We start from the raw sequence: 288,358 nt of genomic DNA on the forward strand, positions 1-288,358 counted from the left end.
TTCGCAAGATGCTATGCAGGACGCATTGGGGAAGAACATTGAACCTAGGAAGTTTTGGTATTCCAGTGGAAACTCACTAGAGGTAAGCATGACGTTGGCCGGTCGCAATATTCAATACATTCGAGTATTTGGCCTACCGCCGGAATTACTGGATAATGATCTGAAGGTGCATCTTGAGCAGTACGGATAAGTTGAACGCATGGCTCGTGAAAAGTTGCCACCAGGCTTGGGTCTAGACCATATGATCACCGGCGGGAGGGGAATATACATCGATGTGGAGAAGGAAATCCCTCCGTCGATTGAAATTTTAGATTGGAAAGGAAGATTTTTTTATCAAGACCTGCGAAACAAGTGCTTCATGTGTAGGATGGAAGGCCATAAAAAAGAATCGTGTCCAGAGTGGAAAAAGAATAGCCAGAAGGAACAGCAAGCTAGGCAAAAGCAAGATGGACACAGGAAAACCTACTCAGGGGTCGGTGTTGATAAAGCAGCATCCGGACAATCGTCAGCGATTACTAAAGGCTCAAACGGATGTTATTTATACTGACCTCTCTGCAGCTTTCGATAAGATTAATCACTCATTAGCCATTGCAAAACTGGACCGATTCGGAGTCAGCGGCAGTCTTTTGAACTGGTTTCATTCATATCTTTCTGACCGCTATCTGACCGTACCTCTAAAAGTTTTCATGCACCATCCGGTATACCACAAGGGAGTCATCTAGGACCACTGATCTTCCTGATCTTTTTCAACGATGTACACATCGTTATCAAATGTTCTCGGTTGTATTACGCAGATGACCTTAAAATCTTTTTGGAAATACATAGTATCGCCGATTGTCAGCTCTTACAACGTCAACTAGATCGCTTCGTGGATTGGTGCTAACCGAATGGTGGTAAACCCGGCCAAGTGTTCTGTCATAACGTTTTCACGAAAAAACAGCCCATCATTTGCAACTACAGCCTTCTTGGTACAGAAATAGAGCGAGTGAGCCATATGAAGGACCTCGGCATGATCCTAGACTCGCAACTAGTATTCAAGCAACACATCTCATTCATCGTCGACAAAGCATCCAGAACTATGAGATTCATCTTCAGAGTTGCGAAGAATTTCACCGACATATACTATTGCTCCCTGGTGTGCTCGACTCTAGAGTACTGTTCTGTTGTCTGGAGTCCGTCTTACAACAACGGTGCGAAGAGAATCGAATCTGTTCAACGCCATTTCCTTCGATTCGCGCTTCGTAGACTAGCTTGGCTGGATCCGTTTCGCCTACCGAGTTACGAAAGCCGATGTCAGTTGATCAACCTGGAGCTACTTCGCTCAAGGAAAGATGTCGCCAAAGCCATTATGATCGCCGATACCCTGCAGAGACGAATCGACTGTGGAGCTATGTTAGAACAAATAGACCTGAACGTCCAGCCACGCATGCTCCGTAACAGCCATATGTTGAGGCTGTTCTTTCGTCGTACAAATTATGGCATGCATGGAGCTATATGTGGCCTACAGTTTGTCTTCAACAGAGTCGCATCACTCTTAGATTTCCACGCCACACGGAGCATGTTACGCCGAAGATTTTCATCGTTCTTCGCAGACATAAACAGACGAAGACAATGACTATGCTTGTTTAAATGTTTTATACCTATTTTGTATTACCCCTTGACACCATCTTTTAATGTTCACTTTTTTTCAAATACTCTACATCATTGGGGCAAAGGGGATCGAATTATCTGCTCTAGCGGGAGGACGCATTTTTTTTCGCTCCCGTCATTTTCAAATTTTTAATTATTTTGTTTTCTGAATTTAAAATGATGTTTTTTCTTGAACAAAGAACCACTACGATTCTGCAAAGCAAAACACGACCAGAAAACTCTTCAATGTCTATGCCTAAACAGCGCCGAAATTGTCGGAATCAACAAAAAAAGCAACTAAGAACCAACAACACCTAAGGAATCCTTACCGGCGTTGCGCCTAGGCAGCACGAGAAGAACTTGATAAAAAGCGTAAAGGACCGGATGTGCGAGTCGCCCTCGCCAATGTAGCCAGCCAGCCTAGGAAGCAATGTTTAGTGTTAAGGGTTACACGTGTCTGTGCAGGAGAGAGCTGGAACAGGCATGCACTAGTCGGAACCTGGAACGAGCACTAGAAGAGAAGATTGGGAGATTATCCACCGACAAAAGCATCAACTGGATTTCGGTGAGTGCTTTCCAACTTATCTCTATTTCTATTCTCACAATGTTATCAGCCATATACTGTGAAAGTGATCTGAACCAACTACCTTCATGGGAAAAGAAGTGATCTTCATTCATTGAAGCTGTTGGTTTCAGGCACTGTTAGAATTATTGTCATATAAATAAAGTTGCATAGATGTTAAATTTGATAAGGTTTACCCGCCATCTCATCACTTAGTAATTTCGCTATAACTCGGTAGGCACTTAAACACATGCAGCTCAGTATTCATTTGGAGCTTCAATAGATATGAACTGAGAAGGGTTCGGCTTGGTTCAGAGATTTTATTTTTTGTTGAAACAACTTGAACCTGGCCACCGTAACAATGTTTTCCTGGATTTCCGAAATTAAATCACGTCATTCTTCTATACCTGTAATCACTGTAATGTAGTTTTTTGCTTACATTGAAAAACATTTTGAATCATGATTCTAAGATTTCATTTAAACCTGGCGTGTCCTTCATTTTAGTTTTATTTTTAACATTTTCGTGAATTTAACCGAATGGTTCCAGTAGAACCAAAGAAGTTTGTAGGGAGTCCTTAGCATCGTATGCGGTACAAAGATCCTGCAGGTCGCCGTTATCATCGTAACCTAGTTGCAGAATCGGACGAGGAATTGATTAAAGTTTCTTCTGCGTAGTTTTTCGTCAGTTTTCTTCGACTAGTGTACCGCCGAAGTATCATTGCAATTTTCTGGTCGATGGAGAATGTTTCGTAGTTTGTGGTGAAAAACACCTTTGAATCATTCCTCTTTCTCTTCAATAAACCTGACAGATAAAGGAAAATCGGCTTTCTTGATGATTTTTTCTTCCGTTTCTTCATTTCCACTCCTCATTCACTTTTCGCGAAAATTTGTGGTAAGCAATTTCAATATGATATAATGTGTTTTGACGGGAAAAATTAAAAAATAAACGCTTCCAAGCACGGAAAATATGGAGATGTTGTAAGTAAAAATTTGGAATAATTTTATCGTCTTATAAGTTTTCGCTTGGTTTTCATCACTTTTGTTTCTTTTTCTTTGTCTCGTTCCAGAGAGCGAGTAATGGCGCTTAAACCTAGGCCTATATGTACTGTACACTGATGTACATAAGTATTCGTAATGCTTTCATAGTAATCTATCTGAATTTATGCGAATACTTTTGCCCATCAGTGTATAAGCCAGGGCACTACACGCACAGCTGAAAGTATGCTCTTTTGGGCAGAAATACACTCTTTTCCGGGAGAATGGGACTACCCACAAAAGGAGTAAAATTTGACGCATAAAAAGAATAAGTTTTACACACTTTCCTGTTTTTATGCATAAATGTTATTCATATGTGAATATAAGATAGTCATAATTATGCATAATATTTATTCCTTTTTGTGTGTAGTCCCATTCTCCCACGAAAGAGCGTACTTTGAAGTCATAATTAAATACTTTATAGTCAAAAGAGCATACTTCAAAGTCTTTTGTGTGTAATTTTTTTTAGCAGTGTAGGCTAAAACTGTGTCCCATCCCAAGACGTCGAGGACCCATGGAGTGTACATTAATCTTCTTAGCAAAGTCACTCCCAACGATTCGTCAATCATCTTTCCCCCTGAATGTGAAACGGTTGGTACGGCTGTCCCCGTTTCTTCCTTTCGTAGATTCAAAACTCTTCGTTGATCATGTTATTTATTACTAAATAATCTGATTGCCGGGGAGTTATGGATTTTCTCCCAAATTCAAGCCTGCACGGTGGGCCTGGCCGTTTTAATACTTGTGTCATATTTATGATATGCTGCAAATATTAATGCAGACAAGAAAATGCTCGGGAATACAACCGACATTTCCAGGATGCTTTTCAATACTGGCTGTGCATGTGCTAAGACAAGACAAGATACTCTACATCATTGGGGCCAAATGTAGCCTGTTGATGCAACAACAATAAAGATAAAGATAAAGGGAAACGGAGTCATCGAAGTTCCTGAGGATGATGTGGTTGAGGTAGACACCGAGATAGGTGCAAGTGAACCAACGGAAACATTTTCCATTCCCGATTCTATGGTAGAACGGGAAAGACAATGAGCTTTAAAAATAAGACTGATCGCATCTGGTTCGTGAAGAAAGCAGTACTGAGCTACACAGACCACGTTAAAAAATTGAAAGCGAAACATGAAAAAAGACAACTGCAATCAACGATTCATAGACGGGAGCATTCATTTACGGTCGAATCGGGACCCATAGACCGGTCACCACCGAAGAAGACTTCACGAAGAAATCATTCAGAAACATCTTCTGAATAAAGTTTATTGTAAATATTATTTCTTTGATTCTCGGCTCTGTAGGGTTTTGGAAATGGCGCGCTGAAATGGCGGAATGGCGCTACAGGCAGTGAAAGTCAAGGCAGCGGAGGAGATGACTACGTCAGTTCAGCGGACGATGGAAGCCAACCAGCCCCCACCTTGAGAGAAGTTAAGGATGCCATCCAACAGCTAAAGACCAATAAATCAGCTGGTAAGGATGGTATCGGAGCTGAGCTCATCAAGATGGGCCCGGAAAAGCTAGCCACTTGCCTGCACAAATTGATAGTCAGAATCTGGAAAACTGAACAGCTACCGGAGGAGTGTAAGGAAGGGGTTATATGCCCCATCTACAAGAAAGGCGACAAGCTGGAGTGTGAGAACTTTAGATCGATCACCATCCTTAATGCCGCCTACAAAGTGATATCCAAGATCATCTTCCGTCGTCTGTCACCAATAGTGAACGAGTTCGCGGGAAGTTATCAAGCCGGCTTCGTTGACGTCCGCTCGACAACGGACCAGCAAATCCTTCAAAAATGCCGTGAATACCAGATCCCAACGCATCATCTGTTCGTTGATTTCAAGGCGGCATACGACAGTATAGACCGCGTAGAGCTATGGAAAATTATGGACGAGAACAGCTTCCCTGGGAAGCTTACCAGACTGATCAAAGCAACGGTGGATGGTGTGCAAAACTGTGTGAAGATTTCGGGCGAACACTCCAGTTCGTTCGAATCGCGCCGGGGACTAAAACAAGGTGATGGACTTTCGTACCTATTGTTCAACATTGCGCTAGAAGGTGTCATGCGGAGAGCCGGGTGTAACAGCCGGGGTACGATTTTCAACAGATCAGTCAATTTATTTGTTTCGCGGATGACATGGACATTGTCGGCCGAACATTTGCAAAGGTGGCAGAACTGTACAGTGTACACCCGCCTGAAACGTGAAGCAACAAAAGTTGGGCTGGTGGTGAATGCGTCAAAGACAAAGTACATGCTTGTGGGCGGAACCGAGCGCGACAGGGCCCGCCTGGGAAGCAGTGTTACGATAGATGGGGATACCTTCGAGGTGGTCGAGGAATTCGTCTACCTCGGATCCTTGCTAACGGCTGACAACAACGTTAGTCGTGAAATACGAAGGCGCATCATCTGTGGAAGTCGGGCCTACTACGGGCTCCAGAAGAAACTGCGGTCGAACAAGATTCGCCACCGCACCAAATGTGTCATGTACAAGACGTTAATAAGACCGGTTGTCCTCTACGGACATGAAACATAGACAATGCTCGAGGAGGACTTGCAAGCACTCGGAGTATTCGAAAGACGGGTGTTTAGGACCATCTTTGGTGGTGTGCAAGAAGACGGTGTGTGGCGGCGAAGAATGAACCACGAGCTCGCCCAACTCTACGGCGAACCCAGTATCCAGAAGGTAGCTAAAGCCGGAAGGGTACGATGGGCAGGACATGTTGCAAGAATGCCGGACTGCAACCCTGCAGAGATGGTGCTCGCTTCCGATCCGGCAGGTACGAGACGGCGTGGAGCGCAGCGAGCGAGATGGGCAGACCAGGTGCAAAACGACTTGGCGAGCATGGAGCGTATCCGAGGATGGAGAGATGCGGCCTCGAACCGTGTATTGTGGCGTCAAATTGTTGACTCAGTGTTATCTGTTTAGATGTAGACTAAATAAATGAAAAACGAAATGAAAGGGTTTTCTTATTAAACAACTGAGCCTTAAAATAAACACAATGGTAAAAAAATATTACTCAGGGTCCATATATCACGTGGACAGGTTTTGGTCAATTTTTGATACCCTCCTCCCCCCAGTGTGGACATTCGCTCATATAAATTTCCAAAAATGTATATTGGCCGTGGACATTCGCCATTCCCCCTCCCCCTCAACTATCCACGTGGTATATGAACAGTCTATTAATTAACTTAAATTAGAGAATAATAAAGTATGCAAGATACCATCGTGCCATAACTCCATCTTGACCAATAAAGAAGACCAAAGTTTCCAGTACCAAATGAAAATTTGTGGCAGCGAAATTGTCCAGACCCGACAAATTTCTTTTCGCCTAAAACCGATTTATTCTCTGATTAGTTCTCGAGTTATGCAGAAATTTCTGTTTCATTTGTATGGGAGTCTCGCTTTCCAGTATAGAGAAGGGTTTCTAACCACCAAAGAAACATATGAACCGGTGCTAACGAAAGTGGTACATGTTACATTGAGTAAATTTTTCAGGAGACGCATTTTCCCAAAAACATCGAATAATAAATTCATATTTTCAACTTTTGCAACTAAAATGTACCAACATGTTATGACTAATGTGCCTGAAGATAGTAGTAAAAAATAAGCGAATTTCATGACAAATTTCAAGTTTATTAGAACAAATTGCACATGTACCACTATTAATGGGAACAAAAGGAAACAGAAACCGAAAAACGTTGACAGTAAAAGTGGTACATGTACATTTTTAAAATCATTCTAAACGGCAGTAAACTATTTTAAAATTCAAAAGAGGATTAATATCTGTTGTGAAAACAGTCATGTTGCTAAATTTTCTTTTAAATAAGCTGATTTTAGTGAGTGGAACTGTACATGTACCACTTTTTCTGGCAACGAAATGGCCATTGTGATATATACCAGAAAATAAAATATGCATACCTCGAGATTTAGTTGCCAAAAATCACTTTTTCGTTATTCCCTTACTAGATCTTTGCAAATAGAATCCGTTGGTGTAAAAAACCCAAAATTGACAAAAATGGTTTATGTACCACTTTCGCTGGCACCGGTTCATATCTCGCGCTATGTTTCACAGGGGCGTAACTGTATTGATCGATTTCTCTTCGTAGATGTTTTCTTTTTATTATTGTACCGAATTGCGCTGGTTTGTCGATGATTTAATGGTTTGGTGTGTTAAAGGATGATTGTATCTTGCACCAGAATCAATAATCACGGTTGTAGCTTTTGAAACAATTAAACAAAATATAAAATCGATTAAGAGAAATCGATCAATACAGTTACGTCCCTATGAAACTAAGCGTGAGATATCTTTTCTTTCAAAACCTCCACATGCCAGATTTGGTTCCATTTACTTGGTGAATTCTTGAGTTATGAAGAAATTGGTATTTCATTTGCGAGCCCCCCTTTCCAGAAGAAGGGGGGTGTCGAACTACCACAGAAACATATCTTCCCTTCGAAAACCGCCACATGCCAGATTTGGTTTCATTTGCTTGATTAATTCTTGAGTTATGAAGAAAATGATGTATCATTTGTATGGGAACCCCCTTTTCAAAGCTGGGAGGGGTCTCGAACCATCATATGAATCTTCTCCAGCTCCAAAAACCTCTGCATACTAATTTTCACACCGATCGATTCAGTAGTTTCCGAGTCTATAAGGATCAGACAGACAAATTCATATTTATGTACATATAAGAAGAAGCAAAAGAAGATATCTCATAGGAATAAAAAAGTCCTTCTGGTATGGTCCGTTAAATAAAATAAATATATTTCATAATAACTACTAACATTACAATCGGGCGTTTACACATTCATTCCCATCGATTTCTGCAATGGTGTTGGAAACTTACTTCGAAAATAAAACGCCGAAGGCAGCTACAGATCACATCATTTTGGAAATGACTACTCTAGGAAGCTTCATGGTGTCACTATCTTAATATTTCATAACCACATTCTCTCCTTGTGCATTAATACCACCCGGAGGAGACCGTTCATTCGAGATTTGTTTTTTTTTTCTAATATTTTGACTTATTTGTAACTATATTACTTGATGATCCTTTGTAGGGAACCGAAAGTAAAACAAAAAACTGTTCTGCTACAATACCAATGGCGCTGCCTTCGATTTTACTGTATAAAAATTGGTATTTCTGCTATTGTAATATGCTAACACTACTTCAATGGTTAATATTGTTGCTTGTTTGCGAATATATTGTAATGCGTGGTACTATGTGTAAGTCATAATTTGCTACGTGGATCGTGGTATTAATTTCTCGCATTGCCGCTCAATCGAATATCTCTGCGATATTGCAACGCATTTGATGACCTATCAGAATACTACAGTTTTGTATTCAAATTTTTGTTCTATATTTTTGTGTTCTAGTGCTAATTTGGTATACTTGATTAATTGTACAGTATGGTTTGTATCATTTGGTATATGGTTTCACTATGATACGGTAACGGTTTGCTTTCACTAGCAAGAGATTCTATTCTGGTTTTGGTTCTAGAAGATGGGGAATACTGTTTTTATCGGTAACCATACGATGAACCGGAGACATCATGTTTTGGTGATGATCTTGTTGTTGCTGCTGCTGTTGCTGTTGTTGCTGCTGTTGTATAGCTGCCGCGTGATCTTGTGCCATTCGTTCGGCATTTTGTATGAACCTTTCTGCCAAATTTCTAGTTTCATGATCAGTAGAGCGTTCATGCTGAAGAATTCGATCCATTTCTAAACGATCACGATCGTGTAATTCGTGGATAAGGCGAGCACCACCCCCTTGACTAATAATTCCGTCAGTCATGTGGACGCTTCCGGTACCAGAGTTGATTATCATCCGGTTGGGAGCTATTCCGTGATCCTGGCTAGAGCTGGTCATACTTGGTGATAAATTATGGCTATTGCTGATATCCGGGGAAGAAATGTGAGATACGGATGATATCGTTTCGGTCATATGAAGCTCTGGTACATATCTGAAAACATGGGATAAACATAATAAGAATTGAAAAGACATCCGATGCAAAGATCCGGCATTGTTACACTGTGGGATCCTAGATGAAAACATACATCATCACTAGATTTAAGCTATCAAGATTATTTTTTTAGCGCTGTAAAAATACTAGGGTAACCGTACCCTTAGTTGAGGTAGCACCAATAGTGGAGGTAGTGGGGTTTTAATGAGATTTATCATATTTATACACATTGGCGTAACTACCTCCGATGCCTAGGGGGGGCTATAGCCCCTTTATATTTCTTCTCGAAGTTGACCCTCTTTTTGAAAATTCTCGAACATTTTAACATCTCATCAAGTTATCAGCGGTAATGTGACAAATGCAGTCCAACCACTTAAGGCAATTGCGGATCCATCACACTCATTCACAATTCACAGTCTATGTTTAATTGCGCTCGACTAGCGTCAGGCAGTGGACATATTTGCATACTTCATAAATATTCTATCTATCTCAAATGAAAAAAAGTAGTGCAACTTTCCATGGATTCCGCCGAGAATCTTCCAAGAATTCTGATGAGAATCCTTTAGTGATGCTGACTGGAATGTTCCAGGGACTCCGACAAGAATCTCTAGATATTTATTTCGATATGAATCCTTCAAGAATACCGATGGGAGCCTCCAGGGATCATGAAGGGAATCCACCAGAGATTTCGGAGGGAATGTTTCAGGAATTCCAACGGAAAAATTTCAAGGATTCCGACGAGAATGTACCAGGGATCCTTCACCCTCCAGGAATTTCGACGGGAATATTTCCGGAATTTGAAGGGGAATATTCCAGGGATTTCGTCGAAAACCCTCCAGGAATTCCAATATGATGGCTCCAGGTATTTCATGAGCAATGTTCCAGGGATGAAGACGCATACCGTCGAAGGATTCCGAAGTAATCCGTCGAAGGACTTCGAAGCAAATCGTTGAGCGACTCCGAATTAATCCTTCAGTTATTTCGAAAAGAATCCTCCAGCGATCCCGAAGGGAATCCTCCAAGGATGTTGAAGCATATCGTTGAGGGATTCCGATGCAAATCATCAAAAGATTTTGAAGCAAATCGTCGAATGGTTCCAAAACAAATTCGTTAAGGGATTCTAAATAAAATCTATGAGAAATTCTGAAGCAAACCGTCGAAAACGAAACGTCGAATGATTCTGAAGCAATTCTTCGCGGGATTCCGAAGCTAATCGTCAGCCGGATTCCTTATCGTCTAGAGATCCCAACGCAGATCAATTGCAAAACGTCGAGAGACTCCGAATTAAATCTTCAAAGGATTACGAAGCAAATCGCCGAAGGATTCTGATTTGTCAAGCAATTCCTAAACCAATCTTACAACGAATCTGGAGATATTCCGGAGCAAATCAACGAGAGATTCTAAAGCAAATCCTCCATGGATTTTAAAGGGTATTTTTCACAGATTCCCAAGGGTATTGCTTAACAATACTGGAAAGAATCCAGTAGTTCTTCTGGATTACGATTGGAATACTTCGATGAATCCGAAAAGAATTCTTTAGAGATTGAAGTGAGAATTCTTCTCGGATTCTGATGAGAATCCATCTCGGATGCTGATGGGAATCTTTCTCAGAATTCAGAAACAAGCTAATTTTTCTTCCACTCATTTCATTAAGTATGATAGAGTGAATATGAGAGATAACTCTTCAGTCTTCAAACTTTTTCGGTATTTCATTATGAAACTGATATCACTGCTAACTAACTTATCAAATCCTAGGGGGGCTAATTTTTTTCTTGGGAGGGCTAAGCCCCCCCTAGCCCCCCCCCCCTTATTTACGCCAATGTTTATACACTTTACGATAGTTTCAGTTGATGCGTGATGCTTTAAATATCCTGTTAAATGCAACTTATCTTAAGATTTCGCTTGAAAAACTATTGAAAACAATGATTTTCCTTAACCAAATTGACTCCCTTGCACCTATAGTGGTGCAACTGTACCAATAGTGGCGAATCTCATAAGAAACCAATGGATAGTACTCCTTTGGGAACCAAAATTAATTTTTACCGCCACTATATGAACTGTGTATAAATAGTGGTGCAAGCAATATTTGGAAATTGTTTATGTTAAATGACATCTATCTCATTTTTGTTAGCAAATTTATTAGTTTATCTATTGACTAAGATATTAAAGCTGTAAATATTCCATAATTATCAATTTTTAAAAAATATTTTCTTTTGTGGATCTACTAATACCTCCACTATTGGTACCGCTACCCTACAACACTGAAAAATCGATGTTTTACTATAACTTTAATCGAGGCCGCATCGTGCTTTCATTCTGTGCCTTTTGTAGGGTCATGGGTTCGAGTCCCATCGAAGGGAAAGTGGTTACCTCCAATAACATTTTCCAAATCATTATCTTATCACATAACGTACATATTTCACATATGAGTTTTCATAACATTGTAAATTAACGTCCAAGTCGGGTGGTTTAATCCCCGGAAATAGGCAATTACCTTTGATTGAACTCTAACGTTGACATTATTTCTTCTCCTATCGAACTGAGCAATCAGTTCGAAATAATTAATGACGAACTTGAGAAAATCGAATCTACCTCTAGCCCAGGTGATTCGATTCATGCGAAGAAACAACGGATTCCGCCAATTGTGGTATCTGTTGCCGAGTTTTCTGGCTTTTGTAATGAAATCTTGAGTAACCTTCAGGGGATCAAGGTTTCATTTCAGATTGCTAGGAAGCGTGACTGCCGCGTTTTGCCGGGATCCTTTGACGATTGCGTCTTCCTCAGTATTTGTATTTGTTTTTTATTCATTGGACTGTGTTGTCTCCATGAAATTCTTAAATCTAATGGTGGTCAAACAATGAAAACATTAAAGACGGCCCAGCAAGCGGCAGCGAAATCTGGATGTAGAGATGTTGAAATCAAATTCATCGGACACTTCGTTGAAGCGATGGATCATGGCGACAATGGAACTGTTTGCAGCATAGTTAGTAGCTTGTGGCTCCTAGTGTAGCAGCGCTCGCGCTCGAAGCGTCCGGACATGTGCGTACTGCGTATAAACTGATCCTCGACAGCAACTCAGAACCATCGTATTCAGATGATAAAAGCTTGGCAATGAAAACACACTGAGCCACATTCCTCCACTTGGCTAGAGTATCCAACCCGAGTAGACGACAGCGATCAGCGTAAGCAGGTAAGTTCAACGGGTCATTCCATGGAAGGTGGCGCAAAGCATATCTGACGAATCTTCTTTGGACAGCTTTGAACCGGTCACTCCACACAGCCTGGTAGGGATTCCAAACAACAGATGCAAACTCTAGTATTGAGCGTACCAGAGAGCAGTACAGTGCTTTGAAACACATCGGATCTTGGAATTCATTGGAGATTTTAAACATGAACCCAAGCTGGCGATTGGCTCTATCGATGGTATTTGAGAAGTGGCGACTATAGGTAAGCTTTTCATCCAAAACAACTCCCAGGTCTTTAACATGATCAACCCGTTGAAGTTGAGAACCAGCAATACTGTAGTCAAACTGGATGAAATTAGTCGTTCGTTGGAAACTTATGACACAGCACTTCGGAATGCTCAAAACCATCATATTCCGAGTACACCAGTCATGGAAAATTTTGAGAAGGTTCTGTACCTCATAGCCGTCAGTGAGGTCTCGGACAACTACATACATTTTAAGGTCATCGGCAAACAACAGCAGCATACCTCCACGTTACAGTATAAGGGTTACATCGTTTATGAAAAGCGAGAATTGCAATGGTCTAAGGGTGCTACCTTGTGGAACTCCAGAAAGGTTCGAGAAACAGTCGGATGAATTGTTTCCAAAACTGACCGACATTTGACGTAAAACCAGATATGATCTGAGCCATGTTAGGTGCATAAAGCAAATGAACAGCCCATTTTATCTAGTTTTGCAAGCAGCAAGTCATGACAAACTTTGTCGAAGGCAGATTTGAGATCGGTGTAAACGGCATCTATTTGGAATTTTTTACACGTGTTCTCCATGCAAAACGAAGTAAATCTGGTAAAATTCGTTTCCACAGAGCGGCCGGGAAATAAACCATGCTGATAGGGGCTAATCTAATTTTTGCAGGAAGCGAACATTCTATCGTTCATCAGCGACTCGAACACTTTCTACTCCATTCCGAGTGATGTAATGCCACGGTAGTTTCTCACATCACTTTTGTCGCCTTTCTTGAAAACTGGGAACATAGTAGAGCATTTCCACTGCACAGGAAATTTACTCTGCTGAAGTGATAGGTTGAATAGTAGTGGAACAGCTAGAATATCAGAACATTTCTTCAGCACGGGCAATGGAAGAACGCTAGGTTCAGGAGAAAAGGATGATTTGGTCTGACGTATCGCTGATCAAACCATTTGAACGTCTATATCAAAGACATCCACATCCACTACATTACTAGGTACTCCACTCACAGCTCTATCAGTGTCATCCTGAGAAGGCGAATAGCTCGATAATACACTTGAGAAGTGTTTATCGAAAAGGCTGCCTTTCTCCTTAGTATTCAGAGCAATGTCGTTATCGAGAAAAACACTTGATGGCAGTCCAGTTTCCTTCCTTTTAGAATTCACGAAAGACCAGAACTTCTTAGGGTGTCGTCGGAGTTTTTATTGCGTGAGATGAACATAATGTTTGTAACGACGTTTATTATACCGCCGATAATCATTGCTGGCAATGTTGAAGTTCCGTTTAGTGAAGGCGCACCGTCGATAGGTATAAGCGCGAAGAGCTCTAGCGCGCACTGTTTTCAGGTTGCGTTATAGAGCATTAGTCCACGGTGGTTTCCTAGGAGGCTTTCGCTTCGGTACAGTGGCTGAAACGCAGTTACGTAGCAGATAGTTGAAGCGGTATACAGCTGATTCGATGTCCAGGCGGTCTAAAACATTCCAGTCAATACGGGACAAGCATTGTCGGAGCTGTTGAAAATCGGTTTTGCGAAAATTTAGTCGGTCGTCACTCACAGGTCCATCGAAACGTAGGTTAAATCCCTTGTCAATTGATATATCCAACGCAGGATGATAGTTGTCAAGTGGCACAACGTAAGAAGCGGCATAAACTCTTCACGACGACAAAACTGAGCGATTGTTCAAAAACGTCTTGAAAGGTCTCCCCAGTGATGATAAATCACTGGATGAGATTAAAATTGAAATTTCTCAATTACTTGGATTTTCGCCAGTCCAAGAGACGATTCCAATAAATTTAAGTGCGCAAATTGTGGAGGGCAATCATAAATCCAATTTCTGGGAATGCCCTTCACGCAAAAAAGTTGAATTCCCGTGCAAAATTGATGACGGGAAATTCAAATCGGTTCCCAGATTCGACGGGTAGAAATTTTACAAACGCTCAAAATTCGAAACCAGTTACCGGTCGAGCAATTCTCGCTTAACTTTTCAAAAGGACCTAAGTAACATTTTTTTCATGAATTAATTTGAATACAGCAATCAATAGCTTTCATGATGTTCTGTTGATTGCGCTATTCAAAATAATTCATGAAAAAAAATGTTACTCAGGTCCTTTTGAAAAGTTAAGCGAGAATTCATACCCACCACAATTCACGAACAAATAGGGTAAGGGTAAGGAAGATGAATTTTTCAACTTCCTAACAGTTCATAATGTGCATATTGCCATTATAACTGAAACATATTTAAAACCAGGTCTCTGGATTAAAAGATATCCAAATTATTTTATCTACAGAAATGATCGTCTTGGCAGCGCCTATGGTGGGGTCGCCATTGTCATTAATAGACATATCAAACATAAATTATTTACATATATATCTTTAGATTGTTGATTTTTTTCGGTGAAAAACGACACACACAATTCCCGTTTTTAATAACGTTTTGGCTTACTCCATTCAGCCATCATCAGATATTGAAAATTATTTTCTTCGTTCGAAACCAAAGTTTTTGAAACCTTGGGAGTTTCTGTTGAAACAAATTTTGGACAACTTTCCTTCATTGCAGCCTATGTGCCTTTTCAATGCAATGGGCAGCATGGAAGAATGCTCAAAGCAATTCCAACGGCAAAATTTTATTTGAAGATTTTTTTGCGGGATATTATACTATTCAATATCCCAATGGCCCAACTTGTTTTTCATACACTCGAAATCCTAGGGAGTCAGATTTTGACGACTATCTGGAGAGAGCGGAAAACTTCTTTGAGTTAAGCGAGATCGAGGATGATACGTTCAAACGAAAGCTGATCGTGAGAAGTTGAAATCATATTTCAGTCCCAAGAAAAACTAGCTCAATCGGTTGAGTTTTTCAAACGAAACCAGAAGGAGCGGATTTTGCGGTAGAGCTACAAGCACTTTCCAAACATTGTGTATTCGGAGAATTTCTCGACAAGGCGCTCAAAGACAAGTTTATAGCTGTTGTAGGCCAGCTATATATATATCCTGTGCCAAAATACAGGGGGAGCTATTAAACAGTGAGGATGACACTATGTTCGACAAAGCAGTTTCCAAGGCCAAAAATCTGGAGCAGAGTGAAGAAGATCTAGTGAAAATGAAAACGAAGCAGGAGTACACTAACCAGATCAACGCAGGTCAGTACATGAGGAAGAGCCGCTCGAAGACACCTGGTCAAAAAGTGCAATCAGCCAGAAAGCCCAGCGAGGCGGTCCAACTCTAGGAAGAAGACGAATAATCAAGGAAGGAAGGATATCAAATGTTATGGCTGCGGTAGGAGAGGACACTTCGTAAGGAGTTGTTGGGGAAAGCGAAACATGAATGGATTGGCTGCCATAGAGAACGATGCCGATCTTGGTGAGACAGAAAGCGATGACGAACTGAACCACGTGGCGAACCATCCACTGTTCAAAAAGTTGTGACTAAACAAACGGTAAGTGGTTTTAATTTTGAGATCGACACAGGTGCAACTTATACGGTTATGAGCAAATATGACTATATTGAGAACTTTTCCGATTTGCGACTTCGAAGAAGTGAGGTTAAATTGAAAGTGATTTCTGGTAAACTGCTTGCTATCGCTGGATCGATTTAAGTTGAGGTTAGAAAAATGGAGGATCGATCAATTGTTTTGTCGTTAATTATCGATGATGGTGAGAGATTCGGTCCTCTAATGGGGCGAGATTGGTTAAATGTGTTGTATCCCAGGTGGCGTAGTTTTTTCGTCCACGAGTATGTAGATAGTGCTTATAAGAACGAATCGGTGAGTGACCATAACTGCGAACGTGAGAGAAATAAATTACTCGCTGTGTTGAATACAAAATTTCGGGATCTTTTTACGGATAGCTTACAGTGGAAGGCTTTGAAGCGAGTATTCGGTTGGTCAACTGCAGAAACACAAGGTGAAGGTCAACTTGAGAAAGAGTGAATTTATATTGGAAGAAATAGGGTATTTGGGACATACGGTATTCAGGGTGGCCACTGAAATACGATTTTCGAATTCCCGGTTTTTTTCCCGCTTTTCCCGATGAATTTTGTCAATTTTTCCCGGTTTTTATTCAACTTAAAAAAAATGGGGTAAGAATTTTTGATCTTTAACAACCTTTAACTAGGTGTTTTATTTTCGAAGCAACTAATAATTTGTACCTTTGAAATAGTTGCTTGAATTACCAACAACGTGTTATGCAAAATGCTTTAATCAACAGTCACACTGAAATTGTGCCCTTCGTGGCCATGTAGGTAGTGTCAACCGGCATTTAATCAACATGGTCATGGTAATACCAAAATTACAATGATTTGATTCTTTTCTTAGTGGCAGAACTTTGGTAAATATTTTTTCTTGGATGCAAAACCTTCGACAAAACCAAAATAGGGACAATGTATAGCCAACATATTTTCATGATCAGCTCTTGGTTTTATCTTATTCAGACTATTAACAGAAAGAATAATTTCTTAAGTAACTGATGAAGCTTTTCAAATTATGTATCGCAAAATTTTGTGAGAAAAGACTGAATTCTCTCTAATAAAATAAATATAATTAAATAGATGTTTTTAACTTAGAGAACTTAGTAATGAAGTAAGGATAGCAGTGTTTAACCGCATCATAGTTTATTGGTTTACTTAAAATCCACAAAATTATAAAACAATAATATGATATTTGTTTCCGATCAAGATCATTATTTGGTTTGGCCAAATCGCACCAAAGGCCAATGAAAAATTACCCATATTCCTGCACACATTTTCGTGTAGCAGAATTGATCACAAATCGTATCGGATATCCATCTAACTGAGTATATCCAACAATAAATGTACGAATGAATTGTCCTGAACTATTTTTGGTTTTTATTCTACGAACAAAATATCAGTCTTAAGTCAGTCAAAAATGCACTTTGTGCGGTTTCGCTGAATCCCAACCATTTTGTTTTCTAAAATAGATTTAAGCATATTTTGGGCAATCAAAACATTCGATTCGTAATTTAATCAATAAATTTTAAGAATTTTGTTTTCTTCTTCCAGTTTTCTACCCATCTGAATAAAGAATTTCGAATTTAACTTGACGAAAATTTGTTTTTCCCGGTACAGGTCCCAAATTCCCGGTTTTTCCCGCTTTTTTTCCCGGTGACTTCAATTTCCCGTCTTTTTCCCGCTTTTCCCGTTTTCCCGGTTCGGTGGCCACCCTGGGTATTGGAAAAAGGACTCAGTCCCTCGGACGCAAAAGTAAAGGCAATTGTCGATGCTCCTCAACCGAAAGATGTCACTCAGTTAAAATCGTGTTTGGGAATGATTAATTATTATTCAAAGTTCGTTCCAAACCTATCTGTAAAGTTGAGTTCACTCTATGCGCTATTGAAGAAAAACGTTCGCTTTGAATGGAGCGGACAGTGTGAAGAGGTTTTCAAGAATTGTAAACAGCTATTACCAAGCCACAATCTGCTGGAGTTGTATAATCCCGTGTTACCCATTGTAATTATTTGTGATGCAAGTTCAAATGGAGTTGGCGCAGTGTTGAGCCACAAAGTAGGTGCGGTGGAGAAACCTGTTTTCTACGTTTCACGTACACTTTCGGCATCGGAAAAGAATTATCCGAACCTTCACCGAGAAGCGCTTGCGGTAGTATTCGGATTAACAAAGTTTTTCAAATACATTTATGGAAAAAGATTCACCGTTGTTACAGATAACAAGCCATTCGCAAGAATCTTTAATTTCAAGAAGGATATTCCGTCGTTGGGCCCTCCTTAGCCGTGCGGTAAGACGCGCGGCTACAAAGCAAGACCATGCTGAGGGTGGCTGGGTTCGATTCCCGGTGCCGGTCTAGACAATTTTCGGATTGGAAATTGTCACGACTTCCCTGGGCATAAAAGTATCGTCATGTTAGCCTCATGATATACGAATGCACAAATGGTAACCTGGCTTAGAAACCTCGCAGTTAATAACTGTGGAAGTGCTTAATGAACACTAAGCTGCGAAGCGGCTCTGTCCCAATGTAATGCCAATAAGAAGAAGATTCCGTCGTTGACGGTTGCTATGTTGCAAAAGTATGTCCACATGGTGTCAATTTTTGAGTTTGAAATTGAGTATCGTCCGGGTTCGGAAGTCTCTAACGCTGATGCATTAAGCAGGTTGCCGATTCAGGGGAGACGGGGGTAGACGATGTCGCTGACATTCGTTGGATGTGTGACGAAACAGAAACTATTGATCTGGGATTGATTGGTCAAACTACTCAGGATGATCCGAGAATGAGAGAACTTTATATATGTGTGATAGACGGATGGAACGAGAGTAATGTCCCGGTGGATTTGAAAATTTACTTTTCGAATCAAAACTGTTGTCGTTGTATAGGAACTGTGTAATGTATTCCGAGAGAGTAATAGTTCCCCGTGGTTGTCGAAAACGTACCTTAGAGTTGTTGCATGGATGCCATATTGGTATTATTCGCATGAAACAAGCAGCTCGGAGGTTTGTATTTTGGCAGGGCTTCGATAGAGACATCGAAGATTTCGTTAGGCAGTGTGAGGTATGCAGCAGTATGGAGCGTTCCGTGAAGAAAAACTTCTCTGAATGGAAAAAGGCTCTTCGTCCATTTGGAAGGATTCATTTGGACTTTTTTCACTTAGCCGGGAAGACATTTCTAATATTAATTAATGCCTATTCCATTAATAGTACTACCACTTTCTACATTGATATTAATGGAGCGGTTAGATTGGCTAGTAGGCATCAGTTAAAACATAGACTAATACCAGCGGACGAATACATATATCCAAAAGTTGATAGAGATACGAGAGCTACAATGAAAGCTCCCAGTAAATAAGGATTAGTGAGAAGTGGTAGTGTAGATTCTCCGAGAAGAACTCCGGAGAAAGCCAAAGTAGTTCGCAGGAGCAAAAGAGTAGGGGGTGATTCAAATATGACATCCACTACTTTTTGGGATTTCTAGACCCCCTCCCCCCCCCTCTGTCCCGCTTTTTTGTATACCTAGTACATGTACTGTCACAAAATCTTAGACCCCCTCCCCCCCTAAAACATGTGACATCATTTTTGAACGACCCCTAGGGAAAAAAAACCAAAGAGATTGTACCGTGATGTGCCCTAATTTCGCGCGCGCCCTAACTTCGCGCATTATAAAATCATTTATTTTTTTGAATTTTTAGGTACCAGTCAAAATTGAAAAATCTGGAGGATTACAAAATATCATTGTTGTTGAATGTTTTTCACGAAAGAATTTGAAAAACAAACTTGGTTTAGTACACCAAATAAAATTATTTCAATTTGGTCCTCCTATCGACCGCCATATTTGCTTGTGCTTAGCACAGAGACGAAGAACATGACCCAAGTAAACAAATGATTTTACTGTACAAAACTGGCTACTTTTTGGAAATATTTGTATCCATTATGCTCTGTTGGATATGTTTATTCGTTATTACTATTGAAAAGTGTAAAATTTATTAATATTGTGTTTATTTAGACTTTCGCTTTGTGAGCGAAATTAGGTATATGAGAGTAATTATGGTGCCTAATTTCGTTTACTGTTGTTGCGTAGTTTCATTTGCAACATTCTAATGAAACAAAAGCAATATAATACACAGGACAGTTTTACACTGAATAGAACCCAGTTGAAGTTCATTCCCATACGCTGTTTATCTAATTTTCAGGCGGATAACCACCGACATCGACTAATGTTGATTTGGAAAATCTTATAGATCAGTGCCTGCAATAGCTACCAAATCCGATGTGTAAAATGATGCTAAAATGTGCGATGTGTAAAATGATGCTAAACTTAAGCTAAAACTACAGCAGCTTTTTCGATAATGTATATAATATTGAAGATGTCTTGAATAAAACACATATTTGAAGATGTCCTATGTAAGAGATAGCGGAATTTAAGACTTTCTTTCATGACGTCTCGAAAATTTAAACTTTTTTTATACACCAGCTAAACATTGCTCATACAATGCCTTTTTTCTTAAAATATGGTTTATATTTCAAAAGCAAACGATATTTTAGGAATTATGACTTGTGTCAACTAAAATGCATAAAGTAAACTCTAAGCAAAGCTCCAGGGTCGAAATATAGGCACATACCATTTCGACTAAAGAATGGGTCACTGACGGCTGTCTGATACCGTTATCTGCATATTTTGAACAATGGATGCATGCTTCTATTGGTTAATTGATTATATTTCATCAAACCAATAACAATATTCAATTTCAAACATGAGCGAAGTTAGGAACACTTTTGCGCGAAATTAAGAACTATCCTATTTTCTTGCGCGAAATAAGGAGCATACAACGGTTTCGGATTCATACTCCATTTTTTTTAAATAGCAGCAAAATTTGCAAGTAACATTTTTTTGAGAACCTAGAATCCTTCTACTACGTGATGCAGTAGCAAATGTTTCCAAATGGCCACTACATGTTTTTAATGAACGTTTTAACTTGGTCAGATCTTAAGTGCGCGAAATTAGGGTACTTCACGGTAAGTTGTATAAGTTGATCATTGTAAATCTCCAACACTGAAGTAAAGCAGGGAAGTGTTAAATAGAGATAGTCAATACCCCTCTATAATGAATTTATAGCTCTCTTGAAAAAGCATTGGTTTAAAGCTGTATTGAAAATAAACTGTATTTCCCGTTAGAGAGTATAAAATAAATTGTAATGATCTGGAGGTGAGCCAGCAAAGGGCTGAAAGCCTCCTTAATAAAGATACAAAAAAAATTTAATGAGAGATTCATTCTCTTTTCCTAATTGACCGTCGTGAATAAGTGTAAAGTAACAATTTGAATGCATTGCAGCAGTTTTTGAAAAAAACATTGTTTTTTGATTTTGAATATTTTCATTCCAAGGGGGTACCCTAGGGAAAAAGAGGTAAAGAAACATTTTTTTTCTTAATAGCTCCGGAACGCAATGGCCGATTGGAACAATTTTCAATAGCGAAAAAATAGGAAGGATTCCGCTTCGAATGCAATCTATTGCAAGAAAATCGGATAAGGCTAAGTACAAAAAAGTGTGTCTCACATTTTGTTGTACACACACATACATACATACATACACACATACAGACATCACCTCAATTCGTCGAGCTGAGCCGATTAGTATATAACACTATGAGTCTCCGAGTCTTCTATCAAAAGCTCGGATTTGGAGTGAACCTATAGCCTTTGCGTATACTTAGTATAAGCGAAAGGCAAAAATCATTAAGCATCTTGCACTCACCTGAAGTTGCATGGTTGTACTGTTGCATTGTTGAATTCTCGCGATTGGGAAGCAATTTGGCCTGCATTGTGATCTCCCGTATCCTGTCCCGCATTACTGGCTCCCATATCCGAAGCTCCAATCTGAGGCGAAGGAATTTCTCCAATCGCAACGCTGTTGATAGTGGCACTGACACTGCTGGCGTTGATTCTGTTCTCCCGGTGTACGCGATTGTTATGCCTTATGAGATAACTGTCCCGGATGAAGGTTCGGCCACAGAGCCTACACTCGAAGTTCTGTCCGGCTGAATGGGTGCGTATGTGGATTGCAAACTGAGATTTGCTGGTGAAGGTCATAGAACAGCGATCACAATTTAGCGGCTTTTCCGAAACGTGAGACCAGCTGTGTACAATTTACAGGGTTATAGAAACGAACAAATATGGACATTTTATATGTACTAACCGATGTGCTGTGACATAACTTTTAACCGCAAATGTTTTATTGCATATATCACATGCATACGGTCGTTCACCTATGAAAATAAGTAGGATATTTTAAAAGTAGCTAAATATAAAAAGTTATGCTATATATAATGAGTAAACGAATTTATTTTTAATTTTAAGGAATGACAGAATAATATCAAGGGGTCTCTATGACCTTCAATTAGATGCGCCTGCTATAAAGACCAGATCATAATGTGTCGGGGGATATTTAAATACCAACGTAATATATTCCGAGCTACGATTCTACAATGGATTCAATCCGCAGAAGTTGTAGTATACTCTTCTTACTCACGCAATTACACTACTGAATGGTACCCTCCCAAAATTTTGTCGACTAACACCAATTGAGGAAAAGAAGGAGATTATCGAAGTTTTGATGTAATTAATCTTGAGCAATGTACTTATATGGACAAATGGAGTTGCTCAGGATCAATTGTATTTTACACCGATGGTTCAAAGTAGAGGATTGGAGAAGAGAAACGCGGATAGAAATTATAACTCTGCCAACACTGCATTCAATGGTTTATGTAGATAAAATCTCACAATCCGCTATTTAATGTTTCCACATGACATAACAATAGAATCCAATAAACAATGCAATTTCATTTTATAATCTATAAATGACTTGCAAACTAATGTAAAATTCATTCAAATTGGATAATTAAAAACCGGCATAAAACCGAATTTAGCCGTTTTCAGTATTTGAGCCAACCTTTTGGCTGCTTGACAGGTCTCCTGCTCGATTGGCTGCTGTTTTTGACGGTTCGATTGGCGGCACATACCTATTCGCGTTTCTCTTATCCAGGCCTCTAGTTCAAAGCTGAACAAGTTGAATCAAGTTGGTTGGAGCAGGCGTGGGTAGCCCTGGGATAAAAATTCCGATTTCTCTGGCAAGTGGTCAACTGTTTTTCGAGCTGAAGTTCAGGCTATTCTTGAATGTTCTAATTTATGCTTACGCCGCAATTACACACATTCAATTATTTGCATAAAGTGAACCCACAGACAAACAGACATAACACTCGACAAATTTTCATCGTTCACTGATTTACTGGTCAATTCAAATAATCATTAGTTGGCCAATCGATCACTCGTGGCGCGCGCATCGTTTTTGCTCGAGTTTGACGTTTGCTCACTACCGCCATCTGGTTCGTGATTTGCCCAACTAACTGAAATCACCAGATGTCGTTAGTGTTTGAACGACGATGAATTTGATGAGTAAATGTTCAATGTGTTATGTTTGTTTGTCTGTGGTGAACCTGTATTGGGTTCCTGGTCATTGTGGCATTGAAGACAACGAACAGGCTGATATGCTAGCAAGACGTTACTCTCGACAATCTATAGGTCCCGAGACATTTAGTGATATATCGTCGTTCTTGTAGTAGCCAGATAGGGAAGCCCAGAGAGTCTAATGAAGATTTGAAGATCTGAGCTACTGTGTTTCTTTAGAAGCATAAATTGTAAATAAAGCAGAAGCAGTTATCTGCATGTGGACCGAACTAGACGTGTTTTGTCTACATAATGTCTTGCACTAACTCTCAACAGCCTCAACACACCTCCATTAGCGTGCATCACCTAAATTCTCCAGATGTTATAGTTTTCTCTCAGAAATAAACTCAAATTTTGGGAAGATTAAGAAAGATAGGACTTTTGGAAAAACAACTTAATTGGCAGGCAGTCTAAACGTTTCATTACACCGAAACTCGCAAATTTCTAGAACGTTTAAAAAAATCTTTGCACATATACAGGTCTTATAACAGGCCATTGCCCGAGCGGATATCACTTGAAGATTTAAGATGATGCATGTTACTTCTGGGGCATTCGGGTAGCATTAGTGGATTCGACGAAACAAACGAAAGTGCGATTCAAGATACACACGAAATTCAAATCTCGGATAAGTGACTATTCCACATGTATTGAATTTCTAGATGTTCCAAAGTTAATCGGAGATTTTCCAATTTTAAAGGTGGATCCTGAAACGATTGCTGTTCCAGCTAACATTAAACTAGCTTCGGCATTCCAGATAAAATTGACATGCTGCTAGGAGCGGAGGTGTTCTTTGATATGCTGATGTCCGAACGGGTTCAAGTGCCAAACTGTGGTGCTGTATTTCAAGAAACTCAGTTTGATTTAGTCCTCAGCAGATCGATTCCTGAGAAACAACCTACAGCTCTTCCATTGTTTTATGCATGAGCAGAGGAAGATATCGAAGGACTTGTGAAGCGATTTTGGGAAATCGAAATATATTGTGATCCTGTTCAACGGAATCAAACGAATGAGGAGGAATTCCTGAACCACTTCCAAGCACATACGAGCGAACCTCAGAAGGGCGGTACGTTGTTCAATTACCGTTTAATAAGTTGAAACATCAGTTAGGAAACTCGTGGAAAATGGCAGAAAAATGTTTTCTAGAACTGGAAAGGACACTGGATCGGGCCCCGCGGAACAGTATATGGCGTTTCTACGTGAATACGAACTGCTAGGTCACATGGAACCAAGTGTTGACGATGAGAGTCAACTGAAGGGGTACTATCTCCCTCGTCACTATGTGTTGAAACCTAGCAGTACAACGACTACACTCCGAGTAATATTCGACGGTTTAGCTGAATCATATACTGGGGTTTCAATCAACCACATCAGTTAACTGGACCAACCGTACAAAATTATTTGATTAGCATCGTGTCAAACTTTAGAGTCTACAAATACGGAATCACGGCGGATATACCGAAAATGTATCGCCAATTGGAGGTACATTGCAACGACAGACGATACCAGAAAATATTAAATAGATTAAGCAATGACCAGCTGCTTAAGAAGTACGTTTTGCGGACGGTGACGTATGGATTGGCATCGTCCCTATTCCTAGCCAAAATGACATTACGACACTTAGCTATAGATGAAGGACAACAATTTCCGTTGGCAGCTATTGCTGTGGAGAAATCGTTAACACGCATTAGAGAAGGCCCTAGAACTGAAAGAACAAATTATTAGATTATTGCAGAAGGGTGGCTTCAGTATGCAAAAAAAAATGGTTCCAATTCAGAGAATCTACTTCAGGATGTTCCAAAGGAAATGCAAGAAAGTAGCCTGGTGTCCAAGGGAAGATTGTTTCACTTTTGTCGTTCCCATTGAAGAAACCGTTCAAACTGATAGGCTGACTAAAAGGATGATTCTCAGCCAGATCGCGAAGATAGTTGATCCTTTTGGTTTCGTATGCCCAGTGGTTACAGCATCAATACTAATAATTCGGGAACTATGGTCGCTTAACCTAGATTGGAATCAGCCTGTACACGCAAAAAAAAGCGTTCATGAATTCGTGAACTAACGAGTTCACGGTGTATTTTTTCGTGAACAACAGTCACGGATTCGGGAATACAGTCACGTTTTCTGGAACGTTCTGGAAAACGTGACTGGTGTTCCCGAATCCATGAAATAAATCACGGGGTATTTTAGCTGGTTCACGAATTCGGGAACGCTTTTTTTTTGCGTGTATTAAGTGAGATGGCGAATATTTGGATCAATTTCCGAAATCAACTTCATTGGCTCAATGAATTAACGATATCAAGATGGATTCTTGCGAACGAAATTCGAACAATAGAATTGCATGGATTTATGGACGCATCCGATTTGGCGCATGGGCCTTGTTTGTATAGCAGGCTCGTAAGAGGCGACGGCACAATAGAACTCAAACTAATATGCAACAAATCTAGGATACTACCGAAGAAAAAGGGAAGCCAAAAGGAGATAACGACACCCCGAGCGGAATTGTTAGCAGTTCAGTTGCTGTCGAGGTTAACGGTTAAACAACTGAAGGCTCTTGATGTCAAGGCTGCTCTTGATGTGCTGCTAGAGATGTCGTAAAATCTCGATTAATCGATTAGTAACTAATCGATTACTCTCGATTCTTGTCGATTATTGAATCGATTAATCGTTGGGAAGTAATCGATTCAAAATTAATCGATTATCGCAACGATTAATCGAATTATCGAAGTAATCGATTAATTTTCGACATCTCTATGTGCTGCCGATTTTTTACAACCCTGGCCCAGATGCATGAATCACGAGTTGTTTCAAGTGAACGATTTATTTATTTACTAGCAGACCCGACGAACTTTGTTTCGCCTAAAATTGATTTATTCTCTAATTAGTTCTCGAGTTAAGCAGAAATGTGTGTTCCATTTGTATGGGAGCCCCCCCTTTCCAAAAGGGGGAGGGGTCTCAAACCATCTTAAGAACCTTCCCCGACCCCAAAAACCTCTGCATGTAAATTTTCACGCCAATCGGTTCAGTAGTTTCCGAGTCTATAAGGGTCATACAGACAGAAATTCATTTTTATGTATATAGAATATATAGATTACCAGACTAAGGCCGGAGTTGCCTGTGCAATACATAAAAGCCTTCTCCATTCAGCTTGGATCTTGGTTGCACTTCGCCAACCACTATGATGTACTTCGTCTTCGACGTGTTGATGACTAGCCTAATTCGTTTAGCTTCGCTTTTCAGTCTGATGTAGGCTTCCTCTATCTCAAAGTTACGTGCCATGATATCAATGTCGTCGGCGAAACCAAATAACTGGACGGACTTCGTGAAAATCGTACCACTCGTGTCAATCCCTGCCCTTCGTATTACTCCCTCTAAAGCGATGTTGAATAGCAGACACGAAAGACCATCACCTTGTCGTAACCCTCTGCGTGTTTCGAAGGGACTCAAGAATGCCCCTTGAAACTCGAACTACGCACATCACCCGATCCATCGTCGCCTTGATCAACCGTATCAGTTTATCCGAAAATTCGATTTCAGTCCCGATCGATTGTATCATATGCGGCTTTGAAGTCGATAAATAGATGATGTGTGGGCACGTTGTATTCGCGGCATTTCTGCATTGCCTGACGTACGGCGAACACCTGGTCTGTGGTAGAGCGTTCACTCATAAATCCCGCCTGGTACTGCCCCACGAACTCTCTTGCAATTGGTGTTAGTCGGAGGCATAAAATTTGGGAGAGTACCTTGTAGGCGACGTTCAGCAATGTAATTGCGCGGTAGTTGCTACAATTCAGCTTCCAGACACCATCCATCCACTCCTGCGGCAGAACCTCATCCTCCCATACCTTGGTAATCACCCAGTGCAGCGCTCTAGCCAGTGCCTCACCACCGTGTTTAAACAGCTCTCCTGGTAATTGGCCAACTCCAGGGGCTTTGTTATTATTCAGCCCGTCGATTTCCTCCTGGATTTCCTGGAGATTCTGAGCCGGAAGTCGCATGTCCTGCATGTGCGCTCCTAGGTTCATTACCATACCGCCACCATTGTCTGCCGTATCGGCATTCAGGTGCTCTTCGTAGTGCTGCCGCCACCTTTGGATCACCTCACGCTCGTTTGTAAGAAGGTTCCCGTTTATGTCCTTATACATATCGGGCTGTGGCACGTGGCCCTTACGGTTCAACTTCTCATAGAACTTTCGTGCGTTATTAGCGCGGTATAGTTCCTCCGTCTCTTCACGGTCTTGATCTTCCTGCTGGCGCTTTTTTTCTTCTCTCTTCTTTCTCGTTCGCCTTCGTGCGGTGTTGCAGCAATCTCGCCCATGCTGCATTCTTCTCCTTAACTAACTGCTCACATTCGCTGTCATACCAGTCGTTTCTCTGATCCGGAGCCACCGTGCCTAGTGCAGCGGTTGCGGTGCTTACAATGGCGGCTCGAATATTTCTCCAGCCGTCTTCAAGAGATGCTGCGCCTAGCTGCTTTTCCGTTGGAAGTGCCACTTCCAGCTGCTGCGCGTAGTCTTGGGCTAGTCTACCGTCTTGTAGTCGCGCAATGTTTAGCCGCGGCGGACGACTCCGACGCGTGTTGTACACCGTCGAGAGTTTTGAGCGCAGACATACTGCAACGAGGTAGTGATCGGATTCAATATTCGCACTGCGGTAAGTGCGTACGTTCGTGATGTCGGAGAAGAATTTACCGTCAATTAGAACGTGGTCGATTTGGTTTCCGTTACTTGATTAGGTGATTTACATGTGGCCTTGTGGATATTCTTGCGGGGTAAGAAAGTGCTTCGGACTACAATTCCGCGAAAGGCTGCAAAGTTTATGCATCGTTGGCCGTTGTCGTTCAATACGGTATGCAGACTATCCGGTCCGATGACCGGTCTATACATTTCCTCCCTTCCTACCTGATGTCACCGATGACGATTTTGACGTCCCGCAGTGGGCATCCATCGTATGTCTGCTCCAACTGTGCATAGAACGCTCCTTCCTCGTCGTCTGGTCTCCCTTCGTGTGGGCAGTGCACATTGATGGTGCTATAGTTGAAGAATTGGCCTTTATCCTCAGCTTGCATATCCTTGCGTTGATTGGCTGCCACTCAATCACGCGTTGGCGCATCTTTGCCTGCACTATGAAGCTTCCACTCTGATCCTTCCGATGGCTTTATACGGCCATGGAACATGGACGTTAAAGGAGGCTGATCGGAGAGCTTTCGGAGTGATTGAGCGTAAGGTGCTGCGGACAATATTCGGCGGTTAACAGAAGAACGGTATCTGGCGGCGTCGCATGAACCACGAATTGTACCAGGTGTATAAAGGGCTGAATATTATTAAGCTTATATAACACGGCAGACTACGGTGGGCTGGTCACGTTGTTCGTATGCCGGAAGAACGTCAAGCGAAGATAATATTTAGTAGAGAACCCGGAAGAGGCCGCAGGCTTCGTGGAAGGACGCGTACACGATGGCTTTTTGCAGTTGAAGTGGACCTGAAGGCGCTCAATGTTCAGGACGACTGGAAGCGATTAGCCCAGGATCGAGTCCAGTGGAGAAGGATACTCCATTCGGTGTAGGTTCATCGAAGAGCTGTAGCCCATCAAGTATCAAGTAAGTATTGGGCCTGCGCAAACCTCTTGTCTCGTCGGAGGGCCGTCGTGTCAGGGCTGTTTAGCGTCCCACCTAACACCAGGACCTGGGCTTGTGCGCTTTGAGCGGCACACGGTCGCTTTAGCGGAGCCTACTTCCGGATACATGCAGCTTTTTATAGAGGTTTAACAAGGCCCACTGTCAAACCCTACCACATCCTAGGCAGGCGGCACAACTCGCAGATGGCCTGTGGAGGGATCGTCAAGCCCTTGGACATAGTCCCTGCTGCCCCCAAGTGAACTAAAGAGGCTGACAAGGGGCCCTCCTTAGCCTAGCGGTAAGACGTGCGGCTACAAATCAAGATTATGTTGAGGGTTCGATTTCTGGTGCCAGTCTAGGCAATTTTAGGTTTGGAAATTGTCTCGACTACTCTGGGCACAAAGTATCATCGTGTCAGCCTCATGCTATACGAATGCAAAAATGATAATTGTCTTAGGGTATGTCTCATTTGGAGAATTAAACTTAAAAGTGACAGTTCGAAAATTAAAAAATCACCCCGTTATAAGAATGGCTGGTGCTACCCAGCAATTCCTATAGGACATCGATGGAAAATGATTCGATGTCTGCTAAAAGTAATCTAGCTCTGCGAGCAGGGTTATTGGATAATTATTGAAATGTCACTTTTAAGTTTAATTTCAGTTTAATTATCCAATTGAGACAGACCCTTAGAAACCTCGCAGTTAATAACTGTGGAAGGGCTGAATGAACACTAAACTGCGAGGCGGCAATGTTCAGGCAAGGGGGGTGTAATGCCAACAAAGAAAGAAGAAGGCAGGCTTATAAAATATAGCAGATTACAGTGGGCTGAGATCGTAGTGCGGATGTCGGAAGAGAGACCAGCAAAAGTCACGTTTAGCAGAGAACCTAGAAGAGGACGTCGGCTCCGGGTAGATCGGGGAAAAAAATGTATGGATTAAATATTTTTTTCATTGCGCTCTTCATCACAATTATTCCACAAATTATGTTCAAGCTAAGGCATTTTCTTCGTTGACTTGAATTTACTTAATAATTTTGCCTTTCTCTCTTTCAGGCCGTAGAAGAAATGATGTCTTTAGTGGCCAAACAATTTGTGTTAGATTCAATTTTTTTTTCGATTTTAATAGTTTAAAACTTTATAGGGTTATGCAAGTTTTCTTCAGGAGTAAATGTTACATGTGGGTCTTATACTCTACAAAGCTTGACAGCTTACATAAATCTTGCTCAAAACCCACATAACTTAACTTGCCATACCCCCGCCCCCAGAACTATCCACGTGGAGTATGGATAGCTCCTGAAAATATTTCAATCAAATAAACCTTCTTATAAGATGTTTCTATGCGTATTAAATGGGAAATCGTATCTTTGGAAAGGTTGTATAAGACATTTGTACCTTTATACGTGATGAATATTAACATTCAAATTTACTCACCCGTATGTATACGTTTATGAATGTTCAATGTTGATCTTTGGGAAAACCGTTTTAAGCATGTTGCACATTCGAATGGTCTCTCTCCTGAAAATATATTTTTTTTACTAATATCACGACAAAATTCCAGTTGGGCGCCAATATTTCAATCAGAACATGTCTTTGTAAAATATGGGTCCCGAATTAAACTCTTTATGTTATATGCTTACCTGTATGTGACCGTATATGAATATCAAGATAAGGTTTCCGACAAAACGTAGCTGGGCAATGTTCACAAGTAAAAGGCCGATGATTTGCTGTGTGAATTTATAAAAAACATAGTATTAGGTATAGATGTCCTGTCAGACTATATATAGATACAAACACTTCAGTCTGATTTGTAAATTAACACCTACGTGCAAAATGAGTGGCTCTTATCTTAAACAAATACTTAAGCTTCTTACGCGATATCCATTTAAAACTATATGAAATGTTGAAAAATCGCGGATAATACAGAATTTAAATCAAACTAATTTGATAAACGCTAAAAATGGCGACAAGCAACTTTGCACGTGGCATTCAGCATTGAGACAAGCGTGGACTGAAATCCAATATTAAATAATTAGTAAAATATACTAACGGTCATGAACACGTTTGTGAATGTTTAGAGTCGATTTCTGTGAAAACCTATAAGCAATAAATAAGATTTCATTTATACTGTTGTTCGAACTTCATAACAGGCGTAGCACCTTTTATCGCAACCTTCCCTGTCGCAAGCAAAAGGACGTTCACCGGAGTGGGTTCGAAGGTGGATTTCTAAATACGGTTTGCGGCCAAAAGATGCACTACACTGATTACACTGGAACGGTTTATGAATGCTCCAATATCCTGGAACAATAGTCGAAACAAAAAGAATACGAGAGAAACGAGATTAGTTGCTTGTCACCATTATTTAGACGAATTTGAAAATAAAATTAATATAATTTACTTCTCACTAAAAAAATGTTTCAGTCTTTAAATTGAAAAGCTTTTCCAGTATTTTCAAGTTCAGGATTACAACTGAGGAAGGTAGTAAACAACATGTCATGAAAAGGGCCTTAATTGGTTAACTAACAAACATTGTAGCCAAAAGTATAGCTTACAAGGCACAAATAATCAGAGTTTTGCGAAGCACACAGATCCTTGCAGCGAGCAAGGTGGATCGAGCAGGTGGAGGACGATTTGTGATTGGCGACGTGCAGCCATGAACCGAGCCGAATGCTGAAGTTTCTCATGTACTGCGCAGCCCACTCCGGCCTTACTCTGAACAAATAAATAAATAAACAGATCCGCCAAGAAAAAATGACAATTTGATTGTTTAAGGTGTGTCTGGTATCAGGGTTTTTGCATATTCTAAATCGTCGGAAAAAGCTGAAACAAACTCCTGCTTTTTGAGCAATTTTAAAGCCCAGGAACTATTTGTAATTTGCATTTAAAAGTTTTATAGGACTAGCAAATCCCTCTCTGGGCTGCATGGACTAGTTATGAATAAAGTACTAGTTATTAATGATAAATTCTATAATTCTATCGATAAAAAATATTAAATTTCATTTATTTAAAAATCAAATAAAAGATTTACCAACAACATAAAAACATGAACACTGATTTTAGTAGTAAAATCTGTATGGGAACATGTCGAATATGTCATGTACATTGGCGTAGCAGATAAAAAAACGTGCTCTATCGGATGAATTGTAGAAAAAAATAAAATTCTATGCTAAATAGTACAATCAAGCACAACCCGATCAGCAATGCATAACAAAATTATAACAGGGAATTTATTTATTTCAGAAAAATATTGTAACAAAATCTGTTATACATTTGGCTGGTTAGTTGTTAAAATAACAAAAAATACAACAAAAATCCCTCTAGCCGTAACACAATTGAATCAGAGGCTGATACCTTCGTATCAACATTGTAACAAACGTTGATATAATTATCCTGTAAAAAAATCTACTTCCCAGGTAATTGTCTACATCACGTATAAAAATCTTTCTATCCATAATGTAGGAAATTAACTTTGTACTAGCTATTAACATCGAACATATAGATTCAAGTTATACCGCTTTTTTTTCCAATATCTTCAAAAAATGCACGCAATTATATTGTGTAAATATACATGACGAATGTTGGTATAATTTTGATATGAAATTAAACTGGCCGAAAAAACATTTTTATCAAATTATCTAATTATAACACACGTTGTTTTAAATAACAACCATTGATAGAATTGAGTTATAATTTTGTTATGCATTGCTGATAATTCAAATTATATTAAGAATCGATGAAAAATATGCTAAATTTGCATGAAAAGCAGAACGATATTTAATTGTTTTACAAATTTTTTTGTATACTTGGGAACTGTTTTAATTTGTCAAAGATGTATGAAAAAAGCAAATCGCCACTGGATTGTGAATTCATGAATGTCATTTTATCTATACAAAATATGTTTGAAAATGTAAGGTGCCTGCCAGAGTAAACGCGACGAGCGATGCGACGCGACGCGACTCACGTAAAAGAATAACAATCATTATCAACAGGCTGTCAAATTGCACTGTCGCGTCGCGTCGCATCGCACGTCGCGTTTACTCTGGCTTGCCCCTAAGTGACTATGATATATACACTGTATTATTGTATACACTATATCAATAAAATGTCCGTACAGTGCTGGCTCCGGGGCAGCAGGGACTTTGTCCCAGGGCTTGACGACCCCTCCCCATGGCCACTGCGAGTTAGACCGGGACCATCGTCCCTAACCCCTAATCCCAAGGCGTCAAGCGACCCGTGCCGAGGGGATGCATGGCCAGGGGGGTGAAATAATAAGCTAGGCCTTTAACGGAGCCTGTGGGGTACCTGGGCACCCCCCACAGTAATTGTCCCTTACCGCGTCATGCTGGGCTCTGGCGTGGTGGACCTCTTTTCCCGAGCAACTCGTGGGATCAAAATGGAAAACCAAGACAATTCTTCAACTAGTGGTAGTAGTGTAGGCGACAACCCCTTCGCAAGAGGTGGGTTGTTCAGGTCTCTGCCTAGGAGGCCAGAGGCAATAGTCGGCAGCTCAGTGCGCAGCGCCAACGTGGGTCACTTAACCTTCCTCTCGGCTAAAAAAACGCCGGTAGAGGTTATTGACGGCCCATGGCTTGCGGAGGCGATGAACCGCAAACGCGACGGGCTTTCGGCCTTCGAGGTGGCGACGGAACAGCTGGACGCCATCATCGACTTTGCGTCATCGAGCATAATATTAGTAAGGACCTCAAGAGGAGCTTGCTGAAACTTCGAAAGTCGATGATGGACGCCAAGCTGGAAACGGCGGTCGGGACGGCCAAGTGCGAACCCGTGAAATCCATGGAGTCGAGGTCTACCCAGACTGAGGCCCAAGAACTTGCGGATTTGGGCAAGGTCGAATCGACCGAGGGCGTGCCAGCGAAGACGGTGGTGCCAAAGTCTACCCAGACTGAGGCTCAAGTATTCGCAGGCACGACGGGGGTGGCTGCTCTAACGGAGCAGACACAAAAACGGGGAGACAGTCTCCAGGGATGAGCTCCTGGGGGCCGCCCCAAAACGCGGAGGTTACTACCCCGAACAAGGGTAGTGGGGCTGGGAAGCTGAACCCCGGCCAGGTACCTCCAAAACCGGGGGAGGAAGGACCTGGAAAGGTCCGTCCACCCAGGAAAGACGGTGGTAAGGGGTTACGGCAGGCTGAGAGCTCTCAGCCGCCCAGACCAGGGAAATAGAGGGGGATGACGCCTCCTGGACCCTGGTCAAGAACAAGAGGAAACCGAAGACGTCAAGGGCCGAAAAGAAGGCCCAGGCGAATGAGGGTAGCAAGAAGTCTAGGGTAGGCGCCAATCGCTCCAGGGGCGATGCCCTAGTCATCAAAACGGACGAGGCTAAGTACTCGGACGTCTTGAAGGCGATGAGGAGTGACGTCAAGCTCGGTGAACTCGGCGCCGACGTACGTCGAATAAGACGTACCCGGATGGGCGAGATGATCCTCGAGCTAAAGCGGGGCGTCTCGCAAAGGGCGCCGCCTACAAGAAGTTGGCGGAGGAAGTCCTAGGCGAGACGGTCAAGGTGAGGGCACTCACGACGGAGGTGAATCTAAGGGTTAAAGACCTGGACGAGATCACCGAAGTCGAAGAGCTCGTCACGGCACTGCGGCGACAGTGCGAAGTGGAGGCGTCCACCGCAGCCGTTCGGCTACGGAAAGGTCCGGCAGGGACACAGGTAGCATTGGTTCGGCTACCTGCAGCGGACGCCTCCAAGGTAGTCAAGTTAGGGAGCGTCAAGGTGGGGTGGTCGGTATGCCCTGTGGGCATATATGAGCAACCCGAAGTTTGCTTCAAGTGCCTGGAACCGGGGCACAAGCAATGGGACTGCAAAGGCCCTGACTAGGGTGGTCTAACCGGTAGTACCGAAACCGGTAATACCGGTATTACCGGCCAAATTTGGGTACCGAAAATACCGGTATTAGAGACGGAAAATACCGGTATTTTCGGTATTTCAAATGTTGCTGTCAGTATAAAAAATCTCGAATAGATTTCACCAACATATATCAGCTGAACTGCCTATAATCGCATATCTGTCCCATATAAATAGGAAATCCAGCATATATGGGACAAATATTCGGTTACAAGCAGTAAAGACTCATCGTGCAAAAAATACAACAATTGAATGCGCGTATGAGTAACTTTGCACAAAAATCGATCATCATCGTTATTAATCATACGTGTTGCTTCATTCTCTTAGCCATCTGAATTTTCCCGCAATATATGACATTGGAATATATGAATATTTGCAATACATGAAATTTGCTGCAAAAATATGTTTGCTCTGAATTAGTGGCTGATACGACGGCACGCTGGAATAGCATGTTATCTATGCTCAAACGAATCTATGAGTAGAAGCTTTAATCCAAATGCAACTTCAGTGATGATTGTTTGACGGTTGGAAAAATAATTCAAGCCCTCTAAGTGCCTCTAACCTATTCAAGCTGTTGTGGAACTACTCTGCCGTGAGTTTTGCAATATATATGAAGCCGACGTGGCGCTCCAAACAATTGTCAAATCAATCAACAGAAACTTCCGCCAACTTATTCGATGATTTTGGGAAAAAAAAAACCAACCCAAGCGAGACGGTCAGAATGCGACGATCTTTTTGCTTTTTTGAATAATTCTGCCGTAAAGTAATTGATCAGTAACAATTTTCGCATTTTTTTCAAGACATCCAGTTATACTTTTATTAAGCAAGCGGACGTGATTCCTTATGCGATCGTTGAAACTGAGACAACGACCTTACCTGACGATCGTTGCGAAGAAGATGCCTCTACGGATTATTTTTCTGGTTTATCGGTTAAAGAACAACTTGTGAAGAGACTGTAGCAGAGCAAAACACTTGGAATTCTCATACTATGAATCTGAAGGGATTAAGAGCAAATACTTGACACTGATTTTCGACGGTCTTGAAATCATTCGTCCAACTAGGTTGAACCAGAGAAGGCATACTCAGTAGTTTCCAGCATTCCCAATTCGCGTTGCCCAGCTCAACATGCAACGATTTTAAAATTTGAATTTGCCAACAAATATTGTTTTTCATCCAAAAGTCCAGTTTCTTTTAATACCTAAAATTTTCACAAAAACCGGTATTCTACCGGTATTACCGGTATTGATTCCACCAAATACCGAATACCGGTATTATTAAAAAATGGCCAATACCGACCACCCTAGCCCTGATAGAAGCAAGCTCTGTCGACGCTGCGGATTAAAGGGACATAAGGCACAATGCTGCACGAACCCTCCCAACTGTTTGATCTGTTCCAGCAAAGCTGCGAACAGCAAGCACCATGGGGGTTCGAAGTGCCAACGTTTAAGCGTGCTGCAAAATCACAGTGCAGGCAACGCAGCTAAACCTGAACCACTGTGATGCAGCCCAGCAACTGCTGTGTCAGACAGTTGCTGAATGGGGGACGGATATCGCCATCATAGCAGATCCTTACCGGGTACCCGCTAGGAACGGTAATTGGGTCACCGATGGGTCTAAAATGGCGGCGATATGGAAAACGGGGAAATACCCAGTCCAAGAGTTGGTGTCTTCGACACACGAGGGCTTCGTCATTGCCAAAATCAACGGGGTCTTCTTCTGCAGCTGCTATGCGCCTCCTCGATGGTCGATCGAGCAGTTCGGTCGAATGCTAGATTGTTTGACGGCTAACTTGATGGGGCGTAGGCCGGTGGTGATAGCGGGGGACTTCAACGCTTGGGCCGTGGAATGGGGAAGCCGATCCACGAATCAACGGGGGCAGATCCTGCTGGAATCACTGGCCATGTTGGATGTGGACTTGGCTAATGTCGGTACCAAAAGTACCTACAGCTGGAACGGTGCCGAGTTGATTATCGACGTTACGTTCTGGAGCCCTGGCCAAACGAGTAGTTCGAACTGGAGGGTAGATGATGGCTACACTCACAGCGACCACCTGGCGGTTCGCTACAGTATCGACTATACGACCAGCATTCAGCGGACGGAAGAAGGGGCGAGGCCTAGTCCTCGTATGTGGAAGACATCATACTTCGACGACGAGGTGTTTAAGGAAGCGCTCCGCCGCGAGCACAATACTCTCGGTCTGAGCGGCGAGCAGCTGGTAACAGTACTCTCGCGTGCATGCGATGCCACCATGCCTAGGAAAGTCCACCCTAGGAATGGGAGACCACCGGCTTACTGGTGGACTCAAGCAATTGCGAACCTGCGCCGCGCCTGCCTACGGGCAAGGAGGTGGATGCAGCGAGCACGCACAGAAGAGGAGCGTGTTGAACGACGGGTGGCGTTCGTGGCTCCTAGAGCCGCTCTGAAGACTGAGATTAGATCAAGCAAAAAGCCTGCTTCGAGGGCCTGTGTCAAAGTGCCAACGCGAATCCATGGGGTGACGCCTATAGGGTCGTAATGGCCAAGACACGTGGGGCGATGGCCCCTACAGAGCGGTCTCCAGAGATGCTGGAGAGGATCATCGCGGGGCTCTTCCCACGTCACGACCCAAGCCCCTGGCCTCCTTCGTGGAGCTGCCAGGAGCCAGGGTGGCCGACGAGGGAAGAGTAACTGTGGCGGAACTTGCGGGGATTGCACAGTCCCTTAGTGTAGGTAAGGCGCCAGGACCGGATGGTATTCCGAACCTGGCCATTAAAGCGGCCATTGCCGAGGCTCCCGAGATGTTCAGATCTGTCATGCAGAGATGCCTGGACGAGGGAGTCTTCCCTGAAGCATGGAAAAGGCAGAGCTTGGTCCTATTGCCAAAGGCGGGAAAACCACCGGGGGATCCGTCGGCATATAGACCAATATGCCTGCTTGATATGGCGGGGAAGGTGCTCGAGAAGATCATCCTCAACAGGTTGTTGATACGCACGGAGGATGCGGATGGTCTATCGAGTAACCAGTTTGGCTTCCGAAAGGGTAAGTCGACCGTAGACGCTATCTTGTCGGTTACCAAATCCGCGGAGATAGCTATCCAGCGTAAGAGGAGGGGAGTTCGCTATTGTGCAGTAGTGACTCTCGACGTGAGGAATGCTTTCAATAGTGCCAGTTGGGCAGCTATTGCAGATGCGCTCCTGCGTCTTGGAATTCCCGAGTACCTGTACAAGATTCTCGGAAGCTACTTCCAGAATCGAGTACTGGTATACGACACGGAGGCGGGTCGGAAGTGTGTTGACATAACCTCAGGGGTTCCGCAAGGTTCCATACTGGGTCCGGTGTTATGGAACGTCATGTACGACGGTGTCTTGAGGTTGAAGTTCCCGGTGGGCGTGGTAATCGTTGGCTTCGCTGACGATATTACGCTGGAGGTCTACGGCGAATCGATCGAAGAGGTGGAGTTGACTGCAGCCCACTCGATCGCAATTGTGGAGGAGTGGATGAGTTCCAGGAAGTTAGAACTGGCTCACCACAAGACTGAGGTGGTTGTTGTTAACAACCGAAAGTCGGAGCAGCAAGCGGTGATAAGGGCAGGCAACTGCACGATCACCTCTGAACGCTCAATCAAACTCTTGGGGTAATAATCGACGATAAGCTCACCTTTGGTAGCCACGTCAATTACGCCTGCAAGCGTGCCTCCACAGCTATAGTGGCATTGTCCCGGATGATGTCCAATAGCTCTGCGGTTTATGCCAGCAAGCGCAAGCTTCTGGCTAGCGTTGCTCTGTCCATACTGAGGTATGGGGGCCAGCTTGGGGCACGGCCCTGCGTATTAACTGCTACAGAACGAAGTTAGAAAGTACGTATAGGCTCATGTGCCTAAGAGTTGCGAGCGCGTACCGTACCGTGTCGCACGATGCACTCTGCGTCATCACCGGTATGATGCCTATTGACATCGTTATCGGTGAAGACATAGAGTGCTTTGAAATGCGCGGCACGAGAGGCATCCGCAGGACTGTCAGGTTGGCCTCAATGGTCAAATGGCAGCGTGCGTGGGACAGTTCCACTAAGGGTAGATGGACACATAGGTTGATACCGGAGATAGGTACGTGGGTCAAGAGGCGCCATGGGGAAATCACTTTCCACCTGACCCAGGTCCTTACAGGCCATGGTTGCTTCCAGACAGTACCTACACCGGTTCGGACACTCGGCCTCGCCCGAGTGTCCGGTGTGCGTTGGTTTAGAGGAAACGGCGGAACACGTGTTGTTCGTGTGCCCGCGTTTTCGCACAATGCGTGACCACATGCTTGCCACATGTGGTCTGGACACTACTCCGGACAACCTAGTTCGGAGGATGTGTAAAGATGAAGTTGGCTGGAACGCCGTTTTATCGGCTATCGTCCAAATCGTCTCGGAGCTACACAGAAGGTGGCGCGTGGACTCGAGGGATGGCTAGTTCAGGCGCAAATAAGAGGTGGTGGGTTCGGAGTCGGCTTCATGGGTCATACCGGTGCCCTGTGGTCGAACTCGATCCTTTTATCGAACAAGTGGCCGCGCGAAGAACAACATGGTATCGTCGCTTTCGCGGCGTCGGTCAACCGGGCGGGTTCCGAGCCCGAGGACGGAAAGGGGTCCTCGTCAAGGCTGGGGCAGGCGTAGGCACCGCGTCTGCAAGTCCCTCTGTGTGCTGGCGAATAGGCCCTATCGCAGAAAGGTCAATTTGGGGTGCACGCGGCATCATCATTCTTGATACCAGTCGTGCAGAGGGAAGCAGGCGCGAAGTCGACCCTGCCCACCTTCCGAGGACATTGGGCGTGGTAAGGCCACCTGGAAAGCCGGCAATGCGCTGGCACGATACCATGGTGTTCTTCTAAAAAAGCGAGTCACGATGTTCGATGCTGCAAGGACACGCAGCTAACCTCGAGGGTGCGTTATGCACTGGCCCCCATTACTTTCTGGTTGTACCGAAGGGACGATGGGCTTGGCGGCAATGGAAACGGTTTAGCTGGTCGGGGATGCAGTTCTGCCTCCCTCATTGGAGGTGGCCCCTAACCCAGCACTTCCTGGTCAACCCAGGATGTCTGTTGAGCAGATTCCCCCTCCATTGTTTAGGAAGAAAAAAAAAAAAAAAAAAAACAGTGCTGGCTCGGATATGAAAACCATTTATAAAACATATTTAATTAACTAAACAAACGTGTGATTTGATGTACTTGTCCACTTTATAGAACAAGTCTATGTTAAAAACAATAATAAAACAAGTTTACTTGAAAAAACTGGTTGAAGATACGATTATTTGAAATTTCATCATAACTTGCTTCCGTTAAGAGATAGAGAGTTGGTATATTCTACTAAGATGTTTATATTTTGATGCTTTCACTTTTGTAGAGGCTCAATCATTTTTAACGAAAATGAAGAAAAAAATATTGGATCACCCTAACGAGCGAACTTTTCGGTCACCCTAATGTTTCAAAAGATACTTTATTTTTTCTAAATTTCTAAAACCACCACATATGTAAAATCAACCGTTTCCACGCGAATAAAAAAACACGCGTTTTTAGCATGCTACGAACACTGTGCAGTTCCTAAACATTATCGTATTTTATCTTATCTTTTCCTGAATTTCCTGGTGATCGCCAAACTCTTTGTAGTGCTGCTGCCACCATTATATTACCTCACACTCGTTCGTAAAAAGAGTTCCATTCATGCCCCTATATGTACATGTCTGGTTTGGAACGTGGTCCTTACCGTTACGTGAACGGTTTAACTCAGTTTAACTAAAATTCGTATTCCAGAGACACCATGCCTAATTATTGCGATGCTACCAGTGGCGGATCGAATATCTTCCACCTTCGAGAAAAGTTGAGCCGCTTCCGTTGTATGTAAGTGCGTCTTCCCGTCCAGCTGCTAAACGTAGCGTTCGGCTATGTGGTCTACAGTTGTGTGCACGCTTAAAATCAATAACACAGAGATGTGTTTGCTTCACACAAAACGGACCTAATGCAGAACATCCCCTAGATGAGCGACAGTTACTCAGGCACAAAAATGCCTCATACGATCGTGATAACGGTCTTTTTCAACATATAAACGTTTGTACAGATTCCTTGTTTCATGAGGAACCAAATACTGTTGAAAATATTGAAATCCAAGCTTCAATAAAACCACACGAGCTATTTTTGTGGCTGTGTAACTGTCGTTCATCTAGGTGTTGTTCTGCATTAGGTCCGTTTTGTGTGAAGCAAACATATCTCTGTGTTATTGATTTTAAGCGTGTAGCCGTCAGGGATTGAATCCTAAAGAGAATGAAAAAGTCTCTCACTTATCATCTCTGTACACATATACGGTATGTAGCATACCGAGAGAGACTTTTTTTCGCAAGCTGGCATGATAGAGAACTGATTCGGGAGGCTATACCCCATGATAAGTTTCTTTTAAAAAGCTCCAAACGCGGGGAGCACTGGCTCTGATGATGCATTTCAACTTGTTCTACACAGCTGTGCAGTAACCAACACAAAATGAGCGAAAACAAAGCGAGAATCAACATTTTTCTATGGGGGCTGCCTATCCGATTCTGTTTTTTTGAACTTGTATACAAGCTTGATAAATTTGTTATCATGGCTTGTTATGATTCGGAACAGTTTTGCCTCTCTTTTATCGTTGTTCGTTATTTATCTATTGAGAGCGATGCAAACCCTGGTAGCCGTTCAATATTAGCATGCCTTTCGACTTCAAACTCAAAGCTTTTTGTACACCGTCGGAAGCCGGGATTCTGTATTCGTACTGCAACAAATGTGGACGTTCATGATATCGGAGAAAAATTTCCGCGAGCGATTTGAGATTTCGTTGCTTCATGTACCGTTGAGGTTTTTTTTAAATTAACATAATGTTCACCACTTGAATATTCTTGCGGATGATTCGGGTTACCATTTCACGGAAGGCTGCAAAGTCCACACATCGTTGGCCATTGACAATTGATACGATGTGTAAACTATCCATTCCATGGTACATAGAATTCGCTCTCAATTGATAGTGATAGACGATGAAAGATAGGTACTAACTAAAAAAGCTCACGAATCTTTTAATCACTTCTCGCAATAAGTTTCATTGGACGGGGAATCCATTGTTTCTTTATGGAAATTGGACGGATCGAACAATGGGCTTAAAATTATCGTCAAAACAAAGTTATGGCTATTTTTGAAACGTTTAGGATAAAACACTTCCGATTCGCTCGCAACAAGTTGCATTCGGCGAGGATAATTGTAATTAGGCCGCATGTGATGTCGTACAAGATGCTAAAGTGGAGACGATATACGTACTTCTCCATACAAAAATGTAGCATCAAATACGAATCTGAGTTGACTGGGCATGGCTCTCATGTGTGGATTTATATGCAGTTAAGTTACATATATTTAGAATATATGAGAATTTTCCTGACTGCTGTTAGCTACCTTCCTCTAGTGAAAATCACAACAAATGTAAGTTTGTGATTGAAAATTATAACTTGAATCGTTTGAAAAATCTCATAAGTAAAAAATATATAAAAAATAAAAATGAACATGCTTCTACTTACTCATATGAATTTTCTTGTGTGTATTTAATGAAGATTTTTGGCTAAAGCGTTTCAGACAAACATCGCAAGAGAATGGTCGTTCACCTGAAATATAAAAAAAAATTAGCGAAATTTCTGTACATATTAATCTAATATCGTTACCTGTGTGAGTTCGCATATGAACTTCAAGATAAGGTTTCCTACAAAATGCAGCTTCGCATACCTAAAAAATATGTAAAAAACCAAATTTATTATTGAGTATTGATGAAATCTATTGTTTTATTGGAATAAAAATTGTCCTATATTTTGCAGGAAATTTCTGAATGCCATAGTAGTGCATGACTATTAGTGAGAGAGTAAGGCTGTTTCCTTCTGGGTAACACTGGTCTGTTCAGTTCAAAACAAACAGTCGAGTCGAAGCAGCCATTAACGACGCCACTGTGAGCAACGTTATACGTTAACGTTGCGTGATATACAGTGGACGAAACGATTGGTTCATCGATACTCACTTTGGAGAACGACGGTCACGATACAGTAAGGGGCCTGGCAGAACTTGGAAAGGAGAACGGAAACAGCAGAACTAAGGGGCACAAACGCCGCTAAAAGAAGCGGAGATGAAGTAGCTTCGGATTGGAAGAGATGTAGAGAAGCGTGCTTAGTTGCGAGACGCTTACTTTAAGTCCGGGGACACGCCTGATTGATCATGCCCAAAGTTAACGAGCGCAGATCAGACCTCACTAAACAAGGTCTGATCTGCGCTCGTTAACTTTGGGCATGATCAATCAGCTCCACCTCAACAGGACATTCTGGTTCACGCTATATTGCTTCCAGTCGTGCCTCCGGATTTACATACATCTGGACACTCGTATTCCTATGCCTATCGATAACGGTACACGGAATAGTCTTCAACCCTCCAAATAGAAGCCGTGCTTGCCACGGCACGCATCTCTGCGAATTTACAGTGGATATCCCCGCCCGGCGGCGTGCAAAATTAGGCCTTTACTCTACTTATGAAAACTCGAAGTATTGCCGTCAAATTGACAAGCGTCGCTCGCTCAACGTACCACATCGTCGCACTATGGGGCGGCTCCATATAAGTAGGTAGTATTTTCATTTCATTTCTGCAATATTTCACACTTATATCGTAGATTATTGTCTAAAAGATGTGAAATACTTGTTTTGCAGGTCGTTATTACTTCTAAGGTCTCCAAACTCCCTGGAATACAGACCTTTGATCTCTATGGAATATATCCCTTTTATCTACGAATGTCTCATGTACACAGCAGTCTATAGATGTGTATTTTATTGCAGCGCAGACCTGTAGAGTTCAAACTAGAAAATTGTATACTGTTTTTATGTGAATTGAGTTGTACAGATGTTCTAAGTTGCACAAGGACTCCGTCAATTACAGGCCATTGCATCTACATACGTAACAGGTTGTCTTTGTAGGATTTTTCAGATTGGTTCAGGCTCTTAACCCGTAAAACAAGTAAAGGGAATACAATATAAAGCTCTATTAAAGCTAAACGAACTCCATGCAATAAAAGCTTCAAGATATATAAGTATACTGCAACAACATTTATTTATTCATTATGTACATGAACATCCTCAACAAAATCATTATTTATTTCTTCAAGATCGATTAAAATATCTGCTATGGTATATTTTTCTGTACTCGAATCTGTTGTATTGCAAGAAGTTTCAGTCACTAAAAAACTTTGAACATCTTCTGGATATTCCAGATTAGATTTGTTTTGAAGTCGCTTACCTAAGTTGAGGGAGCTTACCAAAGGATCCGACGAGTTCATAGCACGAATGAAAACGTCATGTAAATTTTCTTCTCTTGAGGCTTTCCTGGCATGATGAGTCCGACTTTTTTCCGAGTTTTTCGATGGAATCCAGCGGAGGAGAATATATCGCTTTCATTTTTTGTATCACTTTGTAAGTAGGAAATCTTGCAGGATTTTTTTTATGTGTTTGTTCGTACACATATTTACTCATATCACAATCGAGAAAATATTCAAAAGTTTCTTCATCGGACATCATTCCATGAGAATCACTTAGAGTAGTGTACATTCTGGAAGCGTGATCTTGGTTTTTTTAAATATGGCCTATCACTTTCACCATACTCGTATCACTTCTGCTGTAGGCAGTTCTTCTTGCTCCCAGTAGCGCCTTTTCTATGGTATCCTCTCTTGGATCCATTAGCTCGTCATTAATTCTTCTGCGCTTCGTACGCTCACTTAAATCCTCAAAATTTTTTGATGGCCTTCCACGAGATGTTGAAGCCACTGGCTCTGGCTCAGCATGATAAAATTCTTCTAATTCAAATTCTGTGTCAAGCCATTCCTCATTATATGAGTCAAAGTAAGTTTTGGACCGGGATGCGGCCTGCCATTTTTTCTTTCAAATGCAGATTTTTCAATTTTGTATGGAGTTGACTCTTTTTTTGTTTATCCACAGCGAAGCTTTGGCAGATATATTCCAAAGCTTTTTCAACGCGATCTACCTGACGTCCCTCGTGAGCTCTAAATACTTCAATGAGTTGCCTATAATTCATGATTCACCAAATAATAAGTACAAACACTTCACACGATTTACCTTCGCAATCATAGCTCACTATGCACTCAGATAGACATTCATAAATGTTCTGTTTATTTATTTCACCTAGGTACATACCAATAATTATCGAAAGATGTCCTTAGGTACAGACATTTTTGCTCCTTGTATTCACATAATGGATTTTAATTAATATCAAAATTTTACTTTTTATGAAATAATTTCAAATGAAGCCTAGAGTATTTTCGTAACCCTCAAGAGTATATTGTTTTTTTCATATTTATTTGCTTGATACTTGATAGATAATGAGTTGCCTCCTCTTGGTGAGCCTACGCCAAATGGAGTATCATATAGCTGCATAAGCTATCGTGTACACGGCCTACCACGAAGCCTACGACACTTTTCGTGTTATCTACTATCTCTATTTTAACTGTTCTTGATGCTCTTTTGTCATACGCATGGGATTTGTATCCAGCCCATCACAGTCTGCCGTGTATTATGAGAATAATTACATTTAATGTTTCAAAATTAATGACTTTTTTTCAAAAAAGTGATCGGAATCGCAGATTTGCAGCCATAAGCAGCTGGAATTTGTTTTAATGCCTTCTGGGAGGTCCAAAGAAAGTCGTAGTGGTAGTCGCTAAGCGAAACTTTGAAAAACTTTTTTTGTATGGAACTTTTTGTATGAAAAATTTTTTTTTTCTTCGTGTCATTTTCGGATGTTTCACTACCTATTTTCCCATAACTAACCCGTTCTTCGCAAGTCCATGAAACAAGCTTTCAGAAACTTTTTAAAGAGTTGGAAAAGAGCTACTGTAGCCGAAGATATTGACAGTTGAATAATGCATTGATTTTTCAAGAACTAAAAAGTGTCTGGCTCTAATGCCTATATCTTGATAACCATATGGCTTAGAGTGCTGATATGCTGAGGTTTAATGCTCCAAAGCATTAGCATTTAGTAGGTCAACTTGAATTACGAATCAGAGAAAGTCGATTTTTTTATTTTCGGCCACCTGATTCCCCATAGTGCGTCGGACACGTGGTCCCGCGTATGTCTCCATGATCTCTCATTTAGCAACGTGATCTATCCACCAGCAACAAAAGGCCCCAACGAGAAACAAGCATTGTAAGAACCAACTCCCATCCCTCTTTGTCTTCGAATGTAGTTTTGATGACTCGAGTATGCATTTTGTTTTATATAACTAGTAAATGACGCATCTCCAGCACATTTATAGTCTTTTCCCTGGTTTGCTAAAGTTTGTAAGTATAGGGTTGCTTAGTTTTCCCCGGTCCAAGGCCTACCCTTTTTACCCTGAGGTAACATAAAAGGTAAGCTGGCTTGGGCGTGTAGGGCACTGCACGGACTGCTCTGTCTCTTTCTCATTGCAAAGAAATTAGAAAACAACAAGGCCATTAAATGTCAAATTTCATGAAGAACGAAAGAGAAAGAGATTCTTTCGTGCAGTGCCCCATGGACGTCGATAGCTCAGGACGTGTGGATGTCCATTGGTAGTTACAAAGTTCAGCGGACGATGGAAACCAAACAGCCTCCACTTTGAGGCAAGAGTGTGATAGTGCGTCACCACTATTGTCACCTCGAAGCAATGAACTAGACTTTACTAAGGTGGCGCAGATCAGCGCAGCGTGCCACTAGTTGTCCCTTTCACTCTCCCGCTAATCTTATATAACGCAAATAGTGACGTCACTAGGGGGAGAGTGAAAGGGACAACTAGTGGCATGCTGCGCTGATCCAATGAGCTAGACTTTACTAAGCTTTGGTTAGATTTTACTTCATGAATTTTAGTTGACACAAGTCATAATTCCTAAAACTTCGTTTTCTTCTGAAATATAAACCATAGAGTAGAGTGGGGCAAGAGTACGCACTTAGTTTTCAATCGATCATGTGGCCCTTATGAAGCAAGCTTGTGCATATCAAATCAGTTTCAATGATTCATATACTCTTCCTTTATGTAACCCAGTGGAAAAAATATTGAAATTATTGAGATTCGTTTTAGTAGAACCCTTATTGCAAGACAAGTGAAAAACGCACTCTTACCCCACCGGTGGGGTAAAAGTGCGCATCGGGTGGGGTAAGAGTACGCATTTATCCAATCATGTGCTTTAAGTATATATTAACACAAATAAGAGTTAATAACATTTAATTGATGTTTAATGAACATATATTAGGAAATGTTTAAAGATTACGTAACTCTTAAAAGGAGAGGGGGTACTGAAAATGCGCACTTTCATACGAAAAACCATTGCTTTTTATATATACAAAAAACTACAGAGGTAAAAATATATATCAGGTTTCGCGTGGCGTATACAAAGGCATTTTCCTTAAAGAAAGTCCACCAATCACGTAACGTAAAATTTGGCTATTTAATCACCCCTCCCCCCCTCATCTTACACTATTTGTATGAATCCTCTAAAAATTATATGGATCGTCACACATCTCGCAACCCCTCCCAGCTAAACGTTGCATAATTTATAAATGTTTCTTTTGTTAAATGAAATTATCATTTAGATGAAATTGTGTTTTCGTACTATGTTTAGGTGTACAACAAGTCCTAATACAATTTCATTATTTCGCTTCAGTGCTTTGTTCGCTAAGTTTTTTCTAACACCGAATTACTTCAACTTATCTAAAAACTTGTGATAATTTCAAATTCTGTCCCTTTTCTCTTAGTTGTGGATCTTTACGCTTTGGAAGAAGTCTTATTTCGCCCGGAGATACGGGTTTGACATCATAACTTGAAGATTCATATGCGTACTCTCGCCCCACCGGTTCCTGCGTACTTTTACCCCACAGTCCCAAAAATTATTCAAGTAATGGTTTTGACTTCTTGGAAAACCAACCGGATTGGTGTTCTGTACCATAAAGTACTCTGTACAATAGGTTATCGAAATGGTATAATGTTCACATGATTGAACGTATATATGGGAATGAAATACTAGTTGCGGAAATTCAATTATTTTTAGCAAAATGACCAAAAAGTTATCTAACTCCATATCTCCCTTGTTGTTCATTCAAATCGTTTACAATTACACATGATAATAGTTGACCAGAATACCTGTCAAACTGATGCAGTGCTGCTAGTTTATCTTTTTTTATTACTTCAAAAAATCTAAAACGTACTCTTACCCCACGCGCACTCTTGCCCCACTCTACTCTATTCTAAGAAAAAGGCATTGTATGAGCAATGTTTAGCTGGTGTATAAAAAAAGTTTAAATTTTCGAGACGTCATGAAAGAAAGTCTTAAATTCCGCTATCTCTTACATAGGACATCTTCAAATATGTGTTTTATACAAGACAACTTCAATATTATATACATTATCGAAAAAGCTGCTGTAGTTTTATCTTAAGTTTAGCGACATTTTACACATCGGCTTTGATAGCTATTGCAGGCACTGATCTATAAGATTTTTCAAGTCAACATTAGTCGATGTCGGTGGTTATCCGCCTGAAAATTAGATAAAAAGCGCATGTGAATGAACTCTTCGGGTTCTATTCAGTGTAAAACTGTCCTGTGTATTATATTGTTTTTGTTTCATTAGAATGTTGCAAATGAAACTACGCAACAACAATAAACGAAATTAGGCGCCCCAATTAATCTCACTGCCCAATTTCGCGCACAAAGCGAAAGTCTAAATAAACACAAAATTTTACACTTTTCAATAGTAATGACGAATAAATATATCCAACAGAGCATAATGGATACAAATATTTCCAAAAAGTAGCCAGTTTTGTACAGTAAAATCATTTGTTTACTTGGGTCATGTTCTTCGTCGCTGTGCTAAGCACAAGCAAATATGGCGGTCGATGGGAGGTTCAAATTGAAATAATTTTATTTGGTGTACTAAACCAAGTTTGTTTTTCAATTTTTTTCGTGGAAAACATTCAACAACAATGATATTTTGTAATCCTCCAGATTTTTCAATTTTGACTGGCACCTAAAAATTGAAAAAAATAAATGATTTTATAATGCGCGAAGTTAGGGCGCGCGCGAAATTAGGGCACATCACGGTAAGTGTGTATACATTGCTATGAAGCTATTAAATGGCCCGTAACCTTTTTTTGCGCAAAAGTGTATCAAAATCTGGAATGTAACTGTTATGCGAAATAGCAAGATTGGACAACACAAGTGGGTTTTGATTTTCAAATTTCTAGAACAAAGCCTATTGTTTTATCAGTTTTTCTCAAAGATGAAGATGAAAAGGTTATTTGAGGCTTATTTCTGGCAGAAAATCAAAATCTTCGAAAATCAATATAGGACCTTATATGTGAATCGTGGCAGATTTAGTCTTGGTATATAAATGAAGATATTAGCCTGCCATCGTGATATGTGGTAACAATTTTGTAGTTAGATCATATAATTGCTTACTTACAATTACTTAGATTACATAGTTACTTACCGTACAAGCGAATGGTTTAGTTCCCGAATGAAGTTTCATGTGTACATAATAGCTGCTCGGGGAAGATAGTGTTTTGCCACAGACTTTGCATGTCTGCCTTTTACTCCGGCTTGGTGCGGTGGAATGACTCTGTAAAAAAATAGGAACATTCCTAAATTCATGACGTTGTTCCAGTGTGCTAATCTTTTTAATCTTTAAGTGTCAATCAGACTATCCCAAAAGCGAATCGCTACAAAACCGTAGTAGAATCTCAAGTGATTAAAATCGTTGCCTTACGAAGAAACAGACAAACTATTGCCATTTCCATTCAATGTCGACGAAAATGATGGCCTGAGATCTGGAGCTCCGCGAAAGGTTCATTACTTTAAATGACGCTCATTTTTATTGTTCTTAGGTGGAATGCGACAGAAGTGATGATATACTACTTACTTAACCAGAGACACTAGATCAGAGTTAGGGGTTTCCTGTAGCTAACATTGTAACCAAGGTAGATTCTTGCACCATGTTTAGGTGCCTAAACACGCAATGTTCTAGGTTTTTCGATCATTTCTTGGGAGATATTGTTGTCCATGTAATCATGAAAAACATCATGTTCTGAACTCTAGATGTTCAGAGTATCGTTGATGTTCTGAGGACATTCATATCTATATTGGGATTATGATGTTGGATGAAGCTATACCAGCTTGTACATACGGTCGGCTAAAATAAAAACTCCCCTTGAAAATAAGAAATATTCCATAAAAAATAGGAAATTGCCAATAAAGAAATAAGGATTTCTTCTTCTTCTTCTTCTTCTTCTCTCTAAATAAGGATATAAGCAATAAATAAATACAAATTTCCAATGCATAATGTCCATGAACAATTAAAACTTTTCCACAAAACAAAAATAGGTTAGCACTTTTAAAAGCAAAAATTGCAATTATAAAAGAAGAATTTTCCACAAAGAAATAAAAATGTTCAAAAAAAGTGCAAAATTGCCTTAAATAAATCAATATTAGCAATGGGCAATTACAAAATTTTCCACAAAATAAATATTTTTTCCACACAAAAATGGAAAACATTCCACAAAAAAGAATCAATAAAGAGCAATTTGTTATAATAATAAAGAGCAATAAAACCTATGAAATTTTTCATAAAAACATATAGAAAAGCAATAATACTGAGCATTTTTTCTATATCTTTAAAGGCGTTTATTGTTCATGCAAATTTACTAAATTTTGTTGCTTTTAGTATTTTTTATGGAAATTCTTTTATCTTTTGTATTGATTGTTTTGTGGAAAGTTTTTAATTTTTTTATGGGATCAAAAAAAAATGATTACAATTTTGCAATTGTTTATTGCATTGATTTATTAATGGAAATTGTGGTTATCAAATTTGAAAACTTTAGCGGTGAGCACTCCCGTGAAGTCACTTGAAGACTAGAACAAAAATGCAAGTTGCCAATATAATAACATGAGCATCATGCTGAATCAGTGTAAGCAGATTCTATTTACTATCAGAAACTTTGGGAGTCACATACTAAAAGAACAAAATACAACTTCTGAGATTTTGAGAGGAAAATGAAAATTCAAGTAAAATACTAAACTTCTTATATGGTCTTAATATTGAGACAATATTAAATTTTGGAAAAGTTATTCAAGATTCACAGGGACACATAGTGTTTAGTAGGGTGTCCCAAAATTGGGCCAAGTCTGGGATTTTGGGGGCTCAACCTTCAAATGAAAGCTTAGGGTAAAACAAAAGAAAAATTGTTCTACGACAACTCTGGGAAATGACGTTTAGGGGTGGCCCCGACGCGTTTTATGAATAGGTAACATCGAAAATACCGGTATATCGGAAAGAAATTCGATTAAAATCATCCATTTTATATTTTTTACATTTAACTTAGGATCTATACTTTATAGTAAAACTTTGATACCGCATGTTTTAGGTCTATATATTTTTCACTGATGCCCAAAAATGATGATTTTTTCTTAATATTTTTTTATTAATGCATCCAAAACGGGTATCCATCATAATGCTTTCGAAACTAGATATACATAGAATTTTATAACGAATATTTTGCTAAAAATAGCAACCTCCTATCTCTATCCGTTTAAAAGTTATTCACGATTTACTGCAGCTTGGAAAAAGACTTTTCGAAATTTCGGATCATAATACCTGGATCATGTTTAAGTAAAGAAACGCCTACTTTTCCATACCAACCAAATGAGTGCTTTAATAACCAATATAGCATTCATATGAGTTGCATAAAATTGATTTTAATACTTATTTGAGTGTTATAATGGAAACCCAACGATGGACCAGCAGTAACATGACTGACTACAAATTGTTCAGTTAGTCTGGGTGAGTACTCAAATAGATTGATGAATATGGTTTCAAAACTACCCATAGGTAGGTTCAGCTATCGTTTCATGGTTTGGTGAGCTGTGCAATGTTTCACGATAACATGGAAATTAATTGTTTTCTGACCAACTTGATTTTTTAACCAGCACGATCATGTGAAGTTAATCCGGCTGGATCATTTTCGTCCCGATTTATCGATGCAATCAATTTATCATTGTATTCAGTATTGGTAGGCAAAATAGTTCGTAATTAGTGTAGATTGTTCTTATTTCCAGAGATTTCGTAGATGGTAGATGCCAAATATTTCAATATGCATTATAAAATAATAATGATAATAGTAATTTGTGTAACTAGTTGCAAAAAGATGATTTAATCAGCATGGTTGTACGTTTATCCAACGAGGCTTGCCGAATGAGATAAATACTACGAGTGCTGATAAAATCGAGTTTTGCAATTAGTTGCACACACTATTTTTTGCAATGGCGTAAAATGAGCTTCAATATGGCGTTAAATATGACAAATCGATATCAAAATGATCTAGTTGGATTTGCTTCACATGATCGTTCTTGCAAAAAATCAAGATGGTCACAAAACAACTAATTTCCATGTTATCGAGAAACATTGCACAGCTCGACAAACCATGACACGAAAACTGAACCTACCTATGGGTAGTTTTGAAACCATATTCATCAATCTATTTGAGCACTCACCCAGACTAACTGAACAATTTGTAGTCAGTCATGTTACTGCTGGTCCATCGTTGGGTTTCCATTATAACACTCAAATAAGTATTAAAATCAATTTTATGCAACTCATATGAATGCTATATTGGTTATTAAAGCACTCCTTTGGTTGGTATGGAAAAGTAGGCGTTTCTTGACTTAAACATGATCCAGGTATTATGATCCGAAATTTCAAAAAGTCTTTTTCCAAGCTGCAGTAAATCGTGAATAACTTTTAAACGGATAGAGATAGGAGGTTGCTATTTTTAGCAAAATATTCGTTATAAAATTCCCCACCTTTCTATGTATATCTAGTTTCGAAAGCATTATGATGGATACCCGTTTTGGATGCATTAATAAAAAAATATTAAGAAAAATTCATCATTTTGGGCATTTAAAGCATCAGTGAAAATATATAGACCTAAAACATGCGGTATCAAAGTTTTACCATAAAGTATAGACCCTAAGTTAAATGTAAAAAATATAAAATGGATGGGTTTCATCGAATTTCTTTCCGATATACCGGTATTTTCGATGTTACCTATAAAAAATGCACTTTTTTCATAAAACGCGTCGGGGCCACCCCTAAACGTCATTTCCCAGAGTTGTCGTAGAACAATTTTTCTTTTGTTATACCATAAGCTTTCATTTGAAGGTTGAGCCCCCAAAATCCCAGACTTGGTCCAATTTTGGGACACCCTAGTGTTTAGGTTACCGAAAAATGTCTACAAAATCCTGTGTTGAATGGATTTTCTCAGAAAGTGATTTTTAAGTTTTTCCATATGAGTGTCGTTAGTAATTTTTACTAAACTGTGCGTACAATTTCTAGCATGCTAAAAAATGAATAGTATTTTTAAAAGGTTTATCAAAGGAATACTTTTTTACATTATTTTCCGAAAATTTTGAATTGCCAGTAAACACGCAGGGCTTCTTGATATTCGAGGAAATTTCAAGAAGAGATAACAAACCATCAAATTGCAGAGAACTCGGAGTTCTTTCGGAAGGATTTCTAAACCACAACAGTATTTTTTTGCTTTGCTATTTTTGGGAATTCGTATTCTAGATCTTAGAAATTTCGTATTCTAGATGTTTTATGTCATAAGAGCTGAGCGTCGATGAACATCATATGTAATACAGGGTGCGGCAGAAAATAATGCGAAAATGTTTAAACCTGAATATTGGGTTATTTCGAGTAGCTAGTGACTAATTTCTCTATAGTATATTTGCTTATGTTTACTTTCAAATGCCGCACCGAGCAAGGGCCCCATACGCCTGTCACTGGCGAACAAAGCTTGTGTACTCTGCATCGAAGCTTAGAACCAGTGTTAGGGCGCAATCGTTAATACGAGCATTTTTATATTCGGTTAGTTACTGCAAATAAATTCTTTCTCGAGTCCCTATAATCAAGTAGGTATCTCAAGCATACCACATCGTTATAGGGTAAATGATGTATCTTGGACAAGCACAGGACATTCATTAGAAAATATGTCGAGATTGAATAGTATAAAGCAATTGAAAACCACTAGGTTCATCCAAATACATAACCTATGATTAGTCTTGTATCTCCATTGCCCAATTTTTGAGTAAATTACGTTTACTAGGTGTAAACTGTGATATACTGCGAACTGAAATATTTTCTTTTTGGACATCAAATATATATTTTCGACATGGAAAATGCATATATTTTGGACAGAGTCATTTTCTCGTAATTTAAAAATGGCCACCTACAGATCTCAATGGTATGACTTACCTACACGTATCCACATTCATTTAAATGCATTTGTTTGCTTAACTGACATAGATTAAACCAGAAATTAACTTTGTTTCGCAATCTTATCGATATCATTGAAAACAGCCTGAAAGTTGGCAATTAATGGTTCATCCATGTACTGTACATAGGGTGACCAATAAATGTCTGATGCATAAAAACATAACTTCATTTTGGTCACTCCTTTTTCATCCGTCTCAAGTTCATGTTAAGCGATTGGAATATGTTAGTATCTGAATTACAATTAAACTTTGGCCGCAGGACCTCAAGATTGCCGTTTGGACCAATTTAAACGTGTTTCAGGTGCATGTTACGAAGAGTCCTATAATGCATGTTCTCCTGCATACTGGCGTCCAGCAGGCACTTTGGTAGAAGGCTTTACATTTTAGATAATTTTAAAGATAAATAATAGTTGATTTGTGAATTCTCATCAGGAGCCGCTAGAGTTGAGGTAAAAGTATGCAATGATCATACTTTCGATAAAAATTTTCCTACACATTATTTAAAATTGATCGAAGAAGCTCAGGCTTGTCCAAAATATGTACATGTCCAAAATATATCATTTACCCTATTGCTGCATGATTGAGTGTTAAATTTGGATAAAATATCGAAAACAAAAGTGTGCATAAAAACTGCCTCGCCATAACAAGATTCAGTGCTCCGCCTTTTCCCCCTGGCACCGAGAGATTGTAATTGTTGTATTGCAAATTTGTAAAAATGTACCCAGAAGAAGTGAGTTCTAGTTTGTTGCTCGCTCAGAAGACACCGAATGAGATTAATGATGGTAGGATGGCTTTTGGCCACAGTTTATTGCATTAAAATGTCTGCATGATGGGTCTAAGCAACGGAAGCCGGGATGTGGACGTCCGAGCTTTGCACGTATGCCAAACGTGATCAAATTGGCTAGTGGAAAGATGGCTCGCAACCTGGTGCGTTCCACCAGAAAACTTGCCAAGGAAGTCATAATTTCTGAGAAATCCATGCGAAAACCATCAAAGGAGACTTGCATGTATCTTCCAAAGCTTGAGTGAAACGCCACTTGATTACAGACCGGGTATAGGAACTACGAGTGACTCGTTTAAAAAGATTGCTTTCTTTGTTGAAGAAGGAAAAAATTATAATCCTGTTTTCGACGCGAAAGCTTTTCAGCATCCATGCTGACCGCAACGGCCGCACGACGGACCGGTTCATCTCACCGAAGAAAGTTGCCGATGTTCTGGAGAAAGTGAAGTTTAAATTCCAAAACAATCTGGCTGGTGTCATGATGTTTGGCTTGGGGTTTGAAACTGCCGCCTGTTTTCATTGATATAGGGGTTAATATCAATATCGAATTGTTTATCGGTATTTGAAACGACCAAGTGCTTCCCTGGGGAAAAGCCGAATTCTCCGAGGATCAAAACGTTGTCCTACAGCATGATGGAGCTCCATGTCAAAAGTTCAATCGACCCAACAATGGCTGAAGAACAACATGATATTTTGGTCGAAAGATTTGTTGCCCTCTAGCAGTCCGGATCTTAATCCGTTGGGTTATACGATTGGGGCGTATGTTGAAGCACGAGTCTGCAAACCATCGCCACCCTTGTGTGAAGACCCTCACGTTAGCCATAACATGTACATGGCAGTCGATGCCGTAGGACTAGGTTTGAAAGGCGTTTTCTAGATAACTGAACTTGAAAATGATGAAAATATTGCTTGAAGCAGTTCAAATAAGATTTAGAAATAGAATCAATTTTCGCATTATTTTCTGCCGCACCCTGTATTCAAGTCGTCTATAGATGTGTTAGGTTGGAGCTGGTCGGCCAACAAAGCGAAAATAGTAACTTTTCTGTGTTTTGCTAGTAAAATAGAAAAACTTCAAACTTCGGCGTGCTCTACTAGAACCTCTTTTGGCGAACTGCTAATTCTCCGGCATCTCCGGAACTTGGAGAATTACTAATCAAGGTCCAACGACGGCTTCGGATGATGCTGTTTTGAGGGTGACGACTCTCATAAGGTCATCCTTACCGCGATGAGCCTATGAACCTTCATTGTCTTCCTGAGCGGATAAAATGTCAAGAAGTCTCATTTTATGTGCAGAACTTCAGAATCTGCTCGGGACTGGCGTGATCGCATCTGATATACCTTAGTAAAGTTCATTCGCTGCACTTTTGCACGCAGTGTTGTTGTGTATCTCTTCGGTGGTCCACAGCGTGCGACCAGACGATCTAGCATGCGTCGAGAAGTCGGAGGCAAGTTCGATATGGACGGCTCGTGTTGAGAAACACACAAAAATGGCAATGTATGTGTACGATACTGGATTGTTATCGACTCGATAACAAAACACTGAAGAAGTTTTCAAGTAGAAAACCAAATACGTATATGTTGATACAAAGTGATTATAGTGGAAGTAAATGGAAGACAAGTTTTGCAAGCTTACCCTGACACCAAAAAACAGAAACTGAAAAGTGATGGAGGTGGAACTTTTCTAGCATGATTCACTGATAAACGAACAGGTACACTGAGGATACGGGTCGTAAGATTTTCATATGACCAAAATTATGAGAATGTTTCATAAGAATTGAATCAAGGAAATCTTGAAATCTTTTTTCGGTACAATCTATCCTTTTATTGGATATCCAACAAGACGAATCCTTGAAGCGTCGGTGGGCGTGTGTTGTAATCGTTCGCCTCCTAATCACGACTTCGATGATTCGAAACCAGGTTAAACTTTTTTTTTTACAAACTTAAAATCAGATAAATATATAAAGCTCTTTTAGTGGAATGTATTCAACCGTCTAAGACGAATTAAGTACTCTCCATTTAACTCCACCAATTAATTTACGATATCTTTGCAGATACGTATTTCGACCACAACTGTGTGGTCGTCTTCAGTGTCTCGTACTTGAGTCGAGTCAAGTACGAGACACTGAAGACAACCACACAGTTGTGGTCGAAATACGTATCTGCAAAGATATCGAAAATTAATTGGTGGAATTAAATGGAGAGTACTTAATTCGTCTTAGACGGTTGAAACTTAAAATATTTCATAAGATTGTCGTATGAACTACATTCCAGGGGAGGGCATGTTGCAAGACTGCCAGACAACAACCCTGCAAAGATGGTGTTATTGGTGTTTGCTTCCGATCCGGCAGGTACTTAGTGTTGGGAAATGTACGTTAAAACACTCTGATTATGTGAATATTCATATTTTATCCAGTCAAGCCAAAACAGTTTGTAAAAAAATGTACGCGACATCGTGACATTTTTTTTGTCGATGAAGCAAACTGTTTGTTTGCTGCTACGTTAGAGTCGTGCCGGCGTGCGATCAGCATTTGCATGAGATTTTCTGTTTTGGCTCGTGCGCAGCGCAAACAGCACATAATCGAGTTTAATTACCTGTGGCGCAAAGCCTAGAAGGGGTGCTATCCGTAGGTACTGATTTATTTGTTCTTCTCTAAGTACTGATAAATTCGTTCTCTAAAATGAGCAAGGAGTAATGAAATTAATTTTTCCCACCAAAAACGGTAATACGTTGTGAAATTATTGTACGAAAACATTCGTGGGTAGAGAAAATAGAAAAAAGCATGTGCTGACTGTCATCTGCTTGGCGTGGCTCAGGTATCTGGCAACCCCAATCCTACCCACTACGTTTGACAATAGCCAACATCTTTGAGTTTCCCATTGTTCTATTGAAATTGGGTTTCCCACTGACAATTCTATTTTGTAAACAAACCACTATTCCGAAGTGATTTTTTTCCAAATAGACGTAATTATTTTTCATCATTTTTCAAGAACTTGTGCGAAAGTATGAATGCGAGGTGCTATTTCAACAAGAATAGTGATGTCTTTAATAAATTTTCATATTTCAATCGGCACCAAGCGCTCTACTTCGCCAAAATATCATGATATTCAAAATACATTTTCAACGGCAGGTTTCAACGATTATGATTACGCCTTTGTATTAAATTAATCGATGATTTTGATGCTGGCATCAGAAACATGGCCGCTTCGCAGACCCCTGGCGTGGCTGCTGCTGCGGCTGCCATGGATTTTGTTTTTATTTTTGTGCATGGAAGAATGAATGGTAAAAAGAAATGTAAACCCCGTCACTGGCGTATACGATATGACGTGGAGCGCAGCGAGCTTGGTCCCAAGCAACCAGGTCGGATAAGAAGGGATGTTTTGGCTTAATCAGCTCATTTTAAGTAATTTTTTAAATGGTGGGAGCGCAAAAGTGAACTTTGAAGTTCGATTAAGGTACTTGGAACTGAATGTGAACCAATTGGTTCGATTAGGAACAAATTTAAGCAAAATCTGAACTTCTGGTTGCTGATCAAATACAGAACGACTTGGCCAGCGTGAGGCGCATTCGAGGATGGAGAGATGCGGTCTCGAACCGTGTATTGTGGCGTTAAATTGACCTTTCCCATCAAAAATTTTATTCGCTCTGTCGATTCTTTGGCTTATTTCAGGTCAACTTTCTAAAAGAACCCATATTTTTTGAAGCCTCTAATTATTTTTAAAATCGAAAACAAAAACCGAAAAAGTGCTGCATGTGTGAACCGGCGTGAAAAATTCAACCGATGTTCGTGCAAAAACGGATCAATCTTAAAAAAAACAGCACTTTGACGGGAATGGTCAATTGTTGATTCAGTGTTACCAAAAGATATTTTAGTTACTAGATAAATATTGTCGCTGTCGTCGCTGTCCGGAACATCTTTTGCTGGTGAGGATAGGGGAGCTAAATGTCAAAGAGGGAAAATCCATACGATTTGACAGGTGTGTACCACACATGTTTCGGACAGCAGAACAAAGGGAACCGAAGCGACAATCTTTATCTAGTAACTAAAATATCTTTTGTGTTACCTGTTTAGATGTAAGCTTAATAAATGAAAATGAATTGAAGAGAGCTAACTGATTGGGCGATATGTAACACCACAAGTGCTGTCAAGACGATAATTTTTGTAGATGAAATAATTTGGATCTCTTTTGATGGATAGTCCAGGTTTTTAATACGGTTCAGTTATAATGGAAATGTGCACATTATGAACTGTTAGGAAGTTGAATAATTCATCTTCATCACCCTTGAAAGAGCGGTCATTCCAATTGATAATTTCAAAAAATTATTTTATCCATTAAAACAAAAGATATGTTAGTTACAAGTCCATTAACAATTTTTTTTGTGAACTTTATACCACAGACAAACAGACGTAACATTGATAAAATTTCCATCGTGCATGCTCTAAACGGTCGTTGCCACTGATGATGCTCAAAATGCAACATTGCAATAAAGGCAATCTATTCAAATTATATCAGCATTGTGTTATCTATGGCTGGAGGACTACATCTATTTTAATTGCCTACTGTTGGGCAATTCGGTGTTAAGCATTTTTTTAATCATATTATGATAAAATCCTGTTACAACATTTGAAAGATAATGCTGCTAAGAACAAAATTGTATCAAAATAAGTTATAAATATTACAATATGTTAAAATTGTGTTCAGTTTCTGTTATGCTCTTCTAGTCGGGTAACTATCGCCTTATAAATCTTCGACAGATTATTCCACCAACAGTGCTTCTTATACGCAGTTACCTTCCCGAGGATTCAAGCGTCGATGGGAGTGTGATATACATACCGGCCTCCCGACCCCGACGTCCATGGTTCGAACCCAGTCTGCCGCACTTAACTTTTTTTTTTCAATGAAAATCATCGTTCATAAGGCAACATATTGAAATTCATACCAATTCCTTGTGGCAAATTTTCATAAAGCATTTGATTGAAAATCATACGTCCATTTCCTCAGTGTAGGATCCTTAGTTCTGCCAACGCGTGGTATCGCTATTATCTACGCGCGTTAAATGGTATTAACGGAAAAAGTTGTGTTTAATAACGTTGTGTCTATGTTGTATTTTATATTCAGTTAATCAGTGTGCTTTGTATTGTGTTTAAGAAAGGGTTAAAATTGGCAGGGCTATGATGACTGAGTGCGAATTTGCGATAATAAGATAGATTTCTCAATTGAACCTTTTATATATACAATGCTCAATTGAGCAATCTAATGTATATTGACGCAAATTGGCACTTGGGATTAGTACCTTTTCCTATACATCAACAGGTGTATACCTGCCCACGCCCTTACAATCATGGAAGGAAGGGAAGGAATGTTAGTTCAACATCTGCTAGTGAAGATGCAGGGAACCCATATTACCTTCATACAAGCCTCGGGAAGGGAAGTTTATTTTAGTGAGTAAGGTGAATAATAGAGAGCTCTATTCAACAATGATTCTATGACACTGCCCCGAATGTCACTAAACCGAATGTCACTAGCCCGAACGCCAGTACCCCAAGCCTGCCCCGAATAACCCGTTACCCCGAATGGCCATTACCCCGAATGGTCATTAACCCGAATTATCATTACCCCGAATGACCATTACCCCGAATATGTCAAAAATTAAAATAAAAAAACATGTACTCATTTTCTTGCTCACTTTATTACTTTATTAGATTGCGTTTCAATAATTACTCTTCCACCTTATTCCGGGCAGATGCGTGCTTTTAAAGAAGGAGAAATACATTCTTTCGCATTATTTCAGGCAAGCGCGTGCTTTCAAAGAAGGTGTCATTCATTCTCCCTCCTTTATTCGGGCAGATGCGTGCTTTAAATGAAGGAGGCATTCAATCCCCTCGCATTATTCTGGGCAAGCACGTTTTACGAGAAGGTGACATTTACTCTCTAATCCTATTCCGGGCAAGTGCATAATTTGAAAGAAAAAAATAATTTACTCTCTCGCCTTATCCCGGGTAAGTGCGTGTATTGTATTTAGCGCATTAACATTATTTCTTGCTGAAGATATTTATATCCGTTTCATAGACAGGACTTGTATTAAATTAAAAGAAATAATTGCTTATACTGAAAGTCACATCACGTTTTCACAAATTTTTCGTGAAGCTAGACTTGCTTTCATTCTCTCCGCTGGTCTCAATATAAGCACTGTCTCTGGCAAGGTCTCTGGAATTCGCATTATCTCGAGCACTCCGGGCTCAAATATTAGGATAATTGTTAGCATATGCAAAAGTAAAAATTAAAATAATTAAATGATTTTCGGGGTAATGGCTTTTCTGGGTAGTGGGGTATTCGGGGTAGTAGTGATCATTCGGGGTAGTGACCTTTCGGGGTACTGGCGTTCGGGGTAGTGACGTTCGGGCAGTGACATTCGGGTTAGTTTCATAGAACCTCGACAATATAGCTATAGCTATAACCACCCACGTTTTGTACAATCACAAATGATATGCTATGCTAAATCTAAAGTCTGAATATTTTATTTTATTGATGTATATATAGACATGGGGATTTTAAGTTTTGCGGGATATACTGCTAGTATATCACTGTCTAAGGACAAGGAGTATGAACAGGTTGAGGATAGCTTTATAACGAATAATTAAAATAATTTAAAAATGTTTGTTAAGACTTTATGCAAAAATTTCAAACATACTCACATTAACAGGTTGGGTCGAAACTACCGGTTCATTGCTGTTGACGACTGGTTTGTTCTCATTTACGGCTATCACGGTTTGTTGGTTTTGGTCGGTGCGGGCGGCTGTTGTGATCGGTGTTTGGGCAGCCTGGGGCGGTGGATAAGCGGTGTAGAATCCCATTGGTTCGGTTTTAATTTGTTCGAACATACTAATTGTAGCTAAAATCTCACTAGTAGGGGGTACAGGCAATCGCCCGACCCCCCAATGACTAGGAAAGCTAATCTTGAATTGATAATCCCTTATTCCATACTGTAGTTGATGTTGAGATTATCCAAGCTGAAAACATATAAAAATGCAATAGATTAATGGAAAGATTATCATATGGTGTTTGTAAGTCATCTAGGTGTATCATTTTTTGTAAATAGTAGGGGAAGAGTTATGGCCACCCCTAAGTATCTTTTCTAATCTAATCTAATCTCATACTTGCGTAGCCAATACTTAAGAGCATCCTGGAAAATTACGGTTTCTGAATACCGTCATTTTTCTTTTCATGTGGCCAGGCTAACTACGCAGTATGTACCGCAGAGATGACTCCTAGATATTGAGCGACTTCAGGAATACCTTAAGTCACTTAATAGCTTGGAATCGAGGGGGAAGGAAGAAAGCGTGGACCTCCCGTACCAAACGCTTCCAATAATATATGTATCTAATCAGTGGCGTAGCCAGAAAATTGGTCTGGGGGGGTTTTCTGAACATTTTTTTTTCGCAAGAAAAAATTTCTTCTAAAAATTTTGTCTGGGGAGGGGGGGTTTATGTCCAAAACCACCCCCGTGGCTACGCCACTGTATCTAATATATAATAAAAATCGTGTACGTGTTTATGTATAATGTACACACTTAACTCATTTCACCGTATTCGGTAAATTTTACCGAAATCTCAACAGCAGAACTGTTCGGTAATTTATTTTACAGATTTTTTGTATTTTTTCCATTGATCAACTGTCAAAATCACCGATAATCAGTAAAATTATTTACCGAACAGTTCTGCTGTTGAGATTTCGGTAAAATTTTACCGAATTCGGCGATTTATTTTAAGTGTGATATCTGTATGTGTGTATGTGTGTTTATATGTGTACACTGATAGACAAAAGTATTCGTCATGTTTTAATAGAGTTTACTATGAAAATATGACGTCCATCAGTGTATGTATGTATTTGTGTATATATGTGAATGTGTGTGTGTTTGTGTGGGTGCATGCAGGGATGGAATGCTCCTCAGAGCGAATCAGGAGAAGAAAAAAAATGCTCACTGCTCTCGACACACGAATCTTTGCTCTTCTCTTTTGTACTTTTGCGTTTCACTCTTTTTCGGGTAGCTCCGAAATTTATTCATTTCTCAATGATAACTAAATAGTTTTACTCAATGAGGTGAGGAAAAAGTTGCTCATTGAGTATCTTTGAGTCTCTTTTATAAGGACGGAATTGGTGGTGGCGAAAAAAAAGATAATTAGTTGGCTAATCTAACGGTAGCCAGTAGGTTATTGTATTTATCGCTTTGCTTAGAAAACAATTCAATCACTGCCATAATGATGGTGTTTAAGACTATTGCATTTAATTTTTACACGTTGAAGACATTTCCCTGACTGAGCTTAATAATTTTCATTTAAAATTGAAGCAGTCGCAAAAATCCTGTATTAATCGGTCAAAACAGTATACACTGGAGTCGCTTTTCATGCGGTTTAATATGAGGCTTAATTGTTATGCGGATTTTAGGTCTCATGCGTTTAAACGCGTTTACACAATATTTTAAAGTAGGTCTTGGTGCCTTTATGCCACTACGATCAAGGGATCGCTCCCTGGCCCTTCCCTTTTCATCTTCTTCAATCATCATCATCATCATCTGTCTATCTTCATATATAAAAATGATTTTGTTTTTCCTTTGAGGCATTATAACTTGTGAATGGGTTGGCCGATTTGCAAGATTTACTCACCAAGCGAATCATTTTGGGCTCTTCTGTGTTTGTTTATGTATATGAAAAAATAGAACAATTTGCTAGGGAAAGTTGAGAAGTTGTCTAAATGAAACGGTTTCATGAGTTCTGAAGAAAGCCATCAAGCTCGAACTGAAATCGATCTAGAGTGCGACGCATCAATCAATTAAATGATTGACCGATCAAAAATAAAACCCGAGTGAGATCAGTCAGGTTCACCTCTTTGTAATTCAAATTGTAATTGCTAACCAGATAAATATAGAATTGCCTACATCAAGCTGCCTGTTGCTTAGAAGCAGTAAATAATTAATGTAAAGATAGAATGGTGTTCATTTCTACCCGTTCATGGATGCTATACACGGTCCCTATTCTCATGCTGGTCTCATAAAGGTGCGAATGTGTGAGGCTGTTGTACGGGTAGCGATGGTATGACAGAAGTGTGCTTACATTTCTCTGTACGTTCGGTTGGAAAGAACAACAAAAATGATGCTCCTCAAAGAGGCACATTGAGACAAACGGTTTCTCTCAATGAGCGTCGCTCCTCATTTTTCCCACAACGAAGAGCATCTTTTTTATGTTTTGATCATATCCGTGATGTTTTGTTGCTCATTTTTGATGAACTTTTTTTGCTCATTGAGCTCATTGTGCGAGTAAATGCCAAGCCTGGGTGCATGCGTGTTTAAATAAATTTACAGGTTTTCAAAACCTTACCTCTCCTCAATAGTTCTGAAGCTGAACATGTTTGAGCATTTATATAGGCTTGATCGCAATATTAGAAAGGGCATTGCCCTTGATAACAATCGATCAGCCCTAGCAAGCACGAACATGCGCACGTCTTCAGGATCTGCAGCACTTTTTATACACTATACATTTGTTTCGACCGCAGTCACTGCACTGCTATTGTTCTACCTTAAAGGCGAATCTCCGCACAAAAGCAGAGCGCAAAAGCCAACCGCATTGGAAGACGGTCGAAACGAGACTCCTCCAATGGCCACCCTAAGTATCTTTTGGTAAAAAACTGATGCTGTGATTCTGACAACTATCAACTGTTTGCTTTTATAGTAACACAATGTTTTGTGCTCAGTACCAAACCAGATAGGTCACCAGATAGGTTCACGGGCAGCAGGGACTATGTCCAAGGGCTTGACGATCCCTCCCCAGGCCATCTGCGAGTTGTGGGGCTTGCCTAGGATGTGGTGGGGTTTGACAGTGGGCCCTGTTAAACCTCTATAAAAAGCTGCATGTATCCGCCCCACCAAAGCGACCGTGTGCCGCTCAAAGCGCACAAGCCCAAGTCCTGGTGTTAGGTGGGACGCTAAACAGCCCTGACACGACGGCCCTCCGACGAGACAGGAGGTTTGCGCAGGCCCAATAAGCCGCCTAGAAAACCAATCATTACGAACAATATAAGAGATAATGCGACTCGATATAATCGGCAAAGACCTAGGCGACGAATACAGGATCACGATTGGAAGCTTGGAACATGGAATTGCAAGTCGCTAGGTTTCGCAGGTTGCGACAGGATGATCTACGATGAATTACATCCCCGCAACTTCGACGTCGTGGCGCTGCAGGAGATTTGCTGGACAGGACAGAAAGTGTGGAAAAGCGGGCATCGAGCGGCTACCTTCTACCAAAGCTGTGGCACCACCAACGAGCTGGGAACCGGCTTCATAGTGCTGGGTAAGATGCGCCAACGCGTGATTGGGTGGCAGCCAATCAACGCAAGGATGTGCAAGCTGAGGATTAAAGGCCGTTTCTTCAACTATAGCATCATCAACGTGCACTGCCCACACGAAGGAGAGACCCGACGACGAGAAAGAAGCGTTCTACGCACAGCTGGAGCAGACATACGATGGATGCCCACTGCGAGACGTTAAAATCGTCATCGGTGACATGAACGCACAGGTAGGAAGGAGGAAATGTATAGACCGGTCATCGGACCGGATAGTCTGCACACCGTATCGAATGACAACGGCCAACGATGCATAAACTTCGCAGCCTCCCGCGGAATGGTAGTCCGAAGCACCTTCTTTCCCCGCAAAAATATCCACAAGGCCACATGGAGATCACCTAACCAAGAAACGGAAAACCAAATCGACCACGTTCTAATCGACGGTAAATTCTTCTCCGACATCACGAACGTCCGCACTTACCGCAGTGCGAATATTGAATCCGACCACTACCTCGTTGCAGTATGTCTGCGCTCAAAACTCTCGACGGTGTACAACACGCGTCGAAGTCGGACGCCGCGGCTTAACATTGGGCGGCTACAGGATGGTAGACTAGCCCAAGAATACGCGCAGCAGCTGGAAGTGGCACTTCCAACGGAAGAGCAGCTAGGCGCAGCGTCTCTTGAAGATGGCTGGAGAGATATTCGATCCGCCATTGGTAGCACCGCAACCGCTGCACTTGGCACGGTGCCCCGGATCAGAGAAACGACTGGTATGACGGCGAATGTGAGCAGTTAGTGGAAGAGAAGAATGCAGCATGGGCGAGATTGCTGCAACACCGCACGAGGGCGAACGAGGCACGATATAAACAGGCGCGGAACAGACAAAACTCGATTTTCCGGAGGAAAAAGCGCCAGCAGGAAGATCGAGACCGTGAAGAAACGGAGCAACTGTACCGCGCTAATAACACACGAAAGTTCTATGAGAAGTTAAACCGTTCACGTAAGGGCCACGTGCCACAGCCTGATATGTGTAAGGACATAAACGGGAACCTTCTTACGAACGAGCGTGAGGTGATCCAAAGGTGGCGGCAGCACTACGAAGAACACCTGAATGGCGATGTGGCAGACGAAGATGGCGGTATGGTGATGGACCTGGGAGAACGCGCGCAGGACATAATTCTACCGGCTCCGGATCTCCAGGAAATCCAGGAGGAGATTGGCCGGCTGAAGAACAACAAAGCCCCTGGGGTTGACCAACTACCAGGAGAGCTATTTAAACACGGTGGTGAGGCACTGGCTAGAGCGCTGCACTGGGTCATTACCAAGATTTGGGAGGAGGAAGTTTTGCCGCAGGAGTGGATGGAAGGTGTCGTGTGTCCCATCTACAAAAGGGCGATAAGCTGGATTGTAGCAACTACCGCGCAATCACATTGCTGAACGCCGCCTACAAGGTACTCTCCCAAATTTTATGCCGTCGACTAGCACCAACTGCAAGGGAGTTCGTGGGGCAGTACCAGGCGGGTTTTATGGGCGAACGCTCCACCACGGACCAGGTGTTCGCCATTCGCCAAGTACTGCAGAAATGCCGCGAATACAACGTGCCCACACATCATCTATTCATCGACTTCAAAGCCGCATATGATACAATCGATCGGGACCAGCTATGGCAGCTAATGCACGAACACGGTTTTCCGGATAAACTGACACGGTTGATCAAAGCGACGATGGATCGGGTGATGTGCGTAGTTCGAGTTTCAGGGGCATTCTCGAGTCCCTTCGAAACCCGCAGAGGGTTACGGCAAGGTGATGGTCTTTCGTGTTTGCTATTCAACATCGCTTTGGAAGGGTAATACGAAGAGCAGGGATTAACACGAGTGGTACAATTTTCAATAAGTCCGTCCAGCTATTTGGTTTCGCCGACGACATAGATATTATGGCACGTAACTTTGAGAAGATGGAGGAAGCCTACATCAGACTGAAGAGGGAAGCTAAGCGGATCGGACTAGTCATCAACACGTCGAAGACGAAGTACATGATAGGAAGAAGTTCAAGAGAAGACAATGTGAGCCACCCACCGCGAGTTTGCATCGGTGGTGACGAAATCGAGGTGGTAGAAGAATTTGTGTACTGGGGCTCACTGGTGACTGCCGAAAATGACACCAGCAGAGAAATTCGGAGACGCATAGTGGCTGGAAATCGTACGTACTTTGGACTCCGCAAGACGCTCCGATCGAATAGAGTTCGCCGCCGTACCAAACTGACAATCTACAAAACGCTAATTAGACCGGTAGTCCTCTACGTCCAGGTGATGCTCGTGGAGGACCAACGCGCACTTGGAGTTTTCGAAAGGAAAGTGCTGCGTACCATCTATGGTGGGGTGCAGATGGCGGACGGTACGTGGAGGAGGCGAATGAACCACGAGTTGCATCAGCTGTTGGGAGAACCATCCATCGTTCACACCGCGAAAATCGGACGACTGCGATGGGCCGGGCACGTAGCCAGAATGTCGGACAGTAACCCGGTGAAAATGGTTCTCGACAACGATCCGACGGGCACAAGAAGGCGAGGTGCGCAGCGGGCAAGGTGGATCGATCAGGTGGAAGATGACTTGCGGACCCTCCGTAGACTGCGTGGTTGGCGACGTGTAGCCATGGACCGAGCCGAATGGAGAAGACTCTTATATACCGCACAGGCCACTTCGGCCTTAGTCTGATTAAATAAATAATAACCAAACCAGATAGACATCTCTACTTTGTACTATGAAAAAATCAATAATTATACATGGAAATCAATACGAATTTTTTTTTACCTCTTTCAAAGTTACATAAAGTGAACTGATTAAATTGAAATAGTGAGTTCCAATACGTATTCATATAGTGAATATAATCTATTTTGATGCTCAATGACGATTGCCATCAAAATTTCTGCACGAATGTTTCTTTCATCATATTCTGAAAACGCTGCTAAATTCGATTGTGGGCACCTTTATGGATTCGGTTATGGGTACTCCTATTCTTTCTGACATTATTAGCACAGACAAACAGACATAACACTCGTCAAATTTCCATAGTTCACTGATTTACTGGTCAATTCAAATAATCATTAGTTGGCCAATCGATCACACGTGGCGCGCGTATCGGATTTGCTCGAGTTTGACGTTTGCTCACTATCGCCATCTGGTTCGTGATTTGCCCAACTAACTGAAATCAACAGATGTCGTTGCATACAAATTTTTTATAAAGATCGGAAGAACATACAGAAACTCATTTTAGTACCTCATGGCTATAAAAAAAACATTCTGTCTTTAAAACTAGGCAGTTTTTAGGCATTCTTCTCTATCAATAACCGGATTTTCAAGGGATCCCAAACCACAAAATTTAAATGTCCAATAATGTCAAATTTGCAAAATGGCCAATACAATTTTTCAAATCGACGGAATCATCCTAATTGTTTGGTCAGTAGTAAGGTTGTTCGTCTAGCTTTCTATTGGTATACAAATGTCGGCATAATATCAACTAGGACCAAAGTAATGGACCAGAAATAAAAGGGTGCCCTAGCCGAACCTCTTCCCCTTCTGAAAACATGTGGTAAGTTTAAAGTGAATCCCGTTCGAATCCAATTTCTAAAGTACATTACGATCTTAGGACCACAGGCAGTTTTGACGTAAACTACGTCTAAGGTGAAGACTCCAGGAAGGTGAAACGCCTGTCATACGCGGTACAATGGCACTATACCCAACATCGTTTTTGGTACCCAGTTTGTGGGTAATATACCCGAATTCAGCGCTTATTATGGGTGACTGGTTCATACGCAGTTAGTGCTATTTATCGGCAATTAACTTCTCCTGGCGAAAACTTGCAATTAGTTGAGGTACATCGAGCCATTTGTGTTTGTATGGCTTCCTCATGTCGAAAAATAGCTCGTCGATACTTCCGAAGTTTTGTTATCATGAATTAAACGAAATTAAAACAAAAACATTGTACGGCATATTGAATGAATGGTGTGTAGGCGTATTAGCCTTCTCTTCAGTCCCTTGGAAGACTCGGATACAGGGAGTAAAATGAAAATTTCAAAATTGGGGGACCGCCACGAAATCATGTAAGATTTGTAACATTAATAGGTCCTTTATTTTTCAATGGATTTTAAAAATTTATATATCATTAGATTCGCAAACTCCACCAATTTGCCAGTAATATTGACCTTTGATTATCAATGCTATTGTCAAAACTATTGGAAATTTTAGGTCTTTTCATGCAACATGCATCCTCTATACAGCGTGTTCCAATCCTTGGAAATTGCCTACTTTTAGGGTATTATCAATTATTGAACTGGGGTGTATGAATGGGGTGGCCCAGCTGCTAGAGGGTGGATTCCCTACTTCCTCACAGAATGGAATGGGCTGCTTAAACTGGGTAGTAGTGTCGGTGGGATGGTTCCTTCTCTTCTATATAGAGCGGAATGATTTGTTCATTTTAGTTTTACGTAGTTTACGTCAAGCGGTCGTGTCTTGTATACAACCCCAGAATTTTTTCATTTTTGCTCAGCTCCAGGATGCATAAAAAATTTGCTCAGCTCCAGCCTGCAGCCTTTGAGATTTGCTTATCATCTATAAATTAACATTTTTGCCGTTAAAAACGTGAGGAGAGATTTTATGGCAGCCATACTGGGATTCGTGATTGTCCTTAAAATTAAATTGATTGTATCAAGCTAGTAGCCCATTCAGATTACGCTATTTATGATAACAAATATCTTATGATAAATAGTAACTTGATGCCATTTTCCTTACGTTCAATTTTCTTTCTCATATTTGAACCAGGTTTTGTGGGATCAAACCCCACCGAAGGAACTAAATCTTTCAAATGTTGTACAGGTTGTACGATTGCACAAATCGAGTTTCAGACATAGTAAAAAATATTGTAGACATATGAGGTATATTTTAGAATAAACATAAAGTGGGGCAAGAGTACGCATTTAGTTTTCAATCGAACATTCAAACAATCGAACAATTGGTGACAATCAAAAAACTATGTATTGTAACGACATAAATTCTAGTATTATAACAGACGGACATTCGATCAGTTTAGTTTCCGAAATAAAACTAGTTTAAATATTGCAGTAATTGCGTTTGCATGTGTAGGTAATGCAATTTAAAGGAATATAATTTCTACACAGAGTACGAATTCAATTGTTCCAAATCTGGCAACAATTACTTACTTGATAGTTGATGGGCTACAGCTCTTCAATGAACCTACGCCGAATGGAGTATTCTTCTCCACTGGATTCGATCATGGGCCAATCGCTTCCAGTCGCCTTGAACGTTGAGCGCACTCAGGCCCTCTTAAACTGCATAAAGCCATCGTGTACGCGGCCTTCCACGAAGCCTGCGGCCTCTTCCGGGTTCTCTACTAAATATTATCTTCGCTTGGCGTTGCATACGAACAACGTGTCCAGCCCACCATAGTCTGCCGTGTTGGTAACGCTTAACAATATCCAGCCCTTTATACACCTGTTACAACTCGTGATTCATGCGACGCCGCCAGATACCGTTCTCCTGTTTACCACCGAGTATTGTGTACAGCCCCTTAGCATCCAACACTCCAAAAACTCTCCGATCAGCCTCCTTTAACGTCCATGTTTCATAGCCGTATAATGCCACCGGAAAAATCAGGGTAGCATACAGCGCGGATTTTGTCTTTGTTTGCAGACTACGGGACTGCAAGTGGTTACGAAGTCCATAATAAGCCCTATTTCCAGCTCCAATACGCCTGTTCACATAGCGGGTAACATCATTATCGCACGTCACTAATGTTCCAAGATACACATGTTCCTCTACCACTTCAAATTTTACACCATCCAGCCCCATTTTGCTACCACCACCACTAATGAACCCACGTTGATTGACAGCGACCATGTACTTCGTTTTGCTTGTATTTATCGCGAGTGCAATTCTCGCTGTCTCTCTCTTAAAAGGCATAAAATCCTCTTCCACGGCGATCAATCCCAGTAGTATCAATATCGTCCGCAAAGCCCAGGAGCATATGCGATCTAGTGATAATGGTACCACTTCTTTGGACACTAGCTCTCCTAATCGCTCCCTCGAGCGCTATATTGAACAGTAGATTCTAGAGTGCATCACCCTACTTCAATCCATCTAAGATAACAAATGATGTCGATATTTCATCCGCAACCCTTATACTTGATTTCGATCCGTCCAACGTTATACGAATCATCCGTACCAGTTTCGCCGGAAAACCATGTTCTAACATAACTTGCAATAATTCAAGCCATTGACAGTCTCATAAATCCCCCGCATATCATTCTGTTCCTTTTTTCCTGCGCCTCACTAATCACTTGTATTTAAAATACCGCCATCGGGGGTGACAATGGGTCTGGGTGAAAATGGGTCATCGCTCTCACCAGCAGCCTAGAGGTCGAATAGCAAAATTGTTCAAAAAGGTCTCTTAGACTTTACCCAAGTAACCACCAAGCATTAATTAATGCATGTAATCGATCACAGATCAGCATATTAAATGCTAATTGCATTAGATAAGTTTCAACGATGTAAAGATGCATTTATTCATCAACTGTCAAGCAACGATACACTAGTTCAGCGTTACGAATGCAGCGATGCATTACTTATGTTTTATTTCAACATGTCAAAGTAGTGAAGCATTATTTCGGTCGTAAAAGGGCCTTTTTCCACTTTAAGTCAGCTTTAATAGCTGTATTATTTGCAAGCATATATAGCTCCATGGTTACGGTTACTTGGGTAGTCTTCTTGCCCTCAGATACATTCATTGCATTCTAAGTACTTGAAACAGTGACCCATTCTCACCCTCGACGACGGTACTCTTTTTTCTTCCTGCAGCGGGTCCATTTTTCAGCTGCTCTTGTTTCCTTATACCGATCTCTATTCGTTCGGGTAACCGACACCAACATCCGGCTTCTAGCAAAGTTCGTCTCGTCTGTCACTCTCTGACACTCCACATCAAACCAACCCGTCCTGGGTAGCCTCTGTGCACTGCCTACCACTTCTCGTGCTGTTGTGCTCGCCGCTCTATGGTTCAACTCCCATAGATCGTTGATGTTGTCGCTAACGTTGATTGCACTTATCCGTTCGTCGAGCTTCTAGCGGTACTCAGCCGATACTCCTTCCGCCGACAATCGCTGGATATTGTAACGCATCGTTCGCTGTGATCTTTCGTTCGATACAGTTGACAACCGTGATACAATTTTATTGACAACGAGGTAGTGATCAGAGATCAGAACATGGTCTATCTGGTTGCAAGTTTCACCATTTGGATGTCTCCAGGCGTGCTTTCGGATGCAAACATTATTCTCTCATTTATAGGTTCCCACTTCATAAGTGCAGAGTGTGCCTGGCAGCAAGGATGTTATCGATCATTTAGTAATTCGCGTTCGATCATTTAGTAGTTTTTCAATAACTCATTCTAAAAGCTAAATTTAAAAATGTGTTGTAGGGTGGGCTTCTAGTGCGAAGGTTTGTCTACAACTTTGCCTAATGGATCTTTTTGAAATTCAAGTAATAATGGAGTTATAGCGATAGTTGCTGTAACTTAAACTAAATGATTGAAATTTTGTTATCATTTAGTCTAAGTTACTGATACTATAGCTATAAGTCCGTTACTAGTGGAATTCAAACAACGAACAATTAGGCAGAGTTGTAGAAAAACCTTTGCACTAGAAGTCTACCACACAACACATTTTGAAATTCAGCTTTTAGAATGAGTTATTGAAAAACTACTAAATAATCGAACGCGAATTACTAAATGATCGATAACATCCTTGCCTGACGGACGTGTTCACCTCGTAAACCATAGTGATTATAGCAGAATTTGTTACAATGGCATTCTGTATTTTCCAAAGTTTGGCCATCAGACTTCACTCAGTCCTAGGATCTCATGCTTCTTGCGGCATGCCTCATTGGCATTACCCTACTGGGCTAGGATTAAAACGAATTTTATAATCGTTTTTTCGTTATTTTATGAGTAATGTTAGCAAGAAAAATGTCTGTATTGTAAAGACACAAATCCTGATATTATAACAGACTAACATTTGATCTTTATTTAGTTTAGTTTCCTAAATAAAAGTAGTAGGTATTTAAGAAATGCCGTCAATGTGTTTGCAGATGTAGGTAGTCTTCTTCTTCTTATGGGCATTACATCCCCACACTGGGACAGAGCCGCCTCGCAGCTTAGTGTTCATTAGGCACTTCTACAGTTATTAACTGCTAGGTTTCTAAGCCAAGTTATCGTTTCTGCATTCGTATATCATGAGGCTAACACGATGATACTTTTATGCCCAGGGAAGTCGAGACAATTTCCAATCCGAAAATTGCCTCATCATGGTCTTGATTTATAGCCGTGCGTCTTACCGCACGGCTAAGGAGGGCTCCTGCAGATGTAGGCAATACAATTAAAAAATCATTTCTACATCCGTAGAAAAAAATACTATAATTATTATTATACTTAAATGGAATTGTTATCAATTGGTAACTGTACCAGTTTTTGCCATGTTCCTAATTTGGCCAGTTTCTCGAATAACTTTGAAAATAACGCAATTTTTTAGAGTTTCACTAGCTGTAACAGAAGATATATCCTTTATGTTTCTTCGCTGTAGAAATTGATCGATATTTTTTTTGGAAAATATGCATTATTCAGGGTTGGCCAAATTAGACACTAAGGTGGCCAAAACTGGTACACTTTCCCTAACTAATATATTAAAATATTCATTAGAAGGCCGAGTTCATGGTGCACGAATCGGTTTTATTCGAGTTTCTCATTTGCTTGCAACTGTCATCTGGTTTGCGATTGGTCGAGATCTGAGTTACCAACATATACCATTACACAGCTAAAATATGTTGTAATTTTAAATGTATTTCATTCACATTAGAGCATTAGAGCATGCAAATAAATGTGTAACATTCAATCGACCTTACTGTTCTCTTAAATCAAAATAAATATAAAATATGCTTGCTTGAAAATTTAATTGAATATCGTATGTTAATTCGTTTGTTAGGATTAGCGGAAACTATACTACCGTTCTACGCATAATTGTTACCTTTGACGAAAAACTCGAATCAATTTGTCCAACTACACCTGATTTTGTTTTTACGCGGATTTTTTTTACACGGCCGTGTAAAAAAAATCCCATACAAAATGTTTGCGAAGTTGCTCCATTTTGCATGATTCGTCGAGAAATCATCAAACTTTTTTTACACGTATTTTCAAATTTTAAACTGAAAACTTTTTTTACACGGAACGCATCCCCCGTGTAAAAAAAGAATCGGGTGTAATTTCAGAATCGATTGGATCTTGAAATTTACCGAATATTTTTGGGATGTTATGTGCGTCGGTAACACTTTCCCAGAACATAAAACGAATCACTACTTATTTTAAAGGTTTTCAGTCTATATTATTATCAAACAATAACTTTTTTTTCAGTAAGACAAATTGACTAGAGTTTTAAATTTTTCATCAAAGGTAACATGGGACAATTATGCGTAGAACGGCAGTAATCCACGTCGTTCAATTTTCAAAACAAATTGCTGTGTAATGTCTGATTTTCATTTGAAAATTTCTATTCTTTATATCGTATCTGTGTGGTACTTTTGACTAGGGTAACCGTACCCTTAGTGGAGGTAGCACCAATAGTGGAGGTAGTGGGGTTTTAATGAGATTTATCATATTTATACACTTTACGATGGTTTCAGTTGATGCGTCGTGCTTTGAATATCCTGTTAAATGCAACTTACCTTAAGATTTCGCTTGATAAACTATTGAAAACAATGATTTTCCTTAACAAAATTGACTCCCTTGCACCTATAGTGGTGCAACTGTACCAATAGTGGCGAGTCTCATAAGAAACCAATGGATAGCACCACTATAGGAACCAAAATTAATTTTTACCGCCACTAAAGGAACGGTGTACCCATAGTGGTGCAAGCAATATTGGGTAATTGTTGATATTAAATGACATCTATCTCATTTTTGTTAGCAAATTTATTAGTTTATCTATTGACTGAGATAATAAAGCAGTAAAGTTCCCATAATTATCATTTTTTTTAAATATTTTCTTTTGTGGATCTACTAATACCTCCACTATTGGTACCGTTACCCTATAACATTATTTTACTACATGTGGTGTATACAGTATTTCAAAGATATCCATAAGATTCTCTTGCAAGTTCAAAAAGAGACGTAGGATAGTGTAAACTATTTGGAGAAATGGCATATTTAAATTTTTTTTTACCAAGGACCATGTTTAATTTGTTCAGTCTAGTAAGAAGTTGAGTGCAATTAGAAGCCTTAGAGCTAATAAATTAGTAGTTCAACGCCTAACCATTCGGTTTATAAGAAATTCAAATAATACACTCCATTTTTTAGTGTTAGAAAACAGTTCTTTGATATTCATTAGGTTCTTTTTTAGCAGTTTAGTCTGCACTATGATGACATTTACATCGACTTCAACGGCAATGTAATAAAAAATCGATAATTTTACAGCTCACAGTATTGCCGGCATAGTGGGACACATTTTTTTCCACATTGCAAAATCACCGACTGGGAAAGCGAGAAAAGATTCCATGCAGCAGCGAGCTTGATGCAATTAAAATAGATTCTAATGGTGTATTGAAACGAACGCACTATTACAAACTAATCTCTAGATGCAATGTTATAAGTGCGAAAATCTTGAAGTGACCATATCATTTACCTTTAATTTTCGCTGAATACCATCTCATTTGATTAAATCGATATGGCTACCTCTCTTCCCTCAATCATTAGGTCACTTTCCGCTTTTGATCAAAGGAAGCGCTGGAATTTAGCGTATTACAAACAACTCCAAAGCCCACTTAGATTAAACTTTAGTAACTATTTGCAAGTAGTGTCACTTATTCACGCTGAGCCACAAATCTAATATCACACATTAGTAGCAAATGTCTACTTGTACAAGCAAACAACACTGCTCACTGCACTCGTAGTTATTTTTTCCTACTTAATAGTATCGCATCGCTTCGAGCGTGTTTAGTATCTGTGTCGAGAATGTGCAAATTTGCCACTTATTCTCGTTTACTGCTGATGATACAAACCCGAATGCTCTCTCAGCGCTCGGTTCTGTTAGGCTTTTCGTTCCGCCTTTCCGTGCCTGATATGTTACACTATTACGGCATAAACTATTAATTGTTGGATTCTATCGGTTCTATAATTTCGGATTACTGATTACATAATTTTTCGATATTATATGAATAGAATGTAGTTGTTATTTAATACAAACACATACCAATACGAACTGTAGCGTTGAACATGAGTAGTTAAGATACACCCAAACTATTTATAAATCCACTTGTAACATGATGCGTTTCATAAACTACAGTATCACAGATGCATATTAAAACGCCAGGCGTGATAAATAATATCAAATTTAGTTTTTAAAACACTATTTTCCAAACAACGATCAACATAAAATCATCAGTTCTATATCTCGACCAAAACCCTATGAAAAAGTGTAAACAAATAGTATTGATGTACCTCTATACTGGAATTTCAGTTTGTCATGCGCATTGCAATACGGAATACCTCACAGCAGGCAGTGAGAATGTTTCACGATGAGAGCATAGCAATTATCTGACTGTGAGCGGCACGCGCTATCAAATTCAAATCGTGCTTGTGTTGAATTAAAATGTTTTCGATTCGTGACTTACTACTACCGTACTTACTTTAGATCGCATATATCGTCTCTTCCAGACTAAATAACTTTTGCATTGATGCTGCAAGTTAGTCCGGTATACTAATACTAATATTAGAATCCCATTCCATAACAGGAAGAAATGGAGTACGGGAGGTTCTTAATGTTGATCAAATCAATCTGTGCTGTAATGCTCATTTCGACAAAAACCAATCCTTTGCTTCTTATTCATTTCAGACGCAGAATTTAGAACAGAGCTAATGACGAACTTATAACGTTTAGGCCGTTCTGCAGTTTTGTTTTACTGAATATTTCTCAAAATGTTGTATCTTGGCTAACAATTAGGTCTGAGGCTAAGTGTTTATAACTTTGGTGAAAATATTCATTAAAATTTACGCCTTCCTTTGCCTAGCGGAAGAATGCTCGGTTGATTACTGGATTCGATTCCTCAGTCATGAATAGGCAATTTTCTCAATTTGCCAGAGTATCAAAAATTGTGACCTAACTTGGCTTAGAAACCTGTGAGGCTGCAATGTCCTAGTGAGGGATAATTTTTCCAATATATGAAAATTTATCACTTCAATAATGAATTTTACGTTAGATGACTGCATCTGAGCAGAACTTGTCTCAATTACGGGTTGATGGGATTATGTCAGGCGTCCCCTGAACACTACCCGCTTAAGTGCTTACCAAGTAACACCTAAAACATCTTTTCAAGGAAGATCTAAGAATCTTGTTTGAAGGTTTGAAAGATGAAATCAAGAACATTTTATGTTCAAAAAATGGTCGGGGTTCACATTTTGCAAACCCGATTCATATATTCCTTTCAAACCCGGACCCGTCCCGAACCCGAAATGAAAAATCTTATCAAACCCGAACCAGACTCGTACTCGACAATTTTTACATTCGTAAAACCGTACCCGACCCGAAGTACCGTCGTCGGGGGTGATAATGGGTAAAATGGGGGTGAGAATGGGTCACTGTTCCAACTTCTTAGAATGCTTGTAGAATTGATTGAATGTATCTGAAGGAAAGAAGACTAATATATAAGAGACCTTTTTGAACGATGTTGCTCTACGACCTCCAGGCTGCCGGTATGTGCGATGACCCATTTTCACCCCAGACCCATTGTCACCCCCGATGGCGGTAATTCAACTATTTAAACCCGAGCTATTTGTTTTGCTGGAAAACTCAAACTAGATATATTATATTTCTCTTTATATCAAAAAGGATGTAGGCCCAAACAACGAACAAACCTCATAATTACCAGAAACAAATAAAAAAAATATTCGCAATTTTCGGATTGGAAATTGTCTTGACTTCCCTGGACATAGAAGTATCATGGTGTTAGCCTCATGATATACGAATGCAGAAATGGTAACTTGGCTTAGAAACCTCGCAGTTGATAACTGTGGAAGTGCTTAATGAACACTAAGCTACGAGGCGGCTCTGTCCTAGTGTGGGGATGCAATTCCAGTAAGAAGAAGAAGATAGTCAGTTTGGTACGGCGGCGAACTCTATTCGATGGAGCGTTTTGTGGAGTCTTAATACGTACGATTTCCTGCAATGATGCGTCTCCGAATTTCTCTGCTGGTATCGCTACTGGTGCATCGGAGATCACCAGTGGGCTAAAGTACACGAATTCTTCAACCACAACGATTTCATCACCACCAATACAAACTCGTGGTGGGTAGTTTACGTCGTCCTCTCTTGAGCCTCTTCCTATCATGCACTTCGTTTTCGACGTGTTGATGACTAGTCAAATCCGTTTAGCTTCGCTATTCAGTCTAGTGTAGACTTCCTCCATCCTCTTAAAGTTACGTGCTATGATGTCAATGTCGTCGGCAAAACCAAATAAATGGTCGGACTTCGTGAAAATCGTACCACTCGTGTCAATCCCTGCCCTTCGTATTACTCCCTCCAGATCGATGTTGAATAGCAGACACGAAAGACCATCACCTTGCCGTAACCCTCTGCGAGTTTCGAAGGGACTCGAGAATGCCCCTGAAACTCGAACTACGCACATCACCCGATCCATAGTCGCCTTGATCAATCGTATCAGTTTATCCGGAAATCCGTTTCGTGCATTAGCTGCCATAGCTGGTCCTGATCGATTATATCATATGCGGCCTGAAGTCGATAAATAGATGATGTATGGGCACGTTGTATTCGCGGCATTTCTGCAATACGTGACGTACGGCGAACACCTGATTTGTGGTAGAGAGCGTTCACCCATAAATCCCGCCTTGTAATGCCCCACGAACTCTCTAGCAATTGGTGTTAGTCGGCGGCATAAAATTTAGGAGAGTACCTTAGGGAGCGTCCACAAATTACGTAACGCTTAAAGTTACGTAAATAATGGATCATCCCTTATAGGCGGCATTCAGCAATGTGATTGCACGGTAGTTGCTACAATCCACCCAAGTAATACCAAGCATTACAATACATATATTACATTACATATATCAATCACAAATCGGCATGCTAAATACTAATTGCATTAGATCAGTTTTAATGATGTGAAGCTGCATTTATTTAGCAATACGAATTCAGCGATGCATTACTGATGCTTTATTTCAACATGTCAAAGTAAGGAACCATTAATTCGGTCTTATAATTGCCCTTTTCCACTTTAAGTCAACTTTTATGGGCTGTGTTTTTTACAAGCATATATAGCTTCATGGTTCCTTGGGCAGCTTATCGCGACATCTTCCATCTTCCATCGACACGACACCTTCCATCCACTCCTGCAGCAAAACATCCTCCTCCCAAATCTTGGTAATGATCCAGTGCTGCGCTTTAGCCAGTGCCTCACCACCATGTTTAAACAGCTCTCCTGGTAGATTGTCAACTCCATGGGAATTGTTGTTTTTCAGCCGGCCGATATCCTCCTGGTTGTCCTACGCGCGTGCTTCCAGATTCATTACCATACCGCCACAGTTGTCTGCCACATCGCCATTCAGGTGCTCTACGTACGTAGTGCTGCTGCCACCTTTGGATCATCGCTCATAAGAAGGTTCTCATTTATTTCCTTACACATATCGGGCTGTGGCACATGTCCCTTCTGTGAACGGTTTAACTTCTCATAGAACTTTCGTGCGTTTTTAGCGCGGTTTGTCTGTTCCGCGCCCTTTTGTATCGTGCCTCGCTCGCCCTAGTGCGGTGTTGAAGCAATCTCGACCATGTTGCATTCTTCTCTTCCACAAACTGCTCACATTCGCCGTCATACAATTCGTTTCTTTGATCCGGGGTCATAGTGCAGCGGTTGCTGTGCTTCCAATGGCGGATCGAATATCTCTCCAGTAGGGTGGCTGAAATTAGTATGGGAAAAAACTTTTTCCAATTTTTAAGATGGGCCGCCCTTTTATTCGGTTCTATTTAGTGTCCTGATGGACAAAATTTCAGCCAAATCGGTCAACGTTTAGGCGATGCTAAACTCGTTGGAAGTTTATATGCAAAAATTTATGCAGAAACATCCAAAAACAGTGATTTACAGTTAGATGACACAATTTACGATGAAGTACTATGATACTAATTCAGATGTTGAACAATTTAATACAGAATGTTATGCTGAAAACCGCGAGATTTCTCTGAAGTGGGGTTTGAGCAAAATTCGTTTCTTTTACCTTTGAAAAGAAACAAATTCACCCTTACAACACTCGTAAAATGCTAATATCTTTAAGGCTACCTTAAACTTCGGGAAAATTTTCCGCCGGATTTTTATCACCGTGCATTTTAAATTGGGCCAGGATTTTGATTTTCCGTGCTCAAATCCCGAAAACATCGCATATGTAAAAATACATGGGGAAAAAATCCGCGAACCAAATTCCCGAGGTGTGAGGCTACCTTTACCTAATAAACTCTAATCTTCTCGCGGTTTTCAGCATAACATTATGTATTTAATTCTACAAGATCTGAATGATTATCATAGTTCTGCATCGTAGAATGTGCCGTCCAACTGTTTTTCGATGTTTCTGCATACATTTTCCCATATAAAATTCCAACGACTTAGCACCGCCCAAACGTTAACCGATTTGGCTGAAATTTTGTCCAGAGCATCAGGGCGTCAAACAGAACCGAATAAGAGGGGTCCATCAAAAAATTGAAAAAGTGTTTTTTGAGCCACCTTACTCTCCAGCCATCTTCAAGAGACGCTGCGCCTAGCTGCTCTTCCGTTGGGATTGCCACTTCCAGCTACTGCGCGTAGTCTTGGGCTAGTAGATTTCGCGTCTTTGTATATAGTGTCTTTAGTTATTACTTTAAACAAAATACACTCAAAATAATCCAAACGTCAAAGCTACGTGAAAACATACGTGGCTTTTTTCCATCACACTTTTCACGTAACAGCTACGTGGAAAATATTGTCACCTATGTCAAAATGAACTCATGAACTCCCAAAATCACTTCATTAAAGTAATAGCTACGTGACTTTTCTGGTATCTTCCAAGAGATATTTTGGTCGATATGAAGTAATGTTCCGGTAAATTTTACAAAAAAATGTCTGTAAAATGTACGTCCTTTTGCGGTAACTACTACTTTATAACAAATATAACAATTAAAATAAATGATATTACCGCATATATTACTTCTTACCCTTAAAATAGGATAAAATTTATTATATATTCATATTGAACATTGAAAAAAAGGTCTTGTGCGATAAACTAATTTATTGCAACCATGGTATTGGTTGGCTCATCAGCTATAGAAAGAAATGACATATGGTCCATGCCAGATGCCTCGATCTTGAAGCAACTTGAAGTCCTGTAAAAAATAAATGGTTATCTAGATTATTACATGCGTTTATAAAGTTTTCTCACTTGGATTCTTGTTGACGGAATTCGCGAATAAGAATAAATTATAAGAATAAAATAAGTTTGACTTTTGTATGTTTTGTACCAAATATTTTCCCATTATATTTCGAGTGGCGAATTAGTAGGAAAGCAATTAAAAGCACTTGTTATGAAATTGTACACAATTCAACAGCAGGTTGAAGCAATGTAGAGTCTACCGCACGTGCGGCATGCTCCCACGTGCAGCATGAAAAGAGAAATTCGGAGAGCGTGAAATGTTTGACATTCTGGAGATTTCCATATTGGGCGATCAGTAAACCGATTCGCGAATTAAAATCAAACTTAACTGAAAAGAGACAGTTCGAGAATCCCCGGTTAAGGCTGCCTTAAGGCCACCTTAAGGTAGCCTCACACCTCGGGAATTTGGTCCGCGGATTTTTCCCCCATGTATTTTTGCATATGCGATGTTGTCGGGATTTGGGCAGAGGTGTGAGGTAGCCTTTACACCTCGGGAAAATTTTCCTCCGGATTTTGGTCGTGCATTTGTGCACGTGCATTTTAAATGGGGCCGGGATTTTGATTTTCCGTGCCCAAATCCCGAAAACATCGCATATGCAAAAATGCATGGGGAAAATCCGCGGGCCAAATTCCCGAGGTGTGAGGCTGCCTTTAAGGCTACCTTACACCTCGGGAAAATTTTCCGCCGGATTTTGGTCCCCGTGCATTTTAAATGGTCCCGTGCATTTTAAACGATTTGAATCACTGCTGATTTTACCCTAAGTTTAATTTGATTTTAATTCGCGAATCGGACCAAAGCCTAAGATTGCATACAACTATTGTAAACAATTGATTAAATGTATTCAACTATTGAAAAATTCAATTTCTCCTCTCCAGGTTGTGCTGAAATTTCACTTTTACAGTAAATTGCTTACATTTCGGCCATCCGGCATGATCATGCACAAAATGTTGATCAAATAGCCTTCAATATACCTTGAACCTCCGGAAAATTTTCCGACGGAATTTGGTCCCCGTGTATTTTAAAGGGGCCGGGATTTTTATTTTCCGTGCCCAAATTCCGAAAACATCGCATATGCAAAAATACATGGGGAAAAACCCGCGGATCAAATTCCCGAGGTGTGAGGCCTCGACCTTAACATCCACCATCACACTATACTAGAAATACTAGAATAAGAGATCGGCAAAGACGCCATCTTGTTTCCAATCGAACCGTCAAAAGCGGTTCCAAATCGACTTGTTTATTTTTTTCCCCCATAAGAGTCAAGCAAAAAGTTCAAGTGATGTCAGCATTATTTCCACGATATCACATCTTTTCATACGTTGCCATTTCGACAGTTTTTCACTCCGCCGGTCTCTGGTTATAGGGTTGCTACACTATACGTGATTCTACGTTCAGTGTGCGATCGTGTCTGCAATACAACCTTCTACTTTGGAAAAAGATATTTTAGTTACTAGATAAAGATTGTCGCTGTCCGGAACCGGAACATCTTTTGCTGACGAGGATAGGGGATCTAAATGTCAATGAAGGAAGAATACATACGCTTTGACAGTTAAGTACCACACATGTTTCGGACAGCAGAACAAAGGGAACCGAAGCGACAATCTTTATCTTGTAACTAAAATATCTTTTAGTTTGTATTTTTTTCTCTGATGACAGCATTCATCCGGCTCTCCTAGCCCATTGACTTGCTAAAAGTTGATCTTGTTCAAGTTTCTTTTCGTTCAAGTGAGTTTAATAAAGGTGTTTAGACCTTCAATTCAAGTGACTTGCTCAAAACACTTGAATTGTCTAAACTTAGCATTAGCGATCCAGCCACTGGGTTGTTTCAGATTAGCGTGCAAAGCATAGCAGAGACACTTCAATGTTATTGTTTTGAATGTTTATGAGTTACTCGTATAGATTGCTCTTATCACCATTCAATACTATTTTGTGATATCAAAGTTTATCTGCGTTTACACGCATAGAAATTTTGTTACGTTGATTCAACAAATTGGTTTGTTGAATTCAACCATAACTGTTTGTTACAATGAAAATCAAAATTTGTAATGTCAACTAACCAATTTTGTTGATGTAGCCATAAACCATGTTTATTTTTACAAATTGTTTTGTTGATATTATATGTCAAAGAAAACCAATATGGCTGCTAACAGCGTACCATAAATTTGTGCATGCCATATCAGTTGCAGTGGGAAAAACGATTTCACTCTAGTGGAAAACAACATGGTTTTTCTAGTGGAAAACAACATAGAAGGAAAAAACCGAAAGTGGAATTAATTCCATATGGATATCGCCATTGTTTTTTTATATGTTGAAGTAAGTATTTCTTTAAAAATAAAGCTAAATATTTAATATTTTTATAAATATAAATGTTCCACCTTTTAGCAAATGTCTCAGATTTATCCCGGTCTATTCTCATCAGACAAATGTAAAAAATATGATTGAGGCCCTATTGAAATGGACGAGGAAATGGATACGCGATCTAAAAAAATCAAGTGTTATTTATAAAAGCATGAACATAGTTTGCAAATAAAAATTGAAAAATAATGCATTGTAAAATATTTGTGTTTTTGTAACTTAACCTCAAATGTAAAGAAAAAATATTGGCAACTCTACAAAATATATAGTGGTTTTAACAAACACGTTTGTTAAACTAATAAAAATATTGTTAAAACGACAAAACGTCAAAATAAAATTAAAAACTATCATGATTGTTAGAACAACAAACATATTGGGTTGAATTCAACAAAAATGTTTGTAAGCCCTGAGATAACAAACATGTTTGTCGATTTTGACCCTTTATTTTGTAGAATTTACAATTTATTTCTGTGCGTTTAGGAATAAACCATGAGTAATTTGTAGAAAAATAAAAAATCTGCATTATAAATTTAAAAAATGTATTAATCTTTTCAGCGCATCTGGAGGTCATTATTGAAGATATTCTCAATAACCCATGCTGCCAACATGGACCAACAGTTCTATTTCACAAAACCGATCAGAACAATGCAACTATTGAAAAATATTACGCTTGCACGGCTAGTCGCGATGGTAAATGTACTTTCAAGCTAAACGCAACAAAATCTGGTACTTGCAATCAAAATAAGAAGACCTCGGAAAAACGTCGTGATGAGTATGATAAAGTAAGTGATGTTTATATCTAAAATGTTTATTCATTTTTTATTGACTTGACTTTTATGTATAGAAAAAAATCCGTGGTAAAAACAGGGGAAACTGGACACACATAATCTCCAGGGACACATGACCCCCCCTGTTTTCTCGAAACCTAATAATATTTTTATACCACTGATATGTGTAAACAGATCCGTTAGACAGATAATTGAATCGGAACGGTCAAATTTGCCATTTCCGTCGACGTTCCGTTATTTTGGGGCTTAACATTTAATGTTAGTTCCTTTAGGGTTTTAGAAAGGTTTTATTATTTAAGCGTTCTCAATTCTTTTTTTCTGCAAAGGTAAAAAGTTTAATAACTTTAAGTATATCCAACCAAAACGTGTCAAAATTTTATTGGACGTAGTTTTATTATTGCAGAAATGAATAAGCTCATCAAATTGATTATTGCTCATTTAACATTGAATGGAGGAGAAAATCAAGATAAATACTCAACATGGACACACTTGATCCCCTACAGTTTGGACACACTTGATCCCGATATTGCATATATTAAGGCGTTTGTTGTATTCCATTGCATTTGCATATTACATTTGTATTGTATTACAGGGAACTTATTGATCTGTTATAATTCTTTTTTGGTTTAAAAGTTAAAAAAGATTTATTTACTTCCTTCAATTTTATCATTCAAGCACACGCGTATTGTGAATTTGTCAATAGCCTTAACTCATTACCTAGAACAAAGTGTAGTTAAACATACTTAACTTTGATTAGTTTTATTAAATGCGAGTAAATTAAATAACATAATGTTCAATCTAAAAATAAATGAAGTTTTGAAAATGCAGTACTGTTAGATCTACTACTCAAGTTTACTTTCACATTTAAATGGGGTAAGATGATTTAGAATCACTATTTTCATCGTATTTTTTTGCAAGTTTTCCTGTCTGTCTTCCTAAAGAATCCTAATCCTACCGCTTCTATTCAGTATTTTAAAAGAAATCGCATTTGTGTACTAATAATATACACGTAAATATAATGTTTCAAGCATGCGTGACAGTACCACATTGATGTATGGAGTCACCAGCCTGGTATGATCACGGTCGTGGTATTGGTAGTAGTCTGGCGACCGCGATGCATCACAGACCTTTTTTGTTGGTTCCGAAATAGGCACTCTGGGATATTTACCACTGGCCATGGGTTTTGAAGTGCGGCTAATTTTTAAAATTAGAAACAGGATAATTAGATTTAAAAACAACAAAGATATATTTAATATTTATGTATCGATCATCCAGTTTTGGTATCATAACTGTATCAGCCACACAGAGAGATCCTCTTGGAAACATCATGGTTGTCGTTATATGACCTCTGCCTTTCAGTGAAGTGGATTGCTAGAATAAATAATCATCAGCATGTCAACTTTGTTGATAGTTGACTATTCGAGAACCAAAATACTTGCCTTACTTAATACCAACAATATTTTAAATTATTGCACGACTGTTTTCACGTTAGATTATAAAAAAAAATGTTAGGATTTGAAAATAAACCAATTTGGCCTTTCATCAGACTTGAAAGAACCTATATATGTTCAGCTCATAAAGGGATCAATTCCCCCCGATATGGAGATCAAGTCTCCCGCATGTTTTGAAAAGGTCAAATTTTCTATCTTTTAGAAAAATCGATTTTTTGATAACTTTCATGAAAAAATGATTTCTTCCAATGATGTTTTTGAAAAACTAATTAAATTGTTTATCAAGTCCACCTAAATCGTATAAATTTAAGCATACACCCAATATTTTTTTTAGACGGTTGGTATTCTTTAATTTCCCGGTTAACCTGATTTTTCACAGCTTTTTAAATACCACCTGAATTTTCTTTGATTTTTTGTGATTTTTTTCATGGGGTTAACTCATAGTTTTATCAACGCTAAAGGTCAGAATCAACTAAAACCCACCCGTGTAAAAAAAGAACCGGGTGTATAACATCGAGAAGCATCCGAAATAAAAAGTGGGGATCATGTGTGTCCAGTTTCCCCTACTATTTAGTAGACTACGCTCTGCTTTTAAAACTACTACGCAATTTCAGTAAATTTTACCATGGTTTCAGAGAAATTCACCATTGTTTCAATTTACGTAATAACATTCCGCCAAAATGACAATTGATTTTTATTGCCCGCATGGTGAAATCAAACGGGTTTGTTATTTGATGAAAATCGTTGGTGAATGCAATAACCCTCGGAATGGTAGTTTCGACCCAAGGAGCTAGACCTAAGGAGATGCATTTCCAATTGTTGGCCATGTGACCTTCGTCACTATTTGTGCTTACATAAAATCGGTAATGGAAATTATCGGATAGTGAACTATTTAGTAAGTTTTATTTCGTTTTGTGTACGATTGGACTCTAGTTCCCGGTCGATGCTAGCATAATGCCGCGGTGTGCAATGAATTTGTGCCAAATCGGAGTGGCGAAAAACAGTGAAGTTTTTATTAGCTTATAATTGTTTCTTAAGGAGCTTACAAAGCGGGCTAAGTAGCTCTTTTGCTATTGATTCTTCAGAGGCGTTTGTGACTAATTGTTGCATTAGAAGTAAATGATTGTAAGATTGAATATTTAATTTCTTTATTCTGTGGCCTAATTGAGGGATAAATTTGTTTTATTCTAGGCGAGTAGCACTGAAATGCTTTATGGAATATTGCTCTCTAGAAGAACACGAAGTATTCTCAGATACGATTCGTGGTATTCCAAATGTTTTATCTAAATATATACCACTAAACAAAAAAGGAAATTTGATTTGAAAAGTTAACGAATTCAACATCACAATCAACATCACGAAGAAAAATAGAGGATACTAATCCAAACGTTTGGCATCGCCAATGTATCGCTAGAGCTACTTGTTCTGTCGGTACATACTTTTAATTACTCAGCCTATAAGAATTCAGATATTCGACGGATGTCAAAAACATTCGCACAGCCAGGACATGGCGCGGTTAGTGGCTGGCCATGCGGTGGTATTTTTTGTAAAAGAGATAAAGGAGGAGGATTAAAACAAAAAGCAATATAACGTGTGAAATTCCTAGAAATAAAGAGAAATAAAGAAAAAAGAAAAAGATTAAAGAAGTTCAAAGATACGAGCAAATAAATAAATGTGTACTGCTCTCCGGTGGAAATAGAGTACGATCTACAAAATAAAAAAACAGTTTGGCCTTTGGTAGAGATGGTAGAGATAGACGAAGAGCCGTGAAAAAAAATAAAGCGATGGAAAATAACACAGGTTGGAGATTTTCGCGCTTGTTAATGTACGACGCCGTACCGTCTATCCAAACTTTTCGCTACCGCCACTTTCTACTAAGTACCTTGTCTTCGACGTATTAATGACTTGGCTGTATTTTGTTACTTGCAGGTACGATTAGCTCCAGTTTCTCAAAAAGTCTACTGCGTTCAATGTCAGCAATTGTTATTACAATCAAATGTGGAAGATCATAAAAGCCATAAACTTCTTGAAAAGCTATCGGATGATATTCTGCGGCAACCAACGAGATTCCTGGCACCACTTAGCGTCGATGGAAACGAGGCACAATACTTTTTCAGTGATTCTACACTAGCATGTATGGAGAACATGCTGAAGCAACTCAATATAACCAAAGTGATTTGTATAGGAGCTCCGAGATTTCATGAGCATTTACTAGTGAATGCAAACATCAAGTCGATATTGCTGGACATTGATAGACGGTTTCATTGGTTTTTTGACATTTCTGAGTATTTATACTATAACATGTTCAACCATTTCTTTTTCGACGGAGAGGAGGCGGAAGATATATTTAAGGAATATTTGAATGTTAATGAGTAAGTAAACCCACTTGTCATAAGAAGAGTTAGTGCTATCCCTTTTGATTGTAACTTTTTCAGATATGTATTTTTTTGTGTCTTTATTAACGAGACTTTCAGCCCAGATAGATATGTATTTCGATCTTAACAGTAATATCGTTTTCAGTGTCCGTACTTGACCCAAGTCGTTTTATGCTACAAAGTTCTAAATTATTTTTATATTTAAATTGAATAAAACATAACCCTGATATTGAGTTATCCATTTTAAGTTATCAATCACTAGAGTAGGATTTAGATTTTTTTTTTAATAATTGTCTATACTTTCAGATCTGCCGATCGACTCTGTATCGTCACTGACCCACCATTTGGATGCCGTACAGAGTTGCTATCATATACTATAAAGCGTATAAACCAAACCTACAATGGTGTGAATAAGGTCATCCAGCAAATATTGCCAACATTCTGGATATTTCCATACTTCATGGAAACATATATCCGAAAAGAAATGCCTTCTATGGAAATGTCCGACTATCATGTCAATTACACCAATCATCGTACCTATCATAGCGGTGAAAAAGGTTTAAAACATGGCTCACCGGTTAGACTGTTTACCAACGTATCGTTAGACAACTTCCAGCTGCCAGCAAAAGAAGGCTATAGATGGTGCGTGGAATGCCAGAAAAGTGTTCATAAAACTAATAAACATTGTCGAATATGCAAAAAATGCCCGTCGAAAAATGGGGCAACTTATAGACACTGTACTAAGTGCAATTGGTGTGTAAAACCAAACTACGCACACTGCACACCATGTGGTCGATGCACTCAGGTGCAGGGACACAAATGTTGGTCATATAGGAAACAGCTGTGCTGTCGTATTTGTATGCACAAAGGACACGGAGAGAGAGATTGTACGTTTTGGCGAGTATTCAAGAACAGAAAATCTGAGAAATCAGGATGCATAGTTTGCGGAAACAAACAACATACCGTTGCTGATTGCGATGAACGAAAACGCATTATCGATGAGAAATACTTCCTTGGAGAATATTATAATGCAATAAACTGCGTTCAATAAATTATCTTCTTTGGTTTTGATTATTTTCTGGTAATATCGTATACACAAATATTAAAATATTTACAATATTTTATCTATTCCTTGCCGATCTACCGTGCGAGAAAGTCTTGAATCTGCGGGTTCTATTTTGCTTTCCCCCCCCTGTGTTGAGTTTTTTTTTTCATATGTGATATTAGTAAGAGTCCTGTGAGAATGCTAAGCTACACATAGAAACCCAGAGACGAATCCAAGTAAAAATAAGAAGAAGACACACGACGGTGTTATCTTTGACAGATCCTACAGCACAGCATAGGGAGATCATTTTAAAATGCTTATAATAAATTCTAGACAAAATGTAATTAAAATCTAATTGATGTACGGTACGGAAAAAGTTTTGAATTACATATCTGGAAGCTAATCTCAATTTTTTGAATATTTTCCAAAAATGTATCTATCATACAGTTCGGAACTTTTTCCGCACCATACATCAATCAGATTTTAATTAAATTTTGTCTAGAATTTATTATAAGCATTTTAAAATGATCTCCCTATGCTGTTCTGTAGGATCTGTCAAAGTTAACACCGTCGTGTGTCTTCTTCTTATTTTTACTTGGATTCGTCTATTAGCGTTGGGCATTCTTTCTGGGCATTGGGCCATTGGGTATCCTTTCTGCACGTGGCGTGCCGTCATCATTGACATCATCTTTTGTATGAATCGATACGAGCTAAAATCATCGCCGTCCCCCGAACAGCAGGCCTCCTGACTTTCAACAAAGCAACAAAGCTGGTCATATTGGTTCATCACCACCATCGCAACCCTAGCCTTCCGCTCGCAGTGTGTGGGCAGCTGCGGTGATTTTAAGTACTTAGCTGCAAATATATTTCATTACCGAACCAATATAGTTCACTCTGGCTGATTACGAGAGACAACACATTAGGGTGTCACAAAAGGGGAGGAGTGTAGTGAAGATGAGGGGTTTTTAAACATATGTTATAAAGCTATATACGTAGACGAAGAATCAGAAGGAATAAATTTTGGCTGTTACGCCCTTTTCACATGTTAGTCTAGATATGATAAAATATGCGATATAACATGTCGAAATACACCATTTTGGCATCTGATTTTTTTTTTAATCTTTAAGTATTAAAGTGATTTTTTAAATAATTATAAGGTTACAAAGAGTAACTATTGCCTGAAAATGATAGGGCCCTCCTTAGCCGTGCGGTAAGATGCGCTGTTACAAAGCAAGATCATGACCATGGTGGTTCGATACGCAATTCTTCACAGTACGACCGTACACGATTTCGCGAAACTTGCCTTGCCTTCTGAATTGCTGGATTCACGCTATCCGGTTCGAAGGACCAAATGTACGAAAAACATCTTTTCGGATAAGAAGGCAAACACTGACAATTTATATCTCCACGCGTCATGTTATAGAAGCACGTGGAATGTTCTGGTACAGCGTAGCTAATTCTAGGCGTGCATGATGATGATGATAATGATGATGATTATGATGTGATGATGATAATGATGATGAGGATGATTATAATGATGGTGATATGTCCATACTCGTCCCGCCTTCTATGCTCTCTCATCGCTGATTGTTGCCGGTGTGCGCTGTGTATGCCGGCGTTGGCACTATTTGCAATCGAGGAGCGTGAGCACTTCGCGCTGCTATCGATGTTGGGCATGAATTCTTTCCCTTTCTTTCTAAACAAGTGTGTTATGTATAAAGCGTGTGAGGGAGATGTACAATTATAGTTATTATGTACTACGTAAAGTTAATGTGCATAATTTTTAGTATTTTTGGCACGAGAAACGCACCAACACGGCTAGGTGGCTTTTTTTTCAAAGATTCGGGTCAACACTGATTTAATAAACTATCCCTAATAAACCATTCAGAGAAGCGTTAGCAAATAAAATATTTCCTGTGTCTAAATGAACTGAATATTTTTCAAATTCATACTCCAATGTATACACATGTAACTATTGACCCTTCGAATCCGTACCGCCCTTCAAAAGATAGACGCAACTTTTTAACGTTTTCCGCTCTGAACCATTTTGTCTAACGCCTGTATTGTAGTTTACGTCGATTTGCGAAATAAATAATTAAACCAAGATTTATGCATTACAATTTTTACTTCAACAGATTCAGCAAAAGCAACTTAAGGCTGTTATACACACCTGCTTACGTTTTGAATATTATCTATGAACGAACACGCAAAATGGTGAAATTATGCAATATAGAGCCTGATTGCATGTTAGCTAATTACACCCATGCGATGGTGCTGGCTAATGCAGTTTTGCACTTCATTAATTATAGTGCAGTATTTATAATCACAACCACCAGAGTTGTATCTCTGATGGGATGATTCTCATGAAATTTGTGAAAAAAAATGAATATTTTCAGAAAAGAATTCGTGAACGTTTGCGTTTAATGTTTATGAAGAGCCCAAATTTATTCCCTTAGTAGTGATACTGCCTTTCTCGCATTCAACGAAGACATCAACCTTTTTATACCGACAAACGTACGGATGCGACAAACACTCGAGGATATTTAATCGTATAACGATTAACGGGGTAACTCAAATATTTAGTATTTTGGCCAATCAATCATCTGTGGCGCGCATCGATTTTGTTCGAGTTGGCTTACTAGGGTCGCGATTTGCTTAAGTCAGTCTTAAGACCTGAGGAAACTTATTTTTGGAGCACACATAGAGCTTTAACGTACAAAAAAGGCTATACCTCATTGCTTTCCATTGAAAATTGGACTATGGATTGGATCAGAAGTTATGGCCAAAATACTAATGGACAGTAAAAATAACTTTTTCGACATTTAACCTACATATGACTTGCTCGCAACAACAGTACTATTGTAGACATTTTCTTTGTGCTTCGATTTTTCAATTTATTCCACAAAATCGACCCGTATACATATTACCGGAAAACGTTTTCTGCATTAGAGATCATTTGACAGCGTTTTAATTGTTCAAATTCATCGATATTTCTTCATAGAGCTTACTTTTCTTCGTCTATGGCTCTACATTCCAACCGGAACTTAGCCTGCTTTTCAACTAAGTATTCTATTAGCATTTCCTCAGTTATTAATTGAAAGCTTTCTATGTCCGCCATTGCATGAGTAGGTATCTTGTGTGGCAAGTACAATGGATACACTATGTGTCCACCCGAAAACATCTTAGACCGGACCAAGAATTGAATTGGCATTTCTACGCTACACAAGGCTAATTGGAGATCCCTTCTTCATAGATACTGAATCCTAAATAAAAATATATTGAACCAAGTTTCTGAAAAAAAAATTACAATTATTTTTTAAAAGGGCTACATCGCTTAATTACGGCCCTGTGAATAGCACGAATAGTGATGAAACAGCCCAAATAAAAAATGATCGTCCAACAAAAACGATACTATTATAAACCATCTCAAATCAAACCATTTTGAAAACAGTAGTGAAGCATGTTAGAAGATTTCATGAAATCTATCATTTATTTCCTCGACAATTGTTCGATCCATGGATTACGATATCTTGGAAGCAGATCTAGCATGATTGGAAAGTATGAATAATTATTATTATTGTCTTTATTTAAGAGACTTGAGTATGAGTAATTTATAACTTGCTTTGGTTTAGTTTGTAATATCTTTAGAGTAATAAATAAATAAATATATTGCAGATCATTTTGGCTTATGATGATAATATGTTCATTTTCATCAATGGCGCTAATCTTGCTGTATACCCTGGAAAGTTTTGATGAAACAGTAAATATTAATATTGAAACATCGTATTTGCGATGGAACAATACATTCCCTGCTACGTCGATCTGCTACACAAAAGGGCGAAGTTTGAGTAAGTTGATTTAACACGATTCAAAATTATTATAATCGAACCTATTTTACTTTTGTCCTATCTCGTGCACTAAGTTACTAAGTGTAGATTCTTTAAATGCTATATGACCACTCCAAAAACAAATTCTTGATAATTTTTTTTTAATTGATTATTAATTAATACATTTCAAGCAGTAAAGATTTCACCACTGGATGAAATGTATCATACAGGAATTAAACAATCGATGAATGTCTGTATGTCTGTAAGTGTACACATTTAGTGACAAACGTTTTAGAAGTTAACATTAACCGAATTTTTACGAAAATTCGGTTCTACTGTTTGCTATTGAAAATTAATCCGATCGTTTACTACGTTTTAGTGTTCGATGGGGATCTTCAAATGAGTACAATGAAGTTGGTCATTACGCGGAGGATACGTTCCGCGTAAATCCCAGAAAAGCGCATAAATAAAAAACTACTTTCCTGACTTAAAAAAAACGCGTAAATTAAAACTTTTTTAAAAATCAGCATACATCCCAACATTCACGTAAATAAAAACCGCGTGATTTTCGAAAAACCACGATCCGCGTAAAAAATCGAGTGACCACCTATCATTATATGCTTCAGTTTTAGTTAATCAACACCACTTAATGGATTGAACAAGATTTTTTTTAATAATTCGGATGTTTATGATTGAGTAGATAACATACTTTTGAGAACTCATGCGATAATTCAATTGCAATAATATTACATTAGCTCAAAATGATATCAACATAAACTATCCAACTATCAGCTATCCAACATTACCGTCGTGCGGGGCTTCTTTTGATTACAGGGGCTACTTTGGATTTTAAATTTTCTGAAAAAATTAAACGAAATAAATACAAAATTTGAAACAGAAAGCTGCCATCCAACTATCAACAATACACCTGAATGGTGATAATGGAAATTTGATAGTAATTTACGTTATAATTCTTGTTTCAAAATGTCCAAAGTAGCCCCCGATTTGTCAAAAGAAGCCCCGCACGACGGTACCCAAAATTTATTATACAGACGCCATTCGATTTTGGCAACATATTTATATTTACGCAATTTTTCTAAAAAAATTTTACGTCGGTTTCGGGGTCTAGCCAATATTTTTACGCAAATTTTGAAATTTAAACGTTTTCCTTAAAAAGAAAATTTTACGCGATGAGAGATATGCAAAAGCGGCCATTGTGAGCCAATCGAGCATTGAGTACTGTCAAAACGTAAGCCAAATGAACGTTGTTATTGTTGCAGATTGAGAGGTATTGAGATTGTTATGAAATAGATTTTAAGAAAAGTTTCATCGAATAAACAATTTCTTTTACTTTCGCGAGTAGTAGTAATCTAGTTATGTATCGTCTTTTGCTCATTTATATTGCACTTTTGCTTTAGTGACAATGCTTATTTAAACACTGTTAGTGGACCGACAAACATATTCCAAATTGTTATCAAATGCAAAGTCATATACAACCATCAACATTTGGTCTGTGGCAAGTGCTGGAAGCGTTTGCTAAACAAAAGTAACAGCGTTGCTAAATCGTCTGGAAAAGTATTTGCATATCTATCATTATAGGATCTCTAGTTTAGGGCTCTAACCAGTTTTTTACATGGACTATGAGATTTACGTGGACAACGTGACACATATTTAAAAAAAATGTGTTACTAAAATCGAATGGTTTTGTTGCCAAAATCGAATATTGCCAAAACCGAATGTTAAATTATTTATTAATATGTCTTTCTGATATTTAATATATTTATTACACATTCAATTTATGTATAGAATCTATTGGAACCTTTTTAGAAGCACATTGGGCAGAAAACAATCTGAGTAAACCTGCAAGGTAAAATTAATTATTTTTATTAGAGCATTCAAATGACTACAACTATTTCTTGTAGGTTTTCCAGTTTTTTACGTCTTGCGCAAAACTATTTGTTCGTCAGTCCCAGTAACAACATTGACGACCGTGGAATGATGTGTAGTGGAATGAATGAAACTTGTAATCTGGATCTGGCAACTATGCAAGAATTGGCAAGTGAAAACTTTCTCATGTCCTAATAATTAACCTTTCAATATTTCTTTTTAATCAGTTTTTCCCCAAATCATGTTCGGAAATTTTCATCGATGTTTGGTTTCTTGGAAAATCATATAGGTGTGAAGACATATTTCAACCATTTTACACAGAAATGGGACCCTGCTATGTATCGAACAGTATTTTCTCTTAGTGGGTAATTTACAATACAATTTCGAATAAAAATTTAACAGAAATTTCTCTGCGTTCAGCAAAATGGATTATGAAAAATTACCATTAAAATACACTTATGAAAATGATAGAAAAACATTCGAATTTCAGTACAAAGAAATAGAGGCAATCAATTTTGTGGTAAATATATAACAAGTTGTTCATATTTCAAATAAAAACAACGTCTTTTTACAGCTGTTTATTCATAGCCCCGAAGAACTTCCGTATTCGTTAATGCCACCATTCAGACTTCGGAAATATGGAGCATTCATGCACTACACATTGAATGTAAGTATTGCAAATTCAGTTGAAATCCAAAAAAGAACTATTGAAAGAAGATTTGTCTAGCGATCAACAAACGATCAAAAAGTAGGGGAACTGTTCCGTTTTCCATCTCACTAAACATAAATTCATCTAATCGCGAAACGAAGAAATACAGCACCAATTTTATCGCTTCTTTTTGCTAACATGTGTGAAAATTTCTTTTCATTTTTTTCATGAGGTGAACATAGGAGCATTGAGATAAAGCTCAAGAGCATTAACGCTACATGGAGTAGAGTGGGGCAAGAGTACGCAATTAGTTTTCAACCGAGCATGTGGCCCTTGTGAAGCAAACTTCTACATATCAAATCAATGTCGACGATTCGTATATGTATACTCTTCCTTTATGTTACCCAGTGAAAAAATAATGAAATTAATTAAATTTGTTTCAGCAGAATTTTTTTTTGCAAGACACCTATAAAACGCACTCTTACGACACCGGTGGGCTAACCCCGAATGGTATCTCCCAACTGACAATCTTTCAATTAATTGCATATTATTCGGCAACTCGGCCGTACGAAAACCATTTTTTTGTTAAATATCTTGGCTGTGCATATGCACAGCATATGTTTCGAAATGGACAAATTGATATGAAATTTGCGAAAAAGAATCCACGTGTCTTGGAGGGACTCGAACCCTCAACCTCCTACTCTCTAGATAGGCGTAATAACCCCTACACAACAAGACCACTTAAAGGTCACGTTTGCGGAAAAGCCATCAGAATCCGAGTACCAACCTCCACCGCGGTTAGCTCTTTTTTGCAAATTGAATATCTTTCGGATGCTTGATTTGCCCAATCTCCACATTTGCTTTACTGTTGTATATCCACAGCCAAGCGAGTGCACATTGTTTATTAAACGAGAGGATCGCACTCCATGGCCCTCAGCAACGGACTGGGCGGGACGGTATAGAATGCGAATTCAATCGCACTCTGCTGTGCCAAAGGCTTGCTTGGCTAAAGCATTTGATGAGTTTGATTGCCTTTACGTAAACGGTCGCGTGTACTCAGACGACTAATGACGGTGAAAGACCGACACTTGATTACAATTAATTGCATATTATTCGGCAACTCGGCCGTACGAAAACCATTTTTTTGTTAAATATCTTGGCTGTGCATATGCACAGCATATGTTTCGAAATGGACAAATTGATATGAAATTTGCGAAAAAGAATCCTCCAAGGTGGAGGTTGGTACTCGGATTCTGATGGCTTTTCCGCAAACGTGACCTTTAAGTGGTCTTGTTGTGTAGGGGTTATCACGCCTATCTAGAGAGTAGGAGGTTGAGGGTTCGAGTCCCTCCAAGACACGTGGATTCTTTTTCGCAAATTTCATATCAATTTGTCCATTTCGAAACATATGCTGTGCATATGCACAGCCAAGATATTTAACAAAAAAATTACAATTTTTCGTTGAACTAACCTTAGTACTATATTTTTATTCAGCAACGTGCAGTATTTTCCTTCAAAGCTAAATTATTCACACAAATTAGGCGTAATTATGAAGCTATTCAGTCAGTCTGGAGTTGTGATCATTTTGTATACGTTTATTCAACTACACCTTCAGCTACATATTTTGAATAATGCAGGGTTGTTACGGAGATCCTGAAATATTTCCCGCGCCAAATCCGCGCCGACTAAAATCAAATCCGCGCCGTTTCCGCGCGACATGAAATCCATTCCGCGTCAAATTCGCGCGAACTGCCTTCTCAAATATACGTGAAATATCAAGTTTAACTGAACATAATCTCTTCAAGTTCGTTTTTATAACATTACTGATATTAAGGCTGTGAACCATTCCACCGATTCGTTTAACTTTTAGTTAAAATTTGACAGTTCGATGGTTATTTCCCGTGGTTAAAAATAACCCTATTCCGGAGCATGGTTAGATTTGACAGTTCGATAGTTAAACTTTGTTCGCTAGAAAATTGGCGCCAAATCCATTTCGTTCCAAATAACTATCAATCTGTCAAAACTCAAATGGGTCGGCTTCGGAATAAAATTTTAACCACGATGGGAAAATAACCATCGGAATGTCAAATTTTAACTAAAAGTTAAACGAATCGGTGGAATGGTTCACATCCTAAATATCATTTTCAACTTCAACTTTACTCAAGTTTGCAACAAATTGAAAATAGGACTAACAAAATCGCAGTTAATATAACAACTTTTCTAGATGGTCCTTTGTACTAAAAGTACTGAAGATTAGTGAACAAGAACTAAACAGCCAAAACTATTTCAATAAGCACCGCTTCTTAGACAAGGATGTTATCAATCATTTAGTAAATTGCGTTCGATCATTTAGTAGTTTGTCTATAACTCATTACAAAAGCTGAATTTCAAAATGTGTTGTGTGGTGGACTTCTAGTGCGAAGGTTTTTCTACAACTCTGCCTAATGGTTCGTTGTAAGAATTCAACTAATAACAGAGTTATGGCGATAGTTGCAGTAACTTAAACTAAATGATTGGATTTTTGTTATCATTTAGTCTAAGTTACTGAAACTACAGCTGTAACTCCGTTACTAGTGGAATTCAAACAACGAACCATTAGGCAGAGTTGTGGAAAAACCTTCGCACTAGAAGTCCACCATACAGCATATTTTAAAATTCAGCTTTTGTAATGAGTTATAAACAAACTACTAAAGGATCGAACGCAAATTACTAAATGACCGATAACATCTTTGTTCTTAGATAAGTTGTTGGTTTGGGCATGTTTTGTTTCATTATTTGCAGTGGATTTCTTGTTGATAGAACTATACGAGATGCATTGATATACAAGGAATGTTCAGGCCAGATTTGATTATAGATAAACTTGGCAAATAATAAAAAATCTGCCGAAACCGCAATTTCTTCTCAAGTAACAAATTATGCAGCTTTGTTGTTATTTTTCGATCACAAGACATACTTACGTTTACATTGGGTACTTAGACCGTACAATTTCGTATTCAAACAAAACTTCTGTAAAACAAATTGTATCAAGAAACAAATAATAAACGTTTCAGCAAAAAATTTCATCGGAAATTTTGTAGAAAAATTAGCCTAAACTCCAGAAACAATTATTCCGGAATTTGTGCGGAAAATCCTTCTTCATTTCTTGTGACAAGTTTGTCCAGGAGTTCATGCAGGAAATTCCGCCAATTAACCCTTTCCTTCCCATGGTAGCTGTAGAGCTCCATCAAATTTTGCACCTTCCTACATTCATCGAATTATTTCAACAACAAAAAGCAGTATTTGGCACAACTTTATGGTTTCATTAGACTGCAAATATAATCAATTTTGTGTAAAAATAGTTAAACTATTGAAAACAATCAAGTAACTATTGATTTACAATCAAAAACTTTTTTTTCGTTTTCCACTAATTTTAGCTATGCCAAATAACTTTTGTTCTAGCATTTATTTATTTATTCCAATCTCCAACATAAAGTTGTATAGATGTTTCTTAGTTATACTAGGTTTTGTATTGTTGACTTATATGCCTCTTTATTAATATTAAAATTAAACACGTGACTTACTTCATTAAACGTGCGGCAGCACATGCTCCATGGCTCATTGTATCCATAGTTTGTACGGTGAGTAGACTCGGCAAGAAGTATGTAATGCCGTAGTTGTCTTCGAGGCACGTTGATGTGTACTTTAGCTAGGAGAAAGCCACAGTCCACATCTCCAGCGAGAATTCCGAACACGAAGAGTCTTTGAAGGAGTTTTCTTCTGGTAGCTAGCGATTGCAGATTTATTAGCATACACCGTTCTTCGTAGGGGGGCAAGCTAGCCGTATTGTTCCAAGGTAGTACCCGGAGGGCGTATCTGATGAAGTTTCGTTGAATCGCTTCCATTCTGTTAATCAATGTTGCATGAAAGGGTGCCCATACAACAACTGCATATTCTAGCAGACTGCGGACGAGAGCACAATACAACGCTTTTAGCGCATATATGTCCTGGAATGCATTCGTGTTTCTTTTCAAAAATCCCAGCATGGCAAACGATTTGGCTGTGATCATGTTGATGTGGTCGTTAAATCTGACTTTAGAGTCAATAATGACTCCCAAGTCTTTAATCGATGAAACTCGTAGTAAACGGCTGTTTCCAATAAAGTAATCAGTCAGCAATGGCTCTCGCAAACGGCTGAATGTTATGGAACTGCATTTAGCAACATTGACTTCCATACCATTTAAAGAGGACCATCGTAGAAGTGTATCAATGTCATTTTGGAGAACGCAGCAATCCAACCTAGTCTCGATTTCACGATATATCTTTAGATCGTCAGCGAATAAAAGCTTAGAGGAGCGAAGACTATTGCACAGGTCATTAACAAACAGAATAAAAATTAACGGTCCTATGTGACTTCCTTGGGGGACGCCTGACGGAATGCCAAAATTCGCTGAATTAACTCCGTTGATGTGAACATATGCAGAGCGGTCTGTCAAATAGGACTGGAACCAAGTCGTTGCCCAGTCAGGAATTCCCATGTGCCTCATCTTATCGATAGCAAAAGAATGTGGAACCTTATCGAAAGCTTTACTGAAGTCCACGTATATGGCATCAACTTGTCGTTTTCTCTCTATGGAGTTGATTACTGTGTTGGCAAAAACCATCAGGTTAGTCGTTGTCGATCGTTTCCGGACAAATCCGTGTTGATATTCGGAGATTATAGGGCGAACCGCTTGGTACACGACTTCGTAAACCATCTTTTCGAACGTTTTCGGGAGGCAACTGAGGATAGAAATCCCACGATAGTTCTCTACATTGTGAGTATTACCGGATTTGTGAATTGCATGATTGCTTCCTATTGAAAACTTTGAAAAAGTTGTGGGAAAGAGAGGTTAACATTTTTAACACCCATTTTTCGTAATTTCAATAGAATTTCAGTTAAAACCTCCGAGAATATCCGCAAAAATTCCTGCAGAAATTCATCATTCGCACACATTTATCTCGAAAATTTCTACGAATTTTCGCGGAAATTATTCTGGAATTTTTTGCCGAAATCCAACTGCTGTTGCAGGAGTCGTTCCAAATTATCTGCGGAAATTTGTCTTAGAACATTTGTGTAAATTCCTCCTTCTTGCAAAAGTTCCCCTGGGAAATTAAGCTGAAATTCTTTGTCATAAATTTAAAAAAAAAAAACCTTAAAGTACAACCTACGGGACATTTTCAGAGACAACATGTGCAAATTTCTTTATTAATTTCTGCGGAAATCCCTTTGGTCATTTATACAGAAATTGATTTATACAGAAATTGATCTTTAGTTAAAATCTAGACGCAATTTATGAAGATTGTTTAAAGAAATTCCTGTGATCATCGTTACAGGAATTTCTGAGGAAATTGCAAAGTGAATTTTTGCGGAAATTTTTCTGGGAATCTGTAAAAATTCTTCCGGAAATACATTCGGAACTTCCTTCAGAAATTCTGTGGATATCGTTTTAGCAATTTCTGCAGACATTCTTTGGTGAATTCCTGTGGATAACCGAGAATTGTTTCGAAAATTCAATATGGCATTGCTGCGATTTTTTTACAGTAATTCCTGTGGTCAGTGCTCCAAGATGTTTTGCAGAAATTCATCCACAAATTTCTTTACAACTTTTCGGTTTTAAAATGCTGCAGAAAACCTCTTCAGGCTGCATAAATATATTTATTAAATTTCTCATAAATTCCTTGTGAAAATTCTTCAGATGGTCTCTTAAATTTTGTGTGAATATTCCTGCGAAAAAAATATGGGAGTTATCTGAAAAAATCGCAAAAAAAATCCTTCTAGAATCACTGCGTTTTTTCAGCAATACCTTTCGAAAATTACATTCCAATGTTTGAACGAATTTCTGCTGAAGTACTTATTTAAATGAGGCATCTGCATCAAATAAAGGAACATTTGTGTATTTCCAATTGTTGAATAAACCCTTATTCGTTTTAGATTAATGCTATGAAAGCAATGTAATTTTCAACACTATATCAGAATTCCTGACGAAATTTTTTTCGAAAAATGATATGATATATCATGCTATGTGGTTCCTTTTACGATAATCAATCAGAAACTGACAAATATCTCGGGTGTTCATGTCCTTCAACAGACATGTTTTGCATGCGTCATGCTTTAGAATGGTAAATATCCGAAAAATAATGTGAGTAACTGACTTCAAACGTAAATTTTGTCTTCAACAACATTTGCTAACGAAAATGAAGCCCATCTAGATAGACATAAAACTAATTTTTAAATAAACATCCTTAGATCCAGCTTTTTATTTGTTAAACTTTCACCTAAAACTAAATCCGTGCGAAGCCCTGAAATCGTTATGTAAATCCGCGCCAAATCCGCGAAAACCGCGAAATCCGCGTAGTCGTAACAACCCTGATAATGTGCTAATTAAGCTTGTAATCATATCTTGTTCAACTTTAATCAGGAATGGTTTTCAAGATCAAATTATAAGATCTGATAATAAAACCCGCTTATACACGGAAACCTTCTGATGACCACTATTATAAGAGTAAGATATGTAATGCTTCTGCGTTTTCAATGTGGCCATCATGAATTTTGATTCGAAAATCAGAAAAGCTCCTATTGAACACCGTCTTAAACTCTCAGCGAAGCAAATATTCTTATGGGGGTAAAAGATTTGACCACATTATGACCAAAAATTGAAGCTTCATTCGAACGTTGAAAATAGGCATAGCGTAGCATTACATAAGGGGAATAAGCATTATTGATGTGTGAATCTTTTTCCACCGATTTTTAAGCGGTTTACTGATAGCAATAAGAGCGCTAATAATGATGATTGGCCACTAGCAATGATGACTGCTGTCATAAATTCGCAATAAGAAATAGGATAAGAAGGATGAAAATTATATAATACCTATATGCAAAATATCAACATTTATCTATCTAGCTAAATTTAAGCGCGACTACGGAAGATCATCCCAGGAAATGCGAAAGGAAAGTTTTGCAGCCCCACTAGACCGTACCACCATACAAGGAAAGGACGTCCGTTGGATTAAATCCGTAAAATCAGTGCATCGATGCCAGATTACATGTGACGCATAGAACAAAAATAGTCAACATGTGATACAACCACGACATGATATGGCTTTGGTTGCCATATTACAGGGCTGATAGCGATAAATGCGGTTCAAAATAGTGACTTAGTGACCAACTATGACGAAAAAAGTGACCAAATAGTGACATTCAGAAGCAGAAAAAGTGACCAAATACTTAGTGACTTTTGTATGAGCTGAGGTGCATTCGTATTGTCACTGTGTAACTCATAGTAGATCGAAAACTAGGGATATCATGTTGCTATCAGAAATCAGGAAAAGACTAAAATTACAAAAGCATGAGGAAAGAGTGCAAGAACGATGTTTTGGATTGGGCTTTCGCTCATTTTTATGTAGTTAGACGAGTAAACATTCGTTTTGGCACGTTTAAAAATTAAGCATGGTTCTTCAGTAAAAAAGCAATAAAATGACTAATCAATTACTAGACAGAGAATTATTTGGAATCACAAAGCTTATGAATCTTTATTAGAACAAATTGTTAGAAAAAAACTTGAAGAATTCAAAATTATGATGACATTTTTAAAATACGATTTTTAATAATTAAAAAAAAACATTGTACTTCCCATTTAATTCCACCACTTGATTGTACCTTGAGAGATTTCGATTTCGTATTTCGACATCAACAGTAAGGTCGTCTTCAGTGGCTCGTACTTGACTCGACTTCCACATCAATTAGTTTTCAATCAGCTTTCGAAAGAAAGTTCGGTTCGGAAGTCCCGACTTCCGAATTCTAATGTGGTGCTACGCCGACAATATCATGCTGTGTAGTTCGTCGTAGACGGGTTAATCAATCATAAACTAAGAAATATCACGGAATTATGTCAAAATTGACGTCAGAAACAATGAAAAATGAAAACAAATGAAGTTCTTACCCTTATAATGCTTGTTAAACGAGTGATCAAGAGTATAATGCATTCAATTATGGCTTGGAAATATCCAAAAAAAATGGGTAAGCATAGACATCAAATGTGGAGTCCCTTCTCAACGACATTTTGCTATCAAAAACAAAAGCCTACGCTCCTTTTTTCATTGAATTTCCACCCAAAACTAAAACCGCACGAAACCTCAAAACCGTTATGTAAATCCGCGAAAACAGCAAACACCGCGAAAATCGCGAAATCCGCGTAGTCGTAACAATCCTGCGCTTTGCCCTTGGAGCAATTTCTAAAACTTTATATATTTAATATAGCTAACAGATTTACATTTGATTTGGTTGATGATAATGGAAGGTACAAATGTTTTTAATTTAAACTTTTTTCTCGCAAACGACGGTGCGAAAATAGTGACTTTAGTGACTATTTTTCGAAAAATAGTGACTTTAGTGACTTTTGGATGCAAATAGTGACTTTTTAGTGACTAGGCTCAAAATAGTGACCAAGTCACTAAAAAGTGACTTGCTACCAGCCCTGCATATTAGTACTAATGACGTAAGCCTATCCATAGCAACAAGATCATATATCCGAGGGGAGGGACATACAAGTATATAGCAAATATAATAAGTTCAATAAAGTTGACAATTTCAGTAAAACAAAGAAATTGGAGAAGTCGGGCGAATTGGTGAATGTAGCAAAAGTACTCTAGCTATTAGTGGATAAGTAGGGAATCGGACCATTTGGGCAGCACCCCCTATTCCCGTTTGCAATGATTTATTGCTCGGACGCATTATAACAGAATTACTTGGGTTCCAATATATGGCTAGGTTTTGTAGATTTCTAGTGATGTAGAAAAAATCACGTCATACGGATACAACGCGACCGAGTTATAAACGTTGCGGACGTGAATATAGAGTGCTGCCAAAATAATCCTCCTGCCGGAGATGAGCCAGCCTCGGGCTGAAAGTCTCCTAAATAAAGACAAAAAAAAAAAAAAAAAAATAATCCTCCTCCCTGTAATGATTATTTTTTTCATATTGTTTATTTACTTCTAGACTATCGAAGTTTACAATCATGTGGATGTCAAAGATGAGCCTATCAACAAAAGAGAATGTCGTTTTCCAAATGAAAATATAACAGCGCGGTTGCCATATAGCTTTACCAATTGTTTTCTTATTAAAAGAATAGAAATGGAACTCGCTCAATGCAACTGCACAATACCAACATCACCGGTTGAATGTAAGTTTTGCCAAAGATATTTTAGGTTCTTAAAAATATTGAATATGTACATAATATACTATTTAAAAAATGGGTATTTCGCCAGACGAATCAAAGTACTGCAATTTCACGGGACTTGGATGTATAGCAAGAGGTAATTGATTCCTACAAAAACATCATAAGCTACTTGTCATAAGACGAGTTTGTACAATTCCATTTAATTCCACCACTTGACTGTATCTTTGACATATACGTATTTCGACCTCAACAGTAAGGCCGTCTACAGTGTCCTTCACTCACTTCACTTGAAGAAAATTATCGTAGCTTATATTTTTTATACTAGGCGTAGGTATTATTTAGATACATTAACTTATTCTACTACAGTGCTTACCTCAACTCGCTTGTTACGTTCAATTCTTAGGTATGATCTTGAAGAGCCAGGAGCTACCATTTCCTTGATCTTTATTCAACAACCGCGTTTGTACCTGTCGGTAGATTTTCAAGCAACATCAAGTTTCCTCGGGGAAGAGGCATTCCTTGAAATTTTAATTTTCGATGTCGTAATTGAATGATTTTCCTGATGTACATGTTCAGCTACCTTAGATTCAAATTCATAATTGAACCCCTTATCAGTTTCCCTCTTAGCCTTTCTTACTTCTGCAATATGTTCTTTGAACCTTATATCTAAAGATCTTTTTGTTTGACCTACATACATCTACTACTTTATCACATTGTGAACAATTGATTTTATAAATCCCCGCCTTATTTAACATTTCTACTCTGTCTTTTGTGGGGCCCAACAAAGTCTTAAGTTGATTGCTTCTGCTGGAGAAAACTAAATCAATGCCGAATTTCATTAGTCGATGCGTAGCTGGTTGGAGATATGTTGATCATAGGGGACTGATACTCTCTTTACCGGTTCATTGATCCGTGTTAGTATTGTCAGTTTGTTTCTCCGTAGGTTCCTTTTCTTCTTGTTGATGATTGCTTGTATTATTCTCTCCTTATATCCGTTGATTTTCGCTGTTTCCAAAATGTATTGAAGCTCTTTCGTTTTTCCTTCCTCACTTAGGTGAATTGGCGGCATCATATGGATCATTATGATGAATGATTCGATGTATATGGATGGACTCTCATGGTGTTGGTGGTCTCGAAGTTTATTGTTGCATTTGTTTCCTTGATTACCAGTAGATCCATGAAAGGTCTAACCTTGCTTTTCCTCCTCGTGGGTGAATTTGATGTCCTTATGCACGTTGTTTATGTTTGTATATACTAACAGACGAAGGGTGCACCGATGGGAAATCCGTTTTTGTGAGAACTATTCATGGCGAACTCGGATGATAGGAACAAGGAGTGCTACCCGAGAAATGATGGAGAAACGTCGACGACATTTACAGCATCATCAACCGGAAGGATCTACCCAGGATTTTCGAAGCGATAAACAATGGAATTAAGTGGAATTGTATAAACTCGTATAATGACAAGTAAATACATTCCACCAAAAGCTCAAAATAATTTTCTTATCATAAGCTAATCGTATCTTTCTTACAATTTTGACACAAAAAACACAGACAAACAGACATAACATTTTTGAAATTCTCATCGTTCACTGATTTGCTGGTCAATTTAAATAATCATTATTTAGCCAATAAATCACTCGTGCCGCGCGCATCGGATTTGCTCGAGTTTGACGTTTGCTCACTACCGCCATCTGGTGCGTGATTTGCCCAACTAAGTGAAAACAACAGATGTGGTTCAATCAAAGGTAATTGCCTATTTCCGGGGATTAAACCACCCGACTTGGACGTTAATTTACAATGTTATGAAAACTCATATGTGAATATGTACGTTATGTAGAAGATATTGATTTGAAAAAATGTATTGGAGGTAACCACTTTCCCTTCTATGGGACTCGAACCCATGACCCTACAGTACGCTAGACTGGTGCTTTAACCAACTAAGCTACGAAGGACCTCCGTCGGCCTTCGCAACCTAGCGGCTACTAAACGAGCTCGAGATTCCCAAATTGGACGCATAGTCAAATCACTCGCAATCCATTTATCAAGCCAATACTTCCACATGTGTATTGTACACGTCCACATTAGAGGAGCGTGAGTATTTAGAATGTCTGGCGGCTATACACATTCTTCATCAGCAACGGTACTGATCAAGTGAGGTTGTGTAAGCTATTTGCCAGTCGGTCGTCAAGCTCAGACCCGACCGCATTGCGTAGGCAAGAGCACGCAACTCAAGTTCAGTTCAATCAAAGGTAATTGCCTATTTCCGGGGATTAAACCACCCGACTTGGACGTTAACAACAGATGTGGTTAGTGTGTAGACGAAGATGAATTTGTTTAGTGAATGTTCAATGTGTTATGTCTCTTTGTCTGTGCAAAAAACATTAATTCAATACCAAATTTTCAAAACGACTTTTCTGCTTTTGTAAACAAAGATTCAAACGTCGATTTGACGAATCTGATAGCTCTCCCACGCAAACCAACACCATCAACAGGTAGCAGAAGCCTTTAACTTCGCATTGATGGTGTTGGTTTGCGTGGGAGTGCTTTCAGATTCGTCAAATCAACGTTTGCATCTTTGTTTAGATCTTAGCAGACAAGTCGTTTTGAAAATTTGGTATTGAATTCTACACAGTCTTCATTTATCTATTGTACCTAACAATCATCTTATATAAGGATATGATCTTATATTGAAGCTAACATACTAGTCGCAGTTAAGGAAACGCTTTTCGGAGACAAGGATTCATGCATTCAGTCGTGCTTAGAAATGGAAATCAACTTGTTGGGGTAATCCAAAGTTTTTATTAATAGTTTTTTTTAATGATGAAGCAGTTTAGGAAAATTATTACAGCGACAACACTTTCAACATGGACGATCTAAATGCACCAGGCCACGTGATGTTGGAAATAATGAACGTACCGACAAGTAGATACGAAAGATCTGTATCACATACTAATTTGGATTTCATAGGTAAAAGATGACATCCATTCAGTGCTGATAAACTTCCTGTATCGTAAACTATTTTTCTTTTATATTTTAGTATCTCTAGGAGGAGTCGGAGGCCTATTTTTTGGAGTATCACTACTAAGCATTGTGGAAATTTTCTATTTTTGGTTACGACGATCATCAATAATTTAACTTTTCGGAACTCGCATAGTCCTGGATCACTGATGCAGTCTCGACTGCGTTTATGAATGATAGGCGCGCTGTTTTTTCTTGCTATAACCACGACCGAAAAAAAAACTCGGCGGTACGAAAATCATTTTTTGTTAAATATCTTGGCTGTGCATACGCAAGCACATGTTTGGAAATGAACAAATTGATATGAAATTTGCCAAAAAAAAAAAACCACGTGTCTTGGAAGATAATGAATCAAATAACAGCTGATTAAACCATATCACAACTGCACAAGATTTTCGCCCGACTAGGGTTTCCTATCACGAAAACTTTTGACAACGGTAGACAGTTCTTAAGTGCAAAATTGCACAAGTGCAAAATCTTATTGCAAGGAGCATGGAAATCCGTTGAACCACTTCACTATACACCTTATTGGTCGCAAGAAAATAGTCTTTTAGAACGCCATCATTAGCTGTGCGGTAAGAGACTATTTTTTGAGACATGGACGTTAAAGGAAGCTGATCGGAGAGCTTTCGGAGTGTTTGAGCGTAAGGTGCTGCGGACAATACTCGGCGGTAAACAGGAGAACGGTATCTGGCGGCGTCGCATGAACCACGAATTGTACTAGGTGTATACAGGGCTGGATATTATTAAGCTTATACAACACGGCAGACTATGGTGGGCTGGTCACGTTGTTCGTATGCCGGAAGAACGTTAAGCGAAGATAATATTTAGTAGAGAACCCGGAAGAGGCCGCAGGCTTCGTGGAAGGCCGCGTACGCGATGGCTTTTTGCAGAAGGAACTATCACACTTAGCATCTTAGCAGCATCTCCCACTCTATGAGGAGTCTAGCAGCTGAGCCACTCCATGCATACACCCAACAATTGATAATACCCAAAAAATAGGCAATTACCAAGGATTGAAACGCGCTGCATAGGAGATGCATGATGCATGAAATAACTGAAATTTTCAATAGTTTAGCGTTGATACTCAAAAGTTTCAATACTACTGGCAAATTGGTGGAGAGTTTGCGAATCGATTGATATATAAATCTTGATATATAAAGCGACCGTTTGCCGCTCAAAGCGCACAAGCCCAAGTCCTGGTGTTAGGTGGGACACAAAACAGCCCTGACACGACGGCCCTTCGACAGACAGGAGGTTTGTGCAGGCCCAATAATTACGCAGAAAAACCAATAATTACGAACAATATAAGAGATAATGCGACTCGATATAATCGGCAAAGGCATAGGCGACGAATAAAGGATCACGATTTGGAGCTTGGAACATGGAACTGCAAGTCGCTAGGTTTCGCAGGTTGCGACAGGATGATCAACGATGAATTATATCCCCGCAACTTCGACGTCGTGGCGCTGCAGGAGATTTGCTGGACAGGACAGAAAGTGTGGAAAAGCGGGCATCGAGCGGCTACCTTAATCCAAAGCTGTGGCACCACCAACGAGCTGGGAACCGGCTTCATAGTGCTGGGTAAGATGCGCCATCGTGTGATTGGGTGGCAGCCAATCAACGCAAGGATGTGCAAGCTAAGGATTAAAGGCCGTTTCTTCAACTATAGCATCATCAACGTGTACTGCCCACAAGACGGGAGACCCGACGACGAGAAAGAAGCGTTCTACGCACAGCCGGAGCAGACATACGTTGGATGCCCACTGCGGGACGTCAATCGGTGACATGAACGCACAGGTAGGAAGGGAGGAAATGTATAGACCAGTCATCGGACCGGATAGTCTGCACACCGTATCGAATGACAACGGCCAACGATGCATAAACTTCGCAGCCTCCCGCAGAATGGTAGTCCGAAGCACCTTCTTTCCCCGCAAAGATATCCACAAGGCCACATAGAGATCACCTAACCAAGAAACGGAAAACCAAATCGACCACGTTCTAATTGACGCTAAATTCTTCTCCGACAACACGAACGTCCGCACTTACCGCAGTGCGAATATTGAATCCGACCACTACCTCGTTGCAGTATGCCTGCGCTCAAAACTTTCGACGGTGTACAACACGCGTCGAAGTCGGACGCCGCGGCTTAACATTGGGCGGTTACAAGACGGTAGACTAGCCCAAGAATACGCGCAGCAGCTGGAAGTAACACTTCCAACGGAAGGGCAGCTAGGCGCAGCGTCTCTTGAAGATGGCTGGAGAGATATTCGATCCGCCATTGGTAGCACCGCAACCGCTGCACTTGGCATGGTGCCCCCGGATCAGAGAAACGACGACGACGAGAAGGGAAGCATGGGCGCGATTGTTGCAACACCGCACGAGGACGAACGCGGCACGATATAAACGGGCGCAAAACAGACAAAACTCGATTTTCCGGAGGAAAAAGCGCCAGCAGGAAGATTGAGACCGTGAAGAGACGGAGCAACTGTACCGCGCTAATAACACACGAAAGTTCTATGAGAAGTTAAATCGTTCACGTAAGGGCCACGTGCCACAGCCTGATATGTGTAAGGGCATAAACGGGAACCTTCTTACGAACGAGCGTGAGGCAGACATGCATCCTGAACAGAACATGAGCCAAGAGCGCACCTCGGTGTTCTTAGTTTTGATCTCTGAACACAGTTGTTTGATACGCAAGCAAAACGATCATGGTAACTAAGATTCCTTAGATTTGGAACTATGCAAAAACATACGATCATGCTTGATTTCTATCCGTTAGATGCCCACGTGTTCCGTTACTAGCGAAAAAATGTGTAGCATGCCGTCGCTTGAATTTGTTTTCCTAGGATACAAGTTGCTAAGTTAGGTCAGTGCTCTTGAACAGTGTGCAGTGTTCAGAACGTTTTGAACACGAACATGCGTCATCGTGTTCAGATGCATCTCTGGCGGGAGGTGATCCAAAGGTGGCGGCAGCACTACGAAGAACACCTGAATGGCGATATGGCAGACGAAGATGGCGGCATGGTGATGGACCTGGGAGAACGCGCGCAGGACATAATTTCACCGGCTCCGGATCTCCAGGAAATCCAGGAGATTGGCCGGCTGAAGAACCACACAGCCCCAGGGGTTGACCAACTACCAGGAGAGCTATTTGAACACGGCGGTGAGGCACTGGCTAGAGCGCTGCACTGGGTCATTACCAAGATTTGGGAGGAGGAAGTTTTGCCGCAGGAGTGGATGGAAGGTGTCGTGTGTCCCATCTACAAAAAGAGCGATTAGCTGGATTGTAGCAACTACCGCGCAATCACATTGCTGAACGCCGCCTACAAGGTACTCTCCCAAATTTTATGCCGTCGACTAGCACCAATTGCAAGGGAGTTCGTGGGGCAGTACCAGGCGGGTTTTATGGGCGAACGCTCCACCACGAACCAGGTGTTCGCCATTCGCCAAGTACTGCAGAAATGTCGCGAATACAACGTGCCCATACATCATCTATTCATCGACTTCAAAGCCGCATATGATACAATCGGGGCCAGCTATGGCAGATAATGCACGAACACGGATTTCCGGATAAACTGACACGATGGATCGGGTGATGTGCGTAGTTCTCGGTCCCTTCGAAACGCGCAGAGGGTTACGGCAAGTTGATGGTTTTTCGTGTCTGCTATTCAACATCGCTTTGGAAGGGGTAATACGAAGAGCGAGGATTAACACGAGTGGTACAATTTTCAATAAGTCCGTCCAGCTATTTGGCTTCGCCGACGACATAGATATTATGGCACGTAACTTTGAAAAGTGGAGGAAAGTAGAGTAGAGGGAAGCTAAGCGGATCGGACTAGTCATCAAGACGTCGAAGACGAAGTACATGATAGGAAGAGGTTCAAGAGAAGACAATGTGAGCCACCCACCGCGAGTTTGCATCGGTGGTGACGAAATCGAGGTGGTAGAAGAATTTGTGTACTTGGGCTCACTGGTGACTGCCGAAAATGACACCAGCAGAGAAATTCGTAGACGCATAGTGGCTGAAAATCGTACGTACTTTGGACTCCGCAAGAATTCGCCGCCGTACCAAACTGACAATCTACAAAACGCTCGTGGAGGACCAACGCGCACTTGGAGTTTTCGAAAGGAAAGTGCTGCACCATCTGCGTACGAATGAACAACGAGTTGCATGAGCTACTGGGAGAACCATCCATCGTTCACACCGCGAAAATCGGACGACTGCGGTGGGCCGAGCACGTAGCCAGAATGTCGGACAGTAACCCAGTGAAAATGATTCTCGACAACGATCCGACGGGCACAAGAAGGTGAGGTGCGCAGCGGGCAAGGTGGATCGATTAGGTGGAAGATGACTGGCGGGCCCTCCGTGGACTGCGTGGTTGGCGACGTGTAGCCATGGACCGAGCCGAATAGAGAAGACTCTTATACTAAGGACACACCTGTGGTACTTGTACCATGGTACAAGAGAACAAGAAAATTATTCCAAGACTATCTTTGATAAAGACAATAATTGTTATGGTACTCTTTTCAAGATTCTTGTACCAGATTCTTGTACCACACAGGCCACTTCGGCCTTAGTCTGAATAAATAATAATAAAAATAATAACGAGTTTAGTCAAATGAACCCGTTTCTATTGCGTTTAATAATTTCTACAGAATGGATTTCTGCGTACACGACAAATCGGTGAACGTAGTACACCCCGTACCACAGTATGTTTGATTGATTGATATAACTTTTACAATAAAACCCAAATTTCCATTTTCCAAGGGATATCGGCCCAAACCAGCTAGTACTAACTACATGCAAGACAAAAAAGATTCACTGTAATGCACAAGGCTTCTTCAAAGGCCGATCTCGACAAATATTTATAGACTAATCTTTCAATGCAATGGATAATTGTAACGCCAATGATTCTAGTTGATTTATCTATAAAACTTCTGCGGGATAGGAAGTAGAGACATATGCGACATATGCGCCAAATTACAACATACAAGATTTTCATTTTCTGTTACAGAGTTCGATGAGTACTACCAGGTGAACGATAAGAATTATATGTAGGGGTGCTCTGCGGTTGTTGCAAAGTTTCAAAGAGGAGTTTTCACAATTTGAATACCAATAGACTTTATAATGGATTTTTAACTGTTAATCAAATTTTATTCTTTGTACAACACAAATAATGAAACACAACAGATAATTCTTTTAATATGACTACCAAAAGAAATACTATAATTTCTTAGGAAAAAAATTGTTCTTTTTTGGAACAGATAAAATTGAAGTCCACAATACAAACCATGCACCAACCTACAATATAGACTAGACTATGCAGTTTAAAGATTCAAATGTCCAAAACATATTGTGTTGCGAAATGATTTATAAAAACGAGCTTTTCCATATTAGCTATTACGATCAAATCAGAATTTAGAATTTTGCAAGTTTTTTTTATGAACAATTACATTAATTTAATTAATGTACCCAGAATAAATCTCCATCGTACTAATGCTACCATTTAATATAAGTTGTTTCATTAATTTATACAGCCCTTACCCACAAATTAGACGATGTTGAGAGAATTTTATGCTTCACTCTCCAACCGATTTGTTTCACTGGAATGTGGTTTGTTCTCGTTCGACAGTAGCTGTTGTTGTTTAGATCTCTGAACATAACTTACCGGAATTAAGCCAGATACTTCGTTGTCTACTGACGCCAGCACCCAGCCAGTGTTCAGTAAATTCTTCTCTTCCTGCACACTTCTGGGTGCGATGAGAACAGACTGACCTGCTCGGATTGTTAGCTCGTTTGCACTCGACGCATCGAAGTTGTAGGTCGCAACAGCTTCAAGTGCATCGTTCCAGTTGCGAGGATTTTTAGCTACAAAGAATAAGAAGAAAATAAAAACTTGAAGAAATCAATTCGTATTTAAGAAACTTTTATTATTATTTATCAGGCAAACAGTAGAGCTGGTGTGAGGTAAGGATATAATTGAAACAGATTTTACGACCGTAATTGTGGTGTATGATTTGTTTATCGGATTTATCGGTCATTTCTACTCAAAGTATGAGGGAGTAGATAATCGAAGGATAATTGAAAATCGAACGCGAACAAGTATGAAACGATAGAGGGTGAAAGGGAGAAAGGAAGACCATCTATTGAACAGCACACAATCGAAGCGTGAATCTTCTTGCCCAACGCCCTGGTTGTGGACGGCTTGGTTAGTGGTATGGAAACCACCGTGCCAAGATATAGTTTACCACCGCTACTGTCCCTCATCGTATTCGACAAGATTCTGGTGGGAGGATGCGGGCCTTTCCAGCTTTACAGTTGCCGGACAATCAGTGGATAATGTTGAAGGCTTGGAAGAGAAATGTCGTCAGACAGCTGTACCAAGATCGACATAAGCGCACGGATTAAGAAGGCCTTTGGCTGTTTGAGACATATCTGGAGAAGCATGCAGATAAGTCAATATACCAAAATCCGATTTCAACTCTAACGTGAAACCTGGACTGTTATACGCTAGCGAGACATGGTGTGTATCAGTGGAGAACACTCAACGACTGTTACAGTAGGTGTCCATCAACAGATACCTGCGGTACATAATTCGTGCCTGGTGGCATTACAACTGGATCTCAAACACCCAGCTGAATCGTAGTTGTCAATAGAGGCTGATAGCAACTGAAATTTGGGAACGGAAGTAGCGCTTGGTTGGCTACACCTCACGTAGGGGCGAAATATGTAAACAAGCATTAGACTAGAACCCTGCTGGACATCGCAGCAGAGGCACACTCAGATGATCATGGCGGTGTATCCTTCATAAAGAAATGAAAGAAGTCGACCGAAATCTAACATTGCAACAGTTAAGTAATTGCTGGACATAGCACAGGCCGGAAATCTTTCCAGTCGACCCTCTGCACCACAGGACCCATAAAGTTTATAAGTAAACCGTAGCGTCTCACGGGGCCTTGCGTATCCCAGTGGTGAAATATACGACTACTAGACAGACTGCACTAAAGGTATGGCTGTGATCGAATATAGGCAATGTTATTGACGTCCGTAGAGCTTTGCAGTCAAGAAAAGACCAAAGACCCATTTTGTCTTGAGAGGCTTCACACCGCCAGGTTCCTTCATCAGCTTCCACACATTGTTGGCCTTCATTGATGCATCTGATGGGATGGGAAAACCAACAGCATTTGCGCTAAGCCCAGTAAGATAGTTGAGAAATTTACGGGGGAATAGGCGCTCCCGTTCGCTGCGCCTCGTGGACTGCTCGCCACTTGGGCCAGAAGACATGTCCAGATCTGAATGCGAAGGGAGCGCGGTGTCATCGCATTCCGTTACATCTTCAACTTCTGCCATCTTCGAACAAGACTTGATCATCAGCTGTAGAGTTTCAATTTGCACATCGAACTGCTCGGTTTGCTCTTCCCCTCTTGCTCGTAGACTATAGGAACCACCAGATTTTCATTAGCACGATCTTCTCCATCATTGGCCCAGGGAAACAGTTTTATTGAACTTGACGTCACGAGCAATCACAATTTGTTTCGATTCTTCGTTCCATAGCCGGTAGCCATTGGGTGCGTACCCGACCATGAACAGCTTGCGACTCTTCGCATCTAATTTCTTTCGTTGTTGGTTCGGTATCCATGCAAAAGCTTGACAACCAAAAACTCGAACCTTTTCTAGACTTGGCTTCTTCTTGTACCAGAGATCAGCCGGTGTGACATTTTTGGCAACGCAGAGGTTGAGCTTCGATTTAGTAGGTACACGGCCGTCAACACGGCCTCACACCACAGCGATTTTGGAGAATTGGATCCTATTAGCATAGTACGTACCTTTTCTATCAAAGTTCTGTTGAATCTCTCCGCAACTCCATTTTGCTGCGGTGAGTAGGCTACCGTAGGTTCAATCTGGATTCCCATCGCTTTGTAATACTGCTTCTGGCTATTCGAACAATATTCACGTCCCTGGTCTACCGTAAGTTTTGAGATCTTGTTACCAGATGCTGCTGTTGCCATCGCCGCAAACTCTTGAAATACTTGAAATACCTCTGATTTCTTTCTTAACAGATATACGGCAGCAAAATGAGAGTGATCGTCAATAAACGAAACGAAGCAGCGGTGTCCATCCCAAGACATAGGTTCAAACGGTCCACACACATCAGAATGGATACGTCCCAACGGTCGAGTTGCCCGATCTCTTGCACCATTGAATGGCTTCCGGCTGTGTTTACCGAGGACAAACACGTTACAGAACTTCAACTTCTCCGTTTTGAAACATACACCAAGGGCAAGATTTTCACGCACCATTGTAGCCATACCGCTTTCACTGATGTGACCAAGCCGACGATGCCACAGTTCAGCACACTCCACTTCAGCCAAGCTAGCATTAGCTCGTTGTACCGCTATATCAAGAACGTAAAGGTTTCCTCGTAGATGCGCCGTTGCAATAGTCTTACCTTTCATCTTCAGCATCACCATCTTGTTGTTAAAGACAACTTCAACACCAGTCTTGGTTAACTTCTTCACCTACATGAGGTTGTCCCTGAGAGCCGGAACGTATAGTACATCCTTCGCGTGCATCAGTACGCCATAATTGCTCATTCCACGGATGACACCTGCTTCCTTAGCCACTAGGGATTCGCCATTCTTAGCTATGTCGATGTACACTGGTTGCTTCAAGGTATCTACGGTTGAAAGATGGTGCTTCGCATTAACCATATGATCGCTGGCCCCGGAGTCCAGCAGAAACTCGAGCTTTTCACCGCAGCTCTTCCGTTTTATCGCACTGTCTGCCATGAACACGACTGACCTTAATTCGTTCGCTGAGTTGGCTTTGGGCTTATTCATTCCTTCAATCCTTCTTCATGTGACCACGCTTGTCACAGCGGGATCAATACAAAAGGCCGAATCACAAAAGGCCGAACCACAGAAGGCCGAATCACAAAAGGCCGAAAATGTTCTAGCATACCACAAAAGGCCGAAAACCCAGAAGGCCGAACCACGAAAGGCCGAATGAAACAAAAGGCCGAATCATTACAAAAGTTTCAATCTTTCAATTAAGAGAACTTGGAATATTCACAAATTTACGTTCACTTTTATTATGCTTCCCCATTAAGAGAAACTTGTCCACGTGTTTTGCAACTACTAGCAGCGATCTAATCAATCTTATTCAGTTGAGGTATTTAACGTCAGTTCAACGTCGAAGCTCAATCTTTCAAGTGTTTACAGAGTCAATTTGAATCCATAATAGATCAAACTACATTGCAGTAATGGAAGGATGAACATACGTATAAATATTAGCACTTTAAAGCCACGGAGTAATCAAAGAGCTCTCTTTTTTCTTCCTTTGCATTATCAGTAGTATTGGGAAAAGTTAAATTCCCAAATCTAATGCAAGAGCCCGAGTTAAATTCCATCGGATTCATGGCTCACAGAATCGAATTGCCGATTTGCATCAATGTAGGAGTTGTGCGCTTCATGATGCATAGTTGTGCTAATGATGCGCACTACTCATGATCTAATTGCGACATCAGAAGCTAAACAAAATAGACTTTTCCAATCATTATGCTTTTGACTAAAAGCTGTATAACTTAACACAAAATAATCCGAATATTCTAAATTATATTAAGTATTTGAATAAAAAAAGTCTGAATGAAATCGGCAGACCAACAAAGTGGACCGGAGCGAGTGCGCGCTCGCTCCGGTCCACTTTGTTGGTCTGCCGATTTCATTCGGCCTTTTGTGGTTTCGGCCTTTTGTGATTCGGCCTTATGTGATTTCGGCCTTTTGCGGTTTCGGCCTTTTGTGCATTCGGCCTTTTTTGCTTTCGGCCTTTTGTTATTCGGCCATTCGTGATTCGGCCTTTCGTAGTAGACCCGTCACAGCCATGACATTTTCCGTTAAACTTCTCGCTTCCATGTCTCCGGCGTTGATCTCCGGCAAATGCAGTAGGTTTTTCTTCATAACTATGCATTCGATCCAAACGCTTCGATTCATCACTAAGCAACCGGGTCTTCATCACCTCATAAGTCAATTCATCTTCCGGAAGATTTTCAAGAGCGGTCATAAGGGGGCCATACGACTCCGGAAGCGTTAAACTTAAGGCTGCACAAACATCGCTTTCTTCAAGATTTGAGCCGGCCACTCGGAGTTGTCGAATGAGGTCCTCAAACTTCAGCAGGTGGGCGCGCAATGATGTCCCTTCCTTCAATTGAAGACGAGCGATCTGCTTTCTAATTACCGTTTGCTTTCCGGCCGATTTCTTGGCAAACGTATCTTCAAGAACCTTCCACATTTCTTTGGTCGTATTATTTTCTCGGATACATCCCAAGTACTCGTCCGACACCGTGAACGGCCACTTCTTTCTTGCTGTCGCCCATAACCTATTGACGTCCGTAGAACTTTGCAGTCAAGAAAAGACCAAACTTCTGTAACTTGGAACAGCTCTTTATTATAAACGTGTGTTAGGAATTTTGTTGGAAATTCGGTTTATTGTTTATTGGTAACTTCATCAACAGACTATGTATAGCCCCAATGATGGTGGTACTGAACTAAATATTTACAAGATACAACTGTACTTAATAAGCAATGATAACAAATAACAGCAACTTCTCTTAGGGAAGATCCATTAATTACGTAACGCAAGGCATTTTCAACCCCCCCTCCCCCCTATGTCACACTTTTTGTATGAAACGTCTAAAAATTTTGTATGGATCGTCACACTTTGGCCAACCCCCCTCCCCCCCGTTACGTAATTTGTGGACGCTCCCTTACATTGTGAATTAGAACTACGACATATCAACATAATTACATATAAAAATCAATTGTTTGAATTTGAATGAAAAAATAGTCCGTAGTTATTAGTTGGTATAAAGAACTGGTAGTCACCCTTAGTGACCAACGATTGCTTGATCCGCAACAAATGTTCATCTTATTTCCCGAATTAATTTTTCAGAGACAAATTAAAAAATTGTAAATTTACCCGGTCATAAGAATGGCTGGTGCTATCCAGTGTTGGGAAATGAGTGAGCATGGTTCGTTCCATCCTCACTCACTCACTCATATGAGTTGAACCAGTTCTACTCACGCGTGAGTACTCACAAGTATGGTGAGCACTCACGCGTGAGGAAACTCACGCCTGAGTGAGTAAAACCACTCATTCGTTTTTTTTTGTGAGTAAGTGAGGAAATAGGTGTATTAAAAATATATATACTGTAAAGTTAGCAATAGAGTAGAGTGGGGCAAGAGTGCGCGTGGGGTAAGAGTACGTTTTCGATTTTTTGAAGTAATAAAAAAAGATAAACTAGCACCACTGCATCAGTTTGATAGGTATTCTGGTCAACTATTATCATGTGTAATTGTAAACGATTTGAATAAACAACAAGGGAGATATGGAGTTAGATAACTTTTTGGTCATTTTGCTAAAAATAATTGGATTTCCGCAACTAGTATTTCATTACCATATATACGTTCAATCAGGTGAGCATTATACCATTTCGATAACCTATTGTATAGAGTACTTTATGGTACAGAACACCAATCCGGTTGGTTTTCCAAAAAGTCAAAACCATTACTTGAATAATTTTTGGGACTGTGGGGTAAAAGTACGCAGGAACCGGTGGGGCAAGAGTACGCATATGAATCTTCAAGTTATGATGTCAAACCCGTATCTCCGGCCGAAATAAGACTTCTTCTAAAGCGTAAAGATCCACAACTAAGAAAAAAGGGACAGAATTCGAAATTATCACAAGTTTTTAGGATAAGTTGAAGTAATTCGGTGTTAGAAAGGACTTAGCGAACAAAGCACTGAAGCGAAATAATGAAATTGTATTAGGACTTGTTGTACACCTAAACATAGTACGAAAACACAATTTCATCTAAATGATAATTTCATTTGATCAAAAGAAACATTCATAAATTACGCAACGCTTAGCTGGGAGGGGTTGCGAGATGTGTGACGATCCATATAATTTTTAGAGGATTCATACAAATAGTGTAAGATAGGGGGGAGGGGTGATGAAATAGCCAAATTTTACGTTACGTGATTGGTGGACTTTCTTTAAGGAAAATGCCTTTGTATACACCACGCGAAACCTGATATATATTTTTACATCTGTAGTTTTTTGTATATATAAAAAACAATGGTTTTTCGTATGAAAGTGCACATTTTTAGGACCCCCTCCCCCTTTAAGAGTTACGTAATCTTTAAACATTCCCTAATATGTGCTCATTTAACATCAATTAAATGTTATTAGATCTTATTTGTGTTAATATATACTTAAAGCATATGATTGGATAAATGCGTACTCTTACCCCACCCGATGCGCACTTTTACCCCACCGGTGGGGTAAGAGTGCGTTTTTCACTTGTCTTGCAATAAGGGTTCTACTAAAACGAATTTCAATAATTTCAATATTTTTTCCACTGGGTAACATAAAAGAAGAGTATATGAATCATCGACACTGATTTGATATGCAGAAGCTTGCTTCATAAGGGCCACATGATCGATTGAAAACTAAGTGCGTACTCTTACCCCACTCTACTCTAAGGGTCTGTTCACAAATTACGTAACGCTTTTGGGGGGAGGGGGGAGGTCCAACTTGTGTTATACTTTGTTACACTAAAAGGTGGGGGAGGGGGTGGGTACTACCAAATGTTACGCATAACGCGAATAAAAAATATTTTAAATATTTTTTAACACTGATTGAATTAATTGCTGACATGTCATGATCAAGACGATAAATACGCATCAACCTATAGGATATATCCTCTTCAAAACCATACCAATCATAATTGTCCCATGTTAGTCTATGTAGTTTTAAACTTTTTATCTCAGAGCTGGATATATTGAAGTTTTTTTTTTTTTAATTCTTAAAGACGTCGACTTTTGTTTGAAAAATTGTGGCTACATTTCGAGGATTTTTTGGCTCACGAAGAATATTCACGATTTTTACAGATTATATTATTTGATGGAACGACCTCGGGAACGTCGCTTTGATTGGTATTATGTTTCATGATTAGATCATCCAAACTAAGCCAAGGAAACCCAGAGAGTTTTCATTCAAAGCGCATTTTAGCTCAACCACTTAAAACCTGTTAAAAAAACAGCAAAACCCAAATGTTTCGGTGAAGGAAAATAAATCTGCCTTTAAAATTTTCACAGTTACGCGTTACATGGGGGAGGGAGGGGGTACAAAAAATGTTACTTTTTGTTACAAGGGGGAGGGAGGGGGTCAAAAACTCGGATTTTTGCGTTACGTAATTTGTGAACAGACCCTAATTGAAAATGCGAATTTCTTAAGTCAATTGAAGATCATGAAATATACGTGTACATGTTTGTGTTGAGGTGCGTGTTTGTATGGTGGTGCGTGTTTGTATTTTGGGTGCGTGTTTCTATTTAGGCGCGTGTTTGTATTTAGATGCGTGTTTGTATTTTGGTGCGTGTTTGTATTTAGATGCGTGTTTGTGTTTATTTACGTGTTTATGTTTTGGGTGCGTGTTGTGTTTAGGTGCGTGTTTGTGTTTAGGTGCGTGTTTGTATTTATGTGCGTGCTTGAGTTTAGTTGCGTGTTTGTGTTTTAGGTGCGTGTTTGTATTTAGGCGCGTGTTTGTATTGAGATGTTTATATGCGTGTTCATGTTTTGAGTGCGTGTTTGTGTTTAGTTGGGTGTTTGTATTTAGGCGCGTGTTTGTATTTAGGTGCGTGTTTGTGTGTATATGCATGTTCGTGTTTGTGTTTAGTTGCGTGTTTGTATTTAAATGTTCGTGTTTTGGGTGCGTGTTTGTGTTTAGTTGCTTGTTTGTATTTAGGCGCGTTTTTGTATTTAGATGCGTGTTTGTGTTTATTTACGTGTTTATGTTCTGAGTGCGTGTTTGTGTTTAGGTGCGTGTTTCTATTTAGGCGCGTGTTTGTATTTAGATATTGTGATTCTCGAGATAATATAGCATTTTGCTCATTCACCTCTGCCTCGCTTAGTTGTGCGCCGCTGAGGTATTTTATCATATTGTGGTACTTACACAACTCATGTTTAGAATATTAAATAAATAACAAATTAAACACAATTGCACCACTAAGATCCACTTAAACAATATACCAAACTCAACGGAGGCGAAAGAAAAGCAAAAAACTAAATAGGGGTGATCGGGGCAATATGGGCCACCTAAGGAAATCGTTCCGAAAAGCGTTGAAAAGCTCAAAAAAACATCATTCAAATGTAGTTCACTTATACTAGAGAATGTTACCTTTTATATTACGTCGAAGAATGACGAAAAATGCGTTTGGAAATTGTTGGAATGCACTTTTGAAAATGTATCGATTTCAATGTGTGTTCCCGACTATACGGGGCAATATGAGCCACCATTTGGGGCAGTATGGGCCACCCATCCAAAACGTTTATTTAGGCGAAAAAAGTATCGTAATATGGAAGAATATGATATTCCTACAACAGCTTGGAGTATTTCATACCAAATAAAATTAATAAACCGTACAACAGCGGACTGAACCGATTTGCCACTCTTCACCGTTTGAATAACCACATTTCAATTGGTCAATGATCATTTTTTCTGCTTCGATCGCAGTAATGCGCTGTTGTAAATTTTCCGTAATGAATCTATGCATATATGATAATATTTTTGTATTTGACTACTGAAATTTGAACTTGTTCGCATTTTAAGGCCTAATATCTTGCTCTGTGCAGGTATGCCCATATTGCCCCATAGAGACTGGTTTTGGGGAAACAAAGTTTTATGATAAATTGAGATTTGTATCAATACAAACATGTGTGCACAATATTCAATTTTAATATATCTTTTGATTATGGTTTATTTTTTACCTGTATTTTAATCAAATTTGTGTCAAAACCTTATTTATAAACTTCAAATCTTATAATAATTTTGCCTATGCAGCGAAAATTTACATTTTCAAGTGTATTTTCATGTTTGAATTGAATTTTAATGCGGTTTTCACGTTGATGCATATGTGGAGCATCCTTTTAAAGATCATATAACTTTTACATGATAATACTTGTCAATAAGCTCAAAATGAAGGTGGCTCATATTGCCCCGTATGTTCATATTGCCCCTACTGCCCCTACTAAAACTCGAACAATTCCAATGAAGAATATCTTTTACTTGTGACAGATATATGATGCGAAAATCACTGTACAACATAAAATCATATATCTGTCACCCAGAATCACGGTGGTATTACCCAAGCAATGATGATTCTACGCTGATACGTACCCTGCTCTGCGCCCGTTGTATACAACGTTACAGGTACAGTGCGAAGCAAATTTGAATGCAAGCAATGCTAGTAACGCAAACAATGGCGCCATCTGGTTGCGGTCACTACCCATCATTGACGGTAAAACATAATAAGAAAAATGTCTTTTTTCTTGTTGGAATAAGAAAGCGACCAATTAACGTGTTCGTCGGCGATATATTTTATATTCCATTTTATTCAAATTACTTATATTAGAAATTTATATGCCACATCATTTCACTAAATTTACTAAATGATACGTTCAGTAGGCATATATTTATAAAAAATATTGTAACTGTTTGTTCTGGTTATAATTGATGACCTTAAATGATTTTCTTTTGCCATTATCAGCTTTTTTTGATATCTAATTTTCAGACAAGTCTGGAACGCTGATCTTTTTTCTCAGTTTCTTGTAAATATTTCTTATCAAAAGGAAACGTCAACATATTTTCTATTTATATGTGAACTAATTATTTCTCAACAATTAAATGAATATTTCATCGCCTACAGAAGAAGTGTTCTTCTTAAGTGTTTTATATTTGATTATCGATCAAAAAGAATTAGAAAATTTATTTGTGTAAGTAATACTTAACAGCACAGATATCTCCATCAATCCTTTTACTAATTTTAACATAAAGTGTCCAGACTTCTCGGATTATGCAGAACTGCCCTGGATTCAGCCTGCTTGATCCATGCCTGGAAAATGTCCCGCATTACCACATGATGAATCTGTAAATTCTGGATAAGCTATGGCCTATAGCCTATGGCATTCGTAAGAAATTGGATTAAAAAAATGATCCCGATCCGAAAACCCAACCGAAAAAAGAAATCTGGGACACTCTAGAGGGTCTACTGAACTTGCAGAATGGTTTAAATATTTTTGAGAATCTAGGCCATTTCACCATTTCCGTATTACTGAAAAATCAACGAAAATTGAAATAATTTGTCAAACTCTGAATAACGCAGGAATCTAAGAAATCTGAAGTATTTGATTACCCGGGAGGGTTTAAAGAATGTGGGAATATTGAGAACTTGAATGATTTACGGAGTAAAACGTGTCTGAAGATATTCTGTGAAGTTAAGGTCATGGCAATGATCTAATCGAAGCTCTAGAATCTAAGAAAATGGGATACCAGAAAATGTGAGAAATCCTTTTGGAGTATCCTTAAATCAGCAAAGATCTACAAAGTCAGGAAAACGAAAAATCCGAAGAATGAAAAATTCACTGTGATTGTTCAGATTGTAGGGTAAAGTGCCCAATAGTGGACCCTCAACCAATAGTGGACCCTCCAGACATTTTTTCATTAATACAACACAATGGAAACATTTTGCTATGAAATTCCATCGGGAGAACCTACCTTACAGTCCTATGATTTGATTACATGCATTGAAAATGCTATGGAAAGTAAAATTAGTTGATTTTTTACAATTCTATAAAAATAAACACGAGAGTGTCCATTAGAGGAATATTGCGGTGGTCCATAATAGGGAAGAAGAACGTCCCGAAACGAAACATGAAAATCAAATGAAGTGTCGACTATAGGGAAGCAATTTCCTATTATGGACCCCCAGGGGGTCTACTATAGGGAAAATTTAGTCCAACTTTACAATGTTAATTTCAAAGAATAACGTCGAGTATTTGAGTGTTTTATGTATGCATCGTGAAGAGGAGATGCATAGCTTGATATTAGATACCACGCAAAATTAATATTTTGAAAATTTCCACTCCTTATGCCAGGAAGAGCAAAATTTCGCTACTAGGGGGTCCACTATTGGGTATTTTACCCTACACTATTTTTTTTAAATCACGATAATAAAGAATATAATAATAAATACTCACATATTTTTTAAGACAACGGACAATGCCTGGTTTGCATATCGAAGAATTTCCACGATTGGAGCGGGAACCGTGTTTAGTGTTTCTTTACATCAATCGAAAATTCACCAAGTGTGTTTTGAACAACAATAAAAATGTTTAAAATAATCAGCAAAAGGCCGGATTTTAACGAACGTATGTATTTACATTTTATTAATATATTTACAGGTCATGTAAAAATGGAAAATAAATTTTTATTATTTTGTAAGAAAAATCTGTATGTAACGCAGATAATACAATAGTAACACAGCGAATGGTAAAAAATATGTGTGTCATCCTGCTGCTGTACGCGTACAACATGGTACGTGTATCACTGTACAGAAATCATATGTCTGTCGATAGTATTTCCTTTAAAGGGACGACAATATGTTGCATACCTTAGAAGCGAATGTGGAAAAGCTCACCGAAAGCTCGCATCGGTTTGACATTGCTTTATTTACTTTTTGCATGGCGCACAACTCGGCGCATGGGACCCGGCGCGTAACCGGTGAGCCAGTTTGCTAATTTTAGAAGAGAATCGCAATACGTGTTCAAGTTTTGGGTGCGTGTTTGTGTTTAGTTGCGTGTTTGTATTTAGGTGCGTGTTTGTGTTTATATGCGTGTTCGTGTTTTGGGTGCGTGTTTGTGTTTAGTTGCTTGTTTGTATTTAGGTGCGTGTTTGTGTTTAGTTGCGTGTTTGTATTTAGGTGCGTGTGTGTATTTAGGCAAGTGTTTGTATTTAGGCGCGTGTTTGTGTTTATTTACGTGTTTATGTTTTGGGTGCGTGTTGTGTTTAGGTGCGTGTTTGTGTTTAGGTGCGTGTTTGTATTTATGTGCGTGCTTGAGTTTAGTTGCGTGTTTGTGTTTTAGGTGCGTGTTTGTATTTAGGCGCGTGTTTGTATTGAGATGTTTATATGCGTGTTCATGTTTTGAGTGCGTGTTTGTGTTTAGTTGGGTGTTTGTATTTAGGCGCGTGTTTGTATTTAGGTGCGTGTTTGTGTTTATATGCATGTTCGTGTTTGTGTTTAGTTGCGTGTTTGTATTTAAATGTTCGTGTTTTGGGTGCGTGTTTGTGTTTAGTTGCTTGTTTGTATTTAGGCGCGTGTTTGTATTTAGATGCGTGTTTGTGTTTATTTACGTGTTTATGTTTTGGGTGCGTGTTGTGTTTTGGTGCGTGTTTGTGTTTAGTTGCGTGTTTGTATTTAGGCGCGTGTTTGTATTTAGATGCGTGTTTGTGTTTATTTACGTGTTTATGTTTTGGGTGCGTGTTGTGTTTAGGTGCGTGTTTCTATTCAGGCGCGTGTTTGTATTTAGATGCGTGTTTGTGTTTAGTTGCGTGTTTGTATTTAGGTGCGTGTTTGTGTTTATATGCGTGTTCGTGTTTTGGGTGCGTGTTTGTGTTTAGTTGCTTGTTTGTATTTAGGTGCGTGTTTGTGTTTAGTTGCGTGTTTGTATTTAGGTGCGTGTGTGTATTTAGGCACGTGTTTGTATTTAGGTGCGTGTTTGTGTTTAGTTGCGTGTTTATGTTTTGGGTGCGTGTTTGTGCTAAGGTGGGTGTTTGTGTTTAGGTGCGTGTTTGTATTTAGGCTCATGTTTGTATTAAGCGCGTGTTTGTGTTTAGTTGTGTGTTTAAGTTTTGGGTGCATGTTTGTGTTTAGTTGCGTGTTTGTATTTTGGTGTGTGTTTGTGTTTGGGGTGCGTAGACTACGAATATAAAAATAGCTAGAAGGGACATGCGTTTTAGTCAAAGCTTACAATATTATTTAAAATTTTCAATAAATTTCCGTACCACCAGACGTGGTTCGATAATTTAGTTCAAGCACAAACGAACAGACATAACACTCTACAAATTTCCATCGTTCACTGATTTACTGGTCAATTCAAATAATCATAGTTGGCCAATCGATCAATCGTGGCGCGTGCATCGAATTTTGACGTTTGGTCACTACCGCCACCTAGTTCGTGATTAGCCCAGCTAGCTAGTCAACAGATGTCGTTAGTGTTTGAACGACGAAGTTTTTTCTCATTTTTTCAGTCGAGTTTTAAAATGTGATTGTATAGCCCAGAGGTTCCCAAACTGTGGGTCGCGACCCCCAGGGGGGTCGTGGGCTGTTCAGTGGTGGGTCGCGAAAGACAAATATTAATTTAAATTTTTGTTACTATTTTGTCCCACAAATCTATTCCATATTTTGAATTAGGATTTAACTAATGATTGGATGATTAAAGAACAACAAACCTAACGAGGTCAACGGCCTTTTTTTGTTATACGATATTTGGGCAAGTAGAAAGAAGTCCTATACAATCCAAATGTAAGCCCCGAACCCAATCCAAAAACAATCCTAATCCAAATCGAATCCGATCTAACTCAAATCCAAATCTATTTAAAATCCAATCCAAATCTAATTCAAAGTCAATCCAAATATAATTCAAATCCAATCCAAATCCAATCCTAATCAAATCTAAATCCAATTCAAATTCAATCTGAATAAATTTCAAATCCAATCCAAATCAAACCCAAATTCAATTCAAATTCCATCCAAATCCAATCCAAATCCAATAAAAAAAATTTGATAAATACAATGATGGGATATAAAGAAATTTATTAAAATTTGTCCAATCTAACGCGAACTCATTTTTATCTAATTTCACAAAATCAATGCATTTGGTACCTGGTGGGTCGCAAGCAATATGAGATTCTGCTAGGTGGGTCGCATATCCAAAAGTTTGGGAACCTCTGTTCTACAGTGTTTTTCGAATAGAAGAAAATTGTTAATTTATTATTTTTACGGTATAGGGGTTTAAAAATATGGCTAAAAGTAAATACTTCAGTACTTCAAACTATAGATAGTGGAATATATAGATGAGCGAAGATAAATCCACTGTCTCCAAACGAACTGTCAAACGTGTCTCCACAACGAGCATGACGTCACGATTTCAATGGAAACGATAAGGGCTGTGACGTCATATGCACGTGTGCACGGGCAAAAAAATCGACTCAGCCATGCTTTCGCTCATCTATAGATACTACTATCTATACTTCAAACCACCTTATTTAATTAATAAAATTGTTGTAAACAACAAATAACTACATTTATTTAGTAATCGTTTCATTCTTTATACCATGCTCCTATATCAAAAACATTCGCAACAATTTATGAATTCATGGAGCGGTAACCCTGTATAATATTTTTGCCTTTCTCGTACAACTAAGTTGTACCGAAAGGCTATCATTTCACTCCAAATTCGAACTTTTGATAGAAGTCCCGGAGACCCATAGTGTTATATACCATTCGTCTCAGCTCGATGAGCTGAACAAATGTCTGTCTGTCCGTGTGTGCGTGTGTGTGTGTGTGTGTGTGTGTGTGTGTGTGTGTGTGTGTGTGTGTGTGTGTGTGTGTGTGTGTGTGTGTTTTCACAAAATGCCATAAAAAACATTAGCCAAATTTTCACATAGAAGCTCTTAACCGATTTTCTTGCAACAAGTTGTTTTTGTCTACCCCCGATTTTGGCAACATTTTCTTCCCAATTTTGGCAATAACCTCGAAAATATTTTTTTTATTACTTTTTAGAGATAAAACCTTTTTATTAATATCTAATAGGATAAACAAAACCAAAAGTGAATGTCATTAGGGTTTATATGCGGCTCTATACGAATAGTGGGTGCTTCCACTGAATTAATGTACCACCACTCGATTCCAGATTAAATCTGTATCAAACGGTCTACAAACATGATTGACGACAATAAACAAAAATTCATGAGTTGAGTTCTAGGAGACCGACTAGTTCAAAGGGATTTGGTTTTAGTGAGTCAGGTGTAGGTAACCCATACTCGCACTACGCTTGACCAATGTGCAGAATGAAGATTTCCGTTACCATTTTCTAAAACAATGGAACGTCTTATGCCTTGCGTTCTTTTTCCATAATGTCAGCAAAAATTGTGCACAGAACTTTACTCTCAATCACACCGACAACAAGAAAGTTTGCCTCTATCAAAATCCATTATATAAGAATCCGAAATTTGTAGCACATTTAGTCATCTTGTATCCGTCGGATGGCTATTTGATTTATATAGAGAATTATGATAAAAACAAGCATTTTCGGTGGACTAAAATTTATATGAGATGTCAGATTGAAGTCAGCACTTCAATGGACTACTATATAAACGTTTTTTCATCACTACAATTTTTTGTAAGGACATGGCCGACGCTATTGTTAATTTCAAATATTATTTATTATTAAATTTTTATTATGAAATTGGCTAATTAGTTACATTATCGTTTGATTACTATTCTTGAGTTTGTTTCAATTTTGTTTGAGCTACAATCTTCGAGTTATGAATAATATCGCAAAAATGACAATTATGATGGACGTGCATCACTTAAACACTCTCCGCATACTTTGTAGTACATATTCTAAGTATTTAGCTTCAATCATGCAAACAAAAAAAATTGAAATTTTTGTATGAAATTTTTTTCCCGTTTTTGGCAACATTAAAATCCGGTCGTGTTGCCAAAATTGGGAAGGGACTGTAGAAGATTAACAATATAGTTCACTTCGTGAATCTCACCACATTAGGCAACGGACAGTATTTTACGTCTCAAAAGGCCCAAAAGCGATAGTCAAGGGGTGCAATAATTGAAAAATTACACAAATTTAACAGTTGTTAACAATTTGAATTACATTTTTCAAAACTTTATTTCGAAACTCAGAAATCAAAACACGATTTTTAACATATTAGGATTACTACTCCTTGAATTCGTTCCTTGTACCCAAATTAATACCAAAGAATGTATGAGATTTTTTCAGCAGTGCTTAAAACGACACAAATTACCCCAAAATTGTTCGATTTGCAAGTGTTATTGATATAAGAGCATGTTATTAATAATGGAACAACTACCCTTTTTCGACATGGTCTATTGCATATTACATCATACGTTGAGACACCCCTCGGAATGTCTCTTTACTACGTTGCTTACATTTTGTGACACCGTAGCGCCATAATGGATTATATTGGTGATTTAGTTTCTTAATTTATATTTTGCCGCTCTATGCACACTTGTACCAAAATGAAGTGGAATGAATCTGAACAAATCGCCATTAGTATGACAACCCTTAGCTTTGAATATATGGTAACTGTTTTGCATGTTCTTTATATTATTATTATTAAATTTTTTAGTTAAAATTTAATGCCTAAGCCAACTTGCATAGAGTTTAAACAATAAAATAAATATTCAAGCGCGCGTGCATAAACACATACGCGAACAAACAAACACACACGCGACACACACAAACATACCCAAACACGCGCACACATCAACACACACACGCGCACACTCAAACTCAAACCTACGCACACACGAACACACGCACACACAAGCACACGCGCACACGCACATGCACAAAAACACACACGCACACACAACCATCATCTCTATTCGTCAATTGGTATTATGTGTCTCGGGGCCTTCTATTAAAAAATCGTCTTTGAAGTGAATATATCGCATGTACGAAAAAGGCAAACATGTATAAACATTGATTTTAAATGTTAATTATATCTCAACATTAACTTCAACACATTTATTCTCAATTACTTTAGATCCATAATTTTATTTATTTAATTTTCACCCGAAACTCAAACCGCGCCATATGTGCAAAATCCGCGGAGTCGTAACAATTATGCACTACATACTAACGAAATTTATTATTATGCAATTAATTAACATATATATTAGCAATATATTAGCAATTTCTTATACGTATAATTTGACAAATTCTTTAGTTTTTTCCTAAATTCATGCCACAAATTTTTTACGTACTTCTTGACAACTACCAGAATTAGCCAAAACTTGACATCTACATTGTGGCAGAAATAAAAACTAATCTTATTGGATTACTCATATGAGCAAAAATTCCTCACTCGTGAGTGAGCAAAACCACGTTTGCTCACTTGTGAGTTCTCACAGGTCGTGAGTAACTCACGCGTGAGTACTCACGGAAAAAATGAGAAATGAGTGAGGAATTTTTGCTCATATGAGTGAGTTTCTCAACACTGGTGCTATCTAACAAGACCAATAAGACATCCATAAAATGATAAATAAAATAATTCGATATTTGACAAATACAAATGTAAAACTGTTGCTTTTTGAGTATGGATTTATTTCTTAAAATAAGATAGACCCTTAGTATGACAGTTATAGCCTATTCAGATTACGCCATTAATAACATAATAATTGGCGTTTCAGGGTAAATACGCTTTATCGAGGGGCGGATCACTAACGCATTTTCGAAGCAGTCATACGTATTGATGTACAAATTGGCGCATTTTCAGGCATTGTATGGTGCATTGGGGCATTGCTGCATTTGAGTAGGCATTGATACATTTTATAGTGCATTGACGCATCAGGGTATGCATTTGGATAGTTTATTATGCATTTGTAATCAGGACGTCATTTGTTTCGGTTTTGTATTTTATTTTGACGTACATTTGTGATGATTTATTGTTTTATTTTATTGAAAATCAAATGAAATATCGAATCAATTAAAATATCGCAAATCGTGTATGCATGACAAAGCATTATTACGTGAATAATCGCACAGATACCCACAAGTCTACCCTATTGTCGGCGTAGCACCAACTTAGAATTCGGAAGTCCGGACTTCCGAACCGAACTTTCTTCCGAAGTTTTATCTGTCAAACTAATGGATGCGTTGTTTAGCGCATCTTTAGGGGAATCCACGGCACTACTTCCGAAGTTGGGAAAGTTGCCTGTATCTGGAGAAAAATCCAACTTCGGTATAAAAAGCGGTATAAATTTATTCCGGATACACAATATCTTACTGGCAATATGCAGTTAGGCGGCTACCCGTCAATAATATTAAAGTTTCATCTTACGTTTCACACCTAGTAGTTCGGATTTTTGAAATCACGGTAGACATATTTTTTTAAAAAGGTTGAAAGTCGACAAGCCAATGTAAATATTGATTTTTCTTCCAAACTCTTCAGTAAACAGAAACGTTCTATGCTAACTACCAGCGGGAACTGGTAGAGTTGAGTATACCTACTATAGAATATATACGATAAAATATTTCCTATGATTTTTTTTTGTAACCTCATAAAATTTGATAAGTCGTAATCCAGGTTTCAGATTTGACCGAAATCGGGGCCATTTCAATCGGGGAACAAACATTTCTGATGGTTGTTCCAGCATGGGATTGTGGTAAATATCCATTCGTTCACCGTCCATTTTGAAAACTCCAAAGGTTAGTGAACAAGACTGCATGCTCCAAAACTAGATTCAGAAATCTAGAAATCTATCTCCGGAGCGTGCACCCGGAGTTTTCAAAATGGATGGTGAACAAATGGATATTTACCGCAAGGATCAAATGAACCAAATACTCTCATAACACATGCCATATCTCCAAAACATGAAATTTGAGGCGTCGTACCCAGGTTTTAATACTGATCTAAACGTGGCCATTTTTTCCGTGAAACTGCATTTTGAGATTTTTTCGTAAATTTCTCAATACCGGGAACAGGAAAAATTCAGCACTCTCTACCAAATGGAAGAGGAAACACCGTCAACAGATCTTAATTTTCATTAAATTCGCGGCCAAAGTCAATATTTACGACTATTTCCGCTACAGATCAACAATATGTCAAAATATGATGCCAAATCTGTCAAATCTAGCAAGCGCACTTCGTAAAAACACGCATTTTTTAGCGATTTGATGCATTTGTAATGCATTATGTATTTTTATAGCAAGCATTTCTTAACGCATTTAGTATTGAGATGCATTTTTTAACGCATTTGATATTTTACGCATTTTTCAACGCAATAAATTAATTGGCACATTTTTGGCGCATTTTTATCAATACGTATTTTGGATTCAGTCAAATTTCACAGTGATCCGCCCCTCGCGCTTTATGATGTCATTATTTACGTAATATTCCATACATTTTGCGCTGTCAAAAGATACCCTCTAAAAAGAATTTATTACGAACAATTATTACGAGAGAGCTTCCGTTCTAACTGGAATGCAGGGAGAAATTCAACAAAACAAAACTGACAAGCGTCACGCTCTCTTTACCAGAGAGAAAATTCTCTCTGTTTTCATTTCGTTTCGTAGTTGACAGTCATGCTCTTTCTGTCGCACCAGGGTCGAATGCATGTTAGATGGAAATCTTCTGAGCGCTGAAGAATAACTCGGATTGTGATGGTTTTGTGGAAAGCATTTTATATGATGAAAAATAATGATGATAATTATTTATTCTCCACTTATTCAACATGAATTGTTTAAAAAACAGATGCTCTCTAGAATTAACATGAAGTATATAACTTAAACCTAGATTTAATAGAACAAATCGAATAAATTTTCAAAGTTCAAGGGCCAATGCGGAAGACAATTTAAAACGTAGGAATGGTTGTAAAACGAATATATTTCATGAATAAACATGATTTCATAAATTGTTTCAATTCTGCTCCTTGAATGGCTTAATATACTTTGGATTTCAACATTTTTCACGTGGGACAACTGTACGATTTGAATGGGTTTATACATATAATTTATACATATTCATCCAACATCCAGTTTAAATTATATCACATTGACACGATTCGATTTTGTTAGAAGCTGTATCATTGATTGTCGAGTAGAACGCAATGGTTCAGTTTCCATTTTTGAAAAAAAAAAAAAAATTGCTGAGTTGCCCTTCATACATGGAGATACTGGTGGAAATACATTTTAGTTCGATAATATTTCTTGAAAATTGGTCCAATCGTCCTTTTTTTATTTATTTGTGAGAATTCCCAAGAGTATCTAAATTTTTCTATCAAATCTCCGTTCGATCATAGTACAGAATCAAAATATTTTTTAAACTTAAACATAAATTGAGGAATAGTCTGATTCCCCGAAGAACGGCACACCCAACTAATGAATGTAGCTTCGCTCATTATCCTTAATGAGAGCTTCAAATATTCTTCGAAAATCCCTTTTCATATTTTTTTTAATATTTTTTTTCGTAGAAACTTTGTTCAGAAAAAAAATTTGGATTGTCGCCACACAAATGCTTGATTTCGCAAATTAAATTTTAAAACTCTCCTTGAATTCAACCCTGTATTAGCGTGCAAATGAGGAAGCATGGAAACGTCAAGATATATTATCTTGCTGCAGTCTGAACACCTCGTAATAATTGGATACCCTCTCACTTAACAAAGTCATAAATAGCCCAATCTGAATAGGCTATTAGTTGTCTCAGAGAATATTAGATTACAGCGTCTCCATTCATTTAACTTTCATCCAAACAAATAACACTGAACCAACAATTTGACGCCTCAAAACGTGGAACAAACAAATTGACTGAATCTGTTGAAAAATTGTGTCCAGGCTGCTACACCCTGCTCTCCGCGTGACACCTTCTAGCGCAATATTGAACAACTGATACGAAAATCAATCACTTTGTCGTAGTCTCCGGCGAAATTCGAATGAACTGGAGTGTTTAGCCGAAATCTTCACAGAATTTTGCACACCACGCATCGTTGTTTTTATCAGTTTTATAAGCTTCCCGAGAAAGCTAGGGTAACCAACTTGATTTGGACCCCTACACATTTTGGACCCTCCCGGCGACATTTGTCTGATTTCTGAACGCTGCTAATTCCCCCATTGGATTTAGGAAATTAATATTGTTCAGCATCTGTGTCACTGGTTTCCCGTGCGAAAAAGCAATATTTAGATGAAATTTCGAGGAAATAAGTTTGTTCAAGAAGGCGAGCGTTACAATGCGTTATGCTTTAAAGTATACATCACTGAAAATTTCAGAACGTAGGGTAAAGTGACCAATAGTGGACCCCCAACCAATAGTGGACCCTCCAGCCATTTTTGCATTATTACTGCACAATGTCAACATTTTGCTATGAAATTCTATCGGGAGAACCTACCTTACAGTCCTATGATTTGATTACATGCGTTGGAAATGCTATGGAAAGTCAAATTAGTTGATTTTTTACAATTCTATAAAAAATAAACACGAGAGTGTCCATTATAGGAATATTTTGGGGGGTCCATAATAGGGAAAAAGAACGTCCCGAAACAGGACATGAAAATCAAATGAAGTGTCGACTATAGGGCAGCAATCTCCTATTATGGACCCCCAGGGGGTCTACTATAGGGCGAATTCAGTTAGACTTTAAAATGTTAATTTCAACGAATAACGTCGTGTATTTGGGTGTTTTATGTATGTATCGTGAAGAAGGGATGCAGAGCTTGTTGTTAGATATCAAGCAGAGTTAATGTTTTGAAAATTTATAAGCCGTATGACGGGAAGAGCAAAATTCCGCTACTAGGGGGTCCACTATTGGGCATTTTACCCTACACAATAACTTTTTGTCGAAATTTCGAATTTAAAACGCAGGAATCTTCTCATTGATGCCTGTCAATCGAAAGATAAGACTTGGCTTTGGCCTCATTGACCAGGGTAAATTAGAAATTCGACTTTGAAGAGACTAAATTGGGGGTGTCCAAAATGTGTACATTTGGGGGTCCAAAATATGTTGCACTGTCCAAAACAAAAAATATTTGCATTTCAGTAAATGGGAAATTTTACTGATACATCAATAACTGAAGCTCATTTCGAATTTCTATTTCATAAATAAGACTTTCATCTTTGAAATGGTATCATTTCCGCCCATATCGAGCCTGTATTTCAATAGATATAAGCATATATTGGGATGCACTTCCTCTAGGGGTCCAAAATAGAACAGTTACCCTTCTTCTTCTTCTTATTGGCATTACAATCCCCACACTGGGACAGAGCCGCCTCGCAGCTTAGTGTTCCACAGTTATTAACTGCGAGGTTTCTAAGCCAAGTTACCATTTTTGCATTCGTATATCATGAGGCTAGCACGATGATACTTTTATGCCCAGGGAAGTCGAGACAATTTCCAATTCAAAAATTGTCTAGACCGGCACCGGGAATCGAACCCAGCCACCCTCAGCATGGTTTTACTTTGTAGCCGCGCGTCTTACCGCACGGCTAAGGAGGGCCCGCCCGTTACCCTATTCTCGTCTATGATTATCCATAACTTTACGCGGTCTATAATATCGTATGCCGCCTTGAAATCGATACACAGATATATGGTGCGGTGGGACCTGATCTTCAAGACATTTTAAAAGATCCATTGTCGAGCGGCTGTCAACAAGGCCGGCTTGATAAATACCACAAACTCATTATCTATTGGTAACAGACGGAAGATGGTAGCTGTTATCTCCCAGGTTCTGACTTTCAGCCTGTATATTACTTGTTTTATAATGACAATATTTATTCATTTAATGTGTAGTATCGAAAGATCCCTCCCAGATAAATATAAATTATTGATACATTACCTGCATCAGTATTTGCATTGTTTCCGCCAAACAATTTCATTAACAGATACGGCGCCGACATTATAAATCCAAGGAACATTACAACTGGTAATGAGGATCCCTTCTGTGCCTTAGGCGCTAGTTTGTCTGCTTCTGCTGCTTTAAAGGCTTCCTTAAAACTGGCAGTTGCCGGATCGGTTTTTGTTATCCTAAGCCAATAAAGTATTCTTGTAAAATATATATACAAAATAGATTATTCTGTGAGCTCCTTATCATAATTTCCAAACAACATACTTTCGATAAGCCCAAATGATCCATCTAAATAGAGCAAAGGACGTCCAGAATTGCGCGAAAACTCCTCGCAAATGAGCAAAATTTGCGGCGACTCCAAGAATGGCTCTGAAAGAACTTGTCAAGGCGAAGAATGTGGAGTCCAACATAGCGGCAATGTTGCCAATGGCTCCTACCAAAGATTCAATGTTTTGGAATGCTGGTCGGGAGCTTTCCTCGGCAAGTTGAATAAATCTGAAAAATAAAACAAAAAAATTAGTCCCCAAAATTCATGACAGCCCTTTATCTCTTCTGCAGGGAATTTAGAATTAATATTCTTTAAACTTGTGTATGATTTAATGCTGACGTATAATTAATAAATTACAAATCTAAACCAACGTAAAAAAATATTTAAAAACACTAAGCATTTAGTGGAAAATGTTTTGCATTCTGGAGATCATTATTTAATATTCTTTTGCTCAAATTCATAATTCTCGGTCATTGTAATAATTGTCGGTCATTGCTATCACTTACCTGTGTTCTGGGTAAATATTCGCCCCCATGTTGTAATTATTCCCGTACATTCCACCAGCGTAGCCTCCATAACCGAAGCCACCGCCACCATACGATCCAAAACCTCCGTATCCGCCTCCGAGCCCAGAATATCCGTAGGAGGGAAGTCCTCCAAATCGATTACCGTAAGCCCCTACGGCTGGTTGCATTGCTGGTCTCGGAGGCAAAGGAGGTGGTGTACCAGATGCCACAACACCCGCTGGCGTGTTTAGACCATATTGACCCCCAAACACTCGTGGCTCGTTCAGAATCGGATTCCGGAAGTTAGTAGGCTGCATTTTATTATGCGTCCTTGTCAGAACTATTGACGTCTCAAAGGATTGCGACTTTTACAAACTGTCTGTTAAATCCCTACTGTTTTTATATTTTTGCATATCGGAAAATGTCAAATATGCAACTTTCTACTTCAAATCGTTTCCTTTACCAAATTGATGGTTTGAAACAGATAGGATTACGTTTGATCAACAAAAAATACGATTTTATAAAAACTTTTTTTAAATAGGTTGAACTTTGATCACAAGAAAATCTTCATTGAAGATACAGGTGACAGCTCAATACTGCCACAGTTGATAGTTGTGTTTTCTTGTTTTCATTGATAACAGTGATGCCATCAGGTGATTTATTTCAATTTTTCGTACACGCTAATTCGCGAATACGAAGGTAATGCCTCTACTCATGAGTCACAACCGTCTATATTCATTTTTTTCATGAATTAATTTGAGTACTGCAATCAAAAGCTTACATGTTTTTCTGTTGATTGCGCTATTCAAATTAAATCATGAAAAAAATGTTACTTAGGTCCTTTTGAAAAGTTAAGCGAGAATTTCGTCTTCGGTATATAGGGTAAAATGCGCAACAGTGGACCCCCAGCCAATAGTGGACCCTCCAGCCGTTTTTGCATTATTACAGCGCAATGTAAATATTTTGCTATGAAATTCCATCGGGAGAACCTACCTTACAGTCCTATGATTTGATTACATGCATTGGAAATGCTATGGAAAATAAAATTAGATGATTTTTTACAATTCTTTAAAAAATAAACACAAGAGTGTCCATTATAGGAATATTTTGGGGGGTCCACAATAGGGAATAAGAACGTCCCGAAACGAAACATGAAAATCAAATGAAGTGTCGACTATAGGAAAACAATTTCCTATTATGGGCCCTCAGGGGGTCTACTATAGGGCGAATTCAGTCGGACTCTAAAATGTTAATTTCAACGAATAACGTCGTGTATTTGAGTGTTTTATGTACACAGAAAAAAAAATCCGTGGTAAAAACTACTATTTTGTAGACTACGCTCTGTTTTTAAAGCTACCAGGAAATTTCAGTTAATTTTACCATGGTTTCAGAGAAATTCGCCACTGTTTCAGTTCATTTGACAACATTCCGCATGGTCCACAGTTGATTTTTACTGCGTGAAAACAAAAGATATTTTAGTTAATACTACACGCTTAGATCAGTTTACCTATTTATGGGTACTCTAATCACCCATATTTGGGTATTGTACAATTTACTCATATTATGGGTGAAATGTACCGCAAAAATCAGTGAATTTCACTAATATTATTGGTAAAACGACTTTACCAATTTATGGGTAAATTAATTTACCCATATTTGGATGAAAAAATTAACATTTACGCCAAATCCAGTCAGTCCGCAGAACCGCACTAAAAATTAGTAAAGTATACACAGCAAAAAAAGTTGTTGAATATTACATCAAAATCGATGCAACCCATCGAATCCGTCGATTGTTGAATATTACACTGCGCGATGTACCCGAGAGCTTGCTGTGTAATAAACAGAAGCGATGTAATTTCTTCCCGATGTAAACATTTTTCAACGTGATCGAGGCGATGTAACGACGTGAAATAGTGCGACGTACAAGGCATTTGTACCATTGAGTTTCCTCATCGTGCATTTCTTTCATCAATAATTGTTTGGTCTAGTTTTTTGAAGGATTTGTAAATTTAAGATATGATTCTATATTTCAGCAAAACTCATATGATACTATACATCAGCAAATCTATCACGAAAGCACCGGTAGGTGGCATGCAACGGCGATACACATTGAGAAATCATCAGGAATCCGCAGTAGCGATCCGCAGACCCAGGGTAGCTCATGTCTTGCTGGATTCCCTTCGTGTTCGGAGGCGCTCCAAAGCCGCTGAAAATAATAAAACATGTTTAGTATGCAGCTCTGGTATGCGGGTGTATGACATAGGAATATATACAACTTAGTCTGGGTCGACGACGACGGGAATCCTATCAGTATTACGAAGGGAATTCCATCAGGATTCCTATCAAGATTCCGGCGGATCTATACGGATTCCGACAAGAATCTAACTCGGATTCAGACGGGAATCCTTTCCGGATGCCGACAAGAATCTTTTCTGGATTCCAACAAGATTAATCAATGATTTCCAACTGAAATCATTTCGGAATTACGAAGTGTATCCTATCGGGATTCCGACGGGATTTTTTTCAAGATTCCGACCGAAATTCTTTCGAGATTTCGACGGGAGTCCCTTCGAGATTCCGACGTGACTATTTTTGGGATTTCAACAAGAATCCATTTGGAATTCCAACGGGAATCCATTCGGAATTCCGACGGAAATCTATTCGGGAATCGGACGGAAATCTTTCGGAATACCGACGAAAACCTTTTGGAATCCCGAAAATCTCCGGCGAAAATCCTGTCGGGATTCCGACGGGAATCTGACGTAAAACCTTTCGAAATCTCGGCAAAAATCCTTTCTTAATTTCAACTTGAATCCTTTCAAAATCCCGCAAAAAGCCTTTCGGAATCCCGGCGGAAAAACTTTTGCGATTTCGATGGGAATCCTAACAGGAATTCGAAGAGAATCCTTTCGTGAATCTGACGGGAATCCTTTCGGGATTCCGACGTGAATCTGACGGCAATCCTTTGGAGATTCCGACCGAAATCCTTTTGGGATTTCGACGGGAAGACTTTCGCGAATCCGACGGGAATTCTTTACCGATACCTACAGGAATCCTTTCGGGATTCCAACGGGAATTCTTTCGAAGTTACGAAGAGAATCCTTTCGGGATTCCGACGAGAATCCTTTCGGGATTCCGACGAGAATTCTTTCGGGATTCCGACGGGAATCTGTTCGGGATTCCGACGGGAATCTGTTCGGGATTCCAGCGGAAATCCTTTCGCTATTTCGACGGGAATCCTTTCAGGGTTGCGAAGGGAACCCTTTCACGATTTCGACGGGAATCTTTTCGAGATTCCAACGGGAATCCTTTCGGGATTCCGGCGGAAATTTTTTCGCGGTTTCGACGGGAATCCTTTCAGGGTTGCGTACGGAATCCTTTCACGATTCGACGGTAATCCATTCGAGATCAGAAAAATATATTAAGCTCTTTTAGTGGAATGTATTCAACCGTCTAAGGCGAATTAAGGACTCTCCATTTAATTCTACCATTCGAGATTCCAACGGGAATCCTTTCGAGATTCCAACGGGAATCCTTTCGAGATTCCGACGGAAATCCTTTCGGGATTTCGACGGGAATCTTTTCGGGATTAAAACGGGAATCCTTTCGCGATTTAAACGGGAATCATTTCGGGATTCCAACGGGAAATCTTTAGGGATGCCGACGGGAATCCTTTCTGGATTCCGGCGGGAATCCGACGGAAATCCTTCCGAGATTCCAACGGGAATCCTTTCGGGATTTCGACGGGAATCCTTTCGAGATCCTAACGCGAATCCTTTCGAAATTCCGACAGAAATCCGACGGAAATCCTTTCGGGATTCCGGCGGGAATCCTTCGGGATTTCAACGGGAATCCTTCGGGATTTCAACGGGAATCCTTTCAGGGTTCCGACGGGAATCCTTTCGCGATTCCGACGGGAATTCTTTCGCGATTCCAACGGAAATCCTTTCGCGATTCCGACGAGAATCCTTCCGGGATTCCAAAGGCAATCCTTTCATGATTCCGGCGGGAATCCTTTTGGGATTCCGGCGGATTCCTTTCGGGATTTCAACGGGAATTCTTTCGCGATTACGACGGGAATCTTTTCAAGATTCCGACGGGAATCCGATGGAAATTCTTTCGTGATTTCGACGGGATTCCAACGGGAATCCTTTCGAGATTCCGAAAGGAAACCTTCTGGGATTCCGAAGGGAATCCTTCTGGGATTCCGAAGGGAATCCTTGAGCGATTCCGACGGGAATCCTTTCGCGAAGCCTTTCGGAATCCCGGCGGAAAAACTTTTGCGATTTCGATGGGAATCCTAACAGGAATTCGAAGAGAATCCTTTCGTGAATCTGACGGGAATCCTTTCGGGATTCCGACGTGAAACTGACGGCAATCCTTTGGAGATTCCGACCGGAATCCTTTTGGGATTTCGACGGGAAGACTTTCGCGAATCCGACGGGAATTCTTTACCGATACCTACAGGAATCCTTTCGGGATTCCAACGGGAATTCTTTCGAAGTTACGAAGAGAATCCTTTCGGGATTCCGACGAGAATTCTTTCGGGATTCCGACGGGAATCTGTTCGGGATTCCAGCGGAAATCCTTTCGCTATTTCGACGGGAATCCTTTCAGGGTTGCGAAGGGAACCCTTTCACGATTTCGACGGGAATCTTTTCGAGATTCCAACGGGAATCCTTTCGGGATTCCGGCGGAAATTTTTTCGCGGTTACGACGGGAATCCTTTCAGGGTTGCGTACGGAATCCTTTCACGATTTCGACGGGAATCCTTTTGAGATTCCAACGGTAATCCATTCGAGATCAGAAAAATATATGAAGTTCTTTTAGTGGAATGTATTAAACCGTCTAAGACGAATTAAGGACTCTCCATTTAATTCCACCATTCGAGATTCCAACGGGAATCCTTTCGAGATTCCGACGGAAATCCTTTCGGGATTTCGACGGGAATCTTTTCGGGATTAAAACGGGAATCCTTTCGCGATTTAAACGGAAATCATTTCGGGATTCCAACGGGAAATCTTTAGGGATGCCGACGGGAATCCTTTCGGGATTTCGACGGGAATCCTTTCGAGATCCTAACGGGAATCCTTTCGAAATTCCGACAGAAATTCGACGGAAATCCTTTCAGGGTTCCGAAGGGAATCCTTTCGGGATTCCGACGGGAATCCTTTCGCGATTCCGACGGGAATTCTTTCGCGATTCCAACGGAAATCCTTTCGCGATTCCGACGAGAATCCTTTCGGGATTCCAAAGGCAATCCTTTCATGATTCCGGCGGGAATCCTTTTGGGATTTCCTTCGGGATTTCAACGGGAATTTTTTCGCGATTACGACGGGAATCCTTTCAAGATTCCGACGGGAATCCGATGGAAATTCTTTCGTGATTTCGACGGGATTCCACTCATTCTCGCGTTGCATAGGGGATGAATGATGCATGAAAAAACTAAAATTTTGAATAGTTTAGCGATGATACTCAAAAGTTTCAATAGTACTGTCAACTTGGTGGAGAGTTTATGAATCGATTGATATATAAATCTTTAAAATCCATTGAAATATAAAGGACCTATTAATGTTACAAATCTTACATGATTTCGTGACGGTCCCCAATTTTGAAATTTTCATTCTACACCCTGTATCCGAGTCTTCCCCTTAAGATGAAGCCAGAGTGAACGCGACGTGCGATGCGACGCGACGCGACAGTGCAATTTGACAGCCTGTTGATAATGATTGTTATTCTTTTACGTGAGTCGCGTCGCGTCGCATCGCTCGTCGCGTTTACTCTGGCGGGCACCTTAGGGTGAAGCCAAAGTAAACGCGACGTGCGATGCGACGCGACGCGACAGTGCAATTTGACAGCATGTTGATAATGATTGTTATTCTTTTACGTGAGTCGCGTCGCGTCGCATCGCACGTCGCGTTTACTCTGGCGGGCACCTTAGACGTAGTTTACGTCAAAATTGTTGACTGTTGAAAAATAGAATTTTGAAAAGTTAGCCCCCCCTAGAATTTTTCGTTAGTTACGCCAATGGGTTCTTTCCAAGATCCCGAAAGAATTCCAGTTGAAATTCCGAAAGGATTCTTGTAGGCGCATTTCGAATGAATTTTCGTCGGACTCCTGAAAGGATTTTCTTCGTTATATCGAAAGGATTTCCGTCAGTATTCCGAAAGGATTGTCGTCGAAATCCAGAAAGAATTTTCGTCGTAATCCCGAAAAGATTTCCGTAGTAATCCCGAAAAGTTTCCCGTCATGAATCACGAAAGCGTCCCCGTCGGAATCCTGTCATAATCCCGAAAGTTTTCCCGCCATAGTCCCGTCCAAATTAAGAAAGAGGTTGCGTCGAAGCCTCGAAAGTGGTTGCGTCGTAATACCGAAAGAATTTCCGTCCGTGTTCCTATAGCTCGTTAGAATCCTAAAATTGTTCTCGTCGTAATCCAGAAAAGATTTCCGTAGGAATCCCGAAAGGATACCCGTCATAATTCCAAAACTATTCCCGTCGGAAGTTCGAAAGGATTGTCTAAAGAGTTTTCGTCGAAATTTCGAAAGAATTCATGTTGAAGTCTTGAAAGCGTTTTTTCCAGATTCCCGAAAAAAATACAGTCGGAAACCCTAAAGGATTCTGGAGGGTCGTACACTAATTACGTAAGCACTTAGGGGGGAGGGGTGGGGTGTTCGGCCATTTTCTTACGCTCCATATAAATTAAAATTGATTTGTATGGGAAAAATCTTACATGGGGGAAGGGGGGATTGAAAAACCCAGAAAAATTTCTTACGTAATTAGTGTACGGCGCCTTGTCGGAATTATAAAATAATTCCCGTTGGACTCCTGAATTTCCGTCGTAATCTTGAAAAGATTCCCATCGGAATTCTAAAATGATTGTTCTACCTATTTCATTTATTTTGGCATTTCTTCTAGAATATTTCTAATATTTTTTCAACCGCTCCTCTATGTCTCTGGTTGTTTTGTATTCTTCTATGGCCAATAATTAATTTGATTCCGCATTATTATTCGGTATCCCGAAAGGATTCCCGTCGGAATCTCGAATGGATTCTCGTCGGAAAGCCGAAAGGAATACAAATCCCCCATTATTTACTTACATTTTTCTTTGGGCGCTCGCAAACGTCCGCACCGGTCCGGATATGATCTCAGGATCCATGCAGCATGCAGCAGGTAGCCCTGGAGGAAGTTGTTCCGCTCGGTCCAGTCCGTATGCAGTTTGAGGACGGACATCGACAGCGAGTTGGATTCAATGATTCCGAGCTGGTTGGAGCGGGACCTGTGCGCAGAGATAGCGCACGACCAGTGATTTGGTTTTGCTGATGACGCCGGTTTGGCTTAGATGTTGTCGGCATTGCTAAAGCTGGAGTCGTAGAAGGAACGGGAAAACCGCTGGTAGACGAGCGACGGTCACTGAACGATGATCCGGAATGTGATGTGCAGCTCGTCGGCGCCCAGTTGCATGGAGCCGGAATTGAAGCGGTCGGTGTATTCGACGATTTTTTCGGCCAGAGTGGGTGCCCCTTGGGGTGCGCTTCCTACAGTAGAAGATGGTTTATTTATTTTAGGATAAATTAGCGCATATTATTAAGTTTCACAACAATAAATATACTTACAAATGATAAATAATTGACAACGAAAGAAACTTTTCGTTCAAACAAGAGTTGAAAAAATAAACATGGCGTACCACCGCCAGAAGCACGTAGCACGTCAGTCTGGGCAGTGTTGCGAGATTGAAAATTACATTTTTAATGAATGTGAAATTACATCCATTCTGTGTAATATAACACAATCCAATATAGAACCGATGGGTTGCATTTATTTGTATGTAATTTTAATTTATTTTGGCATTTAATATTACACAAGTTATACGTAAAGAGAAATGATGATTTAGATTCTGTGTAATTCAAAGAGTGATGTAATATCACGTTGGATCAACGTTATTTTGCATAACAAATTTTCGGTTACATCGTGTTTTTTAGTAAATCGTTATGATTACGTCGATGCACATTACATTATTTTTTGCTGTGATAGTATAAAATAGAATGTTTCTCTTAACCCGGAGATTGGCAAGCCAGTAGATCGGCTAGTGCAATATTAGCATTCACGACCTCATCTATAGTAAATAAACTACAATTCGGAGCTCCATCCTATTTGGAGGTCCGATCGAGGGTGAGATTCAGCGGCGAGTTCAGCAGCCATTGCACGCACCTTGTCAACAAGTAAGCTTTTCCCCGAATTGAATTCACTATGGCATAAGCAATAGATTTATTTCCTTATCATTACAGAAACAACAGGTCACTCATTATAGTGTTTGTCTCTGCGAATTCCACAATCAGGAGGGGAAAATACAGCGTCCCGCAGGATCTCCATTCCAAAGTTTGCATCATTCGGCTGGGGCCGAAATTAAACAAACACCGTTCCTTCCGGCCAGTACCGAAGTTGTAAGCAAAGCAGAAGATGGATCGAAACGATAGCTTGGCGTTATTTCACGGACCAATAGTGGAGATAAAGACGTTTATCGGTAAGTGATTGTGGGTGAAATAAGATCCTATCGAAATTCTATGAACATTTACGTGTTTCAGGTACGAATGCAAGCGGGACTATGTTAATCTGGAATTATGTATAACAAAGCCCGAGACCTCGCTCGAGACGAAGCTGTTACCAGCAAAGAGCAACTGTGAGACTGTGTACGATGCTAGAACTTGCACCTTGGTATCTGGACCCACGGACCCACACTCTTATATTTCTCCCTTATTATACAACATTAGTTGCTATGTGCATACATTGTACCAATTGTATATTAACTTCGAGTTATATTTTTTTATTTGAATAAATTCTGATGATCATGTGTTGAAAAAAAAAATTTAATTTAAAAAAAAATATGTATATATTTATTTTCCCAAACAAACAAAAAATACCCAAATGTAGGTAAAATATACCTATATTCTTTTCCCAGTCAATATACTCATATATGTGTGAATAGGGGTATACCTATAAATGGGTAGGAGGAACTTCACCCAAATCTAGGTATGTGCACTTTTTGGCGATTATAGGTACTATTCACCCATATTTGGATGAACTGAACTAAGCGTGTAGATAAAGATTGTCGCTGTCGTCGCTGTCCGGAACATCTTTTGCTGGCGAGGATAGGGGAGCTAAATGTCAAAGAAGGAAAATCCATACGATTTGACAGGTATGTACCACACATGTTTCGGACAACAGAACAAAGGGAACCGAAGCGACAATCTTTATCTAGTAATTAAAATATCTTTTGTAAAAACAAACGGGTTTCCCAAAAAAGTACCATATATCTTATCGAACAAACAATATATTTACATTATATTCTATCGTGAACGATAATTTCAATGGTATACCTATTGTTTGAAAATTTATGCCTAAATTATGATTGCTGTTTTACAATGTGAATACAGTACTGTATACGGTTACAATAAATATTAATGTATTTCCATTTATAGGTATTTTAAATATTGCGCTTTTTGCACTTTATAAGAGTTTTGCGAGATTTTTTTTCTCACAGTCATCTTTTTCTCACACTCAATACACTCAAAAAAGTTTGATTTTCCGTGTATAATATTTGTGTGTGAGTGCTCAATCTGAAAACAAACAGACGTCAAATCATGGCGGGAATCGATTTAGTGTACACGCTTACATGTGAGTAACGAGTAATAGGTTATAATTGGGTAAATTTCAGTAATAAAAATCGATCAACCCGAAATGAGAGTGAGTGTGAGAAAAAGAAGCGGGCAAATCACAATCTACACATAACTCTTCAAATTGGTGAAATCGGCAATAAAGTATTTTGATTTTATTTTAATTTCGTTTTGGCTCTCATAATATTCGAATTATACATGAGTACATACATAATTCCCTTCTTCGAAACAATATCATCCGCTGCTTAGAAATTTGGTCATAAGAACAAGTCTTTTAATTCGAGGTAAAGAATTCAATGGAATTCAAAAATCAAATTTAAATCAATTTAACTGTTTAACTCATCTTTAGCTAGCTGCATCACAAATTCTCGCGCAGGCGCAACTGTAAAGCTTTCTTCAAAATGTAATTGTTGTATGTAAAATGTAATTATTTTCATGTCAGAAATAGGGTTACTGACAGAAATTAACAATCACTATCATTCTGTATAGGTATTTCCGATGTACTATTTAAAGGAAAAACTTTGCTGCTGTCCTTAAGCATCGAACGGTCTACAACGGAACGGTGACGATAACTGCAGGATGTAAGGGTCTGTTCACAAATTACGTAACGGAAAAATCCGAGTTTTTGACCCCCTCCCTCCCCCTCGTAACAAAAAGTAACACTTTTGGTACCCCCTTCCTCCCCCATGTAACGCGTAACTGTGAAAATTTTAAAGGCAGATTTTTTTTCTTCGCTGAAGCATTTGGGTTTTAGTATTTTTTAAACACTGTTAGGTACTGCACATGATCAAAAATCAAGGATTTCAAAAATGCAGCTAGTAGAAACGAAAATAGAATTTGCGATCATAACCATTTACATAGTTTAGCGGAACTGTGGTGTCGAGAAATACAATATTCACTTGGTATTTTTACGCATATCAGTCCCGCTATGTCAGCATGCTTGATTTTGATAATGACTAATGTTCGATAACGATAAACAGCAATTACTTCAATCAGTGATTAAAAAAAAGACATTCAAATAAATTTTTATTCGCGTTATGCGTAACATTTGGTAGTACCCTCCCCCTCCCCTACCTTTTAGTGTAACAAAGTATAACGCAAGTTGGACCTCCCCCCTCCCCCCAAAAGTGTTACGTAATTTGTGAACAGACCCTAAGATGTGACAGAAAAAATATGGGCTAATTTTCAAATTCTTCCATTACCGTTGCCGTTCTATTACATTGCGCTCAGCGCATTATAGCCTATGTAGATTCCGCTATTTATGATAATAAATATCATGGTAAAGAATATTATAAGTTTAGTAGAAAACCGAATTATAGCCGCTATCGAAATTGGATTTTTCTTACAATTCATACGTTAAACCTAATTTCGGAAGTGGTGCGCTGTATAGCACATCACCAAATGAAAACAGCGCACCACTTCCGAAGTTAGGTTTAACGTTTGGATTATGAGAAAAATCCAACTTTGTTAGCGGCTATAATTCGGTTTTGCACTGAATTGATAATAACTTGAAACTAATCCCCGTGCATTCAATTTCTTTCTCCACTTTAATGCATAATGTTTATTATAATAAAAAGCGTAATCTGAATAGCTATTACTGCTTACAATATTATTTATAATGTAGATAGCAAAAACTCACCATTATAGTTAACTTTTAAGAATCTCCGAACCACCGTTTTCTTTTTTTGACCGCCGGAGTAAATAGTGGCGGAACGAATGTTCTACAATTATTCTAACACACCAAAGACAAATATAAAAATAAATATTATTTTATGGTCTCATCATTCATACTAAAGTGTTTGGACCAGTTGATTGAGTAACTCGTTGACTTGGATGGTAATAAAGTAGAACACGAACTGTTTTTGGCAACTCATTTTAATTCAACCGAGTTGTTCAACTAATTTGCCCAATTTAAACACTATGTTACGTACCTCGAAAATAGCATTGCTCAAAACTAAATTCCTTCGAATGATCCTAAAGCCCCAAACACAATGTTAGCGGAACGGCAACGGAAACGGCAAATTTGACAGAAAATATATGGGCTAACTGTCAAATTTGCCGTTGCCGTCGCCGTTCCGCTGACATTGTGTTTGGGGCTTAACTGGCCCAGCGAGCTAAGGCGCCAGAGAAAGGCTCAGAAAAGTACTGTTCGAACTATCGGTTCGAATCGCGAAAATTAAAAACAAAAGCAAAAAAACAGAACATAAACATGTCAAATTGTTATTTTTCGCGAAACCTACTTTTTGTTCTACTTTACCGACTTCGAATTGCACACTGGGAAAAAAATTCCTTCATCCTGAAATGTTTCACACAATACAAAAACATCATAATCTATTGTTTTGCGAATTCAAATGTATGGAAAAATGCTTAATTTTGAATTGTTACGATGCTTAACCACCCGTATATTCTATTACGAAAACTTCAATTACAGTTCATTGAATGGTTGATAACAATACATTGAATTGTGATTATATGGTTGTGTCAACATTACAAATTATTGTGAATTTATTGTTTACAATAGTAATGTCACATTACGTTAAATAGTTTTTGTATCATATTTTTTATTCGGGTTGTTATCTGCTGAAAATCGTCGGTGCATATACTTAAAATAACCCTCGGAATTGTAGTTTCGACTGCAATATTTTTTTGCGTGTATGTATCGTGAAGAGGAGATGCAGAACTTGTTATTAGTAGAGATGTCGTAAAATTCCGATTAATCGATTAGTTACTAATCGATTACTCTTGATTCTTGTCGATTATTGAATCGATTAATCATTGTATAGTAATAGATTCAAAATTAATCGATTATCTCAACGATGAATCGATTAATCGAAATAATCAATTAATTTTCGACATCCTTATGATGTCGTAAAATTCTGATTAATCGATTAGTAACTAATCGATTACTCACGATTCATCTCGATTATTGAATCGATTAATCGAAGTAATCGATTAATTTGCGACATCTCTAGTTATTAGTTATCAAGCAGAATTATTATGTTGAAAATGTCTACTCCTAATGACAGGAAGAACAAAATTCCCTGGGTATTTTACCCTACCTACGGTATAGGGTAATATGGAGGACACACTTATGGTATTCATACCATGGTACAAAAATCTTGAAATGAGTGCCATACCAATTATTGTCTTCATTAAAGATAGCCTTGAAATTATTTTCTTGTCGCCTTGTACCATGGTACGAATACCACAAGCACAGACAAACAGACATAACACTCGTCAAATTTCCATCGTTCAATGATTTACTGGTCGATTCAAATAATCATGAGTTGGCCAATCGGTAACTCGTGGCGCTCGCATCGGATTTGCTCGAGTCTGACGTTTGCTCACTACCGCCATCTGGTTCGTGATTTGCCCAACTAACTGGAATGGACAGATGTCGTTAGTGTTTGAATGACGATTAATTTGATGAGTGAATGTTCAATGTGTTATGTCTGTTTGTCTGTGCCACAAGTGTGTGCCAAAAGATATTTTAGTTACTAGATAAAGATTTTCGCTTCGGTTCCCTTTGTTCTGCTGTCCGGAACATGTTGGGTACCAAGCTGTCAAATCGTATGGATTTTCCTTCTTTGACATTTAGCTCCCCTATCCTCGCCAGCAAAAGATGTTCCGGACAGCGACGACAGCGACAACACAGACAAACAGACGTAACACTTCTTATTTCAACATCGTTCACGTGTTCAACGGTTGATTTGAAATACATCTGTGCTACGCGATTGTGCCAAGAGAGGCGCTAGTGTTCAATCACTTTGACATTCGGTTAGTGTATATGCTGCTGAATGTTTTCTGCACTGAGGAAAATGGACGTATGATTTTCAATCAAACGCCTTATGAAAATTTGCCTCAAGGAATCGGTATGAATTTCAATATGCTGCCTTATGAATGATGATTTTCATTTGAAAAAAAGTGAAGTGCGGCAGACTAGGTTCGAACCATGGACGTCGGGGTCGGGAGGCCGGTATGTAGACCACACGCCCATCGACGCTTGATTACTCGGGCAGGTAACTGCGTATAAGAATCACTGTTAGTGGAATAATCAGTCGAAGATTCATAAGGCGCCAGTTATGAATTTCGATAGTCCAGTTCGCTGAGTGTGTGTTGATGACGATGATGATGATGATTGGTATAAATGTATGCGTTAGGAGCAAACGTCAAATGGGAAATAATAATGGTCGACTCGCGATTCCGATAACAGATGGCAGTAGTATTTTCTGAAAAGCGAATGACGATAATTTTTCGAACAGTTTGTATGAAGAGTTACGTCTGTTTGTCTGTGGCGACAATCTTTATCTATATAGTAACTAAAATTTAAATATCTTTTGTAAAATCAAACTCCAATTATTGGTACAGTGTTCCAATAGTTGCGATATTTTTTAATCTTTGTTCCTATAGTTGCGAATCCCATTGTTTTCTTACGGGACGCGCAACTATAGGAACACTGCCGCAACTATTGGTGCACATACGGAAAAATATTAATGTATTTTCAGGATATTTACCAATTTAAAAGAGCCACCCAAGATGTTTTGGTTCGGTTCGGGTACTGAAATTGATTGACAATATGGGTTGCTGCGTCTGATTTGGAAATTTTGAATATACCATACTACCGCAACTATAGGAACACCCACGACTAAGGGAACTTTTACCCTATACGGTACACGCAAAAAAATATTGCAGACGAAACTATACCATTCCGAGGGTTCCGAGAGACCCGGATGGACCATTTTGCGGTCCTTAGCCTATTACCCAGCAACTCCTATCCCTACCTCCCCGTGGTGCTGGCCGGAATACGAGTAACCTTAGGGAAGAGCGGGTAACCAACCCCGGTGGAAACTATGGTCGTATGCTGACAGGGAAGGGGGGGGGGAGTTTGTTCCTCTCCGGAGGTGCAAATCTTACTGAGCGTCTGTTCTCCATGTCATGATCGGCTCACAACAGCGTCTGTTCTCCATGTTAGGGGCGGCTGATCATCGTCCGAGTGCCAGCAAGGGACTCTAAGTGAACCTGCACCATGGTCCATTGGGAATAAGGAGGAATGGTACTCCGGAAATTTAGGGGGTTTGGTGTCAGGCCCTGGAAGCCAGCCTTTAAAAAACATACGCAACGAACAATCAACAAGAGAGTACGGACCGGAACTATCGGCGAAGACCACTGCGACGAAAAGGAACTAGCGATTGGAAACTCGGTTCGTGGAACTGCAAATCTCTCAACTTCATCGGGAGCACACGCATACTCGCCGATGTGCTCAAGGACCGTGGATTCGGCATCGTAGCGCTGCAGGAGGTTTGTTTGAAGGGATCAATGTTGCAAACGTTTAGAGGTAATCATACTATCTACCTGAGCTGCGGCAACACACACGAGCTGGGAACAGCTTTCATAGTGATGGGCGATATGCAAAGACGCGTGATCGGGTGGTGGCCGATCAATGAAAGAATGTGCAGGTTGAGGATCAAAGGCCGGTTCTTCAACTTCAGCATTATCAACGTCCATAGCCCACACTCCGGAAGCACTGATGATGATAAGGACGCATTCTACGCGCAGCTTTAGTACGACAGCTGCCCAAGCCACGACGTCAAAATCATCATAGGAGATTTGAACGCTCATGTTGGCCAAGAGGAGGAGTTTAGACCGACTATTGGGAAGTTCAGCGCTCACCGGCTGACGAACGAAAACGATTTCGCGCCTACAAAAATATGGCCATTCGCAGCACCTACTTCCAACATAGCCTCCCGTATCGGTACACCTGGAGATCACCACTGCAGACAGAATCACAAATCGACCACGTTCTGATTGATGGACGGCACTTCTCCGACATTATCGACGTCAGGACATATCGTGGCGCTAACATCGACTCTGACCACTATCTGGTGATGGTTAAACTGCGCCCAAAACTATCCGTCATCAACAATATTCGGTACCGACGACCGCCGCGGTACGACCTAGAGCGACTAAAGCATCCTGATGTCGCCACTACATACGCGCAGCATCTCGAGGCAGCGTTGCCCGAAGAGGGCGAGCTCGAGGACTGCTGGAATACAGTCAAAGCAGCCATTAACGACGCAGCGGAGAACAACGTCGGGTATATGGGACGAAGTTGACGGAACGATTGGTTCGACGAAGAGTGCAGACAGATTCTGGAGGAGAAGAACGCAGCGCGGGCGGTCGCGCTGCATCAAGGTACCCGGCAGAACGTGGAACGTTATAGACGGAAGCGGAGACAGCAGGCCCACCTTTTTCAGGAGAAGAAACGCCGCCTGGAAGAAGCGGAATGCGAGGAAATGGAACAGCTGTGCCGTTCTCAAGAAACACGCAAGTTCTATCAGAAGCTCAACGCATCCCGCAAAGGCTTCGTGCCGCGAGCCGAAATGTGCAGGGATAAGGATGGCAGCATCTTGACGGACGAACGTGTGGTGATCGAAAGGTGGAAGCAGCACTACGAGGAACATTTGAATGACGCTGAGAGTACAGGCAGTGAAAGTCAAGGAGATGACTACGTCAGTTCAGCGGACGATGGAAGCCAACCAGCCCTTGAGGGAAGTTAAGGATGCCATCAAACAGCTAAAGACCAGTAAAGCAGCTGGTAAGGATGGTATCAGAGCTGAGCTCATCAAGATGGGCCCGGAAAAGCTAGCCACTTGCCTTCACAAACTAATAGTCAGAATCTGGGAAACTGAACAGCTATCGGAGGAGTGGATGGAAGGGGTTATACGCCCCATCTACAAGAAAGAAGACAAACTGGAGTGTGAGAGCTTTCGAGCCATCACCATCCTTAATGCCGCCTACAAAGTGATATCCCAGATCATCTTCCGTCGTCTGTCACCATTGGTGAATGAGTTCGTGGGAAATTATCAAGCCGTCTTCGTTGACGGCCGCTCGACAGCGGACCAGATCTTTACTGTACGGCAAATCCTTTAAAAATGCCGTGAATACCAGATCCCAACGCACCATCTGTTCGGAATACGACAGTATAGACCGTAGACGTACCAGACTGATCAAAGCAACGGTGGATGGTGTGCAAAACTGTGTGAAGATTTCGGGCGAACACTCCAGTTCGTTCGAATCGCGCCGGGCACTTAAGCCCCAAACGCAATGCAATGCAACGTAACGGCGACGGAAACGGAAAATTTGACAGTTGGCCCATATATGTTCTGTCGAATTTTCCGTTTCCGACAAGGTGATGGACTTTCGTGCCTGTTGTTCAACATTGCGCTAGAAGGTGTCATGCGGAGAGCCGGGTGTAACAGCCGGGGTACGATTTTCAACAGATCCAGTCAATTTATTTGTTTCGCGGATGACATGGACATTGTCGGCCGAACATTTGCAAAGGTGGCAGAACTGTACACCCGCCTGAAACGTGAAGAAACAAAAGTTGGACTGGTGGTGAATGCGTCAAAGACAAAGTACATGCTTGTGGGCGGAACCGAGCGCGACAGGGCCCGCCTGGGAAGCAGTGTTACTATAGACGGGGATACCTTCGAGGTGGTCGAGGAATTCTTCTACCTCGGATCCTTGCTAACGGCTGACAACAACGTTAGTCGTGAAATACGAAGGCGCATCATCTGTGGAAGTCGGGCCTACTACGGGCTCCAGAAGAAACTGCGGTCGAAAAAGATTCGCCTCCGCACCAAATGTGTCATGTACAAGACGCTTATAAGACCGGTTGTCCTCTACGGACATGAAACATTGACAATGCTCGAGGAGGACTTGCAAGCACTCGGAGTATTCGAGCTTAGGACCATCTTTGGCGGTGTGCAAGAAGACGGTGTGTGGCGGCGAAAAATGAACCATGAGCTCGCCCAGCTCTACGGCGACCCCAGTATCCAGAAGGTAGCTAAAGCCGGAAGGGTACGATGGGCAGGGCATGTTGCAAGAATACCGGACATCAACCCTGCAAAGATGGTGTTCGCTTCCGATCCAGCAGGTACGAGACGACGTGGAACACAGCGAGCGAGATGGGCAGACCAGGTGCAAAACGACATGGCGAGCGTGGGGCGTATTCGAGGATGGAGAGATGCGGCCTCGAACCGTGTATTGTGGCATCAAATTGTTGATTCAGTGTTATCTGTTATCTGTGTTATCTATTGCTGATGACTCAGATTACAAATGTTTCGGTAATTTAGTGGTTTACCGAATTCTTTACCGAACGTTCAGCTGTTGAAAATTCGGTAAATGAATTACCAAAGTCGGTAACTTTGTACGGTTTAATTCCTGAATTAAAATTAAATTAAATATAGAAGTACAGTTCAATGTCTTTATATTTGTTGGAATATCAGGTACTGTGTGACGCTTCACTTAGATCGAAGATGGTTAGAAAGCAGGCGCCAGTTAGTTGTAGTTGCTCTTGGGTATTAAGGAATATAGTTATGGATGTATTGTGTAACCTGTTGTTGAAATAAAGAGAGCTGAAGCTGCTGACAGAAGTATCAGTCTGCCGTGGGTGGAATGGAGTAAGTTAACTCAAGTATTATTTGTTGTTCTTTGTGAGGGGGTCCTTGTTTCCAACAATATCTGTCTTTCGGTATTATTTTTGTCATCTTAAGAAAAAGGCACAGATACAGTGACTGTTCGCTAATTGGGACATGATCTTATTTCAAATAGTGATTGCCATTCATTACTAATTGAACTTTAACGCCAAACATTTTTATTCCCTCAATCGATTCTATAATTTACTTGAGGTCAACATTCCCGAAGAAGTGGCTTTAGTGGTGAACTATTTCTTACATAACTGATACCCTCTATTTCCGCATGTCTCGTACAACGAATGCGCATAATTTTATCCCAACAACAAGTTGCATTCGACGGTAAATCTCCTATCTCGACGGCCCCGTTTCCTATGATCGGACTTTGGGTTAAAAATTTATGGTCAAAATATTTTCTAATGTACGAGAAATGCCTCTGCGTTCGATCAATTTTAGCTTACAAATCAAATAAAACCCAATTAACGAACTTCTGCTGTATCACAAATGAACCGTTACGATTATTACAATTCTTCGATTTTTTAATTAAAATAATATACAAATTACCATGGATTCAACCATTTTAACCGCGAATCCTTCCGTAGCGTTTCACCATCCATCCTTTCTTCGGTTTTAGTGAACTTGACAGCAGCTTCTAAACGGTCGTCTCGGGCCGTTCGGGATGTGATGTCCTTCACCACAACACAATCTCCGTTTTCCTTCAGAAATGTGTAGCTCAGGTCTGCTTCCGTTGGCTCCCCGTAAGGAAATCGAATTGGAAGAACTTCAATTAAGTGCTTGACCTTCCATAGGCGGGCATTATTCTCCGGGATATTTTTAACAACTGCAACTGCATTTGACTGAAGAAGCAATTCAAATAAGTTAATAATATTAAACAATACTTTTAAGTAACTGTTTTAAAATAAAACTATCTCTAAAATCCGATTTATTTTTTATTTTTTAATACACTAGGAGGAGAATGTTTTGCTTTCAGCAAAAGTAGAATAATGAAGATGTTTAGGTGCGATTAGCAGGATGTTTATAAATCTAAATACATATCAATATATAATCAAAAGTGCTTTAAAGCACGGCAATAGGCAATGTTGCCGAACGTATTTTTTATTGTGATTACTATTTCCATATAAACTTCAAATATCGTGTCTTATTCTTTTTATTGGCATTTTTCCCCTTGTTGGGTATTTTGATCACTGTGACCATTTATTAGATCTATTGTGATACATATATGCCCCATTTGATCTAGCTTTGTCAAGTTGACGCATCATTACTATTTAGAGCAATTGCATTACCTTGACTACCAGCGGTATTCCAATGCAGTATTATGGTTCTGATGAATCGTACTACCATATTGGGACTTGTTCCCCAAACTTCTGAGGGTTCTATCAGCCCCTTGTTGAAGAACTGTAATCTGTTTCTAAATATTGCCTGGCAATGGCATAACAGATGTTACGAGTCTTCTACATGTATGCCGCAGAAACGACATACATCATCTTGAAGTTTTCCTAACAGCTTCAAGTGATATCGGCTTGGACAATGGCCTGTTATAAGACCTGTGTATGTGTTAAGATCTTTTTTTGAAAGATTTAAAATTTTGCGAGTGATAAATACGTTTGGTGTGATGAAACGTTTTGACTGCCTCGCAATCGAGGAGTTTTTCCAGATGTCCTCTATTTTAGAAAGTTCCCAAGATTTGAGTTCCATTAGAAGAGAGCACGCAGATACACCACAAAATGGTTCGAGACCTATGAATTGTCGAAATGAACCAAGTCTGGCCAGCATATCAGCTTGTTCATTGCCTTCAATACCACAATGACAGAGAACCCAATACAGGTTAACTTTGTTACGACTACCCAAGGTTTGGAGTGACTGAACACATTCCCAAACGAGTTTAGATTTGCATGTTGCTAATTTCAAAGCATTCACCCAAGTAGCACAGATTGTCACAATTGAATTACGGTGATCGATATGCGACAAAATTATATGTGAAGTTTTAATAACTGTAACTGTATTTGTAACACTAGTGCAACCAAAAAAGCGCAAAAAATTGAGCTACTATGTAACTAACTATACGGTCTCACATTAAGTTGCACTGTAATCAATCCGTAACATTTCCATGTTACAGTAACTGAAACATTCTGGTCTTGATTGCCACTTTGTAACTATTTAGTGACTTCTACTTGTCAACATTTTATTTGTTGTCATGAAACTTTGTTATGTATTTAATAAGAAAATAAAACAAATCTGGTCACAATGTCACTGAAATTGAATGTCAGTAATCAGAAAGTTGAAGACATGAATCTAAAATAACAAATGGTAAATGTTTATATGCGAAGTGATATTTTTATGTGATATTAGCAGAGATTAATGTGCGGAATGGAATTTTGGTGAAACCTATCATTTTAGTTAGCTAAAACCTCGCGCCCTCGGTTAAACCAGCTTTTAGGTTTTATCATTTATAGTAACATGAATGCATTTTTGTGCTTAAATAAGTATCAATAACAGTAAAGAAAACAAATGTCTCCATTATTAAATCTCGAATTTGAAATTAAAAGTAGATTCATAGAAACAGCCGTTTTCTTATTTATTATATCAATCTTTTACCAAAAACATATTATATAGGCATATTTTTGAGCATATTTCATCAAACGACCGCATACATGATAGTTCAAAAGATTTGATAACTTATGTAATTTTTCATTGTACTGATCTTTGGATTTGGATAGGGTAACCGTACCCTTAGTGGAGGTAGCACCAATAGTGGAGGTAGTGGGGTTTTAATGAGATTTATCATATTTATACACGTTACGATGGTTTCAGTTGATGCGTCGTGCTTTAAATATTCTGTTAAATGCAACTTATCTTAAGATTTCTCTTGAAAAACTATTGAAAACAATGATTTTCCTTAACAAAATTGACTCCTTTGCACCTATAGTGGTGCAACTGTACCAATAGTGGCGAGTCTTATAAGAAACCAACGGATAGCACCACTATGGGAACCAAAATTATTTTTTACTGCCACTAAAGAAACAGTGTACCTATTAGTGGTGCAAGCAATATTTGGTAATTGTTGATGTTAAATTACATCTATCTCATTTTTGTTAGCAAATTTATTAGTTTTTCTATTGAATAAGATATAAAAGCTTTAAATTTCCCATAATTATCAATTTTTAAAAAATATTTTCTTTTGTGGATCTACTAATACCTCCACTATTGGTACCGTTACCCTAATTCTTCTGCCTTACGTGAAAGTTCGTGTATGGTTCAATCGTTTCTTGCTAATTTGCATCTCTATATTTTTTACTTTTCATACTGTCAATTCCAAAACATGACCCTTATGGAAGCCGTAGATTTATCAACATCTTTCAAAAGCAGTTGTTCAACGAACACTTCATAGTTAGATAATTATTAATTTTTAAATGACATAATTTTAGCATCACTTATGCACACCTTTGGGTTTCGTTTTCCTTTATAAATAGGAATGGATTTTTTTTCCACTGGTAATATCATAGGAAGATCGATACAAAAATTCTGCCGGATAAGTATTTTCCCACATTTTATAAAACAAGCACTTTGGTCGAAAAGGAGCATCTAATCATTAATGCACTGTTGTTGTTCTTGGCTCAAAAAGTTATTGAAAAAACAGCTATGTGAAAAAAAAACTATACCAATTTCCGAGATATTATTTTTCGAAGAAGCAAAAGTCGACTTTTCTCGGAAAGGTATTAGACAGTAGATAGACTTTAACTTGAGGTAACTGTAACTGTATTGAGTTAACACTCAAGTACGTTCGGCCTACCTTATTTTATAGAATTAATGCCTGTTAAGACAAATCATAGTTTTGTCAAATTGCTGTGCACTAAACAATATTAAACTAGACGATAATTTTTAGTACTGTAAACGATAATACCGAAATTCGTTTTTCTAAGTGCACATGAAATTTTTCAGTATACAACGATTTCCGATAGGGACAAAATCATTTCACATGCAGTGTTGATCATATAAATAGGGATATACAAATCCGTTACATACGGGTTACAAGTAACCTATCATTTTTACAAATCATAAACAAGTTACATTGCAACTAGTACGCCTGCGAAGATTAGTTACTAGTAACAATATTTTTTTGCAACACTGATGTGACTCAGCTCAACATTGAATTTAGTTACATTGTAATTTGCTTCCATAGCTATTGATGTTGCAGGGTAACTTGCTTCGTTTGACGTTTGGCAACTTTTGGAATAATTCGCATTGTGTTTTATTTTAATTATTAAATTCATGTCCAAATTAGTGAATATACAAAAAAGTATGCATGTGCAGTATCTCTGCATCAAGATTAAAATTCGGCACCAGACATCAGTGGTATTAGGAATGCAAATCAGGATGGAGGCTCCCCCACTATATATCATGATATTATTGTGTTGTTTTTGTTACTTGGCATCTACTATCCAGATAGTCTTTCGGTAACTAATTAAAAACTTTATTGTGACTTGAGTGCTTATGACAGTTCAATGTTATGGTTACAATTCAATTACCCTGTAACTGCTTAAAAACTGATAACACATTTAGTTTCAAGATGACTGAAAAATTACCCAAATGCAATCAACCGTGACTTGGAAGGTTTCAAGCATCCTAAATCCAACCATTATGTAACCTTTCATTTATTTTTTATATTTAAGAGTTGTTACAAGTGCTACTTGGGCAATGCTGCTTGACTGTCAGACATTATGCGAATATTTAAATGCCTATAATTTCTGCGTAAGCATAATTTAGAGCATTCAAGAATAACCTGAACTTTAGCTTGGAAAACAGTTGGCCATTTGCCCATGGGAATCGAAATATTTATCCCTGGGCCAGTCATGCCTGCTCCAACTTGACTGTTCAGCTTTGAACCATCGGTGTAAAATACAATTGATCCTGAGCGAAGGTTTGGTCCACCGTTTGGCCATGTATTGCTCAAGATTAATTACCTCAAAACAACGATAAAAATTATATCTTCTCCTCATCCAGCAATCATTGTTTGTGATACGTGAGTTGATATTTATTTTGTTAAGAATACTAAGATATTTTTTTAAGTCACCTTCGAAGAGGTTTGAATCTCTTTTGATCTTCAAAGCACTCTTCTCTGCTTCTAACTGAATCAATTAATCCAATGGTAGCATGTGGAGCAAAGCGTCTAGCGCTTTATTCGGCGTGCTTGATTGCACCAGTTATTGAAACAGTAGCCAATCTTTGAAGATTTTCCAAATTTTTCTGAACCACCCTTCATTTTTTGTTTTTGGCTACCATATTAATGCGGCATATGAAATTCTGGTTTTCACAATCGCCGTATAAATCCATTGAATCATTTTTGGCTTTAGTCCCATTAAGCATTTGTAGTCTTACTCAATGCTTCCTTAAGATGTAAGTTCCAATTCAGCTTTTACTGCCAAGTCTAACTCAAAGATGCTTGACTGAGTTGGAAAGTTTCAAATCTGCTCCTTTCAAAGTAGGAAAAGAATGATTTATTCTCCTTGTAAACGCCACCAATGAGGCCTTTGAGGGATTTATGTTTAATCCTTCTTTTTCTTCTTCCATAGTGTGATGAAATTTAGGGCAATTTGCATTCAATTAGAAATAACACAGTCATATTTTCCTCTCACCAATATAACTATATCATCCGCGAAGCCAACTACTTCGAAGCCACGAGCCTCCAGTTGTTTGAGAAGATCATCAACGATTAACGACCACAATAGAGGTGATAGTACGCCTCCTTGGGGACACCCTTTTACTGCTCCTACACTAATTGATGAGCTTCCAAGGTTGGCTGATATTCCTCTTTTTGATAACATCTCGCCAATCCAATCAACAATACATACATCGAATCCTCGTTTCAACATAGCATTGAACTGTGAGATGTGTTATCGAATGCTCCTTCAATATCAAGGAACGCTGCAAGTGAGATTTCTTTTGCTTCAAAAGATCTTTCCAACTTTGTAACTAGCTTATGAAGCGCTGTTACTGAAGATTTTCTCTCCTGATACGCGAACTGATTTCTGCTAGAGGAGTTTTCGTTAAATAGGCATTACATTCCCCCTTGGGATATTGCCGCCTCGCAGCTTAGGGCTCATTCCACAATTATTAACTGCGAGGCTTCTAAGCCAAATTACCATGCATACTTCGTATATCTTGAGGCAAACACGATGAAGCTTTTATGCCTAGGGAAATTGAGGAAATTTCCTAAACCGGACCGGGATTCTTACCCAGCCTTCCATAGTCCTGCTTTGTAGCCACGCATCTTACCGCACGGGTAAGAAAGGTCTATATCGAAATAGCGGGTGTGCATTTGGAAAAGGCGGAATCGTAGTGTCGTCACGCCAAATCACACCTGCGTGCACGTGGAGTTGGAAAACCGCTACGTGAACATCGACCCTAATTCGCTGCAAGTCGAAGAACTACTCACCTCATAAAGTCCGAGATCCCTTAGAATTCGTTTCTCCCAATAGGGGCATCCTTTAATCGGTTTGATACGACGAATTCGGAACAGTTTCGATGGTTCTCCCGTGGTCTCCGGTAATGAATGTGCACTGTTTTGGCTTAAAAAAAGAAACATTGAGTTTAATTTCATGGATACAAGTTGGTACATATAGTTTGTGGTAAAACGACTAGTCGTGCAACGCATGCCATGATATGAAAAAAAAAAACAATTCTGGTATCTATGTCGCACATTGCCGTGTGCTTCATTAAAATTATCGAAAATCTTTTCAGTAACCCCAAGGGTAAAGCCGGTAAAGCCAGATTAAACGCAACTGCAATTTGAAAGTTCATGGGATATAATTGATATTTTATTATAGACTGTTCCAGAAATTATAAGCACACTTGGTTTTTTTTTAATATTTCGAACTTTTTGACCCTTCCTTCGGAAGTGTCTATAATTTCACTTTGTATGCGTTACGCAGGTGTGTTACGTATTAATCCATCAAGAAATCTCGTAAATCAGTGGTTCCCAACCTGGGGTACATGTACCCCAAGGGGTACCTTCGCTGGTCAAAGGGGGTACCTCGGACAAAAATGCGTAATGGCGGATGTATAACAATTCCAATAAACACTTATTGATCAAGTTTTGATAATTATGTAATTTTTTTTACCACTTTGCATTGTACATGATATGCATGGCGATTAATAAATGAAAACCTTTTAGGGGGATCTCCCAGCGCCGGACACCTCCCAATACCAATACCCTCTTTTCAAGAGGCTTGCAAGCTTTTTTTAAGAGGCTCGGGAACCTTTTTCAAGAAGCTTGGAAGCCTCCTTTCAAGAGGCTTGAAAGCCTCCTTTCAAAAAGCTTGGAAGCTTCCTGTCAAGGAGCTTGGAAGCTTCCTGTCAAGAAGCTTGAAAGCCTCGTTTCAAGAGGCGCAGAAGCTTCCTTCAAGAGGCTCAAAAGGCTCGGAAACCTTTTTCAAGAAGCTTGGAAGCCTCCCTTTAAGAGGCTTGGAAGACTTCATTCAAGAGGCTTGGAAGTCTTCTTTAAGAGGCTTGGAAGCCTCCTTTTAAAAAGCTTGGAAGCTTCCTGCCAAGAAGCTTGAAAGCCTCCTTTCAAGAGGCGCGGAAGCTTCCTTCAAGAGGCTCAGAAGCCTCCTTTCAAGAGGCTTGGAAACCTCCCTTTAAGAGGCTTGGAAGACTTCATTCAAGAGGCTTGAAAGTCTTCTTCAAAAGGCTTGGAAGCCTCCTTTCAAGAGGATTGGTAGCCTCATTTCAAGGGGCTCGGAAGCCTCATTTCATGATGTTCGGAAGTCTCCTTTTCAAGAGACACGGAAGCCTCCTTTCTAGAGTCTTAGATCAAGAGTCAGAAGTCTCCTTTCAAGAGACAAGACAAGTCTCCATTCAAGAAAAACCTTCTTTTAAGAGGCTCAGAAGCCTTGACCTCATTCCTTGTAGAGCGATCAGAAGCCTCCTTCTAAGAGCCTTGGAAACCTACTTTCGAAAGACTCGGATGCCTCCCTTCAAGAGACTCGGAAGTTTTATTTCAAAACCCTTCGAAACCTAGATCCACGGAATTTCCAAATTTTATTTGGGAAGCTTCACGGAACGGAAAATTTGGGTGGGGGGTACCTCAATGAATGTAAAAGCTCGAAGGGGTACCTCTCCAGAAAAAGGTTGAGAACCGCTGTCGTAAATTATTAAATAAAATGTATGGTATTTCAAACAAATTCACTTTGACATTGAAAATATAATTATAACAAATGCTATGATATGGAATTATGCCTATCTTTGTTTGATTTGTTTCAAAGAAACAAATGATTTTAATTGAGAAACATATAGAAGCATGTACAAAAAAATCTTCTCAGAAAAGCAAAAACGTAAAAATTGAAAGGGATTTCAAAAATTTCTTCAGTGGAAGCTAGATAGCAAATGTGAGCATGATTTAAGACACTAATAGATCACTTGTATGCATGTATGTGTGCAAATTCTGAAATTTACTACCAGAAAATCTAGCTCATTTTTAAGGTATTGAACAAGTTTAGTTTTATCAAATTAGACATCCATAAGGCGAAATATATGTTATTATTGAACGCTATTGAGTTTCGTTCAGATCAATGACTGATTTAGTTAGTTCTGGATTAATTATTATCAAGGTCTCTGGAAATTACGAGTACATTATATGCAACCAGCGTTACGATAATTACTAACCATGTCAAAATAGTTATTCAATCCGACGAGCGCCTTATAGGTAGGCTGCATGAAGTACAGTACGTTATCATTCGTTCAGTAGTCACTCAAGCCATGACATTCGCCTTTGGGTAGGCAATTATTTTGTTACTTTCATGGTAAATCGCCGTGGGAAGCTGAGTAGCTTTATCTCGTTTTAAATGCTGGAGTCTGGAAAAAATTTCCTTATAACTAAGGAAGGGTCAAAATCTCACTGTAGGTGGATTAATCTGGGTTTTTTCTTTTTTTTTACTTTCTCGTACAACAAAGTTCACTACGAAAACGAACTTTTTATAGAAGCCTCGTAGTGTTATATACCAATCGACTCAGCTCGACGAACTAAGCACATGTCTGTCTGTCCGTGTGTATGTATGTGTGTATGTGTTATTTTTTCTTCCTAAGCACCTAAGCAATGGAGGGGGAATCTGCTCAACAGACATCCTGGGTTATCCAGGAAGTGCGGGGTTAGGGCCCACCTCCAACAGCAAACGAGGGAGACAGGACTACATCCCCGACCCGCTAAACCGTTTCCATTGCCGCCAAGCCCATAGTCACTTCGGTACAACAAGAAAGTAATGCTTCAAAGAGGGGCCAGTGCACAACGCACCCTCGAGGTTAGCTGCGTGTCCTTGCAGCACTGAACATCGTGACTCACATTTTAGAGCGCATTGCCGGCTTTCCAGGTGGCCTTACCACGCCCTATGTCCTCGGAAGGTGGGAAGGGACTTCGCGCCTGCTTCCCTCTGCACGGCTGGTATCAAGAATGATTATGCCGCGTGCACCCCAAATTGACCTCTCTGCGATAGGGCATATTCGCCAACACACAGAGAGACTTGCCCACGCGGTGCCTACACCTGCTCCAGCCTTGACGAGGACCCCTTTCCGTCCTCGGGCTCGGAACCCGCCCGGTTGACCGACGCCGTGAAAGCGACGATACCATGTTGTTCTTCGCGCGGCCACTTGTTCGATAAAAAGATCGAGTTCGACCACAGGCACCGGTATGACCCATGAAGCCGACTCCGAACCCTTGGACCACCTCTTATTTGCGCCTGAACTAGTCATTCCTCGAGTTCACCTTCTGTGTATCTCCGAGATGATTTGGACGATAGCCGATGAAATGGCGTTCCAGCCAACTTCATCTTTACACATCCTCCGAACTAGGTTGCCCGGTGTAGTGTCCAGACCACATGTGGCAAGCATGTGGTCACGCATTGTAAGAAAACGTGACCACACGAACAACACGTGTTCCGTCATTTTCTCTAAACCTGCGCACACCGGACACTCAGACGAGGCCGAGTGTCCGAAACGGTATAGATACTGTCTGAAGCAACCATGGCATGTAAGGACCTGGGTGAGGTGAAAAGTGATTTCCCCATGGAGTCTCTTGATCCACGTGCCTATCTCCGGTATCAACTATAGATAGTAGAATCTATAGATGAGCGAAAGCATGGCTGAGTCGATTTTTTTGCCCGTGCACACGCGCATATGACGTCACAGCCTTTAACGTTTCCATTGAAATCGTGACGTCATGCTCGTTTGGAGACACGTTTGACAGTTCGTTTAGAGACAGAGTATTTATCTTCGCTCATCTATATATTCCACTATCTATAGTATCAACCTATGTGTCCATCTTACCTGCACTGTGATTTTGCAGCACGCTTAAACGCCGGGCACTTCGAACCCCCTTGCTTGCTGTTCGCAGCTTTGCTGGAACAAATCAAACAATTGGGAGGGTTCGTGCAGCATTGTGTCTTATGGCCCTCCAATCCGCAGCGTCGGCAGAGCTTGCTTCTGTCAAGGCCTTTGCAGTCCCATTGCTTGTGCCCCGGTTCCAGGCTCTTGAAGCAGACTTCGGGTTGACTCTTCGACTTCGGTGATCTCGTCCAGGTCTTTAACCCTTAGATTCACTTCCGTCGTGAGTGCCGTCACCTTGGCCGTCTCGCCTAGGACTTCCTCCGCCAACTTCTTGTAGGCAGCGCCCTTCTGCAAGACGCCCCGTTTCAGCTCGAGGATCATCTCGCCCATCCGGGTACGTCTTATTCGACGTACGTCGGCGCCGAGTTCACCGAACTTGACTTCTTGCTACCCTCATTCGCCTGGGCCTTCTTTTCTGCTCTTGACGTCTTTGGTTTCCTCTTGTTCTCGACCAAGGCCCAGGAGGCGTCATCCCCCTCTATTCTCCTGGTCTAGTGCGGCTTAGAGCTCTTAGCCTGCCGTAACCCCTTACTACCGTCTTTCCTAGGTGGACGGACTTTTCCAGGTCCTTCCTCCCCCGGTTTTGGAGGTACCTGGCCGGGGTTCAGCTTCCCAGCCCCACTACCCTTGTTCGGGGTAGTAACCCTCCGCGTTTTGGAGCGGCCCCCAGGGAGCTCATCCCCTGGAGACTGTCTCCCCCGTAGAGCTATGGAAAATTATGGACGAGAACAGCTTCCCTGGGAAGCTTACCAGACTGATCAAAGCAACGGTGGATGGTGTGCAAAACTGTGTGAAGATCTCGGGCGAACACTCCAGTTCGTTCGAATCGCGCCGGGGACTAAGACAAGGTGATGGACTTTCGTGCCTGTTGTTCAACATTGCGCTAGAAGGTGTCATGCGGAGAGCAAGGTGTAACAGCCGGGGAACGATTTTCAACAGATCCAGTCAATTTATTTGCTTCGCGGATGACATGGACATTGTCGGCCGAACATTTGCAAAGGTGGCAGAACTGTACACCCGCCTGAAACGTGAAGCAACAAAAGTTGGACTGGTGGTGAATGCGTCAAAGACAAAGTACATGCTTGTGGGTGGAACCGAGCGCGACAGGGTCCGCCTGGGAAGCAGTGTTACGATAGACGGGGATACCTTCGAGGTGGTCGAGGAATTCGTCTACCTCGGATCCTTGCTAACGGCTGACAACAACGTTAGTCGTGAAATACGAAGGCGCATCATCTGTGGAAGTCGGGCCTACTACGGGCTCCAGAAGAAACTGCGGTCGAAAAGATTCGCCACCGCACCAAATGTGTCATGTACAAGACGTTAATAAGACCGGTAGTCCTCTACGGACATGAAACATGGACAATGCTCGAGGAGGACTTGCAAGCACTCGGAGTATTCGAGAGACGGGTGCTTAGGACCATCTTTGGCGGTGTACAAGAAGACGGTGTGTGGCGGCGAAGAATGAACCATGAGCTCGCCCAGCTCTACGGCGAACCCAGTATCCAGAAGGTAGCTAAAGCCGGAAGGGTACGATGGGCAGGGCATGTTGCAAGAATGCCGGACAGCAACCCTGCAAAGATGGTGTTCGCTTCCGATCCGGCAGGTACGAGACGACGTGGAGCGCAGCGAGCGAGATGGGCAGACCAGGTGCAGAACGACTTGGCGAGCGTGGGGCGTATTCGAGGATGGAGAGATGCGGCCTCGAACCGTGTATTGTGGCGTCAAATTGTTGATTCAGTGTTATCTGTATAGATGTAGACTAAATAAATGAATGAACTGTCTCCCCCGTTTTTGCGTCTGCTTCGTTGGAGCAGTCACCCCCGACGTGGCCGCGAATACTTGAGCCTCAGTCTGGGTAGACTTTGGCACCACCGTCTTCGCTGGCACGCCCTCGGTCGATTCGACCTTGCCCGAGTCCGCGAATCCTTGGGCCTCAGTCTGTCACAATCGATTATGGCGTCCAGCTGTTCCGTCGCCACCGGGTCAAGTCTGTAGATACCGTCAAGAGGCGCCATGGAGAAATCACTTTCCACCTGACCCAGGTCCTTACCCAAGCAACCAGAAGTTCAGATTTTACTTAAAATTACTCTTAACCGAACTAATTGGTTCAGTATGGTTCACATCAAGTTCCAAGCATCCTTAACGGAACTTTAAAGTTCACTTTTACGCTCCCACCATACGAAAAATTACTTAAAATGAGAGCTGATTAAGCCAAAATAGCCCTTCTTATCCGAACTTCTGGTTGCTTGGGTACAGGCCATGGTTGCTTTAGACAGTATCTACACCGCGATCATATATCCTTTATGTATACTTAGTATACGAGAAAGGCAAAAATACGTATGATGCTGTTAGAATCAAAAATGCCAAGCCGTATGTGGAATGAAGCAGCTTTAGCAGGAGTCTATTTGATGAATCGTAGTCCGACTAATGCTGTCCTAGACCTCTTCATGTTTTCAAAAAGTATCAAAAATTCAATCGGTCAGCCCAGAATCACAATTCTTATGCTAAAATAAGTCTCCTGTCAGCTAATTCGGATAAAATTTCGAGGTGGCTCAAGTCGATTTAGTGTTTTTGGGCTATATTCAATTTAAAAAAAATCTAACAAGAGATACAAAAGTCGAAAACTATCGCAACAACCTCTATACGAAAGCTTTTGGTGTGCTCTACAAGTCTTTTGAACATTGCGATTCGTTCCGTTCACGTTTTGTCCATGTTAAAGTGATTTTCAAGCTTTTAAGTGCATAAAAATACTGTTTCCCCCAAAAGTCGTTGTTCTACAAAATTCTTGAGTTTATGACAAATGAATGTTAATTTATTATATTATTATTCCTCTTTTTTTCCTGGAAATTTGAGTAATATAATTGCCCATGTGCGATTTACCGTTAAATTCTTAAAAATCAGAAGCTGAACATTTGTCATAAATTTGCACGTTAGGATTTCTTCAAGCAAGTTGTTCGAACAAAACATAAATCAAATCATATGATATTTGATGCTTACAACAAACAACTTTCAAATTTTGTTACTTTCACCACATGTTTGTATGCTTTTAACATTGAGTGCATCGTAGTAACAAGTGAAGTCGAAGCTTCTTTGTTTGAACAACTTGTTTGAAGAAATCTCAGCGTGCAAATTTATGACAAATGTTCAGATTCTGATTTTTAAGAATTTAACGGTAAATCGCACATGGGCAATTATATTACTCAAATTTCCAGGGAAAAAAGAGGAATAATAATATAATAAATTAACAATCATTTGTCACCTTTCCATGTGCCCTAAAGCTGCTTACCTGTAACTGACATGAACCGACTTACTGTCTTCATATAGGACCTTTTAATCTGATCTTCCAAGGCACTCGACTTCCTGCAAGTTTGATGCTGCACGATTTTTGAATGCAATCGGATGTCGGTTTTCTTCGAGAGAGACTTCAGCAGATGAATTCGGTGGTAACTTTCCTATGCTTAGAAACTGCGCTGACTGCCACTTCCAAGTTTTTTTTTTTACTTTTAGTGAAACTATTTTTTTGACGGAGGTTGAAAAATGTCGTCCTTTCACTAACATTGCTTACTACGATCTGTGAAATCTTTTTCATCTGTATTATAGTTCAAAAATCTGTATGTGAAATCTGTATGATACAATTTAACAAAAACACAAAAATATCCCTGAACTTTTATGGGCTTATTTTCTATATTCGTTACCTTATTCATATTTCTATCAATTTCAAACAAACGCAACAATCTTTTCTTCGATTATGTTATGGTGCTCGTACAAAGTTCATACTTTCACATAATTTTTAATTCAGTTGTACGAAGAAACAACCTCTTCAACGTTTGACGTAATTGATTTTCAAACAAATTGGTTTTAACGTAGTTTTTGAAAAAAAAAATTCAAACGGCTCGCTTATTCTTATCTTAGGTTTAGGATTGTTATTCTATAAAATGAGCTCTGTAGCTGCTGATGAATGAAGTTTAAATAAAAAACCAATGCATAAATTTGCTTGGAAAATGTAAGACGGCGAATCCGGGGATGGCGAGTTCGATTCTCGGCCCGGCCTATGATGTTTTCTTGTGAGAAATATTCATTATTCCCTGGGCATAGTGTATCCAAGGTCCGCAACATGTAGGTCTAAGGATGTTTGGATTAAATACATTAGGAAATTCTGCCTTCTTTTTGTCATGGGATGTTCTATGAGACATTTTCCACTTGGAATGTAGAGTCATTGAAGAGGCAGATTTTTTTTGTAAGAAATGAATTTTGTGCTGAAATGTTCAAAGTCTGTAAAATCTGTTGTTTTCTAAAAAATCTGTAATCTGTATTTACAGATTCTTAGTCAAAAAAAGACTCAAAAATCTGCATCATTACAGAAAAATCTGTATATGTGGCAACACTGATGGGAAGATATCAACAACATCCGTATCTTAATGGAACCAAGACAATGAAACTGAAAATAAATCGATCGCAAGAACTCAACTCTCCAGTACTAATTGGCTATGCAGACGCTGATTGGGGTTCTGATACGACTGATCGGAAATCTGTTAGTAGATATTTGTTTAAGGTATACGGAAATACAGTCTCTTGGGCAAGTCGAAAACAGCAAACTGTGGCAATGTTATCCAGTGAAGCGGAATACGTAGCTCTTAGCACCGTTTCGTCTGAAGGAATTTGGTTGAAAGGATTACTGGAAGATTTAGAAGAAATGCACACTAATGAGCCTGATTCCTGATTTATGAAGATAACCATGGGTGCATTGATATGGCCAAAAACACAGAGTGCAGACGTGGTTCTGCTGGACCATTTGTTAGCCAAAACATTTAACGTTGAACCTATTGGAACAAGAGAACATCTTTACAAAACCCTTGGAAGCAAGTCGATTCCGTGAACTGAGGTCGCTTATATGATTAGCCGATTAAGAGCGGGTGTTGTAGATCGTACTAATCAAGCGCTACCCTATCAATGCTAAGAAACTACCCTAGTAACCCGATTGTTTGAATGGATCAACAAAAGAGAAAAATTGTATACCCAGACAAACCAACTATCCACTATTGTTTTAACCTCCGTTCGTTACACACGAATTATATTTGTTCCCTAATTCAAACCACTGTGTTTAACTCTACATCTAGAAACTCTGCTTCTGGAATGACATTATAACCTTCAACTTTGTAGTACGAGAAAGGCAAAAAACTGGTCCACTCCGCATTTTAACAAGCTCCATTCAGGCTGACCAGATCTTTTCGTTGAAAAAACGGGACAAACGCGCTTGCAAAACGGGACATGTCAAAAAACCTTGTGATAAAATCATCACCATAAAATTATATTGTATTAAGTGTAAAAATACTAAACTACAAATATTTCACTCTTTAAAAGGACGCGGACAAAAACACGAAGGAACAGTAAATTACCCATCTTTCAATATTTAAAAAAAAATCAATTTTTATATTTTATTTTAATCTACTCTTCGATAGATATGCAATGAGGATTTTATTATTGACCAATATCAAAAACTTTTCCAATTCTGAACAAAAAAAAAAACAAAATATAGTCATATTTACCATGCTTGAGATAGCCGTAATAAAACTAGACGTGAAATTATGTAGGTAAGGCGAAAAAAGTGTCAAAATAATAGATAGGAATGTAGGAAAAACTGAAATTTTCCACACTTTGATGAAACATCTAACATTTCGGCGACTATCTTACTATCTTACAATGTACTCGCGTCTCCACGCACTGCCCATATCAGAATACTGATGTGCCGACGCGTGGTACGTTGTTCCCTAAGAGCTGCCTGCTAAAAGGCGTTCAATCAACGAAATATCACCACTTTTTTGAAATGTGAATATTATCAATATGATTGAGATTTTTTCTAATTTTATTATGGCATCAGCTAGCTAAGTTGTTTAACTGTTGCGTGAGGTAGGAACATCCATAAAAATCGTTATAGCTAAGGCATAAAAGCAGTCTATGCTTAGCTAGGGCATTTTGCCCCTCCTCCCCTACCATGCCTAAGGCCGGTTTTGGCCATCAGAAGGCTAAGAAAACATAGTTTTGCGAAAAAATGTCGAAAGGCAAATGCGAAAAGCGCAATAGGTATCGTTGATTTCCCTTTGCCAAATATGTTTTCCATAAATATAAGTGGGAATAAAAACTAAGAATAACAAAAATCTCTACAAGGAAAGAACATTAATAAAATACAATTTTAATTATTTCTATGAATATGGCTGGCGCATGGGAATAAATGTCAAATATAATCAATTTACAGTCCTTTTTGATCGAAATTGATTTAAATGACGTAGCCTCACAACTTGGGAATCTTGTCCATTGATTTTGTTCTCATGTGCTCCAAAAAAAGCAGGGCTTGTGCAATTTTGTCGCAAAAAGTAAAAAAAATCCTGGCCAATGTATAGTTAGGTTTACAGCTCAGACTCTCAAAGATTTCCACCGGAATGTATTTTAAATTAAGCTGAATTTCTATTTTTTCATACGGAATCCCATAAATCCCGTTCGCACACATGAGAACGAAATTTGCAGACAAGCTCCTGATGTGTAAACTAGCCTTAATGTACGTCAGGACCTTAAATCAAACCTTTAAATTAACAAAATTTTCCCTCGGTTTGAAACTGTCTTGAGCTCGATTTTATTCAGTTGATTTATAAATTATTTTTTGACGTAGGACTTACGTCTTTCTTTACTATACTGGGTGTCATTTAGATTTTTGGAAATCGAGAGCGTTACGCTGGAAGGGAAGATTTTGAACGTTACTAATGCCTTTATCTTTCGATGGATTTTTATGATTTATATATCAATCGACTCGGACACTCTCCACCATTTTGCTTATTTCATTGAAACTTAAGATTATTAACAATAAGCTATTGAAAATTTCAATTAGTGTCAATGCCATTGAAAATTTCATATGTAACAAATCACATGCATTCCTAACATGGACATCAGAATGCGGTATGTTACGGGCCTTCGGGTCTACCGGAAGATTTTCTTTGTGTATAAAAGAAGCAGTGCCTACAGTGTGCAAGTCATTACAATCTGTGACAGCAGCGCGTACTGACGTGCTTTTTGCTCGCACATTTTTCGTTTCGTTCAATCGTTCGCTGTGTTTACCTACACAGCGACAGCATGCAGTCACCAGCGGTAGAACTACCGGTGGGTCTGCGAATATGCATGAAAGAAGTGGGCGCATTTTTTCTGTTATTCTGTGCTTGATGATGGTCAGATGCAGTGGTTTAGGTTGCGATGGATGCAATCGCCCATCGCATTGCTCGGAGTTCACGGCTAGAGGCCGATTATTAGTTTTATATCCAGAAGTTTTGAATAAACAAATTGCTAATAATTCTACACAGCATGGAAGTTGTCATTTCCAATAACAATGCCTATAATCAAACTCCATAGATCCAAAAGTTAAATGTAAATACGTTACGTTTATACAAGTCCTACGTCTACTCTCGGTTATGTTGAAAACATTATCCATTGCTTTTTTCATGTAGGTGGTCGTTTTTTACAGTTAATGATTTTGAAATATTCAGAATTTTCAGAAAGAATTCGAATGGTTTTAATGTTTCGAAAAAAAAAAAGATTGAAAAATATGTGGTAAAGCAAATTTAAAAAAAAGTTGAATCACATACTTCGAAAGATTCAAAAAGAATAATCGTAAATGAACTTAATCTAAAAATAAGATCAGCTGTCCTTGCGCCTCATTTTATTGATGGTGAGGCGTGACCTAACTTTCAGGAAGTTCTTGCCTACCAAGTTACTAATTTTGTTCAATCCACTGATGAAATTGGCCAAATTGTAGTGCCTCCGGAATAAGCAGAAAAAAATCGTTGAAATGAAACTGTATGAAAAAATCTCCCAGAGATGCACCTGTTGTCATTAACTGTTAAAAACTGTTAAAACTGTTAAAAAGTCGATCAATGGAAAATGTAAAACGGCTTAGATAGCATTCTTTTAAAAGCAACACTAATAATATAACATCTCTTTGATGCGTTTCGTTCACTATCTTTGTTGAGAGATGACACAGCGGGGGCTGCAAATCTTTCTAATAAAGGCATAAAAATATAAATTTCTGTGTATTTGATTTTAGATTCGCGTCTAAAATATTGAATTCGTTTGAATAATATTTTGGAGCTCTTTGGTAGAATCAATGAAAAAACGGGACAAATTGAGGATTTTTTAGATTACTACGGGACAGCACAATAAGGTCGAAAAAACGGGACTGTCCCGTTAAATACGGTACGTATGGTCAGCCTATCCATTCGTGATGAAGAAACTAACGAGTTATGGACATGAATCGGAACTAACCTGGCGTTTTTCAAAATACTTGGAGATTTATTTCTTAAATTTGATATATTGCTACCAGATTGATAAGTAGGTACAAATAATTTTTATTTTGAACTTTTTTTGCCATCAGCGCTCTATGGGAAAAGGGGGACCAATTTGTCCAATTTAGTGTTTGTTTATTCAATCAAAACATATGGGCTGATAAAAATAAAAAAACATTCCTAACTTTGATTTGTATATTACGAAGCCAATTTTTCTCCAAGTATAAGGTTTTTTATCTACCATTTCAAAGCTTGAAACCTCGGCTTTTTGGTAGTTTGGTTTGTTTTGCACGTGAAGATAAATATCAAAAAGTTGTAGAATAAAAACTATAATTATATTCAGTGGCGTTTCCCTAACCCCAATCTGGACTGGACTTAAATTCAAGGAATTAGTCTGCGGCTATACACAGAATAACTAGATGTTGATTAGTTTAAACGACTCTGATAATTTTATTTTCCATTTGGGCTGTCAAAATATCAAAATTTTCATTTTTTGGGTCAGTGCACAGGTAAAAAGTGAGATTAGGCGACGCCACTGATTATATTAATTTTTCGCTATAAAATGGTCCCGCAAACCTAATGTCCCCAAATAACAGAAAGGAATATAACCCAAGTAACATCTTATAATGAGTAATATGCTTGCGCACATCAAGCTCTATCTGGTAAAAAGGCGAATGTCACAAGAGAGGATTCTCTTCGTCGACTTTCCCTCTTTTAAATAAAAGTGACAAGCAGAGGATTTCATCGCGGTTTATCACCTCAGAATGCAAGTTTTCATTGTTTTCTTTCGTTCTGAGGGGAAAAACCGCAACGAAATCATCTGCTTGTCACTTTAATTTAAAAGAGGGGAAGTCGGCGAAGAGAATTCTCTCTTGCGACATTCGCCCTTATTCCAGATAGAGCTTGATATTTGCACTTTTACGAGAACGCTGCAATCAAAATTTTCTTGAAAATAGTGGTTTTTATTCTCTATACCTCCACTACAAAAATTCCACACATTTTTATTGGCAAAAATCCATTAATTTAATTCATGATTCTAATTAGTGCACACATAACCACTAGAGTGGGGCGCAGTTGTATGGAAAAACGCAAACTTCGTCCGATCAAGTGAGATCAAGGTTTTTCTGAATCGTTTTGGGACCCCAATCAACTGTGCAAAATATGGGCTCGATTGCTTGCAACCTCGCATGCCGCATCGCGTTTTAAATTTATATGGAGATTAGTATGGGAAAACGTACTTTTTTACATTTTTGTTCTTACCGGCTTCAATTTATCATCAATCGCGTGACTCAATACGTTAGCATATAGTCTAGAAGATGCCGAAAGACTTTGCCAAAGAAGGTACGTAGCTGGAAGGTCTACAAAAAATGTATTACGTTTCGAAAATTGATTGTTCAAACCATATGCAAGAAATCAATGTTTCTGCCAGCACTACCGGACAACCTATGGATATCGAAAGGCAAAACTCATTTTCCTTCTTGTCGGATTTTTTTCTTTGTGAAATAATTCCGAATAGCTCCCATTAGCTCAATAGCCCTATAAGATTAATTATTTTGAAATAACACTCAGTTAAACTATTGGTCTACGTAGTTCGGCAGTGCTGGCAGAATAAACGATTTTTTGCATATGGTTTGAACACTCAATCTTCGAAGCGTTATAACTTTTTTCGTGGACGTTCCAGCAATGTGCCTTCTTCAGCAAAGTTTATCGGCATCCTTTGGGTTATACTTTAACGCAATGTGCCACTTGGTTAACGATGAACTGAAACTTCTAGTAGTAGAAATGCAAAAATATACGTTCTCCCATACTAATTTCCATACAAACTTCAAACGCGATGCGGAAAGCGAGGAAGCAACCAATCGGTCCCAAATTCTGCACAGTTATTCAGGACCCAGAATGGCTTCGAAAAACCATTGATTTGAAAAAATGACCATGACGCCCCACTCTAATAACCACTCTCCACGCGAAGTACAAATATAATCTATAATCAAATAAAATGTATGTGTGGTCTCTAATATGCAGTTATTGAATTTATGTGTGGGTACAAATTGCATATATTTGGGTCGCCAAATTGCAAAAATTTATGTGTGCGACAAATATAGGGTAAAGTGCCCTATAGTGGACCCCCACACCCAAAAAAATCTGCACGTTCTTTCCACCTGAAAAAATACGTAGATTTTTTTCCACCTGAAATTCACGTAACTTTTACCTGATTTTCCGATAGAAATTTCATTCTACGTGAAAATCAGGTAAGTTCTACCTGAGTTTTGGATAGAATTCACCGGACACGTAAGTTTCACCTGAATTTTCTGAAGCATTTGCAGCTACGTGTGCACGTAAAATGTACCTGAAAATTCAGGTGGAAACAACGTTTAGATTATTTGGAGTGCAACCAATAGTGGACCCTCCAGCCGTTTTTGCATTATTACTGCACAATGCCAACATTTTGCTATGAAATTCTATAGGGAGAACCTACCTTACAGTTCTATGATTTGATTACATGCATTGGAAATGCTATGGAAAGTAAAATTAGATGATTTTTTACAATTCTATAAAAAATAAACACGAGAGTGTCCATTATAGGAATATTTTAGGGGGTCCATAATAGGGAAGAAGAACGTCCCGAAACGGGACATGAAAATTAAATGAAGTGTCGACTATAGGGAAGCTATTTCCTATTATGGACCCCCAGGGGGTCTACTATAGGGCGAATTCAGTTAGACTTTAAAATGTTAATTTTAACGAATAACGTCGTGTATTTGGGTGTTTTATGTATGTATCGTGAAGAGGGGATGCAGAGCTTGTTGTTAGATATCAAGCAGAGTTAATATGTTGAATTTTTTTAAGCCTTATGACAGGAAGAGCAAAATTTCGCTACTAGGGGGTCCACTATTGGGCATTTTACCCTATTCAATATAAAGAATTTTTTCGGTGTCGTAATGTTTAATGTATGAACAACATTATTATAAGAAATATGCATGTTTTTTATTTGCTATTTTATACATGCTTTAGTAAAAAAAACTAAAATCGTCCGAAAAAAATTAGAGTTAGTTTAGCCGATACATTTTTGTAAGACCTCACGATGGCCCTTAAAGGGTTAAAATAGAGTTCCTACACGGACAGATAAATCAACCCAAACTTTGAGTTCAATATACGCACTATTGAGAATATCGCAGAAAAAATTTACCCAAATTTGGGTAGTTTTCCCTTTCTTTCCCATGATTACTATCAAAACTAGAGCAAGATGCAAACACCTCACCGAGGTTGCTCAGCCCAATAACCCAAATTTGAGTAAATTCAATATTCTCTTTTTTGGGTTGATCAAGGTCCGCTTTGGATAAATTAAACTCAGCTTTGGGTAAATTGTTTACATGGGATTAAAGGCAAACTACCTAGTGCCAGAAAAGTCATTTTACTCAAATTTGGGTTATTGGCTCAAACCACGGTTTTGAGTGCAAACAACCCACTTTTGGGTAGTTTTGGTTTTCAGTGTAGATGTTCCTTTATACTAAGGACACACCTGTGATACTTGTACCATGGTACAAACAAGAAAATTATTCCAAGACTATCTTTAATAAAGACAATAATTGGTATGGTACTCATTTCAAGATTCTTGTACCATGGTACTTGTACCACCAGTGTGTCATTATTATTACATAATATATGTTGTATAGACACAGATTTCGTCATTTTTGGATGCAAATAGTAACTGTGACTAGACTCAAAATTGTGACCAAGCCGCTACCCCTGCCTATTTAGGGTCTGTCTCATTTGGAGAATTAAACTTAAAAGTGACAGTTCGAAAATTTAAAAATCACCCCGTCATAAGAATGGTTGGTGCTACCCAGCAATTCCAATAGGACATCGATGGAAAATGATTCGATATCCGTCAAAAGTAATCTTGCTCTGCGAGCAGGGTTATTCGATAATTATGGAAATGTCACTTCTAAGTTTAATTTCAGTTTAATTATCCAATTGAGACAGATCCTTACTCTGCAGAGATGAAGTACTTGTTATTAGACACTGAGCGAAAATATTTTTTTTTTTTGAAATTCTCCTCACTTTATGGCAAAAACTCAAAAAATCCACTTCTGGAGGTCTAACATTGATCATTTTACCCTAATTTAATGGAAATTTTCTCACAATAGCAGCGAAAGTAAAATTCAGATATAAGGTCTATTACTGGTTGTTTTACCCTATATTATATAAGTCGGCATTTCGACAGATCAGCTTACCTGGGATAATAGAAAATGTTGTTCACTTTTACACCATCCTTGTACAAATATTTCTTATTGTGTTTTCCATAGTTTCGAATTAGCACCGCTGGTTTGTATTGGCTAATACAAACCGTGATAATATTTCTGAACATTACGCGTTTTTAATGTTGCTGACCTGCGGACACAAACTAATTTGTTTTCAGAACACTCGCGTGTACTCGACTCATGCAAACTCAAATCAAAACATCACAAAATGCCAGTATGCTGTTTATCTTTATATATATATACTGTGACTGTGATCACAGTTGACATATACACGGATGTAACAAACTACCGAAAAGTGAGTTTGATCCACCAGCAACTTCGAATTACGCCAAAAAACACTTTCAGTTTTGCGTGTAAAAAAATAGCTTTTCGCGGGTTTACAAATAAGAGTGCATACAGTTGACAGTTCACACTGCACTTTCTGTCTCTCCCCGCAGTCCATTTTCGATCGGAGGAAAAGCATTGACCGCAACAGGAAAAAATCTACAAGTGCGAGAAAAATCGTGCTTTTCGAGGAAACTGTTCTGTTAGAGACTCGTTGTTAAACTAAATAAAAATGCTAGACATGGAAAATATCAAACTGCCAAAGCTGGAAAATGATCAAAAGTCTTACGCGGGCATTCCGGAGGCCGTGTTTGTGGTTTGTGATCTTGTTCAAAATTAGTTCATTGATTTCTCATTAATTCCCCTTGTTCTAATCGTAGGAAGATGTTGAGGCCTACATGAAACAGTCCGGAAGTGAAGAAAACGTCGAAAAAGTGCTGAAAAGTCTTGACGAACAGCACAGCAAATACAAGTTCATGGAATTCAACATTATTTCAAGGAAGCGGCGCCTACGACAGCAGATTCCGGATTTAGCTAAAAGCCTGGAAATGATCAAGATCCTCAAAAACCAATCCGAGGAACAAGAAACGCAGTTTCTCCTAAGTGAGCAGGTGTTCGTTAAAACTCGTGTGCCCCCGACGAAAACGGTCTGCCTCTGGCTAGGAGCAAACGTGATGCTCGAATATCCATTGGATGAGGCCGAGGAGCTACTGCGACAAAACAAGCATTCGGCCGAAGTCAATCTGAAGTGCCTGGAGCACGATCAGGACTTCCTGCGGGACCAAATTACTACGACCGAGGTGAACATGGCACGCGTCCACAATTATGACGTGAAAAAACGGCAAGCCAAGAAGGTGGCCGAGGAAAAGTAAGGTACTTTAACGACGGGAGATTTTCGGTTGATTAACATTATGTGCTGAATTCTGAGTAAAAGAAGCACAGCGCACCAACTACAACTTTTAAGATTGAATCAATTACGATCTAATAAAATTTATTAACATGGAATATTTGAAAGGTCTGTTTTAGCCTCATAATATAATAAGCTACTACATGGGCATCAGCCCTTGCATGACGATACAAGTGACGAGTTGTTATTATATTTGTTAAAGAGGCTTGCAGCCCTAGGCTAGCTCACCTCTAAACGACAAGTTCTGCGCTGGTGTACATTAAAATTCGATACATTGTCCAATGTCCATTGATGACTAACACGACATCAGTTTTCGCCGTGTAATAAGCTATTAATAAGCAAATTATAACGCTGTAGGGAGAGGGTCAGGTCGAGCGTTACGATTCATACAAAAAATACAAACTTTACGCAATGTATTACGAGGGGCGGGGATTCAAAATCCCCAAATTTAGCTTTACGTAATTTGTGAACGAACCCCAACCCTAACTAAAGCATATCTTGATGTCAAAGCTCACTATTTTTATTTTCATTTCATATGATTTCACGTAAAGTACCTTGCTTATAATCTGAATAGGCTTTTAGGGTCTTCCAGGGCTGATTCCACCGTGTGCACTGAGTCACCGGCCTTATCCGATTCTTAGTTGAATTATGTTTTCGTTATTCTTTCTTTCGTCATTCGCATTAAATGACCACACTGAAGTCTGTCGTATTTCATACGAACCGCAACTTTGTACACTTATTTTTATTTACCTTGTGATTTATGTGTCAGTGCCACATTGCACAACTTATTTTCAGTTATCATGTCCTTCTTTATTTAAAATATATCTTGCTTTATCTTATGGTAAAACTCTTAATCTGAACTTAATCTGAGTTGTACGTTTATCCAACGAGGCTTGCCGAGTGCTGAAAAATCGAGTTTTGCAACGAGTGGCACACGCTATTTTTTGCGAAAAATGGGCTTAAATATGATAAATCTTAATGTTTTAATGCTGGTTTTCCATTTATATTACCCAAATGAGTACTATAATGGATTTTATGCAACCCATTTGAGTTGCATAATGTTCAAAAGCACCCATGTCATTGGTATGGAAAAGTAGGCCGTTTTATCACTCAAACGCCAACTGTAAACCAGGTATTATGATCAGGAATTGCAAAAAAGTAATTTATTACCTCTATTCTGGTTTACTGACGACTGAAAATTTCGTTTTCCTACTATTGTGAAAAGGTTTATTCGAACGGAAACGAAAATACGGGCGTATACATTTTGAGCCAAAATCATGAAAAATAACACGTACACTAGAAGCCAGATTTAAGAGTACTTCTTGCTCAAAGGCTCAATTTTCATCTGTTCTGCAAGCCACTCTGGCACTTAGTGCTGCCACCGAAGAAGAGGATCAATAATTTTCAGAAATACACCGTTGCACAAGACGAAGAAGGGAAGATGTGTCTGCTCGGTTGGTTTTTCGTATTCAATGTTTCGGCCTTTTGCAATTTTTAGTACCTATACAGTTAGAATCGTCCTGAAAGATTGAAAAACGAAATGGATTTCGAAAAGAGACACAAACTATATTGAGATATTCAATATTTATATTTTTACATACCTCTCTTGACTAGACTACCGTATAGGGAAAAACTACTGTTATGTATTCTTGACCAAAGCACTAATCAAACTGTATATTACGAAGGAATGTGTTTCCTCTATTTATCTAAAAGCTTACGATGTTCTTGTACTCTGCTCTTTTATTCTAGATGCATTGGACTTTACACGTTAAAGGATAGTTTGAACAATATCCGCAACTATTTTTTATCAAACGTGATATGATTTTCTATACCTGTCCAGTATTTACTACAAATAAAAATCGGAAATCCAATACGATATTTCAAAATTATGAGTCATAGAAGTTCTATACTTTCGTAGCATCCAGTGAGCACGTCTGAAACTGAATTAAAGTGAAAGGAAAGGTATGCTGACTGATCATTACTGTACGGACTCTTTCGGATCTGAAACTGCATCCTCTGGGACTTTCGCTACGGCTGTGTCGCTGATTGTTCCATCAACCGATTCAGTTTTGGTGGACGGGTTCTCTAGATCTAATGCCGAACTGCTCCCGGTGATATCAAGATTATCTTGAGCAGTTTCTCCTGGCTGTGGTCCGAGCTGGCTGTTACCCGATTCCACTACATTCAACTTCAATGCATTGATTTCTCGCTTCAAAACTTCCACTTCATTTCGGGTATCGTTCAGTTCACATTCTAGCCTGGCAATGGTATCCTTGTCCTTCAGCCTTTCTCCCAAGTTATCCAGAAGATATTCTATGGCGTTCTCAGGACGATCTGAGTTGCATTTGATTAGCACTTTGGTTATGGCATCTAGCACTCCCTTCCGATCCAAATACTTTCGGAAGTCTTCCTTCGATCCGTCGATTGGCTGTTGCATTAATACATAAAATTCAATATCATTTCCATAAATCAATAGCAAAGCAAAATACCTTGAAACTGGACATCTTAGAACAGCAAAAATCGATGGAAATCCGAACAGTATATTTATTGCGTTAAACACCTGCACTTTCCACCACGTTGTTGATTATTCCGTGTAAGACCTTGCACAAATTGAACAATAGTTAGCTAGCTTGTTTTTTCTTAACAATAGAGATGTTCTTGCTGTTTTTTTTCGGTTTTTTCGTTTTTCAAAGAAAATTCAATGAAAGCTGAAGACAGTGTGTGTGTCATGTCATGACACTTGTCAGCTCCTACACGCACAGATAAATCAACCCAAACTTTGAGTTCAATATACGCACTGATGCACAGTTAGAAAAAAGTATCTAATATTTAGTACTTTTCACTCAAATCGGGGGTTTAGTGTGGTAACCTCCCGAATAAAAAATACAGTAGAATAACAATACAATTTATTGTAACACTACTATTAATAACAATAAATTGGCAATAGATTATATTGTAAACTAGTTGACCCGGCAGACGTTGTCCTGCATAGTAGGCGAGAATGTGCATTCCGAACTGCCCATGCAAAGTTCGCATGAATCACAATTTTAGTTTTTCACGATTTGCTCAACTTTACTCGTAATTTTCGCATAGGAAATATCATAAACCCGTCGGAAACTATAACGAATGTTTCTGCTGAAGAAATGAAAAAAATCCATCCAGCCGTTTTCGAGTTATGCGGATACGAACACAGACCATTTCATTTTTATATATAAGAAGATGAACCCATAGAAATACATTAAAATGCATTGTTATGAACCATTTACTCGAATGTAAATGAAGTTTTTGCAATAGAATGTACAGGCCTGTACAACCGGTTGTTAAGTATCGTACACTAATAAAAATCCACACATTTTTATTGGTAAAAATCTAAAGAAATTTCCAAATAAATTTTATGTGCGCGTTAATAACCACCCGCTATTAGAAAATACACATAAAGGTAATTAGTTAATAAGGGTTATATGTGTTTCCACATATATGATATGCAAATTCATATAGCCGTTATGTGGGAAATGCTATAGTCAAAATTTATGTGTGTGACACATATAGAGAGTTGCGTATGTTCAAAATAAAATTATGCAAACTTTTGTCTCGCCCAGTGTTGAAAAATAGTGTGCCGCTTTAAAATTAAAAGCTTAAACTTTCGAAATAAAATTGTAGAATTGTTAAATGAAAAGAGAAATTGAAGTTCATTTAGAAATGTTGCTTTATTTTCCTGAAACAAAACCATCTATCCCTTACCCTCCATTTATCTTTCTGTGGTGATTTATAAAAACGTATGTTAGCAAGCCATGAGTTCAGAGGGCTCATCTGAGTTAGTTATGAATCACCTTTCAATAAGTGTGGTCGAGTTTATAATAAAATAAATCTTCTACAATACGATTGTGTTAATCTAAGAGAAAAGCATCACATATTGGCGACGAGAACCTACGGTGCAATTTGGTGAAACTTCAAGGTATGTACTAATTATGGACGCAATAAAATTTGGAAGATTGTGAGTATGGAGGAAAACGAAATATCTCGTCTCGAAAGAGAGAGATGCCTTACCGGTGGAAAATCCGACCGAAGAAGGCAAAGTGATCTCGCCTAAAAAAAAAGGGAGATGCGGAAGATCATCCGATAGAAATAGAATAGAATGTCTCGCCTAAAGAACGGGAGACGCCTAAAATAGCGGAAAAGAATCCGGCTGCAAGAGGCAAAATGGTCTCGCCTATTAAAAAGAGAGACGCCACAATGGTGGCTATAATTGTACAGAGAAATAACATGAAGGAAATGCGCGGAAAAAGGTGGATTATGGTCTGCAGAAATTGTTGGTGAAAATTTTCTATCATAAGGTTAATGTCATAGTTGCCATAGTAACAAAACACTCACGACCGTAGCAACCATCGTTTGTTGCCATGTGCCAACGGTTCTTGCATACCAAACAATCTTCCAAATAAAATATAGAAAAACGTAATAAAATAACAAATGATATTGTTTCGTATAGAAATGGAAGATCAATTATTCAAAATTCCACCGTTTGAATGTGAAAACGTGCCACTGTCGGAACTCCGCTTAAAATGGTTCGACTACAAGAAACAGTTTGAATACGTTGCCGTTGCTTTAAGCAAAAAGAAGAAAAAAAAATTGAAAAACATCTTCCTGGCAGTGGGAGGCCGCCAGCTTCAACGAGTATATGAAAGCTTACCAGTCAACGATGCCAACGCTCCTGAAAATGAAGAAGACGAAGACGAATTTAGTGCAGTGATTCGCAGATTGGATGAGTATTTCGCACCAAAACGACACGACACGTTCGAACGATACTCGTTCTGGACTCTTAAACCTTCTCCGGGAGAAACACTGGACAAGTTTCTACTAAGGGCCAAGACAATGGCAAACAAATGTCAATTTGGCTCCACCGAAAACGAAAGCAGGAATGCGGCGGTAATCGATAAAGCCGTCATGCTGGCCCCACCTGAGCTACGTCGGAAGATTTTAGAAAAATCTAACATAAATCTGGATGAACTCACCAAGCTGGTTAAAGGGGGAAACGCAATGGAGTGCGGCAACGGAACGGCAACGGCAAGCGGTTTGTCGACGGTTTGTACTAAAAAAATTCCGCATCATTGCCGCAGTTGCAAAACGCAATGCATGCGGATTTGCCGGACAGATTTTATATGACGTTTCAAGTTTTAAAGGAATTCTGATTTTTTCAAAGATGATTTTAATTATTTCTAGAGTCGATTTAATTTCAATTATTTAAATAAACTTTTAAATTAATTCTAATTGATTCAGTGACTGCTTTAAATATATCAGAACCTCGATCAGAACAGTAGGAATACTATTTTTTGATTTCTTGAACCGCCGGAAGTTCCTGCAGGAACTGCAGAGGCTCAGAAGTATTGTACATAATTCCAATAAGGAAGCTCCATCACCAATTTCTCCAGAAGATCCACCACAAATCCCTTCGAAAGTTCCTTCAGGAATTGCACCGGAAATTCATCAAGAAATTATTTCGGAAGTTTTTGCTGAAATCGCTCCGGATATTTCTCTGGAGAAACCTCCAGGAATTCCTTTGGAAGTTCCTACATGAAGATGCTCCAGAAATTTCTTCGGAAGTTCCTTCAAGAATTCCCCAGGAAGTTTGTCTAGGAATTCCTCCGGAAAATCCTCCAAAAAGTTCTAAGGAAGTTCCGTTTTGTTGTACTTAATTGCGATAAAAAACACTAATTAAAGTACTCCGGAAGGTCCTCCATATTCTACAGAAAGTTCCTCCAGGAATTAATTTGGAAGTTTCTCCATCAATTCCTTCGAAAGTGCCTTCACAAATTCCTTCGGGGTTCCTCCAGCGCTTCTTTCGGAAGTTTCTTCGGAAGTGGCTCCAGAAATTGTTCCAGGAATTCCTGCGAAAGTTCCTCCAGAAATTCCTCCATAGGTTCTTCCAAAAATTCCTCTGGAAGTTCCTCCATGAATTTCCCCAGAAGCTCCTCCAGGAATTCCTTAAGTTTCTTCAGAAATTCCTTCAGAAGCTCCTGCAAAAATTCCTTCGGAAGTTCCTCCACGAATTTCTCCGGTAGTTCCTCCAAGAGTTCCTCAAGAAATTCCGCATGGAGTTCCACCAGGAATTCCTCCGAAAGCTCCTTCATGAATTCCTCCAGGAATTCCACCGGATGTTCCTCAATATTCTGTCAAAAGTTTTTCCAAAACTTCCTTCGGAAATTCCTTTAGGAAATTCCTCCAAGAGTTCCTCTGGAAATTCCTACAGAAGTTCTTCCGGGAGTTCCTCCAGGAGTTCCTCCGGAAGTTCCTCCAGGAGTTCATCGGGAAATTCCTCCAGGAATTTCTCCGCAAGTTCCTGCAAAAATTCCTTCGGAAGTTCCTCAGTAAATTCTCCAAAAGTTCCTTCGAAAGTGCCTCCAAAAGATCCTCCGGAAGTTCCTCTAACAATTCCTTCGAATGCTTCTCCACGAATTTCTCCAGGAAGTCCTCCGCAAACTCCTCAAGATTCCTTCGGAAGTTCCTCCAGTAATTCCATCGGACATTCCTTCGAAAGTTCCTCCAGTAATTTTTTCGGAAGTTGCTCCAGTAATTTGTTCGGAAGTTCCTTAAGAAGCTCCTTCAGGAATTCCTTCAGAAGTTCCTGCGAAAATTCCTTCGAAAGTTCCTTCGTAAGTTTCCTCAAGAGTTCCTTCGAAAGTTGCTCCAAGAGTTCCTCTGGATGTTCCTCTAAGAGTTCTTCAGGAAATTCCTCAAAAGTTCTTCAAGAAATTCCTAATGGAGTTCCACCAGGAATCCCACCGAATGCTGTTCCACAAATTTCTCCGGAAGTTCCTCTAGATTCCTTCGGAAGTTCAGGAATTCCTTAAGAAGTTTCTCCTGGAATTCCCCCAAAAGTTCCTCCTGGATTTCCACTGAAAGTTCTTCCAGGAATTCCCCGGAATTGGTCCTGAAGTTCCTCCCATAATTTCTCCTGAAGTTCTCTCGTATTTCCTCCGGAAGTTCCTCCAGGAGTTCATCCGGAAATTCCTCCAGGAATTTCTCCGCAAATTCCTGCAAAATGCCTTCGGAAGTTCCTCCGTAAATCAATGGAGTTCCACCAGGACTTCCTCCGAATGCTGCTCCACAAATATCTCCGCAAGTTGCTCATGATTCCTTCGGAAGTTCCTCCAGTAATTCCTCCAAGAGTTCCTCCGGAAATTCCTACAGAAGTTCTTCCAGAAATTCCTCCGGAAGTTCCTCTGGGTTCCTTCGGAAGTTCAGGAATTCCTTAAGAAGTTCCTCCAGGAATTCCTTCGGAAGTTCCTCCAGGAATTCCCCCAAAAGTTCCTCCTTGATTTCCACCGAAAGTTCTTCCAGGAATTTCCCGGAATTGGTCCTGAAGTTCCTCCCGTAATTCCTCCTGAAGTTCTCCCGTATTTCCTCCGGAAGTTCTTCCAGGAATTTTTCCGGAAGTTCCCCCAGGAATTTTTCCGGAAGTTCCTCCAGGAATTCCCCCGGGAGTTCCTCCAGGAATCCCACGAAAGTTCCTCCAGGAGTTCCTCCGCGAATTCCTCCAAGATTTAACCTGGAAGGACCTCCCGATATTCCCCCGGAAGCTACTCCTATATATCTTTGGAACGGAAGTTCTCCTTGGGATTCCTGGAGGAACTTCGAGAAGAACTCCTAGAGGAACTTCCGGAAAAACCCTGGAGGAACTTCCGGAGGAACTTCAGGTGAAACTTTCGGGGGAAATCCTAGAGAAACTGCCGGATGAATTCCTGGAGGATCTTCCGAAGGAACTCCTGAATTCCTGGGGGAACTTCCAAAAGAATTCCTGGGGGAACTTCCGAAGGAATTCAGGGGGAACTTCCGGAGGAATTCCTGGAGGAACTTCCGGAGGAATTCCTGGAGGAACTTCCGGAGGAATTCCTGGAGGAACTTCCGGAGGAATTCCTGGAGGAACTTCCGGAGGAATTTCTGGAGGAACTTCCGGAGGAACTCCTGGAGGAACTTCCGGAGGAATTCCTGGAGGAACTTCCGGAGGAATTCCTGGAGGAATTCCTGGAGGAACTTTCGGAGGAATTCCTGGAAGAACTTCCGGAGGAATTCCTGGAGGAACTTCCGGAGGAATTCCTGGAGGAACTTCCGGAGGAATTCCTGGAGGAACTTCCGGAGGAATTCCTGGAGGAACTTCCGGAGGAATTCCTGGAGGAACTTCCGGAGGAATTCCTGGAGGAACTTCCGGAGGAATTCCTGGAGGAACTTCCGGAGGAATTCCTGGAGGAACTTCCGGAGGAATTCCTGGAGGAACTTCCGGAGGAATTCCTGGAGGAACTTCCGGAGGAATTCCTGGAGGAACTTCCGGAGGAATTCCTGGAGGAACTTCCGGAGGAATTCCTGGAGGAACGGAATTCCTGGAGGAACTTCCGGAGGAATTCCTGGAGGAACTTCCGGAGGAATTCCTGGAGGAACTTCCGGAGGAATTCCTGGAGGAACTTCCGGAGGAATTCCTGGAGGAACTTCCGGAGGAATTCCTGGAGGAACTTCCGGAGGAATTCCTGGAAGAACTTCCGGAGGAATTCCTGGAGGAACTTCCGAAGGAATTCCTGGAGGAACTTCCGAAGGAATTCCTGGAGAAGCTTCCGGAGGATTTCCTGGAGAAGCTTCCGGAGGAATTCCTGGAGAAGCTTCCAGAGGAATTCCTGGAGGAACTTCTTGAGGAATTTCTGGAGGAACTTCTTGAGAAATTTCTGGAGGAACTTCTTGAGGAATTTCTGGAGGAACTTCCGGAGGAATTCCTGGAGGAACTTCCGGAGGAATTCCTGGAGGAACTTCCGGAGGAATTCCTGGAGGAACTTCCGGAGGAATTCCTGGAGGAACTTCCGGAGGAATTCCTGGAGGAACTTCCGGAGGAATTCCTGGAGGAACTTCCGGAGGAATTCCTGGAGGAACTTCCGGAGGAATTCCTGGAGGAACTTCCGGAGGAATTCCTGGAGGAACTTCCGGAGGAATTCCTGGAGGAACTTCCGGAGGAATTCCTGGAGGAACTTCCGGAGGAATTCCTGGAGGAACTTCCGGAGGAATTCCTGGAGGAACTTCCGGAGGAATTCCTGGAGGAATTCCTGGAGGAACTTCCGGAGGAATTCCTGGAGGAACTTCCGGAGGAATTCCTGGAGGAACTTCCGGAGGAATTCCTGGAGGAACTTCCGGAGGAATTCCTGGAAGAACTTCCGGAGGAATTCCTGGAAGAACTTCCGGAGGAATTCCTGGAGGAACTTCCGGAGAAGTTCCTTCCGAAGGAATTCTGGAGGAATTTTCGAAAGAATTCCTGGAGGAACTTCCGGAGGAATTCCTGGAGGAACTTCCGGAGGAATTCCTGGAGGAACTTCCGGAGGAATTCCTGGAGGAACTTCTGGAGGAATTCCTGGAGGAACTTCCGGAGGAATTCCTGGAGGAACTTCAGGAGGAATTCCTGGAGGAACTTCCGGAGGAATTCCTGGAGGAACTTCGGAGGAATTCCTGGAGGAACTTCGGAGGAATTCCTGGAGGAACTTCCGGAGGAATTCCTGGAGGAACTTCCGGAGGAATTCCTGGAGGAACTTCCGGAGGAATTCCTGGAGGAACTTCCGGAGGAATTCCTGGAGGAACTTCCGGAGGAATTCCTGGAGGAACTTCCGGAGGAATTCCTGGAGGAACTTCCGGAGGAATTCCTGGAGGAACTTCCGGAGGAATTCCTGGAGGAACTTCCGGAGGAATTCCTGGAGGAACTTCCGGAGGAATTCCTGGAGGAACTTCCGGAGGAATTCCTGGAGGAACTTCCGGAGGAATTCCTGGAGGAACTTCCGGAGGAATTCCTGGAGGAACTTCCGGAGGAATTCCTGGAGGAACTTCCGGAGGAATTCCTGGAGGAACTTCCGGAGGAATTCCTGGAAGAACTTCCGGAGGAATTCCTGGAGGAACTTCCGAAGGAATTCCTGGAGGAACTTCCGGAGGAATTCCTGGAGAAGCTTCCGGAGGATTTCCTGGAGAAGCTTCCGGAGGAATTCCTGGAGAAGCTTCCAGAGGAATTCCTGGAGAAGCTTCCGGAGGAATTCCTGGAGGAACTTCCGGAGGAATTCCTGGAGGAACTTCTTGAGGAATTTCTGGAGGAACTTCTTGAGGAATTTCTGGAGGAACTTCTTGAGGAATTTCTGGAGGAACTTCCGGAGGAATTCCTGGAGGAACTTCCGGAGGAATTCCTGGAGGAACTTCCGGAGGAATTCCTGGAGGAACTTCCGGAGGAATTCCTGGAGGAACTTCCGGAGGAATTCCTGGAGGAACTTCCGGAGGAATTCCTGGAGGAACTTCCGGAGGAATTCCTGGAGGAACTTCCGGAGGAATTCCTGGAGGAACTTCCGGAGGAATTCCTGGAGGAATTCCTGGAGGAACTTCCGGAGGAATTCCTGGAGGAACTTCCGGAGGAATTCCTGGAAGAACTTCCGGAGGAATTCCTGGAAGAACTTCCGGAGGAATTCCTGGAGGAACTTCCGGAGGAACTTCCGAAGGAATTCCTGGAGGAACTTCCGGAGGAATTCCTGGAGGAACTTCCGGAGGAATTCCTGGAGGAACTTCTGGAGGAATTCCTGGAGGAACTTCCGGAGGAATTCCTGGAGAAACTTCCGGAGGAATTCCTGGAGGAACTTCCGAAGGAATTCCTGGAGGAACTTCCGAAGGAATTCCTGGAGGAATTTCCTGGAGGAACTTCCGGAGGAATTCCTGGAGAAGCTTCCGGAGGAATTCCTGGAGAAGCTTCCGGAGGAATTCCTGGAGAAGCTTCCAGAGGAATTCCTGGAGAAGCTTCCGGAGGAATTCCCGGAAGAACTTCCGGAGGAATTCCTGGAAGAACTTCCGGAGGAATTCCTGGAAGAACTTCCGGAGGAATTCCTGGAAGAACTTCCGGAGGAATTCCTGGAAGAACTTCCGGAGGAATTCCTGGAGGAACTTCCGGAGGAATTCCTGGAGGAACTTCCGGAGGAATTCCTGGAGAAACTTCCGGAGGAATTCCTGGAGGAACTTCCGGATGAACTCTTGGAGGAACTTCCGGATGAACTCTTGGAGGGGCTTCCGGAGGAATTCCTAGAGGAATTTCTGGAGGAATTCCTGGAGGGACTTCCGGAGGAATTTCTGGAAGAACTTCCGGAGGAATTTCTGGAAGAACTTCCGGAGGAATTCCTGGAGGAACTTCCGGAGGAATTCCTGGAGGAACTTCCGGAGGAATTGCTGGAGGAACTTCCGGAGGAATTCCTGGAGAAACTTCCGGAAGAATTCCTGGAAGAACTTCCAGAGGAATTCCTGGAGGAACTTCCGGAGGAATTGCTGAGAATTCCTGGAGGAACTTCGGGACGATTTCCTGGAGGAGCTTGGGGAGGAATTCCTGGAGGAACTTCCGGAGGAATTCCTGGAAGAACTTTCGAAGACATTTCTGGAGGAATTTCAGAAGGAATTTCTGGAGGAACTTCCGAAAGAATTCCTAGAGGAACTTGCGAAGGTATTCCTGGAGGAACTTCCGAAAGAATTCCTGGAGGAGCTTTCGAAGGAATTTCTGGAGTTTTCTCTTGATATTTGAGAGGAATTCTCTTGGTATTTTTTTGGAATTTCATAGGAATTTTTCATTAAAAATCAGTGGAAATCCCTTGTAGATTCAGAATAATTATCCAACAAAGCTCAAGTTAATTTTCATGGTAAATTAAGAGAAAATTTTACATGGAATTTTTCTCGGAAATACAAAGGATCTGGGAACTCAAACTCACAATTCCAGGGATTTAATTTGGATGAATAGTGGATGTTCTATTGAAATTGGATTTACTTGTTGGATAAAGACAAGTAGAACGACGATTTTATGATTAATAATATAATCATTATTGTTTCTTCGAGGTTTTCACGATTCCCATAAATAATTTATATTATATTTATATAATATTCATTTTCAGCAACCCAGTTTAATCAAGTGGTCCTGATTATGCTTTCTCTGAAGTTCTCTGCTACTGAAAATAATACAAATTTGAATAAAATCACTTCATGCTAAAAGTAAACAAATCTTTCCGCAATACCGCTGCTGCATTTTTTAAAAAATTTCAAAAAATATGCGGTTTTAGTACATTCCGCATTTGCCGTTCCGCATCATTGCGTGCCGTTCCATATACTGCCGTGTATTCAAAAGTGACAGCTGCCGCATCCTGCCGTTGCCGTTCCGTTGCCGCACTCCATTGCGTTTCCCCCTTAACTCCCATCTCTCGATTCAACAACAAGTCCGTGAATTGAATCAACACTCTCATGCTTCAGGTAACGTGCTTGAGGTTCATAGGGAAAGTGCATTTGTGAACAGCATTCAAGGCAAAATACCAAGTGGCGTATCTACTTACTGGAAGCAGAGTCGGCCCTTGCACGTTGACTCGAAGCCGATTGCCGATTGTGGAAAATGTGGAAATAAGCCACACAGATCAGATGATATGTGCCCGGCTAAAACGAGCAATGTCGAATCTGTAACTATTATGGCCACTTTGCCAAGAAGTGCAAAACAGACCCAAAGAAACGGAAGCCATCATCAACTATTTCGAGAAAACGTAAACAAGAGAACTACCTGGATCGCCATAACACATATCAACCGAAAATGGCAAGGATTAGCGCTGTCAAAGAGGAGGACAAACAAAACGAGGTGGATTCTTTCATCTACGCCATTAGTGATAACCACGATGAAATGGTATGGTGTAAAGTGGGACAAGTACTGGTTGAAATGATGATCGACTCGGGGTCAAAATTTAACATTATCGACGAGTCTACATGGGAGTATTTGAACAAGAGAAAGGCAGCGATCAAAATATAAAATCATCTAACAAGCGTTTGTCGGCGTATGCTCAGCAGGGTGCACTAGAAGTTCTATGCAGCTTTGAAGCCGAAATTCGTGTAGTTAACGGAGTTAATGAAAAATACGATGCTACATACTACGTCGTGAAAGAAGGGCAACAAAATCTACTTGGGAGAGACACCGCAAAACAGCTAGGGGTCCTCTTGGTAGGACTGCCAAGCGTTAAGGATGAGGGCAGAATGGTTCAACACGTTTCCGACAACACCATCGAGAAGTTCCCTATAATCAAAGGTACAAATTAGAATAATATCAGACAAATAAAGAATAAACATCGAATTAAACTAATTCAAGGCGTGAAATTGCGTATCGATATTGACGAAAGTGTTACACCAGTTGTACAACATGTCCGGCGCGTCCCGATTGCTCTGCGTAAAAAAGTCGAAGATCAGATAAGCCGATTATTAAAAACAGGTATTATTGAAAAAGTCGAGAAACCAAGTCCATGGGTATCCCCTATGGTAGTAGTTATAAAAGATGATGGTAGCGTACGCTTATGCATCGATATGCGGCGAGCTAACACAGCAGTCAAAAGACAGTATCACGTCATACCAACTTTAGACGACCTTCTCACGAGGTAAAATAATATAAATAACATTATAAGAAACATCTCATTAATGAATTTCAAAATATTCAGATTGAACGGGTCACAATGGTTTACTCGACTGGACATCAAAGACGCCTATCATCAGATTGAGCTGCATGAATCAAGTCGGTATATCACAACATTTATAACCCATTTGGGGATGTTCCGATATACTCGTCTCATGTTCGGCATATCCAGCGCTTCCGAATACTTCCAGAGAACCCTTGAACAAATTCTATGCAATTGTCCAAACACGTTTAATTTCCAAGATGACATATTCATCTATGGGAAGACGGAAGAAGAACACGATGAAGCTCTATCACGCACGCTCGACACCTTGGAAGCCCATAATGTGGTCCTGAATACAAAGAAGTCAAAGTTCAAAGTCCAGGAAACAGAATTCCTTGGCCATCATATCTCTCGTAACGGACTCAAGATCTCCAAGGACCTCAGAAGAAGTTCGAAGTTTTCTGGGCCTGGTGGGTTATGTTGGCCGATTTATCCCCGACCTAGCAACTAAAACATTCGATCTACGGCAACTTATCACCGGGGGTCACACGTTCGAATGGGAATCCCGACATGAAATAGCTTTCAACGCACTCAAAGAGGCCATTTGCACCGCTCCAATATTAGGGTATTTCGACAATGAGCGCCGAACGAGAGTCATTGCGGACGCTTCTCCCGTGGGATTGGGAGCTGTTTTAGTGCAGTTCGAGGATGAGAACGACGATAAACCGACCATAATATCGTACGCCAGCAAAAGTTTATCTGCAACGGAGAGGCGCTACTGTCAATCTGAAAAGGAAGCCTTAGCGATCATTTGGAGCGTTGAAAAATTTCAGTTTTACCTAATCGGAAGAGAGTTTGAGCTGGAGACGGATCATCGACCACTTACGGCAATTTTTAAATCTACTTCCCAACCACCGGGTCGGATCGAAAGATGGGTGCTTAGGCTTCAACCATTCAAATTTCGCATAATTTACAAACCTGGGAAGGACAATGTTGCTGATTCATTATCGCGCCTCTCAAATTCAAATAACAATTATGACGTGGATAACTCTGACGATCATTTGTATATCGCGGCGATCACGGAATCGGTTGCCATTGACGTATCTGAAATAAAGAACGAGTTAGACAAGGATTCGGAACTAATTCTCGTTAAAGATGCCATATTAACAGCAGATTGGAATAATGAATCGATTAGAACAGGTGCGAAGATGTATGTTCCATTCCAAAAAGATCTCAGTTTATTGGAAGGATGTGTCCTCCGCGGATGTCGGTTGGTAATACCAAAACAGTTACGCGCAAGAATGTTGCAACTCGCCCACGAAGGTCACCCAGGCGAGACACTGATGATTACCCGATTGCGCGACAAAGTTTGGTGGCCGGGCATGGATGCCGATGCGAAGAAAGTAGTGAAAGAATGTGAGGGGTGTCGTTTAGTAAGCAAACCCTCTGCCCCGAACCCATGCAACGCAGAACAATGCCAGTAGAACCGTGGGTAGATGTAGCAATGGATTTCTTGGGCCCACTCCCATCCGGCGATTATTTACTAGTGGTCGTAGACTACTATAGTCGCTACAAAGAAATCTGCATAATGAAAAAGATTACATCAGAAGAAACCATAAAACGACTGGAGCCAATTTTCGTACGGCAAGGATATCCTAGGACCATAACGCTAGATAATGGACGACAATTTATAAGTAAGGACTTCGAGGATTACTGTTTCACAAGAAATATACATCTCAAGCATACAGCTCCTTACTGGCCTCAAGCTAACGGGGAGGTAGAACGCCAAAACAGTTCACTACTTAAGCGTCTTAAGATCAGTCACTCACTCAATCGTGATTGGAAATCAGATCTGTTGCAGTACTTGTTAATGTACAACACTACTCCACATTCCGTAACAGGCAAGCCTCCAACTATGCTCCTCCACAACAGAGTCATCCGATCAAAAATTCCATGCGTCAGTGACCTCGAGAGGATGCCACCAGCAAAATCAAGCGCAGAGACATTATTTTAAAGCATAAAGGAAAAGAAAGCGAAGATCTAAGGCGTCATGCCAAGCCTACAGACATTCAAATCGGTGATAAAGTTTTATTGCAGAATCTCATTTCACTAGGAAAACTAACCCCAACATTCGATAAAACGGTTTACGAAGTAGTAGAACGGAGTGGAAATCGACTAAAAATCAGTGATCAAATTTCAGGAAGATTCGTCGAAAGAAATGTAGCCCACGTGAAGAAAATTACAGTTCCAGAAGTAGTTACCCCACCAACAGAAGAACATCATGCAGACGACGAATCATTAAATAATCAACTTCACGTTCCAGAATCATCAATTGATACTCGTCCTCGTCGTTACGTTCGTCAACCTTCTTGGCAACAGGACTACATAATTCATTCTATAGATGAATTACGAACCAACGTTCTGCGGGAAAAAGGGAGATGTGGTGATTTATAAAAACGTATGTTAGCAAGCCATGAGTTCAGAGGGCTCATCTGAGTTAGTTATGAATCACCTTTCAATAAGTGTGGTCGAGTTTATAATAAAATAAATCTTCTACAATACGATTGTGTTAATCTAAGAGAAAAGCATCACACTTTCTATAAGCCATTTTACGAGACAGATTCGATCAGCTTATCGAAATTTTGAGTGGACGGCTCGGTCTTTGTTTTGGTAAATTTGCATGCAAACCATAATCAATTCGTCATCATCATCATCATTTCATTCCATTTTCGCAAATGTTCCTTGAAAAATGTAAATATTAGTGTTTGGTCTCCTGTCATTTGAGCTTTCTATAAAATGGCTTATTTCAAATTGAACTGAATTGTACACTCAGCGAACTGGACTATCGAAATTCATAACTGACGCTGATAACTGACTTCGACTGATTATTCCACCAACAGTGCTTCTTATACGCAGTTACCTGATTAATCAAGCGTCGATGGGCGTGTGGTGTACATACCGGCCTCCCGACCCCGACGTCCAGGGGCAGCAGGGACAGCAGGAACAGCATGATGTCCAAGGGCTTGACGACCCCTCCCCAGCTGTCTGCGAGTCAGGGAGAACTGCCTAGGGCGTGGTGGGATTTAGCAGTGGGCTCTGCTAAAATCCCTCCCAAAAAACCACAAGTGCCCGTAAGCGGACTCTATCAAAGCGACTGTGTGCCGCTTCAAAAGCACAAGCCCAGGGAGGGAGTGCCAACTGGCATGTGGAGTGTCCCTACTTCGGTAGGGTAGTGCGTGAGCTGCTTCGGCAGGGAGTGAGTGATCTGTTTGTGCTGAGGCAGGAGTGTCATAGCGAGTCGCCGCCGCTATGGCCACCTCGAAGCGCAGCAGAAGTCTGAGTATGGACTGCACATGCTAAGGTAAGAGTGTCGTAGCGTAGTATCGTTGATTAGTCCCCACATACCGCTATCGACACCTCGAGGCATGGCAGTGGAGTGTTAGAATAAGTTGTGGAGTGTACCTACTTCGGTAGGGTAGCGCGTGAGCTGCTTCGGCAGGGAGTGAGTGATCTGGTTGTGCTGAGGCAGGAGTGTCATAGCGTGTCTCCGCCGCTATTGCCACCTCAAAGCGCAGCAGAAGTCTGAGTATGGACTGCACATGCTGAGGCAGGAGTCGAGGTATCCCATCGACACCTCGAGGCATTGCAGTGGAGTGTTAGAGTGAGCACCCGAAAAAGGGTCACATGGAGCGAATGGTCTTTGGAGAAGCTGCTTCGGCGGCAGGGTAGCAGTGGGTTGTACCCACACACCTACAGTTGTGCACATGTGGTGCATGGGGAGTGTCCCTGCTTCTGCAGGGTAGCGTATGGTCTGCTTCGGCAGTGGTATGATTGATCTGCTCGTGCTGAGGCAGAGTGTCGTAGCGCAATATCTGTAGGCCCAGGCAGTTACCGCTATTGACACCTCGAGGCATGGCAGCGGAGCGTCCGGGAGAGCATCCAAGTAAGACTCAAATGGAGTGAATGGGGTGCGAGCACCCAAGTCAGTCTCGCGTGGGACGAGTGCCTGTGTGAGCGATAATGAGTGAGTACGCTTAGTACTGCCGTCCCCCCAGAAGTAGTACTGCGAGGTAGTTCCTGGGGAAACGATGGTGGAGCCCAAGGGAGTTTAGTCGGTATTACCGGTATGGTCGAGTCCGACACTCCAGTACACTTCCGTGTGGTAGTTTGGCAACTACAATGCACGTGTACTGGGTTAGTGTGTAAATGCATTCTCCCTTGTAAAAAAAAAAAAAAAAAAAAAAACCCCGACGTCCATGGTTCGAATCCGGGCTGCCGCACTTCACTTTTTTTCGAATGAAAATTTCATACCGATTCCTTGTGGCAAATTTTCATAAGGCGTTTGATTAAAAATCATACGTCGATTTTCCTCAGTGTAGGTTATTAGTTTAGCTTTTAATTTTCAAATTTTACTCATTTCGTCCGCTCATGAACGAAAAATGCACCCAATAACACAGCTCTTAAAAATTCCAGGAAGTTTTAAAATGATCCAAACATTCAGCCACTCGTTGGGGTTCACAGATTGCGCTAATAGCCTATTCAGATTGGGCTATTTATGACTTTGTCAAGTGAGAGGGTATCCAATTATTACGAGGTGTTCAGACTGCAGCAAGATAATATATCTTGACGTTTCCATGTTTCCTCATTTGCACGCTAATACAGGGTTGAATTCAAGGAGAGTTTTAAAATTTAATTTGCGAAATCAAGCATTTGTGTGGCGGCAATTGAACATTTTTTTCTGAACAAAGTTTCTACGAAAAAAAATATGAAAAGGGATTTTCGAAGAATATTTGAAGCTCTCATTAAGGATAATGAGCGCAGCTACATTCATTAGTTGAGTGAGCCGTTATTCGGGGAATCAGACTATTCCTCAATTTATTTTTAAGTTTAAAAAGTATTTTGATTCCGTACTATGATCGAACGGAGATTTGATAGAAAAATTTAGATACTTTTGGGTATTATCACAAATAAATAAAAAAGGACGATTGGACCAATTTTCAAGAAATATTATCGAACTAAAATGTATTTCCACCAGTATCTCCATGTATGAAGGGCAACTCAGCAATTTAATTTTTTTCAAAAATGGAAACTGAACCATTGCGTTCTACTCGACAATCAATGATACAGCTTCTAACAAAATCGAATCGTGTGAATGTGATATAATTTAAACTGGATTTTGGATGAATTAATGCATTACCAATCCATGTTTTATTTAAGGTTATTCTACTTTATATATACATCCCATTCAAATCGTACAGTTGCCCCACGTGAAAAATGTTGAAATCCAAAGTATTGACTATACGACTGGAAATCAGAAAAAGAGCGCACCTGGTCAAATGTCAACTACACTTGCGAATATACACTAAAATTGAATCACTGAACATTGTGTTTGACAAAACATTTAATATGAGTTTTAAAATTTCAAAAGTCTTTAATTTGTAAGCAGTAAATAAATATAAAACATGTTTTTTACAATAAAAAACATCACTGTACTTTAGATTTTCCTAATTTGTTCATTCGAATTAAAAAATATTTGGTTTTAAACTTTGGGTTGGGTTCCATCTTACCCCAAATTAATGATTTATTTTTCACCGTGTTGTTTATGCTGTCATTGCTTGCGATCATAAATATTAAATAAAAAAATATTTTATCTTCTGTTCTGTTAGTGCATGAGTGAATAATTATTATCCGTTCCGTATCTTTTTTTATTATGTGATAATGGACGAGTAAATATTGCTAAATTACTTTGATTAGCATATCTTAATGACTTGATATTTACAGGTATGATTCAGTGGAATACCTCGAAGAACTCACGGCTGAGGCTGCCGTCTTCATTGATGAGCCAACCATTCAAGCCGGTGCCGATTCGGGAGATAGAGCCAGAGATGAGAATGTGGACATGTCCAAAGTACGTTATGACATCGAGTTTTTTGAATCGGATGAAGAAGGAGGCCCCTCAACGTTTTGCTTTAATGGGATCTACCTCGAACGATTGTACAAGAGCCAGCTACGACCAAAGGAAATTGCTCAGGCTTCCGTACACGGTAATTCACCGGAAGAAATTCTACGATGTATTTGGGAGCGTGCTAGAAAAGTGATAAGGCGCCAAGTTATTTTCGAAGACGACATTCCACATTGGTCAGAGGAACACGATCCAGAATTCGAGGACATCGCAAAGTTTATTTTACTGCAAGATACGGTGAGGAAGAAAATCTACGGGACATTGCAAATAACACCACGATTGCTGACGTCATGGAGGAACAAATCCATCAAAATATTTATTCATACCTATTCTACAAGCATCGAAACATCAGGTCAGTATCAGTTAGTTACGCGAAAACTAATTGCTCCTCAAAACCCTGACCGCTCTGGAGCACATTCTACAAGAGATGACTCAGCACTGGCTACTGAGCTGCGAGACAGTCACCCTCACCTTGAGGGACACTTCAGTTCCTGGTTGCTCTGGGCAAACCAAATTAACTCATCTCCAGCACACAGTCGAGACCGGCTAATTCAAGACTCATCTCCTCCTCTAGAGTTGTCCAAGTATTTCCGATGGGCCGGTGTATCTGAAGCAGCTCGATTACAAACTGCACATCGGAGTATGCTAGCTGCTCAAACAAATAATGATGCGTGGAATCGTGACATGGCTGATCTAACGAATGACCTCAACAAGGCCCTCAACATATTGCAGGGCATGAAGCAGAAAATGGAAAGTATGTCCACAAGAGGATCGATAACTGCTGAGCTTTTCACAGCTATGGAATCTGTCACGCGACCGGAAGAATCAAACCTCAGTCGTGAGATTGCCGACAGAGTAACTGAGTGTGAGGATGTGGATCATTTGCAGTAGTAGTTCGTAGTGCATTAGTATCACTGTCAGTTTGTTATAACAATAAAACAATCGTTTTTTACTTTTAAATCATTTATTGAAATAGAACTGTATTTGTTTATTCAGGAACAATGTTCAAATCCATATATTTGGGATCCTGAGCCAATCCTTTTTCTGGAAGAAAAACTCCACCGGGTAAATATCCACAGTTTTCGAAAATTTTCTTACAATCAAAAACTTTGAATGCACTCATAGATGTACAAACTTCTTTCAGAACGGATCTATCTTGGCAGTAATTTCTTTTGAGATACGCTTTCACCAATCCAAACACTATCTCAATTGGATTGAAAAATGGACAATAAGGTGGGAGGAATATAGGCATAATGCCAATAGAACGAAAATACCGTACGATATTAGCGTCGCAATGAATGCGGGCTCCATCCAAAATCCAAATAGAGTGAAATCCTGGATACTGGTGAACATTGGGATTATTCAGAGCAAAATTACGACAGCAATTGAAAAATTTTTGTCTGTTAAATGTACCATCAGTATAAAAACTATCGAGCATTCCATTCACTCCAAGAAAACATAAAAAGGAAACTCTCGGCTTTCTAACGAACTCCCCGCGATAAATAAGTTTTTGACCAATGACTCCGTACCCCTTTTTGCGCAACATATCCTTATTATCAAAAGAGACCTCATCAAGGAAAACAAGACTGAATGTATCCCATGGAATCGATAGCATCTCTTTAACGAAGCGAACTATCTCATCGTCTCGGATCTGGATAGCCCTTCTTTCGATGGTTTTCCAGCTCAATCCAGATTCGTGTAGTATTGTGCAAATTGATGACACACTTATTGACTGTTGGAAGTGCCTCTGAAATCGGAGTTTTGCCTCGTCGAGGAATAAAAAGGGCTCCTTTTGATACAGATTGACTAACCAATCCCGCTTAGCTGCGCTAAATTTTTTGAACACTTGTTGACGTTGTTTTCTCTGGAATAATCCGTCTCGTTGGAATTTCACAAACCACTCGCAAATGGTTGATTTGGCTTTCCCATAAATTGTGGCCAAATCCTTTTTCGAAATCCCTAGAAAATAGTGACCGTAGAGGGCATGATAAACCGTATTAATACCAGCGTGCCGATGACGAACGTTTTTAATAATGATGTTAGATGTTCTGTAGGATTTGGTTTTGGATAATTCTGAATACATTTTTAATTGGAATGGAAAATTCTTTGCACTTTCAAACTATGTTTGATTGAATGTCTGAAGTAAACATAAACAATAATTCTCCCATGAATATTTTTGACAAACGTCAACGTCGAGTCGAGACGTCAAAGCTCAATGTCGCGAGTGAATGTCGCATCGCGAGTCGCGCTAGCGCGGTCCGGTTTAGTGGCGGCCCGTCAATATATTAAGCCATTCAAGGAGCAGAATTGAAACAATTTATGAAATCATGTTTATTCATCAAATATATTCGTTTCACAACCATTCCTACGTTTTAAATTGTCTTCCGCATTGGCCCTTGAACTTTGAAAATTTATTCGATTTGTTCTATTAAATCTAGGTTTAAGTTAAATACTTCATGTTAATTCTAGAGAGCATCTGTTTTTTAAACAATTCATATTGAATAAGTGGAGAATAAATAATTATCATCATTATTTTTCATCATTAAAATGCTTTCCACAAAACCATCACAATCCGAGTTATTCTTCAGCGCTCAGAAGATTTCCATCTAACATGCATTCGACCCTGCTGCGACAGAAAGAGCATGACTGTCAACTACGGAACGAAACGAAAACAGAGAGAATTTTCTCTCTGGCAAAGAGAGCGTGACGCTTGTCAGTTTTGTTTTGTTGAATTTCTCCCTGCATTCCAGTTAGAACGAAAGCTCTCTCGTAATAATTGTTCGTAATAAATTCTTTTTAGTGGGTATCTTTTGACAGCGCAAAATGTATGGAATATTACGTAAATAATGACATCATAAAGCGTATTTACCCTGAAACGCCAATTATTATGTCATTAATGGCGTAATCTGAATAGGCTATAAAAGGGTTTTTTCCTGTAAAGAGGAGAAAAAATATAGTTCCGTATGTGTTGTCATCGTCGTCATACTAGCGGTGCACGGCACGCAGTTTAAAAATATATTTCGTACCTTTCGGTTCCAAGAGTTATTTTCTGCAACAACATTATGTAAAAAATTTGATGTTTTTCGCCAAGATAGCATTTTGAATCGGATGATGAAAGATCTTAGACTCTAGAAAAGAAGAATGGCGTGAAATCAGTAATAATAAATCGCCGGAGCTTATGCAAGCAATTCATCATACAGTGTAATATTTTAAGGCTTTGGTCCGATTCGCGAATTAAAATCAAATTCAACTTAAAAGTGACAGTTCAGAAATTATGTAATCCCCCGCTCATAAGAATGGCTCGTGCTACCCAGCAAGAACAACAAAACATCTATCAAAAATGATTCAACATCTGTCAAAAGTAAGCTTGCTCTGCGGGCAGGGTTATTTGGAAATTATTGAACTGTCATTTTTAAGTTTAATTTGATTTTAATTCGCGAATCGGACCAAAGCCTAACTACTTACCTGTGTCGTTAAAATTTACCACGGTGCAATCGGAAAACTTAAGATTTTGTTTAATTTATTATTATCGAAAAAAGTAAAAGCAGACCACATCCTCCGGCAAGCGATCATGCACACTTAAAATAAATCGCCGAATTCGGTAAAATTTTACCGAAATCCTAACAGCAGAACTATTCGATAAATAATTTTAATGAATTTAAGTGATTTTGACAGTTGAACAATAGAAAAAATTACAAAAAATCTGTAAATTAATTACCGAACAGTTCTGCTGTTGAGATTTCGGTAAAATTTACCGAATACTGTAAAATGAGTTAAGTGTGTGAACAACAACTGTCACTGACAGAACAGAAAAAAAAGTATTTTGAAATAGGTGGTTTGACAATTTTTTTTTTTTTGTGTTGAAAAGAAAAACTTACACTCTAAGTAGGCGAAAAACACTTTCAAAACTAACACATAACTTTTACAGTAATCGATTCTACTTTTATTTTAGAGAAAATTTAACGCTTTTTAAATGAAGAAGGCAAAATATTTAATAAAACCATGTTTGTTTTTTCTGTGTATTTGGGGAAAAAATAAAAATAAACTTAGTTTGAGTTTTGCATTCTTTTTAACAAATATATTCACAATATATTTCGAATGGAAAATTAGTACACACAAAAAAAATCGTTGGTAAAATTAAAAGAAACGTTGGTAAAGTTGAGAAAATTAGTTAGTGATTTTCAGTAGAAAGTTTAGGATTGTTAAATCTACCAATGTCAAAAATATCACCTCAGAAAGAACTTAACAACCCGCATACAAATTTACCGTTCTTCGTACAGTTACAAATATATCATGGACATAGTTAATATCGTTACCTATTAACATTAAGTTCTTCGAACAATACATATTTATGGTAAAACAATTATATCAACCTTAATAAATGAAGTTTACGGTCTACGAACCATAATCAATATAGTACTGATACAATCTTTCCTCCAAAAATGTATGAAGAAAATCGTTTTCTCTTACAGTTAACATTCTTAACAACCCGTTGCCCATACAGTGCGGTCTACGAAAACCATAGTCACTATGGTCAAAACGTTATCAGACTACAGTACGGTTATGGTTAAGTACCATTATCATTATGGTTCAACCTGGAACGTATACCGTTCCAATAATGGTTCGGCTATCGTTTGGATTTATGCGGGTTATCCTCCTGTGTCAGATGGATTATACCTTGTCGTCTTCAGCATTACTGGAATGTAAAATGCAAGTAATTTAGGGTACGTCTAATCAAATGGTTATTTGAAGCACTGACTTACCAGGAGATTTTTTCCCTTCTCCGCCATGGTTGCACTGAAAAACAGCATGATTCCATTCTGGATCATAGAAGTTTTAATGTTTACATCTTGTGTAGTTCCGTTAGCACTCGGAATATTGTGTTAAAACATTTACGGTCAGTACCCGGGAGAAGGGGGCTGTGTGATCCTGCCTGCAGGCTACCTTCTATTCGTTTCACTGCATTCAATTTTCCTATGAGTTCAGGATCAGCTACGGAATGAAAGAAGAGAAAGGTAACAACGATTGAATGGTAATTCAAATTATTAAGTCTTACCACTACCACTTTTGTCAAGTATTCGCCAAGGAGAAATCAGAATCTCCAAACAGCTGGCCAGCATATTTTGGAGGTACATGCTGATGTTTCCGACGACGAGTGACCGAGCATTTACACTATGCGAACCTTTTTCAGCAGCTGGTATTCCTTCAGGAACAATATTAATGACGCACTAGCAGTAACTGTTCGGTCCGTAACTTTCTTCGTAAACATTTGTTCTGCTAATTCCGGTTTTGATAAATCCTTGCGAGCTGCCAGTTGCATTATTTTTTCTTGACAGTGTTGCTAGAGATGTGAAATATGAAAGTTTGTTTGACTATTTTTAAAATTTTGTTCTGATAATTATCGCTGTAAAAATCACAATTTTACACTGAGAAAAAAACATTCAGATTGAATATTTAGCATTCAACTAAAATGTTTTAGCACTCAAAAATACCAAATTGATCAAACTTTCAAAATAAAATTGGAAATTATTAAATATCTTGGCTGTGCATATGCACAGCATATGTTTCGAAATAGACAAATTGATATGAAATTTGCGAAAAAGAATCCACGTGTCTTGGAGGGACTCGAACCCTCAATCTCCTACTCTCTAGATAGGCGTGATAACCCCTACACAACAAGACCACTTAAAGGTCACGTTTGCGGAAAAGCCATCAGAAATCCGAGTACCAACCTCCACCGCGGTTAGCTCTCTTTTTTGCAAATTGAATATCTTTCGGACGCTTTATTTGTCCAATCTCCACATGTTCTTTACTGTTGTATGTCTACAGTCAAGCGAGTGCACATTGTTTATTAAACGAGAGGATCGCACTCCATGCCGCCCAGCAACGGGCTGGGCGGGCTGTTATAGAATGCGAATCAATCGCACTCTGCTGTGCCATAGGCTTGCTTGGCTAAAGCATTTGATGAGTTTGATTGCCTTACGTAGGTGGTCGCGTGTACTCAGACGACTAATGACGGTGAAAGACCGACACTTGATTACAATTAATTGCATATTATTCGGCAACTCGGACGTACGAAAACCATTTTTTTTGTTAAATATCTTGGCTGTGCATATGCACAGCATATGTTTCGAAATGGACAAATTGATATGAAATTTGCGAAAAAGAATCCACGTGTCTTGGAGGGACTCGAACCCTCAACCTTCTACTCTCTAGATAGGCGTGATAACCCCTACACAACATGACCACTTAAAGGTTGCGTTTGCGGAAAAGCCATCAGAAATCCGAGTACCAACCTCCACCGCGGTTAGCTCCCCGGATAAAAAATATGATTAGAATATTATAAATTTTACTGTTACATCACCATGTAAAACATAGAAATTACCATTGAATGTAATGGAATTTTAACAACTCAATCACAACAGAGACAATTGTTTTCCACGACTAAATGAATGGTAAATGGGACTTTTACAATAAAAAAGGGGGGTTGTTATGTATCTTTACAATAAAAAAATCGAAAAATTTTCATACAAAATTCAGAGCAAAACAATTGATTTAACGGTTCTTCAATGGGATGATTTCGAAGGCCAAAACAATAGAAAACAGTGTGTTTCAAATGTTTTTCTCAATTTTTTATTGTTTTACAGTAGAAATACAATGGGATTTTAAATAAATTTCACTTCAATCTCGACTTCAATATTACAATAAAAATACAATTCAATTTAATGATGTACAATTTATTTTATTGGTATCAAGCGGGTTTGGTAGTCATATGGCTACTGCTTCTGCCTCATACGCAGGAGGTCGTGGGTTCAATCCCAGGTCCGTTCCATTCTCCTACTTTGTATCTTTCTCTTTATTTCTCATGTTCTAGCAATCGCTAGAACTGGAAATGGACTTCCATACCGTTTCCATTACTATTCCTATACCTTCAACTTTAGTATTCTAACAGTAATCTGCTAGAATTGGAAATGAACTATAGAGCTCGTTTCCTACATCCAATTAGAAATTCCATCAGTTACCTTCTCCTATCTATCACATTGGCAGCTCGTTAACCAAGACGAACCACTGCCTCTCGAACCTACCCCAAAAATTCCAACAAATTCCGCATGAACTCGTGGCAAGTGCAGAGGTATATTCGGCTTGCAGTGGGCGAGTGATTGCATCATCATTCCCTACTTCCCTTCCCTTCCCATTGACTTGCATTCTGACGTGGCAGGCGTCCGTATGACCTAACAAATGAGATCACCAGTACTTGTACATTGAAGATGTGTGCTAGTTCCAAGCAAACATCTGTTGGTTCCTAATGCAAGAACAGCTGATCTGGTCATAATGGAGTAGCAACTACGAGCAGTCAATCAAGCTCAAGCTGTACAATTTATTTTATTGGTACTATTTCAATTTAGTTTTAAATTTTATTTGTAATCAGTAAATTTAAATTTTGTTTCATTTTTAATATATTTTTAAGATATTTAATTCTACTTCAGTTTTAATCAAATTCAATTCAGCTTTAATTTAATTTCAATTTGATTTTAGTTCAATTTGTGTTCGAATTAAAATTAAAATTATTAGTGGTATTGTTAAGTGCGTTAACTGCTATTCAGACCGGGATTCATAAACGTAGATTTCAGTCGCCAATGATGCAACCGGCTATACTCACTGGAGCCGCTGTAACTAATGCTGCTCGCATTTTTTTCCTGTGAAAGACGTAAATTATAAGATCATGTCAGGTTTCTTACAAAAAGTATAAGCCGAGAAGAAAACAAAAGTTACCTGTTTAATTTTTATTGTATCCCGTTGGTGATCCTGATGTTAGTCGCCGAACGATTTTGAATCATCAGTGATGGTGGCATGCAGCAGTGTTTTATCATTAATTCAATTTCTGAAAAGGAACAAGGATACATGTTAATAAAAATCTGCGAACTGCTTCGGCGGGGTAACTCAAGAGACGCCTTCCTGCAGGTCTTTCACGTAAAAACAATAATGTTACTAGGCACATACATTCCAAAACTTATACTTTTCATTAACTTATTATTGTTAGTGCTTTTTGGTATGGGATCATTCATCAGATGGCATAATGAATTAGTGTATTGATATTTTCGAATAGGTTGTTGCTGGGACGGGACTTGCAAAGAGGAAAAAATGTAACTTCATCTGCAACCAGCAAGCGCTGTCACGAATTGTCAGATGCAACCAGCACCTTTTTGTGTAAAAGTATTGGTATCCCTCAAAAAGTATTCCGAATGATTTTGTTTTACGAGTACTTTTTCACTTTGAAAAGTATTCTAGAAAAGCCGGACAGCTTAATATTGAACTGTCATGAATACGTATTTTATTTCCGATAGGAAAATCTTTACAAAAATAAGTTTACAAATCCGTAAATCACAAACACTTTTATTGTGCTCAGAAGATTCTACCCGGGATTTAGGTGAAACACTCAAGGAAACAGTTGAGAATCGATAATCAACTGTGATAAAAAGAAGAACAAGTGTCAAAACAAGGAAAAAGAAGCCGTCTTTGCAGGTCTCGTCTCAGGGTTGTTGCTTATAAGGTTTTAATTTATAAGTTTTTTTCTTTACGTGTTGAAAGATTTATCCCACATCAAAATGATCCGGTATCATGATGATAACACTAATATAGATACCTTGATAGATACTCACGGTACAGCGGGAAATGATCGGCCGTTGCTTGCTCGCAGAATCAGTATTGTCGGCGTAGCATCAACTTAGAATTCGGAAGTCGGGACTTCCGAACCGAACTTTCTTCCGAAATTTCATCTGTCAAACTAATTGATGTGTTGTTTAGCGCATCTTTAGGCGAATCCAGCGCACTACTTCCGAAGTTGGGAGAAAATCTGTATCAGGATCTGGATCTGTATCTGGAGAAAAATCCAACTTCGATATAAAAAGCGTACTAACTTTGTGCCGGATAGACGATTATAAACACTTCGTTTACTTCGTCTTCTCACTAATCACACTAATCACGCTCATCTAAATCCAGTCATTCTCCAAATAAAATTAAAAGTGAAAGATTTTGTTCCTTTGAATGTTTAAATTTAAATTGATCAGAACATGAATATTTCAAGACCTGCAATTAAAACATATATTTGAAAATCGGTAGAATTTTCATGTAACAATGAAAGTTATTGTTATTTTATTGTTTTCAATTGTTATTCCATTAACATAATGAATCAATGAAATATTCTAAAATTATATTTTTATTTTCTTTAAAACGGATTATCTGATCACCGAGATGGAATACTTATATGGAATATAATTTGTTTAATTTTTGGATGAGCAATATAAAACATAAGCGAACAACTAAAATATTGTAGAATGTATCTGTTACATTGAAATTTATTGTACTTTTATAAAGTAAGTACAATAAAGGATTTTTACAACCGTGAAAAATCTACAATAAAAGTACAATAGATTGTATTATTTACCATACAACCAATTGAATTCCAATGGATCATACCATACAAGGAACTGTAAATTTTTATCCGGGTCTCTAGTAGTTTCGACCGCAACATTTTTTTGCGTGTAGGTACTTTTCACTCAAATCGGGGGTTCAGTGTGGCAACCCAAAATTAAGTATTTTTTTCTTGAAACTACACGGTAAAAAATCAACACGCTCAATTTAACTGTTCCATCTATTGAATGATCAACTTTAAAATCACTATTATTGAAAATGATATTCCTTTGATTTTGGAGTGGTGTCACACCTTTCACAAGTGTGTTGAATGCAGACATTTCCATAACATCAACACTGTTGATCAAAGCGCTACTCACTGGATGTAGAAATGTTTAGCACTTCGATCAGCACTGTTACCGACAGAATCGGTAACAATGAAAGGTCTTAAAATTAGTTAGTTAAATAAATAAATTATATTATGATAAATTGCCGATAGATGAAAAAAAAAACATAAACATTAGTTAAGAGAAGTATTTGAGAACCCCTGAAGAAAATTAAATTTAAATCTAGTTTATAAAAATCATGAACCCCTCGTTATATGTAAACTGAACCGAATGGGGAGCAGCTTAGAGTACGACAATACTAAATTTGGCATTTTGCCGAGGAATGGAGGACTATATAATGGAGCAGGATGATGGAGGGGAGGAGAGGGGAGGTGTCGAGGATGATGGAGGGAAGAAGAGAGATGGTGCGCTTGAGCTCGGGGACTGAAGTCCGGTATAGGAAGCCAACCACACGTTTTGTGCAATAGTTCCTGACAATAAAATATTGGTTGAAGTGGGTGATAGAATGGAAACAAGTGGAGTTGATGGAGTTTGGAGGGAGAATTTCGTGTGTTGTTCGCTCAGTGATTTCTGATCTGCCACCGCCGTTAGCTTCGGCATGAAAGTCCACTCCACCTCAACGGGACGTTCCGGCTCACGCGACGTCGCTTCCACGCGTGGCCCCCGGATTAACAAACAACCGGATACCCACATTCCTGTGCCTACCTTGTCAACGGTACAGCGAATATTCTTCAACCCTGCAAATAATAGCCGTGTTTGCCACGGCACGCATCTCTGCGAATTGACAGTGGCCAATCCGCCGCCCGGCGGCGCGTAAAGTCCAAGAATTGCCGTCAGATCATCAAGCGTCGCTCATTCTACGAGTACCACAACATCGGACACGTGGTCCCAGGTATGTCTCCGTCATCTCTCCCCCAACAACGTGATCTCTCCTCCAGCAACAATGGGCCCCAACGAAAAACAAGCATTGTAAGAAACAGAACATTGTAACCCCCCTTTGTCATAGAATATAGATTTGATGTCTCGAGTATGCATTTTGTTTTATATAACTAGTACATGACCAATCCCCAACACAATTATAGGCCTCTCCCTGGTTCGCTATAGACAGCAGGAGGTAAGTATAGGGTTACTCGGTTTTCCCCGGTCCAAAGCCGACCCTGAGGTAACTGAGAAGGTGAGCTGGCCTGGGCGTATGGACGTCACCACCTCAGGACGTGTGGATGTCCATCGGTAGTTACAGCACCAATAATGTCTCCACTAGAATTGAAAGTGCTATGCTATTGAATTCACAGGTTCAAGGCTATTGATTTAAAAGTGGAGCGATATGGTGTTGTTCTAAAAATAGATGACAGTTCTTTCATCTGTTCTGCTTAATTCAAGAGGTATTTCGAAGTGTGAGATGGAGTCATGGTAAGACGAAGGACTTTCAAGCAAAAGGTATGTTATTCAAATCTAAGCTGAGGTAATTCTATTTTTTTATTTTGTTGTTTTATATTCAAAACAATGTGCACGTCAAATGAAAGTGGTGGTCTTTGAATGCGACGAGCTCAGCTATTGATATTCTCAATCCAGTTGAAAACCGGAATTGGGGGATAGCGAAGTTGGATTTTTCTCACAATCCGCACGTTAAACCTAACTTCGGAAGTGGTGCGCTGTTTTCATATCGCGAAGCGCTATTCAGCGCACCACTTCCGAAGTTAGGTTTAACGTACGGATTGTGAGAAAAATCCAACTTCGCTAGCCCCCAATTTCGGGTTTCAACTGGATTGAGTATATTGATTTGATTCCAAAGTAGTGCACATTCAAGTGCAGAACAGTTCGCATGGACGTGTATACACACTTAAAATAAATCGCCGAATTCGGTAAAATTTTACCGAAATCTCAACAGCAGAACTGTTCGGTAAATTATTCAACTGATTTTCGGTGATTTTGACAGTTGAGCAATGGAAAAAATTACAAAAAATCTGTAAAATATATTACCGAACAGTTCTGCTGTTGAGATTTCGGTAAAATTTACCGAATACGGTGCAATGAGTTAAGTGTGTATTTTTTACCGTGTAAGTAAAATTCACTTAATATTAAGAAAAATATATTATCAATTTCCCACCTTAGGGGTCGTTCAAAAATTACGTCCAAGGTTTGAGGGAGGGAGGGGTCCGAATTTTGTGACAGTTTTTGACAGGTGGAGGGGGGGGGGATCGTCTTTTGTGACGTCCACCCTAAAAAAAATTTAAAGTATTTTAGGGACAATTTGCATTTTAAAAACATACATTCAAACTGTTAGTAAGGGACATAACTCACTATGCTATTGTAAAAGTAGTGTAGGAAAAAGAAAAACTTAAATAATCACTAAAATAAAAATGACACATGTACGTACAGGGGGAGGGGGGGGTTCATTAATTTGTGACAGTTTGTGACATGAGGGGGGGAGGGGGGTTGAAAATTCCGAAAAACGATGGACGTAATTTTTGAACGATCCCTTATCGGCCGCGACGATTTGAAATCGTCGCAAAACAAATTGACGCCAAAATCGTCGCCAGCAGAAATGGCCATAAGACCTGTCAAATCAACTGTGAACAAAATTTTATATACTCAATAATCACATTATTTCCAAAAAATGAGCCCTGTTCAAGGCCCTGTTTTTAATGCAGATTGACATTATTTTCTAATAAAACTAACATAATTTTAGAATGAAGATCCCGCATAATCAATAACAGCATACAATATTGTCACAACTTCAAAAATGATTTATGAAATATATTCACCGTTCGTGATAAAGTTATTGAGCAGTTGCACATTAATTATTTTCCATCAACGAATTATAAGTCATTATGAACCTACACCATCTCTTGATGTGACTCTTTGTCATGATGTCATTTAATAATGACTTATATTTCACATTTCCTTCATAATGAGTACAGACTTTAAAAACACTTAAATGGATTCAATCACATGTAGTGACATTATATTATATGTTTCAATCAAGGTTCAACATGAACCGCAAATGTCACAAACACGTTGTTAAGTCTTATTTTTTAATTCTAAATGGATTTTAAGTGTTATTGTTATGCCGAATATGTGTTTGTTATTCCGGATCAGTTTAATTTCGCTTCGAAGAGGCCATGTTTATTTACTTCATTGGTTGAGTTTTTTTCTGGAAGGTCTTTCAGCTACAATTTAAAATAGATTATAATAATAAAATTGTCTGCTTCGCAAGTTGCGGTGGTACGAAAAAATTTATGGTGCTCCTCAGCTTTGGGCGCTTTTGGCGAATACTGTGGTGAGCTGGTGAGTGTTTTTCCCGAAGTCCCGAATGATTATTTTTTTCTAGCGCGTTATAAAAACTGTTCATTTTAGGTTCGAGAGTTTCCCGGCCGGTCAATAAACTCTACTGAACTGCACACTAATTGGGCAAAATGTTTAAAAAAGTGGTAAGCTATTGATAATTGTGACTAAAATTGTAAATATAACATTCCGTTCTCTTAGGCCATTCACAAGGAGACGATGCAGCAGCACTTTTGGGGCGATAAACGGCTCAGGTGGATGAATTATAGAAGAAGCTAAATTACGGCATGCATGAACATTGGTTTGGTATTCCGTGTTAAAACTCAATTGATAGGATAAGTGGAATTGTGGATGCACGTTTTATGTTTTTTCAATAAACCAGAAAAAAAATCAATTTTTATTATTGTTGTTTTCTTCCGAAAAAAATCGTATTTGAATTCAGTAGAATGCAATCATATCTCAACATTACAGATTGGAGTGATTTCCATACTTATTTAGTATACCTTCCAATTACAACTCAACCTTAAATTATAATGTTCTTTATTGCAGATACAGTAGACGTTCGATAACTGCAAGTCATTTAACTGCAATGCTTTTTAACTGCAATTCGATAGTTGCAACAGTTTTGCAGTTATCGGACCGCTAAACTTCAAACTGATTTCAAACTCAATGACAGCTGCATTGCGCTGCACATTTGGATGCACTTTCATTGCATCTGAAGTCGATTGACAACCGTTTGACGTCTAGAATGCGTTGCAGTTATCGAACAGCATTCGTTAACTGAAAAGTAAACATTTTGCAGTTATCGAACGGCTACTGTATCGAATGTATATCGACCATATGATGTAGAATCCCCAGAAAATTTTGTTCGACAAAACGGCCATTTTTTTATGGTGACCTAACCATGTTTATTTACTTCCCTTTCGCCATAAGGTTAAATGACCAATAACCATTTTCCACATGGTCAAAACTATTCATGATACTGTCGGCTTACAGTTATGGAAATTTATGTGAAACGGTTATGACATAACACAAGATGGTTCAAAATACTATGATATGCAGTTCATTAATGGTTCGTAATTATGCGGGATGTTGGCGACGATTTTGATAGTGCCTAAAAAATGGTCGGCGCGTTTTGTTACCAAGGAAACAGACAATACTTAATTTTAAATAAAGTAATCAAAAGTTAGGTAAATTTCACTCAACTTTTGTAAACATGAGATTACTCAACGTTGGGTTCCCACACTTTAATGCCCTTGTTGAGTGGTTTTGCTCTTCATTTTATGACAACAAGGGGTCATTCAAAAATGACGTCACATGTTTTAGGGGGGAGGGAGGTGGTCTAAGATTTTGTGAAAGTGCATGTACTAGGTATACAACATGACAGGGGGTCTAGAAATCTCAAAAAGTAGTGGACGTAATATTTGAATCGTCCCCAAAGGGAAGAGGGAGGGAGATGCAAGAGAAAAAAAGTACCTAAAATTAGGTACTTTATTCTAACCGTGCGCAAAGTGATTGAAAAGTACTCCTAAAATGAGTATTCTTGTATTACCGTGTATACTTGCATTTGGTCTTCTCCCACACCTTTTATCTATTCATTGATCCAAAACAAATTTGAATTCATCCAAAGCGAAATAAGAATTAAAATTTTAAATTTAGAAGTGGTTAGAATTTCCCTGAAAATCCAGATTATTTATTATGTTGCTCAGAAAGTCTACTTCCGTATGCTTGCTTCTGCTAAGTATTCATGTTTCGGTGTTGGCCGCGTTTGAACCTTTTTCATTTACGACAGCTGCGATTGGTGCCGGTCTTGGCTGGTTGAAATGGGATTCCGTGATGGACAATACGTACTGCAAAGCATACGAGTGTTGCAGGAAACCTTATCTCAAGTGGAATGTTGAAGGTAAATACCGTAAATACGAATCGACAATATACAAAAAACGTAGAGCATTATATTTTTCCAATAATTTGTTGTTATGTTGTAACTAGTTGACCCGGCAGACGTTCTCCACAGTAAAATGCCTACATTATCCATTATAAGTGCAGCCTCTTTAATGCACAGTAGGCGAACAGCCCATTCGAAATTTCCATATGAATTTTAATTTCGGTTTTTTACGATTTACTATATAACCCGTGATATAATATAAATCCGTCGAAAACGATAACAAACACCTATCTACTGACGGAATGGAAAAATCCATCTTGCCGTTTTCGAGTTATGCGGATACGAACACAGACCATTTCATTTATATACTAGCAGACCCGTCGAACTTCGTCTCGCCTAATATTTATTAATTACAGAAACAGAAACATTCCTTGACTTCAACGACCTCCACATGCCAAATTCGGTTCCATTTGCTTTATTAATTCTCGAGTTATGTAGAAATTTTAATTTCATTTGTATGGGAGGTCTCCCTTTTATAGCAGAGAGGGGCCTCGAACCATCTTAAGAACCTTCCCTGGCTCCTAAAACCCCTGCATATAAATTTTCACGCCATCGGTTTGGTAATTTCCGAGTCTATAAGGTTCAGACAGACAGAAATTCATTTTTATGTATATAACTATCAGACCCGACAAACTTCATTACGCCTGAAATCGATTTATATACTCTGATTAGTTATCGAGTTATGTTTAAATTTCTGCTTCATTTGTATGGGAGACCCCATTTCCAGAAGGGGGAGGGTTTTCTAACCATCATAGAAACAAATCCCTTCTAAAACCTCCACATGACAGATTTGGTTCCATTTGCATGATTAATTCTCAAGTTATAAAGAAATTGGTGTATCATTTGTATGGAAGCCCCCCTTTCCAAATGAGGGAGGGGCTTCAAACTATCTTAAGAACATTCCCCAGCCCCAAAAACCTTTGCATACAAATTCTCACGCCGATCTGTGCAGTGGTTTCCGGGGCTTAAGGTTGAGAGGGCATTTAAATTATTTTCCCAAATTATGCTTCAACCAGCTTCAATTGGCCAATTGGTTTCATTACCAACATCGGTTTGACACTTGTAGTACCGGTACTTTGGCTGCCAGGTCGAAGTACGCGAACAGGAACGTCATTTTAGCAATCTTATACTTTTGAATCAACTGTTCAGACAGACAGAAATTCCTTTTTTTATGTACAGGTGGGTGTACCAATTGTCGCCATATATAAGAACAATTTTTTTTTTAAATAAGAGGCATGTTTTGAGGACTTTATATATCAAGCGAAATGTTTTACTTCCTGCTTCTTAGTACAGCTGTGAAAACCACAATAAAATTGGTTATAATCATCAAAATTGATTAATCCATAATAGGAACGCATGCACCAGTTGTGGCACTATTCTTAATTTTGGTTCCTTATTTGGCAAATCCCATTGTTTTCTTTATGGGATTGGCCAAATAGGGACCACTAGTGCGACGACTGGTGCAAAGGACGTCAAAAATAAGACAAAATCAATTTTTACAATCATGCTTTGCTTGCAGGCTTCGGAATTCTCACTCATATGAATAAAAACCTGCGATTAATCCATTACGCGGAGTGTGATTTTTCATGGTCCCCCTGTGAGGAAGTATTCTCACACAACATTTTTATCCGGATAGAATGGCGGGTGATAAATTCGTGAGCGCCAGATCGCCGGATAATTTAATTTTAATCCACAAATTTTCCTTCTCGTCGCCTCACCAGATAAATTTTACAAGCATATTTACAAAAATTTAGGACCGCAACGGGATTCGAACCCAAAACAATTTTAAAATGTTCAGAGCGCCCACTAAAACCACGCCACCACATGAATTGATTGAATGCGAGGGGAAAAACTGCTGTATTGAACCTTCTGCTTATCGTGGCGCATCGTCAGATTCAATCAGCTTGGAGAGGCAAAGTAAGCAGCATTTGATTTTCGCGAAACATAGGAAGAAGGATAACAATTTTTCGCACCATCGCTTGTGCCGGAGTTTATCGCACTGTAATTTATCCGGATAAAATGGATGGTGGAGTGATCAGTTGTCGCGTGAGTGAGTGAGAAATCCGAACCCTGTTTGCTTGTTTTGGAGGAGATCAAAGGTTTTATCGTATCATATGAATATGCTTTATCGATAAGAACTTGGTTTGCGGTGATTTGATTGGCCATTTGGCATATAAAGCACTAGTGCGACAACTGGTGCAATAGCCACAACTGGTACATCTAGCCTATGTATTATTTATCCACGTTCACCATAATGGCGGATGCTATGATATATCTGACAAGCACTACTTCCCGGCACTGAACTGGAATTCTCATCTAAGTAAACGCTGAATGTTCTCTTTACTAATGGAACCCTTTATGTTGTTTATTTTTCCAAAATTTTCAAAAGGTTTCTAATATTTTTTTTATTTCAGATATGATTGATAATAAAGTATGAAGTGGGCACAGAGTAACCAGTAGCAAATGAGGATTTCTGAAATTTAACGGAGCCCAAAAAAGACTCCTATTCGAATGAGGAGAAAATCGTTAAATTTGGTTGAATATTGCAGTTGAAATGGTTTGTTTCAACTATTTTTGACACGAATACACCGTGCAATTCGCCGGTACTGTGGGTATGTGTTGGCCATGTTAGTCTACTTGATACGTAAGTCGTAAGTCCTACGTCAAAATACCAAAGCAACCTTGTCCCATATTAAATGTACCCGCATACCAGCCCATTAAGAATTTACATAAGTGGATTGCTCAAAATTCAATCATTTTTCCATTGATTTGAATCGTTTTGCATTAACTCATTGAATGAGGAATTACTCTGCATCGCAGAATGTTTGAATTTATTAGATTTTTTTAAAGTTTTGCATGGAAAATGCGTTTTGAGACTTCATCGGCTATTATCTCAGTACGCGAAAAATATGGTACTGATATGAAAGTACCGGCAGCATAGGCTTTGGAAGATAACATCATAACATCATTTAATTAAGCGTCGAAGCATAAAAAACGGGTAGAGTTCCAAAGACTAGCAATGTGTTAATAAATAGAAATAAAAGTTTTCTCAAATTGGCATTGAAGATTAAAGAGTTTTAGCCTTTTATTGATTTTAGTATAGATTTCGAGGAGACTGTTAAAATTTTTCATCACGAATCTTCTTGGCGCAAGGTACTTAAACGTACTTTAGGAAAATTAGTAAGAGGCCTATTTGAAACGATATATACATATATACGTTTTTCCCACACTATAATATACACAATGTTGGGAAAAACTCAAAACCTCAAAACTCATCAACGATTCAAATCACTCGTGAGTTAACCCTAACTCAGCACCTAAAAAATCATATATATTACAGAAATCTTCATTTGGTACTGGTTACTCTACGCCTATTTCATACTTCATTATCAATAATATCTGAAACGGATTCTTATAAATCTGATTTATTTAAACTGAAATTTTAATAGAAAGTAGGATACTGGTGATTGTATAATGCAAAAGGCACACAAAATTTACAATAATCATAACAGTAATGAAAATTTAGTATATTACTTGGACGTATTCGATCAATTGAATTACGCTATCAGTAACGCTTTGGAAGATTACAATTCAAAAACTGAGAGCGAAATAAAGTCCTGTCTAAAGAACTTCCGTAATTACGTAAAAACTAAACTGAAATCTAATAACTTTCCATCAATTATGCATCTTAACGGAAACGCGGGGATAGCTCGGAAAAGAACTGTAATCTTTTTGCAGACTTTTTCCAGGAAACCTATTCTACATTTTCTGAAAATGATCGTGACCGCGACTATTTTGCATTTTTCCCAGACTTTTCAAATGATATTGGAGTGAATCAATTTCATGGCCATGACATTTTGCAGGTCCTACGTAGTTTAGATGCTTCAAAAGGTCCTGGTTATTCATTCCATGTGTGCATGGGCAGAAAGCTTGAAATTTTCAAAAAGTGTAGCTCAAAAACGGCTCGATGAACATTTCTCCCCACGTTGGGCGCCAAATGTAACGGTCGGCTAGCTTCGCCGTCCGAATCGGTTGAAGTAACCACTTCGCTTAAGCGCCAAGCAGACAAAAAGTTTCACCTGCATGCGAAGAGGCAAGATTTGTATCCCGGCGAGACTCCTCAAGGCGAGTCCTTCAAAAAAACAACCGAACCGGCGAATCGTACCACCTCACACTCTCCAAACTCTATTGTCAGACGGGATGGTCAACGGGGAATCAAAATAACGCATGCAAAACTAAAAAAAACTCGATTATCGCTTTTCTCTCCTCGTTCAACAGTTCGAGCGGGCGGAATTAAAATGTATTTTTGGTTTCAATAGATCGCTTAATCTACAGGGTTCGGCTCTTCTTTACCGACCCTTCAAAGTAATGGAGTTCAACTCTCGATTGTGGCAAGTCCCTTTTTTATTTATTTAGCCTATGGGGAGCGACCCCAGTATTCTAATCCCCCTTGGGGCGGTACCGGTGGTCAAGGTTTTAAATATTTTGCAATACAAAAAAAATGAGATCTCTGACCTGTTTGTGATGCTTCGCTGAAGGATACCTGCTGCTCGATGCGATGCTGTCAGTGGTGGGTGTCTCGACTTACGACCCGTGCACACCAGGGTAGTTCGTTGGCGGGCCCGCTTCTTCCACTCGCGAGTGCTGCTTCGAGGCCAACAATGGAGTGTGGCCGGCTATTGACGACCGGCTGACACCCCGGAAGCAGTGGTCTCATCCGATGGCCCGTAGATGCGCTGTGGCCTGATCACTAACCCGCCGCGAGACCAGCTACAAGCGGACGAGTCTTCGGATCTTCTCAGAGGCCACGCGACGTGCGTAACCCCCTACACCTACACGGACGAAACACCTTCGCTTGAAGGATATTTTGTCCTTCAAGCGATAACATACAACATTAAAATTTCGGTCCCATGAACTAGAATATTTGTGTCGAATATTTACCTTTACCTCGAGCAATTTCAATAACCGAATTCCGATTCGTAGGCAAATACACTTGACATTGAACATTAAAATAGGAAACTCTCTTACAAAAACTCACATTTCCAGTAAAAATAAGCTTTCCTAATTAATTAGTAAAAATAACTAGGCGCACTTGGGCCTTTTATCACGTCCTCAACCACTTGGAAAACTCTCAAACTTTCGAGACCTATGGGATACAATATAAATTAACATTTATAATATTGGAAGCTTTTTGCTTTTTATACTACTAACAATACGGTCGTCATGGATTCTCTAAATGGTCACTGTAAACATTATATCAGTACCGATCAACATGGCTTTATGGAAAAACGTTCTACATGTACGAATCTACTGTGTCTTACATCATACGTTACAGACAGTATGCTTGCTTGTAATCAAACAGATGTAATTTATACGGATCTAACTGCAGCATTTGATAAGTTGAACCACAGCATTGCGATCGCCAAGCTTGACAGATTGGGAATTGGAGGCAGCCTACTTGCATGGTTTGGTTCGTACCTTACTGAGCGCCAGCTGACAGTTGCTCTAGGCGATTGTCGCTCGGAAAGCTTCTTTGCGATGTCTGGCATACCGCAGGGTAGTCATCTGGGACCGTTGATATTCCTTCTCTACTTCAACGACGTGCATCTAGTTCTAAAAGGACCGCGATTATCATTTGCAGATGATCTTAAAATGTTTTTGCGCATATGCTCAATAGCCGATTGTCACTTACTACAAGACCAGATCGATGCTTTCGCTCATTGGTGCGATCTAAATCGACTTGTAGTTAACCCGAAAAAGTGCTCGATCATAACTTTTTCTAGGAAGAAACAACCGATTACCTTCAACTACTGCCTGTTCGGAACGACTATTGAAAGAGTGCACTGTGTGAAAGATCTCGGTGTTCTATTGGACTCCAAACTGACATACTCGGATCACATTTCATATGTTGTTGATAGAGCATCCAGGTCTCTTGGATTTGTGATCAAAGTGACAAAGACTTTCACAGACATCTACTGTTTGAAAACACTGTATTGCTCTCTCGTGCGATCTACGTTAGAATACTGCTCTGCGGTCTGGAGTCCAAACTATAATAATGGTGTCGAACGCATCGAATCCGTTCAACGTCGATTTATACGGTACGCACTCCGCAACCTTCCCTGGAGAGATCCGCTACGACTTCCTCGCTACGAGAGCCGTTGTCAGCTGATCAGCTTAGAACCTCTGTGTATCCGAAGGGATGTATGCAGAGCATTAACCGTCGCCGATATTTTGCAAGGAAGAATAGATTGTGACACTCTTCTGCGGCAAATAAACATCAACGCACAACCCCGACAACTGCGGAGTAACCTAATGCTAAGACTTCCTTTTCGTCGCACAAACTATGGGCTGCGTAGTGCTCTCCATGGTTTGCAGCGTGTCTTCAATAGAGTGGCGTCGGTGTTTGATTTCCACTTGACACGAGATGTCCTCCGCCGGTTCTTCACATCATTTTTTACCGACCAGAACAATTGACGCACATAGACTATAGTTAATGTATTTGTGATTGTATTGTATTTTAATCCTTGACAATGTTTTTAATGTAGTGATGTGATATTGTATTTATATATATATTTTAAACCATCATTGGGGCTGTATCAAGTCTGTTGATGTAATAAATAATAAATAAATAAATAAATAAATATAACTTGCGATTGGCTAGCAACTAGTAATATTTTGCTTCCACTATCTTCGGGACCTACGTCCGTTCACTATGCCGATCGACTCGAGAAAGAACAATACTCGGACTAAAAATAGATGACCTTTACCTTGGCCATTGCGTAACCGCGAGATTCCCACACATACATCTACTTCCAAATTTAGCAAATCATCTTTTTTTTCTAGACCATTGGCCATACTGTCCAATTCTGGAGCGGAGCGATGTGATCTGCTTCGCGATCCGTTAAAAATGGATGCTTCAAATTCTCGCCACCCATAGCGCTGCGGTCGATAAAAATTCTAAAATTCAAATCTTACCCCTATTTGCAAGTGTTTACGCTGGAGCTATTTTTTTAGGTTTTGCGGTTACAAACACACACACAGACTTCATCTCATTTCGGTAAACTGAGTCGATAAGTTTATAACACTGTAAGTCTCATTCTTCCTCAAAAAAGTTCATCTTTGGGGCGAACATACAGATTTTACGTACACTTAGTGTTTGAGAAGGCACAACCGCCCCTCCCCTAGATATTACAAGAATTCCTTGGGGACCTATTCCTTTAATCCAACGAAATTATTCAACAAAAGATACTCAGAGCAATTACCGTCTTGATTTTAATCATATATCACTATTGATCACAATTGAAGGCCAAGATAACTTGGTTTTTCCACTTACCCCATTTCACTGGGTTAAGTGGAAAAATAACTCCTTAGTTTCAAATCTATTTTTATAAATATCAAGCGATGAATTACCGCACAGTTGGTGCAAAATGGACTGTTTTTGAGAGCCCATAATGATTTAATGCATTTAGATTATTTGAACTGCTTTTACAATAAGTTGAACATGAACTATCGATTTTTCCTTTTCCACTTCCCCCAGTGTACCTTAGTCGTTGTGGCCCAACATTTCAAAAATCATAAAAAACGAATATTTTGACCATTTCAGCAAATTTGAGTACACCAATACACCAAACCAAATATTTTAGTAAGCACCTTTCTATCCATAAAAAAAAACATTGCAAATCGATCCAGTGGTTCAAAAGTTATGATTTTTTAAAAATAAAAATTTTTGAGAAATAGCGATTTTTCTGGTAACCCTATATCGAACATGGTAACCCTAATAGAAAAATGAAAAAATACGGTTCTAATTATTTTCGATGAAGAACATACCATGCGATTTTGAGCAAAATTGGACAACTTTTGCTGATTGCACTGTGTACAGTTTGACTATAGGTGCTTCTTTTTCATATCTAGGATTGAAGCATGATCTGAAGAATTTCCTCTACGGACAACATATCGTTGAGGATGTATTGGTCAACGCAATAGGGGCACACTTGGACAATATTGAATCGTCTCGTAAGCCGCTTGTTCTAAGGTAAGTTTTAATATATTCAGAATTTAACTTTAAGTATTACATAGGCCAGTTGAAAATCACATGTGTACCCTATTCCATAATTAGGTATTAAGTTTGGGGCGTCGCGGAACCTAATTTTTTACCTGTGACACAAAAAATGTTTTTTTATATTTTGAGAGCCCACATGCAAATTGAAATTATCGTCGATTAAACTAATCAAAATCTAGCCATTCTATGCATTTCCACACAACAGTTCCTTAAATTTAAATCCAGTGCACAGGTAGATTGAGGTTGAGAAAATTCCACAAGTTTAAAAAATACCTTTTTGTATATTCTCCACCGATATTACATGATCTAGAATAGCTTGATGTGAAATTTCCTCACATCTGAGTAATTTAAATTTTAAAAAATAAATGTGTCAAGAAGTAATAAACTGCTCATGATCGCATATCTGTCCCATCTCTATTCATATGGGACAAATATGCAATTGTAGGCAGTAAAGCTTGTAATCTAAATAGGATTTAAATCGCACTTAGTCGTAGTATTTTTAGGCAGCAAAAATCATCCTCGTAAAAATGTGAAGCGTCACCTTTTCTGATATTTTTTATTTCTCATAATTTATTTTATTACAGCTTCCACGGAACATCAGGTAAGTTACAATTTGTCAAGAATATATGCAAACCAATGTCTCGTGCGTACGGTAGAAAGTATTCAGTATCAAATAAGATGATATACACGAGCTCATTAAATACAAACTTTGGAAGGCGAATTCCTGCTAATGCAAGCGTGTCTTGAGAAAACCATGGTACGTATCCGACAGAATAGGCTTCCCCCTATCGGATAAGAAACTAGTTTTGTGGAAAAACGCTTGCAAAATAAGTTATACTGTTTGTAGGTAGATGACGAACATTTTTACAAAAGTAATTTGTGCACAATGTGATTCGATGTTTAGCACTGTTTTTCATCTATTTCGTTTATTTGACAAGCTCAGGCGTGTATAACACTTAACGGAGCCCAGACTCTTTATGATATTTACAATCTACATCATTATTATCAACAGTTAGTATGTGAAAAGGACATGGCGACTCGAAGTTAAAAAGTTGTGTAATTTCAGGACGACTGGGTTGGAATTTAGGTTTGAGGTATTTCAGCTACACATCCGGGTACTTGACGTCATGAACGTCGAGAATGACGTAGCATTGTGCTTGAGTTAAAGTTTGTCAGGGGGCGTCTTGTAACGAGCATGTCGTTTCATGTTTTTTTGTTCAATATATGTTACTCGTAATATCCGTTATTTATTTAAATTAATTTAGTAATTTGCTAAAACAGTTGAACCAGTCTAGAGCCCAAAATACAGATTCACTTCATTAGCGTTCATTTCCGTTCATGAGCGACACTCGCAAGAAGCGCAAAACAAAATTGATTGTGTGAGTTCCTACTGACGTTGTGAGCGGCCGTGGGAATTTATTGCCCATTAAAATTGATCAAATCTGCCGGGTGGCTTGTACCACATGCTATCGCCCGCGTGCATCGACCCGCTGGGAATCCTTTCAGGATGCGTTGACCTTTGGCGTTTTCTTTCCACCTAAGATTTTGGGGCCGAACAGCGAGATGGATGATTGAAGCTGTTCGTGGAAAGAGACGCAAACATGCGCGAATATGATTATTTAGAGCGCGAGAGTAATTTTCGGAATCACGAAATTAACTTCGTGATGTCCGGTGATGCAATTTGCAATTTGGCGGTTAATCTGAGGATTCCCAAGTTGATCAAGTTCACTTCGAACTGATCCGTGGAAGAGGCAGGAGTGGCCCAAAGTTCTCCCGCCGTGGTGTCTTTTCAAAGGTGACATGAAGAATAGTCAGTTAGTAGAGCTTAATTAATACCTATTTAAATTCCTTTCCCGAGTTGTAGCTATCAGTAATTGTGTGTGCGATTGTTAATAGGCGGTGTATTATCGTGTGTGGCTTTGGTCCAGTAAAGGTAATTTGTGCTATTTTGTGCTTTTGTGAACGGTCTAAAATAACACGTTGGTCGTGTAACGAATTATTTAAAGGTTTCTTGCCAAGCCGTTAATCCGTCCGTGGCACCGCAACCGAACTCCCAGTGGCCATTTCTGACCCCACCATCAGGCTCAGAAGTTCTCCCGGGGCACGCCGGAAGAGGGACGCTTCCGTTTTTCCACGCTCCCTAGGCAGGACGAACAGCAAGCGCATACGTTATTTCCGTTCCCCTAGTGACGACTAGTGGAACCTCGACGCACGTGTCGCGTCGCGCGCAATCGGAGTGAGTAAGTAGCGATGAACGAGTAAACCGACCGCCAACCAGCAGCAGAAAGGCAATCCGCCTACCCCCGGCGGCAACAGAGCATCGTCGCCGAACGAGAGAGCAGCAGCGAATTCACCGCCACCCCCTTTCCGTTCATCCGGCGGCGTCAACATCGTCACCGAAGAAGGTCTGTGAGTACCCACCACATATTACATTCATGCGCATGACTATTTAATTCACGCCGCAACCTTGTTTCCGTTGCGTGGCGTGCACGGCCGTTTTTGTAAGACCGTGAAGCAAATTCCGTGAATCGAAAACCCGTTGCGTTCGCAGGGCGAACGAGAGATTCAATAGCACGTTGTTCGTAAAGCACACCTAAGCCAAGCACACACACGATAGGTAGACAGGGACCATAGCATGGGAAAGGTTGAGTGAGAATAGGAAGAGAAGAGCGAAGAGAAATGAACACTGATGTAGAAAGATAGATGTAAGAAATAAAGCTCAATGTGACTGGATAAAAGCTCATTTGTTCCGTGCGTATACAGAAACATTTCAGTCGTAGAGTATGAGAAATGAGGAAGCGGACAGATAGATTCCTGCAATAAATGTTGGTCCCAATTAAGTGAAATGAGTTGAGTGTTTTTCATGTCACACGTGTCCCGTTGTAGTTTTTTGTTGTAGAAATTGTTTTACTGGGGAGGTTGGCTCCGAAACCAACCGGGCAACTTTTTAATCGGATACGGGTCGGTTCGATTGGGAATTTCGGGATACTTGCCGATGATGATAAAACCCCCTTTATATAATTCATCACTGGCCGTTAATTGCAATCGTGTTCAAAGTAATTTTATACACAAATCGCATTAGTAGCGTTTCTTTTTGTGGACAGTTTCAGTCAGCCAACTTACTTCCCGGACCAAATTCAGAAACTGAGCCTTCTTCCCCTGAAAGGTCTCAACGGTCGGGCAACCCAAATATTGGTGGATGGTCTCCCTCGGGAGTGGCGCTTAAGCCATCTCACTTTTAAGCCGGGAAGGTCAGTAAGGCTGACGGTTATAGTCTTCAATCAGACAGAGACATGAAAAAATACTGAGAAAGTAAAAAATAGAAGTATTAAATTTTGATGTCAAACGAGCAAAGGAAGGCATAGATGGCCTGTATATAAACGACATCGCGATCACCTAAAACCACTTCACTTCCCTGTAGGAAGCAGCATTTCCCCTAAGATGCTCAATAATAATTAATCCTTCCCTGTAGGGTTGTTTACCTTGGGCCACAAGGGCATCCATGGGGAGGATTTGAAGCTTTTTGTCAGACTCGCTCCGTTGGCCAAACCCTCTATTTCGACATCCAGCGATGTAGACCTGTGCGCCGAAGTATTTGTGAACGGCGGCGGCGCAAGGCCATTTTTACACCGGAGGCGGCGGCGTCGGCGGCGTCACGCCATAAGCAAAGTTCGGCGGCGACGGCGTGAATCGGCGTGAAGAATTTTGATCTGAGAAAAAAGTTTCACGTAGCAAGCCTGATATGATGCTTTTTATAAAATTTTGTACAATAACCAGCTACAGTCAGACCAAAGACAGTCAGACTGATGGGGTGAACATCCTAATAGGCGTAGCTTGTATCGCCAAAGCAAAAGTATACATATACATCACATCCTCCACTAGGACATTGCCGCATCACATCACATAAGTTCATTGCAAAGTAATTTGGATATAAATCCAGAAAATTCGTTTGGAAATTCCTCAAGATATTCCTCAGAAAATTCGAAAAAGGAATTCTGGAATAAATTAACAATTTCCCTTATGAATTCCTTCAGAATTTCCTCTAAGAATTCCTTTGAAAATTTATTAGGGTATTTCTCAAAAGTTTCTTCAAGAATTTCCTTAGAAATTACTTTAGAGATTGCTTCGGAAATTCCTTTACGGAGTCTTCTTGTAATTTATTTAAATATTCATTCGAAAACTTTTTTAGGAGTTCCTTTGAAAATTCCTTTAAGAATTAACATTCCTAAGGAAACTCCTTGAGCAACTCTTCCAGTAATTCCTGTAGAGATTTTTTTTCAATTCCTCTAAGAAATTCTTTTGGAAAATCTTCGGAAATTTTGTTTGTAAATTTCTAATTTTTTTTTAAATCATTGTTTACGTTTTTTTTTAAATTGAAAATAAGTTTAAAACTCAAATTCCCTCATGAGTTTCTTCGAAAAATTCTTCAAAAATTCCTCCATATTATAATTCTTTCCGGCGTTATTCCGCAGAAATTTTGTATAGTTCACTGAAGGAATTTTCGAATGACTTCCTGGAGGAAGTTCTAAAGAAGTTTCTGAAAAAATAAAAGGCCTTTCCGGAAGGTTTTCTGAAGGAATCCCTGGATGAATGTACAAATTGATTCCTGTGGCTTTTCTAAAGATATTTTCGAAGAAATTCCTGGAGGAACTTCCGGCTCTATTCCGGAATAACCAAAAAAGAACCAAAAAAGATTTTCGAACAGATTTTTAAATCGTGAACGCTATTTAAAAAATTATTAATATTGACCATCTCGACACAATCAGAATGCATTCGATTGATTTTTATATTGTTGATTCAAACCTTCTAAAGTAAGGCGAAATATGATTTTTTTTACATTTTTGTTCAATTTCAAATTTTGTAAAAGGTTTACAACATGAAGATCTGATATACCATGCAATGCAGGTAAAGGACTTTTCAATACCTTTCTTTTGTACTACATAAGATGATGGAGGGATCTCTGCAAGTTGCCGTTTTAAGAAGTGTTCGGTATTGGGAGGTGTCTGGCGCTGGGGGATCTCCCCCTACACTTCCCCACAGTTGTAATTGATTTGACGCGCCCTTCCTCAAAGAAGCCACCCCTCGGAAAGCTCAAAAAGGATTGCGAATTTATTTATTAGTCTGTTGGATTACACTTTTGAAAGGAGATTCTCTCTATCCCGCGGGCTTCACGTAAGTGTCTCTGCTTACGGGTCTGTCGCCTCCGTGTTTGCCTAATATTAGAAGTTCATCACTACGCTCGTTGATTTGTAGGTCTATTGCCAAGAAGTTCTTGGATGATCTAGCATTATCACGCCAATGCGGGTAAAAGTGACAGAGATAAAAGCAAACAAATCTGCTAAAGGTATAATAGCTATTTAATTAATGCCTGATGGGTTGCCTTGGTCCGGCAGATGCAAACGCACTGCATACTGTGATTTTTGTGTTGGCCATTCATCGGCGTGAAATACGAAATTCGGCGGCGTGGAGCCAATCGGCGTATGGCGCGCCGCCGACATCTTGACCGGCGTCGGCGTACGTCAATAAGTTTCGGCGGCGGCGGTGTGGCGCGGCGGCGCACAGGTTTACCGCGATGGCATATTGCTTGAGCATGATTGACTCCCGGTAGTTGCTACTCCATTCTTTCACAAATAACAAACAGATGTTTGCTTGGGACTAGCACTCATCTTCAATGTTCAAGTACTGGTGATCTCATTTGTTACGTCACACTGGCGGCTGCCACGTTAGAATGGAAGTCAATGTAGGGAAGGAGGAGGAAATTATGCTTTTGCAATTGCATTTGCAACTTGGTATGTAGGTACGGTTACACGTAGTTTGTTTCGGTTGATCTGGTAAAAATTCGTCTTCGAAGACGACGCTTAAAATCATGCCTTAGTAGCATTAGCATTGAGCATTTCGCACAAATTCGTAGGTGGTACAAGCCAAGACTATTGTATGAGAGTAGCAACACTTTCATCCGGTACCACAGATATTGATTTGGGACTAATCGCTATCTCTTAGATGGAAGCAATGCACTCTCCAATAGTCGAGATCGGTCCTGGCCACGTCCTTGCGAATGCTGAGGAAGGGAAAGGATGGTTAGTTGGACACCTACTTAAGAAAGATGCAGAGAACTCTACGACCTCTCATAGGTGCCACGGGAGGTTTTTGGATTGTTAGTGTTGAAGGTTTAACAGTAGGAATCGTTCTGGTAGAACGTGAAACACAGAAAGAACTAAGATAGAAATACAAAGTAGGAAAGGGACGAGCCTGGAATTGAACCCACGACCTCCTGCTTATAAGGCAGAAGCGGTAGCCACTAGACCACCGAGCTCGTCACCGACGCTTAAAATCATGCTTAATGTACAGTAACGTTCAGTTCAGTTTACGCCCGTTGTCTGGCGCTCGTATCGCCTCTTGGACACTCTGTACCATCCGTTCCTATATACACCACCCATACGTGGTGCGGACGGCAGATTAAAAGTCCACTTGGTACATGCATCGGTGAACGTTTCGGAGTACTCGTTGTTTATGATTTTGAACTGCTCAGTCAACTCATTGCTCGTTCCAAAAACTAGTAGGATGGGGCAAGATGGGTCGGCTAAGGCAAACCCACAATGCATCAAAACAATTTGTAATTTAAGTAAGGTACACTGGGGGAAGTGGAAAAAGGGGGTAAGTGTAAAAAGCGACTCGAAAAATTGGAATTGTACATTCTTTACAGTTTTTACCACATCATAACATTATGCAAGAATATACTTTGATGCTCACACTAATACTATGTTGAAATTTGAATAATACATACACTAACACTGTTAACGCTTGAACTGTAATTTTAGGTTTCGCGAAAAGTTGATTTTTGCATTCATACAATCAATTCTTATTTGCACCAATTGTCCTTTTTTTCAAGTGAATTTATGTCACAAGTGACCATTATAATACAATTAAACTAATCCCATTCAATTGGTAGTGGTTTGTACCAAGAAAGCAAATAATTCAAAGATTTTACACTTACCCCAGGTATCAAACACTGCGGGGGAAGTGGACAATGTTCTAATTACGCAATTTTTTTCTTCCCTCCAGGGTTTATTTCGATAGCTGTGAATCTTAATATGTTCCTTCTTTGTTATTATTGTGATTTCAGTGGTGATTGGATAAAAGAGAAAATGCTTGATTAATCCACCTATCGGTATTGATGCCTTTCATATGTTTTACATATGAAAAAAAATGTATAAGAAATTAAAAATAGCACTGATAGGTAAATATATTGCATAATTCAAATTAATTTTTATTCATAACAAGTTTCACCGTTGAATGCAATTTTTTTGCGAAAAAATTGGTTAAGGACAAGAGCTTAAGAATAGCTGATTATTTTGTACGTGCTTTGCGCACACACATACATACAAATACGCACATACAGACATCATCTCAATTCGTTAAAATAAGTTGATTAGTTTATAACCCTGTAAGTCCCATTTTTCCTATAAAAAGTTCATCTTTGGGGCGAACATATAGATTTTATCTACACTTAGTGTTCGAGAAGGCAAAACCAGCCCTCCCCTAGCTATTACGAGAATTCCTTGAGTATCTATTCCGTTAAGATGATGAAATTATTCCACAAAAGATACTCAGAGCAATTATCGTATTGATTTTAGTTATAAGTAACAACTCATCACTATGGAAGGTCAAGGTAACATGGATTTTCCACTTACCCCATCCCATGAGGGTAAGTGGAAAAACAACTCCTAATTTTAAAATCTATTTCCATGAATTTCAAGCGACCAAAATGGTATGAATTACCGCACAGTTGGTGCCAAATTGACTGTTTTTGGTAGCCCATTTTGATTGAACGCATTTAGATCATTTAAACTGGTTTTACACTAATTCAAACATGCACTATCGATTTTTCCTTTTCCACTTCCCCCAGTGTACCTTAATTTAACTTTTCAACATGGATTTATAGAAATAGCTCATAATCTGTATGCAAAGGACATGCAATAATAAAAATTTCACTTTCTGTTACACGAGTCATTGAAGTAAAAGTCTGTTTTTCTGTTAATCAAAATATTCCTGGGTAACATGGATCAAACATCGGGGCAAAATGGGTCACATTGAAATTCTACAATTAATATTTTGTTATTCACGATATCAAATTATACACAGATATTTAGGTTTACTGCCGATGATTTTATCGAATAAAAAATAATTTTTAGGCTTTTGAAGAAAACATTGAAAAAGTCCTCATTTTCTTATCAAAATAAGCCGTCCATGTATAACATTCTTAAAGGCAAAATTTATATATTTTTAATAATTAAAGTTACACCATTATGGTGAAAGATAACCTAAAATGATTGATTAAACAGGTTCATGTTAGAATGTCTAATTTTTGATCAAATTTATTTATATACAACATCATCTACATTACATACGATACTTTTATCATATTACCAATAAAATGATCAAATTCCACATTGTTTGACAAGATTACACGTGAAATATAGGCCGACAAGCCGAATCATATTTAAGAAAGTCATGAATCAAAAACAAAGCCAGTATTTCTACTGGATCAAAAAGGCTCATAATTAAGCGTAGAGCGATCCGCTTTGTTGGTCGCAATCCGTCATAAATATACGGAGCCATATGACTCGACTAACTCGTACAGAACACCAAGACATCATTCTCCCACATCCAAGCGATTCCAAGAACTCATTGCTTCTCTTCCTTGTTGCCATCGATGCATATGATCGCTGCTCGCATACCGCACCGAGATTGCGCGCAACTACGTCGCTGTTTCTGACCCAATTACGCATGTTGAAGCCAGCTTTCGAGTGTATTAGCTTCACTTGCAGTGCCCGCTCCGTTGCTTCCTCTAGAGTATCAGAACTATCAAAGTAATCGAATATGTAAGTTTTCTTTTGGTTACCGCTGCACTGGAAACTCCTTTGCATTTTTATCCATGATGAACAAGTAGCGCCAAACGTTGCGACGACCATGATATATATTTCAGGTTCCGGACTGACATCAAAACTGAAAAAGTACCGCCTTGAGTGTGTTCCCTCTCTTTTGATCCGGATTTGATGTTACATGTTTTCAATGCCTGGATTCATTTAGTTCAGCTCTCGATCGACGTCAGACTTACAGCCGTGCAGACCTAGGAACTGGTACAAGTCTTGATTCTCTCCGCAATATCCGTAAATTGTCCATCAAAGAATGCTTTTATTGCTATAAGTTCGCCTGGTTTGCCAATGCAACTTTCAAGTGCTACAAATAACAAATAAGTTCTGTAGGCCGATGAGCACTTTTGATTTTGCCTCTTTGCCCGTACATTTACGAAAAAGACTGATTTTAGTTCAGAGTAGGTGCTACTGATAGTTTCCGTGGGCCCGTACATTTACGAAAATGTTTGTTTTTGGTTGGCCATACCTCTGACAGCAGCGAAAATTACCACCCGTATACCGTTGTCATTGGTAGCGGTTTTCCTATGGCAGTCTGGAACGATATGTACGCGTGTTTTTTCGCTTGCAATTCGGAATAGGTTTCTTCGGCAATCCTGGAATCCTGGGGAAAATTCCTCTGGCAATCTGTTAACGATTTTTCTGGAAATCCGCGTACAATTCCTCCGACAGTTTTCGAACGATTCCTTCAGAAATCTAGGAGCGAATATTTCGGCGGCTTAGGAACGATTCCTCTGTCCATCCACTAACGATTCCTGCGGAAATCCATGAACAAGAATGCAAAGTTGTTGCATCGCTCTGCATCGTTCCATCAATCTCTGCAAATCTTCGCATCTTTTCGAAAAAAGATGCAGCGTGAGCAATCTTAGGGCAAGCCAGAGTAAACGCGACGAGCGATGCGGCGCGACTCACGTAAAAGAATAATAATCAGTGGTATTTTAAACTAACAATTTTCATTTTTTATGTACTAAAATATTACATTAAGATACTCATTTTTCTTATATTTATGTTGTAAAAATATGGTGATTTTTCTCAAAATTAAGCCCACAAAATTTCGAAATGAAAAGTGAAATGGAACCCAATTTTTATCATTTCTGAGGGACATTGATGGCGGAAATTTTTTGTTTTATTTAAAAAAAATCCAAATGTTTGATACCAGAAAACGAAATAGTGGAAGTAAAATGAAGACATTTTCCCCTAGGACGCTCGCAAATAATTATTCAAAAATTTTACTCAAGTGCATAGTATGCATCGGCCAAAAGTTTAGGTTCACCTTTTTGCCTTTCTCGTACAACAAAGTTGTACCGAAAGGCTATCATTTCACTCTGAAAATGAACTTTTTACAGGAACATCTGATAGTAAAGTTTCTTATACCATTCGACTCAGTTTGATGAATCGAGGTGATGTCTGTGTGTGTATGTTAGTGTGTCTGTATAATCACTTTTTCAACCTAAAAAACTCACACGATTTTCATGTACTTAGACTTAACTGATTTTATCACAACAAGTTGCATTTCGCAGAGCCACTCTTCTTATTACATGCTATTTAATTTGATTAAGATTGATCAATGCGTTCGCAGCTGACAAGGAAAATGGTTTAGGCAGTTTTCCATTTTTTCCCATATAATCGGAACTACGAGCATTGAGCAGCTATCATGCTATAATATAAATTACGTTCGCTCGATGGATTAGAATCCTCGCTACGGCAATATCGATAACGCTAAAAATGGCTATTTTGGACCCCCCTCCCCCCTTTGTCACACTTTTTGTATTAAACCTCTAAAATTTTTGTATGAGTCGTCACGCTGCTCGGAAACCACCCCCCCCCCCTCCCCCCGCACCAACACAATTGTAAGTTTCATCGTTGGAAACAGAAATTGGCAAATCGCACTCGATAACGACGCGATAACTGCTGGTTCGTACACATATTTTTGATGCAGGTAATTCATTGTATTTTCTTTTTTGATTATGATTCATCTGTCTCCTTTTCCTTGTTCACTCTACCTAAATGATACCCAAAGGGACTATTTAAATTGGTCTATAAAATAAAGCATATGTTAGTCAAGAAAATCAGTGAAGTTGTTATGTATGGATTAATTGTTACAGGAAACTTACTCCTAAACTGTATGATTATGCAGCGGAAAGGAGAATAAAGTTGGATAAAAGCTGTTCCAACATTTGTAGTATCTGCTATTGCAGACTTTATAGCTTTATCAAGAAAGGAAACGAGCCAGCAACTCCATCAAGTGCAGTTAATATAGAATGTGAAAATCAAGAACTAACACTAACCGTTTCTGAACCATCGAAACTTGACTTCTAACTTCCCTTCCCAAATCCTGGACTGCATACAAAATTATGCAAGAATTCGGTGTTTCGCAACGAACTGCTCAACGTGCAAAGGAATTACAGATTGAAAAAGGTTTTATGAGCACATCGGAGACCAGAGTAAATATGTTGTCTTTGAGCGATGATACTCTAACTGTAGTTAGGGACTTTTATAATAGTGACAAGTTAAGCAGAGCATGTCCTGGGAAAAGAGATTTCGTTATTGAAAATATTATATATTTTACTTTTAAAATTGGATTTTCAATGTTTTCCAGCAGCCGCCCAAAAAATTGTATTCTGGCTGGTTCAAGTGGAACGCATACTGTCTGCGTATGCATTTATCATCAGAATGTTAAATTAATGTTTAAAATCCTTAAGGAAAAGAAACTTATTCATAACCATTTAAAAACGTATCATGACTTGTTTTTTAAAATACTTTGTGAAAATCCTACAGAGAAATGTTGGTTGAAAACCTGTGATCATTGCCCGGGGACGCAGACACTGGATAATGACCTGATAAATTTTCTTGATTCCTTAGAATTTAAACAATGGAAGCAGACAGATCGTTGTCATTTAAATTCAATTTTTATTTATTTATTTATTTAATCAACTTAACAATGCATCCAGTTTGCTATAATATACCTTAGGCAGTTATAAAACTGATAAGGAGGCCTTGCTTCGCTATTCGTTTGTGCGTATGAGAGTTATTCATTTTAATACAATTCATTATAATATGTTTTCCATTACATTTTTTAAGCCTTCTCTAAACCTATTCAATGAGGTTGTGTGTTTCAATTCTAATGGAAGATTATTAAAATTAACAATAGCAGGATACATGCATCCTAAACGTACATAATTTGTTCTTGGTGTTTCGTGTATTGTAACGATGCAATTCATTAGCGGATTGTAAATCAAAATTGTTCCTTTTTAAATTTCTCTGAACTTTGAAAATGAACATAACTGACTCGAAAAAGCTGATTTGATTCAAATTCATTACTTGATTATTTGAATATAAATCTACTGTTCTAATGTTCCGAGTTCAGTGCGTGTTGGCTCTTGTTTCGGACGGCAGAACGATCGCGCGATTTGCCGAAATTTTGTGTTTTGCATTGCGCGGCCGGTAATAAAGTTAATTAGTTCAGTGCGTGTTGGCTCTTGTTTCGGACGGCAGAACGATCGCGCGATTTGCCGAAATTTTGTGTTTTGCATTGTGCGGCCGGTAATAAAGTTAATTAGTTCAGTGCGTGTTGGCTCTTGTTTCGGACGGCAGAACGATCGCGCGATTTGCCGAAATTTTGTGTTTTGCATTGCGCGGCCGGTAATAAAGTTAATTAGTTCAGTGCGTGTTGGCTCTTGTTTCGGACGGCAGAACGATCGCGCGATTTGCCGAAATTTTGTGTTTTGCATTGTGCGGCCGGTAATAAAGTTAATTAGTTCAGTGCGTGTTGGCTCTTGTTTCGGACGGCAGAACGATCGCGCGATTTGCCGAAATTTTGTATTTTGCATTGCGCGGCCGGTAATAAAGTTAATTAGTTCAGTGCGTGTTGGCTCTTGTTTCGGACGGCAGAACGATCGCGCGATTTGCCGAAATTTTGTGTTTTGCTTTGTGCGGCCGGTAATAAAGTTAATTAGTTCAGTGCGTGTTGGCTCTTGTTTCGGACGGCAGAACGATCGCGCGATTTGCCGAAATTTTGTGTTTTGCATTGCGCGGCCGGTAATAAAGTTAATTAGTTCAGTGCGTGTTGGCTCTTGTTTCGGACGGCAGAACGATCGCGCGATTTGCCGAAATTTCGAGTTTTGCATTGCGCGGCCGGTAATAAAGTTAATTAGATCAGTGCGTGTTGGCTCTTGTTTCGGACGGCAGAACGATCGCGCGATTTGCCGAAATTTTGTGTTTGGCATTGCGCGGCCGGTAATAAAGTTAATTAGTTCAGTGCGTGTTGCTTGTTTCGGACGGCAGAACGATCGCGCGATTTGCCGAAATTTTGTGTTTTGTTTTGTTTTTCCCTTAGGACGGTTCGTAAGTAAATTGATGAATATATTTTATTACTTTTACAGCATATACTGTTATTGACAAACGCTCTATATTGTCGAATAGAGCTCCCTATTATTCACCTTTCCCACTAACACAAATTTTCCTTCCCGAGACATCTATGAAGGTAGTATGGGTTCCCTGCATCTTCACTAGTAGATGTTGAACTAACATTCCTTCCCTTCCTTCCGTGATTGTAAGGACGTGGCCAGGTATACAACTGCTACTGTATAGGAAAAGGTACTAATCCCAAGTACCAATTTGCGACAATATACAGTAGATTGCTCAATTCAAGCTCAGTCTGGTAAGGGGGCGGGTGTCGCGGGAGAGGGTTCTCTTCGTCGACTTCCCCTCATTTGAATGAAGGTGACAGGCAGGGAGTTTCTTTGCAGTTTATCACCTAAGAATGCAAGTTCGCATTGTTTTCTTTCGTTCTGAAGTGATAAACCACAGAGAGATCTGCTGCTTGTCACTTTTGTTTAGGGGAGGGGGGGTCGACGGGGAGAGTCTTCTCTTGCGACATTCGCCCTTATTCCAGATGGAGCTTGAATTGAGCATTGTATAGCCACCCACGATTTGTACAATCACATATGCTATGCTATGCTATAAATCTACTGTTCTAATGTTCCCAAAAAATGACTCTCATAAATTTGTTCACCGTGACAGTTATTTTTTTTTTTCATGACGTATAATGGAGCATTTTGCCATTCATTTTAATTTATTTAGTCTACATCTAAACAGATAACACTGAATTAACAATTTGACGCCACAATACACGGTTCGAGGCCGCATCTCTCCATCCTCAAATACGTCCCACGCTCGCCAAGTCATTTTGCACCTGGTCTGCCCATCTCGCTCGCTGCGCTCCACGCCGTCTCGTACCTGCCGGATCGGAAGCGAACACCATCTTTGCAGGGTTGCTGTCCGGCATTCTTGCAACATGTCCTGCCCATCGTACCCTTCCGGCTTTAGCTACCTTCTGGATACTGGGTTCGCCGTAGAGTTGGGCGAGCTCGTGGTTCATTCTTCGCCGCCACACACCGTCTTCTTGCACACCGCCAAAGATGGTCCTAAGCACCCGTCTCTCGAATACTCCGAGTGCTTACAAGTCCTCCTCGAGCATTGTCCATGTTTCATGTCCGTAGAGGACAACCGGTCTTATTAACGTCTTGTACATGACACATTTGGGGCGGTGGCGAATCTTTTTTGACCGCAGTTTCCTCTGGAGCCCGTAGTAGGCTCGACTTCCACAGATGATGCGCCTTCGTATTTCACGACTAACAATGTTATCAGCCGTTAGCAAGGATCCGAGGTAGACGAATTCCTCGACCACCTCGAAGGTATCCCCGTCTATCTATTTATGCACCTTTGTTGGTAGATGTTAGCTACATTTACTTTTAGTTTTTTTTAAATGAAAAAGAATCGTACGTTGTTTTAAATGGGCGAAAGCCGCAAACATAAACATTCACTTCTTTCTCTGATTTTAGAAAGATTGACTCCCCACGTTTTTAACTACCATTAGTTAGAAGGTGCGGAGGTCTACCACTTCCAAGTATTAGTTGGATGGGAGCAGAAATATGCTTACTCGTTATTTACGTTTGCGACCTTCGCCTTTATTAAATAAGTGTCAATTCATTCACGCTTAAACCACTTTAAACCCTCTTACCCAACTTGCTATTGGTTAATCCGCTCTGGTTGCCGTTTTCTGGAACTTCCTTGAGAAAGCGATAGCTCTGGAGACATTTCGGACAGTGTTGGAAATCCATCAAATAGAAGACATTCGGATGGGCCACATACGGACGGAGCACTCGCCCTGTCGCGCTCGGTTCCGCCCACAAGCATGTACTTTGTTTTTGACGCATTCATCACCAGTCCAACTTTTGTTGCTTCACGTTTCAGGCGGGTGTACAGTTCTGCCACCTTTGCAAATGTTCGGCCGAGAATGTCCATGTCATCCGCGAAATAAATAAATTGACTGGATCTGTTGAAAATCGTACCCCGGCTGTTACACCCGGCTCTCCGCATGACACCTTCTAGCGCAATGTTGAACAACAGGCAAGAAATACCATCACCTAGTCTTAGTCCTTGGCGCAATTCGAACGAACTGGAGTGTTCGCCCGAAATCTTCACACAGTTTTGCACACCATCCACCGTTGCTTTGATCAGTCTGGTAAGCTTCCCAGGGAAGCTGTTCTCGTCCATAATTTTTCATAGCTCTACGCGGTCTATACTGTCGTATGCCGCCTTGAAATCAACGAACAGATGGTGCGTTGGGACCTGGTATTCACGGAATTTTTGAAGGATTTGCCTTACAGTAAAGATCTGGTTCGTTGTCGAGCGGCCGTCAACGAAGCCGGCTTGATAACTTCCCACAAACTCATTCACTAATGGTCACAGACGACGGAATATGATCTGGGATATCAGGATGGTGATTGCTCAAAAGTTCTCACACTCCAGCTTGTCGCCTTTCTTGTAGATGGGGCATATAACCCCTTCCTTCCACTCCTTCGGTAGCTGTTCAGTTTCCCAGATTCTGACTATCAGTTTGTGCAGGCAAGTGGCTAGCTTTTCCGGGCCCATCTTAATGAACTCAGCTCCGATACCATCCTTACCAGCTGCTTTATTGGTCTTTAGCTGTTGGATGGCATCCTTAACTTCCCTCAAGGTGGGGGTTGGTTGGCTTCCATCGTCCGCTGAACTGACGTAGTTATCTCCTCCGCTGCTTTGACTTTCACTGTCTGTACTCTCAGCGCCATTTAAATGTTCCTCGTAGTGCTGCTTCCACCTTTCGATCACCACACGTTCGTTCGTCAAGATGCTCCCATCCTTATCCCGGCACATTTCGGCTCGCGGCATGAAGCGTGTTTCTTGAGAACGGCACAGCTGTTCCATCTCCTCGCAGTCCGCTTCTTCCAGGCGGCGTTTCTTCAGAACGTTCCACGTTCTGCCGGGTACCTTGCTGCAGCGTGACCGCCCGCGCTGCGTCATTCTCCTCCAGAATCTGTCTGCACTCTTCGTCGAACCAATCGTTCCGTCGACTTCGTCCCATATACCCGACGTTGTTCTCCGCTGCGTCGTTAATGGCTGCTTTGACTGTATTCCAGCAGTCCTCCAGAGGGGCCCCATCGAGCTCACCCTCTTCCGGCAACGCTGCCTCGAGATGCTCGTATGCAGTGGCGACATCAGGTTGCTTCAGTCGCTCTAGGTCGTACCGCGGCGGTCGTCGGTACCGAACATTGTTGATGACGGATAGTTGTGGGCGCCGTTTAATCATCACCAGATAGTGGTCAGAGTCGATGTTAGCGCCACGATATGTCCTGACGTCGATAATGTCGGAGAAGTGCCATCCATCAATAAGAACGTGGTCGATTTGTGATTCTGTCTGCAGTGGTGATCTCCAGGTGTACCGATACGGGAGGCTGTGTTGGAAGTAGGTGCTGCGAATGGTCATATTCTTGGAGGCGGCGAAATCAATTAGTCGTAGGCCGTTTTCGTTCGTCAGCCGGTGAGCGCTGAACTTTCCAATAGTCGATCTAAACTCCTCCTCTTGATGATCCTGAGCGTTCAAATCTCCTATAATGATATTGACGTCGTGGCTTGGGCAGCTGTCGTACTCACGTTCCAGCTGCGCGTAGAATGCGTCCTTATCATCATCAGTGCTTCCGGAGTGTGGGCTATGGACGTTGATTATGCTGAAGTTGAAAAACCGGCCTTTGATCCTCTACCTGCACATTCTTTCATTGATCGGTCACCACCCGATCACGCGCCTTTGCATATCGCCCATCACTATGAAAGCTGTTCCCAGCTCGTGTGTGTTGCCGCAGCTCTGGTAGATGGTATGATTACCTCTAAACGTTCGCACCATTGATCCCTTCCAACAAACCTCCTGCAGCGCTACGATGCCGAATCCACGGTCCTTGAGCACATCGGCGAGTGTGCTCCCGATGAAGTTGAGAGATTTGCAGTTCCACGAACCGAGTTTCCAATCGCTAGTCCTTTTTCGTCGCAGTGGTCTTCGCCGATGGTTCCGGTCCGTACTCTCTTGTTGATTGTTCGTTGCTTATGATTTTTAAAGGCTGGCTTGCAGGGCCTGACACCAAACCCCCTAAATTTCCGGAGGACCATTCCTCCTTATTTCCGGTAGACCATGGTGCACAGTTTCACTTAGAGTCCCTCGCTGGCACTCGGACGATGATCAGCCGCCCCTAACATGGAGAACAGACGCTGTTGTGAGCCGATCCTGACATGGAGAACAGACGCTCAGTAAGATTTGCACCTCCAGAGAGGAGCAAACCCCCCCTTCCCTGTCAGCATACGACCATAGTTCCCACCGGGGTTGGTTACCCGTACTTCCCTAAGGTTTCTCGTATCCCGGCCAGCACCACGGGGAGGTAGGGATAGGAGTAGCTGGGTAAGAGGCTAAGGACCGCTAGATGGGGTCTATTTTATTCCTTCAGGTACGCGAAGTACCAATGGTACGCTTTACCCAGCTTTTGCCGTGCCAGCATTTTGCCATATTATGTTTAGATAGCAAATATGCGAGTTCACGTGTGCATCAAACAAATGTTTCTTCTCATTTGTTGGTAACATATGATTAGTATGCCTTAGGATTCCGAAAAATTTGACAATTTTTTTATGAATATGTTTAATGTGCATGTTCCATTTTAGATTTTGTTGTAGTATTAGACCTAAGTAATTTGTGGACTCAACTCTCTCAATTCTTTCATTTCCTATCCAAAGAGAATTATCCACATAGTTGAAACGATCAGTGCTAGCAAACATTCCAAATTTTGTTTCCGTGGCGTTTGCAGTCAGACCATTATCATAGAACCATCTGCGAATCAGGTCCAAGTCGTGTTGCATGTCTTGAAATATGGACTCTACACTTTTTGAGCTGTAAACGATGGCTGCGTCAACAGTATATAGTTGAAGCAGTCCTTTTAAGGGCAACTTAAAAATATCGTTAATGTAAAATATCGTTAAACATTAAACAAGAATGGTCCTAATATTGACCCTTGTGGAACACCAAAACGTACAGTTTCTAACGTGCTTAATCGATTCTCTAGTGTTACATATTGCTGTCTGTTATCAAGATAGGATTCAATAAGCTTATTAGCATTCCCTCGGATGCCATAGCGATGCATTTTCTAATAGTATTTCATGTGGTACACAATCAAAGGCTTTGGATATATCTATAAAAATAGTGGAACATATCCTACGTTGATCTATGTTTTGCTGTATTCTGTCAACAAGGTGAACTGTAGCATTGGTAGTATTGGATTTTGCTTGAAAACCCTATTGGTTTCTATTGATGATGTCGTTTCTTTCAAGAAAGCTGCTTAGTCTACTGTGAATCACCTTCTCTAATATATTGGATAATGTAGGAAGTATTGAAATTGGCCGATAATTTCCTAAACAGTTTCTTAAGATGGATTTGTAGATGGGATCGACTTTAGCTTTTTTTAAACAAGAAGGAAATAACCCATCTTCTAAGGATTGATTTACTAATAACGTTAGAATAGGTACAAATAAAACAATATTCCATTAAATAAGTTTAGCGGGTATTCTATTAAATCTTACAGCACTAGAAAGGTTGAGATCTTGAATGTAATTATTCATTTCGTTTGCTGTTACTGGTAACATCACTATAGAATTTACAATAGTTGTTTTCAAGGTAAAATTTCTGGGCTCATTTCTGAACATCAATGTTAACTGCTTTGATAGTTCACATGGTATACCAACGAAAAACTTATTGTAAGCGTTACATATTTGTAATTCATTCTTCAAAACAATGTCATTCACAATTATTTCAGTTATGGTTTTTCTCTGGGATTTCTTATTGCCTCTAAAAGCGATTTCATTAAGTATACTCCAAGCCTTTGTGATATTACTACGGTCAAATTATCAGCAATCAAATTATGATAATACAATCTGTTTGGTAGTTCATTAGAATGAATTTTGATCACCCTAATCACCCGCAGTCGAATGGGTCGTATAAAGTAGAGCCAACCGTAAACATCCCCACACTGATAGACCAATTCTCGCGTGATTTTTGAAAACTGTGTTTTCATACACAAATAGTCAACACAACAAACACCAACAGCAGCAACCAACAGCAACAGCAGCAGTGCAGAGATCAGGTCCTCCTTGGCAATGAGCGTAGTTTGAGAATGTCTTCAACGCATACGATAACGTAGACTTCTGATGAATCATCGCGTTTACAGTAGATGTTACCTTTGCTACACCACACATACTTGAACCCATGCGACGCTCGGAGAGATTTTGCCTCTCTGAAAATCGACCTAGTTTCTCTATAGATAGATTTTCGTTGATGTAGACCTTAGTGTGATTACGCTTGATATTGGGAGAAGACCTGGAACCACTTAAAGAAGACGCAGAAGGCAACACAACGTTCCCAAAATCAATCTCGTCGAGAAATATTGACTTTCTCTTTCTGGCGCGGAGAATGTCGTTACGCACTTTGGAATTACTAAATTCGACAATTATCATTCCATTTTTTGTACGCTGAGTTCTTTCGATGTCCGTGGAGAAATGAACTGAAGCAGCAGCAGCAACTTTAGTAACGATGGTCGATTCGCCGAGAAAGAAATCCTTTGGTATACCGTTGAGAACAATTTCATTTTTTAGTGCAGTCTGTTCGGCCAGCCGCAGTTGTTTTTTTCATTTCATGGGCGGAGCTATTCAGATTTTGGATCTGCACATCATGGCCTTTCACTTCAGTCAAACAGCTCGACAAATCCTTCTTTATTTCTTCGTGCAGTGTTTTGATATCTTCGTATTGCGCAGATATGAACGCTTGGGATGACTTCACCTCCTCTATCGTACTCTACATCTCATGTTTAGATTTGGACATTTCACTTATCGACACAGACAGTTTCTTCACAGCTTCATCTGTTTTCTTCTGGTCAACTCCATTTTCTTCACACTTATCGGTTATGGACAAAAGTTTGGAGACCACGCATAGTAATCAACAGTTCATTCATCTTTTTATTAGTTGAATGCGAAGATTCGCATTGGATCGAGCAGTAGTAATTATGAGTCGTCTGAACTTTGTTGTAACGAGATTCAGACATTCCGGCACACTTCCAATGCAACGAAATGCTACAGTAGACACATTTCAGTTATTTTCCTACTTGATTTCATTGTGGCAGACATGGCATTCTTCCATTGCTGCTCTTTTACTACGGACTGTAACAGCACTCATCACTGTACTTGAGGCACCCTTATAGATGTAAGCGGCTTTGTCACACACCGATCACTTTCACAGAAAAATCGCGTCGACGAATGGATGCAAATACGCGAAGTTATGTATTTTTGATGCACTTAATCCCGCAATTGAGGTCTCCAAGCAGATTTTACCAACACTATCACAGAGTGATTTTTTTTATGCTGCACACTGAATCAAAATGAAAATTATCATTTTCACCTGATGTCTAGTTCAAATTTGCGATATTTTTCTTAGTGTTTCCACGCATTGTTTGTTGTTTTCTAACAGCAAACAAGAAAATTATGACAGTTCTAACAGTAAACAAAGGAAAATTTTGTAAACACAGCACCAACACCAATGGGGATGGAGAGGGCTATAAGACCGAATTTTAGAGTGATATCTGATGGCGTCTGTTCACTCTCATTCGCACTCAGAAAATTCAATGCGAATGAATGCAGAAGAGTTTGTGGAAACATTTTTAGAAAAATTAAGCGATTTATCTCCGCATAATTTTATTGCAAAGCAACAAGGAAACTACTTAAAACAACTTAAAATTAATTTGGAAGCAACTGATTGCATTATAAGATTTTCATTGGTCGGAGAAATTGTGTTTTTTGAACTTCAAAATTGATTTTTAACTTCACTAAATATAAAAAAAATCTACACGCTAAAAAAAATATATTCTAGTTTTAGTTCGGTTCACTCAAAATGACCCTTTTGTGAGATAATTAAAAATAGTTTACTCAGTCGTGGTTTACGCTACCACTCAAATTCGGCATGAGTGCCTCTGCAATCCTTATGAGCACTTATGCTGAATTGTGTTTTTTTTATAGCGTAAACCATGGCTGAGTAAACCCTTACAATGTTGGTCACAAATAAAACTAGATTTGTAAACATGGTTATCATGAATTTATAAGGAATAAGTTTGATAACTTCAACAAAATGATTCCCGCAGTTATTTTGAAGTGATGGAGAATAACGTTCATTCCATGTGTGTATGGGCAGAAAACTTGAAATTTTCAAAAAAATGTAACTCAAAAACGGCTAGATGAACATTTCTAATTTTTTGATATGTTATGTAAAAATGTTTGAATTTTCATTAAAAAATATAAAAATATATAATCGTTGTGGTCCAACATTTCAAAAATCATAAAAAACGAATATTTTGACCATTTTTGCAAATTTGAGTACACCACTACACCAAACCAAAATTTTTAGTAAGAACTAGAAGTAATAAGCTTTCTATCCATAAAAAACATTGCAAATCGATCCAGTGGTTCAAAAGTTAAGATTTTTTTTAAATAAAAAATTTCGAAAAATAGCGATTTTTCTGGTAACCCTATATCGTACATGGTCACCCTAATAAAAAAAATAAAAAAATATGGGTCTAATTATTTTCATACATACCAAGCGATTTTGAGCAAAATTGGATAACTGTTTGCATTAGTGTCGAGTCGATTCCAAATCCGAATCTTACTTCGCCCCATCCTTATCCTACCCCATGGCGTACAAGTGGTCTGCAAGGACTCTTCTGCCATTACCCTCTCTATTATCGGCCTTGGATTGACTTGTGCTCTCATTGCCCCACCAAGCACTGCAAAATGAAAATGAAATGAAAATTAATTGATCTGTCCTAGATGTTTATTCCTTCTGATAATTCAATACCGTTTATATTATAGGAACCGGAAAGAACTTCGTGTCGGACTTTGTAGCATCATCACTATACGAAAATGGGATAAACAGTAAATTTGTTTACAAATTCACTGCAAGTGACACTTTAAAGGTATAAATCAAATCAGTTTGTAAATTGAGGAATAGTGCTGAACTTTTTCCGGGCTTTAAATCTAAACTTTTCTTTACTGGCAAGACCCTACAAAATTTCGCTCGAAAATTCTCGCGCTTTGATTAAAAACAGCATACCTAAGTGATGTACTTCCTATGCCTCACTATACACCCGATTCTGTTTTTACACGGATTTTTTTTACACGGCCGTGTAAAAAAATCCCACACAATTTTTTTTCAAAGTTGTTCCTTTTTGCATGATTCGTCGAGAAATCATAAAACGTTTTTTACACGGATTTTCAAACTTTGAACTGAAAACTTTTTTTACATGGAACGCATCCCCCGTGTAAACAAGGAATCGGGTGTATAATAAAGATTGAAAAAAAAAAATCAGCATGATTCAGTTTCATTGCAAATTTTCGACCACTATTCTAGCAAAATGAAAAGGCCCGTGTCATCTGCAAACAAAGATTTTTGACACCCTGGTGGTAAATCAGGTAAGTCAGAAGTAAAAATGTTATACAATATGGGCCCCAGTATGCTGCCTTGGGGGACACCAGCCCTTACAGGTAATCTATCAGATTTAGAATTCTGATAGTTTACCTGCAGTGAGCGATCTGATAAATAATTTTGGATCAGTTTAATGATGTACAGAGGAAAATTAAAATTCATCAATTTTACAATCAAACCTTCATGCCAAACACTGTCAAATGCTTTCTCTATATCAAGAAGAGCAACTCCAGTCGAATATCCTTCAGATTTGTTGAGCCGAATTAAATTCGTTACTCTTAATAACTGATGGGTGGTTGAATGCCCATGGCGAAAACCAAATTGCTCATCAGCAAAAATAGAATTGTCATTAATATGAACCATCATTCTATTTAAAATAATCTTTTCAAACAGTTTGCTTATTGCGATAACTAGAAGCCTCAGCTGGATTTTTGTCTGGCTTCAAAATTGGAACAACTTTGGCGTTTTTCCATTTATCTGGGAAGTATGCCAATTGAAAACACTTGTTAAATAAATTAACCAAAAGGATAAAGAGCTCTCAGGAAGTTTTTGATAAGTATGTAGAAAATACCATCATCACCTGGGCTTTCATATTTTAAAATTTTCTAGTAATAGATCTCACTTCATCCAAATTAGTTCCCAACGAAGGGTCAAAAACATTCTCTTGATCGAGAATGTCTTCGAAGCTCCGTGTAACCTGATCCTCAATTGGACTAGAGAGACCTAGACTAAAATTATGGGCACTCTCGAACTGCTGAGCAAGTTTTTGAGCCTTTTCGCCATTTGTTAATAAAATTTTATTTCCCTCTTTAAGCGCTGGAATTGGCTTTTGAGGTTTTTTAAGATTTTTTGTTAATTTCCAAAAGGGTTTCGAACTGGGATCCAATTTCGAGACATTATTCTCAAAGTTGGTATTTCTCAGAATAGTGAAACGTTTTTTAATTTCGTTTTGCAAATCTCGCCAAACAACTTTCAACGCGGGATCGCGAGTTCTTTGGTATTGCCTTCTTCTCACATTTTTAAGACGGATCAGTAGCTGAAGATCGTCGTCAATAATAATGGAGTTGAATTTAACTTCACATTTCGGAATTGCAATGCCTCTGGCTTCGACAATTAAATTTGTCAAAGATACGAGAGCATTATCAATATCACTTTTGGTATCGAGAGGAATATCAACATCAAAATTCCTATCGATATACGTTTTATATAAATCCCAATAAGCTCTATGATAATTAAAAGTAGAGCTGATTGGATTATAAATGGCTTCTTGTGAGATTTCAAACGTCACATGAAGGTGATCAGAGTCAAAGTCAGCATGAGTTACCAATTGGCCACACAGCTGACTTGAATCCGTTAAAACTAAATCAATTATAGAAGGATTTCGACTGGAAGAAAAACAAGTTGGTCCATTGGGATATTGAATAGTATAATATCCCGCAGAACAATCTTCAAATAAAATTTTACCATTGGAATTGCTTTGAGCATTATTCCTACGTTTTAAGCCGACAATCTCTTAAAAATGTTTCTTTATCATATCTTTTCACCTTTCTCGTAGTACATTTACATTTACATTTACCGAAAGGATACATGTTCGCTTCAAAAACATACTGAACTGTCGAGTTGTAAGCGAATGTAAGGTATGTTTAAATAAAAAACCTTTAACCTAGGTTGTTTTTGATCTTAAACTTTTAATTGTTGCACAAAAAGTTAAGTCACTAGAAGTTGATCAAAGCATCATGTGTCTCCATATGCTTAACACAAACATATTTAAAGCATGTTGGCATAAACAGTAATAAATCATTAAAAGTATTGGAATTACAAACTTGGCGTCTTCGATAATGTTTTTTAGGAGAACTTTTGCAACAATTTTGGCCCAGACACGAACCATGTACAAAATACCGAAAAAAAATCATCTCACTTTTAGTGGAATTGATCATTAAGATGAACACCTCCCAAGAATCGCATTAGCTTCCTTATGACAAGTCTGGAAGGCACAGTTACGTAGAATCGCATAATAAAAGTTCTATAAAAAAAACGTGCCAAAAGCATGACTTTAGCCGCTGTGCAATGAAGCGAATTACGACAGTTTGCCATTTGCCGAAGATCTTATGGTTTGAATGATAAGATGCACCAGAAGCAACCAGCTTTCGATTCAGTTCTTGAATGAGAAATCGATTCATGCATGATACTAAGCGCGAGAATTAGTATGGGTTTGAAAGGGATCAGTAAGCTAAAGCAGCAGAATTGTTTGGTTTTTTAGCTTGAGAAGAAGTGTCGTTTCCCTTCATTTTAACATAACATTTATTTTTATATCTTTATTAAGGAGACTTTCAGAGGAATTATAACATTAAATTTTTAATCCACAGGACCTCGCTGCTGATGTAAAACAAACTGTGAAAAATTGCGAATATTCGTTGTTCATATTTGATGAGATTGAAAAAATGCAATCTGGGGTTTTTGACACCATAGTTGCGCTTCTGGATCATCATTCATCTCTTAAAGGCTACAATTTTACAAAAGCAATTTTCATATTTCTCTCAAACAGCGCAGGTACGGATTCCTTATTTTTCAGTAATAGGTCCTCCTAAACATATGATTATGTAAACATTTTAGGGATTGAAATAGCGAGGAAGCTAAAGTCTCTAATGGATGCCGGAAACTATCGTGATAAAACCAAGCTGGGAGATTTTGAACGAATCGCAGAACTTGGAGCTTACAATGTAATTGGAGGATTATATCGTAGTAGGATAATCGAATCGCATGTCATCGATCATTTTATACCCTTCCTTCCGCTAGAATCAAGGCATGTCGAGCTTTGTATTGCAAAGGAGCTTAGGAACACGTGTCCCTCTTTGGCGAGTAATGAAAACGTTGGGTAATGAATTGAAACGTTGTATTAAAATCAAATGCTCATTACATTTTTTGTACATTTTTTTCAGAAAAATTCTAAAAGAAGCGATGACGTATGATGATACCGAAATGTTTTCCAATAATGGTTGTAAACGGATAAGTAAAAAAGTTGAATCTTATTGCTATAAACAACAGAAAAAAAAATCACTGAAGTGAGCTAAATATTTAAATAAATGTACACATGATGGCTCGTGATAAATAACATGACTATATCAAAAATAATAATTGCCTTTGCAAGTGGTCATTTTTGATTATTTCTTCGAAAATCCAAACATATTATATTTTGCATTTTTTCGGGATATTTTCAAGACATTAAAAGAAGAATCTTTTAAATTTCGCATGAAAAATCTAGTGAACTTCTCCAGAAAAATCTATAAGTTTTTCTAAAATTTGGAAAATATTTTCGGATTGTTTGAAGTTCCCAGAAACCTTTGGAATTACCAAGGGAAGCTCTTTTGAATTCCCAAATCAAATTCTTTGGAATTTCTGCAGAAAATTTGTGACAATTTTCATGAGAAACTTCAGAATTTTCCCAAAAAATGTTCTTAACTTCTACAGGAAAAACTTCTGAAATTTATGAAAAGATCTTGTTGAGTTTCTGTTGAGTATTCTTTCAAATTTGCACAGAGCATTATTGATAATTGTAGTAGAGTGCGGCTGGTTGAATGGGTGTTTTACCGTTGGCTTTCTCAGTCTAGAATTATAAAGACGGCTAGTTTGGCATGGCCAACGATAAAACAGTTAATTCTTAAGAATTTCCGCGGAAGACTCTAAGAAGTTTTCGAGAAAAATTCTCTGGAATGCTCAGGAGAAATTCTCCGTAAGTTTAACGGAAACTTCTTTGGAATTTCAGCGGAGGATTGCTCAAAATGTTTCAACGAAATATTGTTCGAAATTATTGGAATTTTACGGGAATTTTTGTGTACAGTAGACGTTCGATAACTGAAAGTCATTTAACTGCAATGCTTTTAACTGCATTTCGAAAATTACATCAGTTTTTCAGTTATCGGACAGCTGAGCTTCAAAACTATGTCAAAGTCGATGATAGCTGCATAGCGGTGAATAATCAGATGCACTTCTATTTTGACGACGTCTGACAATTGTTTGACGTCTAAAATGCGTCGCAGTTATCGAACGCCATTCGCTAACTAAAACGGAAACATGTTGCAGTTATCGAACGACTAGTGTATTATCCGTAAGAAATTCTTGGGAAATTCCATTGGCCGAAATCCGTATGTCCGAACTGGTAATTTGGCCGTTTTCCCTAGCAGGTTGTTTGGCCGAAGTCGATGAGTCGAAATCCTATTAAGCCGAATTGAACGTTTATCCGAAACTGTTATCAGGTCAAAAAACTTACGTTCATCGATGAACCTACGCCGAATGAAGTATCCTCCTCCACTGGACTTGATCCTGAGCCAATCGCTTCCAGATGCCATTCTCATCTTTTACCAAAAAACGTGTCTTTTGCGGCGAAAACATCGTCTAATAATAAATTCCAGTGATAAATTTCACTGACTTGAAGATGGTTCTCCATTTCCAATATGGCCATCATAGATTTCGATCAGAAAAATGTTCTTATTAAACACCGTTATAAACTCTTTGCAATGTAAATATTCTTATTGGGGTTATTCATTTGACCACATTACGACCCAAAATTATGGCTTTGATCAAGCTTTGAAAATTGAACTTATTATGCCCTTCGTTATAACCGTAGAGCTGCTAACAAGACCAATCGGCATTTGACGTTTGAAGCTTTTCGATCAGATTTATTGGAGGTTTATTGATAGCAATTAGATCGTCAATAAATCTGAGCAACTAGCCATGCACTATGGGGGATCCCCATACAAGCGAGCGGTCAAAAATAAAATTGGACTTTTAAAGTGATTTTCCACTTAGTTTTAGCTGTGTATGGTCGAAATAGCATGAATATACAATTTCAACCCCCTTTGGGGATCGTCTATGAATTACGTAATTATTTTTTCATAGGTTCGATTAACGTGACAAAGCAAACCTATTTGGGAAGTTGAAATTTCGTGCGTTTTCTTAAGGAGAAGGAAGGGGCTGTACAAAACTAAGTTCAGCAATTTATGGACATTATGGCGGCGATCATGTTAAATGACATTAATTTCATGACATTCCGTGATATTTTTTGTTCTCACTCTCATGCCTCACAATTTGTATTTAGAACAATTTGTTTGACAAAGTACTAGGATCTGAAGGATCATAAAGCATTAAATGTTAATCAAATAATCAGAATTGAAAATAACTTTTGAAAAAGGGTATTAGCAAATTAGAAATCGCAATCCCATGACATTTTTACGTGTACAAGTTATTCAAAAAATGAGATTAATATATTCTCAAAAAATGTGGACATTCATTGTGGAATGTAAGAATGCTCCATTCTTCCGAAAAGCAAAATTCTTTTAATTTAAATAACAACACTATTTGAATTACTTTTGATTTGTTTTCATGATTTCTACAAGTTATATACAGCATCATTCTTTTTCTGTGTCAAGGTTTAAGTCTTCAATGATATTTTCTTCAATTCCATCAACGATGGAAGATGAGATAATAATTAATTTTAAATTAAATTAAAATTAAAAATTTTTTTCCAACGTCTCCTCGTTATCCAAATCGAGCTTAAAATGGATCTGATTCATGTAAGGCACGAAGGAAAATGTCAACATTTGCCTCTCTTGATCATTTTCTTGCATTATGAGTTCTAAATTTCTTCAACTGTTTATATTGACTTTCCGCTGGTTGTTCAGCCAGTGAACCTCAAAGTGTAGATGAGTGAATAAATATTTCCCTACCATTAGCCAGACATTCATGAACACTAGCAGGAATTTCATACGCTCCGTTCTAACTAAGATATTGTTCGTCTTTACTTTTGCAATAAACATGTCGGGAATTATTGATTCCAGGAGATTTATAAATATTTACATATTATGAAATCTCATATTTAGTTCTCCATCAGTAGCTAATGAATAGCTCAGAAAATTAGGTTTAGAGAATGACTCAAACCACTCAAGCCCCAAACGCATTTCAGCGGAATGGCGACGGAAACGGTAAAATTTGACAGGAAATATATGAGCGAACTGTTAAATCCTTCCGTTACCGTTGTGCTGCATTGCATTGGGGTTTTATTCATTTACTCCTTTGAAAAGTTAATTAAATGAGCTCAAATGGTTATAAATAAAGTCGAAGTTATTACCAATAAATGTATTTTGACCATACCCTTTGAGCGCATAGTTCAGTCTGACCCATTTTCAATAGGAAACGATGGGACTAGATTTCCCGTCGAATGAAACTTGTTGCGAGAAAATCGGACACAAATAAGTGTCTAAATGGCGATTGCGTTCTTTTGCGCACATACATACAGACGCGCATGCACACACATACAGACATCACCTCAATTCTTCGCGCTGAGTTAGTTGATATATACCACTAGGGGTTTCTGAGCCTTCTATCAAACATTCGTTTTGGAATGAGCATTAACCTTGGAGTACGAGAGAGGCAAAACACGGTAAAAAACAAATGAAAAAAATCAGAGTGACTTAACTCTGTTAATTGCAAATACTGGCAAGAAATTCTTTCAGGACATTTTAGTCGAAGCTTTGTCCTTGATGTGTATCATAAAAGAACCTGGGGATTCCTGAGGAAAAAAGTTCTTCACTATCAAAGTTGAAAATAGCGTCGTTTTTGGAAAAATATTGCTTCCGCATTTTTTCAATTTTTTTCACAGTGTAACCATTAGTTTTGCACACCATTTAAAAGCTTATACAATAACCTTTGTAATGATGTATTAACATTGAAGAAAAAACATTTAAAAAATATTTCAATAAATAGTTGAAAATAAAATATTTTTTCAGAAAATTTGCTAACTTTTTACCCATTTCTGACTTTGCCACCTTATATCTTTGGAACTAGTGCACCTAGAGACTTCAAATTCAGAATTTCTCTTAATTAGAGTATTGACAATGGAGAGAAAATATTTTAAAATAATTCGGAAGACATGACATTTTCGATTAATGACCGCCCGAAATCCTATAGTGCCATGGTGACTGCTGCCATAAATCCGCTATAAGAATGAAATAAATCTAACAAGCATGAAAATTGTTACTTGGGTGGAGTGATGGCAAGGAGCTAGACTTTATTAAGGTGACGTCACTATTTGCGTTGCATAAGATCAGCGGGAGAATAAAAGAGACAACTAGTGGCACGCGACGTTGATCTGCGCCACCTTAGTAAAGTCTAGATCATTGGAGTGAAGGCTCTCCCTATCGATTATAGGACGGAAAAAGTCCTCTCTACCAACCTGAGCGTTAGCCGCCCCGATAGCAATTCCCACGTCATGCTTTGGGCACTATCCATAGACTTTATCAAAACATGTCCGTCAAGTCGTCGTATTTATCGTTTGTCGGTGCGTAGATGTTTAGCAGTCTATAATTGAAGAATTTGTCCCGTATCTTCAACACGCAGATATGTTCGCATATGGGTTTCTACCGCATAACTCACTTCATCTGTTTACTCATCATTACCAAACCAACTCCATGCTCTGCTTTTTCGCCGCCGCTGTAATAGATGTGATATTTGAATGCAGTGTTGGTCGTGGGATCCACGGCTCTGAATTCACGTTCATCGATCATTTAGTAATTTGCGTTCGATCATTTAGAAGTTTGCCAATAACTCATTCCAGAAGCTGAATTTCAAAATGTGTTGTATGGTGGACTTCTAGTGCGAAGGTTTTTCTACAACTCTGTCTAATGGTTCGTTGTTAGATTTCAACTAATAACAGAGTTATAGCGCTAGTTGCAGTAACTCAAACTAAATGATTGGAATTTTGTTATCATTTAGTTTGAGTTACTGAAACTATAGCTATAACTCCGTTACTAGTGGAATTCAAACAACGAATCATAAGGCAGAGTTGTAGAAAAATCTTCGCACTAGAAGTCCACCATACAACACATTTTGAAATTCAGCTTCTGGAATGAGTTATTGACAAACTACTAAATGATCGAACGCAAATTACTAAATGATCGATAACATCCTTGACCTTAGGTTTGTGCCTTAGGTTTAGCTGATACGATACAGCATTCCGTTGATCAGCCGCTAGATTCCAGGCAAATGCTGTTTGAGCTGCACCTCCTGGGGGACAGACGCTCGGGGCGTACCTTTTCACTATAGTTGATGTCAGAAAGATAACAGTGCCCAGTCTTAGCTGGCGGTTTTGTCATCGGTCGACCCGTGGAAGCGTAACATTGGAACTTGTGTAGACCAGAGCTATATTGAGCGCTTGCTAGTAACAACTACAATTTCTAACCGTCGATCGATGGTGGTGCTGTACTGCACATCTGGGCTAGGCTGCATGGCTGCATGGTTCACTCATTGGCGACTTCACGTGGCACCAGCACTCTATGGTCCAGGATACAGATTTACGCGGAAAGATGCATTTTATGCCAAAACTTTATTTTTTAGAAAAAAACTGTTGTTCTGCAAAATTGTTCGAAATAGTATGGCCATCATTATGGTGCTACCAAAAAATAGGGTGGCCCATTATATAAAAAATATTTGAAAATATTTTTTTGTATTTCTCGGAATACTGACATGTTATGTTCTACAAAGTTGTAGTGCAGCTTATTCCAATATATTTTGCTAAAAAAACTTTTTTCTGTAGCTCTTAAGTTGGCTGATTTAGAGCAATTTTACTTAATTAGATTAAGGTGCACCTCAAAAAACAGTATTTTTGATCTACTTTTTTGTTTTAGATTTCTCAAAAAAGTCGTCTTCGGCTTTTTCCGATCAAAAGTTATAATCGTTTTTCTGTCAAAATTACATTTTTTTTCAAAGTTGATATCTCCGGGCAGACCAAGAAAAAAATGTTTACACGGCATTTGAAAGAGCAATTCATATTCTTTATTATGTCAAAAAATTGGAGATGTCCCTCCAAGACACGTGGATTCTTTTTCGCAAATTTCATATCAATTTGTCCATTTCGAAACATGTGCTGTGCATATGCACAGCCAAGATATTTGACAAAAAAATGGAGATATATGATTTGATACAAAAAAATATGATACAAAAAAATGAAGATATACGCAGGTACGAGACGGCGTGGAGCGCAGCGAGAGAGATGGGCAGACCAGGTGCAAAACGACTTGGCGAGCGTGGGGCGTATCCGAGGATGGAGAGATGCGGCCTCGAACCGTGTATTGTGGCGTCAAATTGTTGATTCAGTGTTATCTGTTTAGATGTAAAGCCATTCACGACCCGCTGGAATTCCGGACGGTAGAGGAAGCAATTATGATCGAGTGAATAATATCCATGTCTTCGTTGGAGCACCGGGATGCACACTTGCCTCAAGTATCTCGGAAGTCCCCTATCCTATCAGCACAGTCGAGCATTTCCCGCCACCGACCAACAGACATCCCAGCCCTGTGTCTGAGTCCGGAGAAGGGGTCTTCCAAAATCAACTCTCAGGCAAGTACCGTTTTTCGCTAACAACACGCCTCCTGAATCTTCTCCCGATTTCAGCCATCTTCCTACAATCGAACCTGTTAGACAGCATCCGTACCTAGACGGTGCTTACCCGGCCGCTATCTCTCTCTCTCTCTCCATATCGCCACCGGAAAGCACAATTACCGCCAGTTTCGAGAAAGCCCCTAGCCCACTCATCACAGTCGAGCCCTTGCAGCCAGCGACCTACAGCGTTCCCGGCCCTGTGCTTGAGTCAGGTGAAGGGGTCTTCCGAACACTTTCCGCAGGCAAGTATATTAAGTCAGTGAACCCTCCGCCGCCTGATTGTTGTTCAACTTACAGCCACGGTCTACCGCACAACTTACTGCTGTATTACCAAAATGTTGGTGGAATTAACTCATCCGTCGAAGACTATCGCCTTGCAGTTGCCGACCATTGCTACGACGTCATTGTTCTGGTTGAGACTTGGCTCAATGAGAACACGATTTCCAGCCAGGTGTTCGGTTCGGACTACGAAGTTTTTCGATGCGATCGTTGCCGTGACAATAGTCGGAAATCTACAGGTGGTGGAGTTTTGGTTGCTGCGAAAACCGGCTTGAATGCACGAATCGTTGCGAAAACCGCATGGGTAAATGTCGAGCAGATTTGGATAATAATCCAGCTAGGTGACCGTAATCTTTTTCTGTGCGCGCTGTACATTCCTCCTGATAGAACCAGGGACGTTGAGTACGTTAATGCTCATTGTCAATCAATTTTCTCAATTATCGAAACGGCCAGCACAATCGACGAAATTATCGTGCTAGGGGACTTCAATTTGCCGCAAATCTCTTGGAAATCTTCACCGCCGGTTTCTTATTCCCAGACACTGAACATAGCACTTTCTATGCTGATGCGGAGACTCCACACGACAGATATAGTTTCGCCACTTTATTACAAATGAATTCTGTCGTCAATGAAAACAACCGTATTTTGGACCTATGTTTTGCCAGTGATCATGATCATGCTCCGTCCGTAGTTCAGGCTCCTGCCCCTCTGGTAAAATCGGTTGCTCATCACCCGCCATTGCTTGTGACGATCGCTCATAATGCGGCGCATGATTTCAATGCTTCAGATGTAACTGTTTCATACAATTTCTCAAGAGCCGATAATCGAAGTATCGACGAGTTATTGTCTTCATTAGATTGGGAGAGTATTCTGGAACAAGAGGACGTCGAAACTGCGGCGCGAATTTTCTCAAATATTTTAATTTACGTTATTGATCGACATGTTCCAAAGACTGTGCGAGACAGGAAAACCGACTGTCCCTGGCAAACGACTTCATTACGCAAACTAAAATCAACTAAACGAGCTGCCCTGCGTAAGTTTACAAGGCACCGTACAGTACCGCTTAGAAATCATTACGTCAGGCTCAATTACGAGTACAAGCGAGCCAATCAAAGATGTTTTTTCCAATACGAGCAAGATATTCAGCGTAGGCTGCGCTCTCATCCAACACGTTTCCGGAAATATGTAAATGACCAGCGAAAGTAGTCTGGGTTTCCATCCTCGATGCACCTGGATGACGAAATAGCCACTTCCACCCAAGAAACGTATCGTCTTTTCGCAGAGAAATTCTCTAGCGTATTTAGCAATGAAGCTGAAAGTGATAATCAAGCCACCCTCGCTGCTAGTAATGTGCCATTGGTTGGACAAACCCTTGGTACATTCGATGTGGACGCGGATGCAATTTCCAGGGCTGCGTCTCAACTGAAATCATCGAACAGTCCCGGTCCAGATGGGATTCCAGCATCGTTCTTGAAGAAACATATCTCCTGCTTATTAGTACCGCTTCAGTGCTTATTTCGTTCGTCTTTTACCAGCGGCGAATTTCCATCCTGCTGGAAACACGCCCACATGTTTCCTGTACACAAAAAAGGCAGTAAGCGTGACGTTAACAATTACCGAGGCATATCTTCGCTGAGTGCGTTGTCGAAACTCTTCGAGCTGATTATCATGGAACAGTTGCTCTCGCATTGCAAACAACACCTCTGCTCAGATCAGCACGGTTTTACTGCTGGACGTTCAACGACCACCAACCTTTTGTGCCTGACATCGTTTATCACCGATAGCATGATTGAACGGGCTCAGACAGATGTCATTTACACCGACCTATCCGCCGCATTTGATAAGATAGACCATGTCATCGTAATAGCAAAACTTGATAGATTCGGTATTTGCGGCAACCTTCTTCGCTTGTTTAGATCGTATTTGTCGGACCGACAACTGATGGTAGCGATTGGAGACTTCAGATCTGATTGCTTCTTTGCAACATCCGGTATACCACAAGGAAGTCATCTAGGTCCACTGATTTTTCTACTCTACTTCAACGATGCGCATTTGATCATAAAGAGCCCCCGGTTATCGTACGCTGACGACCTAAAAATCTTCATTTTGATCCAATCAATCGCCGACTGCTACTATCTGCAAGAGCAACTAGATCTCTTCGCCAGTTGGTGCCTGCTAAACCGCTTGACACTGAATCCTACCAAGTGTTCCGTCATCACCTTTTCGCGAAAGAGGCAAATGATCACATTCGCCTACAACCTGCACGGTACGACAATCGGGCGCGTAAATCAAGTGAAGGATCTGGGAGTTATTTTAGACTCGCAATTAACATTCAAGCAGCATGTCTCGTATATCGTCGAGAAAGCTTCAAAGACGCTGGGATTTATTTTCAGAACAGCGAAAAATTGTACCGATATATATTGTCTGAAGTCTCTGTATTGTTCGTTCGTCCTCGTTCGCTCCACACTGGAATATTGTGCAGCAGTCTGGAGCCCGGCCTACAACAATGGCTCTGAAAGATTAGAATCCGTCCAACGCCGCTTCCTTTGTTTTGCGCTTCAGAAGTTTCCTTGAAGGAATCCGTTCCAGTTGCCGAGCTACGAGAGCAGATGTCGTTTAATAGATCTTGAGCTGCTCCGCACCAGAAGAGATACAGCAAGAGCAATGACGATTGCTGATATGCTTCAAGGTCGAATCGATTGTGAAGCCATCTTGGAGCGAATCGATATTAACGTTCAACAACGCACGCTTCGCAACAGTGTAATGCTTCGGTTGCCTCTACGATGTACCAATTCTGACCTGCAAGGAGGAGTTAGTGGCTTACAACGGATCTTTAAGTGGCACCGTTGTTTGACTTCAACAGTACACGTGATATGCTTCGTCATAAGTTTTCGTCATTCTTTTCTAACAGGTGTCCGTAATACTGTGAAGATGAATGTAGATTATTGATTGTTATTTTTTGTTCTATTTTTATTTTGTTTTACTTCTATTTGCCGACCTGATTTGTATCTCTGTTATTATTATATTATTACCAACATCATTGGGGCTTTTTTAAGCCTGTTGATGGATAAATAAATAAATAAATAACACACGATTTCGAAAGCTTCAAAAGTTTTTTTTTTCTAAAAAATATAGTTCGGCGTAAAATGCATCTTTCCGCGTAAACTGTATCCTGGACCATAGTGCAGCGATGGGTAGGCATCGTTTAAATATTTATTTGACAGTCCGCGTCGACGATGATCACACTGCACTGACGATGGCTTGTTAATGAACCCTGGCTAAGCTGCTCTCCCTCTCAGTCGACGGGATGACCTCGCTGGACTGCTTCTTTCAGTGCATCCTCTTCTGTCAGATTTTAGCCCATCGAAAAATACAAATTAACCCCTAGGTTTACTAGGTACACCTCTCTGGGGTGGTGCGTGCCGGTCGACGTAAAAATGGACGGCCCCACTATGACCAAGGTGATGGAGGTGGAGGTGATTACTGATGTAATCATGTCCTTTCTGGATACCCGCGTAAGCGGATCTGGCGGAGAGTCAGACTGTGGAACTCCAAAAGCGGATGGCCATCAGCGCACTGTGGGACGGATTGAAAAAAAGACGGTCAAAAGTACAAATATGGCTTAAAATGAGAACAAATGGGTTTATTATACTTACTGTGATTAAATTTTATCATTTTCAACTACCATGGACCCCCGGTAATATGACCGCTTTTAATCTGAACACTTTTTAATTTGAACCCCGTTGGTTTGAACATCGTTCAAATTAAAAATGGTTTAAACGTCATTTAGCACGTGGAATCGAGAGAAGAAAAATGAAACATTGTGAAACAGAACGCAGAATCAAAACAAACCAGCAAAGAGAGCGGCCAGAAACCAGTTTTTCTGATGCAAATAGAGTAACCAGAAATTCAAATTAAAAATGAACCCCGTTAATTTGAATGAGGTACCGTTCAAATTATCGGGGGTCCACGGTACATTCATAACGATTTTTGTGATTCTAGCATTCAGTACATATACATACATTTTCATGTATTTTACGTCATTTTCAAATGCCTCGGAAAAAAAAACCTGCGGGCCCTGGTGGGCCCTAAATTTGATTTATTTTGAAAATATATAATGTAAAGTGGTAGCTATCCGATTTTCAGCGCTGGGTAATGATGGGTAAATTGTTTTCTGACCACATGAAAACACCACGAAATGAGTAAATTTCGAAATGAGCGCAAATTCAACTCCATAAGCCAAGGGTGAATATTTCATGAATTTGTGATATAATATATGCAATTGATAGTTGATTATGTTATCTTTGAAGATGTATTGAGTTTGAAATGACTGAATAACAAATTTGAAAAATATTGCAAAGATATCATACTCAGGCCTTTTTAGTGACTTGGTTACTTTTTCGAGCAAGTCATTAAAAAGTCTCTTTTTTTGACCTCAAGTCACTAAAGTCACTTTTTCTCGCAAAAAGTCACTATTTTCAACTATTTTGAAACTATTCACTAAGACTTTTTTAAAAAAAAAAAAGCTTTATGTATCCGTCGGATGATGCTTTGTTCATGGCGGAAAAGAAATTACGGATGTTGGAAAAATGATCGCTCTGAAACTTTGCCAGCCATTTAACTCGCTGCTCTTATTGGCATTTCACCAATGGCTAATTGAAGGTGTTTTGCGTCACAATTCATAAATTGGTATACAGTCATGCAAGCAGGAGACCTGCCGATTTCGATTTTTTAAACTCAAACTTTATACAGTAGGTGAAGGTGCGGAGACTTGATTCTCCCCTGTTTTACCGAGAACTAAAGTAGTATTGTTATAGCGTATTTTTATAACAGATCCTCTAGACAAATGATCGTTATGTGGCGAGTTATTTTTTTGAATGACAACCTTATTTACTCTATTATTTACTGTGTTTTGTTCCTCCTAAAGATGTTTTTAGTGGCCATGCAAAAATGGCCAATAATGGCCAAATTCTATCATTTTTTCACAGCATTAAGCCATAAGCCATAGCATATGCTAAATGATTAGTCATCCATACAAAAATTGGCGAAAAATTCAAGAAAATATACTGTTGTTTCTTTCGCACTAAATATTCCAAAAACTTAAGTAGGTGTTCCGCTAAACCAGTGATCGTAATTTTCAATCATTCTTACGACATGAAAAGAGAATGCTCATTCACGCAGCTTTTCGACTAGAAATCATTTTTCGGGGAAGAAAAACAGATCTTATGAGCGATAGCCATGTTTCGCTCACTTCCAGTGGCGTAAATATTTGATTTGGGAAGATCCATAAAGTACGTCACGCAAAAATCGGCGATTTCGACCCCTCCTCCCCCCTTCGTCACACTTTTTTTATTAAACCTCTAAAATTTTTGTATGAGTCGTCACGCTGCTCGGGACCCCCCCTCCCCCTAGGAGCGTGACGTACTTTGTGGATGGCCCCTTTGCTTGCAAGACTACTTATAGTTTTGAGTTGTCCTGCTTTTGACTGATATTGAGTAAAATTTCTGTGGGTTTAAAAGAGAGGGCAATCAGAGTTTGTAAAAATAGATAACAAATTTATCAAACTTGTATACAAGTGCGAAAAACATATTCGGATAGGCAGCCCCAGAGAAAAGGACCTCACTACGCTCACTACTGTGTAGAACACATTGAAATGCATCGTCAGAACCAGTGCTTCCCGCGTTTGGAGCCTTTTGAAAGAAATTTATCATGAGGTTCTGAGTTCGTTCTAAGAGAAAACCGTGGTGAGTAAAAAATGTTTTCCGTCAAAATTTACAAAAAAAAAATCACCTTCGACCCAAAAACGCTTGATTTCGTCTCATCGAACATGCAACTGACACAATCACTGTCAATCACGTGACTCAATACGTTAGCATATAGTCTGGAAGATGCCGCAAGACTTTGCCGAAGAATGTACGTAGCTGGAAGGTCTACAAAAAATGTTGTGACGTTTCGAAAATTGATTGTTCAAACCATATGCAAGAAATCAATGTTTCTGCCAGCACTACCGGACGACCTATGGTTATCGAAGAGCAAAACCCATCTTCCTTCATGTCGAATTTTTTTCTTTGTGAAATAATTCCGGGTAGCTCCCATTACCTCTAAAGCCCTATAAGATCAATTATTTTGAAATAATACTCAGTTAAATTATTGGTCTACGTAGTACGGCAGTGCTGGCAGAATAAACGGTTTTTTGCATATGGTTTGAACACTGAATGTTCGAAGCGTTATAACTTTTTTCGTGGACGTTCCAGCAACGCGCCTTCTTCAGCAAAGTTTATCGGTATCCTTTGGGTTATACTTTAACGCAATGTGGCACTTGGCTTACGATGAACTGAAACCTCTAGTAGTAGAAATGCAAAAATATACGTTCTCCCATACTAATTTTCATGCAAACTGCAAACGCGATGCGGAAAGCGAGGAAGCAACCAATCAGTCCCAAATTTTGCACAGTTGTTCAGGACCCAGAATGGCTTCGAAAAACCATTGATTTGAAAAAAATGACATAATTGTTATGACCTTTTTAAACTGCGAGAACTTGTATTTTCAGAAGTAAAACATAAATCATGTCAACAGATTGTTAAGTTTATGTCTAAATATAGATAACTGATATTACGTATTTAACCAAAAACATCATCGAAAACCGACTACTTCTCAAAATGCGCGGTAGGCGATCATTGTCCTATTCCGTTGCAGTTTGGGACAAACGCTTTTATTGCGAATTGAGTTTGTCCCAACATTTACGAGAGAGGCAATATTATTTTACATTCGCTGCTTCAGTGTCTTGTACTTGACTCGACTTCAATTTCCTAGTTCGCATCAACTCATTAGATACTGAGAACTTCCTAATGCACTTATGGTGAAAACCCGCTGAATAGCCTTAATCATTCACACATATAAATGTGCGAAAATGTTGGTATCGCGATTAAAAAAATATAGTATGTATAGTTAAAAACGCACGAGTACATTGATTCTAAAATAGGTAATCATATGATTGAATAATTTCTAGGCGTTGGTAAAACCTACGTGTCTCAATTAGTAATAGCCAATCTATTCGAAATGGCAGACAGGAGTAGTTTCGTACAGCGTTTTTCGGGACGAATCCCTTTTACATCGAGCAGCTTGATTGAAACTCATAAGGTATGTATTCTATGTTTTCCTTTGAGTATTATCAAAAGATTTAAAAAGGTTTTCCATTGTTTTACATAAACATAAGCAGGGCGCAAAGTTACAATCTGTCCCTACCTTTATGACACAGAAATGTGTTTCAGGCTAAATGTGTATTCTGAAACGTGGTCCAGGAGCGCCGGGTGTCATACATCAGTCTAATCCTGGGTGGGGAATGGTAGGCATTTCATTATGCCACACATGTCGCAAAGCTATCAAACAAAAACTGCAGCTTTGTATGAGGAGAAAAAAAAAGTTGTCGAATTCTACGGGGCACCCCCCAGGTTTGTGCCTATGGATAAGAATATCAATTTCTGAATTTCAGCTCAATCGCTTGTTGCATAAGTCTGGCGGATTTGATTTGAAGTTTGCCCCTTGCTCGCTGCGCATGCCTTGTTATGCCCGTGCCCATTGGATTGCTATCGAGAACGATTTTCACCGGGTTATTGTTCGACACTCAGGCTACATGCTGCGGTGGGCAGTCTTTCACGTTATGAACGATTCTCCCAACTGAAGCAATTCGTGATTCATCTGCCCCCTCCATAGATCGTCTTCCATCTGCATCCCACCATATATGATACGCAGCACATTTCTTTCGAAGACTCCAAGTGTGCGTTGGTCCTCCACGGGCAAGTTCATCTTAGGGGCATCCCGAATCCATGATCAGCTCAATTTTTGTGTAGGGTCAAAATGGGTAATATTTTTTAAAGCATTTTGAAGCTCTTTCAGAAATCGTCAGCGTGTTAACATTTGTTGACTTTCGCGCATCGTAAACTGTTCGTAAACTCAAAAATCGCATCAAATATTAATTTTTCACCAATATTTATTGGGATTAAAAAAATGGGATCAAGTCTCCTACATATATGGCTACCAAGTAGACCACGATCAAGGTTGGTTTTAAGTTTGAAAATTAATCGCAACACGAATCAGTATTGATTGATATATGACACTCGACCCACACAGATCCGTCTATCGAATAATCATTTTGGGAGTAAACATATAGCTCTAGCATATTGGCGTTATTCTAGGTAAATCATCAGTTTTGTATTTCCAGGTCAAACTTCAAAACACCATTTTGGAAAGCTTAAGAGATTGTCCCCAATCATTGTTTATTTTCGACGATGTGGAAGAAATGCCACCAGGAATCTTGAACTACATTGTTCATATTCTGGATCATAATCTCATATTGGACGGTGTTAGCTTATCAAAAGCTATATTTATATTCATATCGAACATTGGCGGTAAGTACACAGAGGGTCTGCATCATTTCACGGCAGAAACTCAAATTAAACTTAATTGATATATTAGGAGCTATTAAAGAATTATATTCTGTGGCGTAGACCTTGCGTTGTCTCATGAAACCATAAAACCCCTGATAATCCATCTAGCAGCAACGGTGCCTTTCTCGCGCATTATATATAGTACTTTGGCTTTTGCGGCCGTAGTCCGATATGTCCCATTTTCGATAGAAACAATGGGACAGATTTTTCCATCGAATGCAACCAATGCAACGTGTTGTGAGCAAATCTCTTAAGTGCCATCTTCAAGTGCCATAAAAGTGAGCTAAACTTATGCATTTTTTTATTATTTTCTCATTTATTTTTATGTTAGCACCACATTCCAATAAATTAAAAAAAAAGTTTATAATGTCGATAAATTTATCAAAGATTGACATTTTTGCCTTTCTTGTTCAACAACCTTGTGCCGCAAGGCTATCATTTCACTCCAAAACGAGCTTTTTATAGAAGCCTCGGAGGCCCATAGTGTTATAGCGTTATCATGTTCCACAGCGTTGGGTCGACTATGGAGCTTTGTAAAACTCCCGCCGTAACCTCAAGACCTCTCTCTAGAATTTGTATCAAAAATTCCGTGCAAAGCTGCGGAGAGGGTCTCCCAGCTAGCACTGTTATACGCTTTTTTGACTACCGCGCAGAATCTATTGCCGCTCTTCTTCATGGACGTCCTCTTTCCAACTTCAATGACTGTCTTCTTGATTACATCAGTTTATGTTCCTAATCAGCGATGGACTGCAGAACGTGACGTCGATGATGGACTGCCATCTATGCGAAATGTACTAGCGGTACCTGACTTATGTGCTCATGCACTTTTTCTAAAGTTCCTGCATATCCGAAGCACTTCCTTCTTCTTTCTTCTGCAGGTTGGCTGATCGAGTGATCGGTCCGACGATTTCGGTTGGAAGAGGAGCTCCGGTTCAATGGCGCCCTGATGGCCCGAGGCCAAACACTGCTCACTGCGCTGGATTTCCCTCCGAACTGATGCTTATTGGCCCATTTTCATTTTCATCTACGTCCGAATCCAATCTACGCTGCAGCTCTGACAGTACAGTTTGCGTCAAGACTCTGCTGACCGCATTCCACGTATCTTCATCGTGACACATTCGCTCTGCGATGTTGTCCGCATTCCTCTACTTGCTTCCGAAATCCTCGGGAAATTGAATACCGCGTGCTCTTGTGTCTCCTCTATGTTGATACACGTCGGACAGAATGGCGATGACGCATGACCACGCCGGTGCAGATATTGGTGGAACCAGCCATTTCCGGACAGGAACTTTATAAGTTCACCTCTCCATATTCCCTGTTCACTTACATCAACCCATTGGGGATGAGCCGGTAGATCCATTTTCCATTATCCGCATTGTCCCACTCCTGCTTACCATAGAGTCCAGTATGAACTTCTTCCTCACATTTTTGGTACTTCTCCGTTGGTAACACTCGATATCCTCTGCTAGGGTTATGCAGATTGAGATCATCCCCGAAATAGATCGGTACACACTCGCATCTCGCATGGTCATTAGACAAAACACGCTGTGCAACTTCCTGCGGTTATGTTTCGGCTTCAGCACAGCTCTCCAGACTGGAACTCCGTACCGTATTGAGGATGATACTGCTGTCAGAAGACGCCTACAGCTGCCTTTTGGACCACCGACGCACTGACCATTTAAGTCGCTTTTCACAGCTCACAGGAATAGTCGACATGGGTGTTGATAAATATTCAACCAGTCATCGATAATCATTAAAATAATTATGTTGCTGTCAAGAAATGTGACGTTTTTGCGAAGTGGATTGTTCCGTAGATAAAATGACGCATTCATACACCAAAACAATTGAAAAATATTTGAATCTCGTGATTCATTCGTGGTTCTTATCTGCAGAAAATAAAACTTAGCGTTGTACAAGTTTTAAGTTTTTGACAGTTGACTAGTGTAAACAATGAATTTAGAACAACTGGGAAAATGAATGTTTCAGATTCATATTCAAACTGACAGCCTCGAACAATTTGAATCACTATTGATTTTACTGAAGTCAACTAACTGTGTGAAGATTTCAGGCGAACACTCTAATTCGTTCGAATCGCACCGAGGACTAAGACAAGGTGATGGACTTTCGTGCCTGTTGTTCAACATTGCACTAGAAGATGTCATGCGGAGAGCCGGGTGTAACAGCCAGGGTACGATTTTCAACAGATCCAGCCAATTTATTTGTTTCGCGGATGATATGAACATTTGCAAGGTAGCAGAACTGTACATCCGCCTGAAACGTGAAGCAACGTCGCTTTATTCCCCACAATATTCTCCGTCTCTACTCTTTTACTGTTTATTCTGATGAACAAATTATTTGGAGCTGTTTATACGAAAACATGAATTCAATTGTATTCTTTTTTATACCTGCTCATTTGTAAATATCAATGACAGCTTCAATCCAAATCCAATCCAAATCCAATCCAAATCCAATCCAAATCCAATCCAAATCCAAATCCAATCCAAATCCAATCCAAATCCAATCCAAATCCAATCCACATCCAATCCACATCCAATCCACATTCAATCCACATCCAATCCACATCCAATCCAAATCCAAATCCAATCCAAATCCAATCCAAATCCAATCCAAATCCAATCCAAATCAAATCCAATCCAAATCCAATCCAAATCTAATCCAATCCAATCCAAATCCAATCCAAATCCAATCCAAATCCAATCCACATCCAATCCACATCTAATCCACATCCAATCCAAATTCAATCCAAATCCAAATCCAATCCAAATCCAATCCAAATCCATTCCAAATCCAATCCAAATCCAATCCAAATCAAATCCAATCCAAATCTAATCCAAATCCAATCCAAATCCAATCAAAATCCAATCCAAATCCAATCCGAATCCAATCCAAATCCAATTCAGATCTAATCCAAATCCAAATCCAATACAAATCAAATCCAATCCAAATCCAATCCAAATCCAATCCAAATCCAATCCAAATCCAATCCAAATCCAATTCAAATCCAATTCAAATCCAATCCAAATCCAATCCGAATCCAATCCAAATCCAATCCAAATCTAATCCAAATCCAATCCAAATCAAATCCAATCCAAATCCTATACAAATCCAATTAAAATCCAATCCAAATCCAATTCAAATCCAATCCAAATCCAATCCAATACAATCCAAATCCAATCCAAATCAAATCCAAATCAAATCCAATCCAAACTCAATCCAAATCAAATCCAAATCTAAACCAAATCCAAATCAAATCCAATTCAAATTCAATCCAAATCAAATCCAAATCAAATCCAAACCAAATCCAATCCAAATCCAAATCTAATCAAAATCCAATCCAAATCCAATCCTATCCAAATCCAATTCCAATGAAGGGGTATGAAGTATTTTTTATGATTTCCTCAATCAAACGCATACTCATTTTTTCCAACAAGATTCATTTAGAACCTGGTAGATCGCAAGGAATATGGAATTCTGTCAGGTGGTTCACTTATCCAAAATGTTTGGGAACTTCTGATCTAAACAACATTACATGAAATGGCTACTCGCCGAATCACACATCTCTGGGGTTCGAGCTCACAATATTTAGATCAACAGCCCTCAACACTTTATACGTCCAGTTGGATTTCACCTTTCAACTTTCTGGTGGTGTACAAATTTCAAGATTCAAATTTACTTTGTTTCAAATTTGCATTTCTCAATGCAGCTTTTTCCATAAAATTTGCTTCATGGCTTACCATTATTTTTTACCATTTTCTCTTCTCATATGGATGGCTTACCATTTTCTTTTGCCATGATATCTATTCTATGGCTTACCTTGATTTTTTGCCATTCTCTTTGTTGTCTGCGGCTTTTTAACCACTGACATACTTTGGCTTATCATGATTTTTGCCATTTTGTGTATAGGTACATAGGCTTATCATTCTTTGTTTGCCTTATTTCGCTTCTTTTCTTCAAACACCTAAAAATGTATTACCTTGTAGGCGAGCAACAACTACACCATTGTCGTAGCCAAACGATTTGTCAATCTTCTCCGTAGAAACAGGCTTTGGACGCCGATAATCAATCAGCATCCTTCCGCCTCAATAAACGAACCCTGAGTGATCTTCATTTATATTATATGTCACCCGTCGAACAATCTGTTAGCCTACTAAGATTTAATTTCAAATTTCTTTTCATTACCTTCTTAGCATGCTAGCATTTCAAATACATATCTACTACGATTGAATTTCAAATTTGTTATCCTTTTTTTCATTATTGTCATTTGATTTTTTTTTAATTTTTATTATGAAATAAGACATACGTTCTACATTATATATCAATGCAACCAAAAAATGCGAATGCTTTATTCAGGGTCGCCTTATTCCCCACAGTTTTTATTGATATATTGATATTAAGCTATCATTCATGTGTTTAACTGATAATTAAGAATAACAAATTTTATTTTCAATACAAATTTGCTAGTTATTTTAATGTTGCATCATATAATTATCGAGTAGTACTAGTAATATTATTTCAATAGTTTTTTTTAACAAGCTTATTTTATTCGATAATAATTTTCTTCTGAAAAAATAGGTGTGGAAATATCACAAATTCTTCGGAATTTGCTGGAAAACGGTGGTACTAGAGAAAATGCAGACTTTCATGACTTCGAATCTGCTTTACAACTGGCATCTTACGATTCTGAAAATAATGGGTTTTTCCGTAGTCAACTAATCGATTCTTACGTCGTGGATTATTTTGTGCCATTTCTGCCGTTGGAGGAGTCACATGTTCGTTCCTGTATAATGCAGGAATTTTTTCTTCTCAATATCACAGAACAACAAATAGACGATGACATGTTAAGGTGCGATTTTGAAATATTTGTTCAAATTAAATGTATATTAAAATTGTTTTAATTTTAGAAAAATCACGCGACACATTACTTTTGACGGAATATTCGTGAACGGAGGCTGCAAAAGAATAACCAAAAAAGTCGGAGCTCTAGTGAGGGAGTATTTTGGATAGATGTATATACATATAAAACGTCGTTGGAAGTAGAACGAAATGGAATAGAAAGGTCCCATCTGTGAAAATCGTCTGGGGTTGAATGAAACAAGATTTGTCAGGAAATGCACCTGATACCAATGCGGACTGAAATTTATTTTGTTAAAGTAAAATGTACATATTTACATTCGATAAATAATCGAAACATGTTGAACACACAAAATAGACTAAAGTAACATTATGCTTCTAATACGTGATTTAAGTAAGCTATATAACAAATGGCAAGTTTTAGAATCTCAATCTTCGACAGTTTTTTGTCCGGTGGTAACGTTGGCAGCAGTTTTCTTAGCTCGGTAAATGCAACGTTGAATGCTTCGACTCGAATCCGTTCCCCTAGAATGTAATGTTTATTTAATGCTTATGAAAGACTGACAAAGCTTTGTGTACATAAACGTTAAAACATTAAAAATTCATTTATCATATATTATATTAAATGCCTTCGAAAAACATTGTAAATCCCTTCTAACGGTCATTTTCATTTCAACTGCTGATATCGAAAAAAGTATTTTTAAAAATATAAAAATAACAAACCAGTTTTCGCAGCGAATATTATTATTATTATTATATTTATGATGATTGAAAAAACAGTACAGCTATATGTACTTACGAGTAGCATGTGCAGTCCTGTATTTCAATGTGGCACGTCGTCTTCTTCTGCGTTCCTCCCGCGTAAGCCCTGCTAATTCTGATTGCACGGAGCCGTCGTGTTTTCGTTTGCCATGACCAGTTCCACTGTTAGGAGCTACTGTATTGATTGGTTCGCACGGTAAGCCCATCAAGGAATCTCGTCCGAGAGCTACAGTGGGAGGTGATGGCATTAACTGATCTATGCCATATACCATCTGAAAAAAAAAACATTTTAATCAATTATGCAGTATTCCGATTAAAATGTTGTTTTTTATTTCTTTTTCTCCATACGTTCAAGATTTATTTAAATATGTATTCGCAACGTGTTAAGATGTTCATGTTTAAAAGAATTGTTGGATGGATACAACTTTTATTAATTGACCCAGATCATTTGACATCGTACTAGCAAACGATCCAATGCTGCCTATTTGCGCAACACACCCTGTTTTTGAATCGTTAACTCCTGTTGATTTCAACCACCCTCCGCTTACCTTGGAGTATCATATGTGCCACCAATTACCTTTGAATGTGGACATGATTCGAGCAGTTATAACTTTCGAAACGCAGATTACTCCTAGCTGAATGAAATGTACTAGCAATTGATTGTGGTTGCATCTGTAAGAAGTGTCGGAATAGTGCCAATAAAACACGCGGATTTATGATAGTGCTTATGATTGTTTATTGCACGAACGCTCGATTAACACTGAAAGCTATACAAAGGATTTGTTTCTATCTCACTGTGTTGCCAGTATTTCAATATTGTTACAGCATCAATCATTTAACAGCGTTGACGATGCGAACTCTTTGCTACACAGTTCAAGACCTCTTTTAACGATCATGTCATTGTTGGTTCTCGTGACACCCCTCATGATGTTTTGGACTTAGATATCTTTCCCATGTGTAGTATATTAGATGTGTGTTCCGTATAGAATGTGATAGAATGTATTATGTCTCAAAGATAATTAAATGTTATCTTGCATTTGTTATATATTTTGGCGACACTGGCGATGTTTGTGTATGATGTTGTGACGGTAACAACTCAGTATTTTTGTAGTTCTTGAGATAAAATAACAAATAAATAACAATAATCTGACTTAATTTACATGTTGAATAGTCTTTTTGTAAACTGCCTGTCTTACTATCAATTTAAAAATATATTTTCTTTTTCGATTCACCAATAAGTCCACTAAATTAGTACCGCTATTTTACTTATAATTCAAGATAAAATTTTCAAAACGACTTATCTGCTTTTGTAAACAAAGATTCGGACGTCGATTTGACGAATCTGATAGCACTCCCACGCAAACCAACATTATCAATAGGTAGGTGAAGGTTTCGGCTACCTGTTAATGGCGTTAGTTTGCGTCGAAATGCTGTCAGATTCGTCAAATCGACATTTGAGTCTTTGTTTACAAAAGCAGATAAGTCGTTTTGAAAATTTTGTCATGAATTCCTCTTTAATGAATTTCAACTTAGGTCGAAAATGCTGTTTTCTGTTGATCACTGCGTGTGACATGATCCATTACTGCAGTAAACTTCTTTCAATAGGAAAATGAACTTAATTTTGTCAACTATACTGCTGCCTAAGAAGACGTCCTGCAGCAAACTGGAATAATCCAATAAAAAAATACGCATAAGATCTGGGCAGTCTATCCGGTTGGCAATTATATCGAAGGCGAACATCATTTGAAGGCAAGATCGACGTTGGCGTAAGGTCTCAAGCTTTATTAAATGACATCGGTTTTCGTAGGGGGGCAAATGTAGCGGATCGTCCCATGGACTCTTTCGATTCGAGATGCATGGAATTCCTGGTAAGGGGCTCATACTTGGACGGCGTATTCAAAAAGGCTGCGGATAAGCAAACAGTACAGTATTTTCAACGCATATACATCGCGGAACTCCAGTGGATTACGACGGATAAAACCCAGTACAGTGAACGTTCGCTAATTGGGGTTTTTCTAGTTGGGGCGCTTTTTAGTTGGGGGTTCGCTAATTGGGGCGAAACCCAATTAAAAAGCAGCTAAACGTCAGAATGTGATGTCAAAAACGAGTTGACGTTTTGTTTCCGTGTTTGGCGGGATCGATATTTCCTGGCGCGTAAAATTTTCCTTTGTTCAATGCAAGAAGTAAACAACATTGACGCTTGTCAAAACGCCCCAATTAGCGAACGGCATTCGCTAGTTGGGGTGAGGTCGTGCCCCAATTAGCGAACGATCACTGTACTGCGAAAGCTTTCGTTGTAATCTTGGTTACATGGTCAATGAAGCGCAATTTACTGTCTATTGTCAACCCCAGATCGTTGATAGTATTAACGCGTTCCAGAGAAACACCGTTTGTCGCGTAGGAAAAGTTCAACGGTGTCCGGCTCTTGCTGAAACGGATAACTTTGCATTTCAGAGCATTATAACCTCCATACCGTTTGATGTACACCAACTTGTGACGGCGTTAATATCTTGCTGTAACGCCGCGCAGTCGACCAGTGAATGCGGTATATTTTCATATCATCAGCGTACATACTCCGATGTGAACTAAGTCGGAGGCACAAATCGTTGACGAAAAGTATGTATGTCAAAGTATACTAGCGGGCCAAGATGGCTACCTTGCGGCATGCCGGATGGAGTTGAGAAATGGCTAGACGTTGCAGATCTTAATTTAACGTAAGCATGCCTGTCTCGTAGGTAGGAGCGCAACCACTTTAGAAGCCAGTTAGGGAATTCTAGTCTCTCAAGCTTTTGCATGTTAGCTCAAACCCGTGCTGATAATCCGGTCTAGCCGCAAAGTACATTTTATCATGAATCAAAAGTTCCAGAGTTTTGGCAAAGGATAGAAATGGGGCGATTATTTTCATCCTTCCGTGTGTTGCCCGCTTTATGTATAGGCGTCACCGCAGACAATTTCCATGCATCTGGAAAAACACCTTCCGATAAAGAGAGGTTGAATATCACCAGAGGCTCACCAAGTACCTCTAAGAATCGGCGAATAAAAGCGGGAGGTAATTCAGCTGATCTATGGCCTTTGGATGGGTCAATAGAGTTTTTAGTGCACGGGTGGTGTCTGCTACAGTGAAAGTCGGACGTGGAAAACGGATATCGCATGATGGTAGTGATATTAACCCTCTACAACCCAAATTTTTGTTTTCGTTCAAAATCACTATTATGTTTTCTAAAATCGATCTAAACACGATTTGGGTATTAAAAAATTTTAATTCGCGATTTTATCAATTTCACACTTTGATTTTTTAGAATTTTGCTTTTCAAATTTTTTATCCAATCAAATAATTTCTTGAATCTATTGATCTTTTGGGATTTTCAAACTTATTTAGAGTTTGAAAATTCTTTTCCAATGCTGACTTATTGCAATTTTTAAATTTTCAAACTTATTTTTTTATTTTCCGTGTAACGAGTTGGATAAATATTTTAGAGTGTAACATTCACCACTACAACCTTTTATTGAATAAGGTTATTTGTAGAAAAATACTAAACTACTAATATTTCACTCTTTAAAAGTATACGAGCGAAAACACGGAGGAACAAAATATTACTCAATTTGCAATATTTTTTATAAATGTGTAGAATTTTGAAAATTGACTTCAAACCACATTCAAACATGTATTGAAGTTTATATTATTGATCAACATCAAAAACTTTTCAAAATCTGATCAATTTAAAATTACAAAAAACAATCAAAATGCCCCGTCGGTCTTAGAGGGTTAAAAGTTCCGGGGAATGCGGCGGAGAGTTGGAGTTGTAGACGGATTTGAAGAAGTCGGCAAAGAGTTCGACAGAGGCCTCGAAGTCATGACTCGCTTTGTCGCCGAAGCTCATTTCCAACGGTATCGAATCAGTTCCTTTCCTATCTTTAAAAATCCGCCAGAAAGATGACGGATTCGCTGTAACTTCCTCTTGGATTCGGGCGATATACTCACGGAATGAAGCAGCGACGCAGCTGTTATATTCCGTTTCAAGTTCACAAAGAGCCACCCTGTTGCCTTCGGAACGATGACGCAGAAAACGGCGGCGCGCCTCACGAAGGACATTACCTTTGTGTCGCAGTTCAGTATTCCACCATGGTTGGGTATTTTACCGGAGTGGACGTGTACGGCGGAGAGGCGTGTGTCTGCTTATCGTCCTGAAGATTACATTGTAGAAAACGGCAACAACTGTGTTAACATTGGTGCTCTGGAAAATATCCTGCCAGACAGCACACATTGGTTGAAATCATAGTTATTTTCATTTACGTCCGTAACAGGGCTGAAAAATGTTCTTTGTATCATTGAAGGTAATAGAGGAAACTGGACACACGTGATCCCTGGGGACACATTTCTTGAAAATTAATAATATTTTTATACCACTGATATGTGTAAACAGATCCATTGGACAGATAAATCAATCTGAATCTGAGTAACATTTGATGTTAGTGCCTTTGTGTATATGGGTTTTAGAAAGGTTTCATTATTATAGCGTTCTCAATCCTTTTTTTCTGCAAAGGATAAAAGTTGAATAACTATGAATATAATCAACCAAAACGTGTAAATTTTTTACTGGACGTTGTTTTATTATTGCAGAATTGAATAACACACTTGATCCCCCCACTGTTTGGACACACTTTATCCCGATATTGCATATATTAAGGCGTTTGTATTCGTTGTATTCCATTGCATTTGCATATTATTGTATTATATGCAACTAATTGGTCTGTTTTAATTCTTTTGTGGATTAAAAGTTTAAGTATGTTTATTTACTTACTTCAATTTTATCATTCAAGCACACGCGTAATTTGAATTCGCCAATAGCATTATCTCATTTCCTAGAACAAAGTGTAGTTAAGCATACTTAACTTTGATTAGTTTTATTAAATACGAGTAAATAATGGACATAATCTTCAATCAAAGATTAAATGAAGTTTTGAAAATGCTCAAGAAATCACGGGGGTGTAAAATCAGTACTGTTATTCTTTGTACTTTCTATTTTAAATGGGGTAAGTTTATTGAATATTTTCATTATATTCTATCGCAAGTCTTCCTATCTGGCTTCCTACAATACTTTTAACAATAGGCTAATCCAACCGCTTCTATTCATTATTTGTAAAGAAATCACACACAATTGTGTACTGATATACACGTACTACAGAAAAAATATGATGTTTCAAGCATGCGTGAAGTACCACATTGATGTATGAAGTCACCAGTCTGGTAATAGTCTGGCAACCGCGATGCATCACATATCTTTTTTGCTGGTCTCAAAATAGGCACTCTAATGCTACGTTTTGACAGGGCAAGTGAATTGAACAACTCAGTTGAATTCAATTCACTTGCCCTGTCAAAACGTAGCATAAGAGTGAAATCAGGAGTGATTCAGTTTCATTCCAAATTTTCGACCACTATTCAAGTTTGAATCTGGAGCCAAATAGAACAAACTCGCTGGTTTCCCCAGCAGTGTTCTATTCATGTTTTTCAAATTTTCAATTAAATGAAATCATCATGTTGGCGCCAAGAAAGGCGCCGTAATTGCAAAGTGGATTGATCCGTAGATAAAATGCCGCATTCATACACCAAAACAATTGGAAAATATTTGAATCTCGTGATTCAATCGTGGTTCAAATCTGCAGAAAATAGAACGGAGAGTTTTGACATTTGACTGGTATAAAAAATGAATCTAGAACAGCTGCTGCCCCGAAAGATTTGAATCACTGCTGATTTTACCCTAAAATATTTACCTTTGGCCATGACTTTTAAAGCGCGGCTAATTTTTTAAATTAGAAACAGGATAATTAGGTTTAAAAATAACAAAGTTATATTTAATATTTATGTATCGATCAACCAGTTTTGGTACCATAACTGTATCATGCAAACAGAGAGATCCTCTTTGAAACGTCATGGTTGTCGTAATATGACCACTGTCTTTCAATAGAGAGATCATGATTAGTATTCTAATTTTGTTGATAAAGCAGATATTCTATGTGTCACTGTTAAGTGTTACCGTCGTGCGGGGCTTCTTTTGCCAAATCAGGGGCTACTTTGGACATTTTAAAACAAGAATTACAACGGAAATTACTATAAAATTGTTATTATTACCAATCAAGTGTCTTGTTGATAGTTGGATTGCAACTTTCTGTGTCAAATTTATAATTATAATATTTTGTTAGTTTATTTTTGCAAAAAATCAAAAATCCAAAGTAGCCCCCGGAGTCAAAAGAAGCCCCGCACGACGGTACTCTATACGAGTACCTAAATACTTGCCTTACTTGATTCCAGCAATATTTAATTTTTGCACAACTATTTTTACGTAACAAAATAAAAACACTGTTATTTAATCTTAGGACAAGATTAAATAACAGTATTTTGATTTCGTCAAGACTGAAAAGCCATCTCCGAAGCATTAAACTACAGTCGAAATAAATAGGGTGAGAGATCCAATAGTCGTGGGTGTTCCTATAGTTGCGGTAGTGTTGTTTTTACAAAATCTACGAATTGAACGCAGTAACTCATGTAGTCTATCAATTTGTTGACAAGTCAGTAGACGAAATAAAAGGAAACAGGTTTCAGACCGCATCGTGCTTTCGTGCTGTGCGGTTCTTTCTCTTTGCGGAAGGAAGTTTTTAATACTACCCGAAGCTATTTTAATTTCAACGGTGCTTCTTAGCGCTATTTCTACCCACTGATCCCGTTACGATCTTTGCAAGGACCCGTGCCTTCGTTTTACGTTGGACCCGTTTGCGGAAGTAAAATTCCGACAAGCGGTGGTAATCCTGCAGGGACACCGTTCTGGGAAAAACCCTCTAAGAAGGTCACGTCTCCACGCTCAGCAATGAGTATTAATAAAAACAAGCGGAAGGGGGAGTCTCTGAATTCTCCACTTCCTTCAAAGAAACAAGGTTTCAAGACCGTCCTGCCCAAGCGCGGAAAAAATAGAAGGAAGCTGGAGACTTCAGATATTCCTTCTAAATCTAACGTTGACATTATTTCTTCTCCCATCGAACTGAGCAATCAGTTCGATTTGATTAATAACGAATTTGAGGAAATCGAATCTACCTCTAGCCCAGGTGATTCGATTCATGCGAAGAAACAACGGATTCCGCCAATTGTGGTATCTGTTGCCGAGTTTTCTGGCTTTCGGAATGAAATCTTGAGTAACCTTCGGGGGATCAAGGTTTCATTTCAGATTGCTAGGAAGGGTGACTGCCGCGTTTTGCCGGGATCCTTTGACGATCGCAAACGTCTTCTCCAGTATTTAACTGAGAAGCGCCATAAATTCTTCACATACGACGACAAAACTGAGCGATTGTTCAAAGTCGTCTTGAAAGGTCTGCCCAGTGATGACAAATCACTGGATGAGATTAAAATTGAAATTTCTGAATTACTTGGATTTTCACCAGTCCAAGTAATTAAGATGAAAAAGAAATCCCACTCTGGTACTTCCCAAAGGGGCATTTCTCAAGAATTTTATTTAGTTCATTTTAACAAAAGTGAACTAAATAATATGAAAAGTTTGGAAAAGGCCTGTATTATGTCCCATGTCCGTGTTACATGGGAACATTTCCGCAGGCCTGGGGGAAATTTCCAAAATCCCACTCAGTGCCGTAAGTGCCAAAAGTGGGGTCACGGAACCAAACATTGCCACATGGATGCTAAATGCATGATTTGTGGTGGAACCTCTCACGCCAAGGACGCTTGTCCTGTGAGAGAAGATTCCAATAAATTTAAATGTGCAAATTGTGGGGGTAATCATAAATCCAATTTCTGGGAATGCCCTTCACGCAAAAAAGTTTTGAATTCCCGTGCAAAATTGATGACGGGAAATTCCAATCGGATCCCAGATTCGACGGGTAGAAATTTTTCAAACGCTCAAATTTCGAAACCAGTTACCGGTCGAGCAATTCATACCCACCACAATTCACAAACAAATTTTGCCGCTCGTCAACGGGTAGCGAGCACTTCAGTAAATTCCAATTTTTCGAATGTACCTACGTATGCAAACATCGCTGCTGGTAGACAAAATTTCTCTTCTCAAAATGAGGTTTATACCCATGTCCCAACGGGAAATAATGGTCATGTTGCCGATTCAGGTAGCATGACTGCTTCCGATTTTGATTTTTTAACTGAACAATTGCATCACATGATTGATGCAAAGTTCTAAATTGGAATGCCCGCTCTCTAAAGGGTAAGGAAGATGAATTATTCAACTTCCTAACAGTTCATAATGTGCATATTGCCATTATAACAGAAACCTATTTAAAACCAGGACTCTCCATTAAAAGAGATCCAAATTATTTTATCTACAGAAATGATCGTCTTGACAGCGCCTGTGGTGGGGTCGCCATTGTCATCAATAGACGTATCAAACATAAATTATTTTCTTCATTCAAAACCAAAGTTTTTGAAACCTTGGGAGTTTCTGTTGAAACAAATTTTGGAAAATTTTCCTTCATTGCAGCTTAATTGCCTTTTCAATGCAATGGGCAGCAAAAGAATTTGTTGAAAGCTGATCTTCAAATTCTGACTCGCAACAAATCTAAATTCTTCGTAATTGGTGACTTCAATGCCAAACACCGTTCATGGAATAATGCTCAAAGCAATTCCAATGGTAAAATTTTATTTGAAGATTGTTCTGCGGGATATTATAGTATTCAATATCCCAATGGACCAACTTGTTTTTCTTCCAGTCGAAATCCTTCTACAATTGATTTAGTTTTAACGGATTCAAGTCAGCTGTGTGGCCAATTGGTAACTCATGCTGACTTTGACTCTGATCACCTTCCTGTGACATTTGAAATCTCACAAGAAGCCATTTATAATCCAATCAGCACTACTTTTAATTATCATAGAGCTGATTGGGATTTATATAAAACGTATATCGATAGGAATTTTGATGTTGATATTCCTCTCGATACCAAAAGTGATATTGATAATGCTCTCGTATCTTTGACAAATTTAATTGTCGAAGCCAGAGGCATTGCAATTCCTAAATGTGAAATTAAATTCAACTCCATTATTATTGACGACGATCTTCAGCTACTGATCCGTCTTAAAAATGTGAGGCGAAGGCAATACCAAAGAACTCGCGATCCTACTTTAAAAGTTATTTGGCGAGATTTGCAAAATGAAATTAAAAAACGTTTCGCTATTCTGAGAAATACCAACTTTGAGAATAATGTCTCGAAGTTGGATCCCAGTTCGAAACCCTTTTGAAATTAACGAAACTTCTTAAAAACCTCAAAAGCCAATTCCAGCGCTTAAAGAGGGAAATAAAATTTTATTAACAAATGGCGAAAAGGCTCAAAAACTTGCTCAGCAGTTCGAGAGTGCCCATAATTTTAGTCTAGGTCTCACTAGTCCAATTGAGGATCAGGTTACACGAAGCTTCGAAGACATTCTCAACCAAGATAATGTTTTTGACCCTTCGTTGGGAACTAATTTGGATGAAGTGAGATCTATTACTAGAAAATTTAAAAATATGAAAGCCCCGGGTGATGATGGTATTTTCTACATACTTATCAAAAAACTTCCTGAGAGCTCTTTATCCTTTTTGGTTAATTTATTTAACAAATGTTTTCAATTGGCATACTTCCCAGATAAATGGAAAAACGCCAAAGTTGTTCCAATTTTGAAGCCGGACAAAAATCCAGCTGAGGCTTCTAGTTATCCTCAATCAGTTTGCTTTCTTCAATAAGCAAACTGTTTGAAAAGATTATTTTAAATAGAATGATGGTTCATATTAATGACAATTCTATTTTTGCTGATGAGCAATTTGGTTTTCGCCATGGGCATTCAACCACTCATCAGTTATTAAGAGTTACGAACTTAATTCGGCTCAACAAATCTGAAGGATATTCGACTGGAGTTGCTCTTCTTGATATAGAGAAAGCATTTGATAGTGTTTGGCATGAAGGTTTGATTGTAAAATTGATGAATTTTAATTTTCCTCTGTACATTATTAAACTGATCCAAAATTATTTATCAGATCGCTCACTGCAGGTAAACTATCAGAATTCTAAATCTGATAGATTACCTGTTAGAGCTAGTGTTCCCCAAGGCAGCATACTGGGGCCCATATTGTATAACATTTTTACTTCTGACTTACCTGATTTACCACCAGGGTGTCAAAAATCTTTGTTTGCAGATGACACAGGTCTCTCAGCCAAAGGGCGAAGCCTTCGTGTCATTTGTAGTAGATTGCAAAAAGTTTGGATATTTTCTCCACTTACTTGCAAAATGGAAAATTTCCCCGAATGCTTCCAAAACTCAGCTTATAATTTTCCCACATAAGCCGAGAGCTTCTTATTTGAAACCTTCTAGCAGACATATTGTCACTATGAATGGGGTTCCAATTAATTGGTCTAGCGAAGCTAAATATTTAGGACTTCTGCTAGATCAAAATTAACTATTAAAAATCACATTGAAGGCACATTGGCTGGAAGCCAAATGTAACAAATATATCAAGTGTCTATATCCACTTATAAACAGAAAATCAAAACTTTGTCTTAAGAACATACTTTTGATATAAAAACAAATTTTTAGACCAGCCATGTTGTATGCTGTGCCAATATGGACTAGTTGCTGCAATACAAGAAATAAGGCACTCCAGAGGATTCAAAATAAAATTTTGAAAATGATTCTGAAGTTACCTCCGTGGTATAGTACCAATGAACTTCATAGAATTTCTAATATTGAGACATTGCAACAAATGTCCAACAAAATAATTTCCAATTTTAGACAAAAATCGTTGCAATCTTCTATTGCAACGATAAGCTCCTTAGTATAAATTAGGTTAAGTTTAGTTTAAGTAGAAAACATTGTAATTCCTACATGGTTTAATTCAACCAGAGGAAATATCGTAACTGCCAGAGGCAATTGAAATGTATTAATAATATCTAAAAGCGTAACATAGCAAATAAGGATGATAGTGTTAAGAAAACACGGAACACCTAGTCTAAGAGATAAATGCATGTATTAGATAATTAGCAAATAAAATTAGTTTAAAAAAAAAAAAAAAAAAAAAAAGGAAACAGGTTTGGATTTCCCTCAAAATCGGTAAAGTATCACTAAAATACCTTATCTTTTTCTCGGCTTTGCACCAATAGTTGCGATAGTGTTCCCATAGTTGCATGAAAACAATGGGATTCAATTGGTTCGCATGCCACCCACATTCTTGTATTTAATAAACAGTTAAATGAGCGTTTTGTCTTCTGAGTGGCGATGAATTAACATGCGGTGCTGGTACAGTGGATGAAAGCGAGACGAACGGTATTACGTGGCCAGGGGTAACGAGGCGTACAGCTGAATTTTCATTGTTAAGGATGGGGCTTTCTTCTAGATCCATCGAGGATGAATGGACGGTGCAACAGGTGTCGAAGATTGGTGGTTTTTCAGCATAGATTTCACTAGTTCGGTCACTTCACCCTCCGGAACTTCTGGTGAAATACCCGAGAATTTAACCAGAATCTGTCAGAATCTCGCTCAGTAGATTCCGAGGCCACTATATTCGTATCCGCAGCACAGGTACCGATTCCACACATAGCCTTAGCTGGACGTCGATCGTAAAAGGCTTCATCGTCGTCGTTTACACGCAGTCGCTTGGTTCTCGAAGAAGGCGCAAGCGGTGTATGGTAGAAAGATGTTGGTGTACGAGGCACAGAGTTGATCATTGAAATTTGAATGAATTTCGTTTTTGATCTCCGCCAAGACACTATCCCGAATCTCTGCTTTCATCGACTCAATCACACATTCGCTTCCTTTGTTGACTGATACCAATGAATTTGACAAACGTGCTTTCGACAGTAAGTTCTTGAAAGCTGTGCACATCCATACTAGATGCGTGTTGGCCATGATTGAGGCGTAAGCATCGTCAGTGATCCCGGAATAACGCATACAAACTATCGACGAACAAAATCCACCGCATTTTACAGAAACTTCGCCGACGGGATTAGCGCATTTTTCACACACGGTCATCATTTCACGCAAACTGGCAACGCTGAAAAGCTTTTGCTAATAGCTCACAGATGGCCGACCCGAAAACAATCGATGAGATTGTGACACAGTATATGATCCGACAGTTACAGGTTACAGCTGCTGATGAGATGCCCCATAAAAATACTCCCGACTTTCCCCCGGACTAAATCGGCTCTCGTCGGTAGGATCGTCCGATTGTGGTTCCGACGAATTTATAAATTGTTTCACCAAGCCTAATGGGATTTTTACAGTGGACCTAGCCGACGCTACGCCAAACAAAATCGGTACACGGTTAGATGACTTTACCCATTAATTAGTACTATGTTATTGTTGATATTATTCCCACCGTGAAAAATTCACACATTTTCTTTAAAATGAGTAGTGGCGCTTTTTCAAGAAAATGGGTGAATTTTTCACGGTGGGAATAATATCAACAATAACATAGTACCCATTAATGGGTAAAGTCATCTAACCGTGTAGACTAACAGCGATTAAATCGAATGACTAATGGGTCAATTTCGTTTTCAATGTATATGTGTATATAGACAATTATCTCACCAGTATAAATTAGAATCTGGAACAGGCATCGCCCACTTATTTAGTATACGTTTCATTAATTTGCACTGTTGCAGTTTTTTTACCAGGTTGATTTTAGTCGATTAAGACCTTTAGATTTAATGAAACAATGAGTTGACCCCACAAAAAATTCGCATAAAAATCAAAGAAAATTCAGGTTATTTGCAAATCTGTTAAAATTCAGGTTAACCAAGAAATTAATCAATTTCAATTGTGAAAAAACAGGGTGTACGTAGCTCATTTAAGCTGGATATTAAAATGTTATGTAAGGTGGACTTGTGACTTGTGATGTTTTTTCTATAACTTTATCTAACATTATATCGATCGAGTATCAGTAGCTACAGCGGAGGGCACTATCAATATTGAACATATTAAATAAGTGTTCACTTAGTATGTTGAACCGTTACTAGCATTCACGCGCTGCGGCTCATGGATTTTCGACAATAAATGTACGGTTAACATTCCTTTGTCGTACGGTAAGATGCGCGCTCACAAAGCAAGACCATTCTGAATGTGGCTGGGTTCGATTCCTGGTCGAGTCAAGGTTATTTTTGGAATTGAAATTTTAGATTTGGAATTGGAACATACGAATGCAAAAATGGTAACATGGCTTAGAAACCTAGCAGTTAATAACTGTGGTAGTGCTGAATGGGGCCCTCCTTTGCGGTAAGACGCGTGGCTACAAAGCAAGACCATGCTGAGGGTGGCTGGGTTCGATTTCCGGTGCCGGTCTAGGCAATTTTCGGATTGGAAATTGTCTCGACTTCCCTGGGCATAAAAGTATCATCGTGCTAGCCTCATGATATACGAATGCAAAAATGGTAACCTGGCTTAGAAACCTCGCAGTTAATAACTGTGGAAGTGCTTAATGAACACTAAGCTGCGAAGCGGCTCTGTCCCAGCGTGGGGATGTAATACCAATGAAGAAGAAGAAGAAGAAGAAGTGCTGAATAATCAGCTGCGAGGCGGCAATACCCCAGTGGGGGGTGTAATGCCAATGAAGAAGAAGACTGTTAGAAAAAACAAGTCACAAGTACACCATACATACCATTTTCAAATTCATCTTCTGATTTAAGCTGTTTTCGAATAAGTAAGGCTTATACTAAATGATCGTCCAATGCCTGATCTAGCTGGAACATGTTCGCATGTTTTAGAATCATATTCAAAATAAAGTCTTTCCTCCTCTCATGAGTAGTGATGCTTTGCCTTTCTCGTATTTTTAACAAAATTAACCACTACTATTAGATGTGGTTGTATTCAATATTTAATTTCTGATCTAAATCAGATTGCCATCAGAAAACATAAGGATGGGTGTAATCTTTGATTCCTAGCTAGATAATAAAAAAACACGAGGATTGTGGTAGTATTTTTTAGTATTTTTAACCCTTGATGTATATTCGTTGGGGTTGTTTTTGCCTGAAACTGACAATGTGACTATGGTAAATATTGCTCAAATAATATTGCTCAAACAATCAAATAAAATTTCTTCTGAATAGACATTACCGACATTACATTATAAATGATTTTTATTCCATAGCTCTACATTCCATCTGCAATTTGACTTGTCTTACAACTTGTGCTCTTATCAGAATTCTCACAATTCAAGCTCTATCTGGAACAAGGTCGAAGTCGCAAGAGAGAGTGTTCTCTTCACCGACTTTCCTTATTTAAAAAATAAGTAAATAAAAGCTGGGGATTTCTTTGCGGTTTATCACCTCAGAACGGTAGAAAATAATTAGAACTTGCATTCTTAGGTGAAACCCGTAAACAAATCCTCCACTTGACAAATTTATTTCAAAGAGGGTAAGTCGACGAAGAGAATCCTCTCTTGCGACATTCGCCCTTACGATAGGGCTTGAATTATTAATTGAAAGTATTCTATGTCTGCCAATAATTGAATTATTCATTGGTTTTCTCGCGCTTAGTATCATAAGAGCTTTACTGCATTGATCGACTTCTCTTAGATCATGAGTTACAGCCGTGTTTGTTGATTCTGGTGCAAGTTGCAATATCATTTATCACGCCAAAATAAAATCTTTAGAAAACGGCCCCGATTCGCTGCATTGTGAAGAACAAAAACTCGACGAAGAGAAATCGATCAAGTAGCTAGTAGTAGTTAGTATAGTCTTATGATTATTAGCGCGAGATATATTTTGTGTGACAAGCACAATGAATACACTACGATCATTTGGCCGAGAATGTTTCCCACCGAAAAACATCCTAGACCGGAACGAGAATCTTATTCGTGATATCCGAATTTGTTTGAAACAATTGAGATATTATAATAAATTATTAACTGATATACGTAAATTCACAGATCACATATTCCAGTAAATATTATAATCCTGCTATAATCCTGAGTCAACAATTGTGATTTAAACTTATTCCGTATACACTCAGTTATTTATAGTCCGTGTCACTTCAGTTATGATTCTGGTTTACTAACCATCTTATGTTTTTTAATGATCCTTGCACTAATTAATATGATTTTTTATTAAATCATAAAATATGCGTAATAGAGCTGAAACATTTCGCGACCGCGTTCAAAACTATACTGAATCCGACCAAAGAAAGAAGAAGCTTCCTGGTGCTCACAGCATCCAAATGCGATGCTTGTGTATGGCGCATGACACGCCCTTCGGTGCCCATCCCAGCCAATCAGCGTTCAGTGAATGCAACTGTTATGGCTGCCGTGCTCGTCGTACTGCATGCAACAAAAAAGTTGTGCACAGTGGCTCTGAATCAATCTCTTTAAATGCACAGAGGATACTCTATGTACGTCGCGTCGTATGGTAAAAAAGAAGAACACCAATTTGTATTCAATGTTTGCTTCTGAATGGCAGATAGTGGAGATTTTTTAAGTGTGAAACTTGTTCGCCCTGTTCGCCGTTCTAAGCATGAAAACAATAATTATGTTATTCGTCACACAATATTCAAATGTTAGCATCGTTTGCACCTAGTTTTCATCTAGTCAGGTATTTAGTCTACACTGATGAATAAGTTGGGAATTCGTGATACACTTTCAAAGTGCAAAACGCAGATGATACGTATCAACTGTCTTCTGGATTTTTTTGGAAGTGTTGTTTGTGTAAATCACTAGCTGTAGAGTGATTTTAAAACTTCAAATGTTTTTTCAAACCCGTAACAGCTGACATGCGCGAATTCTTTTTGCAAGACTTTGCAAGATTTTTGCATATTCGCCTTGGAATGAAACAAAATCTAGATTATGTAGGGTAACGGTACCAATAGTGGAGGTATTAGTAGATCTACGAAAGAAAATATTTTTTAAAAATTGATAATTATGGGAAATTTACAGCTTTAATATCTTCTAATCTAGATAAACTAATAAATTTGCTAACAAAAAATGAGATAGATGTCATTTAACATCAACAATTACCGAATATTGCTTGCACCACTATGGTACACTGTTCCTTTAGTGGAGGTAAAAATTAATTTTGGTTCCCATAGTGGTGCTATCCATTGGTTTCTTATGAGACTCGCCACTATTGGTACAGTTGCATCACTATAGGTGCAAGGGAGTTTCGTTAAGGAAAATCATTGTTTTCAATTGACGATTAAAGGTTGCATGAAGAAGAAGAAGTCGAAGGATGATATTTGAAAAATATTGCATGGGGAAGCATACGGGAAGTTTTTTAAAACTCTTCTCAAAAATTCTAGGAGCAATTTAATTAAAAACGGTTAGCAGTACGGGGTTGGACTATCTTTCTACTGCATAATAAACGCAATTTTTCGATTTCAAATTTTATTTTATGATATCATACTTGATACACAGTATAAGAAAAGTCCAACCCCGTACTGATTTCCGTTTTTAATTAAATCGCTTCTAGAATTTTTGAGAAGAGTTTTAAAAAAAATCCGTATGCTTCCCCATGCAATATTTTTCTAATATCATCCTTCGACTTCTTCTTCTTTATGCAACCTTTAATCGCCAATAGTTTTCGAAGCGAAATCTTAGGATAAGTTGCATTTAACAGGATATTTAAATCACGACGCATCAACTGAAACCATCGTAAAGTGTATAAATATGATAAATCTCATTAAAACCTCACTACCTCCACTAAGGGTACGGTTACCCTAGTCCTTCACTTTAGTCACATTTTATTGCATTTTGAAAGTGCATCCGAACTTATTGTTCACGGTGTAGTATAGCTATAGCTATACTGCCTGCAATCGCATATCTGTCTCATATTTGGAAAGATATACGACTACAAGCAGTATAGAGCACGCGATAATATGCAATGAGTTTACTGCTGTGTAAAAGAAGAATACTAGCGGTAATCCCTTCACATGATCAGCGTTTAAAAAATGTTTAACCCTCTACCGCACAGGACCGCGTTCAGACGGGGTACTTTGATGATTTAGCTGTGATTAGTGTTATAAAATGTCATTTCTATGTCATCCGACTAATTTGACAAGAAATTTTCTACAAACGCATTACGCCTGAATGGTCCTACATTTTTGTACAACAGCAAACTCCTGAGACAATGAAGAAAAGTTTCTCCAAAATGTCTTTTGACATGTATTTTGATTCGACTTATAGTGACAATATGTCTGCTAGAAGGTTTCGAATAAGAAGCTCTCGGCTTATGTGGGAAAATTATAAGCTGAGTTTTGGAAGCATTCGGGGAAATTCTCCATTTTTGCAAGTAAATGGAGAAAAGTTTGTTGTAATCTACTACAAATGACACGAAGGTGCCGCTCTTTGGCGGAAAGGCCCGTGTCATCTGCAAACAAAGATTTTTAACACCCTGGTGGTAAAACAGGTAAGTCAGAAGTAAAAATGTTATTCAATATGGGTCCCAGTATGCTGCCTTGGGGAACACCAGCTCTTACAGATAATCTATCAGATTTCGAATTCTGATAGTTTACCTGCAGTGAGCGATCTGATAAATAATGTTGGATCAGTTTAATAACGTACAGAGGAAAATTAAAATTCATCAATTTTATAATCAAACCTTCATGCCAAACACTGTCAGATGCTTTCTCTATATCAAGATAAGCAACTCCAGTCGAATATCCTTCAGATTTGTTGAGTCGAATTAAACTCGTAACTCTTCATAACTGATGACTGGTTGAATACCAATGGCGAAAAGCCAATTGCTCATCAGCAAAAACAGAATTGCCATTAATATAAACCATCATTTTAGGGGGAATGACGGCTTTGACAGGTTTTGTTCTATTATTGGCAGGGGTTTTTTTATGACTGACTAGGCTCAAATGTGGCCTAGGCATTCTTTGCATATCAAAGAATATTGTGGCCAAATTTCATAAAATTTGGTCGACGAAAACCCCCCTGCCAATAATAGAACAAAACCTGCCAAAGCCGTCTTTCCCCCTATATAAAATAATCTTTTCAAACAGTTTGCTTATTGAAGAAAGCAAACTGTTTGGGCGATAACTAGAAGCCTCAGCTGGATTTTTGTCCGGCTTCAAAATTGGAATAACTTTGACGTTTTTCCATTTATCGCCAATTGAAAACATTTGTTAGATAAATTATCCAAAAAGGATAAACAGCTCTCACTCAGGAAGTTTTTGATAAGTATGTGTGTAGAAAATACCAAATACCATGCTTTCATATTTTTAAATTTTCTAGTAATAGATCTCACTTCATCCAAACTAGTTCCCAACGAAGGGTCAAAACATTTTCTTGATTGAGAATGTCTTCGAACCTCCGTGTAACCTGATCCTCTATTGGACTAGTGAGACCTAGACTTTTCGCCATTTGTTAATAAAATTTTATTTGTTTCTTTAAGCGCTGGAATTGGCTTTTGATGTTTTTGCCTTTCTCGTACAACAAAGTTGTACCAGAAGACTATAATTTCACTCCAAAAGCCAAATTTTGATAGGAGGCTCGGAGACCCATAGTGTTATATACCAATCGACTCAGCTCGAAAAACTGAGTAAATGTCCGCCTGTGTGTGTGTGTGTGTGTGTGTGGATGTGTGTAGCCCCGGGAATTTTTTTGTTAAACACGTTTCATATAGAAGGACTTTTATAGAAGGACCGATTCGAGTGCAACTAGTTTCCTTCGACGGAGAAACTTTCCTAGTTGGACACTATTGTTTTTGTTTACTAATAACTCATTCGATTTGAATGATATTTCCATTTTTCTTTTAACAAATACGCTGTTTACATGCACACTTTAAGTCATTAATCAATTTAGCCGTGACGCAATCCATTACTCCCATAGTTGAGTAATTCTTAAGTAGCGTGATATATCGCATCAAAGCTTTTAACCGCCAAAATGTAGGCAATTTACGTTGCATTTACCATACTAATTCGAATTCAACACATTGAATCGAGAAAGGCATAATCACCACTGGTGGATAAATTTGGGTTTTTTTTAGGAATTTTCGTAAATTTCCAAAAAGGTTTCGAACTGGGATCAAACTTCGAGACATTAGGGTCTGTTCACAAATTACGTAACGCTTCTAGGGGGAGGGGGG

General features: G+C 39.4%; 11 protein-coding genes and 5 long non-coding RNA genes across 23 annotated transcripts; 7 read left to right on the forward strand and 9 right to left on the reverse strand.

The window, feature by feature from the left end:
- Window positions 1–7,967: 7,967 nt before the first annotated feature.
- On the reverse strand, window positions 7,968–77,048 carry LOC134227768 (zinc finger protein 12-like). Of its 4 annotated transcripts, none has more exons than XM_062709444.1 (12): window positions 76,812–77,048; window positions 61,871–62,185; window positions 49,557–49,685; window positions 42,743–42,803; window positions 42,602–42,685; window positions 31,347–31,485; window positions 31,238–31,284; window positions 30,828–30,914; window positions 30,622–30,705; window positions 22,275–22,344; window positions 21,834–22,214; window positions 7,968–9,192 (listed from the first exon to the last, which is right to left on the reverse strand). In XM_062709444.1, the coding sequence occupies exons 2-12, from the start codon at window positions 62,054–62,056 to the stop codon at window positions 8,709–8,711; spliced, it is 1,752 nt and encodes a 583-aa protein (XP_062565428.1). In that variant the 5' UTR covers window positions 62,057–62,185; window positions 76,812–77,048; the 3' UTR covers window positions 7,968–8,708. The 4 variants fall into 4 exon arrangements, with proteins under 4 accessions (XP_062565428.1, XP_062565429.1, XP_062565427.1 ...); XM_062709445.1 differs by lacking the exon at window positions 76,812–77,048 and adding an exon at window positions 76,621–76,753; XM_062709443.1 differs by lacking the exon at window positions 76,812–77,048 and adding an exon at window positions 76,245–76,584.
- Window positions 77,049–83,881: 6,833 nt separating this feature from the next.
- Window positions 83,882–90,049, forward strand: LOC134224599 (rRNA N6-adenosine-methyltransferase ZCCHC4). The gene is made up of 5 exons (XM_062704011.1): window positions 83,882–83,972; window positions 84,852–84,873; window positions 84,936–85,162; window positions 88,549–88,991; window positions 89,301–90,049. The coding sequence occupies exons 2-5, from the start codon at window positions 84,870–84,872 to the stop codon at window positions 90,043–90,045; spliced, it is 1,419 nt and encodes a 472-aa protein (XP_062559995.1). The 5' UTR covers window positions 83,882–83,972; window positions 84,852–84,869; the 3' UTR covers window positions 90,046–90,049.
- Window positions 90,050–90,686: 637 nt separating this feature from the next.
- Window positions 90,687–138,474, reverse strand: LOC134227769 (peroxisomal membrane protein PEX13). Of its 3 annotated transcripts, XM_062709449.1 has the most exons (5): window positions 137,890–138,473; window positions 137,380–137,610; window positions 137,107–137,312; window positions 114,289–114,488; window positions 90,687–90,894 (listed from the first exon to the last, which is right to left on the reverse strand). In XM_062709449.1, the coding sequence occupies exons 1-5, from the start codon at window positions 138,204–138,206 to the stop codon at window positions 90,883–90,885; spliced, it is 966 nt and encodes a 321-aa protein (XP_062565433.1). In that variant the 5' UTR covers window positions 138,207–138,473; the 3' UTR covers window positions 90,687–90,882. The 3 variants fall into 3 exon arrangements, with proteins under 3 accessions (XP_062565433.1, XP_062565432.1, XP_062565431.1); XM_062709448.1 differs by lacking the exon at window positions 90,687–90,894 and having other exon boundaries at window positions 113,753–114,488; window positions 137,107–137,294; window positions 137,890–138,474; XM_062709447.1 differs by lacking the exon at window positions 90,687–90,894 and having other exon boundaries at window positions 113,753–114,488; window positions 137,890–138,472.
- On the forward strand, window positions 93,755–108,935 carry LOC134224607 (sodium channel protein Nach). Its single transcript, XM_062704019.1, has 11 exons — window positions 93,755–93,887; window positions 95,673–95,733; window positions 95,789–95,921; window positions 95,981–96,114; window positions 96,174–96,273; window positions 96,328–96,420; window positions 105,416–105,599; window positions 105,685–105,732; window positions 108,292–108,382; window positions 108,447–108,565; window positions 108,636–108,935. Exons 1-11 carry the CDS (start codon window positions 93,755–93,757, stop codon window positions 108,731–108,733), a joined length of 1,194 nt encoding a protein of 397 aa, XP_062560003.1. The 3' UTR covers window positions 108,734–108,935.
- A 1,403-nt stretch (window positions 138,475–139,877) lies between the features above and the next one.
- Window positions 139,878–145,639, reverse strand: LOC134227770 (uncharacterized). The gene is made up of 3 exons (XR_009983751.1): window positions 145,504–145,639; window positions 144,988–145,425; window positions 139,878–140,095 (listed from the first exon to the last, which is right to left on the reverse strand). It is a non-coding gene; the product is annotated as an uncharacterized LOC134227770 (long non-coding RNA).
- A 278-nt stretch (window positions 145,640–145,917) lies between these two features.
- LOC134227771 (uncharacterized) lies at window positions 145,918–146,802 on the forward strand. The gene is made up of 3 exons (XR_009983752.1): window positions 145,918–146,109; window positions 146,176–146,411; window positions 146,473–146,802. It is a non-coding gene; the product is annotated as an uncharacterized LOC134227771 (long non-coding RNA).
- Window positions 146,803–156,547: 9,745 nt separating this feature from the next.
- On the reverse strand, window positions 156,548–179,218 carry LOC134227711 (uncharacterized). The gene is made up of 3 exons (XM_062709363.1): window positions 178,990–179,218; window positions 162,490–162,622; window positions 156,548–156,892 (listed from the first exon to the last, which is right to left on the reverse strand). The coding sequence occupies exons 1-3, from the start codon at window positions 179,121–179,123 to the stop codon at window positions 156,596–156,598; spliced, it is 564 nt and encodes a 187-aa protein (XP_062565347.1). The 5' UTR covers window positions 179,124–179,218; the 3' UTR covers window positions 156,548–156,595.
- A 212-nt stretch (window positions 179,219–179,430) lies between these two features.
- On the forward strand, window positions 179,431–180,354 carry LOC134227710 (prefoldin subunit 3). The gene is made up of 2 exons (XM_062709362.1): window positions 179,431–179,656; window positions 179,721–180,354. The coding sequence occupies exons 1-2, from the start codon at window positions 179,573–179,575 to the stop codon at window positions 180,210–180,212; spliced, it is 576 nt and encodes a 191-aa protein (XP_062565346.1). The 5' UTR covers window positions 179,431–179,572; the 3' UTR covers window positions 180,213–180,354.
- Window positions 180,355–181,816: 1,462 nt separating this feature from the next.
- Window positions 181,817–182,969, reverse strand: LOC134227712 (c-Myc-binding protein). The gene is made up of 2 exons (XM_062709364.1): window positions 182,737–182,969; window positions 181,817–182,675 (listed from the first exon to the last, which is right to left on the reverse strand). Exons 1-2 carry the CDS (start codon window positions 182,749–182,751, stop codon window positions 182,226–182,228), a joined length of 465 nt encoding a protein of 154 aa, XP_062565348.1. The 5' UTR covers window positions 182,752–182,969; the 3' UTR covers window positions 181,817–182,225.
- Window positions 182,970–199,315: 16,346 nt separating this feature from the next.
- On the forward strand, window positions 199,316–200,554 carry LOC134224615 (uncharacterized). Of its 2 annotated transcripts, XM_062704027.1 has the most exons (3): window positions 199,316–199,427; window positions 199,483–200,015; window positions 200,238–200,554. In XM_062704027.1, exons 1-3 carry the CDS (start codon window positions 199,420–199,422, stop codon window positions 200,552–200,554), a joined length of 858 nt encoding a protein of 285 aa, XP_062560011.1. In that variant the 5' UTR covers window positions 199,316–199,419. The 2 variants fall into 2 exon arrangements, with proteins under 2 accessions (XP_062560011.1, XP_062560010.1); XM_062704026.1 differs by having other exon boundaries at window positions 199,483–200,554.
- Window positions 200,555–200,629: 75 nt separating this feature from the next.
- Window positions 200,630–201,941, reverse strand: LOC134224614 (uncharacterized). The gene has a single exon (XM_062704025.1). The coding sequence runs from the start codon at window positions 201,744–201,746 to the stop codon at window positions 200,652–200,654; it is 1,095 nt and encodes a 364-aa protein (XP_062560009.1). The 5' UTR covers window positions 201,747–201,941; the 3' UTR covers window positions 200,630–200,651.
- Window positions 201,942–202,097: 156 nt separating this feature from the next.
- LOC134225451 (uncharacterized) lies at window positions 202,098–203,240 on the reverse strand. The gene is made up of 3 exons (XR_009983247.1): window positions 203,129–203,240; window positions 202,690–202,791; window positions 202,098–202,596 (listed from the first exon to the last, which is right to left on the reverse strand). It is a non-coding gene; the product is annotated as an uncharacterized LOC134225451 (long non-coding RNA).
- An 831-nt stretch (window positions 203,241–204,071) lies between these two features.
- On the reverse strand, window positions 204,072–204,923 carry LOC134225823 (uncharacterized). The gene is made up of 3 exons (XR_009983334.1): window positions 204,720–204,923; window positions 204,427–204,655; window positions 204,072–204,359 (listed from the first exon to the last, which is right to left on the reverse strand). It is a non-coding gene; the product is annotated as an uncharacterized LOC134225823 (long non-coding RNA).
- Window positions 204,924–212,264: 7,341 nt separating this feature from the next.
- LOC134226738 (uncharacterized) lies at window positions 212,265–213,082 on the forward strand. Its single transcript, XR_009983545.1, has 3 exons — window positions 212,265–212,709; window positions 212,779–212,852; window positions 212,908–213,082. It is a non-coding gene; the product is annotated as an uncharacterized LOC134226738 (long non-coding RNA).
- A 1,190-nt stretch (window positions 213,083–214,272) lies between these two features.
- LOC134227733 (torsin-like protein) lies at window positions 214,273–268,931 on the forward strand. 2 transcript variants are annotated; one of them, XM_062709395.1, is made up of 7 exons: window positions 214,273–214,609; window positions 222,563–222,683; window positions 223,295–223,311; window positions 262,240–262,370; window positions 263,452–263,638; window positions 268,271–268,541; window positions 268,600–268,931. In XM_062709395.1, exons 1-7 carry the CDS (start codon window positions 214,405–214,407, stop codon window positions 268,700–268,702), a joined length of 1,035 nt encoding a protein of 344 aa, XP_062565379.1. In that variant the 5' UTR covers window positions 214,273–214,404; the 3' UTR covers window positions 268,703–268,931. The 2 variants fall into 2 exon arrangements, with proteins under 2 accessions (XP_062565379.1, XP_062565380.1); XM_062709396.1 differs by lacking the exons at window positions 262,240–262,370; window positions 263,452–263,638; window positions 268,271–268,541; window positions 268,600–268,931 and adding exons at window positions 244,907–245,010; window positions 247,886–248,069; window positions 248,133–248,394; window positions 248,459–248,654 and having other exon boundaries at window positions 214,276–214,609.
- Window positions 268,796–284,432, reverse strand: LOC134227734 (helix-loop-helix protein 1). Its single transcript, XM_062709397.1, has 3 exons — window positions 284,338–284,432; window positions 269,349–269,583; window positions 268,796–269,074 (listed from the first exon to the last, which is right to left on the reverse strand). The coding sequence occupies exons 1-3, from the start codon at window positions 284,338–284,340 to the stop codon at window positions 268,920–268,922; spliced, it is 393 nt and encodes a 130-aa protein (XP_062565381.1). The 5' UTR covers window positions 284,341–284,432; the 3' UTR covers window positions 268,796–268,919.
- Between the last annotated feature and the right edge of the window lie 3,926 nt (window positions 284,433–288,358).

This window comes from Armigeres subalbatus, chromosome 3 (assembly GCF_024139115.2).
Source record: "Armigeres subalbatus isolate Guangzhou_Male chromosome 3, GZ_Asu_2, whole genome shotgun sequence".
Lineage (NCBI taxonomy): Eukaryota > Metazoa > Arthropoda > Insecta > Diptera > Culicidae > Armigeres > Armigeres subalbatus.

Bases quoted from the DNA above. Each gene is read 5' to 3' on its own strand.
- LOC134227768 (XM_062709444.1), bottom strand. From the start codon at position 62,056: ATGTTCGAACAAATTAAAACCGAACCAATGGGATTCTACACCGCTTAT. The intron at 42,804-49,556 runs GTAAGTAACTAT...CATATTTTTTAG, and splicing joins CTAAACCATTCGCTTGTACG to GTATGCGAAGCTGCATTTTG. The intron at 42,686-42,742 runs GTAACGATATTA...TTTATATTTCAG, and splicing joins TCATATGCGAACTCACACAG to GTGAACGACCATTCTCTTGC.
- LOC134224599 (XM_062704011.1), top strand. The intron at 85,163-88,548 runs GTAAGTGATGTT...TGTTACTTGCAG, and splicing joins GTCGTGATGAGTATGATAAA to GTACGATTAGCTCCAGTTTC. The intron at 88,992-89,300 runs GTAAGTAAACCC...CTATACTTTCAG, and splicing joins GAATATTTGAATGTTAATGA to ATCTGCCGATCGACTCTGTA.
- LOC134224607 (XM_062704019.1), top strand. From the start codon at position 93,755: ATGGCGCTAATCTTGCTGTATACCCTGGAAAGTTTTGATGAAACAGTA. The intron at 95,734-95,788 runs GTAAAATTAATT...TATTTCTTGTAG, and splicing joins AATCTGAGTAAACCTGCAAG to GTTTTCCAGTTTTTTACGTC. The intron at 96,421-105,415 runs GTAAGTATTGCA...ATTTACTTCTAG, and splicing joins TCATGCACTACACATTGAAT to ACTATCGAAGTTTACAATCA.
- LOC134227769 (XM_062709447.1), bottom strand. From the start codon at position 138,206: ATGCAGCCTACTAACTTCCGGAATCCGATTCTGAACGAGCCACGAGTG. The intron at 137,611-137,889 runs GTAAGTGATAGC...TTTATTTTTCAG, and splicing joins AATATTTACCCAGAACACAG to ATTTATTCAACTTGCCGAGG. The intron at 137,313-137,379 runs GTATGTTGTTTG...ATATTTTACAAG, and splicing joins ATCATTTGGGCTTATCGAAA to AATACTTTATTGGCTTAGGA.
- LOC134227711 (XM_062709363.1), bottom strand. From the start codon at position 179,123: ATGTTCAGAAATATTATCACGGTTTGTATTAGCCAATACAAACCAGCG. The intron at 162,623-178,989 runs GTAAGCTGATCT...TCTTTTTTTAAG, and splicing joins AACATTTTCTATTATCCCAG to CCAAAACAGTGCACATTCAT. The intron at 156,893-162,489 runs GTGAGTAGTTCT...TTGCTTCTTCAG, and splicing joins GGGATCTCGGACTTTATGAG to TCAAATGCAGTTGCAGTTGT.
- LOC134227710 (XM_062709362.1), top strand. From the start codon at position 179,573: ATGCTAGACATGGAAAATATCAAACTGCCAAAGCTGGAAAATGATCAA. The intron at 179,657-179,720 runs GTTTGTGATCTT...TTCTAATCGTAG, and splicing joins TTCCGGAGGCCGTGTTTGTG to GAAGATGTTGAGGCCTACAT.
- LOC134224614 (XM_062704025.1), bottom strand. From the start codon at position 201,746: ATGTATTCAGAATTATCCAAAACCAAATCCTACAGAACATCTAACATC.
- LOC134227733 (XM_062709395.1), top strand. From the start codon at position 214,405: ATGTTGCTCAGAAAGTCTACTTCCGTATGCTTGCTTCTGCTAAGTATT. The intron at 262,371-263,451 runs GTATGTATTCTA...TTGTATTTCCAG, and splicing joins GCTTGATTGAAACTCATAAG to GTCAAACTTCAAAACACCAT. The intron at 268,542-268,599 runs GTGCGATTTTGA...TTTTAATTTTAG, and splicing joins ATAGACGATGACATGTTAAG to AAAAATCACGCGACACATTA.
- LOC134227734 (XM_062709397.1), bottom strand. The intron at 269,075-269,348 runs GTAAGTACATAT...ATTACATTCTAG, and splicing joins CAGGACTGCACATGCTACTC to GGGAACGGATTCGAGTCGAA.